This window comes from Schistocerca cancellata, chromosome 9, assembly GCF_023864275.1.
Source record: "Schistocerca cancellata isolate TAMUIC-IGC-003103 chromosome 9, iqSchCanc2.1, whole genome shotgun sequence".
Classification (NCBI taxonomy): Eukaryota; Metazoa; Arthropoda; class Insecta; order Orthoptera; family Acrididae; genus Schistocerca; species Schistocerca cancellata.
The window spans coordinates 444,685,935-444,974,292 of record NC_064634.1 but is presented as its reverse complement, the minus strand read 5'-3'; the positions used below and the strand labels follow the sequence as shown (position 1 = coordinate 444,974,292).

The window sequence follows — 288,358 nt, the reverse complement described above, 5'->3', positions numbered from 1 at the left end:
GTTCAAAAAGAAATGCAAAAACGATTAAAACAGCGGGTTATTTCTGACTTTAAGGAAAGTATTGACATTCAATTAGTGACAATCAAGAACACATAGAAAGTGAATTAAAGAAAATCAAAGACATGAAGAATAGCATAAGACCAACTCAGAATCAAATGTGTAATACCACAGAGAAAGTGAGTAGTGTTGTCAACAAGCTACACAAGGACTGTGAAGGTTTGCCATTGGCAGTAGAGGAGCTAACGTTAATAGTAGAAAGCTTCGGAACGTGCCAAAAGAGAAAGAGCAGAAGGAGGTAACTTGGATCAAAGTAGTACATTAGCGCAGAAGGTAATATCTGAATGCAAAGCATATGTAGGCGTGGTAGAAGAGGCCATGAAGAAAAGGGAAACCGAATCATCAAATGAAGTAGGTCAGTTTGCTAATGTTCAGCTACCTGTGTCCAAGACGGATACGTGTAATAGTTATCCGCATCTTGTCGCAAGTGAAGATTGTAAAATTCGTAATTTACCTACAGCAGTAAATACAAGAAACCCGCAAGTGAAGATTGTAAAATTCGTAATTTACCTACAGCAGTAAATACAAGAAATCCGCAATTGCTACACAGTGCTCCGCACACTTGTAACTACACACCAATGTGAGGTAATGCCGCATGTTTAACGTCCATCTTAGTTGATGAAGGGTTGCTTAGACATACGCAGTTTCCATCGTATTCAACAGAGGGAACTGGATGAACCCGGTAGTTTTTATCAGTGCGTTCTGCAACGTATTTCCGCACAACTGCACAGATGCTCGAAGAATAAAATTGGTTGTTGGTTACACCCAAGGCGAAGTTATTTTGTGCGCCACTGAAATGCTAGAACATTGTCACAGTTACGAGCAATTTGAACGTGGTTTCTTAGATAAGTACCGGTTGAAAGCCGTTCAAGAAAGATTAAAACGTGAAGTCTTTAATCCGGCTGCATTTAATAGCAAGCATGAAAGCTTATGGGGTTATTTCAAAAATTAATTAAAAAAGACCACATATTGGACCAATCCCATATCATAGGTGGATTTATTGAAGATATTAAAGAGCCAACATCCGAAACACATAAGGGAAAAATTAGTAACCACACCAGAATACGATACTGAGTACTTCTTTCCAGTTTTGGATTCCACTGGCCTTACTTATGAAGTGGCACCATGGTAACATAAAGCAGCAGATAAACAAACATCTCAATCCGTCTTTGGAAACCAACCTGTAAATAATGTTACTACACAGTAAGCATGGCAACCATATCCGACACAGTACATACAAAAAGGGAATAGATAAGGTAATGGAAATGGGACAAAACAAAATATTTAAGCAAGGTTATCAGAACAACAAGTACAATTACAACGGACAAGCGAATTACGGTCTGACAGCACAAGGCCATCCGTCGCCCAAGTGGTAACAGCCAGCCGGTGCAGTGGCAAGCCGTCGGCAACAACCAAGTGCCGCGCGCTGTGCCGTAGGCAACCTTCGGACAACATAATAGCGCGAACTATAATTTCGCAATTACCAACTCGAATTCGCGCGAAAATCCCCCCCTCCCCCCAGGCAATGACACGAATTGGTGTGACACAACACACACTGTACGGTTCACTGAAATTACTCCGGTCTCCGAGGTCAATGCTCCTGCACTAGGGGGAAAACTTCAACCGGTCGCAGGGAGGCCCCACACTGCTTACCAGGTAGGGAGTGGGGACAATACACTTATAAACACGTTTTGTGAGATACGACGAGCAAGGCGACATGAAAGATGATTTATACCGACATGAGGAGGAAGTTCAGGAGAACTTGTATGAAGAGCAGGAAAAGGCAGTTATAAAGACAACGATATCTGACATGGAAGTACGCTTGGTTCTAGACACAAGTGCAACGAGTAACTTAATGTCAACTGAATTTTTCCAAGTGTTAAGGAAAAGAGATAAAATTCCCACGTTCCCAGCGCAGAATTGTAGTAAATAGATGGCCACTGGAAACAAATCAAAAGTAGTGAAGTTACACTTATTCCACTGAAAATAGGAGAGTTTACTGTCAAATGTAATTTCCTCGTCATTGACAAATTAATAGTAAATTGTTTGATCAGGATGACAGGCTTAGTACTTACAAGACGCAAATTGACATAGGAAGTAGTAATTACTACGTCAGTGTAAACTGACAGGTATTTTCTCTCGATTTAATGAAAACATCAGACACTAAGGCCAAGCAGAAGGAGGAGTCTGATGTGACAGTTCAATTTGTATTTCATACAGTATTATTTATAAACACTCACTATAATGAACAAGTGCCAGAATCAGATGTATACTTGAAATGGTAGAGCAAAAGGTGAGTCCAGCACCTTAAATGAACAGGAACTTACAGGTCTGTTATTTAAGTACGCACATGTATTTGTAAAACAACCAAAAGTTATCGAGGACTATCAGTACAAAATGGATGTTTACCCACATGAAACTTTTTGTGTCTCATCATATTCCATTCCTTGGACGAAAAGAGAGGCAGTACGAGAAGAAATCAATCGAATGATAAAATGGGGAATCATTCAACTTTACTTTTCATCTTATTGTAGCCCCATACTGCAGGTAAGTAAACCAGACACTTCAGTAAGATTGGTTCTAGATGCTTGAGGTATTTATAAGATCCTAGTACAAGTTCGAATCGGGTCTGACAACCTGGACGAACAAGTGTTATATAATACCCGGTGTTTTACCATACTGGATCTCCGAGCGTCCTACATGCAAATCAAACTCCATCCAGAACGTAGAAAGTACACAGCTTTTGTATGTGGTGGTAGGAGCTTTGATTTCGGTGTCCTGCCATTTGGTCTGAATATAAGTGCAGCTGTATTCACCGCAGCGTTAGATAACGTATTAGAACCAGAGCTACTTAGCAAGGTTACAGTCTATATTGACGACTTGTTAATCGCCACCCCTACGTGGTCGGAACATATTCAGATGATTGAGAAAGATTTACAACGTTTTTCGGAATACAGGGTGACAGCCAATTTAAAAATGTCTTACTTTGCCAGGGAGAAGGTAAAATTTCTTGGTCACATTATCTCCGAACAAGGTATCCTCCCTGATCCTAAGAAACTCGATGCCATACGCAACTCTCCTGCACCTAGGAACAAGAAACAGCTTAAAGCTTGTTTAGGATTAGCGTCATTCTTCCGTAACTTCATACCCCAACAACTGCTGAACTGCCACGCGGTTTGAGGCTCCCTGAGACAGGGACTTGTGTGCTGTTCTTATCGTAAGTGAGTTTTAGAAGTGTGTAAGTCTAGGGACCGATGACCTCAGCAGTTTGGTCCCTTTGGAATTCACTCACATTTGAATTGATGAACAGTGACGCCCAACTTCATTATTTGCAAAAACAAACTATGGCTATGGCTTGAGAAGTACCAATAGGATTTCAAGAGGCATTAGTGAATGCAAAAATGCTTAGTGACCCCGATATGGAGAAGGGCTTCTTTCTGTGGACAGACGCCTCCTCACATGGTCTTGGTGGATTGTCTGCTCCGGATGAGAAAGGAAGGCGGTAAGTTATTGCCAAAGGTATTTAGTTTTGCTAGCCGCACATTAACTGAGGCAGAACCATCATACTCTGCATCAGAATTAGATATTTTGGCAGTAGTCTCGCCATTCAAAAAATTTGAGTACTTTTTATGGGGTAAGAGTACAAAAGAATATTGTGATCACCAATCCCTTTAATTCTTGTTGACATACAGATTATTGCACAGGAGTTTGTCAAGATGATGTCTATATCTGCAAGAATTCAGATTCGAAATTATTTATATCAAGGGAAGTCACAACATCACTGCCGATGCTCTATGAAGGTTACCTCAAGGACTGAATGAATTTAGTGACTTTTCGGAACGGGATTCTGAAATAAGAACTCTTTTTATGCAAAGTAAAATACCGCAATCTGACTACAATAAGTTTTGTAAACGCGTGAAAACCATACAACAACACAACCTAAGATGACGCAATGTCAAACAAAACCTAACACAGGAAGGCAACGATCAGGTAAAATTGTGGCACACGGAATATAAGGGTATTTTATTCCATCGCAAACATGTTGACTCAGAAGAATGGTGCGTTTGTCTCCCTGAGAAATACATTCAGGAATTCATAATGTACACCCATGAAGTGTTGGGACACTATGGGGCAAGTAAATGTACCGAGAAGACAGGTAAACATTGCTATTTTCCAAATTTGAGACGACAAGTACTTCAAGTACTACAAAACTGTACAATCTGTCAGAAGGCAAAACATTCTAACTCTTCCAAACATATCGAGTTTCACCCCATTTTATTTAAGAAACCTCTAGATTTAGTGTCTCTCGATTTAGCTAGTCCTTATCCAAGAGGCAAGGGTGGAGTATGACACGCAGTAGCACTATATCATGTTTTTACAAAACATATTAAGGTGTACACTGTACGTAGTGCAACAGCGACATCCATCAGGAAAAGGATCGAAGAAGATTACTTGAGGAGGATAGGAAAGCCACGAGTGATACTTACTGATAATGTCTCGTATTTTATAGGACAGAAATGGAAGTAATTTATGTCATCACAGGGTGTAAAACACATCTTAGTGTCAAGACTTCTCTCCGAGTATGTAAGGAATTTAATCAGTTCATAAGAACGTATACGCCGCACACACACACAAAATGGGTAGAATACGTCACAGCTTCCATGCAGGTCATAACAATCTTACAAATTCTTCCACTGGTTTCGCACCAAATGAATTAACGTTTTACACTAGATAAAAGAACGAATAGAATCACCCCTATCGAAAATACCAGCGGTGGAAAAGACACTGGCGGAGAAAATTAAACAAACAGTAATCACACTGGAAAACAGGGTTGAATATAAGAAGAAAAGCTATGATCGGAAAATGAAGCGTTTTACACAGTTAACTCAAGGCAAACCAGTTCTGTTACGAACACGTTCTAAGTCAACAAAAATAGGAAACGTTAACGAAGAAGTGGAAATGATTTTATAATTTCCAAAATCCCATGTCCTAGAGCTTATCGATTGATTTACGAGAGGACTGGTCGAGATAAAGGTCTCTGTCCCCACAAGGACTTAAAGGCATTTGTGGAATAAACATTTTTGACACAAGTATTTTTACTGAAAACGGCTGTACAAAGTGTACGTAATAGTAATTTAATTCCCGTTTTATTTTAAATACTAGTGTTAAGGAAACATGTTTACATATAAGAAATTTTTGCTTTTATTTTGATATTTAACGTAGCAGGTAAGCGATATTGAGAGAGGGATGTTCAACGATACGGCGCTTCACCTGACGCGAAGAGCGACGAAGCTGAGCAGAACTTGCGACGCACGCTGTAGTGTGATCGCAGTGGCGAGCTGAGGCAGCAGACGACGTGGAAGCAACGAGTCACGCGCCTGCACGTGTAAACACGGCCGCAGGAGGTTTAAGTATTAGACAGCTGACGTGATAAACGGCCGCCAGGTAACGCAGTTAAACGCGACTCGCACACACACATATTTACAGGAACCATGTACATATAGGAAGAAAGAAGGAATAACCATATTATAACTATGAACTTAAGGTGGACTAACTCTAATATATGTATGCAATGTTGAACTAAGGAAATGAATAAGAGACTACGAGTACTATCTACATAAAATAATGATGTTAACCTACTATATGCAGATATGTACAGGCGTTTACAGAAAGTGTACTACAGCACGTGTAACATACATTTAAGGATATGAGCGATGACAACTAAAATGAAAGCAGGATACAGAGATGAGGAGCACAAGTATATCACGCTTTATAGAATTTTGTAGATACTTTTCTTCACAGGTAAATGTAAGTGGAGCGGGTGATGTACTGGGCAAAACAGGTGAATAAAACGTCTGCACACTGAAGTAAAAGAATTATTAAATCAATGGCCACTGAGCTGGTACACGTTTAGTTTCAAGTTTTTTCTTTTCGGCGATCAGTGCATCGACAATGCGTGAAAGAAGAAATGATAAGCTTCGAGAGTGGAATAATACCATACAAGTTTAACGGGTCGCACCTCAAGCGAATAAAATGTAGTTGTAATATATATATATATATATATATATATATATATATATATATATATATATATATGAATGAACGATTCATGGTATACGCAGTAGCATTCCGGTAAGTGACGTCGTAATGATATATGTTTGATGCTACCGAACGAGTAAGGGGCCGACCTACACACAGTAGCCGCTTCGGAAACTCCCAACATCCATTTTTCTCTTTACAATATGTATACAACAACATATATGACATTAAACACATGTCATGAGTACTTAAGGTACATCTCGTCTGAAGTAAACAATGTCTGTTTCACACAACGAATTTAACATGAACAATGCTGATTGAGAGTCTTCTTGTAAGACGATGCATGAGCTATACGCCCTTTCCTGAGTAATCCGATGGGCCTGTAGTCAAACAGATTCCGTCCATCATTTCTAGAGGCGATGCTAAGCGTAGTTAGAGAAGCAGCGCGTAGTGTATTTGAAGTAGATACTGATGCTTCCCCACCTGCACCATAAATAAACAAGTTTCTATGAATAATGTGAAAGGAATTATGTGTAATGTTTCTTACGTAAAGATTTGTGATACCAAACATACGGATGCATACATGTATATAAGAACGAGCGTTGTAACTAAGGTTACGTATATTCATTCTAAGATATGAATGTAAATAAGCCTATTATTTACAAAGTTCAAAAAGAAATCCGTTGGAATTCGATTACTCGATAAATAGTACAATTCTCAAGGCTATCAATTCAACTAAGTACCTGGGTGTTAAAATTACGAACAACTTCAGTTGGAAAGACCACATAGATAATATTGTGGGGAAGGCGAGCCAAAGGTTGCGTTTCATTGGCAGAACACTTAGAAGATGCAACAAGTCCACTAAAGAGACAGCTTTCACTACACTCGTTCGTCCTCTGTTAGAATATTGCTGCGCGGTGTGGGATCCTTACCAGGTGGGATTGACGGAGGACATCGAAACGGTGCAAAAAAGGGCAGCTCGTTTTGTATTATCACGTAATAGGGGAGAGAGTGTGGCAAATATGATACGCGAATTGAGATGGAAGTCATTAAAGCAAAGACGTTTTTCGTCGCGGCGAGATCTATTTACGAAATTTCAGTCACCAACTTTCTCTTCCGAATGCGAAAATATTTTGTTGAGCCCAACCGACATGGGTAGGGATGATCATCAAAATAAAATAAGAGAAATCAGAGCTCGAACAGAAAGGTTTAGGTGTTAGTTTTTCCCTCGCGCAGTTCGGGAGTGGAATGGTAGAGAGATAGTATGATTGTGGTTCCATGAACTCTCTGCCAAGCACTTAAATGTGAATTGCAGAGTAGTCATGTAGATGTAGATGTAGAAGTAAAGTTATATAACTGTTTGTGAAAGTAATCGAAAGAAAATTCAATATGAAGTAAGTGTGAGTGGAATGTCGGACATAATATGTAATATATGAATGTATTACAATTTTAACTGTGTAAATAACAGTTTGTTCAAATAAAACCAGCATAAGAAAGCAGGAAATTTATGTAAAATAAGTGGTTAATAGAGTTGGAAAGAAGTTCGCCAAGGAACCTGGGTAAAAATGATTTTTTTTTTTCAAAAGTGAAGTGTGTTGACGCTTAGTACGCGTGTGTAAACCTACAAACATTTTTACTAAACTACATTGCACTCTGAATAAATGGGGAAGTGTTTTTTTAAAGAACTTACCTTATCGGCAGATGGTGATTGACGGATTTCCTCTCCACTGAATACGCGCGCTACGGCGGGTAAACAATGGGTTCCGGGGCCGTGAAATTAGAGGTCTTTTGTGATAGCATCGACACTACCACAAGCACGCACATTGCTTCCAAAAAATTAAAAAAAATATCTGTGGAGGAATCCACGGTGCAACACGCGACTACTTCGCTGCTTCACTCCGCGTGCAATTGGCACGCACGAGTTGAAAATATTCAGAGAGGACGCAACCGGTAAAAGCCCCAGTTCAAGGCCGCCAGCTACCTGCCACGCGCGTAGGCGCCATAATGGGAGAGTCTTCACCAAGCCTTGTTGAATACGCAGAGTATTTGATATTTGTACGCCTTTTTTATAACTTGTTTTTCCTTTTAATTATTTGTATTAATATCTGTAGATATAGTAAGGTAAAGCTGACATCTCCTCTTAACATGTCATACCCCTCCCACCACTTTGGTAATAGATAGCGACCAATTAACCCTCCGTTACTCGCGTAAAAATTCGTGTCATCGTCACTCGCGCGGATGACTGGTGTCATCCACAAAGCAAGCAGTCCACTTGCACACTTTGAACGGTCTTTATGACTATTTTTTTATTAAATCTAAGTATAATAGATTTAATACTTGCACACAGTATAATATATTCTAACGTTCGAAACAGTTTGACCATTCGAAGAACAATATCTTCAGCCGGATTACTGACATTACATAGTCCCTCTTGTTGCTTACCGACGTAAGGCTCTAAATTCAAAGTGTAAGCTGTTTTTACATTAATGAAGGCAAACACTTTTAACCCATACTTTGCTGGTTTGCTAGGAATATATTGCCTAAACGGGCAGTTTCCTCTAAATGCCAAAAGCTATTTCTCAACAGTAAAATGTTCACTAGGTGAAAAATGTTTTTGGCAAATGTTCGTCTTATTGTATTTTATCATTATAAGCATTTGGTCATATTTTAATGTCAGTCTAGTAAGGTTGTTTCTATTACGTTATAAATTAAATTACAGGTCTGATGATGGTCATGTGATATGACCGAAACCGGTCACCTATGTTCTTGTAGAACACGTGGTGCGATCAAGACTGAATTTTAAAAAGAAAAATTAAAAAAAGTTTTTATTTGATCGCAGTTCCAAAAATGTTTATTAAAATTGTTCGTGAATAGTTCAAGTACCTCTGTAATAGCAGCCAACTTGTCAATTTCTCTGCGAACACCTCTATCACGGATATTACCAAATCTCAGATATCTCAACAGAAACGTGAATCGGTTTTCACTTATGCATAAATAACATGATTCAAGTCCGTTTCTCTTTGAGTTATCCCAGGATTTCGATAAACTCTTCATAGAACATCTCAAAGACCCACATAGATACAACAAACCAATGGAAGCTCTGATCTCTATCGCATCTGTTTCTTTAGCGTTCCTTTCCCTAAAGAAGTTACCACGAACTTAATTGATGTATTCATTACTGCATGATGCGATAATGCTTATTATGTTTTCATCCAAGAACAAATTCAGAATTTCTATTTCCGTCTTTTTTACATGAGCTTGATTTTTTGGTGCAGGCAAATACGTAATAAAATTACAGGATCTGCTTCTAATACGGATAGGATATTTATTTTTCCTCCGTTTAGTTATTCCATCTTTCCCTAAATAAATTGCATCCTCATGAGTTACTTCTTCCTGTGATTCATATTCATCATTTACTGACACTTCTTGTTCTGTTCCTGAATCATGACCGCTTTCATGAACACAATCCTCAGTCTCGGAGTCAGCGCCATCGCTGTGAACATCTTCGTCACTCAGCTCATTGAACCATTCCAGCCATACATTAAGATCTCTGCTAAACTCTGTCCGAAGTTTTTTGCCATTGACATTTCTTCCACAATTTAAAAACAAAGAGAATACTGGGTAACATGGAAGGTAACTGCAATCAGTTTCAATACGTCTAAATTTACGCACATGAAAGATGGATTGAATCTAGGAAAGCAATAAAGTAATACATACTTTGTTTCAGATTGTGGCAGCAGAGCTCTCGCGGATGACAAGCGTCCTCCAGATTATAATAATGTTTCATAAACAATGTATCTTTCGTAACTGAAAGATAACAATGATTGGAGGTAACAGCCGGAGAGTTGACAGAAAGGTACTGAAAATAGCGCGAACTCAATCCAGCTCTGTCAGACAAAATTGAGCGGGAAAGTCATGTGGATGACGAGTGTAATCCGCGCGAGCAACGGAGTGTTAATCATATGATATTGCCTAACACTGTACACCTTCACACAATGTCAGTGTACAATGTACATAAATTTCATGCCGATTCATACTCTTTGTATTAGCTGTTGCGCTGCCTCCCAGCATGGTCATTCCGAAATCGACCAACAGAACTAACACACATTTCTGAACTCGCTGACTATGCATTTTGCAACGCTCTATTGGCCCTGATTTCTAGAATCGTTGAAATATGATACGTTTGGAGGCTGTAAAACGTATTAACTTGCTGATAAGGTATTTTTCTTGTTAGAAGTTGTCAAAACTGTCGGCAACTGATGACTTAGCAGTAACATATGTATAAATACGAAACAACTACTAGCAGATATAACTCATTAGTATTGCTGGCAATTTTGCTGCAGCTGTTGCTCTCTTCTGGCAGTACATCATAACATTACAAAAAATGTAAGTCTAATATTCATAATAAAATGAAATTTCACTTATAATTTAGTTTTTATAATTCAAGCAAGAAAGGTTTTTTCTTCTTCCACGTAAGAAAGCTAGGTAGCATATGGGAGATTTCGGAAGGGCCAAATGCATTGGAAAAGAGTCAGCGGTATGTAATCTTGAGAGTAAGGAGCATCAACAGGAAATCTGAACCAGCGCTACTGGTTGATATGAAGGACTACAAAAGACCGAAGACTGCCTTGTGTGTTTGGACCGGCCTGAACAAAGGCAATATGAGCAACTACAAGAATAAGACAAACATAGGCAGAACTGCAAGTGAAACGTATTCCAAAGAAGCAACAGAAGTAATGAGTGGTTCCTCGCTAAGGAAGATGTGGAATATGGGGACACTACCCACCAACAGAACTTCATCATTTGCGTTATCAAAAAGACTCTACTGCCATATCCACCACATTTACCACAGAAAGCTGCAATACTGTTAGAAACAAAGGGGATCCATTGTGGACAATGTCTACCAACAGAAATTGATTAAGTTGTTAAACAACTGTTTCATTCTTTGGATTCTCGAAAGGGCTCTTTACAATGACGTCTACATTTAGCCTATTTGAAACCGGAATGTGGACATGGCTCTGAGCACTATGGGACTCAACTGCTGAGGTCATTATTCCCCTAGAACTTAGAACTAGTTAAACCTAACTAACCGAAGGACATCACAAACATCCATGCCCGAGGCAGGGTTCGAACCTGCGACCGTAGCGGTCTTGCGGTTCCAGACTGCAGCGCCTTTAACCGGCCGGCCAGGAATGTGGACATATCAGCAACATAAAGCGGGCTATGTGGACATGATATACCTCGTTAATATTTGTTGTTACCACCTATGTGTCACTAATTGCACTGTCAGGAATATATTCAAAAGTTATTCTGCTGTAGACTGAAATGCGAACAACGTCAGCAACAAAGTTTGGATTATTTAACGAAGATTTCAGTTCTGTCTCACTTTATTTCACCTTTAATTTTGCGCCCCTAACAAACTCGTTTGTATGGGACTGCAGCACAATTATCAGAAGACAGTAGATTACTGTTCTCTGCTCGAAACACACGCCAGCTGGATTTACTCGCCTGACACGAATCGAAACAAGCAGCGATGCTGCAGGTTAAAAGCACTGGTAAGACATAGCCGCGAGTTTCAACACTCACGGGCTATATCAGTGATATAAGCGAGACTGCAGCATAAACAAGTCCTCAGCATACTCTGGCATAGATTAGCTTTTTAGTGCATATCCTGTCAATTTGAGATGTGAACAACACACCGTTTCTGAAGAGACTGTCGTGAGCTAAACGCCTTCAACAGCGATGTATTGCAGAATTTAACGTTTATGTAAACAGTAAATAGTGTCCGTTGGTCGATTCACTTAAGAATCACTTGCAGAAAGAACTGACAGATTTGTATGACACATTCCGAAATACACTGTGCTTGTTGAACGTATCAGCAAAAGGAAAACATTCAGCAGTCACCAAATCTGTAATTTAAATGACCGTGATTATGCAGTCAATAGGGCGAAATTGCTAAGCACGAACGTGAGAATGTAGTCCGCATACCAAAATTATGTAAATTGAAATGATGAAATGTTGTCGTAGTTAGCATACAGTAGCTTACGCATCCACTAGCTCTCACGCACAGTCGGGCGCAGACGTACATGGAGCAAGAGGCCACGATAGCGAGGAAGTTACGACAGATTCTTCACAGGTGTCGCCTACACTCTGGCATCGGCTTTCAGCCGCGTGGCAGTTAGGTATGTCAAAATTTTTCCGCTCATCTGTAGTTCCGTTCAGCAAAAGTGGGATGACGTGCCCCCCATTTCTGCAAATGCTCCCATAACCAAAAGTGTAGGGAATTTACGTACGAGGAGCGCAGAAATAAACGTTTGGGGCGTCCACCGATAAATCCATTAGTCTTGAAACGTTGGCAACCATTATTTATGCACATTGACACGAAAATGCGCTGGCGCATAATCGTGCTTGAACGATACCTGTAATCTTTGCTGACATGCCACATCTTCCAGCAAGTAGGCAAAACGTTTCTGAGAGTTAGCAAATATGCAGCAACCAGTGGCAAAATCATGTTTTATTTGTTCACTTTTGGTGCTTGTAACCAATATGTAATACAGTATTGCTACTCAGGGCACATATTGGCTGCAAGCACCGATGATGGCTGTCAATCAGTTGAAATCTATTTGCAAAGGTGAATAAATAAAACATGATTTTGCCACTGATTGCTGCATATTTGGTAATTTTATGGTTTACGGTCGCTGCACAACTTGGAAACCACATGGAGCCCACGATTCATAAGATCCTGAGAGTGTCTTGACACTAATAGTCAACCATATTTTCGTTACGACGATTGTGAATGGTGTTCTTTGCCAAGTCATGTCTTTCTAACTATGTACAATGATTTTCAACACGTCACTTTCAATTCAGAAATACACCTCCCGGAAACGAAGAAGTTTGGCAGCACTGTCCGTGAGTCGTACTTGAACACCTAGTTTCACTTTTTGCTTATTGTCATTTTCATCTCAACATGGAGAGTCTGATCATTGCTGGAAGTAGCGGCGGACTGAGCCCGTCGGAGGCCCGCGGAAGCGAAACTAAACAAGACTCCTGGCCTGGTTAGAAACTGATGTATTTGGGGTGCATGTAACGTAAAAAGTGAATAATATAGCTGTAATGGCAGACAAAGACATAGGTGAGAAGCTTAGAACGCGAAACAATATTTAGCACAGATCAGCCACAGTGCAAAGAAATATTAACGAATAGAGTAAAAAAACTAGTATCTTATATGTCTGGAAACAAAACTTGTACAAGTATAATATCACTTAGTTTCCTAATCCTGGTACGAGACACGGGAGTTGTTATTGAGATCATTAGAGTATATTTCTTCATGCCTTTATTTTAATGAAATTCCCAATAACGTCATTGAAATCTGTTTCATTTGGAACATCATTAGAGTATATTTCTTCATGCCTTTATTTTAATGAAATTCCCAATAACGTCAATGAAATCTGTTTCATTTGCAACTTTTCTTTCAGTTGATAAAGTGGACAATTAAAGTATTCGTTTTTAAGTAATCGTAGAGGTAAGATACACTGAAACGCCAAAGCAACTGGTGTAGGCATGTGTATTCAAATGCAGAGATAGGTAAACAGGAAGAATACGGCGCTGCGGTCGGCAACACCTATATAAGACAAGGGTCCGGCACAGTTGTTAGATCGGTTACTGCAGCAACAATGGCAAGTTATCAGGATTTAAGTGAGTTTGTACGTGGTGTTATAGTCGGCGCACGAGCGATGGGACTCTGCATCTCAAAGGTAGCGACAAGGTGGAGAATTTCTCGTACGACCATTTCACGAGTGTACCGTGAATTTAAAGAATCCGGTGAAGCATCAAACCTCCGATATCGCTGCGGCCGGAAAAGGATCCTGCAAGAACCGAACCAACGACTACTGGAGAGAACCGTTCAGCGTGACAGAAGTGCAACTCCTCCGCAAATTGCTGCAGAGTTCAGTGCTGGGCCATCAACAAGTGTCAGCGTGCGTACCATTCAACGAAACATCATCGATATGGGCTTTCGGAGCCGAAGGTCCACTCGTGTACCCTTGATGACTGCTCGACACAAAGCTTTACGCCTCGTCTGGGCCAGTCATCACCGACATTAGACAGTTGATGACTGGAAACATGTTGCTGGTTGGACGAGTCTCGTTTCAAACTGTATCGAGCTGATGGACGTGTACCGGTATAGAGACAACCTCATGAATCCATGAACCCTGCATGTCAGTAGGAGACTATTCAAGTTGAAGACTTTCTCATGGCGTAGGGTATGTGCAGTTGGGGCGATATGTGACCCCTGATACGTCTAGATACGACTCTGACAGGTGACGCATATGTAAGCATCCTGTCTGATTACATACAACCATTCATGTCCATTGTGTATGCCTACGCACTTGCGCAATTCCAGCAGGACAATGCGATCCCCCACAAGTTCAGAATTGGTACAGAGTGGCTCCTGGGACACTCTTCTGAGTGTAAACACTTTGGCTGGCCCCAAACTCCCCAGGCAAGAACGTTAATGAGTATATCTGGGATGCCTTGTAACGTGCTGTGCAGATCTCCACCCCCTTATACTCACTCCTACGGGTTTACGGACAGCCCTCCAGGATTCATGGTGTCCATTCCCTCCAGTACTACCTCAGACATTAGTCCATGTCACGTCGTGTTGCGGCACTTCTGCGTGCTAGCGCGTGCCCTACGTGATATTAGACAGGTGTATCAGTTTCTTTGACTCCTAGTGTAATTTATTATTAGTTTCTGTTCAGAAAAGCTTGTCTCGCCTGATGATATTGAGACAAATATGGTTAAGGAATGCTGAATAACAAGTGATGTTCGGGGTAATAATTCGCTGAAGTTCCATTTAATTATAAACTGAAAGATTTGTTGACTTGAGCATCTAGTGATATCATCCACACTCGTATCGGTTGCACAAAGATGCCTGCGACACCTTTTCGCTTCTTGCAGCACCTGTCCCTTACCAAACTCGTATTTAATTTCTATCATGTTCTGCAATACTACAGCCAGAGTGTCATCGGAAACTTCAAGCATAAGTTTTTTCAACAATTTGGAAAACTGACTTGATTTTGTACATGACCATGTATCGTTGTGGCAATTCTTGTATAATTCGATCTGTATAATTCAAACATGGATCGACGTACTTCTTCTTGAACTGATACTCCAACGTCATGAGCTAGTTTGGTCTGCAGATTTTTATTTACGCTTCTCCTTCCTCTTTGATCAGTGTTAACGTCCACACCATTGCAATTTTTTGTGCCAAAAATAACAGCGTTCCTTATAGCTTTATTTCGTTCCGTCAGGAAATGCACATGCACGGTTTTTAATTTTGCGCCTCCTTTATATAAAGGCATTTATTGTTGGGCTAAAGTAACTTATTCCAGTGTCGCGTTCCAGAAGTTGATGCAGGTCACAGAGGTAAAATCAAATATACAGGGCGGGGCAAATACACTCCTGGAAATGGAAAAAAGAACACATTGACACCGGTGTGTCAGACCCACCATACTTGCTCCGGACACTGCGAGAGGGCTGTACAAGCAATGATCACACGCACGGCACAGCGGACACACCAGGAACCGCGGTGTTGGCCGTCGAATGGCGCTAGCTGCGCAGCATTTGTGCACCGCCGCCGTCAGTGTCAGCCAGTTTGCCGTGGCATACGGAGCTCCATCGCAGTCTTTAACACTGGTAGCATGCCGCGACAGCGTGGACGTGAACCGTATGTGCAGTTGACGGACTTTGAGCGAGGGCGTATAGTGGGCATGCGGGAGGCCGGCTGGACGTACCGCCGAATTGCTCAACACGTGGGGCGTGAGGTCTCCACAGTACATCGATGTTGTCGCCAGTGGTCGGCGGAAGGTGCACGTGCCCGTCGACCTGGGACCGGACCGCAGCGACGCACGGATGCACGCCAAGACCGTAGGATCCTACGCAGTGCCGTAGGGGACCGCACCGCCACTTCCCAGCAAATTAGGGACACTGTTGCTCCTGGGGTATCGGCGAGGACCATTCGCAACCGTCTCCATGAAACTGGACTACGGTCCCGCACACCGTTAGGCCGTCTTCCGCTCACGCCCCAACATCGTGCAGCCCGCCTCCAGTGGTGTCGCGACAGGCGTGAATGGAGGGACGAATGGAGACGTGTCGTCTTCAGCGATGAGAATCGCTTCTGCCTTGGTGCCAATGATGGTCGTATGCGTGTTTGGCGCCGTGCAGGTGAGCGCCACAATCAGGACTGCATACGACCGAGGCACACAGGGCCAACACCCGGCATCATGGTGTGGGGAGCGATCTCCTACACTGGCCGTACACCACTGGTGATCGTCGAGGGGACACTGAATAGTGCACGGTACATCCAAACCGTCATCGAACCCATCGTTCTACCATTCCTAGACCGGCAAGGGAACTTGCTGTTCCAACAGGACAATGCACGTCCGCATGTATCCCGTGCCACCCAACGTGCTCTAGAAGGTGTAAGTCAACTACCCTGGCCAGCAAGATCTCCGGATCTGTCCCCCATTGAGCATGTTTGGGACTGGATGAAGCGTCGTCTCACGCGGTCTGCACGTCCAGCACGAACGCTGGTCCAACTGAGGCGCCAGGTGGAAATGGCATGGCAAGCCGTTCCACAGGACTACATCCAGCATCTCTACGATCGTCTCCATGGGAGAATAGCAGCCTGCATTGCTGCGAAAGGTGGTTATACACTGTACTAGTTCCGACATTGTGCCTGTGTCTATGTGCCTGTGGTTCTGTCAGTGTGATCATGTGATGTATCTGACCCCAGGAATGTGTCAATAAAGTTTCCCCTTCCTGGGACAATGAATTCACGGTGTTCTTATTTCAATTTCCAGGAGTGTAGAAATGGCCCGGACGAGAGGATAAGGTCAGATGTGAATGTATGCTTCTTACCACATCCCATGGCCTGCACACCACATGTACGGCTGCCACGTGATCCACGCTGCCACAGAGCGTAGTGCGGGCTGTTGTCCATGTGAGTGAAGCAGTGCAAAGGCGACGATGACATTCACAATGGAGCAGCTGGTGTTCACTGTGGAAAGTTACATGACAACAAAGTCGAGGAAAAGTTGTGGTCAATTGTTTGCTGAGAAGCTTAATGGCGTCAGAGAGCCAGCAAAAAGCGCCATTCAACGCTTAATCCGAAAATGGCATCAGTCAGGATCTGTATTGAACAAGTCAAAAATCATTCCGAAACGTGCCCAGCACACCAGAATATATGCTGCAGTTCACCAGAATATGCTTCAGAGTCCTACCAAATCAATCCGATGCCTGTGACAAGAGACCAGCATATCACGCCGATCATGTAGACGAATGCTCCACCTGGACCAGCACATGCATCCCTATGGAGCGTCTGTTGTTCATTCATTAAATCAGCAGATGGTCCTCAGCGCCTCCAGTTTTGTGAGTTGGTGTTCACTGAGATAACAATGAATGGCTTGGATCTGTTCTTTACGTATGATGAAGCCTGGTTTCACCTGAGCGATTATGTAAACTCACATAATCAATCTGGGTAGCGGAGAACGTGAATAATTTCCACGAAACACCATTGCGTGATCAGAAGGTTTGGGTTTGGTGTGCATGTATGCCGATCTTTCATCAGACACTGACTTCGACGCGTTACATTGCCATCATTTTTAAACCGTTTGTGGCAGCATTAACGGAGAAGGAAAAAACCTACAGTCACTTCCAACAGGATTGACCAACTGGCCAAAGAGCCGGCCGAACCTTGGAGCACATTTACACAATCTTCCCGCCTGACAGGGTTGTTAGCAAAGGTCAGTCTGGTCGCGGCCCTAGCTGGCCATCCAGGTCACCTCATCTGTCGGTGTGCGATTACTTTGTGCGGGAAACCATCAAGTCTAAGGTGTATCACAACAACCCTCATAGTCTTCGAGAACTGCAGCAGACCATTTCGGATGAAATTGGAGCAGTCCGACTACGATCTGCCTTCAGCGACTTGCTGACCAGGGCTTAAAAGTGCTAAGAGATGGATGGCGGTCACTTTCAACATCTACTACAGCCAAGTTAGTTTTGTATTTCCTTTTCTCTGTTGTGTTTCTCTGTACCCTGGAGCTGTTATCCGGGCCACTTTTACTTGCCCCATCCTGTAGAAGCTTGCTGCAGATGTAGTATCAAGGCTCGTCTTAGACGGATCTTGCATATCTCCCAAAGTGTTCACACCCGTTTCCATGTTCTTTCTTATAATTTTAAGTGTAATGAGTACTCCAGCACATATCAGAAAATCACTTCAATCTGGGTTCTTTTTCTACAAGTAATTCCCATCTATATATAGAAGACGAGAAGAATCAATGTAACTTGTCTGGAGTTCCAAACCAGACAACGCTAGACGGAACTAAAGAGAATTCGTGAATACCATAAATATTTACGGAGTGACTAGCAAAGGGATTGAAAGTAGCGTTTGCACTAAATTCTCGAAATTTTCGTTGTAGTCCTCCATTCATGCCTCACAGTGACGTGGCATTGCCATAATCTTGAGGTCTGTACTACCCAATATTCAAGCCATCTTTTCTCAGCTCCAGTTGAATATATTTTCACATATCTTCTGCAGTCTTCCACGACATCCAACAAACCAAAGAAGGCTTCTAAAATTTCCGCAATGTTATCTGTATGGACGTATCTACTCATAATTATTCGGCTCATTTTGTCAGCTCTGGCAGAGCGGGAGTGTTGTCAAAAATTATTTCATAATATTTAGCCTTTGGTGATCTACAGTAAATTTAATTTACACGTTCTCCAAAACAAAAATAAATTCATTTTGTATCCCTGTTGTCAAATAAGAGAGTACTCCACCCATGGAATCTTCAAGCTCTAAACAATGCTCTTTTAATACTGGATCATCTTTCGCCATCAATTGCAGAAACTCTGAGAAACTTCCTCTGTTTTCCGATGAAACGTCTCCGCGTTGCCCACAGAAGCAGGGCTCTGCTGGCCTAAAATTAGTGTAACATCTAAAAGGCGTTGTAAAATGTTTTTTCTCCATTTCTCGATCTATCATTAACTTATACTCGTATTTGTAAACTATAGTTTTAGTGCAAATGTGTAAATGGTATAGATGTCAAAAAACTTTTTACGGACAATAACTACGTCTAGTAGAAAACTGGTTGTCGTCTACAGTTCTTAAGTTTGATGCAAAGTTTTAGAAGAAAACTGTAAAAATTCTGAACACATCCTTTGAGATCTGCTATGGCCTTTTAATAGGTAAGTAGAAGATACCTATGTTAGTATTTTGCATATGTGTGGAGCCTCCTACTCAAAAGTGCCTCTTAGTTAATGAATGTATTTTGACTTTGTATGGAATTTGATTAAAATGGTCTGGCTCTGAGGGTCTCTAAATCTCGAGGCACCCGAGACTCGGAACCTTCCTCTTTTCTCAGCAGCCCCCTTAGTCCGCCACAAGTTGATATTTTAATTTTGCAAAATAATTAACTAATCAATTATTACCACGACCTCCTGGTGACACCATGGGTTCTTCTCAGTCGGCACATGGTCCCTGTCCCTCACCAACCCTCGCCCATCCCTTCCCCTCTCCCCTTTCCCCTCCAGCCTCCTCCCCCCCACCCCCCAACGCTGGAAATGGTGTGAAACTCGGTCAGTCTGAGTTGAGGTGTCAGACTGGGAGGCTCAATGTAGTATTTACGTAACAATTTGACTCCGTTTATTTACTTAAATATTTAGGAATACACTCTCCAGAGGATATCCCGCACCTCCCAAAAAAATGGAGTGAAGAATCACTCGGTCTGTGTTGGACTGGGAGAATCTCACAACAGCAGGGTAATATGTCGTCAGTCAAATTTCACTAAACAATTTAAGGCCTTCTTGGAATTCTGTTTAAACAATGTGCTGGAGATAAGGCAGTGTTGGGATATTGTTTATTCAGCCAGATTGCAGATGGATTTTACAAAGTTTATTTATGCCTAAAGATCACATTACACCTTAAAATTGTCGATGTGACGCAACTTCTGCTAACAAAGAGAAAAAGAAAAGGAAAAAAGAAAAAATCGCAGTACCACTTGAAACAAGTAGCAAGCAGACTCAAACTGTACATAGAGCGCCCTTTCACCTACAAGTCGAAATAAATATGTCTACAAGTCGAAATAAGTACCTCTACTTCAGGTACAAGTCGAAATACATCTAAAGACACTCCTACACTCAAACATACATCGCATACATCAACTAAAGAGATTCTGACATATCGTAAATGAGCTCTGAACCACTTCTACACCCAATAAAAACATCGTTAAATGCGTGTAAGCGTTGCCTACAAAACACTGCACTAGGAGAGGTGTAATTTGCTTTGCTGATCACACGCTTTCAAACGTTTCAGATGTGCCACAGGAAATAATTTGTCTCAGTATACGCTGGAATTCGTAGCACTATCCACAGACGAGAAACCTGCGTGTGTAATTACCACTACAACGTATTCGGAAAGAAACACCCAATGTGTCAGTAATAACAATCACAGCACCCCGCTGCCGTTCGCGTGTGCTTTATGAATGGATCGGAGGCCACATGGCGATCCATTCTCTGCCCGCTGACTGCTATTGAATGAACCCCGGTTGGAAGTCGGATCGCCAGCCCTTGCGACGTCAAGGATCAAGCCACCGCATCCAGTACAAAGACCTGCTGTACACGGCTCCTGGCCCTGATAAAGAAGTGTACCGTCTCGGATCAAGCCATCATACAATGGGGCAAGGGATTTCACGAACTTTACATCAATTGCTCTCCTGAATTGGGTACTCATCCAAAATGAAGCCCTCTGACTGGCTCTGAAACTAGGTGAGTCGTTTAGAGGAAGAGGACTTACCTGAGTGGGGGCAGGATGTTCCTGATTACGTGGATCAAATGCTAATTCCATGGACCCAGAGTGGAAAAGGTAATTACTCACTTTGCTTATAACAATGTGATCGTCATACATAAAACCGGTATTCTTCTCTCTTGAACAGTAAATTAATTTTCATTATTATCTCTCTCTTCTACAGCGATGCAGCAGGTCGCTGTGGCGAGGGCAGCGGAGTGGTCCAAACCAACGGCCCCAAAGCGCGGCCCAATCAGGCATGCGCAGCAGTGCGATGCACCTATAGACGCGGCGCAGGAAGCTGCCGCAGCTTGGGCTGCTGCTTAACCTGCTCTCGGTGCTACTGCAGCACCACATCCACTCTTGCATCACTGGATAGGATATGAGAAGGCAAATGGGCTCCCAGGCCTGCAAGAACAGCTGCAGCAGCAGTATCAGGAACCATCCTCTCAGTACCCCATCTCAGTCACCTTCACCAGTGGGGTGGATGTAGCCATCATTTGGTTACAGTGTTAGCAATGGCAACGATCCTGCGGCTAGCGGTAGCTCCCTCTCCCGTCTCTTTAGTGAATGACATCAGACTAGTAACATCGTACCACGGTTAGAACACTCGGTGATTGTGGACGCATTTGTAGAGTGAATCATGCCCACTAGGATCGAAAACCCGACAGGAGAGTAGCAAGACCCTGTCGGATTTCTAAGCGTGTGCCTTCCTGTCGTGGAAACCGAGCTCCTCAAAATTATTAATGATCCGTGGTATCCTTCCATCAAATGCGGGACAGTTCTGTGTATCGAACCTTCGCTCCTCCCAAAACCTCCTCTGGCCTTGAAGAGGCAAGTCTTCATTATCTTTGAGGGGGGGGGGGGGGTTGGTTCAGATGGCTCTGAGCACTATGGGGCTTAACTTCTGAGGTCATCAGTCCCCTACAACTTAGAACTACGTAAACCTAACTAACCTAAGTACATCACACACATCCATACTCGAGGCAGCATTCGAACCTGCGACCGTAGCGGTAGCGTGGTTCCAGACTGTAGCGCCTAGAACCACTCGGCCACCACGGCCAGCCTTTGGGTGGGGGGGGGGGGGATGGATGGTGTGATAACATGGAGCAGATCAACCATCGAGTGGTCTCGTGAATCCACCTTGAGGGCTATGCTTCCGAGATAGAAGTTAGACCGTCAGCTAAAGCACTTAACCGAATACTACCCCTGGACATCCATGCACATCCCTGTGATCCAGTAAACAGAGGGTCCATAGCTTATAAGAAGGCAGATATTATTTTGATAATAAAACCCACATTCCAGACTTGCGAGAGAATTTATAAGGATCATCCGCAGCACACATCTCAGTGTGGCGTAGGTGTTGACTTTCGTAACTGTTATAACTTTGACGGTACAGAGTTCCCCATCAAGATGCACGACATACATAAATTTAAGGCTCAGAATACCATGTTTATGGGCAGGAGTACTGCAGCTCAGATGTGCAGAACAAGCATATAGTCGTCGGTCCCCTCCCATTTCTCAAAATTTGAGAGTGACCGTAACATGCACGTAGACATGTTCTTATTGTCAGATGAGGAAAATAAGGAGTAAGACAATTGTCATTATGTTTTGATGAAAGATATGTCTCACCATCTCAGCTCCAAGGAGAGTAAACATATAGGTAAAAAACATATTTGATTAAGGTGCCTCAGCGCCGTTTCCTCAGACACGTTATCAGCGAAACATCTAGTAGAATGCACTTACAAGGACCTCCTGGTACGTGATATCATGCCTTCTGAGAAAAAAATTTGTTAAATTTAAAAATGCTCATTATGAGGAGCGATGGCCGTTTGTGTTGTACACTGACTTTGAACGCCTCCTCACTCCTGTGACCCCCTGTGAAAGTGTCCCTACCGCCTCACACACCTTTACAGAAAAACACGTACCATATGCGGCAGCGTACGAAACTGTGTCGTCCTGTGATTCGAGTCCTAAACGTCATAAATGTCAGGGTCAATCCTGCGATCTACCTTCTCACTCAGCTTGAAAAACTTTCATGGGGGGATGATAATCTTTACAGTGACAACATTCCCATGACCAAATCGAAGGAGAGTGAAGATCTGTACAATAACGTGGTTGATTGTCGTATTTGTGGTCTCCCATCAATAGGAAGCGGAAATTCCTCGTAGGGCCCACCGTCATCTTACGGGGAAGATCCATGGTGCAGCTCATAGTACGTGCAATTTAAAGCACCAGTTATCAAGGCAGTTACTGAGAATGATGCTCACGTTCTTGTTGAGCACTTGGCTGATTTCGGCATGGAGAAAAATTAGCTCAGTGTCCTACCTGAGAGCGTCGAGAAATATATATTTCATTCTCCAAACGAATGACGCTAAGAATGAAGCTCAGCTTCCCTGACCCATTACGTTTTATGCAGGCACCACTCCAGAAACTCACTGAAACTCTAACTTGGGAGAATATGCATATCACTCGAGCTGCCTTCCCCGATGAGGAAAAGTTTCAACTTGTGACTAGGAAGGGATTTTTTCCATATGAGTATGTGGATAGTATGGCTAAACTCAACGAAACCAGGATACCCGACATAACTGTGTTCTCCAGCAACCTTACAGGCGATGCTATAAGGGATGCAGAGTATGAGCCTGCCGTGAACGTCTGGTGGGAATTTAACATCTCCACTTTAGGAGAGTGTGCGTGGCTTTACATGAACACAGACGTGCGTTAGCTTACGGACGTTTTCGAGATATTCCGGAGACTATGCATCACCATATATTCTCTGGATCCCGCCCTTTATTGCACAGTGCATGGGCTGTCTTGGGACGCTATGCTCAAGAAAAATGAAGTGCAGCATCGAACTGTTGACCGATCCTGAAATGCTTCTTTTGTTTGAGGGAGGGATCCGTGGGCCACTTTACCAATGTGCCCACAGACACGGCAAGGCAAATAAGTCACAGATTGACCGGTTCAACTCATTCTTTGAGTTACATCATCTACTTGGATGCCAATAACTTATACGGGCACGCCAGAAAACAGACACTGCAGATTGGAGAGATTCAAGAGTGCCCAAACACGAACGCACGGAAGTAGTTGGAAAAATCAAGGAGGGTATGGCGGCTGATTCTGATATAGGGTATGTTGTAGTGGCAGAACTCAGATATCCTATTAGTTTGCACTATGCGCACGCCGATTTGCCACTGTGTCCAGAGCAGCTACTTCTGCAATGAGGCTCCATCTCAAAACTGATTAGGACGTTGGGGGATAAGAGGAGATACATTATTCATTATCGTAATCTCCAGCAGTGTCTCAGCGTGGGTGTGGACCTGGTTAGGGTCAGTCGGGCTGTCTCCTTCAAGCAGCCCCCCCTTCCTCCCCCACTGAGTGAAGGAGTTGACAGAGTTGACAGAGCGCTTCCGCGACGTGTGACTTTGAGAAAGATTTTTACAAATTAATGAATAATTCAATTTTCGGCGATACAATGGAGAATTTGAGGGATCGGTGTGAAATTTTGATTACAAACTAATTAACTGGAGGTTATGGCGTAAGAAAACGCATCGCCACACCGACTTTTAAGTGCGCCTCCATATTCAATGAGAATTTTGTTGCTGTGGAGATGGCGTAGACTGCAATAGAGTTTACGAAACCTATTTATGAGGGGATGAGCAAATTAGACCTATCCAAACTCCACATGTACCGCTTTAATTGTGGGTTTTCAAAAACTCATTTCGCAGATCCTAAATGTATGAATACAGACAGCTTCATCTCCTGGGTGAAGAACTGCAGTCGATATGAAGTAATGAGGTTCCATGGTAACGAATTCCACCCAGCCTCATACACGCTCGATAATCCTTACGGTATTGTTCCACAGAATAAGGAGTTTATGGGGCTTATGAAGGACGAGGCGAATTAACTTCCGACTGTGGTGTTTGTAAGTCTGCAATCAAAAATGTATGCGTGTAGCACATTGGAAGATGCCACAGAGAGACGGACTAAGGATGTGCGTCGCATGGCATCGAGAGCCCTCTCTGTCACAGCCTCCGCGTATGGCACGGCAAATTAGAATTTGATAGAGAGGACACGAGGTGTAAAGTCGGCCTGTCGGCTCTTGACGACAAAAGGGTCATTTGTAGTGACGGAACTCAACCTCTCCCATACGCACGCTATTCGCTTGTAGCGAGAGAAGGTGTGGGGGCAGGGTGGGAGACTCGGAGTGAGAGGGTGACAATGAGTGACAGAGAGAGAGAGAGAGAGAGAGAGAGAGAATTACATGTATGTGTGTGTGTGTGTGTGTGAGGAATAAATATTTATTTATTGTTTATTTATGCACACAGTATGTGTGGGCTGTAAAAAAGAAAAAAAGGATAAAAAATGTAGAAAGCATAGAAAGAAATGTTACAGTACCTCTTTTCCTTGTCACCTAAATATTTATTTATTTATACACATCGTGTGTACTGTGCATATATGCAAATATATCTGCGCACAATATGCATCATGTAAATAGAGATAGATTTTAATTTTAGCCTACTGCTAGCCATTTAGTCCGATTAGTTTTTAAGTGTAGATGTACATGGATCCATCCATTTCACTGTAAATTACTTTGTCTGTTTAGGGTGGACATGTAAATCCATCCACTGTAAATTATTCCCTCTGTTTAGGTGGAATTTCTTTAGTATTAGTATAAGACAAAAGTACCTTTTTATTGGTTATAGTCCTTTTCATCTGTGATGTGAACCAAAATATTTCTAACAGTACCACTTTTAATCGGTGCTGTGATTCAAAATATTTCAAATAGCGCTAATCTGAATCTATGACCTGAACCGAAAATATATTTGGAAAGGAATTCGGACAGCTATGATGTAAACCAATAGAACTCTGTAAATTACTTCACATTAACACACACACACACACACACACACACACACACACACACATATATATATATATATATATATATATATATATATATATATATATATATATATATATATATAATAAATTTATTTCACAAATCGCTATCCTCACGGACGTATATAAAGGTTGTACGAAACGCATAAGGTATTATTTTGAAGCATGAGGGAGGTGACGTTTACCACTGAGAAAACCAAAATACATGAAATATTCGCATGGGACTTTGCCTATTATACTGCCCACACTGGGTTATGCGCACAGATAGCACGAGACCATGTGCGTTTCCAAAGATATGTAGAGAACATGTCAAAAATACACTCCTGGAAATGGAAAAAAGACCACATTGACACCGGTGTGTCAGACCCACCATACTTGCTCCGGACACTGCGAGAGGGCTGTACAAGCAATGATCACACGCACGGCACAGCGGACACACCAGGAACCGCGGTGTTGGCCGTCGAATGGCGCTAGCTGCGCAGCATTTGTGCACCGCCGCCGTCAGTGTCAGCCAGTTTGCCGTGGCATACGGAGCTCCATCGCAGTCTTTAACACTGGTAGCATGCCGCGACAGCGTGCACGTGAACCGTATGTGCAGTTGACGGACTTTGAGCGAGGGCGTATAGTGGGCATGCGGGAGGCCGGGTGGACGTACCGCCGAATTGCTCAACACGTGGGGCGTGAGGTCTCCACAGTACATCGATTTTGTCGCCAGTGGTCGGCGGAAGGTGCACGTGCCCGTCGACCTGGGACCGGACCGCAGCGACGCACGGATGCACGCCAAGACCGTAGGATCCTACGCAGTGCCGTAGGGGACCACACCGCCACTTCCCAGCAAATTAGGGACACTGTTGCTCCTGGGGTATCGGCGAGGACCATGAAGCTGGGCTATGGTCCCGCACACCGTTAGGCCGTCTTTCGCTTGCGCCCCAACATCGTGCGGCCCGCCTCCAGTGGTGTCGCGACAGGCGTGAATGGAGGGACGAATGGAGACGTGTCGTCTTCAGCGATGAGAGTCGCTTCTGCCTTGGTGCCAATGATGGTCGTATGCGTGTTTGGCGCCGTGCAGGTGAGCGCCACAATCAGGGCTGCATACGACCGAGGCACACAGGGCCAACACCCGGCATCATGGTGTGGGGAGCGATCTCCTACACTGGCCGTACACCAATGGTGATCGTCGAGGGGACACTGAATAGTGCACGGCACATCCAAACCGTCATCGAACCCATCGTTCTACCATTCCTAGACCGGCAAGGGAACTTGCTGTTCCAACAGGACAATGCACGTCCGCATGTATCCCGTGCCACCCAACGTGCTCTAGAAGGTGTAAGTCAACTACCCTGGCCAGCAAGATCTCCGGATCTGTCCCCCATTGAGCATGTTTGGGACTGGATGAAGCGTCGTCTCACGCGGTCTGCACGTCCAGCACGAACGGTGGTCCAACTGAGGCGCCAGGTGGGAATGGCATGGCAAGCCGTTTCACAGGACTACATCCAGCATCTCTACGATCGTCTCCATGGGAGAATAGCAGCCTGCATTGCTGCGAAAGGTGGATATACACTGTACTAGTGCCGACATTGTGCATGCTCTGTTGCCTGAGTCTATGTGCCTGTGGTTCTGTCAGTGTGATCATGTCATGTATCTGACCCCAGGAATGTGTCAATAAAGTTTCCCCTTCCTGGGACAATGAATTCACGGTGTTCTTATTTCAATTTCCAGGAGTGTAGTATCGCCAGTACTTGAGGAAAATCACAGCCATAGTATCTGGACTAAACTACATGGATTCGGATGAAATGAATAAAAAGAAAAGAAAAGAAACAGAGAACACACATATTTTAAGGTAAAAATTCATTTGTTTCTCATCCAACTTAAAAGTAATTTTACATTTTCATTATCAGACACAACACTGTTTTTACCCGTCTTCTTTGTCTTTTGCCGATGAAGAGCACGACACCCACAGATTTCCGGCTCTTGAATGGCAGCAGACTCGAAGACTCGAGGCATCCATGCGATCTTCCCCTTCCTCTTCACGAGGATGATGGTGTCCATGTGGTCGAATAATTGAAGCGACGTCACCGTGTCTTTATAGTGTATGCCAGGACAGTACCAGTAAATTCTATGGTAGAAATGTGTCAACCACTTTGCGCTCCACCGTGTTTTAGCACACTTCACGTCCTTGGAAGATCTAGGTGAAGCAATGTTTGCTGAGAATGCCTCTATCATACCTGCATCTTAAGTGTCTCCTAGAAGTGCAACATCTTTAAATGTGAAAGGTACGCTTATCATCATACCAACACTGAACATCTGCAATGACGTTCACACCTTGAGATACCATTGCTTAATGCCCTGAGAATGTCGCAGCACCTGTTCATTTATACAGCTAGTTGCACAGCAACGTGCTTCTGGAGAACTAGAGCATATGCTGCAGTGTGTTCTGGGAAATTTGCTTACCATCAAAATTCAACTTGTACATCTCTAGCTCCAGATTTAATTTTATTATCCTGTTTTCAGCAGTCTATTAGGATAACTAGCGCCAGCTCCTTGAATTTCTGTGAACTGAATAGACACCTTTCCTCTTCGCCACGCGGGGTAGCTGCGCGGTCTGGGGCGCCTCGCCACGGTCCGCGCGGCTCCCTCGTCGGAGGTTCGAGTCCTCCCTCGGTCATGGGTGTGTGTGTGTGTGTTGTACTTAGAGTGAGTTAGTTTAAGTTAGATTAAGTAGTGCGTAAGATTAGGGACCGATAACCTCAGCGGTTTGATTCCATAAGGCCTTACCACAAATTTCCAAATTCTTTCCTTCCTCTTCATAGTATGAAACACAGGACTTTGCATATATGTCATATGCTAGACTATACACATTTTCATCCCAATTCAGGTGTAAATTATTATAGAGGTATAATTCGGAGTTAAGGTAGATTCTGGCATTGTTTAATTTGCAGTTATAAAATTTGGTGAAATCATTTGCTATATTCCCTCTTTATTGGTCTGACACGTAATTATGATGAACCTTGGCGTCTCCAGTTGAGTGGTGGTTTTAATGGACCGCATTCGTCTGCTTGCAGTCGGTTGCCCTGGGTACTCGAAAACCTCACATGAACAGAAACATATTGATAGAAATACACCGGCATTCAGAACTTTTAAAAATTTCAAATGCTACTCATCTGATACCGTGATGTATGGCATTTTGCACTTTACTTTATTAATGGTGATCTCGTTCTTCTCTTGAGATCCTTGAATGTATGAGTTGTTAATCGTTGCTCTCCATACCAGAACATTCATAACAATTCACCACACGAACCATAATCAATTTTAAAAATATACGAGCAGTAAATCTCTTGTCCACCTCGATAGCTGAGTGGCCAGCGCGACGGAATGCCGTGCAAAGGGTCCTGGGTTCGAAACCCGACTGGGTCGAAGATTTCCTCCGCTCAGGGACTGGGTGTTGTGCTGTGCTCATCATCATCATCTCATCCAATGGGGTGGCGACAGGAAGGGCATCCGGCCACCCCTTAAATTAACCCTACCAAATCCGACCATGAACGTGCCGAAGCTGCGAAAATGCTGGACAAAGGCACAAGCAACAGAAGAAGATATGCAGTAAATCTCTTGCGCGCGTCAGTGAACAATCCAGCATTTTCTAAATCTTTCAGATCCGAGGGAGATGCAGTGAAATACATTTTAAAGAGTTTATGTTATGCCTACATTGCGTGTGTGGTCAATCTCGACCCCATTAAGTTCATATCATACCTCATGGAAAAGGAATGCTGAAGCATTACGTGTGAGGTTATATGCCACTATAGCAGTGTTATCCCTTATCCTAAATTATCCATGAAGATTTATGAAACTCTTACATGGGAGGCTTAAAGCGTCTTGGTGCTGGATGACAATCCTAGTTTCATCGGTCTTGCCAAATGCAGTTGATGTATAAGGTTTAAGCAAGAAGTATTCCTTGCGAATATTACTCTCATCTTGTTCCACAAGCCTAATTATACCGCACGATATCATTGTGTGGCTCCAAACCTACTGATTTAAGACACTCGTAGTTTGCACGTGTTGTCATGTTGCTGTTCTCTCGTGAAGTAGTATGCCGCACGTTGTGCGCTCACATCCCTCCCGTCTTCGTTGACAATACGGGGACGCTGCAGTCGCTAACTGGTTGAAGCCCGCCTCCGACGCTTCCTGTCCGGCAAGTTAGAGGCCATAGCTTCGGCCTCCAACAGGTGTCGGCTGATGCCGCTTCTGGGTCTCCGCACGTGCAGCGTCACTTCCGGTTCCGTTTTAGAAGTAGCCGTAGAATGATTTCCTCGCCACGAAAGTTTATTATCCTGGTCCACAATACGCAGCTCCAGATAATCTAATGCCTCAAGTACTACTGGGAGGTAAATAGTGTTGACTGGAATCTCAACGTTCTTATATTCTGTTGCTACTGAAGGGAAGACCCGAAAACTCGTATGAATCAGTCTGTTGTTGACATAATTGTTACGAGGTTACAATCTACACAGCTTGTACTGTCAGGAAGCATATCGAGTGAGTGGTCGCATCTGTAGGCTTCATAAGGATCCCTCATCAAAATCTGTCCTTCTGTGAAACCTATTGATCCTTTCTAGTTAAAATCAGTCGTTGCACTCGTTGTCTTTACTTCATACAGATACTTGCACATAGCACAACCCCTTTTCCAGGCAGCCTTAAACTTCGTTTAATTCGTCAGAATCATATGCACTTCTATTTCCACAATTTCTTTTCCACCATTAATTTCCAGATGAAGTTTATTGTTAGCCTCTGTGATACTGAGTATGCTCTTGTAAGTCTTCACGCCAGTCAGTGCGATACTCCATTCCTCGTTACTCAAATTAATCAGCGGGAAGTAATTCACCAGTAATACTGACGACCGATGTTTTAAAGTCAGAGCACACGACACTGCACCTGAACATCCACTGAAGGGTGGAAGCTTAATGCACCTCCTTAAATATATGCTTCTTCGTGAACAGTAGGAGGAACATAAAGCGTAGATGCCTGCCTAAGTAGGTATTGTCTTGGTAGCGATTAAAATTGAACAAGACACGTCTTCTGGCGGTGAAGTATCGTTGTAACTCTTCTGGTGCCTGCAAGTTGAAATAGTTGACTTTTTTTGTGTTTTTCTCAACATACGCCACTCAGTGGGTTCCTAGCCGCCCCGCCCCCACCCCCGCTGAGAGACCAGCGAGGGAAAGCATGAGGATGGCGATAATTGCACTTGATGTCTTGGGTATCAGGGGAATATCGGTGTTTCAGCCTATTTTTGGCTTCATACATTGCTGTCAGGAAACAGTTTTTGAAACACACCTTCTTCTTATTCAGCATAATCTTCTTCTTTAGTGCACGGTGGGCTGCATTCGTAACTCACTTGAAATTCACACCCAAATCAAACTTTACTTTACCAGACATGATTTTATCAACTACAAATGCTGCTAAGCGCTGTCCTGCACCACTATCCTTTCTCAAGCGTATTGCCTTGGTTTTAGCAGCTAAAATTCGATTTGCATGATGACGTCCTGGGAGATATATATGTTTTGCGTATGCAATGTCGTGTTGCGAACACGCCTCGTCAAGTAAGTGGATACCCTTATCGCAATGAGGCAAAGATTTTTGAAGCTTTGTACCACGTCCGCAGTAATTATTTCCCGGAGTATGCAGTTTGATAGGAAGTTTGTCGAGAATGCATCTTCTGTCAGGCATGTTATGGTACTGTGCTCGTTGCGCTCTTTGCACACCATTACATAGCAAATCGTAAAGCATCGATCCAGATATTTTGTGTTGCACAAAAACCAAGCCATTTGAGTAGTGCTTTATTCCCTCCACGTTTTACGATATGCTCTATGAGAAACACGTGTGGTTCTGAGCTCTTGTGCATTACCACAGCGTAAAAGCAACTAGAAATTTCAGTGCCACTGTTATCAATTAAGATGCAAGTTCTTGGTATCGTTCTCTGCACTTTGGAAACTGCGGATATCTCACTTGATTGGATTAGGAGTTATGACTTCTCAAATGCTGTCTTGTATTTTGAGATATGTACCAAATAATCCGCATTAAGTTTCTGTTTACGTGGCTCAAGCGTTTTAATGCGGTAGTACACCATATCCATAAGTCCATTATCACGAATATTGGTTGGTCTCTTTTTTATTGTGCTGTGTTTGGTTCTAATATACTGACTAATTATTTCTGGTAGGACATCTGTCCATTTTTATGAGTCACGAACGTTAAAATGCATTCAGGTATGACCTTTCATTGTTCTGTTCAGACGTCCCACAATATTCGCTTTCAGGGGGGTTAATGTTGAGTAATAATGTATTCCACACCGCTGCATCATGGTCTTGAAATACGTATTGCAAAACTCTGTATCAAGACCGGTTTGGAGGTTATCATGGCATCAATTATTCCCTGTCTGTAACAAAATGCAACTTTTCTCCCCATTTTTATTTTAACAGGTAATGCACAGGAAAATTTGGAATATTTATCAGTATCCATTAAAATATATTTGAATCCATTATTTTCATGTAAATATTCTCTCCTATCTATAAGATCAGCCTTCTATAAGTCATCCAAACCTTTAATCATAACATGTCTACAAAAGTATGTTTTGCGTTCTGGTTTGTGCAGTTCTTCAACTACTGTCTCTATACTAATTCGATTATACCTCTCTCTCTCCTCTGAATTGAGATAATTATTGAGATAAACTCTGTCGAACGAGTGGTACTCTCCACAGTAGCTGATTTCATGAGCAGTCCTAGTCGATCTGTTATGAGTCTTTCATCTTTCACACTGAATGTCAATACCATCACCACAGCTATACCGACCATCTAATAATAATGGGTTTATAGCGTCTCAGTATTTCCCACCGTGTTGGTTTCCTGCTTTCCTATGTACACTAATCAACTGTAGTATTTCGCCATACATCTCCAGATCTTTGGGAAAAAATTTTGATGTTTTTGAGGGTTTTAGGAAAACGAGGTTCAGTAGGCCTGATGTTCTTTGAAATTCCCTACCTCCTATCTGTACTGTTTTTGCGTTTAAACCTATAGGCTGTGTGCCCATCATGTATGGTTTTTTATCGCTGACACCGAATATTTTGTCTATTCTAGCGTCACTGTGACGGTTAATCGTCGTTGTTGTGTATTTTCACTGAGAGTTCATCGAGAGATTCAATACCTAGTTGAAACATTTATCACAGTATCTGCTCTCTACTCAAATGTCCTAACCTTAGCAAACGTAACCTCTCCTGAACAGCCTTCCATGCAGTGATGCTCTTGTGCTTAGTTGACATCTGGCAATATACTAAGTGGACTGCTCCGTAGGCTGCACCATATATACATTTCACCCAACTTTTACAGTTACATCATGTACTTTATTTACAGTTCCATTAATTTTTATAGTTAAGTCGTCTAGTTCCTTAACCCTAGCTCCTTGACTTTACGTTCGAGTGACTGGAATTTTCCATCAATGTGTAAACACATGCTCTGTTTATGTACAGCTGCCCTCTTGGGCTGTCTGCCTGACATACATGTAAACTTGTCCATGGTATGATGTACAATAACATACTCATCACTGTGTGCATAGCTACATGCAAAGAAACTTCTGGAGCTTTCATATCTATCTACCATCATTCAGTTTTCTTGATTTATCAATAACAAGAAAACCGTATTTTGTGTGATTCCAGCAGTCAGCACATATAATTACAAAATCATTGAATGATATGTCAGTTCCTGCTTGCTATAAATGTGTTTTAGGTTCAAATTGTCTTGTTTGAAAGCTATGATGCGATATGCATTATCCCACACCATATGTTTCACGATTCTGAATTATGTCTGACTTAAAAGACGTCAATACCCATATGGCGACCAAAACAGAAATATAATAGAATTTGACATTGACTTTCCACGGTGAGATTATCAAATACGAACATTATGTCTGGCTTTACGCTTTCTGGTGGGGGTTTGACCAGTCTGACTGTATGTCATAATATTACACCATCGACAACCTGCAATATCTTTTGCAGTAGTTGGAACGTCGGCTGAAACAGTGTTTTTGAAAATACACATACATGCTCAATGTGGACTCCATCCAGGTGTGTTGATATTGATTTGAGAACATTCGTCTTGCACCACTTGGATGGACCCACAATTATAGCTCTTATGTTATCAGGAAGGAGTATCCCATTCTTCTTCTTCTTCTGCTATTCTTCCACATCATCAGGGGACCAATCACTTACAGCAAAGTCCTGATGATTCATCCAGCCTTCCATGATACCACCTACATCAGATCATGGGTTGCAATGGTCTTTTACACAAAAATTAACATTGTAATAATAATAATAATAATAATAATTATTATTATTATTATTATTATTATTATTATTATTATATGTGTGGCCACTGTAGTGTAATCATCTTACTGAGCCACAATGACTACATTATAATGAGAGGGCTATGAAGTAAGAAATGATGCACAAGATTTGTGATTTTTTACCTATGTATATATACACAGTATATGCATATTTTATTAAAAAGTGTACATAGCATACAGTACATGTGAGAATTGAACAGGTTCTTTCTTCACCATCACCCCTGTACAGTATTTACCACATAACGGTTTCTTATATGCATGGAATTCAGCTGGAATTTCTCAGAAAGTTATTGGTTGTCCACTAGTTTTTTTTGCCATTGTATTTACACACAGGTGTAAATCATCAGCATGCACAGTATCCACTCAGAGAAAGTCTATAATGTCTTTTTACACACTTTGAACACAATGCAGCCACCTATTGAGTCTTTTTGACACTCAGGAAAATGTCATTACTAGACTGAGCATGTTTGCAACAGTGGAGTATCGCAGATAACTGGTTGTGTTCTCTGATTTTACATGGAGTGCTGACTCATCATAGACTGTTGTAATTGAGAGAGTTAGAGGACAACAGTTAATGTCTGGTGGAGTACGAGCTGTATAACATTCGGTGGACATCTGCCGATCTTCTTCAGCAGATTTCATTTCATCCCACTCATACTCAGTAAACTGTACTTTAACATTTTAGATACAGTTTCCATTTCGGACAACACATATCAGTCATTGTCTTCTACAACTGCTGGTATACCGATATTTAAACGTTTTGGACCTGCAGATGTTAAATTGTATGTTGAAGTGAAAAGCATTAGAGTGCTAGGTGCAACTGCTAGCTTCGCATCTACAATGCCTACACCTCTTTCTTTTTGCAGCAGTGTTGAAATCTTCTGAGATCACTCTCATGTTGGCAGCCACTACTGACCTGTACCATGTGGGGAGACCACTTGCACACATTTGTGAGTCAGGGACAGGCTGGGTGTATTCATCACTGAGTGGTACAGACAACAGCACATCATTATCCAGCTCCAGCATTCTGACCATGTGCACAACAGAATCGCATGGTGCCATTGCTGCTGTTTGTCCTGACGTGTTGGAGGTCACTGCAGGACCTGGCAAGCTGATGGTCATTGCTGCCGATGGTCTGGACATGTCGGAGGTCACTACTGGAAGAAGAAGAAGCAATAATCATCCACAAAAACGAAGAAACTTTAGCTGAACACAGGAAAAAAATGAAATTGCAGTGAAGCTATGTACGTATGACTTGTATGGTTCTTCCCATGCTGCTGCTATAGTGTGCCACATGATCTCGACTGCTGCTGGTGACGCTTCATGGTTCTACTTCTTCTTCTTCTTCTTCTTCTTCTTCTTCTCCCGGGGACTGACTGAGACTGGCGAGCTGCCACATCTGCCCTATGTGACATCGTGATCATGTGACTGGATATGATTTTGCTGCACTCCTCACTCCTATTGGACACTACCAATTCTCAGGCCTGGTGGAGGGGGGGAAAGACCTGTTTTAAGAGACCTCTGGCAGTAATTTTGTGAACTTCCTCACTCGGTCAGAGTTGGTGCAGACATTGGTCTTCTAGACATATTGACAGGACATTTCAGAAATGGAAGACAATTCCAAAACAAGCAGTAGCCTCTGTAGGTTGTGAAATGCTACTTCAACCCATCCTACAGCATCACAATTATTTGTTAAAATGTATTATTTTTCTTAAGCTCATCCATTACCTTTCCTTTCCAGTCTTTGTGCAGAGAGCTATGGACACAGCCCTCAGCTGCATGATTACAGGTAATATAACTGTCAAACTTTCCCTTGTCCTACACATTCATCACGTCAGTTGAACATATCATATAAAATAATCTTACGTCCATCCTATCCAACACTTCAACACAGACTGTAGCTCCCTCACAAGTCCAGGAGGAGAGGAGGAGTGGGGAGTGTGGATGACCAACAGCACCTTCTGGTGGTAGTGCTGTGAACTGTGTCTCTGAACCTCATGGTGAACACACAAAATGTGATATTCCCGCCAATAAATTTGGATTTCCCGCTATTTTCTTCTTGGAGGGGTGGAATGTCCTCTGGAGGTTGCATTCCTAATCGTTTAAATGCATAAATCAATAAACAGGGTGGAATTGATTTAAAGAATACTGTATTGATATTAACAGCTCAACACAGACTGAGCAAGTAGCCCTCCTTTTCCAGGGCTAGGGTGGCTGTGGAGGAGAAGTGGAGGGAGTGAGGGATGGGCGAGAGGTGGTGGGGGAAGTGTAATGTCACGTAGAAAATTCCGCATATTACTGTGTCCGCTTTTTAAAGTTAACAAAATTGTAAAGCAGTGTTTTATGATTCTTTCTGTCACATGCTGAAGAAATGTGACCACAAAGTTATTTACTAATAACCAAAAATTCACATTTTCTGTGTTCAGAAAAATAATTTTAGAGTACATTATATGCCAAAAACACAATATGACTTCTGCGTAAATGTAATTTGTATCCATCAAAGCACAGCAGTCTTATATGTAAAATTAATAGAGTTTCAGTTCTTAATCATTCAATTAATCTTACCAACATCTGAAACATTTATTTGGATTTATGCCTATTTCGTAATTATTAATGGTGCAAACTTCAATACCACATCATCCGATTTTTTGTAATAAGCATAATGTGGTTGTTAGGTACGTCATTTAAACTCAGCTAAATTCTTAACCTTTGCTGTTCATACTTCAGTTCATGCCTAAACTCCTCGGTCTAGATAGCGTCACACTCTCTCACAGTTAGAAACTTGATCTACTCTGAAGCGGTTTCCCATGGCACTTTAACAATATATTTTTACATACTTTTCCTGAATGAAATAACCTGCTAATTATTCTCGTAGACAGAGGTTAAAGGAATGTACTATATCCAATATGTGAACCTTTTTATTGGTTCCTCCCTTACTATACATATGCTTTACTAGAGATCGTTTTGTGCATCTAGATTACGTGCATTAAATGCGCGGGAGCCAATCCATGGATAAAACCCAGAAGAATTTGTCAGTAGGTTGAGGTTTATTGATAATGTAACATGAAACTGCAGAAAGCTCAGGAACGGTGCGACTGGTGCATACGGTACATGGGCCCCAATGTGGTATACGCCATCGCAACGCACTCCAGCGGCAGTTGAGGGATGTTTCTAGATCGTAAATCACACTGTTTACTCGACGGGCGCGCGTAAAATTCCCAAGTTAGCTCTATTAAAATGCACATTTCCTTCACCGTCCACGAAAAGGAAAGTACCATGTCCAATCAATAAGGACACAGGCTTATAGAAGTTCCATTACAGACAGTGCGGTACAAATTTGGAATACTTCTCCTAATAAGATAAACATTATTTCATCATTCCCACATTTTAGTAAAATCACAAGGTCAGTCTTACTTGATCACTGTTCCTACCCAGTAGCAGAATCTTTGCAACATGTGAATTACGAAGCGTAACAGAAAAAGGAGCAAAATATCTTTATGCAAGTAGCGCAAGTTGACCTGTAGATTAAGCCAATCGAACAAAGTCACCCCTCAGAAAAAGGTGTGCTTATATTTTCATAACATCAAATATTATAACATATACTTATAGTAAACTAATAATAAAGTATCAGAACTTAATAAAAACGCGAATGTGAGGGAAAAAAATAGGAAGTGTTAAGACGCGAACCACCGCCCCAACCAAAACACATTACTGAACAGAGATGCTACTTATTACGCTTTTTATTTTTTGTTTTTCATTTTGTTGGATATAGTTCGTAGCATTTGGTCTGGGCGGACGTCACAAGACATCCGTTTAAGTTGATTCCTTGACTCAGTTTTTTTTTATTACAGAGAGCACGCAGCCCTCTGACCGAACACGCTGTGCTATCGTGCCGGCGCTAAATCAACAACACGCTCCTTGTGCTTAGCCATATTGAGTTACCCCTTGCTGAAAACGTTAATCGTAGATAATTGTTACTAACTGAAATTTAACTATAGCAAATTGTACCAAGAACAATGCGTTTTGGGTGGATCTTCAGTGTGTCATTGCCTTCAAATAGCCTACTCTCATAATAACGCAAGTTACAATAATTCTTTTGCCACGAATGTGATGTTTCTCATTATTTTATTGGAACGAATAACACAGTTAACAACAGGTTTTCCAGTGATTCTCAGTTTGCTGGTGCTCATAAACGGCATATATACATAATAGGCTTGAAATGAATGCCAATATGGCGCCTCACAGTTCTGTACTGAAGGGAAGCGGCGTGCGTGTGACGTAGGTAGTGTTGTGCCTACTCATTAGTCAACGGTCAGACGCACGCTCAGAATATCTGACATGCCAGATATTGCTCTGCACGTTCGGAAAGACTCCCGAACGTGCTATTCCACGCTACGACGTCAGAAACTCGGCACGCTCAAAGTTCGGATGCACGGTCCATGCGCCGACGGCTTTACTGTTGGATCGCCACAACATCTAATGGGCAAATAGAAATAACTTCATCTCCCTCCCTCTATGAGATTATTTTACCTTTTTCACGATTTTATCCATAACAATTAAAAATAATAATGGAAGTGTGTTGACATCATTACTATTTACAATGACGAAGATGAAACTTTCGTAATAATTTGCTGGAAGAATTTCAATTGTTTGTTTTCTCTCTCTAAGGTTCCCTATACCATTCCTCTGAGGACACTGTCCTATGCCTTCACTAAATCAAAAAATGTTTTCACCATAGCTTTGCCGTACTTCCTATACCTTTCTTTCAACTGTCTTCTTCTAAAGACTGGGTCCACTATTGATTTGCCATGTCGACAGCCATGTTGCTCTTCACGTAATTTGACTTACACCTTTTCCCTCATTGACTTTTCCAGTGTTCTCTGCCTGTGCTTCTGCTTGTTGCTTGTGAGATATGTGTGATCCCTCGATTGTCGCCGGCCGGAGTGGCCGTGCGGTTCTGGGCGCTACAGTCTGGAACCGAGCTACCGCTACGGTCGCAGGTTCGAATCCTGCCTCGGGCATCGATGTGTGTGATGTCCTTAGCATAGTTAGGTTTACTTAGTTCTATGTTCTATGCGACTGATGACCTCAGAAGTTAAGTCGCATAGTGCTCAGAGCCATTTGAACCATTTGAACCTCGATTGTTACCACATTCTTTCCAGTCTCCCTTCTTGAACACTAGAAATATTGTTCCCTTTTCCCATTCTGTAGGCACATTTTTCTGAGCCCAATACAGTTTAGCAAGTTGTGTAACTACTGTCTGTTATCCACGTCTACACTCACACATCATTAGTTTTACTAAATTGAGTGATGGTAAGTAAGTAATCTACTGCACGTTCAATAACGTCTTCACGAGTCTGCCTGTTCGAGTAAGCACAGCTCGTGAGGTGCACACCGCGCTTCCCCACAGCCCTCACAATGCATGTCGTAGTGCTATTCACTGTGTATCTGTCGAATGGTGTATGCAGAAGAGCTTGGGCAGATGCCCCCGTCTATGCACAACGCTACTAAAGGAACTATATGTCGTACTACGTGCACATTATGCATCAATTTTTGTAATTTTTTTAACGTGGCTGATGTTCGCTGAAGTAATAAAGACGTTCCATTCCCTACTTCAGCCTCTTAGGGGTCTATTTTTAAGTTTTGTTTTCTAACGTAATGTTCTTCCTCAGAGTTCAGGCTATCTCCATGACAGATTTGATCAAACTCGGTTCAGCGGTTTAGTCACGAAACTTTAACAGGTAAAGTTACTTTCAAACTTATAATATTAGTATGTAAGTATGGATTCTAGCCCACTAGATCCAATTACCTTCACCATCTCAACAGCTACCTTTCCTGTTTTCATTCTTCTAACTGCTGGTTCCACTTCTAACAATGTAACATATTTCTCTTTTTCCAGGCCCAGTACTGCTATTTTGCACATTTAAGTTTATCAAAGTACTCTAACCACCTTTAGCTTATTACCTACGATTGCGTCATTAGCTCTCCACTCCCGCTTTTACCAGCTTTGCGTTCGTGCTTTCTTCCTCTTACTCCTTGTAATTAGATAAAGCATCCCTTTACCCACATTAACATGTTTTCCCATGTCTTTTCATGCTTTCTTCTAGTCTGTTACTGCTTCCATTTCCTACTCATTTCACAGTGGTGTTCCTTTATCCTTCACTCTTCCAGACATCCTACCACATGTGTTCTCTGCAGAGCATATAAATACCTCTATCAACTCACCTCGTTCCTCGCATCCACATTTAGTGTTGTGATTTTACGCTTACATAAGTGCTTATATTTTTCTTGTTCCTGTGAATGTATTCCTTCCACACTTTTATAATACTCTCCTTTCCTGCCTTTATTATTTCCATTTCATCTGTTTTCATCTTTACCTCCACTTTTCGTCTCAATCAAAAGCCACTCCGGGGAGCGCATTTACGAGTACGTCCGTCAGTTGTCTCCGATTTTGCTTTCCACAAGAAAGCATCCAATAAACGTCTTCGTTCTTAACTCTCCCTAACCGTATCTTGTTACACTTTAGCTATTTTTCTTATTGAATCATGAGTTGCCCACAATTAAGCCCTTCCTTACGCAAAAACCATTCAGTTTTTCTCCTTCCTCATTTTTTCCCATATTCATGTCGACCAAAGAGTCCTTCTTTCCATAGCCTTTCATTTCCCACATGCGTACTTACGTTATCCGTCGTTTACATATCTGTAATTTCATTCTCGAATTGGTACAATGTCTGAGTGTAGCTCCATATAAATTCCACAAACGGTTTTTGTCCAAACATACACACTCACACACACACACACACACACACACACACACACACACACACACACACACAGACAGACACAAACGAACAAAGAAAATTCACAGACACCCCTGAAAGATTCAGAAGAACTGCAAGGAACACCTTTAACTGTTACACTGTCAGCCATCTTTTTTTTTACACCTTCAACTGTTCCACTGCCCCCCATGTTTGTTTTTACAGCTGGTAAACAGTGAAACAGTGACACTGACACTGACAGTGATAGTGGCAAATCAATATCTAGTGTTTGAGAGTGATGAAGATGAGGAAAAAGAAAACGTAAGTGAAACATTATGTAAATACACACACCCACACATACACACACACACACACACACACACACACACACACACACACACATAGAATTAACTAATTTCAGGCATAGAAATAACAATTTTCGAATCGTAATTTTGGCTTAAACAATTTATCTACTGTAAGGTGTAAGTGGTTGCAGATGACAAACTGTGAAACAAAACAGTCACTGTAGAAACACAACACATCAGAAAAAAACACACCATGTGTAAAAAGGTATGAATTCATAATTTATGTGTTTTTTTCAAATATCTGTAATTACGATTTAAAAACTAATAGTTTCATGTATATAGCCAGTAAAGAACATTCCTTATCTTTAACAGATAAAAATAAAAGCCCACTGAAGATGCTTCAACTGCAGTGAAACATGTTTGGGTTAAAAAACAACTGTGTTTTGCTAAAGGCGGACCCTATCCAAAAATATACGTATTGTTAAAGTAAACACGGAAAAAGAGCTTCAACCCAAAAATGAACCAAACGAAGCGCGGAACATGAACAAATGGAGGATTAAATGGACCAGCATGATTTCTAGTTTTACAAAAAAGGTTTATTTCCATTAAAGTAACAGCGCTAGATTTATTTTTGCAAATATCAAATATTGAATTGCTTGAAAGTAATCAGGATAATTAAGAAAACTTTATGAGTGATTTAATGGCAAATTCTTGTCCATACTTTCATAGCCAAATGAGGAGTGTGAAATTGAAAATGGTGTATCAAAATGACTAGCATGCCGTGTTGTGTTCCAAAAAGAATTTTTGCCAAACGAAAAGTGGAAAATGGACATCACATTTGGCAACAAGTGATGAAGTTAAAAAAAAAGAAAAAAGGGAAAAAAAGAAAAGAAAAAAAGTTGAGAGACAATCCACTACACGCCGTGCTACGACTGAGTAGCACTACACTACTGCTGTGGCGGCTGCTTGTGAACATGCAAAATCTGAGAAGTGTCGAAAGCGTTGCCTGCCACAGACGCTTAGTAACTGCTCTGAAGTTGTCTCTGCACAGGTACTTTTCTCAAGTGCTCAAGAAAGGTAGGCAGGTGTCACTGAGAGTGTTTTACTCATGAGTATGTCAATGCTGTACTCTCCTCTGATCACCACACCTATGTTTGCAAATCAGGGGCCTGAGAAACGATAAACACTTCACTGCTTTGGTTCGCGTTTAAATTTCGTAGTATGATTTTCAACGGTCCTTGTGGTTCCACCCTGTGTTCCGCAGCAGGAACTACAGTAGCGTGGTGTTGCAGTCTCGTGGTGTTCTTGTAAAAGAGGCGCATCGCCCGAGGAGCAGCAGTCACAAAAGCGTCCAAGAACGTCATTGCGTGGGGCGCAGAAATGCAAACTGTAATTTTCAACCGCGGAATGTGTGTAAACGGACGACCCAAGGTAAGGGGGGACTTCACTGACGCTCTTCATGCCAGCTCTTGAGCAGCGCTGTGTTTATAATGTTTCCCCCCCCCCCCCCCCCATCCCACCCATATGAAAACCGCGTGATTTCAACGCTGGAGATAGCTATCCTGATTGCCGTCGCAGAAGCGTCACGAAATAGGGTGAGAGGTCTTTAAGTAGTGGTGTGACGCTCTGCCACAACCTCAGCGGCGTTGTGCAGAATTTTGGTGAAATTTGGTGCCAATGTGACATCATTGACCCATCTTCCGCATCATAACATGTTCTGAGCTTATATACATCACAACGTCAGCTTAATTGGAAAGTAACATTTCCCGCACAAATTTCCATGTCCTACCATGTTTCCAGTTCGTTCAGCTGGCCGCTATATGACACCGTTTCAGTAATTACATCAATTGGTCGGAAGTACGCATTGAGTATCCTGGGCAATATCACTGCTGACAAACTAGGATCTGAATGTTTTGAACAGGTTGTAATTATTATCAAAGGAACAGAATTATCTTTCTGTGTGGAGCGTCATTCGTTACGACAGAACCATAAACCAAGCTTCTTTCTGCTTTGGTGGTCTGACGAGATGATGCTTAAGGTCTGGGTTAAATTCGCACATCAAGGAACGATTTTTAGCGAAAACAAACAGACCCCGTTTACCTCTGGTAACGCCAATTGAACTAATCAAGGCGGCACATTGGTTCCAAATCCATATTAAGCGTGATGGCCCTTCGATACCTATTGGAGAAGAGTCGGTATAAACTGAGCAACGAAAGAGAAGTATCAAGCTGAAATTATACCGGCAGTAAGTTCCTTACAATAATGGTTGGCGCCGGTTTCCGTTCTCATTCAGATAAAGAATTTTTCATCATATCAGTTCACGTTGAAACATATCACACCTAGTTAGTGATGAAAAGGAATTCGATTGTCAATGTCTCTTCGTGTGTAGTCAATAACGATAATAATATCTCCAGTGTTTGACTCCCAGTCACTATAGAACTTTTCGTGAAGTTATTTCCAGTTCGGACATTTGCAAATCTTGTGAAATAAACCGATATTTAACACCTATTCTGGGAAACAAAGAAGCTAGGTGCCAGATTCAAACCGCAGTAATGCAAAACGTTTTCGTATCGCCGTTTTAATTTAAATCATTTCGTTAGTGGTGAAAAATTGCTGTATCTAACATTTGATTCTGCTTAGTTAACATTCCGATTAGGTTCTTGATTCGAATCCCCCTTCTTTTTGCACTTTGATGATATCAGTTTTCAGTAGTACTGACAGTCATACAGTTTTTTTTTCTGTAGTAGTCTCCTGTAGTAACCATTCTGTGTAGTCACAAAGAGAGCGAAAGACCTACAAGGCCGTTACTTTCTGTAGGTTGCATGTAAATCAAGAGGAACGCCGTTCAGGTCATTCGCTTACTTTTGAGAATAATAGTACAATGCCCTGAATGAGTATGAATCATTACTTATAGCTCGCTACAGTTATAGATTTTAATACAGTAATGTTCTTTCAGAGCTATGGCATTTCCATTTAAACAAGTCGCAATAGGGCAGTAGAGTAACAACGGCCAAATGAATGCTTCTTTACATTAGATATATTTTTTCTTTCCGGCTCTCCAGACAACCAAAAGACGGAAACAGACACACAAACAACAAAGACTACATAATATAAGCATCGTACATAGTTGAACATTTGCTGCTGCTCATTTCTTAGGCACGAATGAAGAGAACTACATCTCTTATTTTAGATCCTGTGACCATGCAACCATCTTCAATGCATCTGTTTGCAATAAGCACTTAAAAACACCGATAATAATAAATTATACTACGAAATAAGTTAGCAGTTACTTGATGGAGGTTCTAAGAAAAATAAAGAATTATATAGCGGTCCTCTGTTTACATTGTTACAGAGAACACTTGAATTATTATAGCTCATTATACTTAGAACATAAATATTATCTGATTCGGAATATCCAGTATAAATTATATTTCTGTTCCAAGAATTTAATTAAGGCGCCAAAAACCTCAACCAATATCAACAAGTATTAATTTTTGAGTTTCTCCTGATGTTGTTGTTGTTGTGGTCTTCAGTCCTGAGACTGGTTTGATGCAGCTCTCAATGCTGCCCTATCCTGTGCAAGCTTCTTCATCTCCCAGTACTTACTGCAACCCACATCCTTCTGAATCTGCCTAGTGTATTCATCTCTTGGTCTCCCTCTACGATTTTTACCCTCCACGCTGCCCTCCAATGCTAAATTTGTGATCCCTTGATGTGTCAGAGCATGTCCTACCAACCGGTCCCTTCTTCTTGCCAAGTTGTGCCACAAACTCCTCTTCTACCCAATTCTATTCAATACTTCATCATTAGTTACGTGATCTACCCACCTAATCTTCAGCATTCTTCTGTAGTACCACATTTCGAAAGCTTCTATTCTCTTCTTGTCCAAACTATTTATCGTCCATGTTTCACTTCCATACATGGCTACACTCCATACAAATACTTCCAGAAACGACTTCCTGGCAAATCTACACTTGATGTTAACAAATTTCTCTTCTTCAGGAAAGCATCCTTGCCATTGACAGTCTACATTTTATATCCTCTCTACTTCGACCATCATCAATCATTTTGCTCCCCAAACAGCAATACTCCTTTAATACTTTACGTCTCTCATTTCCTAATTTAATTCCCTCAGCATCACCATACTTAATTCGACGACATTCCATTATCCTCGTTTTGCATTTGTTGATGTTCATCTTATATCCTCCTTTCAAAATATTGTCCATTCCTTTCAACTGCTCTTCCAAGGCCTTTGCTGTCTCTGACAGAACTAATATGTCATCGGCGAACCTCAAAGTTTTTATTTCTTCTCCATGGATTTTGATACCTACTCCGAATTTTTCTTTTGTTTCCTTTATTGCTTGCTGAATATACAAATAGAATAACATCGGGGAGAGGCTACAACCCTGTCTCACTCCCTTCCCAACCACTGCTTCCCTTTCATGCCCCTCGACTCTTATAAGTGCCATCTGGTTTCTGTACAAATTGTAAATAGCCTTTCGCTCCCTGTATTTTACCCCTGCCACATTTAGAATTTGAAAGAGAGTATTCCAATCAACATTGTCAAAAGCTTTCTCTAAGTCTACAAATGCTAGAAACGTAGGTTTGCCTTTCCTTAATCTTTCTTCTAAGAAAAGTCGTAAGGTCAGTATTGCCTCACGTGTTCCAACATTTCTACGGAATCCAAACTGATCTTCCCCGAGGTCGGCTTCTACCAGTTTTTCCATTTGTCTGTAAAGAATTCGCGTTAGTATTTTGCAGCTGTGACTTATTAAACTGATAGTTCGGTAATTTTCACATCTGTCAACACCTGCTTTCTTTGGGATTGCAATTATTATATTCTTCTTGAAGTCTGAGGGTATTTCGCCTATCTCATACATCTTGCTCACCAGATGGTAGAGTTTTTTCACGACTGGCTCTCCCAAGGCCGTCAGTAGTTCTAATGGAATGCTGTCAACTCCCGGGGCCTTGTTTCGACTCAGGTCTTTCAGTGCTCTGTCAAACTCTTCACGCTGTATCGTATCTCCCATTTCATCTTCATCTACATCCTCTTCCATTTCCATAATATTGTCCTGAAGTACATCGCCCTTGTATAGACCTTCTTTATACTCCTTCCATCTTCCTGCTTTCCCTTCTTTGCTTAGAACTGGGTATCCATCTGAGCTCTTGATATTCGTACAAGTGGTTCTCTTTTCTCCAAAGGACTCTTTAATTTTCCTGTAGGCAGTATCTATCTTACCCCTAGTGAGATGAGCCTCTACATCCTTACATTTGTCCTCTAGCCATCCCTGCTTAGCCATTTTCCACTTCCTGTCGATCTCAATTTTGAGACGTCTGTATTCCTTTTTTCCTGCTTCATTTACTGCATTTTTATATTTTCTCCATTCATCAATTAAGTTCAATATTTTTTCTGTTACCCAAGGAGTTCTACTAGCCCTCGTCTTTTTACCTACTTGATCCCCTGCTGCCTTCACTACTTCATCCCTCAGAGCTACCCATTCTTCTTCTACTGTACTTCTTTCCCCTATTCCTGTCAATTGTTCCCATATGCTCTCCCTGAAACTGTGTACAACCTCTGGTGTAGTCAGTTTATCCAGGTCCTATCTCCTTAAATTCCCACCGTTTTGCAGTTTTTTCAGTTTTAATCAATAGTTCATAAGCAATAGATTGTGGTCAGAGTCCACATCTGCCCCTGGAAATGTCTTACAATTTAAAACCTGGTTCCTAAATCTCTGTCTTACCATTTTATAATCTATCTGAAACCTTTTAGTATCTCGAGGGTTCTTCCTTGTATACAACCTTCTTTCATGATTCTTGAACAAAGTGTTAGCTATGATTAAGTTATGCTCTGTGCAAAACTCTACCAGACAGCTTCCTCTTTCATTTCTTAGCCCCAATCCATATTCACCTACTATGTTTCCTTCTCTCCCTTTTCCTACTCTCGAATTCCAGTCACCCATGACTATTAAATTTTCGTCTCCCTTCACTACCTCAATAATTTCTTTTATCTCATCATACATTTCTTCAATTTCTTCATCATCTGCAGAGCTAGTTGGCATATAAACTTGTACTACTGTAGTAGGCGTGGGCTTCGTGTCTATCTTGGTCTCAATAATGCGTTCACTATGCTGTATGTAGTAGCTTACCCGCAAACCTATTTTTTATTCATTATTAAACCTACTCCTGCATTACCCCTATTTGATTTTGCGTTTATGACCCTGTATTCACCTGACCAAAAGTCTTGTTCCTCCTGCCACCGAATTTCGCTAATTCCCACTATATATAACTTTAACCTATCCATTTCCCTTTTTAAATTTTCTAATCTACCTGCCCGGTTAAGGGATCTGACGTTCCACGCTCCGATCCGTAGAACGCCAGTTTTCTTTTTCCTGATAACGACGTCCTCTTGAGTAGTCCCCGCCCGGAGATCCAGATGGGGGACTATTTTACCTCCGGAATATTTTACCCAAGAGGACGCCATCATCATTTATCCATACAGTAAAGCTGCATGCCCTCGGGAAAAATTACGGCCGTAGTTTCTCCTTGCTTTCAGCCGTTCGCAGTACCAGCACAGCAAGGCCGTTTTGGTTAATGTTGCAAGTCCAGGTCAGTGAATCATCCAGACTGTTGCCCCTGCAACTACTGAAAAGGCTGCTGACCCTCCTCAGGAACCACACGTTTGTCTGGCCTCTCAACAGATACCCCTCCGTTGTGGTTGCACCTACGGTACGGCCATCTGTATCGCTGAGGCACGCAAGCCTCCCCACCAACGGCAAGGTCCATAGTTCATGGGGAAGGTTTGTGCTGATAAGCGATAAATTACATCTGACATATTGTATCCCAATATAAATGCAAAAAATAGTAATTTTTACGAATCAATCTGAATTACTGTTTTTTAATTATTTACTATGTACATGTTTCAGTTCTTAGTGTGAATATATAGAAAGTGTATCAAATACTTTGTTCTAAGATATTTTTCCACTATATCAGATGTGATACATACTGATTTCAATAGACGTTTGCTGGACGTGCGAAGAAGTACCTTTGTCTTAGTTAGATTCTCACATGGCGCCTTTTGCTCCGTTTTTAAAAGGAGGCAATTAAGAGGAAGTGAATGTCATCGACCATATTTTCATTCCCATGCTCACAGATGGTGTCGTCTGTAGACACGCTTCAATGAAAGCAAATATATCTGTAGCCACAGTATAGCAGCATCTAAGTACATTTTAAATCAACGCAAGTACTTCGTATTTGAACTGATTTGCAAACGTGACAGTTGTTGATGTTTAATTTACGACTAAGACAAGTGTAAATATTTGGACAAAAATGCGACGTACAGCTGTTTATCTTATCTGAAGTGTGTGACGCATTAAGTAATCCATACTCGTTCTCAGAGGGAAGATAAATTTAACGACATGTAACAAACTTTGGTGACATATTGCTAAGGTCTGACTAACAAGATAATAATGTCCTTAACATGTCCAGTTTTACAAACATAATATATTACGAGTGTGACAAAATACGTAAGTGAAAGAAGTGTAACTACACACGGCAATTTTTTTAACGGGGAATGTGAAACTACAGTAATTAAAGTAAAGGAACTACGGGGTATGTTAGTAGGAGGGGTAACTCACAAAGTGATTTGGATGGCACTATTAGCAGTGTCTGAACTTGTATGTGGCGAGGAAGGGAACCGTGTCCAATCACTCGGTACTTATCATGGTCTAATGGGCAGATGGTTATTAAATATGACTACCCAGCCTTCCGAGGCCAGAGTCGGTTGACATAAAAGTTTTCTGACTATCATACCACGTCATAATGCCCAAACTATAGTGGAGGTAACCAATGCCACAGTATAACAAACCGAGAAGGAGGTCACTGTAACCGTGGCCGAAACTATAGTTTTGTACATTACGACGCGTATGATAGAAAATTTTTATGTCTGCTGATGATTATCAGCTTCCATTATTTAAAGGTATCTCGCCTTCCTTTTTGGTTGATACGTAAGACTTTATAGGCGGCCGTTGTGGCCGAGCAGTTCTAGGTGCTACAGTCTGGAGCCGCGTGCCTTCTACGGTCGCAGGTTCGAATCCTGCCTCGGGCATGGATGTGTGTGATGTCCTCTGGTTAGTTAAGTTCAAGTAGTTCTAAGCTCTAGGGGACTGATGACCTCAGACGTTAAGTGCCATAGTGCTCACAGCCATTTGAACCTATTAAGACTTTATATTGCACATTGTAACTATGTCATGTCGTTGGTAAAATAATAAATATTATACAAGCGTCATGCGCTTTTTGAGTCGTAATGTATAGAATATTCTCCCAAGAAAGAACGGAACACCGAATTAGAGACCTCGGGAGCTGATGTTGAGGGTGTAAATATACACTACTGGCCATTAAAATTTGCTACACCAAGAAGAAATGCAGATGATAAACGGGTATTCATTGAACAAATATATTATACTAGAACTGACACGTGATTACATTTTCTGGCAATTTAGGTGCATAGATCCTGAGAAATCAGTACCCAGAACAACCACCTCAGCCTTGATACGCCTGGGCATTGAGTCAAACAGAGCTTGGATGGCGTGTACAGGTACAGCTGCCCATGCAGCTTCAACACGATACCACAGTTCGTCAAGAGTAGTGACTGGCGTATTGTGACGAGCCAGTTGCTCGGCCACCATTGACCAGACGTTTTCAAATTGTGAGAGATCTGGAGAATGTGCTGGCCATGGCATCAGTCGAACATTTTCTGTATCCAGGAAGGCCCGTACAGGACCTGCAACATGCGGTCGTGCATTATCCTGCTGAAATGTAGAGTTTCGCTGAGATCGAAAGAAGGGTAGAGCGACAGGTCGTAACAGATCTGAAATGTAATGTCCACTGTTCAAAGTCCCATCAGTGCGAATAAGAGGTGACCGAGACGTATAACCAATGGCACCCCAAACCATCACGCCGGGTGATATGCCAGTACGGCGGACGAATACACGCTTCCAATGTGCGTTCACCGCGATGTCGCCAAACACGGATACGACCATCAGGATGCTGTAAACAGGACCTGGATTCCTCCGAAAAAATGACGTTTTGCCATTCGTGCACCCAGGTTCGTCGTTGAGTACACCATAGCAGGCGCTTCTCTCTATGATGCAGCGTCAAGGGTAATCGCAGTGATGGTCCCCGAGCTGATAGTCGATGCTGCTGCTAACGTCGTCGAACTGTTCGTGCAGATGGTTGTTGTCTGTTGTCTGTTGTCTGTTAACACAGGGATCGAGATGTGGCTACACGATCCCTTACAGTCATGCGGATGAGATGCCTGTCATCTCGACTGCTAGTGATATGAGGCCGTTTAGATCCAGCACGGCGTTCCGTATTACCCTCCTGAACGCACCGATTCCATATTCCGCTAACAGTCATTGGATGTCGGCCAACGCGAGGAGCAATGTCGCAATACGATAAACTGCAATCGCGATAGGTTACAATCCGACCTTTATCAAAGTCGGAAACGTGATGGTACGCATTTCTCCTCCTCACTCGAGGCATCACAACAACGTTTCACCAGGCAACGCCGGTCAACTGCTGTTTGTGTATGAGAAATCGTTTGGAAACTTTGCCACATGTCAGCACGTTGTAGGTGTAGCCACCGGCGCCAAGCTTGTGTGAATGCTCTGAAAAACTAATCATTTTCATATCACAGCATCTTCTTCCTGTAGGTTAAATTTCGCGTCTGTAGCACTTCATCTTATTGGTGTAGCATTTTTAATGACCAGTAGTATAGATGTGGATGACATTTTGTGTTATTTCGAACCTTCTGATGTTCGTTCATCGTGTTACGAGTGCAGAGCAGTGGAGAGGCAGGATGCCGTGCTGCGAGCTGCATCCCCGCGTGATGACGCCCGAGGACGAGCAGAGGGAGCTGGAGGAGTTGCCCGTGGACTGGTGGCCGCCTGGAGTGCTGGACCGGCGCAGCCGCGTCGCCGCCTTCTACGACGGCGCGGCGGTCTTCCTCACGGGCGCCACCGGCTTCGTCGGCAGCCTCGTACTCGAGAAGCTGCTGCGCTCCTGCCCCGGCGTCTCCACGGTCTACGTGCTCGTCAGGGACAAGAAAGGCGTGCCGCTGCGGGAGCGGCTGCGGTCGCACCTCGACAAAGTGGTAAGAGTGCGAGTGTTGGGCGGAAACACGAGTACTTCACTAGAACAATAAGTACATCGTCACACCCGTAACCATCAGATAGGGTGGTTCACAAACAACAACTCAAGTATACAGGTTATACCAAAACGTTATCGTGGATGTAGGGGCCAGGAGGTGCTGGTGAAATAACACACACTGCTAAAGATACCATTTTATTTTAAAAGACTTTCTCAATAATAATTTTTTAAGTCTGGCATTTCTTAAAAAAAATTTCAAAAACAATTTCCAATAGGTGGCAAATTTTCTTTATGAAAAGGAGATTGCAAGGTATGGCGTTAACAACTTCCCAATAATAAGATTTTATATATGAGACAACAATTTAAAAAAAAAAAACTCTTTTAAATAGCTGGCAAATTTTCTCTATGTACTGGTAGATAGGACAGCTTGGCTTTGGAAGTGGAACGGTAGCCCACAACATAGACAACAGTATTCACAATTACAAGCACCCAAGCTTTAATGATCTTCCAGCAATAAAGGCTCTTAACAAATCTCAATTAAGCAAGGACATATACTTGGTTACAAACATATGTTAACCTTCAACCAGTGAATAACACCAATAAAGAATAACCAATCAATAAAACGTAGATAAATGACTGCTTTACAAGAATGCTTAAATTAAATAAAATCATGAAAGCTAAGTTACAAATTTTATGTTAAGCTTCAACAGGTGAATAACCCCAATAAAGAATTCTCATCTAAATAAAACATAGATAGGAAAATGCCTTACCAAAATGCTTGAATTGTGTAAAATCATAAAAAGCTCAGTTACAACTTTTCTCACAAACTACTTGGGAATTTACTGCAAATAAACAAGTCTGATCTGTTTAACCAGAAGGTAACTGCCAAGTCCAAGCGGCCGAAGCCACTGAGAGCGGACGACCGCCCCAACGCTGGTCATCAACCGACATTGTCACGGCCCAGTGGTCACCATGCTAAAACAGACTAACGTTTCGGTAAGCGACCGACAACAACACGGGAGTAACAGTGACAAAGTCGGCGTACGCCTTACGAAACACGGCACACCCTGAAGCGGGCGTAGGCACAGCTGACTAGCGGCCATACAAACGCGAGCAAACAAATCTCACGCCGCCCGTACTAACGCGGGAAATGATAGCGAGTGACGCTACGCGCAAAGCAGCAACCGTGCCTACCCCTCAACCACAGAATGTGCCCTGTCTCCTTATCTATCGTAATACAATTTATAGCACACAAGAAACGATTTAATAATGGCATTAGATCAACGCAAGATCAGTTAACAGTTAGGTCCAGTAAAGATTTACCCACGGATTTACCTTCAAGCCAACTTCCGGACCACAGGCGGAAATTAGTAATCTTGGCATAAGTTTTCACCAGACCGATAAACAAGAAATTAAATTAAACAGTAGCCAAAATACAGTCACGATACGCAAGCCCTTCAAGACCTTGCTATCTTACAGTTATCATTAACGGCGAAACATACTCAAATGAATGACAAGAAGTTCACCATTGAAAGCAAAAAAAAAAAAAAAAAAAAACCACCACAAAGGTTAAATTAATTAATTTGCAGACGAGCCAGACACTGAAAGCTCAGTTTCACAAGATTAGGGCTAACCTCACTCGGCAGCAATACATTTGTGTGCATGATAACTAGGTTGCGCAAACAGGACTCCAAAACCCAAAACAGGTCACACGTTAGCTGTCTTGTTCTCGGACACTAGGCACCACCGGGCTAAGACAATCGCCGGGAACACGTTGCACATGCTCGTCAGAGCCAACTGCTGCCAGTGGCTTCAACTGCCGATAAGAAGACATACTGTCCCACGCGCTGATCTCCTCCACCACGGCTTCTAAGCCTCATAAGCCACGTACATGCGGGTAAGGCAGACTTAGCCCCTGACAGCCAAGAGGTCGGCCAAAGCACGTGGCGAGCGGTTGATGACCCCCAACAACAGGGCCCCGTTCGCGCCACCACCTCTCTCGGTCACAGCCCAGTACGTACTCCTCGATCGTCACCCGACCGTACACTTGCTCCACCTCCCGCCAGAGGGCGGTAGCGATCCAAACAGCGCGGCAAACCGAAAGCGTCACTGCAAACACTAGACGCGAAGCGAAAGCACTCCGCCTGTCGCGCTTTTCGAAGAGCCGGACACAACTACGGCTCAGCTGAACACCTGAATTTGCCCGAATTTGGCAGAAGAGTGGAACAATTACACATGTAACTAGCATTTTCTATTGAGCCGTAATGAGTTTCCAATTACTCCAGTTAATCATGAAAGTATTTGATACTGTGATTAGATTACTCCCAACACTATATTTACAGAAGCACGTTACTTCTCGTGCCCTGCTCGCCTAAGCCGCAACCTTTGACCCTGTCCCCCGATGCGTGAAGCGTAGTGGGCGTCAGAACATGCCGCAAACTCCAACACAGCAGCTCTGCCTCCAGTATCAAGATGTATCTAAGTGAAGCGTTTTCTACCGTGCCTCGACCAGAAGTTTCCTACACCACGTTCCACGTTGAAGTCTACACTACTGCTCCTTGAACCAAAGTGTGCTCCACCTTACATCACACAGAAGTGTACTCTGTATTGATCTGTAAGTTCGTTCTTCACTCTACAAATATGCACAATTCTTGAGCACCTTTAAGAATGAAACTTCTAAGTGCTGGTCAATGATATATTGTTTCCAAGTGAAAAATCTCCTTCCCTTATGAAAATTTTGCAATATTAACCAGTCGTAATATAATAGACCGCTTCGATGTTTTAGCTAATGGTCACCTTCATGCATGCACTTCTCGAAAAATCGTGTGTCCAGCTTCTCCCTGCTATGCCGTTTATTGAGGTTACCCAACAAGGAGGCTTCTTCCAACTTATCAGGGCCGATGTCGTCCACCTAACGTAAAGTGGTGACCTTTGCCTCTTCGAAGTGGAAAGGATTTCTGTTCACAAAGCAGGCCAGCTGCTTCCGATGGCACACCAATACGTTTATCTATCACTTTTTTCCCATCCCATAGTATTCTCGGGCCGGCATCAGTGACCGAGGGGTTCTAGGCGCTTCAGTCTGGAACTGCGCGACCACTACGACCGCAGGTTCGAATCCTGCTTCGGGCATGGATGTGTGTGATGTCCTTAGGTTATTTAGGTTTAAGTAGTTCTAAGTTCTAGGGGAATAATGACCTCAGATGTTAAGTCCCATTGTTCTCAGAGCCATCTGAACCGTAGTCTTCTCGGAACGCGACTTCTTAGCCCACTACGAACTTTCTTTGAAGTTTTCTTTGCCCAGATGTCCCTCCTACCAAACACTGCGATTCTCTGCGAGTGCAGGCGTTAGTCATGCCAGATTAAGTACTTCTGTGAATGCAGTCCTGCACCCACATTGTGGAAAGCATTATGTGAAACCGGCAGTAAGGCTCCAGCTATCACCATCCCTGACAATCGTGGCTTCGGCGTTCCATATCTGTCGCAAGTGGTCGTTGTAGCTTGCACTCTGCTCTAAAAGGTAAGGCCCACAACTCCGGGGGGAATCGTGCATAACATTGAGCCATTGGCCTGGGCTGTTCGGCTTGGCCCACCGAGCAGTCAACTGAGCGACAGCGAAAATTACACGCAAGACCCTAATAAGGAAAATAGGAAATTGATATAGTGGTAGACGGATTCTTCTGGCAGTCACTGATGTTACTAATTACGATCGTTAACTCACTACTAGGTGATGGAAACTAAGTTTGGATAGTAATGATTATAAATCAAATTATGACTGTTACTTAAGACATGCCAGTCCAGCAACTGACTGCTGCGTATCACCATCTGAACATAATTTGTAATAAGAGTGTTAAGTTATGATCTAAACCAAGTTTATATGCCCATAATTTCCTCTTCTAAAGCTGCAGACCTAATCAGAGACTACTAGGAAGCAATTGGTACTGATCTACATTGCATGCGTTTTAGCTCAAGTGTATATGCCTTTGCTTTGCTTATGTGCAGGCACAATGAATTCGCAGTGCAGGATAGCAGTAAATTCTCGCCCGTGATCATTGACCTCGGATCATCATCTTCATCACACCATCATGTGACAAGTCAAGCCCCTATTCTTACTTTCCCCTCCCTCAACCATAATCCCACTCCTCCATCAACTCCCCAGCCAATCACAGTACAGTACTAAAATGAGGCAGTCAGTTACTTGAATCAAGTTCGAAGATTAGCAGTATTTCCGAAAACAAAGAAGCTTCACTTGAATTGCCATTATCTTCAAAGACATTTGCATAAAATTTACATGTTCAAAGACGTTAAGCTGAGCACCTAGCATTACCCGGGTATGTATTTCTTCCAGTCTTCTCTTAGTCCATGTCCCTTCCCCGTCTCTCTGTCTCTCTCCTGTTTCCCTGCCCTCTCTGTCTATCTGCTCCACTCCATTTCTCAGTCAATCTCCTTAACCAACCATAATGAGTATTTCAATAGTATTTCGTAACACAGCATCCAAGCACTGAAAGATGACGTTGATGTAGCGGTTTTATAGAACAATTAAGTGAAGACTGTGAAAGAAGACTGTCTTATTTCTACGTGTATCGATCTATCAGTGTCGTCCCATTACTTAGTACACATTGTGATTCATAATTATTTGAAAGTGGAGATCTGTTCAAAAGGAGTTTCATTAAACAAAATTCTAGTCACTGAATTTGTTCTTGATGCTCTGTTGGAAACAAATAATTGTCTGAATACGACCGACTGTGATGTGACTGCCTCATTGTCATTGTACGACAATATTACTTGGAAATATGTGAATCTTTTAGTAAGCAACTACTGTAGGCACCATTTAAAAATGCCCCAGATGTTCCTAATAGTCCATACGCATGAAAATAGCGCACTTTTGTTTTACAAATTTTTTAATCATTTTGTATTTGCTATGCACGAAATTAATCGCAGTTATGCATTCTTAATGGGTTTTACCACATTTCCACATAAACAACTATGTGTGTTTTCTCAGTTAACTAACCTCATTCGAGTAGTGACTCAAAAAGCACCATTTTGGTGAACGGGTGTTGGCTGCTTTATATTGCCATCGCCGCTTGGCTGTGACGTCACGGTACGGTTGTTTGGCCTTGACTCTAGATGTTATTGGTCTAACGCAGTTTTCTAAACGTCTGTATGCCAACACCTCATCATAGCTCTATAGAAAGCTGTTGTTTTTGCCTACAGCCGTTTGCACTTCACAGCTGAAAGCTGTCAAATGAATTGCTAGGTGTCAGTGATATCCTTCAGTTGACTCGGGTCCACAGTTGCTTAATAATAAAGAATAAATTTATTAAAACTTCACACATAATGCGACCTTTATACACGCATATCAGTGTTCATGGCGTCATATGTTCTATCTTTGTGTCATAGAATCATATAATTTTATACATACATTCAGTAGCGTATGTGAATACAGTTCACTATATGAGCTGTGAATAAAGTTAGCAAGAAAGAAGTAATATGTTTGAACGTCATGCACAATGCGACAATTTTTCTCTCAAGTCAGTGTATATGACCTAATACCTCCTGAACCACGTGCAGTACCATGCTACAACTTTATAGATGCATTTATCGGCATATGTGATTACTTTATAATGAATTTACTGCGAACAGAATCAGTAGCACAGAAGGAATAAATTTAAGCGTCACGCATAATGTAGCAGTCTCTCACCCACTGGATTATTTATGACATCATATCTCCTGCCCTCTGATAGGTACACGGTTCTTACCCCAACAGCAATTGCTGCCTGGCAGTAACGAATATGCGGACCAAGTTTGATTAAAATCCATCCAGTAGTTGATATAATTCATACTGTTGTGTTTCATAAGTGTAGTATTAAAATGGAGCAATCATTCAGAATTCTGTGAACTTAGGAAAGCTTTAGTTGAGTTGGCGTCAAGTATGCAGTACTTCCAAAAATATTGCGTTAACGTCGTTTGAACCGGCGTGATGTTTAAAGATATCTGAAACAACTGACGTCAAGTTCAAAGACATTATTCTCCCAATAAAATGTTCACAAACACACACACACACACACACACACACACACACACACACACACGCACACTGGATAATGTTCCACTTCTGTAAAATTTTTCACTCTGCATAACAGTGCATTTCATCTCTCTCTCTCTCTCTCTCTCTCTCTCTCTCTCTCTCTCTCTCTCTCTCTCCCTCTTTACACCTCTATCTCGTCATTAAATTTCATCTGTAGTGTGCGGTTGTATAACATCAACACATTATTTCCACATCTGCCTCATAATTAGAATATTGCTTACTATACTGACATGTAATACATTACAAAGGGAATGAAGGCAAAAAGGTACTAAAGATATATATTTTATTACAAAATAAATTTCATACATTAGAACACGCTGAGCTTTGACTTGCTTCATACACAGTAGAAACATGAGCAGTTAACGATTATCTTCCCCACTTTCTAGAATATCGTCTATTGCAAACAGTAGGTTGTTGCAATTCGGGTAGATATTTGAGACAACTGTATTACACAGCCAATTTTTGACAGATGTATCTGCCTTAATAAAAACGAAGTAACTGAATTGTGTTTTGCAGGCAAACTGTATACAAAATTAAGAATAGATGTATCATAAGTCGAACGATGATGTTGACGATATTGGCATCTCTTTCTTTCATTTTGTAACTAAAGTGTCCCTTCCGCACGCTGTGTTGGCAGAAGAGCCAACACCGTGTTACTAGAGGAGGCAGAAATACACGCGCTTTAGCTCACGCAGGCTGGCGTGAGGAGGGAAGAACTATACTGACGTGAGGTCTGGAATATGACAAGGAAATTAGAATTCAGAAAGTAGACGTACCTGATTTGACACTTAACTTTAATCCATTAATGATGAACGTCGCTCTTGACGGTACATGATTCACAATATCAATGTCAATAGTAACTGAATATGGCGCCTTGCTAGGTCGTAGCAAATGACGTAGCTGAAGGCTATGCTAAACTGTCGTCTCTGGAAATGAGAGCGTCTGTAGTCAGTGAACCATCGCTAGCAAAGTCGGCTGTACAACTGGGGCGAGTGCTGGGAGTCTCTAGACTAGACCTGCCGTGTGGCGGCGCTCGGTCTGCAATCACTGATAGTGCCGACACGCGGGTCCGACGTATACTAACGGGCCGCAGCTGATTTAAAGGCTACCACATAGCAAGTGTGGTATCTGGCTGTGACACCATATTCCTCCCCCGCAAATCGGCGAACGGTTGTGGTATAAGGCCTCTGCCCGCCGTGGGGAGGACCTCATGTTGACGTATGCGACGACGTGGGGAGCCTAACAACAGGCGAGGCTGTGCCACCCGCACCCTGCCATTCGGACCGCGGGGAGCTAGGAAACGCCTGAAAACCTGCTCCAGGGTGCACGCCAACCTGCGATGTATGCGCCCTTAGAGAGACAGGATGGGTCGAAGGGTAGACCTCCATCGGGCCGGGGCACCCGACGGGCGAAGACGACATTTAGTCCGGAGCGGGCAAGAGTTCCATGTCGGAGGACAACTGGTCCCGGGAAGCGATCGGCGTCGCGTAACCCAGGGGGGCACGCGACGCGTCGCCGACGGGAGAACAGGCGGCGGCGGTGGCGCGTCGCCATGGGCGAAATGGAAGGCACCGTCGGTAACACCTGGGGCTGAAGCGAGCCAGTAGATGGGTCCCCGGGGCGATGACCGGAAGGCACCGTCGCTGAAAGCAGACGGCGAGCGCCAGATCTCGTGCGACGACAGAGTCGCAGGTGATTGAGATGCCGGCGCACCTCACCAGAGGCACCCAAAACCAGATACACAGCGCGTCCGAGGCAGCTAAAAATGCGCCCTGTGAGCCAACGCCGTGAACCTCGATAGTGGCAAAACCAGGTGTCTGCCGCTGCACGGGAACCTGATGTGGCGGATGTAGCACAGACATCAAGGTTCGATGATGTCGACCGTGGAGCAACTCAGCCGGCGATCGACCATCTCGGGGCTGAGAGCGATACGAGGACAAAAAGAGCAATGACGCGTCCTCCCGAGAATGCGACTCTTTCAACTTCAACATCTGTGACTTGAAAGTCCTGACCAATCGTTCAGCGGCACCGTTTGACTGTGGCGAAAACGGAGCCGGCGTCAGATGTTGAAAACCATTGGCCTTGCAGAGTGAATGAAATTCTGCGGTTATGAATTGTGAGCCATTGTCGGAAACAATTGTCTGTGGAAGACCTCCAATGCAAAAGATAGCGGATAACGCTTGGATGGTGGCAGATGAAGTCGTGGAAGACAGACAACAAAAGGAAAATTACTGAATGAATCGATCATTCCAGAGTGGACCAGCAAAAGCGATGTGTAAGCGTTGCCAAGGGGAAGTGGCTTTTGGCCATGCAAAGAACTTCCGCGGCGGTGCTGATTGTTGTTCGGCACACACCATGCAAGAAGAGCACATATTCGTAATCGCGGCATCGATCCCGAACCAAGTACAGTGCTGAAGAGCAAGTTGTTTCGTTCGCACTATTCCCCAATGGCCTTGGTGGAGAAGCTTTAAGACAGAGGACTGTAACGAACGTGGGACCACGACCCTGGACTGATCATTATCAAAACGCAAAAGCAAAACACCACGTCGAACAAAAAGTCTCTCCTTGTGAGCAAAAAATCGGTGAACCAACGGGTCCCCGATCCGTGACTTTGACAAGGGCCATTGAGTAGCAACAAAACGCAGAACGGTAGCAAGGACAGGGTCGGCACGACGAAAATCAATCGGAAACGATTCGACCACGTCATCGGTTTCCGAATCAATGAACATGCAAGCAAGTTCGGAGGAATCGAATTCCCTATCCTCAGCAACAGGCAAACGTGACAACACATCGGCGTTTCCGTGCTTAGCAGTGGACCGATACAAGATATCGTAGCGGTACTGCGAGAGGAAAATAGACGAGCGAATGAATTTCTGCGCTGTACGAGGAGGTACAGGCTTGTTCGGATGAAAAAGCGATGTCAAAGGTTTGTGGTCTGTGATTATGGTAAAGTGACGACCATACAAGAAGTCATGAAATTTTGTAACACCAAATACAAGAGCCAATGCTTCTTTCTCGATCTGTGAATAATTTCTTTGCGCAGACGAGAGCAAAAGACAATAGGGCGATCGGGCGAGCCATCTTTGTGCGCAAGCACAGCACCGATCCCGAAATCCGATGCATCCACCACCAACAAAAGGGGCTTCTGGGGATCGAGTGGCGTAAGGCAAATATTGGAAAGCAACGCCGATTTCAACCGGCGAAAGGCGCGTTCGTATTCCGTCGTCCGACGAACGGAACACCTTAACGGCGTAAGCGATGAAGCGGAACGGAAATGGAAGAGGCATGCGGCACATATTTATGATAATAGTTGATTTTTCCCAGCAAGTCTTGTATGGCACGGAGGTGCGTGGGACTGGGATGTATGCCTTAGGCATTGAGTACATGGGCCAAGTATGGCAAGTCACGAGCAAAAAACACATCTTTGTGCGTAAGCGAAGACAATTTTTCCGCAAGACCTGAAATAATGTTCTGAGATTGGCTAAATGTTCTTCTTCCGTGTTTCCGGAGATCACAATATCGTCCAGATAGTTTGCTGCAGTAGGGACCGACGCAAAAAAGAAAATGGTTCAAATGGCTCTGAGCACTATGGGACTTAACAGCTATGCTCATCAGTCCCCTAGAACTTAGAACTACATAAACCTAACTAACCTAAGGACAGCACACAACACCCAGCCATCACAAGGCAGAGAAAATCCCTGACCCCGCCGGGAATCGAACCCGGGAACCCGGGCGTGGGAAGCAAGAACGAACTGACGCACAAACAGTTTGTAGATATTGCTGGAACAATGCAGGGGCGGATGCACACCCGAATGGCAGTCGTTTGAATTTATACAAACTAAGATGCGTGTTAACCATGTGATAAACCTTTTGCATTTTCTTTATGTTTTCGTCTTCCTTAAAGGCAAAGAGACAAGATGAAGCGGTAGCCCATCATAGAGCCTATGCCTACCGTCATGTATTTTTTGACTTTCAGTTGTTAATAAACAGAGGATTTTTTCTGATACCGGTAGGAGCAAGGAGGGATTCGCGCTCAGCTAGTGAAAGAGTGAGAAGCACGTCAATTTTTTAGCGAGTAATTGTAGACCGCCATTTTGGGGTCGCTATGAATAAGTGAGGAGTGTGGATTTTATATGTGCACCGTTTAGAAAAATACAGTATTGTTTTATTAACAGAAAGGTCGTGTGAGTTGTTATTTCAAATAGTGCAATAATTACAACCACTGAAGCCCACCTGTGTACTTTGGAAAATTACGAAGATCCGATAAGCTTAATAGGAACACGGTCAAGACTTCAAAGGTGAACGCGGCGACCAAACATAGTATTATAAAGAATGGTAAGCACAAATCTACAGCGGAGAAAGAAACTACTCCGCCCTGCAAAATAATATGAACTAATACGGACTTATTTCCAGGCACAGCTCAGCTTATTGTGCTTGTCATTCACGCCGAAAAATTAATCTCATTAATTCAATACATTTTAAGAAGCCACGCATATTATTATCATCTATTCCATTATTTTATTATATTATAAAGTGGCGACAGGTGACAGGCACGATACGCAGTGGGCAAAACTGTGAGTACTAGTATTGTTAGGAAAATGAATATACATGTATGTTAACAATTTCTTTATGTTCCATGTACGCTGATGATGTGACGGAGACTGTGATGTGATACCGAAGAAATACTATCAAAAGGAAATAATAAATAAATTAGAAGGAAAAAGGCGACAATACCAAGAGCACACAACAAAGCACAATAGAGGAAGTACCATTTACAAGACAACAATCAGGTAGGACCGCGCAATGCATATAGAGAATGCGTTCCCAGTAGACCTATTAGAAAATCCATCCACCTATTTCCTAAATTCCAGAACCTAAAGCTTCAGATATTAACGCTATTGTTGTCAAGTGGAGATAATGACATTTCTTTATTAGTATAGAAAGTATATTGACTAAAGAATAGCTGAGACTATAATTACATACAACTGTATATGCATTTTTTTTTCGCGTGAGAAGTAGCGCGGAAGTAAAATCTTAAAAAAGAAAATTTTTATTTTGATAACTGCAGTGGTATAAGGATTTCTATAATGGAGGGTCAAAACAATAAGGAAATGTCATTCGAAAATCATAATGCGAATGTAGTGGATGTTCATTTGCAAAATGCAACAATGAGTGGTTTGGAACTGTTTAACGGTGATTATTTGGATGCTGGGCGCGACATGCCATTGTTGCATTCGACGCCCGTGAATACAGAACATTTAATTACAAGCAATACGTTAATTACAGTAGACGTAACTAATGGCACCTCGAGGCAAGAGAATATTTTAAATGAGAGCAGTGCGCGTAGTACGGACGCAGATGTTGACAGGCGTAGGCCGGAAGTGAATACGGAAGATATGCAAGCCTTATTTCGAGCCTTAACAGAATCCATACAAACAAGCATGAATGCAATGAAAGCAGACATAAATTCAAAAATGTCGGGCTTAGAGACTAAAATGTCAAGTTTACAAACGATACAAGCAGACATGACTAACATGAAAGCAGACATGACCACAGTGAAGTCCGAGATCGAGAAGGTTAATACAAACATGACACACATTTCAGACGACGTAAAAAATTTGCGCACAGAACTCAATAGTCTGGACACGAAGTTCACACAGCAGATTTCACAAATCTCCATGGAGGTGGATAGTAAAATTAATGAACAAGTACAAATTTCGGTTCACGATATGGGTGAGAAATTAAAAGGCATAGTGGGCGAAAAATTTGAAACACTAACACACACGTATCGACAGGAGCTATCCGGAATTAGAGAAACCCAAGAGAATTTACAGGCAATGCAAAAGAATACGCAGGTCAACTTAGACAATGTACAATCAGAAGTAGCGAAACTACATTCTTTCTGTAACGACCTGCCAGAAAATGTAGAAAAAATCACATTGGAGGTAGGATTACTTAAGTTAGAAAACAAGAGGATCAACTCAGACATTGTGCACCTTTATGAATCGGTAAAGAGCAAGGCAAAGGACGACAATACAACGTTCGCAGAAAAATGCGTACGTGAACAGCGTACCTATGTGGAAGCAGTAAAGGAAGTAATGGGGGACAAGGAAGAAGAAATCTTAAAACGCGTAGAACATGATATCAGGCAGTTAGAACAACGGTTAAGAGACGAAATAGTTAACAAACAAAGTACGGTAATATCATCGCCTGGGGCGGTAAGCGGAGCGATAAACAGCCATCCGCCAATGGGAGGAATCAGTGGCGCGGACAACAATGCCCAACCCACGCCGCGCGACCGCATGTCGACGCGCGACGCGAGCAGCGGGCAAAACTTTGCTGAAACAAATATACCATCACCGCAGGGAAATGCTGTTCCGCCGTGCTGGACAGCGTTGTTAATGGATGAGAGCTTAATAAAACATCGACAGTTTCCCGTATTCTCAAATGAGAAAAAGCGAACGCACCCAGTGGTGTTTGTCCGAGCCTTTAGAAACGTACTGCCCAGGACTTGGACAGAAGCTCAAAAAATTAAATATGTAGTAGGACACACCGAGGGTGATGCCCTTTTGTGGGCTACGGAGATGTCAGAACTTTGCGAGACATATGAGCAGTATGAGAATGCATTTTTAGATAAATACTGGTCAACAGCTATCCAGGAGAGGTTAAGACGAGAGGTATTTAACCCAGTACCATATCATTCAAAATTCGGGGGGCTAAGAAGATATTTTGAAAAATACCTAAACAAGACCCGTTACTGGAATAATCCGATATCTCATGTCGATGTACTGAAAATCTTAAAGAACAAGTTACCTGCAAATGTTAGGGAAAAATTAATAACTGTTCCCGAATATGATCTGGAGTATTTTCTTTCAGTGCTCGACTCAATAGATCTGATTCATGAGGATGGGCAAGCCACACCTAGTTATCGTAACGGTAATGAGCACAACCCAAACGGGAAGAACTACGGTAACGGCAACGGCTTTGGAAATTATAACGGTCGTGTGCGTATGAATGAATGGCATCCATATGTACCGCCGCGCAACAACGGAAATCCGTACAATCGGTCTACCCATCAGCCACAGAGTGACCGAGGGTACGAAACTAAATATCAGCCCCATAGGTACGGTAATGGCAGAGACAATAGAAATTCGAGGGAAAACTTCGACAATGGGCGACAAGGAAATGCAAATTACCAGGAACGGAATATGCAACACAGGGATCCGAGAGATAACAGGCAGCCCGTACAGTCAAATCGAAACAACCGGGACACGAACTGGCGAGCACGCGAACATACAGTAAACATAGTAGAAGTGACGGCAGAAAATGAAACAATACCTTTACCGGCCCCAGGAAATAATAATCGAGCGTGACTAGAGGAAGAAGGTAATGAACTGTCAGTGTGCCACAGTACTAATATGAGAGACTTAAACACTAAAGCGAACAGGAACGGAAAGGAGGAAGCAGACACTGAAACAAACCTACACATACAGCATATCCGGAATCTATTTTTAAGGTATGATAAGGGCGCAGAAATGAAAGAAGACTTGATTATCGAAGAGAAAGAAACAACACGCAAGGTAAGTGAAATTATTCAAGCAATAATAAAGGTAAAGGTGGGAAACATAGATGTACTAGTTGTTTTGGATACTGGCGCGTCGACAAGCCTGATGTCTACTAGCTTGTTCAAAGAGATAGCGAGGGAAGTAAATGTTCCCACACTACCTGTAGAGAACTGTAAGATCGTAACGGCGACGGGAAGTAAATCTAAAGTTATAAAATTACAGGCCAGCATACCCATTAGCATATGTGGCGTAATTTTGCAGTGTACTTTCTTGTTGGTAGACAAACTTATAGTGAACTGTATGCTTGGTATGGAGGTGTTCAGAAGATATGGGATAAAAATAGATATTGGCAGCGGGGAATGCCAGTTTCATGTAGGGGAGCGCACGCTGACTATGGACTTAATAAGAACTACAATGACAAATCAGGTTAGGCCGATACCAGACATTAATGTTAAATTTGTCTACCCTCAACCCATAGTGGTAAAGGAGATGGAACTTGATGACTCTGGTAGGGAGATCCTCGATGAGCAAATAGTAGACAGTAAAATAAATAAATCCACTTGTCTTAACAATGAACAGCGAAGTGAACTGACAAAATTACTCTTCAAATATCATAACATTTTTCGTAAACAACCTAGTGTTATTAAGGGATATGAATATAAAATGGAAGTATACCCGCATGAAACTTATTGTAGAACGTCTTATGGCACCCCTTGGGCAAAGAAAGAGGCAGTAAGAGAGGAAATAGAGCGCATGATTAGTTGGAGGGTTATTGAAACATCGCACTCACCTTACTGCAGTCCGATTCTCGCAGTTGGTAAAACTGACGGAACGGTGCGGTTGGTGTTAGACGCGAGGGAAATAAACAAAATCATCGTTCCTCTAAGAACAAGGCCAGAGAATCTAGAAGAGCAGTTATTAAAGTTCCATGGCGTTAAGTATTTAACATCCCTTGATTTGAAAGCTTCGTACTGGCAAATTTTATTACATGAAGAGAGTAGAAAGTATACAGCTTTCATAAATGCCGGGAGGAGCTACCAATTTAGGGTGCTGCCTTTCGGATTAAATGTGAGCGCTGGTGTCTTTATTGAAGCATTAGACAGGGTTCTTGGACCGGAACTGCTTAGCCAGGTTACACTCTACGTTGATGATTTATTAATTGCAACTCAAACATGGGATGAACATGTAAGTATTTTGGAAAGGATTTTGCAAAAATTTGATGAATACAATGTCACAGTTAACTTTAAAAAGTCTGAATTCGGAAAGGAAAAAGTAAAATTCTTAGGGCACATTATTTCACCAGTAGGAATTCTACCTGACCCCAGTAAACTAGATGCGATACGGAATTTCCCAACACCATATACTAAGAAACAATTAAAAGATTTTCTAGGTATGGCCTCGTTTTTCAGGAAGTTCCTGCCACAACAATTATTGAACAGTAGTTCACTATTAAACTTACTGCGTAAAAACCACAGTTGGTTGTGGACTAAAGAATGTGAAAATGATTTTCAGCAGATTAAGCAGGCGCTGATTAACGCGCCTATCCTGAAACACCCAAATATGGAATTGGATTTTTGTTTAAGCACCGATGCTAGTTATCAGGGGCTCGGTGCGTGCCTGTTTCAAATAATAACAAAGGATGGTAAGGAAGAAGTCAATGTAATCAGTTTTGCCAGTAGAACCCTCACAGAATGTGAAAGATCTTATTCCGTAACTGAGCTAGAAGCATTAGCAGTAGTTTGGGCGTTTCGTAAATTTCAATATTACCTTTGGGGAAAACATACCAAAGTTTACTGTGATCATCAAGCCTTGTCTTTTCTTCTGACGTGCAAGTTGTTACATAAGAGAATAGCGAGGTGGTGCCTGTATGTCCAAGAGTTTGATTTTGAGATAGTGTACATAAAAGGGGAACAGAATGTTTTGGCAGATGCACTATCACGGTTACCTCAAGGTCTTACCGATTTCCACGAGTTAGAGGAACAAACATCAGACTTCAAGGTCCTTTTAATAGAGGATGGAACTTTTAAACCATACTATATTAAAATGTGCAAAAACATGCAACGTTTACAGGAAGAAGACCCGAGATGGAGCAAGGTAAGGGAAAAATTGCAAGCTAGAACACACGAACGTTTAGAGCAGTATTACATTATACATAATGGCGTCCTCTTTCACAGAAGAGACCGACGAATGGATAAGTGGTGTGTGTGCATACCTCAGGAATACGTGGAAAACTTAATTCAACACACGCACCGCACATGGGGGCACTATGGAGTGCTGAAGTGTGCCGCCAAAATTTCTACGTATTGTTATTTCCCTAATATGAGGCGACGTATAGAGCAAGTAATCAGACGCTGTGCGGTGTGTCAAAAGGTCAAACATCAGAATAGGACCAGTCTTAACGCACTAAACCCAATAATACCAAAGCAACCAAGAGATCTTGTATCTATTGACGCCGCAGGTCCTTATCCCCAAGCCCGCGGCGGAGTTAAATACATCGTAGCCCTGTATGATGTTTTTAGTAAGTATCTCCAGCTGTACGCAGTCAAAACAGTTAGGTCAGGGCCAATTATAAGGCGAATTCTGGAAGACTACATACCACGCATCGGGAAACCACAGGCAGTCCTAACTGATAACGCCTCAAATTTTACATGTGACCAATGGAAATCATTTTTAAAATCACAAAACATACGTCATATTTTAGTATCCAAGTTCCACCCGGAAGCAAGTCCCGTCGAACGGTGCTTCCGTGAATTTAATAGGTTTATCCGCACATATATACCACAGAACCAAAGGAAATGGATAGAATACCTGGGTCCGTTTCAGCACATAGTAAATCACTTACCACACACATCCACAGGGCACACACCGGCCGAACTAATGTTTGAAAAGATGGAGCTAGATGAATGGGCAAAACCGATACCTAAATTAAGGCACAAAGACGTAATCTTAGAAGAGAAAGTACGGCGAGCGCTAATAACATTGGAAGAGCAAGCTCAGATAAGGAAAGGAATTTACGACAGGAAATTGAAAAACGTAACAGAATTCCAGATTGGACAGGAGGTACTACTAAGAACGCATCCGAAATCATCGAAATTAAAGGCATTGAATAGAAAATGGCAACTGTTATATGTTGGTCCGTATATCATTGTTGACAAGCCACATCCGGGGTGCTACTTGATAGGAAATATAAAAAATGGTAAAGTAAAAGGCATGTATCCACATAAAGATTTGCGGAAATTTATTAAATGAAAATTCAAATCTCATTCTGTCCTTATCTGTTGCATCAGTAAAACGCAAGAAGGTAGGAGGTTTGTCGCTCTTCGACGAATAAACCGACTGGCGCTCGGTTCCTCTCCAGCTAGGGGGTACAATATTTATATTTCCGGTGCCCTCTCCCTCTTCTACTATCCTGCTTAATCAATAAGGAATGTTCAATCTTCTTTTACTATCTAACATGCAGAGAGTGAGATTCAGCCTAGTGAAAATAAACTTTTCTTGTATTTTGATCTTGTACTTTCTTAAGATTTAATTCACAGCGCGCGAGCTTTAAGCGAGAGGCAAGAGCGATGGGGTATACTGAGCCGTGCTGCCGCGCTTAAAGCAGAGCGTACTTCAACAATTATATACGGAGCGGCTTAACAGCTGATCGTAGGGGCCAAGTAGGCAAAAAGCAAGGTTGAGTTCAGTGTCCCCTGTACGATGCGCAAAGACACACTGCGCACCGCGACGGAAACCATTCTAGAATTTAAGCGAATCGGCATCCACACCGCCTAACCAGCTGGACAAAATAGGAGCAATAGGAAATAGAGTACCTATCAGCTAGTTACTCTGACGTAGATGAGCAACACAAACTAAACGAGCAGAGACATTTATTCCTAAGTCGGTGACTATACTGTAAAGAGCATTAATGTTAAGGGTAAATCATTAGTTTAAGCATATGCAGCTTTAAGAAAATGAGCACATGGACGCAAGTAAGCTATAAGGAGAGTAGAATACGCTAAATTTGTGAACTCAACATATTCTATTGAATGTACATAGCTAGGAATAAGTATAAGTATTCGAAGTAAATGACCTATCCGACTATATACAACAGGACTAAGACAAGTTGAAAAAGGAAGTAACAACATGTACACTTGAAAGAACGCGATTAGCACATAACTTAAGAACTAAGCGACTTACATACAACACATACGCGAGCGAAGATGTGAAAGGTAGAATGAGACATAAACATAGAAAAATGCGTGTGACTGAGACGTGCGTGTGACTGAGGCATAAACTATAAAATAACATATCGTAGAACTACACTTCTTTACAGACAACATTAGAAGTAGTGAGCTTAATGTACAGGGAGAATACATATCCACAAATTTGTTATTACAGAGCTCACCTATGTTAGCTGCTATTAATTACACGATACCTTATAGTATAAGCAGCAAAATAAAGCTGTAAACATGAATTGAACAACACGCGGGAGATAAGCTAAGTAAATACAAACACCAACCAATACGCACACAACGTAATTGCATGAACTTAAAACAAAAGAACTGAGGGAAGTACTGTATGTTTATAAAAGCGATATGGAGAAATAAATGAAATTTCACTGCTGGATAATATTTTGAAGTAGAGAGAGTGAAAGGTTTTATTAGATTCGATTGAAGGTATTAATTAGTTAATCTACGTTTGTGGTGACTTACCGTGCATGGAGTGAATCTAGGAAGAGAATGAAAGTGTATTAGAGTAATACGAGTTTATTTATATTTGTGGAAAGAAATAAATAGTGCGGTGGTTCTAGTGTGAGAGCCCGGTAGGTAGTACAGGAGTATAAATGGCGATTTATGTGGAATATTTTTAATGAATAATTATATGGGTATACGGCGACGAATATGAAGATTAATGTTACAAGGGTACCTAGGAAAGGGCCACGAAGCTGACGTAAGAAAGAATACACTATATAGTTTTAAGTCTTAGAATGAATGGTTGTATGAGTGGGGAAAGCAAAGTATGATGATGCATGTACGGTAAGTAATTATGAAAACGAACATCACGAAGAAGCAGTGAGTAGTATAGGAGAAACAGTGAAGTCGATAGTAACAATGGTACATGGTAAACATTTAAAACACACCACAGCACAGTGATTTGCTACACAGACATCAGAATGTAAAACCACACAGTATGAAAAATATTTCCTTAGCGACTAACTGTTACAGCTCGAGAAACTATAAGGTTAATATAAATGAAAATATGATACACGATTCGTATGAGGAATGAACACAAAATGCAGTGAAACAATATTTTCTACACTGAGTTCTTGCACGCAGAAGCGAAAGCATCATTTTAGCACTTGCGCGTTCTTATCTATCGGTAATGAATTATGAGTGGAGTAACATATGAAAAAAATACGGTAAAATTATCGGTCACACGTCACAAAGGTAAACATGTACATGTCGTCGAATCAATAAGGCAGAAATATGGCTTGAAATATATATTTACGAATGTGGAATATTACGACGATTAACAAGCAGTGATGAAGTCAGTTTGTCAAGGGATAAAACATTCACCACACTCGCTCACAAACGAGCATTTGTAAATATTATACATAGTATGAAGATTTATCAAATGCCAAAGATAGAATAAGTACACTAACGACGCACTACAAATAGCAATCCTAGAAGTAGCTTGATCTCTGAAGCAGACCTTAGCAAATCCTGTTTTCCATGTAGTGAGTAGTGCTGGAACGTATTTTCTATGTGTATTTTTGATGCTAAAAAGACGCAGGAGGTTGGACCTGCAAGTCAAGAGAAAAACAAAAATTCAGAACAAATGAGAGATTCCTTCTAATTTACTTATTAGTGTGTAAGATGGATGATGCCTAACATGGAACCCATATAGGAAATGTGAAGGTGACTTGTACATTTATGTGTCAACTTTGCTATTGTCAATGTCTATGTCTATGAAAATATGTATGTAGTATTGGATGTAAAAACGCGCAGGAGGTCGGTCCTGCAAGACAATAACAAGAAAGAGCAAACATTCAGAACAAATGCAAGATTCCTTCTAATATACTTATTGCTGTGTCAGACGCTGCTTAACATAGAGTCCACATACGAAATGTGAATGTGAATTGGACATTTATTTGCCAACTATATTATTGTTAATGTCGATGTCCATATAAAATGTATGTATGTACTCTTTTCTTCTTTTCTATGTGTATTTGTGGACGTAAAAACGCGTAGGAGGTCGGTCCTGCAAGACAAGAATAGAAAATGCGAATGTTCAGGATAAATGAAAGATACTTCCTGATTTACGTATTAGTGTGTAAGAGGGTGCATGTCATGGAGTCCGTATATGAAATGTGGATGTGAATTGTAAATTTATGTGTCAACTCTATTATTGTCAATGTCTATGTCTATGTATGTACCATTATTAATTTTATGTGAGATTTTATACTTGAAGAAGAACAACTTATGTATGTATGTGAAGTGCAACGCAACGGACGAGTAAAATACTCGCACGTGTGAAGTGATACAAAAATATTAAGGCTTAATAATATTGAAAATAACGGCTCAGCCGTAATATGAGTAAACGCTACAGTCTAGCAAAGTGAATACAGAGAGTGTGATGCGTGTGCGACGGAGATATCAGAGGAAATCCGTATAACCACGAGTTGAGGTGTGAGAACCGCTGAACTATAATGCACGACGGAAGATAATGCCGTATCCTGCAGTGCGGCTCTTACCTTCAATGTCACTGGCCGAAAACCTCGCCCAGGCGCGAGATGAGGTATTGGTGTTCTTCGGGTTGAGTGTTGGAGCTGAATCCGTCGTATCCAGTCTCCATACTGGAGGGCAAATACAACACCGACTTCACGAGCCTGGAGCGACATTACAGTGTGGGCGCGGGCAGTGCTGCTGCCCACGTGGCGCTTGCGTCACTGAGTCGGGCGCGTTAAACAATGAGCTGCTGCTGGCCATAAGTGCAGCGAACAATGAGATAACGTGTGCCGAAAGGACAGCTTCTCAGAATGGCTAATGAACCAAACACCAAGGAGAAAAACAATTATTAAAATACAGTGAAAGGACAATTTAAGAAATGTAACATTTTCCTCCTGATAATACTACTTAATAAATGTAAGGAGAAATAAGAGACTACGACGTTAGCACGCCATGGACGTGCGATAGGTAATATGAATATATGTGAATGTAATTACGTGATATAAGTATATGTGAATGTATTTATATGTATGAACTTGTAATGGCCAAGAAAATGAGCTTTTTAGATATATTTGTAGTAACATAAGGGTATTAAAACTCCATTGACGTGCACCAAGTGACTGAACTATGAGCCCCAAGGTTAATAAGACTACTGTATACTGTCTCCCTAAATAAAGAGACTTATTTCCGACAGTATACAGTAGGGGGGCATTTGTGATAAACCTTTTGCATTTTCTTTATGTTTTCGTCTTCCTTAAAGGCAAAGAGACAAGATGAAGCGGTAGCCCATCATAGAGCCTATGCCTACCGTCATGTATTTTTTGACTTTCAGTTGTTAATAAACAGAGGATTTTTTCTGATACCGGTAGGAGCAAGGAGGGATTCGCGCTCAGCTAGTGAAAGAGTGAGAAGCACGTCAATTTTTTAGCGAGTAATTGTAGACCGCCATTTTGGGGTCGCTATGAATAAGTGAGGAGTGTGGATTTTATATGTGCACCGTTTAGAAAAATACAGTATTGTTTTATTAACAGAAAGGTCGTGTGAGTTGTTATTTCAAATAGTGCAATAATTACAACCACTGAAGCCCACCTGTGTACTTTGGAAAATTACGAAGATCCGATAAGCTTAATAGGAACACGGTCAAGACTTCAAAGGTGAACGCGGCGACCAAACATAGTATTATAAAGAATGGTAAGCACAAATCTACAGCGGAGAAAGAAACTACTCCGCCCTGCAAAATAATATGAACTAATACGGACTTATTTCCAGGCACAGCTCAGCTTATTGTGCTTGTCATTCACGCCGAAAAATTAATCTCATTAATTCAATACATTTTAAGAAGCCACGCATATTATTATCATCTATTTCATTATTTTATTATACTATAACCACTAAAACGCGCTGGGATTCTTTGTCCACCGGTATCTGCAAGTACGCATCTGCGAGGTCCAACTTCGGAAAATATATGCCTGGGCACAGTTCGTCAAAAAGATCGTCCGGGCGGGGTAAAGGAAACGTTGCAATCACTAGTTGTGGATTCACTGTTGCCTTAAGCTCCACACAAAGTCTCAATTTTCCCGAAGGTTGTGGCAAAATTACTAAGGGTGATGCCCAGAGAGAAGCCTGCACACGTTCGATTACACCTTATGATTCCAACTCGAGTAATGTTTTTCGACCTCATCACGCAATGCGTGGGGAACATTGGGCGCTCTGAAAAATTTCGGTTGCGCGTTTACTTTCAGTTCCAAATGTGCTTTATAGTTCTTTGCGCAACCGAGGCCTGGTGCAAAAATGTCGGCAAAGTCTTCACATAGACGAGATACACTGTCTGAAGGCACATTCTGGTTCACTGATAAGACCTGATTTTCTATAGACAAGTTAAACAACTGAAATAAATCGAAACTAAACAAGTTCACCGCAGAAGAAGAACGAAGGACGTAAAATGACACAAGTTTTGTTTGTCCTTTGTATGTTGCAAGAAGGCTGCACTGTCCTAACACAGGGACCTCTTGACATGAATAGTTAGTTAACTGAACATTTGCGACACGCAACAGAGGTGTGCCCAGCTGTTTATAAGTGTCTTGATTGATCAGTGAAACTGCAGCTCCTGTATCGAGCTGGAATGGTATCACTTTGTCGTTAATGTCCAAGTCTACAAAAAGTTTATTGTCTTGCTGACGACAAGAGTGACTGTCTCGTGCAACGTGAACTGACACTGGAACAAAATCACTTGCGACTTGATGGGTGTTCCAGCAATGTCGACGCACACTATTTGTGGGATGAACACATTCACTGTTAGAGAGAGTGGCACTGGGCGGAGTGGAATGAACGACATGAATGTCCATGGGCGAAGTTTTGCGAGCCTGAGTATCCTTGGTTCGATTCCGATTCCGGCGCGAAACAAAGGGCCTGGAATGGTTTGGAGTTTCCAATCTGAGCTTTTTCTGGCAAACACTCTGAACATGTCATTTTTTATTACAGAAAAAGCAAATAGCTTGTCGTGACGGGCAATTTTCACGCGAATGTTTAGTAGCGCACCGCGGGCATGATTTGAGCACTGCTTTTGCTTGCCGGTGCGGCACACGTGGCTGAGAGACTGGTGGCAGCGGCGCAGCCAGGCGCGAGGGCTGTTTACTGCTACATGCAGCTCGCTCAGTGGGCCAGTTAACCTGACACATGGCTGGCGAAGTTTCAAATGATTCCTGAGCAAAGTCAAGTGTGTCCAGCCGATCCAATACGTACATCACTTGTTGAATGGAGGGATTGACTAGTTTCAAAATCTGTTCCCTTAGACGAACATCAGAAACGTTCTGTGCAATACATCACGTACTACAGTATCTGAATATGGGTGTCCACATTGACACTCAAAAGTATAATCCCTAGTAAGGCCTTGCAAGGTTGTAACCCACTCCCAATTAGTCTGACCTGCCGTATGTTTTGTACGAAAGAAGGTATATCGTTTCACAACTACATTCACTGATTGTTTGAAACATGCATCTAATGCAGACAAAATTTCGTCGTAGGACACAGTTGCTACGTCTCGTCGGGGAAATAATTTGACTATCACACGGTAGGTTTGCACTCCGACGGACGGCAAAAGAAAAGGCTGCCGCTCATTACCTTGAATTCTGTAGGCGGCGAGATTAAATCCAAATTGGCGTGACCACTCCGTCCAGCATTCCAGTGCTGCTGCAAAAAGTCGAAAGGGCGGTGCAATTCCCCGAAGGGCGGTGCAATTGCGTTTTGTGGCTGCGGTAGCGGTGGAGCGGCAGCTACCGCATCGTTTTGCATTGCACGTTGACCCTGGATGAGCTGTCCAAGGGCATCCAGTAAGGCCTGCGTCTGCTGATTCTGTAAGCGATAAAATTCGGACAGTACATCTGGAGATTGTGGCGAAGCCATTACACAATTAAATCAGGGCAGGATCAACGATATATGTCAGTATAGGTAAGAACACCGTTTTCACTCGTCGCCAATGCTGTAGTTGGCAGAAGAGCCAACACCATGTTACTAGAGGAGGCCGAAATACACGCTTTAGCTCACGCAGGCTGGCGTGAGGAGGGAAGAACTATACTGACGTGAGGTCTGGAACATGACAAGGAAATTAGAATTCAGAAAGTGGACGTAGCTGGTTTGATACTTAATTTTAATCCATTAATGATGAGCGTCGCTCTTGACGGTACATGATTCACAATATCAATATCAATAGTAACTGAATATGGCGCTTTGCTAGGTCGTAGCAAATGACGTAGCTGAAGGCTATGCTAAACTGTCGTCTCTGGAAATGAGAGCGTCTGTAGTCAGTGAACCATCACTACCAAAGTCGGCTGTACAACTGGGGCGAGTGCCTGGGAGTCTCTAGACTAGACCTGCCGTGTGGCGGCGCTCGGTCTGCAATGACTGATAGTGGCGACACGCGGCTCCGATGTATACTAACGGAACGCGGCCGATTTTAAGGCTACCACCTGGCAAGTGTGGTGTCTGGCGGTGACACCACGCTGCACAATGGCATAAAAAATTTAAAATTGTCGTATGGCACTGCTGGCAGGAAGGCCCCATTCGGGGGAGTTCGGCCTCCGAGCGCAGTGTTATTTCAGTCGACGCATTACGCGACTCGAGTGCCGGTGATGAGGATGAAATGATGATGAGAACATCACAACAGCCAGTCCACGGGCGGAGAAAATCTCCAACCTGGCCAGGAATCGAATCCGGGTCCCTGCGTGGGAGGCAAACACGTTACCACTTTTTTAAATCTAATTTTGTTCGTTATTGTTCGTTCTGTTTGTTCGGTGCGAGCGTCCCATGACGCCTGTTCAAGTTCATCATTGATCCATTTACCCAGTTATTTTTTGTCACAGAGGGCAGTTAACCCTCTGACCGAACACGCTGAGCTTCCGTTACCACTGAGCTAAGCAGGCGGACACTGTTCCACCAAGTTCAGTCTGTCTAGCCGTCAGTTCGCGCCTGTTGACACGCATTTTCAGACGGAGAGCTGGAACTTCGAGGAAGCTCTTGTCCTGAATATTATTCTGACAGCTACCAATTAATTCAAGTAACTTTCACCAAGCACCAACAAGTGGAAAAACAACAAAGCAAGTGACAAAGATGGTATAATTGCGCAAATACCACTCAGCGCCGCATTCAGTGGCTCACCAGCTGAGACCACATTGTGATACTGGAGATTATCCGTTATACAACGTAAATGCAACTTCCTGCAGAAGGAATCGATTTTCTGTGGTGCAGAATCCTTTCCAACCGAAGAAGACGTTCCACATCGTTGTAACGAAATTAAAACATAGCTGTGAGCAGTCTCACGTTAGGAAAAACAAATAAAAAGGTCATAGGGATGAGGTCGGTCCCTTTTAGCATGAGTAAGATTATGATACTGTGTACTCCTTGAGGAAAAAAGAAGGAACATAGTCACGTCACACAAAATCAGGTACCCTTCCTAAGCTTGAGGGAAGTCTTTTTTTTTCCTTTACCCTAAGATGTCAGCTGTGCCTCTCAAGACTTGTAAGGTTAGTTACATATTCTACAAATCCAAGATGGTCGCCTTTCCTTGCACGTGAACACATCTCTTCCTATAAAGAAGTTGCGAGACTCCTCTCATATCATCAACATGTAATCACTCAAGTTTGTGTACGCTTTTTTAACCCAATTGGTTCAACGTATCATACCTACGAGGGCGTGGTGAAAAGTAATTCCTACGAATTTTGTATGTGAAAACTGTTAAAATTTTTTAAATAAAACAGAATTATACTACATCTTTGTTCTTCGTATCTTAATATTTGAAGGCCTTTGCACACTGAACGTTCCGAACTGTAGGGTGTAAAATGGCGATGCGTAACATCATTATGTCGGTGCGTGAGAATCAGCGTGCTGCAATCTAATTTTATTTCGTCCACATATGGAGCACCTCCTCCCTCAGTATGACAATACCAGACCACACACGAGCGCTGCGATATCTGCAGCAATCCGACGCCTTGAATTCGTTGCCATCGATCATCTTCCGTACAGTCGTGACTTGATCCCATCCTATTTTCATTTGTTTCCGAAACTTAAAGAACACCTTCGTGGAATTCTGTTTGATCATGATGAAGCTGCTCAGAGGTGAGGTTGTGCCTGCATCAACAGAGCCGAAATTTCTAAAGCGACGGTGTCAACAAACTGGTCTTTGGTTGGGAAAATTGTGGCCGTTACCAAGGAGATTTCCTAGAGAAATGAGCATGTAGTTATGAAGATTTAAGACGTAGAATGTTAATAACGTTTATTTAAAAAGCTTTAAAAGTTCTCACACAAAAAATTCGGAGCCATTATTTTTCACTACGCCCTCTTGCAATAGAGTCATGAATAAAGACGCAGTATGCTATCGTCTTTTTTGGAAATGGTGTTTTTGTTTGCATTTCAATTATGATGTCAATGGCAGACGATTTTATTGTTTCCTCATCTTGACGTGAGTAGTTGATGAGATGATGGAACACTTCCGGAATTCTGTACGACTCATGAGCGGATTTCTCCTTAGTCGTCTCTCTCGATAACACAGCGACTGAAAATTTCAGTATAATTCATATGCTTGCGCAGTACTCTTAGTGCTAAAATCGATTGATATTTAGATGATTCGGATATTCCTTCAACTCTTTTATGTGTATTACATCGAATATGTTGTAGTCACTGGAAATCAAAAATGGTTCAAATGGCTCTGAGCGCTATGGGACTTAAGTTCTGTCATCAGTCCACTAGAACACAGAACTACTTAAACCTAACTAACCTAAGGACACCACACATCTATGCCCGAGGCAGGATACGAACCTGCGACCGTAGCAGTCGGGCGGTTCCGGACCGAAGCGCCTAGAACCGCTCTGCCACCACGGCCGGCAAGACGACTGTGGCAAAGGTTCGATCGTTGCTTGACGTTCGTTTATGATGGGTGGTGAAAGATACAGTCGCAGTTGGATATCAGAACATACGATTATTTGAAGTAGAAAATTGGAAATTTGTGGTAAGTTCAATGGGACCAAACTGCTGAGACCATCGGTCCCTAAGCTTACAAACGACTTAATCTACCTTAAACTAACTACGCTACGGACAACACACACACCCATGCCCGAGGGAGGACTAAACGTCCGACAGGACGTATCCAGCATCGCGAACCTTGCAACCGGTACTTATTCTGACCAACACTAAACTGACACACAATATTTTTAGCGCAACGCAATGTGACTTTCAATAATTCCTACAAAAGAATAGCTCTGACTAACAATAACCTATACCTTTCATGAATCACTTACCTCACAAAAATCTTCGTTACTCAAACTACTGCAATACAGCGAGCGCCACTACTGCCAGCTAAATAAAAGATTCAAACTACTGAAGGCACTAACTACTGACAGGCATAGTTAGCAAATGAAAGATTTTGATAGAGAACAAACAATGTATTTACCTTAATAGTGTTCAAAAGTCGTAATATATATAGCAGTTCATGACATCCAGTCTTACAAATGTACTGTTTCTGTTGGACACACGTCCAGATCATCCGCTCTGAAAACTCCGCCATCTCTCTCCCCACATCCACCACTGCTGGCGGCTCACCTCCAACTGTGGAACGCTACGTGCTGTTAAAAGCCAACAGCCCAACACTACAATAGCGAATTACAACAATGCCACCCAGCCACAGGCTCCACACAGCACAGCCAGTGATTTTCATACAGAGCGCTACGTGGCGGTGGCGTTACCAATATATGAACCTAAACAGCCTACTTACAAAATAGTACTGCCGAATACTTGTATTTAAAATAAAATATGTTTGTAGAATGAAGAGTACATTTAAGTCTTGTTACTAGAATACGGATAATACTGAGAGCAAGAGCTGTCCCTCACTTTCTGCACTTAAATCGTTAACTTGTGTTGAATGGTTCAAAGGGCTCTGAGCACTATGGGACTTAACTTCTAAGGTCATCAGTCCCCTAGAACTTAGAACTACTTAAACCTAACTAACCTAAGGACATCACACACATCCATGCCCGAGGCAGGATTCGAACCTGCGACCGTAGCGGTCACGCGGTTCCAGACTGTAGCGCCTAGAACCACACGGCCACCCAAGCCAGCAACTTGTGTTGACAGATACGAACCATTGACTGAAGAGTTAAATGTGAAATTGATGTAATGGTATTGGCGTGACAGTCACTTGGATGATTTGCCATGTGACGCCAATGAGTGGACTGGAACTTGTTGTTGAACAGTGAAATAACGAAATGTCACCATCATTGTTACATTAGTGATATAATTTTCATACTGTGTGAATTTTTCTGTAAAACGCAACTCGGTACCTTTTCCAATTTATTAATGCACTACTGCCGTCAAAGCTTAACTATCTAATGCAATTGTCTCAACTATTTACTCAAACAGAAGTTACCTACTGTTTGGAATAGTTGACATCATAAAAAGTGTTGACGATGATTAAAATCGTATGCTCTCGCAGTATGTGACAGTAGGTCAAAGTTCATAGTGATTTAATGTCTATATAATTTTGTTGTTTCTTTAATTACCTCTCTAACATGAGGGCGTGGTGGAAAGTAATGCCTCTGAATTTTTCGAGTGAAAACCCTTAATGTCTTTTTTTTTAATGAAACAAACATTATTAGCATCCTACATTTATATTGTTGATGTCTATATACACTATTTATTTCTCAGCAGAGTCACTCTGGTGACGGACACATTTCTCGATAAAGGAGTACTTTGTCGATACCGTCAGTGTAGAATGAAGCACAACCTCACCTCTGATTCGCAATCAAAGTTAACTTCCCGAAGGCGTTCCTTAAGTTTTGGAAACAGATGAAAATCGGCTGGTACCAAGTCAGGACTGTATAGAGGATGAATGATGACAGGGAACCCAAATCGCCGGATTGTTACAGATACCACAGTGCTCCTGTGTGGTCTGGCGCTTTCATTCCGAAAAAGAGATTGTTCCATGTGTGGGAGAACCCTTCTCATTTGATACTCGATTATAACACACTGTTTGTCTCTACCGATGTAGTTACATTACACACCACAATGTTACATTCTAGAATTAATAGCCCTTTAGCGTCAGAGGGCTGCAAATATGTAGACGTGAAGAATAAAGATGTAAAATGTTCATAATATTTATTTTATTTAAAAAACTTTAAAGGTTTCACATAAAACTGCGGGGGCGTTACCTTTCAGCATGGCTTCAAAACAATAACGCTGTTGTCTTATTAAAGTAAGCATTATGATCGTTATAAGGCAGAGGTGTAAATAATTTTGGATGTTTTAATTATGAATCAGAGATGGAGACTGAAGGAGGGATAGAGTTAAGATATTTACTGCCGTATGTGGAAATTTATAAAAAATGTGTGTGAATTCTTAAGGGGCCAAAGTGCTAAGTTCAACCGGCCGTAGACTTACACACTACTTAAACTAACTTATACTAAGAACAACACACCCAGTCATGTCAGAGGGAGGACTCGAACCTCTAGCGGGAGGGCCCGCGCAATCCGCCCGAGACCGCGCGGCCACTCCGCGTGAGCCGGCCGGAGTGGCCGAGCTGTTCTTCGAGCTACAGTCTGGAGCTGCGCGACCTCTACGGTCGCAGGTTCGAATCCTGCCTCGGGCATGGATGTGTGTGATGTCCTTAGGTTAGTTAGGTTTACGCAGTTCTAAGTTCTAGGGGACTGATGACCTCAGAATTTAAGTCCCATAGTGCTCAGAGCCACTCCGCACGACCTGGAAATTTAGCGACAAGACAATACAGTATGTACTGAGGTGAAATGTTGTGCAGTGTGTGTGTGTGTGTGTGTGTGTGTGTGTGTGTGTGTGTGTGTGCAATCAGAGGCAAGTATCATTGAACATAACGTCAATTTACAAAGATATCTTTCAACATCATGCCAATTCAAGTTAAGCTTACGTAACATGGCTTCATTTTTACCCAATTCAGGTGATTGACTACATTATTTTAATACAATGTGGACGACATCCAGGCCGGCCGTGGTGACCAAGCGGTTAAAGGCGCTACAGTCTGGAACGCGCGGCCGCTACGGTCGCAGGTTCGAATCCTGCCTCGGGCATGGATGTGTGTGATGTCCTTAGGTTAGTTAGGTTTAAGTAGTTCTAAGTTCTAGGGGACTGATGACCTTGGAAGTTAAGTCCCATAGTGCTCAGAGCCATTTGAACCATTTGAACGACATCCAGGAGTAGGAATGTGTATTTGGATATGTGCGTGTGTGAGTGTTTGTGTGTGTGTGTGTGTGTGTGTGTGTGTGTGTGTGTGTGTGTAAGCGTGTGTGTGTATGTCTGTGCCTGAGCATAACGCTATTTTAGGTGAATCTCTTCCAACTTAACGCCAGTTCTTGTGAATCTTACGCATTTTTTGTTTCGGAACTAACTTATTTATGAGCTTTACACCAATTGAACATTGTTAAAGGAATGATGGAAATAAAAGAAAGGTTCAGAAGTGGAATTAAAATACAAGGTGAAAGGATATCAATGATACGATTCGCTGATGACATTGCTATCCTGAGTGAAGGTGAAGATGAATTAAATAATCTGCTGAACGGAATGAACAGTCTAATGAGTACACAGCGTGGTTTGAGAGTAAATCGGAGAAAGACGAAGGTAATGAGAAGTAGTAGAAATGAGAACAGCGAGAAACTAACCATCAGGATTGATGGTCACGCAGTCTATGAAGTTAAGGAATTCTGCTACCTAGGCAGTAAAATAACCAATGACGGACAGAGCAAGGAGGACATCAAAAGCAGACTCGCTATGGCAAAAAAGGCATTTCTGGCCAAGAGAAGTCTACTAATATCAAATACCGGCCTTAATTTGAGGAAGAAATTTCTGAGGATGTACGTCTGGAGTACAGCATTGTATGGTAGTGAAACATGGACTGTGGGAAAACCGGAACAGAAGAGAATCGAAGCATTTGAGATGTGGCGGTATAGACGAATGTTGAAAATTAGGTGAACTGATAAGGTAAGGAATAAGGAGGTTCTACGCAGAATCGGAGAGGAAAGGAATATGTGGAAAACACTGATAAGGAGAAGGGACAGGATGGTAGGACATCTGCTAAGACATGAGGGAATGACTTTCATGGTACCATAGGAAGCTGTAGAGGGCAAAAACTGTAGAGGAAGACAGAGATTGGAATACGTCAAGCAAATAATTGAGGACGTAGGTTGCAAGTGCTACTCTGAGATGAAAAGGTTAGCACAGGAAAGTAATTCGTGGCGGGCCGCATCAAACCAGTCGGTAGACTGATGACCAAAAAAAAAAAAACAAAGCAACTGATTCAATACTCCGGTGAAGTTGACGGGACTGAGGGTGTGAGAAGGGAAATGGGGCAAGGGTCGGGTAGGGTAGAGGAGGGGTACGGCTTGTCACGTGATGAAGCTGAAATGATTAATAAGGGGGCGTATCTTACCGCCATCTTGGACTGCGAACTATTTGGTCATGCACGTAGGCAATCCGCAGTAGCTGTTCCATTTTGTCAGTGATACCACAAATATCAATACCGCATTTAAGTAAAAAGTGGATCAGGATAGAAATTGACACACTACTGATGTAAATACTGGCAATGAAAGCCTGATTCTGAGACCATATTCCTAATTGTTAAGAGGACATCTTCCTCGTGCCAAACTATGTTGGTTTCCCAGGCATATCTGATGATGGATTGAACTTTCCAAAATCGTTCGTGTCTGTTGTGTGGATAGCCATGATCAATGAACTGCAGCACTGGGAAGTTATAATGTTTCACAGTAATAAAATATGTTCACATATTTCACTTCATCTTTATAAGAAATCTTAATCCTATTCTTTACAAAGCCAGCAGTTGTTGAACAATTCACCACGACTTTTGTTACTATTCTGTTGTCAACTACGCAAGTATCTCTGTCCTCTTTCTGACTACTCCTCCTTAATAAGACAAACTTCAACCTGACATCTTCTCCGTTTAAGTGCTGTAGTTGCCACACAATTTTCAAACTGGTAACATTGCATCCTTGCTTTACCAGTTGTGGAATGACAACGTTATTCGTCCACCTTTAGAATACTCCTTTGCGTGCTGGCCTTACCATGAATCCAAATGAGTTAACTCTGAAACTTTTTGCGAAGGAGATGATCATATTGAGAATATTTTTGGAAGAGTATGTGTCCTCTGTATACATTTTCCGAGGGGTAGTATGTCCATCTTGATAGCTGTATGGCATAATTCCTCCTCGATTAAGTCTGAGATCTGACGTTGAAACCAATATGTTTTGTCTTACGGTATATATGCACTGTGGTATGTCCAGCGACCTTCAGAACAAACGGTAAGATAGACCGTACGTCCTTCCAAAACTTACAATTCAGTGGATCGCATCAACGCTTATGTGGTGGGTAAATGTACCATCACTTGGGAAAATGACACCTGGGTGGCAGAGATCTGAACTCTTGGTGTGTTCCACAGATAACACGGACATTCAAATGAATGTCGAGCTATTAATAATAACGACATACAGCTGCTAATGTTAAATTTCGTAGTGCATGTCTTCACATCACGCAGAGAAAGACCCTTGTTCCAATATTTGTTTTTAATTAACTACCACTTTACCGCTTTACTAGCAGCAACGGTCTTTCTTTGATATTAAACGGAATGTGCCCTGCCACGGGAGAGTGCACGTCTAGGTTTCGTAGAGATAAGAAAGAAGAAATAAAGTCTCCACTGTGGTGGGAAAGGTCATTCAAACACTTTCCACACGTATACTAAACATAATTATCTGTCCTAAGATGAGAGAAAGCTACTCAAACACTACTTTCGTGGGAACCAGATCGTAAGAAAGATATGTTGTATTGGTCCTGGGTACTGTAGAACTTGACACTAATTTTTCTGGTTTCCTTACCTTGTGTCCTAGTAGTTATCCCCGCTGCTTCTAGATGTCAGGATGCTAGGTTCGATTGCAAGCCGGATCTGAGATTTTATTCTCTCAAGACCGGGTGTTTTTATTGTCCTCGTTGTTCCGCCTCTCCTTCCTCACAACGACATGCAGGTCGCCGAAGTGGCGTAAAGTAGAAAGTCTGGCACCGGATGGTCGGGCAGCTGATGCGCGACTCCTGCACAACAGTACAACACGATCGTTTCCTTTTCTACTCATTGCTATTAACTGAAGTATAAATGTAGCACACTACCTGTTGAAACGGCGACCGGAACGGTCGCGGGGTAGTAGTGACGCAAACGCGGCGGGACCCACGGAGCAGCCCGCGAGCAACGGCACAACGGGAGAGGACGGACATGACCAACGGAGGACCTTACGACACAACAAGAACAGACAACAGAGTAACGAACCAAACAAGACAACTAGTCTGGCGTGAGGTCAGTCGCTTGACGGCGCGTTTCGGTACGGGCCCGCCCGTTGCCGGCGCGCCGTAAGGCACGGAAGCTCGCACTGGAGCGTATCGCTTTACGTCGAGCGTGCCGCGGCAGTCCTCACTTGGGGAAGTGACGCGTCTCAAACAGCCTCTCCTTCCCAAGTGGCTCTTTCCGCCTTCCCGTGGTGCCAGACGTCAAGCTTGGCATTCTGCCTTGCGTCAAAAGGGAGAGCTGCGACCCAACCCGATGCGAAAGCGAAGGGTGCGTGGCACAGGGGGAGCTGTGTCGAGGGACCGAACACCAGTCCCTTTCTGTTCGCAGGGCACAGACCAGCAGGTGCTCTGCATGCCGGCGACCTCGTTTGTCGGCGTGGGATCACGGCGCGAGTCGGCAAGGGTGCTTCACCGCGCCCCTGGGTAACCGGGGCGTGTTCTGCCAAACCCAGGTGGTGGTGACATCGCCTGGGCTAGGTTAGATGGGCCCAGACCGCCGAACGACTGGGGGACCGACCCACCACCTGAGTAGGAGTGGGTCCTTGGCCTTCAGGTGGAAACTCGGGCAAGTAGGCGGCGAAGGGCGAGAGGTGCATCCGCCTCTCCGGAGTGCGGGGTGCAGTTGCCGAGGAGCGTCGTGTGAAATCGTCGACGACGACGCCATCGATGGGGACCAGTGCGCTGGCGACGGCGTGCTGAACCCGGCAGCTCTGGAGTGCCCTTGACCTAGGGGCGAGGTCGGTGGGCGAGCTGCAGAAGTCCCCCCCCATGCCAGAGGAGCCGGTCCGGGGCAAGAGACGGGCTCCCACCTCTTTTTATCACTCGTTAAATATGGAGACGCCCGAAACGAGGGATTCGAGTGCGCTATCGCGAGCTTCTGTGATGCCTGTACCTGCTCCCCAGGACGAGTCAGGGCAGGCAAACGAGGAAAATGTATTGCAAAGACACACGAGAATTACTTTGTTCCTTGAACAAAATATTAAAAATGGAAAAATTAGCCAGGCAGCTCTAACAACAATTAAAAATGAGCTTGCGGCGTGGACCATAGCAAACGCCAAGCTTGAGGGCCGTGTTGAAGAACTTGAGAAGGAGAATGAAAGATTGAGGAAACAACCGGCCAAGACCTGGGCAGGGGTGGTAGCACAAGCACCACCAAAACCAAATACAACCAGAGACACAATAGCAAAAATAACTAAGAGAACTGACACAACGGTGTTCCTAAGGACCTTACCCGGTCAGGACACTAGCGTAAAGAAAATACAGGAGCTACTCACCACCACAATAAACCCAGTAAAAGATAAGATTAAGATAAATAGGGTTAAACCAAGTAGGAACTCAGTAATAGTAGAAGTGGCCTCTGAAGAGGACAAACTAAAATTATTAAATAATACTAAGTTAAACTCGGTGGTAAAATGTGAGCCGCCAAGGAAGAGAAACCCGTTGGTCATTCTATATGATGTACCGACTATTATGACCAATGAGGAGATACACGAAACCATAAAGGCACAAAACTTTGAAGACATGACAGAGGATGAATTTAAAGAAAATTTCAAATTGAAATTTAAGACAGGACCTCGGGACCGTGACGTGGTTCACCACGTCGCAGAGGTGTCTGCTCAAATGAGGAAGAAAATAACTGCAATGGGCAAACTCTACATCGGCTTCCACGCCGTAAATACACGTGACTATCTTGTGGTACCGCGTTGCCACAATTGCGGAGATCTCGACCACGTGTTGAGGCACTGTACCAGGGGGTCGGCCTGCTCGAAATGTGGCGAGGATGGACATGTCCGTAAAGACTGTAGGGCTACAGCAGTCTGTATCCCATGTAAAAGAAGGGGCAAAAAACCTTGTGGCGCCACTGGGCGGAATTGCCCCACTTACAGACTTTTGGAGCAAAGGTTGATCTCAAGGATAGACTATGGCTGAACAAGCCAAAGCAAACAGGATGACCAAAAGAAAATCCCTGAGCAAAAGGAGGAGGGATGCCATGAGGGCAAGTGCCTTTAAGATGTTCTTGAGGTCGCTCACTGACGCCTCAGTCATTATGAAGGACGCGAGTACCCAAACGGAATCCACCACTACTGATAGAGGAACTCAAACTGAACCTCTTACAGTCAAGTCTCCCTCCTCCCAAAGCCGGAGGACAATGCCGACTAAAGATCAACGGCAAGGGCATCCTGTAACAGAGACGGTGGCAATCTCAACGAAAGAGTACAGTAGCATAAAACAACCACTACAGGAGAACAAAATAACTAGTTCAAGTGAACAAGCTATGAAAGATCCAATCGTGAGATTGCCACCCATCGACCCAGTCAGGGTCTATCCAAATCTTGAGTTCACCATGCAATTAGCGAGACTAGAGCAGCCGACTACCCTGACCACTGCCTTAAGACACGTGGTCCGGGTGGGACATGAGAATGGTAGGAGAGTCACCTTCTCGGCAATGGAGGCCGTAGACAGAATCCAGCTCAAGTCAGTGAATCTCCCCACCGACTTCGGAGCCCTGCGAGACTTACTCAAGAAACTGTTTGAAAGACGCGGGGAAAAATTTGACTTGGATGACATATACGAACAAGCAGTTGTAGCAAATGGACGTATTACATTTGACTGGAATAAGACCTGGCCAAATGACAGAATACACACATACTATCCATAAATTAAATGACAAAAATCACCATTGGACAACTAAACGCCCAGAACAGTAGACTGGTGATGCAGGAGCTACGTAAGGAAGTGGAGGAGAGGAGACTGGATCTGATCTGTCTGCAAGAGCCGTACTCCCTAAATGGGAAACTAGTGTTCACAGCTACGACATGGCAAGTTATAAGCAGTGGAGAAAACCCAAAATCGGCAATAATCATAACCAACAAAATTCTGAGAGCCATAGTTCTGACACAATTCACAACTAGCCACTGCAACGTCGTGGAGCTGCAATCTCCATCTGGCACTGTCATTCTCATAAATATGTATTTTCAGTATGGAGATGACATCGAAAGACATTTGTTACATCTCTCCACAGTCATCACGGCGTTGCGGGGGCGAAAAGTAATTGTAACTGCTGATATAAATGCTAAATCCCCCCTATGGTACAGCGGCACCAGGGACCCAAATGGGGAGAAGGCAGAAGAGGCCATTATGGCATTGCAGCTGGTGGTGGTAAATAAACCTGGAAATCCTCCGACCTATGTGGCGGGAGGTGGCCAAGGCACAAACATTGACGTGACCTTGGCTACACCCAACATGGTGCACCTAATTCAGCAGTGGGAAGTGATAGAGAACGCCACCACCAGTGACCATAATCTTATCACTTTCAGCGTAGGAAACAGGGAGAGCCGCTGGGCCATGGGGTGGGAGGTGCAATATAATTATAAAAGAGCCGACTGGGAAAAACTTGCCAGGGAGTGCGACATTCCTGCACTGCCAGAAGGTGACGGACTTTTGGACATTGACATTGACAAAAGAGCTGAAGAACTGACTACAGCAATAACTCGAGCGGTGAAGGCTGCCGTACCTACTAGGAGGAAGGCCATGGCGGCCTCTCCGTCACCATGGTCAGCTGAACTGGAGGAGATGCGTCGGTCTGTCAGAAGGCTCAGGAGGCACTACCAGCGCAGTGTCGTCTGGCTTGAAAGGCAAAGATGGCTGCAACTATACCGGGAAGCAAAAGAAAATTTTCACAAACACTTATGTGAAGTACGATCCCAAAGTTGGGAACACTTTGTACTCAACCAACTTGCTCTCGACCCCTGGGGAATTCCCTATAAGCTTGTCCGGGAAAAAATCCGCTCTCCGATGGAGCTCTCAACTGTCAGGCGGGGGACGGGATGACAGAGTCCTGGCAGGAAACTGCCGAGGTTCTTCTCCAGTCCCTGCTGCCTGATGATACAGCGGATGGAGAGACCAATGAGCAACGGCAGCTGCGAGAGAACTACATAAGCAATGTACACGTAAATGATACAGCAGTCTACCCATTCTCTGAAGAGGAGGTAGCTGCCCACATAAAAACCCTGAAGATAGGGAAAGCTCCCGGGCCGGATGGCATTGTGGCAGAGGTGGTGCAATTCCTGGCTCCCCAGATAGTCGCTCCTCTAACTCAACTATATAACGAATGTCTGAGGCAGCAAAAGTTCCCTCAAATTTGGAAGAGGGCAAATGTAGTTATTATCAAAAAAGGAGCCGAGAAAGACCCAGCAGAAACAAAATCTTACCGTCCAATCTGCCTGCTTGATCTGTTTGGGAAGGTTCTGGAGAGACTGCTGGCTGACAGACTGGCTGCGCACCGAGTGCTGTGCGGGATGAGCAGCAGGCAATTCGGCTTTAGGCCGGGGCGTTCGGCATCTGATGCAATCGCCCTGGCGGCTGAGGTCTGTGGCTCTACCCCGTACAAGTATGTAGTCGGCATCATGGTGGACATAAGTGGCGCCTTCGACAACCTGTGGTGGCCTTCGCTCTTCTCCTGCTTACGGGAGAAGGAGTGTCCAGGGCCGCTGTATGGGTGTCTGAGGAGCTATTGTGAGGATCGGGAGGTCTGGCTATCATCTCCTAGCACAAGAGTAAGAAAGACAATCACGAAGGGATGTCCCCAGGGCTCCGTTTTAGGTCCCCTGTTCTGGGACATCCACATGGAACCCCTACTAGATAATTTACAGCAAACTGATGAAGTGCTAGAGGTGATAGCCTACGCAGATGACCTCCTTCTACTGGTTGGCGGCCGAAGCCGAGAAGACATAGAACCTAAAATAGAACGAGCAATAGCAACACTACAACTTTGATGCCGGAAAACTAAAATGACAATTTCACCAACCAAATCAACTTACCTCCTTCTAAAGGGACAACTAGTCAGGAATCCAACAGTTAGGATAGAGGGCTCACCTGTTCTTAGGCGACATGAGACTCGATACCTGGGCATCATCATTGATGAGAGGTGGTCATTTGGCAGACACATTGAAACCGTAACACAAAGAGCTTTACAAGTACTAAACAACCTCATCTCCATTGGACATAAACGCTTCCACCTCCCACCACATCTCATCAAGTTATATCATAACAGCATACTCACCTCCATAGTGGGTTACGGTTCAGGAGTCTGGGCACACAGGCTCACGAGGGTGGTGCCCGCCATGACAGTGAGAAGAGTTCAAAGGAATATGATTATGAGATCAATGGGGGCTTACAGGACCACACCGGGAGGAGCCCTGTTAGTCATAATGGGACTCTGCCCACTGGATATCAAAATTCGGGAGCAGGCCGCCTGGTATCGGGCAAAAAAGGGGAACTTGGATAAAATAGAGGAAATTCTAGGGAGTAGGACTGAAAACAAAGTAGAAATCAGGTTAAGAGGGGAACAGCTTTGGCAACTTTCATGGGAAAACGAAGATACAGGGCGCAGGACTTTTGATTTACTACCAGATGTCAGAGAAAGAATAAAAATGACATATTTCGAACCAACCAGAGGGCTCATCCATTTTCTCACTGGGCATGGACCCTATTCGACATGGTTTTCAGAAATTACTGCAACCAGTCGCCTTTTATGTAGATGTATTTTATTTAACCATGACCGGTTTCGAGCTGCCTAGCAACTCATCATCAGATGGTATATACATTTAGTGCTTTTTTGTACCCATTGTGTGGGTGGTTGAGTATACTCAACCACCCACACAATGGGTACAAAAAAGCACTAAATGTATATACCATCTGATGATGAGTTGCTAGGCAGCTCGAAACCGGTCATGGTTAAATAAAATACATCTACATAAAAGGCGACTGGTTGCAGTAATTTCTGAAAACCTTTTCACACCACAGTCGCAGTGTTCCACATCCACAATGGATAAAAGTCCTATTCGACATATCTATGTCGATTTGGGAAAAAGGCGACACCTGCGTGTGACTGTGGTGCTCTGGAGGGTACTCCTGACCATGTGGTCTACGAGTGCCCACTCTTCAATGATGTGGCCTCAGACTTACGCGGACAACTACCTCATAACAACACATATAGACTGCTAAGACATCAAGACACCTTTCAGATCATAAACAAGCTGGCTAACGCGGTATCACAGAAAGTCTTAAGGGACTACCTGAATGAACCAAATTAGCTCATGATTAGAGACTTATTAGAACACTGATAAAGACAGCACCCTATTCCCAATCCGCCCGCGTACGGAAAGGTCGACTCTTCAGTCTAGAATCCGCCGAGCCCCGGGATCAGGGGGAATGGAGTGCAACCCCACCTATCTAGACAATGCACCCGATTGTGATATTAGATTAAGTTTAGTTTAGATGTAGACTTAGAAATAGATACTTCTCTTAGGAACCTGCAGCGACCAACTCCATGGCCTGCCCAGTGTCAGGTGCACGCTCATTGGGGTTAGCTCAATGAGCAAGGCCAAATAGTAGGTTTATATTAGAGCTGACACTTTTGTAACGCTGCAGGCTTAGTAAGTAGTATATAGTTAGTTACTTAGGTTACCACTTAGTCCTCAACCAACATACTAATTGCCCATTGTAGTTTCCATGTACTTGTTACTTATCACTAACTACTTACTAACTTATATTTAGAAAAGCTGCAAATGTAAAAATGTATGAGACCTTCGGCCCACTAATTAGATAAGGTAGTGGGCTACATTGTTATAATTAATATCATATGGAAATAAAGATTTAAAAAAAAAAAAGAAAAAAACATGACAACTACATCCACTGGAATAGAAACACGAAAGTCAATACGCTGTCTGAGGCGATATGTCCTGAGATGCACGCGAGGCTAGACTGGCAGGCTGTCTCTCTCCTCTCTCTCATCTTTTGCTTTCCCCTCTTTGGGGAAGTGTGAGGGGGAGTCTGTAGCCTTTAGGCTTTTACTCCTCTGTGAAAGTGTGTGTGTGATTTTTCTGTAGTTTTTGGTGTCTGTGATTTGTGATGATTGTTGTGAGTGTGTCTGGTACTTGCCTGAGGTGGGCGAGAAGTTTGTTGTTATATGGGGAGGAACAGGATGATGGATTTGGTGTAGGGATTTTCTCTTCGACTTAGTCGTCGAAGATCGTCATAGGGCGCTTGTGCTTATCGCGGGACATGTCATACCGACCTAGGGAGTGGATGAGTGCGTTTCTGGATCTGGAAGAACCCTCATAGAAGGCCCTTGCCAGATCCTGGAAACGCTCTCTCAGGAGTGGGATTTCGGCTGCGGCGTGCAGGTCGTCTGTAGGGAATCCAAGAGGTAAGCGCAGTGCCCTTCTGAGGGCGCGGTTCTGCAGCCTCTGGAGTTTGTCCAGGTGCTGCTTCGCCGCGTATCCCCAGACAGGGCACGCATACTCCATTACTGGCCGGATCAGGGCCTGATACACATTTAATGCTAGTGGGCAGGGAAGGGAGCTTGTTGAGTTCAGGATAGGATATAGGGTGGACATTCTGGCGCAGACCTTCCTATGGACTTCGTCTATGTGGGGTTTCCACGTAAGACGAGAGTCCAAGGTTACGCCAAGGTACTTGGCGGTTCTGCGCCAGGGGAGTTGGGTTCCATTTAGGTGGAGGTGTAGGGGGGGACGTTGAGGAGGATCGCGCCTTCCGAGCCTGCGGGTAATCAGCATTGCCTGCGTCTTCTCAGAGTTAATGGTGATGCGCCAGCGACGGGCCCAAGTTTCTGTGTTATCTAAAACCCTTTGTAACCTACGGATGACCAGGTCCTTGTTCGCGTTTCTCGTGTAGAAGGCTGTATCGTCAGCGTACTGTGCGGTGCGCACCAGGGGGGCCGTTGGTGTGTCCGCAGTGTACAAGCTGTACAATACGGGCCCCAGGACCGATCCCTGTGGCATCCCAGCACAAATACGCCTTCTGGTAGAGGTGGCAGTTTCTACTTTGACGGAGAAAGTCCTATTCGTGAGGTAGCTCTTGATCAGCTGAACTATGCTCCCGGGAAACCCTTGTGTGTACAACTTGTAGAGTAGCCCTCTATGCCATACTGAATCAAAGGCTTTGGCTACGTCCAGTAGCACTATTCCGCAGTAGCCTCTGTGGCTGAAGCCCTCTGTTGCTGCTTCAACCATTCTCATGACCTGTTGTGGGGCAGAGTGGTTCTGTCGGAAGCCAAATTGGAAATCCGGCAGAATTTGCTCTCTGGTAATATGTTCTTGTATGGGTCTTAGCAGGAGGCGCTCATAGATCTTGCTGAGAGTTGGCAAGAGGCTAATCGGCCTGTAGTGCTGCGGGAATAGAGGGTCTTTCCCTGGTTTGTGTATCGCGACCACCTCCGCATGTTTCCAGCAAGCTGGGAAAACACGGGATCGAGTAATCTCGTTGAGGACGTTCGCGAGGTGTGTGATCGCTGTGGGTGGGAGTTTTTTGACTAACTGATTTGTGACACTGTCGTGCCCTGGCGCCTTTTTTGTAGGGAGAGACCTGATTACTATTGCCACGTCCTCGGGGGCAAAAAGTATGGGTTCGTCCTCTGGGTCCTCCTCGGCATTGAGGAAGACAGCCAGTTGACGACGGACCACTCTTTCATGCTCGTCGTCCTGGGGTTCTGCCGCTTGGAACTGCTTCTCGAAGGAGTCGGCGAGGGCGTTGGCCTTTCCAGCATGGCTGTAGACCAGTCCCCGCTCGCCATGCAGTGGCGGCATCCTAGCGCGTCGTTTTGTAAACTGTTTTGTCGCTTGCCATAGTGTGTGGTCGTCTACTTTGAGAGCTGTGAGGCGGTTTTGCCATTGCTGGTTTCTGTGCTCATTGAGCGCTACCTTCAGTTCTCTCTGTAGACGATTGAGCAGCCTCCTGGTGGCCTGATTTCTGGTGATCTTCCACTCTTTTGCTACTCTGTTCTTATGTCGAATTTGAGCTAGCAAGTGTTCCGGGAGCTGTATTTGCGGTGGTGGGCCATCCCTTTGTGGAGGGGTGGCTTCTTCCGCTGCCTGTAAGATGCTGCCTGTTAGGTCTTGTAGCGCTTGTTCTACTGTTTCGGCAGTAGGTGGCGGAGCGCGAGCGATATCAGAGGCGACAGTTTCTTGGTATCGCTCCCAGTCTGTACGTTTGTACGACGTCTGGTACCGTGGGAGTGCTACCCATTCTCCCACATCGACCTCCAGAATCACTGGGTTGTGGTCGGAGGACATTCTGTTGATTGTCCTTGCGGTCACAAACCCTGCGATCCTCCTAGTGAGAGCTATGTCTAACACATCGGGCCTGCTTCCGTTTTTCGGAAAATGTGTGGGTTCGACTGGACCCCATGTTTCGAAGTGGTGGGTGCGCGCTAGTTGTTGCAGTTTGGCGCCTGCTCTGGAGGTTACTCTAGAATTCCAGTCAGGGTGTTTGGCATTGAAGTCTCCCCCTATTACGAGTTTGCCTTCAATTTGCCCTAGAGCAGCTATGTCTCCCTCATCTATCTGGTCATGTGGGGGTCGGTAGACTGCAACAATTGTTAGAGGTCCGGTGGCAGTGGTTACATCCACCGCCACTGCTTCAATTTTGTTGGTAGCTGGTAAGAATACCTGGTGGTGGGGGATCCCTCTTTTTATGTATATGGCCACCCCTCCGCCTTGGGTTGGCCTGTCTTTGCGATAGCTAACATAGTTGGGGACTGTCGCTTTTATTCCCGGTTTTAGGTGGGTTTCCCCCATCATGCATATGTCGATGGAGAACTCCTTCATGAGTTCTCTGAACTCGACCTCTTGATTAACAATGCCGTCTGCGTTAAAGTCGCACATTGTCAGGCCTTGGATGTTTGGTCGTCTATCCATGATGGGGTTTTGATACTACTGAGGAAGTCGCAGAGGGGAGCGACTGCTGGACTGTTGCCTGAAGGGCAGCGAGGATCTGTGTGTTCTGCTTTTGGGCTTCCCTGAATTCCTTCATCATTTCCATGACGAGGTTCATGGTCTGCACCATTACGCCTAACAACTGATCCATGGGGGGGAAGTGTGTCTGGGGTTTCCTAGGCCCCTCTCCGTCAAGGTGGACCTGGTCGTTGTTGCTGTGTATTTCCCGATGTTGTTCTTGTGTTGGTGTCTTATGTTGTGGTGGTTGGGCAATGCTTTCGTGGTTCCTCGGGGGAGAAACCACTTCCGCATATGTTGCCCTTGGTGTGTCTGGCCTTGGTTTTACCCAGGCCTTGTCTGTGTGTGTTATGTTTTGGTTTCTTGTGTGTCTGGATGGGTTCGTGGTGTTTTCTTTTCGTGTGTGGGGGGCGGCCTTTGCGCCCTTTGCCTGCTGTGTGTGTCTTTTATGGACCTCGCAACCTTGGTAACCCGCTGTGTGGTTTTTGCCACACAGCGCGCACCTTATTTGCGGGTCCGTGTGTTTTATGTTGCACGTTCGTGTATCATGGGCCTCGGCGCATTTTCTGCACCTCACTGCCATTGAGCAGTGTGCCGCAATGTGGTTGAGGCCCTGACATCTGAAGCACTGCACCGTCTTGTTTTTGCGGCGCAGTGGTTCAGTGGTCACAGGGACCGCCAGGATCGTCTTAATGTCCCTTTTGTTCTGTGGGACGTTTGGCAGTGTGACCTGATACAGGGGCCATTTGCTGCCTATGTTTCCCATCAGTTGGACCGCCTTGACGATGTACCCCTGGGCAGTCAGGTCTGTTTTGATCGCCTGGGGGGCCACTCGTCTCGGTAGGTCCCTGATGACAATGTTTCTATTGCGTGTTTTTGTTGTGGGGAAAGTGTAATGGGGTATGTTTTTGCTGTTGAGAAGTGTTTTTATTGTGGTGTAGTGCTCAAGTGTCAGTAGTGTTATTTTTATTTTGTCACCACCAGCAGGTTTTGCTTTGAAATTGCCTCCCCCGATTGCTGCTTTTAACATTTCGAAGAGTTCCTCGTAGTTCCGAGTGAACTCCGCGACGATCGGAGGGAGGTGGTGGGTGACCTGGTTTTGTGTTTGTGTTGTTGTATCATGTGGTGTCTCTGGCTCATCGGCCACCGCCTGGAACCTGTTCGGGGTGGGTTCCACTCTCCTGGCCGGTGGAAGCCTCGGCTGGCGAAACGTTTTCTTCGCCAGCACGAAACCATCCGAGTCCAGCCCGGTTACGCGGTTCCCTTCCAGTGCTGGTGTTTCCTGGTCCCCTCCCAGAGCGACGACAGGTGCTGTCGGGGGCGCTGGCTCCTCAGAGGGTGTGGAAGTGGTTGGGGTGGGGGTGGTGGATGACTTCTTCCCTTTGGAATGCTTCTCCTTCCTGTCCTTCCTTACACGCCGCTGGTTGGATGTGGTGGACTTGAGTGGGGGGGATTTAAGGTATTTGGAGCGGGTGGAAGACTGAGACGAGGGGGTGGGTTTGGGGAGGATTTTGATCGGCAGACGGGGCATCTGCTTGCCATTCTTCATGGACGTAATGAATTCGGGAAGTGTGTTGGTGGCGTTGGCAAGCAGGAGCGGAGGTAGGACGAGGTTAGGAGGGGCAGGATTGCAAGTACTGACTATATATTTAGTTGTCGGTGTGTTGTGTATAACTGCTGTGTTTCTCGCCATGTCCGGAGCGGGAAGTGGGGCTGCTGCCAGGGGGGTGCCAGTTACAGCCATCGTTGACACAGTTAGGTGGCCCGGCTGCATTGCTGGCCCTAAGGCATCACCTGCACAAGAAATTTCCGCAACGGCAAAAAGCACGACAATGCTGCTCTAAATACTTCCTGAGGTTGCTTTTACCCTCAGATGATGCTGAGCGCCAATCTATGTTTTAACAAAAACTCAGTTGGCCACTCCTGCGTCCTTAGTATGCGTAAGTTTCAAAGCTTTACGCACCCTCGAGACGTAACCCGCAAGCAGGTCCCTATGGCTCGGTGTAGTATCGTATGCGCTCCTGCAGCTCCGCACGCGATCACTGCACAGTACGACTGGCACCGAGCGAGGCAGGCTGAACAACAGGCAGACGCTTAAGTGCTCGATCGGGGGCGCCGCTATTGGCCGCTGGAACCACGTGTTCCGCTGTGGCGCCCTCACACTAAAAGTGGGTCAGGAGGCGCGCGCACCACCACAGCTTACGGCGCGATGGTGCAGAGACCTCTAGGGGTCTTCGACGTCCATGGCGTCTGGCGCGGATTCAAATTCCGCAATGCGCGGTACCAGACTACCGGATCAGATTATGAAAGAATAGAACGGAAGATAGATTTCGTGGCAGATTAAAAAAGTGCTCCTGACTGGGTCGAACTCGGAACTTTTCCTTCCGAAGAGGACGTTATCACCCTCTATAACTCTCAAGACTCACGCATACAGCTCTGTATCTGCTTGAATGGAAGCGACAGCGCAGTCTTCCACGTCTGCACTCCATTCTGCGAGGACGTTTCATAACAATGACCACACCACCGTAGCATGACAGATTCGTTGTTAATCCAGTGGAGGTGCTTGCCATCCAAAGAAAACACTCTGGAGCTCTGTGCCATGGACTTGGTGGCAGTAGCTGAGGTCCAAAGCCATTCCTTCTAATGTGAGGGATTAGAGTCGTGTACTTTGATAAGTACCTAACATAATGAATGTCGTTCATGCTACTGACATGGATTCTGTAAGCCGCAGTACGGTGGTCGTTTATGTGGTTACATTTCCTGTTGCCCACCAAATTGTTCATAAGTCCACGGCAAATTTACGCTTTTAACGAGGCAAGTCAATTCACAATGGCTAGAAAATTTTGTCACCGTATTTCTCTAGAACGCTGCAGGAATACGCCCATTACTTCTAATAAGAAGGCCATTTTCACAAAGCTACTGCTTAATTCCCTTAGAAACAAACGTGAGAGAGGGAAATCAGTTTCATATATCTTCTTCCAGCTGCAGATATGAAGTACGGTGCAGTTTATTTAATGGTTTTCGGAGTCGTGTCAATTGTTTTATAGGACATAAGGTCGCTCTTAAAGGAACGGTAAGAAATAACGTTTATGAAATACTTCTAAGCCACTGCATTAATTCAAAGGCTCAAGCCTTCTTTACATTCTCCGCTGTGGTAACGGAGGGTTTCCCTCAAAATGAATTGTATATAATTCCATGGACTATTGTTCTGCATTTCGATTGCTATCAGAACATTGAATTTTTTGTTTACTTACTTCCTTACTGGTCGTACCGGACTCGAGAGTCCATTACCGCAGCAACGTATTTTCGCCATCTGTCCCTGTCTTGGGCTATTTCCTTCCATTCACCTTCAATACCTAGGCTCCTCAAATCAGCCTTCACATTTCCCTCCCATCTACGCCTCGGTCTCCCCACAGGACGTTTTCCCTCCAAGTGCCCTACCAGCACTCTGCGCGCTGCCCTGCCCTCATCCATTCGAGCTACGTGACCCGCCCAACGCAGCCTACGTGATTTAATAATACTGATTATGTCAGGGCTTGAATAGAGTTCGTGAACCTCTTCGTTATGCAGTTTTCGCCACTCTCCGGTAATGTCATCCCTTTTTGCTTCGGAAATTTTCCTCAAAATTTTGTTTTCAAATACTCGAAACGGCTTTTCATTTTGCACAATGAGAGATCAAGTCTCACACCCATACAGCATAACTGGTAGAATAATAGTTTTGTATATTCTAATCTTGAAATCCTAGACAATATCCGTCATGAAAGTGACCTATTCAGTGAGAAGTAGCACGCATTTCACGCCCGTAATGTCTTCTTCAGTTCAGATTCAATCTCATTTCTCGAAGTGATGTCCACGCCTAGATACTTAAATGTGTTCACTTTTTCAAACTGCATGTCTCCAACTCTTAACATTTCCTGATCTATTGCTGTTGTCAGTCTAGTAGTAACCAGGTATTTAGTTTTGTCTTCACTTATCCTTAGACCTACACCTTCACTAACCTTGATTAACGCATTCACATTTTCTGTTACAGATTCTTTCCTATCGCCAATGACGTTTAGATCATCTGCATACCCTAATATCTTAATATTTCTATTTAACTCCACACCCTCTGAATTATCTGCTGCCATTCGTACAATATATTCTAGGACTAAATTAAAAAGTAGCGGAGACAGGGCATCTCCCTGTTTAAGTCCGTTCTTTATTACAAATTCTTCTGACTCCAGTTTCCCCACGTGTACTCTACCTTTTGTGTTTTTCAAACTCGCTTCTATAAGTTTAACATACTTCTTTGGTATTCCAAGTTCCAAAAGAATTCTGTACAATTTTGATTCCAATACTGAATCATATGCTTTTGAATTTTTTATTACAGAACGGAAACTCCAAGCAACGACTCGTGTTTCCGTTATTTTGTCGAACAGCTGTAATCATGAAGGAATAATGACGATCACATCGTCCTGCAGTTTCTAAACTTCTCAGAGGAGGTTTTAGGAACCTGCAAACAGTATTTGTGATACAACTCTTCAGGCTTTCCTGGCGAGATCTTGACATGTGGAATAATCGGGTCTACTGCCGGATGTTTGTGTCGCTCTGGCACAATATTTCGGCCACGTAACTCGTTGCCTTCTTCAGGGCGCTGGGCATAAATACTGGACAAGATCCTCAAATACGGCAGTCTCAGGTAGCGCCTGAAGAAGGCAACGAGTTACGTGGGCGAAATATTGTGCCAGAGCGACACAAACATCCGGCAGTAGACCCGATTATTCCACATGTCAGTATTTGTGATAACACCTTACACGGAGTATGTGGGAGGTCCTAGGTGAGGTGCCTGACCTGTGCTGTCCTCAGGCCTTCAGCAAGGCCCGCGAGGCGTGCCCGGACTACCTGCGCAAGGTGGTGGCCGTGGCGGGCGACTGCTCTCAGCCGGGACTGGGGATCAGCCCGGCTGACGCCGCCGAGCTCACCGGCAGGGTGTCCGTCGTGTTCCACGTGGCCGCCACGGTGCGCTTCGACGCAGACCTCCGGACTGCCACTGTCACCAACGTTGGCTCCACCTGCGAGGTCGTTGCACTCGCCAAGCGGATGCCCAACCTCAAGGTGAGTGGTGGTTGACATTATTTATATTCACAGTCTAGTAGATCTAGCGTATCAGTCTTCCTTATCGGGTACAGTTCATTCAAACGTCAACTAACAAAAAACATGCATGTTTTACAAGCTATTACGGGGTAATCGATTGGTGAACGTTTTATTGGAAGGAAGGAGAAATGCAGACTGGTTTAACGTACCGTCGACATCGAGGTCATTAGAGACGAAGCACAGGCTCAGATGGGGAAGAAAATCGGTCGCACGCTTTCAAAAGGAACAATCCCAGCATCTGCCAAGAGCGATTTAAGGAAATCATGTAAAATTTAAATCTCGATGGCTGGAGGCGGGTGTAAACCGTAGTCCTCCCGAATGCGAATCCAGTGTGCTAAGCACTGCGCCACGTCGCTTTCAGAATTTCAAATTATTACATACAAACAAATTTGCCTGTTTGATGCACACTGCTCATTATTCCACTGAGGCCAGACGTACACAGCATTAAAGAATTTCATGGATGGATTAGGAAAGAGCAATCGACTTATGTACGCTGCCTAACAAAACCTGAAGCACACAGAAGGGGGTAGGAGAGTAGAAGAAGCATCACGGATCGAGAGGATATATGATACTATTTCAGTGATTATAATATTGGAATCAAGCACACAAAGAACTTGGTAGAACGAGCTACCTTTCAGTATAACGCTACACCACCTCTGGTCTGGAGACAGGCAATGATTCGGTAGAGAAGAGCATCATAAAGCCGTCGCGTGCTCACCAGAGGCGAACTAGCCCACACGTGTTGTTACTCGCCCTTTATATCCTGCATGTTACGCCTGCGAGATAGTTACTGTCCGAGGTGGTCCCATACATGTTATATCGGCAACAGATATGAGAATCTTGATGGGCACGACATACAGGCAGTTCCTACAGACGTGTGCCATGTGTCGTGTACAAAAATGACACCACGCTACAGTCGCGTGAGCGCTAACACAAGAGCCTGCAGGATAACCATGACATTACATTGTAACGTCTTCATTCCCTCAGTCATGATCAGTCGCGACCTGAATTGATAACCGATGGCTCTCCACGCCGTAACGTGATGTGTGTCACCACTGTTTCCTGCAAGCGCAGGTCACGGACAGGCAAAGCAGAAACTCAGTGACAGTAGTAATTTAACTTAACGCAGTGAGGTGGAAGTACGTTAAAAACATGGTGTAAAATACATGATGATGGGAACACGAGCCACGCGTGGCTCATCATCATTGAAGCAAATTCTTTTTCAGATCATAACTTGTAGGACGACGACATACGGTCTAGGCGAAACGAAATTGATTGAAAAGTTGTTAACAAAATGTTAAGTAATTGTGTTATTATCGTAGTGAAATTTTTGAGCTTAGTTGCTGTACTTGCAGAAAATTGTAGTGAATTAAAGATGGGTCCGCCTTTTAGCAAGTACGCAAATACACAATTGTTATTTTACTTTAATACCCAGCCATGATTCACCACAGTTGCGCTATCATCAGTTGGCTTTTGGTTTTATTTCTTTGAAATACATACCAACAGATTACATTTAGGTTAGGAAATGTGTTACATCGGATGTTGTTGTTATTTGAAATTGTATATGTTATTTACTGAATGCATTCGTGGCCTAGGGGATGCATCTTTGATTAGTAATTAGAACGTCCTCAGTCCTGGGTTCGAATTCCCTCACCGCTTCAAATTTGATTAATAATCAGCATTGGCGGCCGAAGAGTTACTACACAGAAGTCACACTCATTCGGCCAAAGGCCTTGTCAAAGAGGGCAGAGGAGCGGACAGCGATTCAAGGTACTCTTTTGTCCTTGGGGTGGGAACTACCCCTAAAGGTAGAGGAATCAACAAAGATCAACTTCATGAGGATGCAGAAGGCAGTGGAAACATTGCATTAAAGACACATAACATGTATCCACAGGACATGTGGCCTGTAAATGTAAAAGTATCATGATGATCTCCACACTGACAAAACATTCCTGTTTAGTCCTCCATTCAGATATTCGGGATTACAAAGGGGGAAGTGACCATGAGAAAAAGACTGAATAACCAACGAATGGATAACGATCTACGAGTCGGGACGTGAAATGTCAGAACCTTGAACGTGGTAGGAAAGCTAGAAAATCTAAAAATAGAAATGCAAAGGCTCAATCTAGATATAGTGGGGATCAGTAAAGTAAAACGGAAACAAGGCAAGGATTTCTGCTCCGACGAGTATAGGGTAATATCAACAACAGCAAGGAATCTTATAACGGGATTAGGATTCGTTATGAATACAAAGGCAGGGCAGAGAATGTGTTACAGTGCATAGTTCAATTATAGGGTTGTTCTTATCAGAATCAACAGCAAACCAACACCGACAACAATCGTTCAGGTATACATGCCGACGTTTCAGGCTGAAGATGAAGAGACAGAGAAATTACATGAAAATACTGAAAGGGTAATGCGGTACATAGATGGAGATGAAGATCTAATAGCCATGGGGGATTGGAATGCAGTTGTAGGGGAAGGAGTAGAAGAAAAGGTTACAGGAGAATACGGGCTTGGGACAAGAAATGAGAGAGGGAAAGACTAATTGAGTACTGTAATAAATTTTAGCGAATACTCTGTTCAAGAATCACAAGAGGAGGCGGTGTACTTGGAAAAGACAGGGTCATACGGGAAGATTTCAGTTAGATTACATCATGGTCAGACGGAGACTCCCAAATCAGATACTAGATTGTAAGGCGTACCCAGGAGCTGATATAGATTCAGATGGCATTATAGTAGTGATGAATACTAGGCTGAAGTTCGAGAGCAGGAAGAATCGATATGCAAAGATGTGGAATACGGAAGTACTAATAGATGTAGAACACAAGTTCTCTAATGCTATAGATACAGGAGTAAGGAATAGTTCAGAAGGCGGTTAACTGAAGTGCAATGGACTTCTCTAAAAAGGACAATCACAGAAGTTGGAGCGAAAACCATAAGTACAAAGAAGCGAACTGCGAAGAAACCATGGATAATAGAAGATATTCTTCAGTTGACCGATGAAGGAAGAAAGTACAAAAACGTTCAAGAAAATTCAGCAATATAGAAATTCATGTCGCTGAAGAATGAAATAATTAGGGAGCGCAGGAGAACTAAGACGAAATGGCTGAATGAAAAATGTGAAGAAATGGGAAAAGAAATTACTGTCGGAATTGACTCAGGGTATAGGAAAGTCAAAACAACCTTCACTGACATTAAAAGCAATGGTGATAACATTATGAGTGCAATGGTAATTCCACTGTTAAATGCAGAGGAGAGAGTGAATAGATGGAATGAGTACATTGAAGGCATCTATGAGGGGAAGATTTGTCTGAGGTGATAGAAGAAGAAACAGTAGTCGATTTACGTAGAAGAGATAGTGGATCCAGTATTAGAATCAGAATTTAGGAGAGCTTTGAAGGACTTAAGGCCAAATCAGGCAGAAGGGATACATAATATTCCATTAGAATTTCTAATATCATTGGGGGAAGTGGCAACAAAACGACTATTCACGTTGGTGTGTAGAATGTATGAGTCTGGTAACATACCATCTGACTTTCGGACAAATCTAATCCACACAATTCCGAAGACTGCAAGAGCTGACAAGTGCGAGCACAATCAGCTTCAGCTCATACATCCAAGTTGCTGACAAGAATAATATACAGAAGAATGGAAGAGATGTGCTACGTGACGATCAGTTTGGCTTTAGAAAAGGTAAAGGCAATTTGACGTCGCGGTTGATAATGGGAGCAAGACTGAAGAAAAATCAAGACACGTTCATAAGATTTTTCCATCTGGAAAAATCGTTTAACAATGTAAAATGGTGCAAGATGTTCTAAATTCTGGGGAAAATGGGGGTAGGGTATAGGAGGAGACGGGTAATATACAATATGTGAAAGAGGCTAGAGGAAATAATAAATGCGGATAACCAAGAACAAAGCGATCGAATTAAAAGGGGTGTGACACAGGGATGTAGTCTTTCCCCCTACTGTTCAATCTGTACATCGAAGAAGCAATGATGGAAGTAAAAGATAGGTTCAGGAGTGGAATTAAAATACTAGATGAAAGGATACCAATGATACGATTCCCTGATGATATTGCTGTCCTGAGTGAAAGTGAAGAAGAATTACATGATACTCTGAATGGAATGAACAGTCTATTGAGTACAGAATATGGATTGAGAGTAAATCGGAGGAAGACGAAAGTAATGAGGATAGCAGATACGAATACAGTGAGACACTAAACATCAGGATTGATGGTCACGAAGTAGATGAAGTTAGAGAATTCTGGTACCTAGGCAGCAAAATAACCAATGACGGACGGAGCAAGGAGGACATCAAAAGCAGACTAGCACTGGCAAAAAGGACACTCCTGACCAAGAGAAGTCCACTAGTATCAAACATAGGCCTCAATCTGAGGAAGATATTTCTGAGAATGTTCGTCTGGACTGTAGCATTGTACGGTAGTGAAACATGGACTGTGGGAAAAACCGGAACAAAAGATATGCCTTTAGTAAATGAAAGAATATCGCGCCTCAGAATTGTTACGGCTTTCGTGGCCACTTCTTGATAAACTGCCTTTTTGCTCTCGGGTTCTTCGGCCAAGATGATTTTCTGTCGTTTCGCCAGCAAAGCTTCGCCCTCCATTGCTGATGGTGGACTGGAGTCGAGCTCGCGGCTGCAGCTTATACACTGAAGCGCCAAAGAAACTGCAAGCGTATTCAAATACAGAGATCTGTAAACCTCAGAATACGGCACTGTGGTGGGCAACGCATATATAAGACAAGTGTCTGGGGCAGTTGTTACACTGAAGAGCCAAATAAACTGGTACACCTGCCTAAATCGCGTAGTGCCCCCTCTAGCACGTAAAAGTGCGCAACACTACGTAGGATGGACTCGAATAATGTCTGAAGTGTTGTTGGAGGGACTTGACACCATAAATCCTGCAGGGCTGTCTATCAATCCGTAAGAGAACGAGGGACTGGAGATCTCTTCTGAACAGAAAGTTGCAAAACATGCCACATATGTTGAATAACGTTCGTGTCTGGGGAGTTTGGTGGCCAGCGGGAGTGTTTAAACTCAGAAGAGTGGTCTTGGAGCCACTCTGTACCAGTTCTGGATTTGTGGGGTGTCACATTGTCTTGCTGGAATTGCCCAATGCACAATGAATGGATGCAGGTGATCAGACAGGATGCTTACGTACATGTCACGTGTCAGAGTCGTATTTAGACGTATCAGGGGTCCCATATCAACCCAGCTGCACACGCCGCACACCATTGCAGAGCCTCCACCATCTTGAATAGTCCCCTGCTGACATGCAGGGTCAATGGCTTCACCAGGTTGTCTCCATACCCGTACACGTCCATCCGGAAGATAAAATTTGAAACGCGACTCGTCCGATCAGGCAACATATTTCAAGTAATCAACAGTCCCACGTCGGTGTTGGTGGGCCAAGGCGAGCCGTAAAGCTTTGTGCCGTGCACTCATGAAGGGTAGACGAGTGAGCCTTCGATTCCGAAAGCCCATATCGATTATGTTTCATTGCATGTTCGCACGCTGACCCAGCATTGAAATCTGCAGCAATTTGCGGAAGGGTTGTACTTCTTTCACCTTGAACCATTCTCTTCAGTCGTCGTTGTTCCCGTCTTGTAAGATCTTTTTCCGTCCGCAGCGATGTAGGAGATCTGATGTTGTACCAGGTGCCTGATATTCAAGATTTACTCGTGATACTGTTGTATGGTAAAATCCCCACTTCGGACATGCTGTGTCCCATCGCTCGTGCGCCGACTGTAACACCATGTTCAAACTCTCTTAAATCTTGATAACCTGCCATTGTATCAGGAGTAACCGATCTAAAAAGTGATCCATACACTTTTTGTCTTATATAGGTGTTGACACCGCGTGCTTGGGGGGTTCCTATACGATATTAGGTAGGTGTACCAGTTTCTTTGGGTCTTCAGTGTATGTAGCTGGCGCGACAACGTCCAAGGGCTTTTTTCGTTGTCCTTTCTGGTGTGGTTCGCCGCTTGTTACTCCCAACGGTGGTTCGCTGCAGCACGGGAATTCAGGACCATTCACCTTGAGGCCTTCTTATTTCTTGTTGAAGTTTTTGTGTTTCTATAGCTTCTCTGAACAAGCGGATGTGATAGCTTTTTTATGCAGCAAGAACTTCCGTGTCGATGAATTTTACTGCGTGGTAGGTCTCACTCATCGCGTGCTTTGCCTAGTGAAATAGCTCGTGGAATGGTAGCTTCTGCTAACAGCTGGAAGGCGTCGCAGTCCTCTTAGTTCAGTGGTGGGCAACATTTCGAATCACAGGCACTGGACTTAGCACCTCATAAACCTGAAGGTGTGGTACCTCGTACATCGACTATATGTACTGGAATGACTGTACGATCATGAAAGACCAGGATCACAGAATATAAGAGGCACTGCAGGTTGGGACGGGTGGAGAAATCGGCCATGGCTGAGCACGCGTTGTGTGAGACCGACCACGTGGTAAAGTTCGCCGACACCGAAGCTCTTGCTGCAGAAAAGATCTATCATACCTACTTCTTCAGAGAAGGTATAGAAATACACATCCATGAAGGTAGCTTCAACAAGAAAGCAGAAAGCCTCAGTGTGAACAGATCTTAGGTTCCCATGCTGCAGCGAACGACCGTTTCAGGTAGCAGTAGGCGAACCGCACCAGAAATGACCACGGAAAAACCCTAGACGTTGGCGCGGCAGGTACATTGCGTCCGCGAGATCAACTCCAGTCCACCACTAGCAATGGACGGTAAAGCTTTGACAATGCTCGCCATTCGTGCAGGTGAAACGTAAAAAAATCATCAAACAATCGTCGGCCGAAGAACCCGAGTCAGACAGAAGTCAACAGACAGTTTGTGAAAATCGAGGCTGACCAACTGTCTCAGGGGAATATATGTTAAGGTCATTTTTCTGAAGATTTAATTTAAACTACTCCAGTTCCTTCATCACAGAAATAGAAACCAAAGAAAGCAAAGAATACAGGACAATTTTAATTTCGTGTGCTTCATAACTAAAGTCGTATGTAGCCTCTTACATGAAAGGTTACAAAGAAACTTGAGGTAAAGATGGGAGTGGGTCTGTTTTGATTCACGTACTGGAAACGGAGAAGCTATTGGATGGTAGAGAATGAACTGACCAAGAATGAGTAAGGTTAACAGTAATATGTACACATGTTATGCTGACTGGAAAAAGACGTTTGACAGATGAAATGCATAGTCTCCCAACAAGTCATTGACGACTTCGCTGTCCCAGCCGCTGAATACTCTAAGAAGTAGGGAATAAATACATATGCTTGTCAAAAGTCAAAGAAAGGAAAGCATTGTTTAAATGATAACAATAGTATATGTCACATATAAAAGTTGCATCTTATTTAAAGTCAGTGAAAAATACGTACATGGGCAGACATTTACAGAATAACTCAACTTTTCAGCGCAGAAGACGGAAGACCCGATAGAAGTGACCTAGCGCTCATAAAACGAATAACGCGTGTCTCAGAATGAATAGATAGTTTCGATTTGGAATACAGTTCGCTGTTATCTTTCATAGGATATCTGCGTTTTACAATATCGGCTTAGACGAAATTCTTACATATGTAATTAAGGAAGGAGAGGTGCACATCCGCTCTAAAGCTAAGCTCTACCCATAATACGAATAACGAAAACATGTGTATTTTCTATATAAACATATTACGGAGACGTAGCCTGCTGTTAATACAGTCTCTTAGGATAGGATGCTGGTAAAGGAACAGTGGTAGCTCAAGACTGGCGACAGGCATTAGCTGAGACCGATATCTGTAGAGGTATTAGACAAGTGTGTTATTTCCCATCAGTACTTTTCAGTGTTTGTATGGAGAAATTAACGTACAAGGCATTGCAAGAAACAAGGGCGATACCATCAGCTGGAGAAAGGCTGAAAGTATTTTATGGAGAGGATCAAGCAGGTATGGTAGAATCAATCGATGGACTACAAATTGTAAGACAGGGTCGTTACACTGGGGAGTGAATATACAGCGAGACAAATGTTGGAATGGTCTCACAGATGAGAATCACCACACGTCAAGATTTAATGAAATTATCATTCGAAGGAAATGCTTTCGAAAAAGTAAAATTATTTTTTTTAGATGGAAAGTTTCGTTTCTAGCTGAGTAGAGAAGATGAAAATTATAAATGCACCCAGAGGATTGGAAAATGTGGAAGGTTTGCTGATAGATAAAACCATTCCGAAAGAACCAAAATGGAAATCCATTAAGTTTTCGGAGTGTAGTTTTACATGGTAGCGAAAAATGAAAAGCCAAAAATATAGATAAATAACAGTTTTGAAATTTGGATTTGGAGATTAATACCTACAGTGAAACGGACAGTCGGAATATCGAACGAGGAAGTATTTCTAAGAACAGAAGATTTTAAGGTTGATATTGGATGGGATGGTTATCGCAAAGAAATTAATTTCAAGGAAGACTCACTGAAGGAATGATTCCAATGAAGGGAGGGAGGAGAGGAACAAGATTTGGTATTTTAGATGAGATTAATAATGGGCGAAGTTAGCAGGATACTAAGAAAGAGGCACAGTACAGGGGAATAGAGACAGTGTCCTGTAGCAAGGCAAGAGCACCAAGCAAAGAGAATCATAGACACAGTGCAGCTCCAGGTTCCTACAGAGAGAGATGAGGGATGTTCTAAGGAATTTAGACTATTGTTTCAAAAAAAAATGCGATGAAGCTCTAAAATAACTATTTTGGAATTACAAAGAATGTATACTTTGACTTCAATTCGAAATACGTGAATCCCTTACATTTAAAATGGCAAAAAGTTCTTATTTAAAATATGTAGTGTAAAAAAAATCTTGTTTTCGATTAAAACATTAAAAACTGATTGAAAAACACATTATGCTATCATAAAATCCTTACGTGGTGTTCAACCTAGCCGGCCGGAGTGGCTGAGCGGTTCTAGGCGCTATAGTCTGGAACCGCGCGACCGCTACGTCGCAGGTTCGAATCCTGCCTTGGGCATGGATGTGTGTGATGTCCTTAGGTTAGTTAGGTTTAAGTAGTTCTAAGTTCCAGGGGACTAATGACCTCAGAAGTTAAGTCCCATAGTGCTCAGAGCCATTTGAACCATTTTGTTCAACCAATCAGTTCCAGAAATATGGGTCTGATGACACAATATCGATGCAGAATATCAAAATGTTATTGAAATATCATGGTGGCACACAGCCGCATCACTAAACGTTTTACTACACAACCTGTTTCAGTCAGTGACGGACCGATTCCTCGAGTGTGATATAAAGAAAAACTAAAATAAGGCACAGTGAGCCATTGCGGAATTCCAGGACTGTGTTTGCAACAGGCCACTGGGGAGGGAGGGTACTGTGGTACACCGTCCTTATTGTCCTCGACAAACTATAAGGAGTCAACCGAATCCTGGAGAGTGAATCTCAGCAGTTGAAAATGATCCATTGTCATTATGTTGGCAGTCTTATGTGATTTTGTCGCTAGAAGTGGAGCCTGCACCTGTTTCTATTTATATCTGACATGCAATGACATTTGATTTGAACTATCTGATCACTATAGCTCGTTAGAGTGCTGTAAATTTTGGGCAACTAAGGAGCACCAAAAGACGCATATTTTGGTGATAGTTCTAGATGATCCCGTGTAAAATTGAAACTGAATTCCGCGTACATTAAGCTCAACATTCACTAATACTGTTTTATCACATTGAGCAAAAATACGGGAAACATTATTTTCAAAATTACCCACCATATTTCCCGTGTCACCGGTGGAATTAGAGTGCTTGGTGGTGCGTCGTTGCTTCTGTAAACAAACGTCTGCCTAATGACACTTCCGCGACAGGATAAGCAATTTATCAGTTTGTAAAAACAGGACTGTCTGTCATTACTATGGAGCACTGACTACAAAAATATACTTTAGAGAACTGACGTCCAGTGGATTTTTATTTGCCCCCTTTATGTCTGATGGAACTATTCCAACATTTACGGCTACTTTTACCATTTCGTTTACCATTGTTATTGAAGGATGCATATGGACCAGTATGAGAGTCCACCTTAAAACATTTCTTCCTCTGTGTTCGAGAGCTTGCTGTGTTTGGTTATTCTATTTAAAGTCTTGAGTTACTCATAAACGCTCTTCAGACGAGGGATTACTCAAGTGAATAACACCATTACGTAGTCCTGCGTCTGAAACATGAACGATTAAGTCGGTCTCTGACCACTGTATCGGCTTAAGAAATGTTAAAGCCCTGATTTTCACATTTGAATGTACAATCCCGCATAAGACTTTGCAAAACTGTAACGCATTGCGTCAGTGATTGTACAGATAACTTAACATGTCCTACAAAATTTAAGGAATGACATCGGCCTGAGAATATTACTCTCAAAATATTCAGTTAATTTTCTCTGTATGTTGTAACACAAACTGGTTCCTGTGCTCAAAGCTACCACCAGTATTGGATAATACGAAAGCACATTTATTTACCTCACCTGCCATTCTGTGTGCTGTAAAGTGTTGTTACAGCCTGGCTACGTATTTGGACCATTGTTCCTTTGGGTGGAAGGCTGGTACCGTCGGCCTGACGTCCTCTTGCCAATGGTCGCGTTCCTCCAACCGTTTCCTGAGTAGCACTGCTGCGTAGCAAGAAGTTCAATATTTGTACAGTAACATTAATTTTCCGCGGAATCTGGAATGTTGTCAACAGAATCTTGATAAGGATCGATGTAAGACATGACCGAAAGATCGACAAGAAAGTAGCACAATTCCCTGAGTTTGGAATCGAGAAGTCACAAGGTCCGCTACAACCATGGACTGTCTTCAACTCTGTGAGTTAGCAAAATGTGGAAAACCGTGCCCTCTTGAAACACAAAATACCTCGTTGCTACGATTCACTCGATTTCATCTGAAGTAAATCCTCCTCAGTGGCCGCCAGTGCGTGCTATTACCAGTTACAGATACCTGGTCGAGAGTGAGTGTTGCGTAGGTCTGGTAGTCCACATGACTACAGACTGTGCCACTGATATACAGTGGGTTGATTTCCGATCGACTGCGCCACTGTATGTGAGTGATCACCTCCCTCACGATCGGGTTCTGAAACACCACTTCACGAATTATTTATTGCAACACTCATCGCGTCCGCGTCCAGAAATGGGTGGGTGAAGTTTCCAACACAGTCCACCTTGCCGCTGAAGACGATATCCACAATGACCAGTCCTCACTGCTACAGCGAGGCTCTGGCTAGCTACAGGAGCCAGCCCACTTCAAAGAACCTCACAAACTTTCAGGGGATAAAAGACTTATTTTTAGGATTAAAAAGACGACATAATAAGTACAGTCCATGAAGAATAAGACTACATGTGAGACCTATCTTACTGGGGGAACCTAGTTGCTGCTGTACAGCGAAACGGTAGCCTACAAGACAATGTACCTTACTGAGCCTAGGAATAAGGCGGAGCATTTCGCAAAGCTGCCGCTGCAGCCAGTCAGACTTCAGACTCCCCACGCCACACAGACGCTGCTGACAGTGGCAAATGGGACTTTTGTTTCATCAGTTTCTCAATTTTGGGACAGTATTCTGCGTACTCTACATCACGTGATTCATTACTTGATCAGTATAACATTCTATACAGCGTATGCGGCACCTCACTGGGTGTAGTAAAAAAAAATCCTTCTTACAATTTTTATTTTCTTGTGGCTGCCTCCCAATCTCTTGACCCATCGAAAGAAGGTATTTTAATCCCCTCTTGAAAACTGGGAAACGCAGTACATGTCCAATGTTTGTCTCACCAGCTGCTTAAGACGGATCTGCCATGTCTAGATATTAGTATCCACACAGCTTCTCTTTCGTTCACAGTGTGGGCAATAGAGATATCCCTCCGCCTTTGATGACTTGTTCTCACTGGAGACGGCGCTACAAAAGGCCTTCCAAGACGCCTGTACATAAGGTATTCCTTCTCAGCGTTCAAAAAACTGGATTACTACACTACGTGGGACTAATGTCTGTGAACGCCCTCTCCCTTTCCCTCCTGCTTCATGCCAACAACAACAGCATGTAAGTTGTAACTTGTTTGAAGAAGACTGGGCAAATGGATACGGAAGAAATTTTTAAGTTTTTCAGCTGAGAAATGCGTACGTGCCCGTTATAATGGTCCGTGTTCTGGCTTTGACTTTAGTGAATAGAGGATAAGTGCTATCAACCCACTGTTGAATAAGAAAGCCACGCAACTATAAAAAGGAGGAATGGCTTGCACGGGATGCAATCAGTGAATACAACTATCTGACAATAGCATATACCGCACTGGTCATTCGGATAGGATGAAAGCACCATCACCCATCTCCATATAGGACACTGCCCAGTAGATAATGTATTTTTCCTCCATCAGGAATATATCTGTCCCCTTTCTGACCCTCTCCGACTTTAAATGACTAGGGCATAAGTACCGTTGTGTACCGCATTTGAACAGAGAATTTCACATTTTGACGAGTAAGCAAAATTTAGGCAAGGACCTGTCTTCTGTTTCGGCTGACAGTGAGAAAAGAAAGCAAAGCTTTTGAGATTACGTCTCTCATGTATATTTCAGCGTGAGCTTTGAGGCTGGAGCTTCTGGTTTGTTGCAGAACGGCTGGCTCATAGTTTTTCAGTAATACAGTTAGCAGTTCTAGTTACATGTTTTATCGTTTTAATTGCCTTTTAAAAAGTGTGTGTGTGTGTGTGTGTGTGTGTGTGTAGTGAAACAACAATTATCATACTGTTATATGTGTTATATGTGACAAGAGAGTCAGAGCTAGCTTCAGTTTCGTGTGACAAATCCTTGTTATCTTAGGTTTCAATCACATTTTTAAGGAACATAACAATAAAATGATACCACATGTACAAAAAACTTTCGGGCCTATGCAGTATACTTATCAACTTTTAACTATGAGTATAATTAACAACGGAATGTAAATCATGATTCTGCAATTTAAATTAAAATGAACTGTCGAGATCGCAATAATATGTCTTTATATTTCCTGTTGCAGCTTATATACAAGCAACCTTCAGAATTTTTTGGCCCTCTATAGCTGGTGCTGATGGCTCCTCGGATTTCTGCCGTCCGGTGTGGCCGTGCGGTTCTAGGCGCGTCAGTTTGGAACCGCGTGACCGCTACGGTCGCAGGTTCGAATCCTGCCTCGAGCATGGATGTGTGTGATGTCCTTAGGTTAGTTAGGTTTAAGTAGTTCTAAGTTCTAGGGGACTGATGACCTCAGTAGTTAAGTCCCATAGTGCTCAGAGCCTATCCTCGGATTTCTCGTGGTACCGCCAAAAAATTCTGAAGATTGCTTTTATATAAGCCGAAAGCGGTCAATAAAGAAACATTATTGCGATCTCGATTGTTCGTTCCAACTTAACATACAACATGAGGTCACTCCTTTCCGTAGACTATGTTGTCAAAATTTATGTAACACCTCTATCGTTGGCAGTCTTGGCTGTATGAATTTTAGTAACACGGAAATAAAGAAATAATGTAATTATTCGCATATGAAGGTCGTAGATAGGGGAAATCAGAAAACATAATGAAATTAAAAACTTCAAATTTGTTCTGTTTGCGTTTTACAGAGGAATCAGAAAATTTCTCGTTGTCTGTCAAGCTGTAAAACTCCCTGTGGCAATGGATGCATTTGTCAGAAATTTTGCTGGATAAAATGCCGTCCAAACATCTCAGGTTTGCTAACCAACTTCTTTTTATTTCGACAGGAAAGAAATTTGCCGTTGGAATAAATACAGCATTTGTTCCCTGAATGCCGTTGCTATCAACAATAGTAGGAAGAGTGTTGCGTTCATACTGTACGTTCCGAAGCGAGAATTTCTTACTGTGTCGTTATTACAGGCCATAGGTGTTACAGTAAACGTGACGAGGCTGTTATTTCTTGATTGCAGGCTTTCGTCTACATGTCGACGGCGTATTCACATGCTCCCAGAGATGAAATCGACGAGAAGTTCTACGCTCCAGCACTGAAGGCTGAGGAGCTGCTCAAACCGATCAGCGTCATGAACGACGAACAGCTGGCGCAGGTACTCCCGCTGTGAGTGATCAGCTTTCTCTGATTCCTGTTGTAGGGAGCTGTTTGCAGCGTTTATTTGTCCACATACAGCTGAAATCTGTAGCAGTTCGAATCTGCAGAACAAGAAGAAGAAACCTTACTCTCCTGTTATTTATTTTTATTGCCATTTGGTGTATGTACCACTCTGTCAGCCGCACATTACAAAGGTAATATAAACTGGCGAACCTAATAATTGAGATCACCCGCCCAATAGTCTACTGATCCAGCTCTGGAACGCAATCTAACACCGATTCTGCGTGGCACGGATTCCATAAGTCTTTGATGCCGTCGCCTAGAGTAACTATTTATTACCTTTACAGACGAATGGAAAAACTGGTAGAAGCCGACCTCGGGGAAGATCAGTTTGGATTCCGTAGAAATATTGGAATACGTGAGGCAATACTGACCCTACTACTTATCTTAGAAGCTAGATTAAGAAAAGACAAACCTAGGTTTCTAACATTTGTAGACTTAGAGAAAGCTTTTGACAATGTTGACTGGAATACTCTGCTTCAAATTCTGAAGATGGCAGGGTTAAAATACAGGGAGCGAAAGGCTATTTACAATTTGTACAGAAACCAGATGGCAGTTATAAGAGTTGAGGGATATGAAAGGGAAGCAGTAGTTGGGAAGGGAGTGAGACAGGCTTGTAGCCTCTCCCCGGTGCAGTTCAATCTGTATATTGAGCAAGCAATAAAGGAAACAAAAGAAAAATTCGGAGTAGGTATTAAAATCGATGGAGAAGAAATAAAAACTTTAAGGTTCGCCAATGACATTGTAATTTAGTCAGAGACAGCAAATGACTTAGAAGAGTAGTTGAACGGAATGGACAGTGTCTTGAAAGGAGGATACAAGATGTACATCAACAAAAGCAAAACGAGGATAATGGAATTTAGTCGAGTTAACTCGGGTGATGCTGAGGGAATTAGATTAGGGAATGAGACACTTAAAGTAGTAAAGGAGTTTTGCTATTTGGGGAGTAAAATAACTGGTGATGGTCGAAGTAGAGAGGATATAAAATGTAGACTGGCAATGGCAAGGAAAGCATTTCTGAAGAAGAGAAATTTGCTAACATAGAGTATAGATTTAAGTGTAAGGAAGTCGTTTCTAAGAATATTTGTATGGAGTGTAGCCACGTATGGAAGTGAAACATGGACGATAAATAGTTCGGACAAGAAGAGAATAGAAGGTTTCGAAATGTGGTGCAACAGAAGAATGCTGAATATTGGTTGGGTAGATCACATAACTAATGAGGAGGTATTGAATAGAATTGGGGAGAAGAGGAGTTTGTAGCACAATTTGACTACAAAAAGGGATCTTATCAACGACCATTGTCACTTATATCTCTTCTCCAATCTGAAGCTCTTGGCTGAACGGACTGGCAGAAATTATGATTTCCAGTCAGAGGAAAATCCTTTCTCTCCCACTCCATCTTTCAGCCACTTTCTCGAAGTCCTCCCCAGTAGCAGGAATTCAACCCTGGAATAATCTCCTGCATTATGTTGGAGAGCTGAATAACAGACAAAAATTAATGACATATCTATTACAGCAACAACAGTGGTTACCATCGTGCCTGGACGCTCTCGTTGACCATCGTACATCCTGCTTTTCAACCAGACCTTCCTCAATTATCGGCATTCAGAGGTTGTGCAATCTCCTTAAATTTTCTTTCCCTTGAACTCGCTGTATCAGAACACACCTATTTCGTACACAAATAAACCCTTTAATATACATGCCACTAACTTTTATTCTTACTATTATTATTGTTATTATTACTATTATTATTATTATTATTATTACTGTTACCACTATTAGTGGTGGCAGCCGCAGTAGCACAAGTATTGCTAGTATCAACTTCATTAGGTCATAGTCAGTTGAATTTACTCACATTTTGACGAGAAAGGGGCATTAGGATTGACTTAGTGTTTTGTGTTTTCGAATCACTTCACACATTAACATGTACAACTGAAAACACTTGTAAGTACGATGCGGACTCAGAAACAGAAGAGGACAGTTGCAGGTGTGTTCAATTATTAACGACAATAATTGTATTTATTCCAAAATGCATTATACAGTACAATCAGAAACAGTTAACAAATCTTTAAAATATAATTTCTTCCTCTACTACTGCGGTGTATTACAAGGCCTTATTTACATTTGTACTCCTTGCTACAAGTAAGCAAGCTCACACATCTGAAGATGAAAATCAGTATAATGCACATTTACGAGTCCATATTGTTTACGTGCTTAGTTTTTACCAGAAGCATCTGATCGGTACGAGATACGCACGACCATGAGTTGTCATAATTAAAAGACAAACAAGTAAATTCCCTCTTTCACGACCCCTCCCAACAGCGACCTTTCTATTAATAACATCGTTTATAAACAGACTGGATAAGGCAGCACCATACTTGTTGTTTATTAAATACCGCCATGCAATCTACTTTCCCTCTGCATTCCAAACGCTATACAGATAATAGGAACCGACAATTTTTCAGGCACCAGTTAAAAAATAATTACATTATAAACGACGTGACTATCGATAGTTAAACCAGGCTACCGGTAGTGACGATAGTGCAGATACTATCGATTAATAGACAGTTCATTGCTGTTTCAGTAACACTACTTTGCTAGAAATGTCATCGGCAGACCTCAAAGTTTTTTTTCTTCTCCATGAATTTTAATTCTTACTCCAAATTTTTCTTTTGTTTCCTTTATTGGTTGCTCAATATACAGAATTAATAACATCGGGGATAGGCTACAACCCTGTCTCGTTACCTTCCCAACCACTGCTTCCCTTTCATACCCCTCGACTCTTATAACTCCCATCTGGTTTCTGTAAAAATTGTAAATAGCCTTTCGCTCCCTGTATTTTACTCCTGCCACATTCAGAATTTGAAAGAGAGTATTCCAATCAACATTGTCAAAGTGCTATAAACGTAGGTTTACCTTTCTTTAATCTATCTTCTAAGGTAAGTCGTAGATACAAAAATATAAAATATCGACTTCATTCGCAACAAGTCGTGGATGTTAATAAAAACAAAGTATTATATACAGCGTGGCCCAGTTAAACCCTTTATTACATATCTCTCTGGAACAAAAATAGATAGACTTTCACTGCTATGAACGTAAGGCAGGGGCTAATGAAAATAAACGCTATGAGACGTTCTAAACGTAAGCAAATATTAGTTTCAACACAAATTCATGTCTTTTTTTAATGGACAGCCCATATTATTTCTTTAACGATCATTAACCTGGAAAATCACAAAAAGACCAGCATTGGTTGCGTCGCAATATGTCAACTGTGTCACGAGAAATTGCCTGGTGTAGGTCACCTCCTGTACAGGTGGCTGGACTCAGTATACACTGAAGCATATGTTCAACAGTCTGTTATTGCCCTCAAGGCTGGACTGTGAAATAGTATGTGATAAAATGGATCATGGACCAAAGACATTTTGATTTAGAATAAGTCATTAACGATCTAAGAAAGGGGGAAGCGAAAGGTTATGACAAAATGCTAGCTGAAACTGTAAAGACGTTAGTTAATGAAGCAATATTGTGGCGAAAATTTGTTAAAGCTTCATGGCCATTTGTTGGCAAACTGCCTTTTTGCTCATGTGTCGAGTTCTTCGGCCGACGTTTGATGATTTTTCTGACGTTTCGCCAGCGCTAGCGGCTGGCATCGTTAAAGCTTCACTCTCCATGGCTGGTGGCGGACTGGAGTTGATCTGGCGGCCGCATATTATATGCACCTGCCGCGTCAACGTCCAAGGGCTTTTGCGTGGTCATTTCTGGTGTGGTTCGGCCCTTGTTACCCGCAACGGTGGTTCGCTGCAGCACGGGAATTCAGGACCATTCACCTTCAAGCTTTCTTATTTCTTGTTGAAATTTTTCTCATGTTTATGTGTTTTTATAGCTTCTCTGAATAAGCAGGCGTCACAGCTTTTTTATGCTGCAAGAACTTCCGTGCCAGCGAATTTTACTGCGTGATAAGTCTCACGCATCGCGTGCTCTGCCTCGTGAAATAGCTCGTGTAATGGCTGCTTCTGTTAACAGCTGGAAGGCGTCGCCGTGGGCAGTTCTCTTAGTTCAGTGGTGGGCAACTTCCTCATGGAACATTTCGAAGCACAGCCACTGGACTTAGCACCTTATCTCGTACATCGACGATACCTTTGTTGAGAGGAACCATGGTGAAGAACAGTTCTGTAACTACCGAAGATACTTACTTGAACGGTCACCATGCCAACAGAAAATTTAATGAAGGCCGAAAAGCACAACCAGCAACTTACTCTGAATATGATGTTCACGAGGGATGGTGGGACACAGAGAGAATCGAGAACTGACACAGATAGACCGATAGGTGCACAAAACACCGCCCGAGCCAGAGAAAAGACATGATTAATACGCTCGCAACGCGAGCAAGTAGAATATGTGAGCAGCAGTACCTCAGTCTCGAGATACTACACAATGGAAGCATTCTGAGGGCAATGGATACGCCACCACTTACATAAGAAGTGTCACAAAGTCAAACATCCCGCGAAGTGACACAATGGAAAAAGAAATATTGGTTACGGCCTTCCTGCTATACATTCCGTGAGTGACGGGCAGAATCGCTCGTATATTGCGTAAACACGGCTTAAAGACTATTTATAAAGACAAGAAAGATTAGAGAGTCTTAGATCGACAAAGTGGAGGATCACAGAACATAAACAGCATTGCAGGTTGATGCAGGTGGAGAAATCGGCCGTGGCTGAGCATGTGTTGTGTGAGACAGACCACATGGTAAAGTTCGCTGGCACAGAAGTTATTGCTATAGAGGAGAGCTGTCACATTCACTTGTTCAGAGAAGCTACAGAAATACACAAAAATGAAAACAGCTTCTCTAGGGTGAATACTAATTGTGCATAATAATTATGTGCTATTTATGGTTATTCAAGGCAGAGATCCAGCACAAAATTTTTTATAGGTTTTGTGAACATTTTAGAGACTTTTACACGTTAAGCCACAATATTCGGAAGCAGCAGCAGTCGAACAAGGAAAGCCAGCACGAGTGTCGTCATTGGTCACGTTTCCGCCCAACTTGAGAAGGACGATGACCAGCGGAGTTTGCGTAGGAGCAGTAGTCAGCACTTCGCCAGATGAACGACCAAGCAGATGGGCAATGCTCCCAAGGAGAACAACAACCAGCGCGGCTTGCATATCAGCGCTCAATGCTTCAGCAACTGTCAGCACACTGAACTCGCGTGCGTGACGGCCTAGCGATGCGGATGAGAACGACAGGCCAATGCCCGACCATGGCAGCTTTGAGGAAAAACTAGGAAAATCGGCACGTGTGTCGACATTGGTCAAGTTTTTTTCCAACGTGAGAAGCATAGATCAACGACCAAATAGTCGCCGAACTAGAAACATCGCGAGATTGGCAAAACACCGAATAAATGTCTCCAACAAACGGGAATGAGGGGGCCGTTTGAGGGGAGATAGAAGAGACGAAGAAACGTCGCCTGGAAACACCGACGGCTAGTCAGCGGACGTCATACTTTGCTGCAACGACTTAGACGTTACGCTGTTCGGCAGAAGATGTCAGAACCGCGCACATACGTCAATGCAGAGGATGGCATCCCAGAGGTTATCACAAAACAGTTTTTGTGGAACTTACCCAGGTGGCTGGTGAGATGGAAGTGATTGTGGCGTCACCAAATGAGTCGCCTGTGAGCCTAGAAGCTGATGGACTCCTCCAGAAGACGCCGAACCTGAGGGTCGCTGGTTCGATTCTGGGACGGACCACTCCGCGCCACGCATTAGCCGCACGTTAATAACGCAACGAGCGAATTCGCAAGGAGAAGACCGCGCCTCCGCCGCAATGTGTCACGGGCACTGAACGCAACACGAGCCGTCGCCGTATCAGCGGTCATTGGAATCTGCCACCTACGACTCTGCTCCGCACCCCTGCCACGAGGAATTAAGCGAGTTAAACACGTTGTATTACTCTGTTCATTAAAAGGAGCTTATGCCTGAATGAATGACTGTTAGTGGAACGAGAAATGTTTCTCACACACATCACCCACGACGCCAAGTCCAGAACTGAATGCATCGCCCACAAAGTGTCGCTTTACCTTCTGCCATCCCTGACAAAACACTGACCTTTGCTCGCCCCTGTCACTGACTCTCATTATCCAGTGTCGCTAAGCTCCAACCTCCTACACTTCAACAAGAAAGCTGAAACCTTCAGTGTGAACGGTTCCCAGGTTCCCGTGCTGCAATGAATGTTGTCGGTAGCATTGAGCGAACTGCACTGGAAATCCTTCAGTTAAAACATCAGGGCTGAGAGGCCGTGGTCGATGTATAAAATTTCCACCTGACGTTTCGTCTCCATCTGCGGGAGACATCTTCTGAGGTCGTCCGGCTACTGCCACTGAGGCTGCTGGTACTCTCGCATTTATAGAGCGCATAGAGGGCACCACCAATCATCACGTGATGCCGACGGTATGCCTATCTTTGGAAGGCGTCATCACTCTCGATTAAGAGTAATCGATTGTCATTCTGCTGGCGCAACGTCGACATCCATATTTTGTCCAACTTTAAAACTTCCTCTTTTCTATTGAAATTGTTGTGGTGCTTGTGAATTTCTATTGCTTCTCTATACATGCGCGTATGATAATGGGATGTTCGTGCTAGAACGCTTGTCTCATTAAATTTAATTACATGATTCCCATCTCAAAAAACATGCTCAGCTACGGCCGATTTTTCGATGTGTCCTAAGCGACAGTTTCTTTTATGTTCGGCTAAGCGGGTGTTTACACTTCTTTTCGTTGTTCCAATATGTACTTGTTCACAACAATTTCAATAGAAAAGAGGAAGTTTTAAAGTTGGACAAAATATGGATGTCGACGTTGCGCCAGCAGAATGACAATCGATTACTCTTAATCGAGAACGATGACGCCTTCCAAAGATAGGCATACCGTCGGCATCACGTGACGAATGGCGGTGCCCTCTATGCGCTCTATAAATGCGAGAGTACCAGCAGCCCCAGTGGCAGTAGCCGGACGACCTCAGAAGAGGTCTCCCGCAGATGGAGACGAAACGTCAGGTGGAAATTTTATACATCGACCACGGCCTCTCATCCGGCAGTTTTAACTGAAGACAACACTGGCCGTGAAAGCCTACATTGTATGATTAAACGCCTCTACGGGGAGGAAGTGTCAGTTTCGGTTCGGCGACTGGAGGGACTGCGCAAGAAGAAAGCACAACAACTGTGTACGCATACTTTCCTGCTACGCTGCCGGGACACCGCGACAGTGCCGAAGTTTCTGAAGGCGAAGAGAATGTTTCACTCGGCGCAAGCGCACCGTATTTACAACCGCATGGAACTAGCGATGCTACGGGAACGAATTCACCATACGCAGCGAGAACTAGCAGAAACCAGCAGTAAGCTGTTACATCTCCATTTATTGATGGTGTTAGGACAGCAACCAGCCACAAATTTATTTTGAGTTCCTTTATTCAAAGGAAAACTTTACCGGTTTCGAATCGTTGCGATTCATCATTAGACGGTTTACACGCTTTCTTTCTGACATTTGGTGTGTTTTTATAGATTAATTGTCCTAAAATATAGATAAAACATAATTACAAACACGCCACACACAGATGGTTGCGTTGCAGATTTTCGTTGCATGTGACTTACGTGAAACGTCGGTTTCGAGTGATTGTTTCCATAACGTTCATCCAATCGATGTAAATGCATTCCCACTGCATCCTCGTTGTTGCACACGTAATAGTTCTCACTGTACACTTTAGATTTGTCGTTGAGATCATTCCAACCACGCACCACATGTTTTGGTACATACAAAGAGTTTACAAACATACGGGTGTCACAGATGCTATGATATATCGTAACATTTGACGATGATGTCCTATGTTTGGAGAGGATCATATATTCTTTTACAAAACTGTAATGTCTTTTATATTGGTACAGACAGATTGAATTTTTTTATTGCTAATTTAATTATAAAGTTTTTTATATATATTTAGAACTGTATAGGTAAAATAGCATATTATTTTATTACATTTGGCAGCATGAGAATTATAGTGACATATAAATTTTCTACTTGATCTGCAGATAGGTGTATTAATGTTATTTGCTTTGGAGGCTGGAAAGTAATTTTTGGAAATTTTTCAGGAAAGGGGTGTTAGCCAACTCTGTTTGTTCGTTAAGGATATAGTCTGGGGTGCTGTTTTTGTGTGTGTGTATTTCTAATTCTTCTAATATATTCATAGTGGCTCCTTTTTCTGTTAGATGCAAAATCTTTAAGTTGTCCTCAATGTTTCCCACTGAATGGTTTTCTTCAGCAATATGGGCTGCAAATGCTGATTTGTTCAAGTTACCAAGTCTTAGAGCGTCAATATGTTCTTTGTATCTAATTTCAAAATTTCTGCCTGTCTGCGCTCTATGAATGCGAGAGTACCAGCAGCCTCAGTGGCAGTAGCCGGACGACCTCAGAAGATGTCTCCCGCAGATGGAGACGAAACGTCAGGTGGAAATTTTATACATCGACCACGGCCTCTCAGCCCGGAACTTTTAACTGAAGACAACACCGGCCGTGAAAGCCTACATTGTATGATTTCACTGGAAATGACCACGGAAAAGCCCTTGACGGTGGCGCGACAGGTATACATAATCTGCGGCCGCGAGATCGACTCCAGTCCACCACGAACAATGAAGGGTGAAGCTCTGACAATGCTAGCCATTCGTGCTGGCGAAACGTCAGGAAATCATCAAACAAACGTCGGCCGAAGAACACGAGACAGACAGAAGCCAACAGACAGTTTGTGAATATCGAGGCTGACCAAGTGTCTCAGTGGAATACATGGTAAGGTCATACTGTCTGAAGATTTAGTTTAAACTACTTCAGTTCCTTCATCAAAGAAACACAAACCAAAGAAAACAAAGAATAAAGGACAATAGTCGTGTGTAGCCTCTTACTTGAAGGTTACAAAGAAACTTGAGGTAAACACGGGGGTGGGTCTGTTTTCATTAAGGAAAGGAAAACAGACTTGAGAAGCTATTGGATGGTAGAGAATGAACGGACCAAGAATGAGGAAGGTTAACAGTAACATGTGGACATGTTATGCTTACTGGAAAAAGACGTTTGACAGATGAAATGTATATGTTCAGTCATTAAGTCTCCCAACAATTCATTGACGACTTCCCTGCCCCAACCGTTGAATATTCTAAAAAATAGGGAATAAATTCATACATTTGTCAAACGTCAAGGAAAGGAAAGTATTGTTTAACAATAGTATATGCCACATATAAAAGTTTCATCATATTTAAAGTCAGTGCAAAATACGTACATGGGCAGACATTTACAGATTAACTCACCTTATTGGCGCAGAAGACTGAAGACACAATAGAAGTCAGCTAGCTCTCATAAGATAATAGAAGCTATTTACATTTTCTTGTCTTATCAAACTAATAACGTATGTCTCAGAATGTACAGAAAGTTTTGATTTGAAATACAGGTCCCTTCTATCTTTCATAGGAAATCTGCGTTTTACAATGTCGGCTTAAACGAAATTCTTGCATACGTAACTAAAGATGGAACGGTGTACATACGCGGTAAAGCTAGGCTCTATCCTTAATACGAATATCAGAAAGAAGTATATTTTATAAAGAAATATCTTGCGGAGATGAATCAAGTAGCCTGCTGTAGTCCGCAAAATATGTTTGTAAAGATTCTAAGGACAGGATGCTGGTAAAGGTACAGTGTTAGCTTAAGACTGGGGAAGAGAGTTACCTGAGACTATTTGAAGACGTATTACACAAGTGTGTTATTTCTCATCAATACTTTTCAGTGTTTGTATAGAGAAATTAACGTACAAGGAATTAGAAGAAACAAGAGTCATACCATCAACTGGAGAAAGGCTGAAAATATTTGATGGAGAGGATCAAGCAGGGTAGGTAGAATCATTCGATGTACTACAAATTCTGAGACCAGGTCGCTACACTGGGGAGTGAATATGCAGAGACTACAAATGTGGGTATGGTCTCAGAGCTGAGAATCACCACATGTCAAGATTTCGTGAAATCTTCATTGGAAGAAAGGCGAAGAAAAATTTGGAATAGTAATCAAAGCTCTGGGAGAAGAAACAAAAACTTTGAGTTTTACCAATGACGTCGTAATTCTGCTAAGTTAAGGACTTGGAAGAGCAGTTGATTGGAATGGACAGTGTCTTGAAAGGAGGATATAAGGTGAGTAACATCAAAGCAAAACAAGAATAACGGATTGTAGTCGAATTAGGTCAGGTTATGCTAAGGAAACACTTCAGAAAATGTGACAATTAAAGTAGTAGATGAAGTTTGCTATTTTGGCAGTCAAATAACTGACGACAGCCGAAGTAGAGAAGATATAAAACGAAGAGTGGCAATGGCAAGAGAAGCATTTCCGAAGAAGAGAAATTTCTTAAATTCGATTATAGACTTAAGTTCAAAAACGGCTCTGAGCACTATGGGACTTAACTTCTGGGGTTCAAATGGTTCAAATGTCTGTGAACACTATGGGACTTAGCTGCTGTGGTCATCAGTCCCCTAGAAGTTAGAACTACTTAAACCTAACTTAGGTAAGGACATCACACACATCCATGCCCAAGGCAGGATTCGAAACTGAGACCGTAGCGGTCGCTCGGTTCCAGACTGGAGCGCCTAGAACCGCTCGGCCACCCCGGGCGGCCGTTTAATATTAGGCTTAAAAATAGATTCGCTGTATTAGAGAATGACAACAACAGAAAAATAGATGAAGATATCCACAGAAAATGGAAGAAGATGACAAGTGTTATGAGGGAAACAGCGCATGAACTACCAGGAGATAATAATAATAGCAATATAATGCGCAAATCATGGTTCAATGAAACATGTGGGAAAGCAGTACAGAACAGGAAGAGAGCCGGACAGGCAATGGTGAACAGTAACAACCATGAAAACCAAACAATATACAGGAAACCCACCAGAGAGAGTATAATAAGGCGAGAGGAAAGAGCATTCATATATAAACAGATAGAGAAGGGTGAGGAGGATTATAACCAGAACAATAGTAAACAGTTTTACAGGACAAGGAATAGCTATTGAAACGAGTATAATCAAGGACGAGAATGGAGGACGAGAATGGAAAACAGATCACTAAGAATGAAGGAAATTTAGAGAACTGGAGGAAATACTTCAGAGAACTGCTGAACAACCCGGTAGATACCCACAGCCATGAAAATAATGAAGAAAACAATCAGAACGTACAGCCATTAGTCGAAGTACCAACTCTGATGGAGGTGAAGGAGCAATAAAAAGTCTAAAATTGGGAAGGCCCGTGGCATAGACATGATATCAGCAGGGCTCATCAAAAAAGGGGGATAGAAGACACATGAATGGTTTAGCCAAACTGATAAAAGAGGTGTGGAGAAAAGAAGTAATGCCGGAGGAATGGAAAACTGCTGCTGTATGTCCCATATAATAGAAACAAGACACAGGACTACAGAGGGATATCTCTGCTATGCACATACTATAAAGTAATATCAAGAATGATACTGAACAGGCTCAACACATAAATTGAGGAAATATCAGACACAGCACAAGCAGGGTTCAGGAAAGGTAAATCAAAAATCGACCAAATATTCACACTAAGACAAATGTTAGATACGAACTGGGAGCACGATCATATATATATTTCAACAAAGCATATGACATCATAGCAAGAGAGGAAATGTGGAGGACAATGGCAGAATATGGGATACCTGAAAAGCTGATAAAGCTAACTAAAATGTGTGTGATGGAATAAAACTGTAGAGTGAAAGTACAGGGGTGGTTCTCAGAAGCATTTGAAATAAAAACAGGAGTGAGACAGGGAGATATACCACCAACTGTGTACAGTTGGGCCCTCAACAACACCCTGAGGAGAGTAACAAGCGAAAGTGCAGGATTCGCCATAGCAAAAAACATAAATGTCCTGGCTTTTGCGAAAGATATTGTGCTGATAGCGAAGAACATGGAAGACCTGGAGAAAATGGGGACTGTGCTAATGGAGGAAGCTAAGAATGTAGATCTAATTATAAATGAAAGTTAAACAAAGTTCATGGTAATAGGAAGAAGAGTTCATTTAGGACCAAACCATCTAAAAATTGGAAATCTAACAATACAGAAGACAGGTTCAATGAACCCTCTGCCAGGCACTTAAATGTGATTTGCAGAGTATCCATGTAGACACATTCCCATACCTCGGTGTCAAAATCAACCAACAAAACCTTACAGAACAAGAGATAGTAACCAGAATTCAAGCTGGGGAAGATGTCTAGGAGCTATGCACAATATCATAAGATCGAAGTTACTATGTAGGAAGGCAAAAATAGGAATATATCAAACCACCATCAAGCCAATAGTGTGCTATGCAAGTGAGACCCTGACAAAGAAAACACAGATAAAACTCATCACGTTTGAAAACAAAGTACTGAGAAGAATATATGGACCAGTGAAAGAAAATGAACAGTGGCGAATAAGGAAAATCAGAGAACTCAGACAACTATATACACCCTGACGTCGCAGCGAGTGTGAAGATTAAGAGACTAAGATGGTACGGAGATGTGAGGAGGAGAGAGAAGAACACGGTAATAAAGGCTATAATGGATGGGGAAGCTGAAGGAAAGAGACCACTGGGACGGCCGAGAATGAGGTGGAAGGATATGAGACATGGAGATGAAGATGCAGATGACAGGAAAGTTTGGCTGGCTGGACTGAATGAGGCCAAGGACCAGATGCGGTTTGTGCCGCCAGTATAAGGAAAGTAAGGAAGTACAAGAGCATAAGAAATTACGCCTTCACCTCACGTGCACGATGCTTGGATGGGCAACTGGAGTCGATAGATGTAGAGTTAATTGAATCCCGTTTCAGAAAATTTATGTTCATAATTTCAAGTAATACCTATGAGTTTGAATATTTCTATTTTTATTTCCATAGCGTTCGTGAGAATTCTTTTGGTTTGTTTATACCCGTATGTGTCAAAGATCAGAGGGATGCCTTCAACTAAATGCTTTGGTTCCCTTTCTAAACAGCCACGTAAATATATGTGTTTACGAGTGGTGGATATCAAGGGATCCTGACCACTCAGTTCATGGAAATGTTCCCAGAAAGTGCCCATATTTCAACATCTGCAGAAAACTTCTCAGATGTTGTTGTGGGCAGTCTGCTATTAGCTAGTGGAACAGCTGAAGCAACTATCGAACAGGCTGTTTATCATTAATGGTAGTATGAGCCATTGGGTTCTCCGTGACGCGAGTAAAATAACGTGCTTCTCTACGTCCGTATATTCATCATGTCTGGACGCGTCAGCAGCGTAATCAGTGTCATCGAGAAGTTTGTAAATTTTGTCATCAGTGTCCGTTAGTGTAGACAATTATTGTTGAAGCCGATCTTTATTTTGTGAACGGTTCCAGATACCGAAATGTTTTCGACAAATGATGGCATGGTAAATGGTTGAGGAGTCACACTTTGGTATATGTATTAACTCTTGTACCGCTCGAGATATTGAACGCAATACGATTTTTTAAATCGCATGTAATACTTTTGAAAGGTATCCGAAAGAGCTTGGAAAGACGAGTACAGCGATATAATGCTTGTTAATGCTGAAGCTGAAACTCTTCGTAAAAGAATCCGAGAAATGTGCTAATATTGAGAAGCAGTGTGGCCATAGTTAACTATTACGGTGTAAATGACGCCAGGCAGAGCTCTTATGCGAGGCTCCGTCGTTATGTGTCACAAGACACGCCTATGCTAATAAGATGAAACCTCATTTCCTATACGACATAGATGCAGGGTGAGCTATGATTTGTGTGTATGGAACTACGGCAAAGCAACAGATGGTGCTTAGGAAAACCATAAATGAACTTCTCGGGTTATCAGCCGAGTAGTGGCGTTGTCTTGTCGCAAAATTTCGATGAGTTTCGTACCTATCATCTTCTGGCAAAGTGTCGGGATGCTCTCTCACTCGCATACAATACTTTCCGCTCTTTGGGGAAGTGTGTGGGGGAGTTTGTAGCCTTCGGCTTTTACTCCACTGTGAACTTGTGTGTGTGTTTGTTTCTGTGGTTTTTGGCTGTCTGCGAGATGTGATGATTGTTCTATGTGTGTCTGGTACTTGCCTGGGGTCGGCGAGTTGATATTATGGGGGGAGGGAGGAGGATCAGGAATTGGATATAGCGATTTTGTCTTCGACTTGGTCGTCGAATATCGTTATTGGGCGTTTGTGCTTGTCGCGCGATATATCATACCGACCTACAGAGCGGATGAGGATGTTTCCTAATCTGGAAGAGCTTTCATAGAAGGCTGTTGTGTACATAGTTCCGCGTTGTCAGTACGTACACATCTTTCCCACTAGAGCGCGCCCCGTTAAGCACAACAGCGCAGGCGCAGCGCTCGTCCATCTCCCCACTACGAGATGGCGCTGCCTTAGAGACGGATCAAATTCTGATTCCGCTGATCTGGGTATTAATATGTAATGCAGCCAATGAGATTGCTGCTAACGTAGAACCTTTTCTCCTCGCGGATCACACTCGCGCAGTGATACCTGAACGCGCGAGGTATTATAACGAGTGTACAGACCTCCAATTAGTCAGTCTGCATTGGTCTGCATTTGTCTGCACCAGTCTGTACCAGTCTGCACTAGTCTGTACCAGTCTATAGTCAAGTTTCAGTCTGCACCTAATAAAATTATCATATTCCTGTACATAGCCATGAAGAGAAATGTATAGACACTTTGTCAAGTATCAGAGATATGTGGGAATAAGATTAATGTACCAAGACCAAAGGAACTTCAGATTGTCAGTTGTAAACAGCATCCAGAATCAAGTTACGTAATGTCTATGCTTTTTATTATTTTATTAAATGTGTGTGAAAATTAATCAAGTTTGAAGTTTGTCACCGTCAATCTGCTACTCTAAGCGTGCAAGTGGCATTTCTATCGTCTGACCTAACGGAAGAAGATAAACACGCCACGATAAGACCAAGAGACATATTGCTGACACTCGCCTACTTCGTTAGAGCGACAAGTCAAATAATCTGATGGTGTGTGTACCGAAGCTCTTACAGTACGCCCACCACAAAGGCCCTTGCCAGATCTTGGAAATGCTCTTTTAGGAGTGGGATTTCAGCTGTGGCGTGCAGATCATCAGTAAGGAATCCGAGGAGTTGACGCAGTTCCCTCCAGAGGGTGCGATTCTGCAGCCCCAGGAGTTTGTGCAGGTGCTACTTCGCCGCATATCCCCATACAGGGCGTGCATACTCCATTAATGGCCGTATCGTGGCCTGATATACGTTCAGCAGGGAAGGGAGCTAGTTGAGTTGAGGATATTCTGGCACAGACCTTCCTGTGGACCTCGTCTTCCGTGGATACCGCACATAGATGAGAGTCCTAGGTGGCGTCAAGGTACTTGGCGGTTCAGCGCCAGAGGAGTTAGGTTCCGTTTAGGTGAAGGTGGCGAAGGGGGGGGGGGGGGTGAGGAGGTTCGCGGCTTCCGAGCCTCCTAGTGATGAGTACAGCCTGTGTCTCGTCAGAGTTGATGGTAATGCGCCAGCGACAGGCCCAAGTTTCTGTGTCATCAAAACCCCTTTGTAGGCTACTGATGACCAGGTCCTCGTTCGCATTTCGTGTGTAGAAGGCCGTATCATCTGCGTGCTGTGCTATGTGTAGCAGGGGGGCCGTTGGTGTGTCCACAGTGTTCAGACTGTACAAAACGGCCCCCAGGACCGATCCCTGTGGTACCCCAGCACGAATACGCCTTTTGGTGGAGGTGGCTGTTTCTACTTTGACAGAGAAAGTCCTATCCATGACATAGCTTTTGATCTGCTTAACTATCCTCCTGGGGAACCCTTGTGTTCATAACTTGTAGAGTAGCCCTCTATGCCATACTGAGTCGAAGGCTTTGGCTACGTCTAGTAGCACTATCCCGCAGTAGCCTCTGTAGTTGAAGCCGTCTGTGGCTGCTTCAACCACTCTCATGATCTGTTGTGGGGCAGAGTGGTTCTGCCGGAATCCGAATTGGAAATCCGGCAGAAGTTGCTCTCTGGTAATATGTTCTCGTATGGGTTTCAGCAGGAGGCGCTCACAGATCTTGCTGAGAACTGGCAAGTGGCTAATCTGACTGTAGAGCTGCAGGAATAGGGGAGGGGGTCTTTCCCTGGTTCGTGTATAGCGAAAAATTCCATGTGTTTCCAGCAAGCTGTGATCTCGAGGGAAAGAGGAATCTCGTTGAAGACGTCCGCGAGGTGTGTGATAGCCGAGGGTGGGTGGTTTTTGACTAACTTATTGGTGACACTGTCGTGTTCTGGCGTTTTTTATGTGGGTAGGGATCTAATTACTTTTGCCATGTTTTCGAGGACGAAAAGTGTGAGATTGTCCTCTGGGTCCTCCTCAGCATTGAGGAAGACGGCCAGTTAACGACGGACTACCTCTTCATATTCTCCATCCTGGGGTTCTGCCGCTTGAAACTGCTTCCCGAAGGAGTTGGCGAGGGCGTTGGCGTTTTCAGCGTGGCTGTAGGCCAGACCTCGCTAGCCGTGCAGTGTTCCGGGAGCTGTTTTATTTTTGCGGGGGCGGCCCGTCCCTTTGTGCGTGTGTGTGTGGGGTGGGGGGTGGCATCTTCCGTTGCTTGCAAGATGGAACCTATTAGATCTTGTAGCGCTTGTTCTACTAGGTGGCGGAGTGCGAGCGATACCAGAGGCGACAGTTTCTCGGCATCGTTCTCAGTCTGTACGTTTGTAAGTACTGTGGAATGCTACCCATTCTCCCACATCGATCTCTAGAATGACTGGGTTATGATCGGAGGACATTCTCTTGCATGTCCTTGCGGCCACAAATCCCGCGATCCTCCTAGCGAGGGCTATGTCTAACACGTCGAGTCTACCTCCATATTTTTTGGAAAGTGTGTGGAGTCGACCGGATCCAATGTTTCGAAGTGGTGGTCGCGTGCTAGTCGTTGCAGTTTGGCGGCTGCTCTGGAGGTAACTCTAGAATTCCAATCCGGGTGTTTGGCATTGAAGTCGCCTACAGTTATGAGTTTGCTTTCAATTTATCCTAGAGCATCTATGTCTCCCAAGTCTATTATATCTTGTGGGGGTCGGTAAATTGCAACAATTGTCAGGGGTCTGGTGGCAGTGGTTACTTCCACCGCCACTGCTTCGATTTTATTGGTAGCTGGTAAGAATACCTGGTGAAGGGGGAGCCCTCTTTTTATGTTAATGGCCACTCCTCAGCCTTGGTTTGGCCTGTCCTTACAGTAGCTAACGTAGTTGGAGACTGTCGCTTTTATTCCCGGTTTTAGGTTGGTCTCCCCCATCATGTATATGTCGATGGAGAACTCCTTGGTAATCCTCTGTGTGGTTTTTGTATATTCCTTCACATAAATGCATATTTCGCTCTCAGTAATGCTTACCTCTACATAAATGATACGGCATGATATAGTGCAGACAGAAGATCAGCAATTAGTTTAATCCATTACATTTTCGGCATGCAGCCATGCGAATAAGGATCCTTCCATGATATTTCGGCCACGCATCGTCCGGCCATTCCCAGCGTGAGTTGCACGACTGACGATAAACTGCCAAGCGCGGCTTTATATGCTTTACGGCTGTGGTACGCTGGTCGGCAGCAAAGAGATACGCTTACAAACGCGCCACTTGTGGCGAAGGCGTACAGTCGTTCGATTCGGTTATAGATGTATGTTCGGTGACGATGACACCGTGAAGACTTCTCTGCAGTTTAATTATCCCAATATCCAATTGCTCAATATACAGATTGAATAACATCTATGTGAGGCTACAACCCTGTCTCACTCCCTTCCCAACCACTGCTTCCCTTTCGTGCCCCTCGACTTTTATAACTGCCATCTGGCTTCTGTACAAATTGTAAATAGCCTTTCGCTCCCTGTATTTTACCCCTGCCACATTTAGAATTTGAAAGAGAGTATTCCCGTCAACATTGTCAAAAATTTGCTCTAAGTCTACAAATGATAGAAACGTAGATTTGCCTTTTCTTAATCTTTCTACTACGATAGGTCGTAAGGTCAGGCTACGGAAACCAGTGATCTTTCCCGAGATCGGCTTCTACTAGATTTTCTATTCGTCTGTAAAGAATTCGCGTTAGTATTTTGCAGCTGTGACATATTAAACTGATAGTTCGGTAATTTCCACATGTGCCAACACCTGCTTTCATTGGGATTGGAATTATTATATTCTTCTTTAAGTCTGAGGGTATTTCGCCTGTCTCAACATCTTGCTCACAAGATGGTAGAGTTTTTTCAGGACTGGCTCTCCCAAGGCCGTTAGTAGTTCCAATGGAATGTTGTCTACTCCCGGGGCCTTGTTTCACCTCAGGCCTTTCAGTGCTCTGTCAAACTCTTCAAGCAGTATCATATCTCCCATTTCATCTTCATCTACATTCTCTTCCATTTCCATAATATTGTCCTCAAGTACATTGCCCTTGTATAGAACCTCTATATACTCCTTCCATCTTTCTGCTTTCTCTTCTTTCCTTAGAACTGGGTTTCCATCTGAGCTCTTGATATTCATACAAGTGGTTCTCTTTCCTCCAAAGGTCTCTTTAATTTTCCTGTAGGCAGCATCTATCTTGCTCCTAGTGAGATAAGCCTCTACATCCTTACATTTGTCCTCTAGCCATCCCTGCATAGCCATTTTGCACTTCCTGTCGATCTCATTTTTGAGACGTTTGTATTCCTTTTTGCCTGCTTCATTTACTGCATTTTTATATTTTCTCCTTTCATCAATTAAATTCAATATTTTTTCTGTCACCCAAGGATTTCTACTAGCCCTCGTCTTTTTACCTACTTGATCCTCTGCTGCCTTCACTACTTCATCCCTCAAAGCTACCCATTCTTCTTCTACTGTATTTCTTTCCCCCGTTCCTGTCAATTGTTCCCTTATGCTCTCCCTGAAGCTCTCTACAACCTCTGGTTCCCTTCAGTTTTTCCAGGTCCCATCTCCTTAAATTCCCCCCTTTCTGCAGTTTCTTCAGTTTTAATCTACAGTTCATAACCAATAGATTGTGGTCAGAGTCTACATCTGCCCCTGGAAAAGTCTTACAATTTAAATCTGGTTCCTAAATCTCTGTTTTACCATTATATAATCTATCTGATATCTTCTAGTATCTCAAGGATTCTTCCATGTATACAACGTTCTTTTATGATTCTTGAACCAAGTGTTAGCTATGATTAAGTTATGCTGTGTGCAAAATTCTACCAGACGACTTCCTCTTTCATTTCTTACCCCCAATCCATATTCACCTACAATGTTTCCTTCTCTCTTTTTTCCTACACTCGAATTCCAGTCACTCATGACTATTAAATTTTCACTATCTGAATAATTTCTTTTATCTCATCATACATTTCATCAACTTCTTCATCATCTGCAGAGCTAGTTGGAATATAAACTTGTACTACTGTAGTAGGCATGGGCTTCGTGTCTATCTTAGCCACAATAATGCGTTCACTATGCTGTTTGTAGTAGCTTACCCGCACTCCTATTTTTTTTTATTCATTATTAAACCTCTTCCTACGTTACCCCTATTTGATTTTGTATTTATAACCCTGTATTCACCTGACCAAAAGTCTTGTTCCTCCTGCCACCGAACTTCACTAATTCCCACTATATATAACTTTAACCTATCCATTTCCCTCTTTAAATTTTCTAACCTACCTGCCTGATTAAGCGATCTGACATTCCACGCTCCGATCCGTAGAACTCCAGTTTTCTTTCTCCTGATAACGACGTCCTCTTGAGAAGTCCCCGCCCGGATCCGAATGGGGGACTATTTTACCTCCGGAATATTTTACCCAAGAGGACGCCATCATCATTTAACCATACAGTAAAGCTGCAAGCCCTCGGGAAAAATTACGGCTGTAGTTTCCCCTTTGCAGTACCAGCACAGCAAGGCCGTTTTGGTTAGTGTTGCAAGGCCAGATCAGTGAATCATCCAGACTGTTGCCCCTGCAACTACTGAAAAGGCTGCTGCCCCTCTTCAGGAACCACCCGTTTGTCTGTCCTCTCAACAGACACCCTTCCGTTGTGGTTGCAACTACGGTATGGCCATCTGTATCGCTGAGGAACGCAGCCACCCCACCAAGGGCAAGGTCCATGGTTAATTGGGGGGGGGAGGGTGTTTCCTCCGTATTATACTCATTTAAATCCGACTGAGAATATATTGGCATAGGTGACAAGTACTGAGGCAAAAAACAACAAGAAATTTGCACTCAGTGAGGTTGAAATGCTGGCAAAAGAAGTCATTGCAAATGTTACATCACAGGACTGCCGTCAAGTTATGAGCCATACCAAGAATATGTTTAAGGAGACGTGGATTGAAGGAGGACTGTGTCGAGTTTTGAGTAATACGTCACTTCTCTTGTTACTGTGTTAACGATTGCTTCTTTTGCCCTAAACACAGCAGAGTTTACAGAGACATCTCAGAAACTTTCTACTGCAGTTGAAATAGTGACAGAATCCTAAAACAGCGTATTATTGAACTAGCAACTGAGGGCGAGACATATCATTAGTTTGAAGAAGCGCACTCTCAGTATAAAAATATATGTTCAGCTTATGCATTTACATTGTTGCAAAACCCACAGGAATTTTCGTTTCACAGGCTACTGATGGTTCTTGAAAATTGCGTTACTTCATTTAAAAACCTCTGTAGTTGCTCCAATACCGCGATAGATCCGGGAGTTTTGCATATTAATCATACCGAAAAATACTCTGCTCTTTGCATGCTATCATTTGCCAAAATCTTTTTTCAATATCTCAGACCGTTTATGATATACGAGGGATTTATGAACATTAGATTCTGGTTTTTTCACTGGCGTCAGTGTTCGTTCAAAAATGGCTCTGAGCACTATGGGACTTAACTTCTGAGGTCATCAGTCCCCTAGAACTTAGAACTACTTAAACCTAACTAACCTATGGACATCACACACATCCATGCCCGAGACAGGATTCGAACCTGCGACCGTAGCGGTCGCGCGGTTCCAGACTGAAGAGCCTAAAACCGCTCGGCCACCTTGGCCGGCTCTGTGATCGTCACGGAGACCTTTACACATTCCATTTTCTGGAGATAGTGATATCCTTCGAGGTTTAATGAAGAGTTTAGTATATTATCTAAATTTTATATGCAGCAGCATATGACCTAACACACCAAACCGAATTCGTGGCGCGCCCTGTTTTTCACTACAAACTTCACGAATTTCTCGCAGTAGTTTAGCTAATACCGAATTATCATAATAACTATGATCTTTAACGAAATATTAGGGAATGAAGCTGTAAGGTGTGTGATACTCAGAGTTTATTACCGTATAGTTTCTCTAAAATTGTTTGAGATAGATTGCAGATCGGTCAGCTTGGACGGCTGACAGGTTAAGCGCGTAGCAGGCCTGGCGCTATCGCCGAATTCTGAAACGTTCAGCACACGCTGGCAACTACGGTTTCCTCCATTCGTTCGCTACTGAACTGTCAAAAGTCGCAATTAATTTTAAACGCACTATAATTCAATGTTCCTGGATTCACAGTGTTAAGAGTGTGTCGAGAGTACCACATTTCAGGTATTACTTTCCACCATAGGCAACGCAGTAGCCGACGGCCTTCGCTTAACGACCGAGAAGAGCGGTATTTTTGTACAGTTGTTAGTGCTAATAGACACGGAGCAGTATGTGAAAGAACTGCAGAAGTCAAAGTGGGACGTAAGGCGAACGTAACAGTTTGAGCGCTGAAATTGAGCGCTACGGGGTGTGGCACCAGGCGACAGATCCTTTGGTAGTAGTGTTGAGGTCGCCTGCAGTGCCTCTCCTGGGTTCGTGACCAGGTCCGTTTGATCATAAACGACTGGAAAACCATAGCCCGGTCAGAAGAGTCCGGATTTCAGTTGGTAAGAGCTGATGGGAGTGTTCGCGTGCAGAGCAGACCGAACGAAGCCATTAACCCAAGTTGTCAACGAGGCAGTGTTCAACCAGATACTGGCTCCTTAAAGGAGTGGGCTGTGTTTAGATGGAATTGGCTCGATCGTATGTCCAGCTGAACCGGTCATTGCCTGGAAATGGCCAAGTTCGCCTACTGGGAGAACATCTGCAGCGAAATAAGGATAGAGGTATTATGGATAACAATGTACCATGTCACCGGGCCACAACTGTTCGAGATTGGTTTGAAGAACATTCTGGAGGATACGAGCGTATGATTTGGCCAACCAGATCGCCCGACATGAATCCCATCTAATATTTATGGGACATAATTGAGAGGTCAATTCGTGGACAAAACCCTGCGCCCGCAACACTTTCGCAATTACGGGCGGCGATAGAGACAACATGACTCAATCTTTTTTGCAGGGAACTTCCAAGGATTGTTCTTGCTACGTCGAATTGCTGCACTACACAGGACAAACGGAAGTCAGTCACGATATTGCGAGGAGGTACCCCATCACTTTTGTCGCCTCACTGTACATCTCAGCAGTGTGTATAAATTTTTCTGTCTCGTAACTAGACGGAATGTTCCTTCTTTGAAGTTCCACTGAAGCTACTGAAAAAACAAGTTCTTAGCTGAAAGGTCTGTGCTATATTGTCACTTAACAAACACGAGATACTACCAGTTTCGCACCAATAAACGGTTCCTGACCAAAAAAGAAATACACTACTGGCCATTAAAATTGCTACACCACGAAGATGACATACTACAGACGAGAAATTTAACCGACAGGAAGAAGATGCTGTGATATGCAAATGATTAGCTTCCCAGAGTATTCACACAAGGTTAGCGCCGGTGGCGACACCTACAAAGTGCTGATATGAGGAAAGTTTCCAACCGATTTCTCATACACAAACAGCAGTTGACCGGCGTTGCCTGGTGAAACGTTGTTGTGATGCCTCGTGTAAGGAGGAGAAATGCGTACCATCACGTTTCCGAGTTTGATAAAGGTCGGATTGTAGCCTATCGCGATTGCGGTTTATCGTATCGCGACATTTCTGCTCGCGTTGGCAGACATCCAATGACTGTTAGCAGAATACGGAACGCCGTGCTGGATCCCAACGGCCGCGTATCACTAGCAGTCGGGATGACAGACGTCTTGTCCGCATGGTTGTAACGGATCGTGCAGCCACGTCTCGATCCCTGAGTCAACAGATGGGGACGTTTGCAAGACAACAAGCATATGCACGAACAGTTCGACGACGTTTGCAACAGCATGTACTATCAGTTTGGAAACCGTGGCTGCGGTTACCCTTGACGCTGCATCACAGACAGGAGCGCCCGCGATGGTGTACTGAACGACGAACCTGGGTGCACGAATGGCAAAACGTCGTATTTTCGGATGAACCCAGGTTCTGTTTACAGCATCATGATGGTCGCATCCGTGTTTGGCGACATCGCGGTGAACGCACATTGGAAGCGCGTATTCGTCATCGCCATAGTGGCGTATCACCCGGCGTGATGGTATGGGGTGCCATTGGTTACACGTCTCGGTTACCTCTTGTTCGCATTCACGGCACTTTGAACACTGGACGTTACATTTCAGATGTGTTACTACCCGTGGCTCTACCCTTCATTCGATCCCTCCGAAACCCTTCATTTCAGCAGCATAATGCACGACCGCATGTTGTAGGTCCTGTACGAGCCTTTCTGGATACAGAAAATGTTCGACTGCTGCCATAGGTAGCAAATTCTCTAGATCTCTCACCAATTGAAAACGTCTGGTCAATGGTGGCCGAGCATCTGGCTCGTCACAATACGACAGTCACTATTCTTGATCAAGTATGGTATCGTGTTAAAGCTGCATGGGCAGCTGTAACTGTACACCCTGTACACGCCATTCAACCTCTGTTCGACTCAATGCCCAGGTGTATCAAGGCAGTTATTACGGCCAGTGGTGGTTGTTCTGGGTACTGATTTCTCAGGATGTATGCACCCAAATTGCGTGAATATATAATCACATGTCAGTTCTAGTATAATATATTTGTCCCATGAATACCCGTTTATTATCTGCATTTCTTCTTGGTGTAGCAATTTTAATGGCCAGTAGTGTAACTTATAAAACGAATATCATTCCGTTAATTTTAATTCACACCGAACATTGTCTCACTAGCAGCAAATGTAAGCATAGAACTCGCGAACTCTGATCAAATTTACGTCAATCAGTAAATTGTTTGAAAGTTAATACGATGTTTGCAAGTATATAATGTTCGATCTGAGTTTACCATTGTTCAGTGATATCAGTAATCGCTGAGAATGATCTGGTGTTCGAATGTGTTTTTCATTATTCTTGTCCTGTTAAAATGTCTCTTTCGGCAGATCTATCTAAAATTGAGCGGGATTTCAGTAGCAACTTACTTACTGTCTCTGTGTTTCAGGCTTATGGGTGACTGGCCCAACACATATACCTTCACAAAGGCAATCGCCGAAGATCTAATACGCTCTGAAGCCGTTGGGCTACCAGCCTCGATCATCAGGCCCTCCATAGGTAAGTTCAGCTGTTATATCTCGATGAGATGTACGTTCACCTAAACCGTTATAGCAGAGCTAGAACCACGGTTCACTAGTTTCTCTCAGCACGCACGTATGGGAACCATATTTCTTAGGAAGCAGAAAAATAAATAAAGCAATAGTGTAACGTACACATAATGAAGTGTGTTCACAAACATGATGTTTGTGGAGCTCATAGAACAAAGATATGGCAGACGTGAATTTAAAAAGTAACAAATTACACCATCACTAGTCACAATTTGAGGTAAAAGCTTAATATGAAGCACATTGAGAATGAATGTTTGTCTTCATTCTTTCGTCCAAGTTGTTGACAAACGAAAATTATGCTCTTCTGCATCTACATCTACATAAGATACGCCGAAGCCACCGTATGGGGCGTGCCAGCGGCTACCCTGTACCACTACTAGATATTTCATTTCCTGTTGCACTTGCAAATAGAGAGAGGGAAAAATGAGTATACGCCTCCGTATGAGCCCTAATTTCTCGTATCTTATCTTCGTACTGATACAGGGTACTCGCCGCCACGCACCATACTGTGGGTTGCGGAGTATCTCTGTAGATGTAGATGTCTATCTGACGGTTTACATGTTTTCTCCGTTTTGCTTTGTGCTGGACTGCGTTTTCGGTAATTGTTGGCGTGCCTCATTCTACCCTTATTACTTCGATTTTAATTTTGTCATCACTAGTGAAGCTTTTCATAGATCTTAAAAAATCATTACCGATGCTTTTAGTTGTCGTACATCTTTATTTCACTGTATTCACATTTCTCCCTCATATACTAAAGTGGCAACTGCCATGACGTTACAAAATTTCAGTTGTATCTCTTTCCCTGTTTTACTCTTAAGTGTTCTTATTGCACCAGAAACAAGCTGGTAAGTATTAGTTTCTGTTTTCTATGTATCGACTTGTCGTTAGTATGGTACGTCACTTCCTAACTATCTGTAACGGACTACATTTTCTATCCGTTTACTTTTGAGGACTATTTCTGTTCGTATTATGTGAATACCTAAAAAGGTTATGATTTCAATTTTATTTATAAATATAGTCAGATTGTAGCTTGCGGATGTCGTATTTAGTTTCTGCAAGGCCATTTGAAGTTTATCGTCGTCGTCTTGTATGATACTTTAACTATCCGTGAATAACATCGCATTAAGATGTTTAATCCTGGGGGTTTTGCTATGGGCTTGTACCCTTACACGGAAAAAGACTGACACTGGAAAGTGTCTCATCGAGCCTCGGAACAATTCTACTAAAATATAAAACGACCCGGCATGAATAAGGACATGAAAAAAGGATTAATGGACGTATCTGTTGTAAGGTAGTGATAATAATAATAATAATAAAAACAACTTCGCGTCGCACAATGGCCAAGTGGACATTTTTCTATTGGACGCCACATCAGCAACTTGCGCTTCCTTAAACTATCCCTGTTATCCAAACGGGGAAAGGGGCCTAAGTTTAACAGTGACCTTCTCACAGGTATAAAATAGAACAATAACAATCACTACTGCATACATTTATGACTGGGAAGGAAGGTGCAACTTTCTGTACATTCCGGATGTGCATGATGTAATTATGATTCCACACAATTTCATCACTGTATTACTTGTCTGGGAAATCATAAACAGCATTACCAAAAGCTACTGACACAGAGAACTGACCAGCGCAGCAGCTGCAGAAGACATGCGAACTGTGGTACCTGCAGTCTGCATAGTTTCGCATACTGCAGACAACGCCCTGTTCATGCAGCCATTGTCACTGAGAGAGACACAGCACTGGTCGAGATTCGGGAGTAAAACAGTCCAAATAGCCGTCTGGCCATCCTGTGTTAGAATTTGCGTGATTTGTCAAAATCGCTTAAGTTAAATGCTGGAACGGTTCCTTTGAAAAGGGCACGGGCGATTACCTACCCCATCCTTATCCAATCCGAGTTCGTTCTTCGCCTCCACTGACCCCGTTTTCTACAGAAGTTTCATCTGCCTTTGTTTTGTAGCGATCTTTCTCTGTCTCTTGCTATCTTTACCATTTGGTTGTAGTTCCTGCAGTTCATTCCACTGCTTCTATGTATTATGTTAATGAATGTTCTTTTCCGTTTAATTAGTTTCAGTGTTAGTAGTTCATTGCCACCTGCCTTGACACAATGGTAACACCGGTTCCCGTCAGACCACCGAAGTTAAGCGCTGTCGGGCTTCGCTAATACTTGGCTGGGTCATCGTCTGGGTCTGCAGGGTGCTGTTGGCAAGAAGGGCGCGCTCAGCCCTCGCGAGGCCAACTGAGGCGCTACTTGATTGAGAAGTAGTCAACCGCTGACGAAAATTCATAGCGGCCGGAAGAGCGGCGTGCTGACCACATGACACTCCGTCTCCACATCCGGTGACGCCGAAAGGCTGAGGGATGACACGGCGGCAAGTCGGTACCGCTGAACCTTCACGGCCTGTTCGGATGTTTTTTTTTTCCCCTTAGTAGTTCGTTGCACATCTTTTTCCGTCTAGAGTGTTTCTGTGGCTCTTCTCGACATACATATTTCTTTTCCTTCAGAACTATGGTTCAATATAGTCCCAATAAATTATTGTTTCTGTATTAACATCATCGTTCGTAAATAAATAATTCTTGTTTCTACAGGTTTGTTTGATATTAAACTGGTCATTTGCTACCCATTATATTTCTGTTGTCATCTCTTTGTAAGGTCACAGGCATTGCTGTCGCCACTGCCTCTTGGAGGTAGTGCCACTGAGTCCGGGAATCCCCGTCATGCTAGAAGCAGCGAGACTTTTTTCGCCTACCGTTCTGAGGGTGCGGGATGGCCGTCTGGCGGTAGTGACAGGACGGAACGGTGGAGCGAGTGCCTAAGTTCTTGGATTGTAGTGGCAATGGCTACCTCTGCGAAAGAAATAGAAAGCCTATGTGAACGTGCTTGTTAGTATGAAAGAGCTAAGGCAGACAGCAAATATAATTGATATTATTTGATTGAATTATGAAAGGATGGTGCTTCAATATTCTGTCCTTATCTTCGCTACCCATTCACGTTAATGATAATTGTTCGTAACGAACTAAAGGTTCTTGTTCAGGAGGTGGAATGGAGTGAAAGTACATTTGCCACTAGATACATGGTCACGGCTAATTAGTTAGGCACAGATTCCTTGGGCGGAAGATCCCCGTTTTAGCTGTCGAACTGAACTTTTGCCCGATTTCCTAACATAAAACAGACACGTAATTCTTCATGCTTTCCCGGCGGTCTGTTGACATCTTGGATATTCGGGAATCCAGCCGGATGTTCGCGTCGTTCTCGCACGATATTTCAACAGCGTGCCTCGCTGTCTTCTTCAGGTGCTACCTGAGACTGGTCCTTGGGTCGATCGAGTCCAGTATTTATACCTGGGAGGAGCTGGGCGTTCCCTAATCGGTCCGCGCCGGGTCGAGTGTTCCATCTGTGGTCCGCGCCCGCCAGACTCGGCTTCAACGGACCTCTCCAGTCGCAGATGTTCCGATTGCCGTCGGCGCCCGTTCTGGCCGTCCTCAACGGATGTGGTTATCATCTGAGGTGTGTCAGACCCATTCTGAGATGTTGGGTACTCTATCTCCTGACTGTTACTATGATTTCCACTTCTGTTTCGTGCTGGGCGCTCCCTAATCGGTCCACGCCGTCTGAGGTCCGCGCCCGCCAGACGCGGCTACATTGTCCCTGTCTGGTCGCTGGTGTTCCCTCCGCCGTCCGCGCCCGGCCTGGCCGTCTTCTGAAGTCGAGTTCATGATCTGGGGTGTGACAGATCTGGTCTCTAATGTACGACACCTTGTCTCACGGCTGTTCTCTCGGTCTCCACTTTTATTTCTTGTAGAATCCCGGAGTGTCCTGCATTGAGTTTTCACAAGCTCAAGCGCTGGATTCCAGGCAGTGCTGATTTGGTATCCCGAGCCACGGTTGATTAGATTGTCTGTGACCTTAATCTCAATGGCTTCTTTAATAACACTGTCCCAAAATCTTGAGGTCTGTGTCACAATCTTGGTGTCATTGTAATCCATTGAATGACCAAGTTCCAGACAATGCTCTCCTATGGCTGATTTAGTTGCCTGCCTGAGTCTGGTATCCCTCTGGTGTTCTTTACACCTGATGTTCACAGTTCTGGTGGTCTGGCCAATGTATGACATACCACACTGGCATGGTATGTTGTAAATACCTGGCTTGCGTAGCCCCAGGTCATCTTTTACATTCCCCAGCATAGCCCCAATTTTGGTGGGTGGGCAAAATATGCTCTTGATGTCATATTTCTGGAGAATCCTGCTGATCTTGGCAGAGATAGGTCCGGCATATGGCAGGTATGCCATCTTCTTTGCCTCTTCTGGTTCTTCTTCTTGATCCTTTGGCCGGTTAGCATACAGCTTTTCCAAGAAAATTATTAAAATAACCGGTGAGGGAGGGTTAGCTAATAATTGTAATGCACGACAGAACTTGGGACTGTAGCAAAAATCCGGAGAACCGAACTGTAAATAATGCGACCAAGAAGAAATAGAGTGAACAGCAAACAGACGCAGTGTAATTTGGATACCGTAACCAGATGCCACGCCAGTCTTCGCAGTGGCTTATAAGGCGTTTGTTCAACCAGTTTTTGAGTATTGTTCACCTACCTGGGATCCCTACCATGTTGGACTGATAGAATAGATATGGAAGATACAACGAAGAGAAGCGCGTTTTTCCACAGGATCGCTTAACCGGCGCGAGAGCGTTACGGAGATGCCCAACAAAATTCATTGACAGGCGTTACAAGAGAGGCGTTGTGGATCACGGAGAGATTTAGTATTAAAATTGCGACAGCGCACTTTTCGGGAAGAGTTGGACAACATATTACTTCTCTCGACATATTTCTCAGAGAATGACCACGGGGAGAAAATTTGAGAATTTAAACAAAGAGGGTTATCGACAAATTTTCTTCCCATGCACAAATCGCGAGTGAAACAGAGTTGGAGGGCTCAGTCAGTGGTACAAAAAGTACTCTCCTCCATACACCAGTAGGTGGCTTGCGGAGTATGAATAGATGTACATGAGGAAGACACAGTATGCAGCAGCTGGCAGACGGAGAAAATTCTAAAACGTAAGTGTCGCAAGAGCTTAGGCCATTAACAACGATGAGAATTTAGAAAGAAAACTAACAACAGTGTGGACTGAATTTAGAAAGAAAACTAACAACAGTGTGGACTGAGATTTGCTATACGGTGAAAATTGGAAAAAAAGTGTGTAAAAAGGACGTGTGACGTGTATAGTAAAAGTTTCAATTTTGTAGAGAGGTGGTTAAGAATTTGTTGTGACTATAAGAGAAAGAAATTTAGCAAAATGGAACCGTTGGATCCCAGAAATAAAATCGAACGGGCGTAGATAGACAAGGAAAGTGGGTTTTGTGAAAATGGAGAATTTTGACGTAAGTTGATAGTAGAAAATCTGATAAAAGAGGAAGATATTTCGACAGAAATAATCAATTATCCTATAGGGAGTTGAAGAGAAATACGTCTACCAGAGCCCTCGTTTTTCTGCCATGTACGAGGGTTGGAATTTTAATAATGTCAACTATTTATTTACAGCTCGCACAAAATACATACGTGTCTCACAGTTTTACTGACCTTCAAAGTAGTCACCAGCATTGTGTATAACCAGTTGCCAGCGATCTGGAAGTCGTAGGATACTCTTAGCACTGCCAGTCGTGTTGACAGTTCGAGCGACACGGTTTATTATCCGATGAATTTGTAGCAGTTCTGAAGCGAATGCTGTGAAGTGTTTCCTTCAGTTTAGAAATCGAGTTGAACTCACGAGCGCTTAAGTCAGGGGAGTGCAGTAGGTAGTATAGCACTTAGCAGCCCCATCAGTGAAACGAGTGAGTAACAGCTTGCACTGTACGTGCTTGAACATTGTCCTGCAAAATGATGGCCAGGTCCCGCAGAAAGTGTCATCACGTCTGTCTCTATGATGTTCATTTTTGTAACACAACCTACGACCATCTTAGAGACAGAAATGATGACACTTTCTGCAGGGCCTGGCCATCATTTTGCAGGGCAATGCTCTAGCACGACAGTCCAAGCTGTTACTCACTCGTTTCACTGATGGGGCTGCTAAGTGCTATACCACCTACTGCACTCCCCTGACGTAAGTCCTCGTGAGTTCAACTCGATTTCTTAACTGAAGGAAACACTTCACGGCATTCGCCTCAAAACTGCTACAAATTCGTTGGGCAATAGACCGCGCCGTTCGAACTGTCAACACAAATGGCACTGCTAAGAGTATCCTACGACTTCCACAACGCTGGCGACGGGTTTACACAATGCTGGTGACTACTTTGAAGGTCAGGAAAACTTTGAAACACGTATCTATTTTGTACTAGCTGTTAATAAATAGTTGCCACTATTAAAGTTCCAACCTTTGCACATGGCAGAAAAACGAGGGCTCTTTTAGACGCAGAACGTTGGCTTTGTGCGATAGCAAATAATGATTATAACGAGTTATTACTATCTGGAGTAGAAATGAAATGTGTGCCCTTAACTGGTTTTAAAATTAAAGGAGCTATTGGGAAGGCTGGAAAAACTATTTGCTGCTAATCAATGTTAAAATCGAAAATGGGAGAAGAAACTTATTGTGTTAATTCTGTCACGGTGCTTGGATTAGAAGAGGGATTTGTTATTGGTTTGATTGGCTCTCAGAGAAAAGGGCGGAAATTGACTACTGGAAAAGTGAACTGAGAATAGCAGAAAACGACGAAATAAAAAATAAAACGCAGTTTAAAGAAGGAACAGCAATACATACAAAGTCTTCAGGAATTTACCATGTGGTTGTGAGGGAGGACTATGTAAAAGACAGAAAAATGGCAAGGAAAACGACAGAACACTGGCAAGGGAAATCGAAGAAGATGAAGATCACGTAGAATGCAAAGAGCAGGATGGACTCACCACAGAAGGAGTACGAGCGAAGATGAAAGGCATCGCAAGCATGGAACCCAAAGGAACGGAGAAGTTAATTAATTTGTTTTTGGAATATAGAAAAGTATTTAGTAAGAGACATAGCATCACAAAAGGACCGCCATACAGAATTAAAAGGAAGCCACATAAGCCGTCTTTTTTACTACCAGATAAAACACTACTTGCTCAAAACTGGCTGTGGAAAAGGCAGTGCGAAACGTGTTGTCGTCATCAGGTGTGATCGAACGGATCAGCAGTCGGTAGAACATACTCTTAGATGTTCTTGCTAAGAAAAAGGATGAAATTCGTCTGCTTTCGGGTGCTCGGCAAGCGAATACAGTATTCGATCGGGAAAGAGATATACCAGTAAATATCGAACAATTTCTTCAGAAATTCAAAGGGATGCAATTTTTCATAAGTTTAGATTGGTAACCGGCTACCACCAGTTACCCTTCTATATGATAGCTATTGTTACCAGTATCGGATGATACCTCTTGAGTTAAACGGTAGTCATCCGGAAATTAGACGGAGTGTTAGGAGAAAAGTTATTGAAGAAAATTGCAGTTTACTTTGACGATTTGCCACTATTTAGCAAAAACTGGGAAGGACATCTGTAGGCTTTAAAATAAGTATTTTCGAGGTGTGAGTCGTCTGGGGCCCGTTTGAATGTTGAAAAATCGGAATTTTCATGAAAGGAAATTAACTTTTTGGGTCATATAATTGATGCTGACGGTATAATGCCGAATCTAGACAAACTAAGGGGTATAAAGGAATTTCTATTGCCAGGAAACAAAAAACAGCATAAAACTTTTTTCGGGTAATGCGGATTCTGCCGTCGATTCATAAGTGAACAAGTGCTGAACAGCATAACGTATGATCCTGATCAGATAAATGTACAGAAGACTTTCAGAAAATTAAGGAGACACTATGAAATGCTACAATACACTAACCAACAGTGGAAATGTAACTATATCGACCTAAGGCTACAATATATATATATATATATATATATATATATATATATTTATATTTATTTATTTATTTATTTTTTTTTAATATGGGACACCTACAAAGATACTCCAGTATCACCCTCACGAACGAAGACGACCTGCTCATCCACTAAAACTACTTATGGATCCTGTTTAACTGGAATCGAAACGGGCCAACAATGACTTTTCATGACTGAAATATTATGATGATGATGATGATGATGTAAAGTCTTTTACCGTCGATATTCATGTAAGACAACTGCATATAATAAAATGCATTATTACTCGTATAAAACTAGTATGCAGTAGTTAAAAGGAAGAACACTATCATATTTAAAACAATTTAACATTTCTCAAAAGTATTTCATGCACAGAACAAACCTTATGCGGTCATTCGTGTTTGCGTATCTACATATTTTGCACTAGAGTGACTATTTTTACCAACCTTTCTGAGACTTAACAATCTGTCATACATTTTGGTCCTTGAGGAAGTAGCTTCCAAAATATTGGTGTTTTCATATTACCAGTGCTTACTCATTTTTGAAAAAATACTTTCTATTTTTGTATTTGAGCCTGGAAGGTAAAGGATAAATTCTATAAACGTGGGAATGTTGTTATTACAATGTTTTTCTTGCTCTATTATAACTTTTTCTTCCTGAATTCTTTGAAAATTTGCATCCACCTATCCTGTATTGCTATATTGTTAGCATTCCATGCACATAATTTTTCTACTAAAAGTATCTTAGCCATACAAAAGTCATCAAACAAGAGTGACACAGGCAGGATTAAATAACCTATGTCTTGTATTATTGAAACACTGGCCTCCACATATCACAAATTTGGTTTTGATCTCAAAGTAGATCAACCGAAATCGGTGTCATGCGGAAAATTCTAACTCCATGAAAGTACTGTAGATAGTCATATGGTAAACTGTAGAACATGTTTACAAATGAATAAAATCTATCCTGAGCTGGTCGGTCAGACTCATACAGTTTCAGTAACAAGACTTTTAACTTGGGGCTCAAAACATTAGCTACTATTTTTCCTATTTTTTACCTACGTTTTTAGTAGTTCACAACAACGCAATGCTTCTGAAAAACTAACATTCAGCCTTTCAATTTCTAGAATACTTGTTTGAAAGATATATAGCTGACTGTGCGCAAACCGGAACCATAATTCTGATTCCTCGTTATTCAAAAATGAATGCAAAGCAGCAGGGCACCTTGATTCTGACAGAAAAAGTGATTTTAAAGCAGGATACAATTTTACAATCCTTTCAAATGCAGGCAATAATGTTGACCACCTTGTGCTGATGTAACCCAGTACTTGGTGATATTCAATATTCACAAGTTTGCAGAGTTCCTTTAGATGTTCCATCCGTACACTGTAAATATGGAAACACTTATAAATTTTACCCACGATGTTTCCAGCATCGACTGGTTACTTGCTTACCGCTGTTTCCACACTGTGCTGAATAATCAATCCCTACAAGAGACTTTGTCAGACTTACTTCTAAATTGCTGAAAACGTTTTCCTTACCTTCTCTCCTGACCCCGTAAAACACATTATTCATATTATCATCTGAGAGGAACACAAATTTTGATTCCAAATTATGGGATTGTAGAACATGCAGTACACGCTGTGATAAGAAAGCTGATGTTCTATTTTCGAAAGAACAGAAATTCTACTATTTTACACATAACCCACCTTCAGGTTTGAAATATCACACAATGAGAGGAAGTAATTTAGTAGGTTTACGATTGCTAGTATCGACAGAAACGCTTATAGAATTCACTTCATTAAGGTCTTCAGTAAGAAACTATTAACACCATGGAGCCAACACATTATTAACAATACATTCTGTTCTTGTCCTTGCACAACTAAACTTGATACCATACAAGTTCTTAATTATTTTCGATGTTGAGCCCGTGGAGTTATAACTGTGACTGTGACACACTGCGGTAGGCAAATGTTCCTTCTGGCACAGCCAATTTTAATTCTTCATTGCCTGAGATAGAAGGAAATCGTAAAATTTACTAACACAGTAAGAAAAATTTGCAGTAGTTAATAACAAAAGTATAAGATTTCAATAATCCATTATTCTGTCAACATACCTAATGTTGTACTGGATTAGAAGGCGCTCTCATCTTCGATGATGTTGCTGCAGCTGTTGAACCCAGTTTACGTTTCTTAGTTTTATCGTGCTGTAAAATGTCTCAACTTCCACCATGTGCCATGGAAAATATGTTGTGGCAAGTTGTGTAACAAACCTCACAATTTATTTTGGTACTTTCCCAGAAAGGATACTTTTCCTTTAGTTTAGTAGAAAACAAGCCCTTGCGTTTAGGCTTAATTTGAAGAAATGTTCTATCGCAGTAGGGAAAAGAAAGATTCTCTGAATACTGAGTGTAAATACAGTACTGAAATGATTATTCAAAAAACTGAGCAAGAGCACATGCGCTTCTTAAAGCATTCGTGACTCAACAGTCACCACTGAGCTGAGGTCGACACAGAATGCACAGAAAATGAATAACAATTGTCGATTTCCCAATAAAAGAACAAAACGTGTCACTAAATTTAAATCTTCCACAAACAATGGTTTTTACTTTTCAGCTAAGTTATGCATTGTTGCTGATTGAAAGTAAATTCTAACATGGTTTAATGCAATCCAGATATAGGAGGCGTGGAAGGGGTGAAAGCAGGGGAAGTGACTGTTGACCGTTGCAATCTTGTGTGGAAGAAACAGTTATTTCAACAGAAACCTAACAAAGATAATAAATCTATAACATAGTAAAAAGGTAATTTTACGATGTATTTTCAAAATTACAAATCCCAATATTTTCAGACAATTATACATAACCTAAATACAAATCAGCAGTATTAATTTATGTCTCAAAATGTATTTGCGAAATATCAGTGTACGGGAAATTTGTATGTCCCCACGGGGGACGCCGGACACCTGGGCCAGGAAGGGGGACTGTTCCGTTTTTTACGGGCTTACATCGCCCACGCTGATAACTAAAACAACAATGAACAACTTTCGTTTCAAGTTAAAGGGTTCTGCATTTAATTATAATTATATTCTATTAGCAGTCAGTGTCAATCCCCTCCCGTGTAGCCTTCGAAATCCCACTGATAGTAGACGGAGTAATGAGGTTTCGGGCAACAACAGCAGCTGTTTGTGCTATGTCGCTATTTTTCGCCGGGGCCGTAGAAACAAGAGGAAGATGAAGGGAGAAGCAGAACATGTTTCATTTAAGCGTAGTTTCAGTCAGTTACAAGTTGTGTTCTTCTCTTGTGTTGGACTGATGTGTTACTGAAGTCTAGTTACTGCATGTAGCCATTGTAATTCCTGTTATTCATAGTGCCTCGCAAATGCATAAACAGTGCTGACAATTTTTTCTACCAATAACGTCAATGTTAGCAAGGCGTACAGATTATACTTTGGCTATGAAATTCGGGACTAAGACAAGCCCTGGGTTCCTCATGTGTGTTGCATATCTTCGTGATTGAATAGTAAAAGATCTTCGATGGACTTTGCTACACCCATAATGTGGCGAAAATCATCGAGCCATGTGAATGAATGTTACTTTTGTATGACAACTCCATTAACAGATAGTGTTTCCAAAAAGAAAAAGTCCTCCTTCGCGTATGATAACATACTCTCGGCCATGCGATCAGTGCTTCACGGAGAGAGACTGACCGTCCCCTCTGTGATAGTGACGAGAGCGGTAGCGAAACCACATTTTTTTTTTTTTAGCTGTAACTGTTGTCCTCAAGACTACAGCCGGCCAGTGTGGCCGAGCGGTTCTAGGCGCTTCAGTCTGGAACCGCGCGACCGCTACGGTCGCTCAGAGCCATTTGAACCATTTGAACCTCAAGACTACAAGAGTGAAATTATGTTGATAAAACGGTAAATGTGGCTGCATTCCGTAACAACCACACGCCATTCCTTCCATTTCTTTTGTCCGCCGCTCGTGGTCTCGCGGTAGCGTTCTCGCTTCCCGAGCACGGGGTCCCGGGTTCGATTCCCGGCGGGGTCAGGGATTTTCACCTGCCTCGAAATGACTGGGTGTTTGTGTTGTCCTCATCATTTCATCATCATCCAGGAAAGTGACGAAATTGGACTGAGCAAAGATTGGGTAATTGTACGGGCGCTGATAACCACGCAGTTGAGCGCCCCACAAACCAAACATCATCATCATCATCATCATCCATTTCTTTCGCAAGTGAAAAAACTTGGTATTTTGTAGTGATGTGCGAGGCCTAATGGCAGTTATTCGCAGGGTACTGACTGCAAAAGTGACCAATGAAGGTTGTTCATTGATTCCTCCAAAGGAAGTCTAAAGTGTGTGCTACTGCGTAATGGTAACTTGTTACTATCGATTCCGATTGGGTATGCGCCTTACATGAAAGAGACAAAAGATAACACGAAACTTTGTTATTGCGATTAAACTATGACAAGTTTAAATGGCAGATTTTCAGGGACCTGAAATCATAGGCGTATTACTTGGACTACAGTACGGGTAGATCCAATTCTGTTGCTTCCTGTGCCTTTGGGATAGCCTTGCCAAAATGTTTCACAACAAAAAGACAGACTCCAAAGAATTTGTTAGTTCCATGATAAACCGAGACCTATGAGGAAAACATGAAGGACTTGTGAAATCTGCCAAAAGATTAAAATATCAACAGTGCAGTCCAATGGGTACATACGCCAGTTATAACCGAAAGAAATTAAAGAAACAGTCGCTGTGGATGTAATCGGGCCTCTTCCAAAATCTGTGGTGGCTGTAAATTATATGTGAGTGATCACTGAACTATTTTCCTGTTACATTAGGTTGTATCATGTTAGAAAAGCAAGAGCACATAAAATGGTAGCAAAAATCATGAAGGAATACTTTAAACATGTGTGTATACTAAGAAAAGTGATAACGGAAGTCAGTTCATAAGTAAAGTGTGGACGCAAATGTTAAAATAACGTAGAACCCATATTTATATCCAGATACAGACCAGTCCCAAATCTGGAAGATTGGGTTACTAAGGAAATTAACTTTTTATGTACAGTATACAGTCGTAATAAACATAGTAATGCGGCGCATTGAACGGGTAACGATGAAGATGTAATAAATTATGTGCCTCATTACTCTATGGGATGTGCTCCAGTCGAGTTCAAATTAAGTATAATTCAAGAAAACCTAAGAAACATGCCCGAGGAAAATGTAACATGGAAAGAGAAACCAGAGAGGCAAAACCAACGCATCTGAAGAAAGCAGAAGAATAAAAGAAGCAATTTGACGAGGTGGTTGACGCTATCGTGAATCGTGAGTGAGACTTAGTGCTGATATGAACCCATGTCAAGTCAAAGAAGGAGGAAGGAGAAATACAGATGTGCCACCATGTGTACAAAGGACTATAGAAACTTATAAGGTTGGTACACCCAAATGCATTAGAAGTGGAAGAGCACTAACGTGGTAAATACCACGGTAGCGAGCATGTGGAAAATAAGGAAAGATATAATATACTAGGTGATCAAAAAATCAGTATAAATTTGAAAACTTAATAAACCACGGAATAATATAGATAGAGAGGTAAAAATTGACACACGTGCTTGGAATGACATGGGGTTTTATTAGAGCCACCCCATAGTGCTAGACGGGTGAAAGATCTCTTGCACGCGTCGTTTGGTGATGATCGTGTGCTCAGCCGCCACTTTCGTCATGCTTGACCTCCCAGGTCCCCAGACCTCAGTCCGTGCGATTATTGGCTTTGGGGTTACCTGAAGTCGTAAGCGTATCGTGTTCGACCGACGTCTCTAGGGATGCTGAAAGACAACATCCGACGCCAATGCTTCACCATAACTCCGGACATGATTTACAGTGCTGTTCACAACATTATTCCTCGACTACAGCTATTGTTGAGGAATTATGCTGGACATATTGAGCATTTCCTGTAAACAACATTATCTTTGCTTTGTCTTACTTTGCTATGCTAATTATTGCTACTCTGATCAGATAAAGCGCCATCTGTCGGACATTTTTTGGACTTCTGTAGTTTTTTGGTTCTGATAAAACCCCATGTCATTTCAAGTATGTGTGTCAATTTGTACCTCTCTATCTACATTATTCCGTGATTTGTTCAGTTTTCAAATTTATACTGACTTTTTGATCACCCGGTAAATCCACTTCAAATGTTTGTGGATTAAAATAAATAGGAAAGATAACTGGGAGAATGTAACTGAACAAAGATCAGTGACAAGAGTGTGTTAGTATACAAGATATTATTATTTGGTCTTGTTGGTCGATGGTGCCTAGAAATATAAAACAGTTTGAAATATTTCGTAAATTCAACGTGTGTATAGGATATGGACGCTGTTAGCCAGTGCATTGCGTAAGATGAACTGCGTACTGGTATAATGAACTTGCTACCTTTGTTGACACGGGTTAAGACGTGATGCAGGGGCTACCCATCTGCCATCTGAAGCTGCTGTTGGTGTTTATCATACGTTGCATGGTAAATCGCCACCATGTGTGGGCAACACCGCAGCGTAAGGCAGTACGCTGTTGAGCCGAAGCAGCTTTGGAACTACGCTTGCAGCCGAGATCGGTGCGAGTAAGAACCGTTCGGCTACATTCGGAAACAATCGAGTGCATCAGTACAGCGAGTCGTCGCCAGGAGCAGCAGCGTCGCTCAGTAAGGCTGTAAGGCGAGGTTGCTGTGGTAAAACGCCAGCAGCCGCGGCTTGGAGCTACTTGCCCGCTTTCGGGAAAACCTGAACAGAGCACTACAGCGACTCATCGCGAACAGCAGTAGCGTCGCTGTGCTCAAGTGTGGAGGTGAGGCAAGGCAGAGGCAGAGCCACCTAGTAACAGAGATTGGCAGCAGATCACGACATACGCGGCTGGCTGTGTATGGGCTCAACATCCGCGGTGGACAGCTGGGAGACAGCCGATATACAGCATAGTCGCTCAGTCAGTAGCACGGCATTGCTTTGAAGACAGGCATGTGCGAGGCAATTGTGCGACGCAGTGAAATGATTGATGCTTGTGCTGGATCCTTTCCCTATTGTTTTAATAGTGTTGAACCCCGTGCAGATGTGGTTAATTACTGACCAGACCATACGGCAACTGCTTAGATGCTTGACATTTTTCACCATCCTGAAAAAAATTACAAAATGGGAAATCTTATAAATTAAAAAAATTTTCATGATAATATTTATGTAAATTCCTTCTTTAAATACTTTTTAAGTGCTTTCTCTCTTTGTATCTTGGAGAACCAACGATCAGCTAACTAATGTTTCCTTACTTATCTTGAGTAATCTTGATGTGCCCTATTACATATGGTGTACAGCTAAATGTAAGAAACATGATTTAGATAGAATGTTGTGGAGGGACTCGTTCATTACTATGATATCTACATTGTCTTCTTTTCGTTATTATATTGCGTGCTAAACGTACGTGAAGTGAAATGATTGGGAGCAGTGTTGTTTCTCTTGCAGCAGATATGCATACAGGAAGTAGACTATGTTTTTTATATGCGAAGTATTGCTGTGTGTGAGTTCTTAAGGGACCAAACTGCAGAGGTCATCGGTCCCTAGACTTACACACTACTTAAACTAACTTAAACTAACCTATGCTAAGAACAACACACACACCCACGCCCGAGGGAGAACTAGAACCTCCAGCGGGAGCGACCGCGCAGTCAATGACGTGACGCTTGCAACCGCGCGGCAACTCCACACGGTGCAAAGTATTTAATGTTTACAATTTTATCTTATGTTTTATGTGTACTCGATTCCCTATATTGAAAGCTTTTTTTAACATTGTCAAAAGCCAGGAAATGTTAAATGTTATTTGTCAGTTGTGCTACTAATAGTTCCTGCTGATATTATTTGGTTCTTGCGGAATTTTAATTTCTCGGCAAGTATATTTGTTTTATTTTCAGAATTTTGATACAGACGATGCCGTTTCAGTATCAACTTAAGCCTCAGGCGATACTGCCTCTTGGAGGTAGCACCGCAGATCCGACGAATCCCCATCATTCTAAAAGCAGAGACAGTTTTGGCGCTGTCCATTACACAGGGTGTGGAAAGGTAGTCTGGCGGTAATGATAAGACGGAATGGAGGAGCGAATGCCTAATTACGCGGATTATGGAGGCTAAGGGTACTTCTGCGAAATAAATAGAAACTCTGTATGAAATTGGTTATTAGTGTGAAAGAGCTAGGGCAGATATACCAGAACATTGTGACCGCCGACCTACTATCGGTATAAACATGTTCAGGCGGTGGCAGCGTCATCTGTCGAAGAAAGAATGCTAGCCAAACACATGCACAGTGCATGCAGAGTCAGTGAGCGTGCAGTCCATGTGCGGAATGGGGAAGGTGCACGATCCATCTGTTTGACTGGGGGCAGATTATGTTGGCCCACAGGCTCGTCACGAAGTGTTTAGAAACAGCACGACTTGTCGGGGTTCGAAGAGTGTTGTGGTGAGTGTCCTCAAGACGTGGCGAAACCGAGCTGAGACCTTGTCCAGGCGTCGTGGGTTTGGGCGGCCACCCCTCACTGCATATTTCAGATGTTGTAGGCTGGGGATACTGCGAGACTGTTAAAACACAACAGGCGGCGACTTGTGGCACAACTAACATTAGACATAAATGCTGGGCGGAGTACAAGTGTGTCTGGATACACGGTGCTCCGACCACTCCTAACGATGGGCCTCTGCAGCCGATGACCCAAGCATGTGCCAGTGTTAACACCATAACGTCGGCAACTACGATTCAAATAGGTACGCAATCATCGACACTGGACGTTGGTCCAGTGGCAGAGCATCATATGGTTTCTTCATGATGACGGTGGGAATGTGCGAATCCGTTGTGTTCCAGGACAAGAGCTCTTTGATACCTGCACTGCTGGACGGAGGCAAGCTGGCGGCGGCTCCATTACGCTCCGTGGAACACTAACATGGGAATCCATGGGTCCACTGGAGGTCGTGTAAGGCATCTACATCTACATCTACATCTACATGACTACTCTGCAATTCACATTTAAGTGTTTGGCAATCATACTATCTCTCTACCATTCCACTCCCGAACAGCGCGCGGGAAAAACGAACACCTAAACCTTTCTGTTCCAGCTTTGATTTCTCTTATTTTATTTTGATGATCATTCCTACCTATGTAGCTTGGGCTCAACAAAATATTTTGGCATTCGGAATAGAAAGTTGGTGACTGAAATTTCGTAAATAGATCTCGCCGCGATGAAAAACGTCTTTGCTTTAATGACTTCCACCCCAACTCGCGTCTCATATCTGCCACACTCTCTCCCCTATTACGTGATGATACAAAAAGAGCTGCCCTTTTTTGCTACCTTTCGATGTCCTCCGTCAAACCCAGCTGTTAAGGATCGCACACCGCACAGAGGACGAACGAGTGCAGTGTAAGCTGTCTCTTTAGGGGACTTGTTGCATCTTCTAAGTGTCCTGCCAATGAAACGCAACCTTTGGCTCACCTTCCCCACAATATTATCTACGTGGTCTTTCCAACTGAAGTTGTTCGTGATTTTAACACCCAGGTACTTAGTTGAATTGACAGCCTTGAGAATTGTACTATTTATAGAGTAATCGAATTCCAACGGATTTATTTTGGAACTCATGTGGATCACCTCACACTTTTCGTTATTTAGCGTCAACTGCCACCTGCCACACCATACAGTAATCTTTTCTAAATCGCTTTGCAACTGATACTGGTCTTCGGATGACCTTACTAGGCGGTAAATTACAGAATCATCTGCGAACAACCTAAGAGAACTGCTCAGATTGTCACCCAGGTCATTTATATAGATCAGGAACAGCAGAGGTCCCAGGACGCTCCCCTGGGGAACACCTGATATCACTTCAGTTTCACTCGATGATTTGCCGTCTATTATTACGAACTGCGACCTTCCTGACAGGAAATCACGAATCCAGTCGCACAACTGAGACGATACCCCATAGGCCCGCAGCTTGATTAGAAGTCGCTTGTGAGGAACGGTGACAAAAGCTTTCCGGAAATCCAGAAATCCAGGTGTATGCATCACGAGGGCCAAGAAGTGCCGTATAATGGTTGCAGACGATGTACATCCCTTCATGAAGCTCATGTTTCCCTAGGGCAACGGCATTTTTCAGCAACATATAGCGCCATGTCACTAGGCCAGTAGTGTAATCGAGTGGTTCGTGGTACATAGTGGCGAGTTACAACTGATGTCCTGGCCCCCCAACTTGCCAGATTTGAACTCAATCAGGCGCATTTGGGAGGTGGTTGAATGTGCAGTGAGAGCTCATCGTCCCCCTTCTCGGAATTTCCTGGAATTTGGTGACAGGTGTATGCAGATGTGATGCCAACTATCTTCAACCTACCAAGGCCTTTCAATGTACGAATCATCGCCAATGTTATCTGTGCCAACGGTGGACATAGTTGGTGTTAGGTAGGTGGTCATTATGTTCCGACTGATCGCTTTAAGTATGATATTATTTCCTTGAATAATGAGACGACATTGTTTCGATATTCAGTCTTCTCCTTACCTACTTGTTCATATTAATGACAATTATTTGGAAGGAACTAAAAATTTTTATTCAGCGGGTGCAAAGGACTGAAAGGATATGTACGAATAGGTACACACTCAGGCTAATTATTGGGCTGATAAATAAACTCGTAGCGTTTTTTCATGAGTGTAATGAACATAACAGGTGCACATAACAGGGTCATTAGTCACCAATGATATATGCTCCTTCACTATTTAAAACATTCTGCCAACGCTGGGATAACTTTCCGGGTCCGCTACTGTAAAACTAACGTGGTTTTGAGGTGAACAACTCGTCCAGCCGTGCGCGGAGCGCATTTTCGTCATGAAACGAAATTTCTTGAAGCTTGCTCTGTAGAATTGGGGAAAGCAGAAGATCTGACGGCTCAAAATGAGGTGGGTGCGGAATGAATTTCCAACCCAACTTCTGTATAATGATTTTTGTCAGTCTAGCAGACTGCGGGTAGGCTCTATCGTGGAGTAACACCATTTCACACAGTCTTCCTGGTCGTTGTCCTTGGACTGCGTCTGCAAGACACAAATGTCAACAGTGATGGATACACCTTGGGAAAGCAATTCATAGTACACCATACCGTTGTTATTCCACCAAATGCATAAACTTATCTTGCACGGATGTGTACAGGTCTTTGTGCTCGGAGTTGCTGCTTTGTTTCCGTTCAACCATTCCTTTCTTTTCTTATGGTAGCATGAAGATACCATTTCTCGTCACCTGATTATGCCGTACCCATACACCCGAGTTTTGAACTTTCGCCGTTGCATGCAAATGTCGCACGATGATGGAATGATAACAGCCCATCACGTCTGCCAGTTCTCGAGTACACTGATGTGGATCATTGTGGGTTAATGAGTTTAAAAGATTTTCGTCAAACACCGAAAGTGTCCCTGAATGTGGAGAGCGGCTAATGCCAAGATAGTCCTCCTTGAAACGAGAAAATCCTTTCCTTACTGTGCTTTGCCTAGTGGAATTGTCCCATACACGCAGCAAATGGTTCTGGCTGCCTCCGCTGCTGTCACCCGTCAACTGAACTCAATTAGTAGAATATCACGGAAATGTTCCCACTTCTCAACTTGATACACTTTTTTTTTCAGCGTCCAGAGCTCCACTCATTATCTCCAACCGACAGGACGACAATATGTGAACTTAAACAGCAATAGTGAAATATAAATAAAAATGACAGTCGATAAATAACCCCATCGCACGCAAAATAGAAACTCTGCGAACTTATTCGTCAGCCTAATACTTAGACACATGTTTCTTGGGCATAACATCCCGCTATACCTTAATATAAAACAGATAGTTTTTCCTTGAAGGAAATAACGGAAATTGTTGAAATGCCCGAGGGGTGAGGGGGAGGGAGGGTAGGAAATCTTAGATCTTTCTGTGTTTCGTAAGTATAAAATACTTTCCTAACGAAAGTCATAATATGGCACACAAGAATTCTCTTAATATACGGAACTAGTATCTGCTACAGAAGTAAAAGTTGTGGTCTGTCAGAAACATTACACATAAAAAAATAGCGACTTACGACAACACTGATTATTAATGTGGTGTCAAACCCCCTGTGTACCATCTGACGTCCTCCATCTCATTGTCAACAAAAATTAGCTCGCTCGCCACTTACGTGGGAACATCCCCAAGTGTCAATAAACGATCTTGATTAAACTTGGCGGTTGTGCAGAGGGGGCAATGTAGTGTAACACTTTTTTTTTGTTTTGCCTAATTTTACTTTTAAGGTGTAATACGCACCCCGAAAGGTAATTTCTCGTTTCGGATTTAGAGGGACTGACTTCAAAACGAGCAATATATATATAAAAAATGATTTTATATAAAATATACATAACAATGTTTTTTTATATATCGTCCTTTCGAAGATATTACTTCTAAATCTTAAACGCGAAATTACCTATTATGGTGCGTTTTACCCCTTAAAAGTAAAATTGAACGCAAACAAAAAATACATATTGCTCTATTTTTGTCCCCATACACGCCTGCCAAGTTTCATGAAGATTGTTTGTTTACACTTGACAATGTTGCCTTATTAGTGGCAGACATCGGTCAGACGGTTTGAAGTTGATATGTTGTTGCGTTCCTGCAGTGTTGAGCACCTACCAGGAACCACTGGCTCTGTGGGTGGGCAACATGTATGGCCCTACTGCCGCAGGGGCCGGATCGTCTGTGGGACTTCTGCACGCCATGCATATGGATCGCAGTGCGTTGGTGGATGGCGTGCCGGCAGACATGGTGGCCAACGCCACCCTCGCCTGTGCGTGGGACACCTGGTGAGTCCTCTGTCTGTTGCAGGATCAGATCCAGCTTTCAGATCTCTGGCCTTACAGGTCCTTCCGTGCGTTTACCCCCTCCGTCCACCAAACATAACCTGCGCTACCCCCTTTCTTATATGCCACAGATGTTTAGTACATGAATAATAATGAAAATAAAATATTATGATATAATAATAAATTGTTTGATTATAATAAAACATATAAAATAATGTAACACAAAAATAATTAATTGTTTCCATCATTGATTAGTACATCATATTATAAAACTAAGAAATTTCAATTAGAGGAATAGAGAAATTGAAATCATGCATCAGAAGTGTTGTGGCGTAGCAAAACTGCCACGCCACTCTGAGGTAGCCGAAAGGCACGCGTACACACACGCCGGCTGGCGTGAGTTCTGGAACAGGATACTTAATTAATGCTATAAGAAAAGTATGCAGCTCCTTGAATACTTAACTTTAATTCATCCTTGTGGTACATCGCTCTTGACGATACAAGTGAGACTATCTCCAGATACGGTTAATTACAATCACTGTAAGGCTAATGGCGCCTTGCTAGGTCGTAGTCATGGACTTAGCTGAAGGCTATTCTAACTGTCTCTCGGCAAATGAGAGGAAGGCTTCGTACGTCTAGTCGCTAGCAATGTCGTCCGTACAACTGGGGCGAGTGCTAGTCCGTCTTTCTAGACCTGCCATGTGGTGGCGCTAGGTCTGCAAGTACTGACAGTGGCGACACGCGGGTCCAACATGTACTAATGGACCGTGGCCGATTTAAGCTACCACCTAGCAAGTGTGGTGTCTGGCGGTGACACCACATTCCTCCCCCGCAAATCGGCGAACGGTTGTGTTATAAGGCTTCCGCCCGCCGTGGGGAGGGCCCCATGTCGACGTATGCGATGAGGTGGGGAGCCTAACTACAGGCGAGGCTGTGCCACCCGCACCCGGCCATTCGGTCCGAGGGGAGCTAGGAAACGCCTGGAAACCTACTCCAGGGTGCACGTCAACATGCGGCGTATGCGCCTGGAAAGAGACAGGAGGGGCCGAAGGGTCGACCTCAATTGCGCCGGGGTATCCGACGCGCGATGACGCCATGTGGTCCGGAGCGGGCAAAAGTTCCATGGCGGAGGACAACTGGTCACGGGAAGCGATCGGCGGCGCGTGACCCAAGGAGGCGGTTGGCGGCTGCAGCGAAGCGTCCACTGCGGGCGGCGGCGGCGGCGGCGCCGGCGGCTGCGGCGGCGGCGCGACGCCATGGGGCAGAATGGAAGGCATCGTCGGTAACACCTGGGGATGAGGCGAGCCAGTAGATGGGTCCCCAGGGCGCTGACCGGACGGCTCCGTCGCTGAAAGCAGACGGGGAGCGGCAGAACCCAGGCGACGACAGAGGCGCAGCTGATTGAGATGCCGACGCACCTCACCAGAGGCCCCCATAACCAAATACATCGCGCGGCCGAGGCAGCGAAGAATGCGCCCTGTGAGCCAACGCCGTGAACCGCGTTAGTTGCGATAGAATACCACGTCGCCTGGAGCAAAAGCAGGAGTCTGCCGCTGCACAGGAACCTGATGCGGCGGATGCAGCAAAGACATCAAGGTTCGATGAGGACGACCGTGAAGCAACTCAGCCGGCGAGCGACCATCGCGGGGCTGAGAGCGATACGAAGGCAAAAAGAGCAACAACGCGTCCTCCCGAGAATGCGACTTTTTCAACTTCAACATCTGTGACTTGAAAGTCCGGACCAAACGTTCAGCGGCACCGTTTGACTGAGGCGAAAACGGCGCGGATGTCAGATGTTGAATACCATTGGCCGTGCAAAATGACTGAAATTCTGCGGACATGAATTGTGGGCCATTGTCGGAAACAATAGTCTGTGGAAGACCTTCAATGCAAAAGATAGCAGACAACGCTTGGATGGTGGCAGAAGACGTCGTGGAAGACATCCGGACAACAAAAGGAAAATTACTGAAGGAATCGACAACAACCAACCATCGAGCGTGTAAGCGTTGCCAAGGGGAAGTGGCTTTCGGCCATGCAAAGAATTTCCGCGGCGGTGCGGATTGTTGTTCGGCACACGCCATGCAAGAAGAGCACATATTCGTAATCGCAGCATCGATTCCGAACCAAGTACAGTGCTGACGAGCAAGTTGTTTCGTACGCACTATACCCCAATGTCCTTGGTGGAGAAGCTTTAAGACAGAGGACTGTAACGAACGTGGGACCACGACCCTAGACTGATCATTATCAGAACGCAACAACAAAACACCACATCGCACAAAAAGTCTCTCCTTGTGAGCAAAAAATCTGCGAACCCACGGATCCTCGATCCGTGACTTTGACAAGGGCCATTGCGTAGCAACAAAACGCAAAACGGTAGCAAGGACAGGGTCAGCAGCTGTGGCTGTAGCTACACGACGAAAATCAATCGGAAACGATTCGACCACGACATCAGTTTCCGCATCAATGAACAGGCAAACAAGTTCGGAAGAATCGAATGCTTTATCCTCAGCAACAGGCAAACGGGACAACGCATCGGCGTTTCCGTGCTGAGCAGTGGACCGATACAAGATATCGTAGCGGTACTGCGAGAGGAATATAGACCAGCGAAGGAATTTCTGCGCTGTACGTGGAGGTACAGGCTTGTGCGGATGAAAAAGCGATGTCAAAGGTTTATGGTCCGTGATGATGGTAAAGTGACGACCATACAAAAAATCATGAAACTTTGTAACACCAAACACGAGAGCCAAAGCTTCTTTCTCTATCTGGGAAGAATTTCTCTGCGCTGACGAGAGCAATTTGGACGCAAAGGCAATAGGGCGATCATGCGAACCATCTTTGTGCGCAAGCACAGCACCGATCCCGAAATCCGATGCATCTACCATCAACAAAAGGGGTTTCTGGGGATCGAATGGCGTAAGGCAAGTATTTGAAAGCAACGCCGATTTCAATTGGCGAAAGGCGCGTTCGCATTCCGTCGACCAGACGAACGGAACACCCTTACGGCGTAAGCGCTGAAGCAGAGCTGAAATGGAAGAGGCATGCGGAATAAAGTTATGGTAGTAATTAGTTTTCCCAACACACTCTGTAGCTGCTTCAAAGTCTGCGGCGAAGGCAAGTCCTGTATGGCACGGAGGTGCTCCGGACTCGGATGTATGCCTTGGGCATTAAGGACATGGCCCAGATATGGCAAGTCACGAGCAAAAAACACACATTTGTCCTTCCTCAAGCGAAGACCATTCTGTCGCAAGACCTGAAATAATGTTCGGAGATTTTGTAAATGTTCCGCTTCTGTCTTTCCGGAGATCACTATATCGTCCAGATAGTTTGCTGCAGTAGGGACCGACGCACAAATAGTTTGTAAATATTGCTGAAACAATGCAGGGGCGGAGGCACACCCGAATAGCAGTCTTTTGAATCTGTACAATCCAAGATGCGTGTTAACCACCAATACGCGCTGGGATTCTTCGTCCACCGGTATTTGCAAGTACGCATCTGCTAGGTCCAACTTTGAAAAATATTTTCCCGGACACAGTTTGTCAAAAAGATCTTCCGGGCGGGGCAAAGGAAAAGTAGCAGTCACTAGTTGTGGATTCACTGTTGCCTTGAAGTCAACGCAAAGTCTCAATTTGCCGGAAGGTTTTTGTAAAATTACTAAGGGTGAGGCCCAGAGAGAAGCCTGCACACGTTCAATTACACCTTGGGATTCTAAATCGTTTAATGTTCTTGCGACCTCATCACGCAATGCGTGGGGAACATTGCGCGCTCTGAAAAATTTCGGTTGCGCGTTGACTTTTAGTTATAAATGTGCTGCATAGTTCTTAGCGCAACCAAGGCCCGGTGCAAAAATGTCTGCAAATTCCTCACATAGACGGGAAACACCGGCAGAAGGCACAGTCTGGTTCACTGATAGGACCTGATTTACAATAGACAAGTTAAACAATTGAAATAAATCTAAACCAAACAAGTTCACTGCAGCAGAAGAACGAAGAACGTAAAATGACACAAGTTTTGTTTGTCCCTTGTATGTTGCAAGAAGGCTGCACTGTCCTAACAGAGGGATATTCTGTCCTGAATAACTAGTGAGCTGAACATTGGCGGCACGCAACGGTGGTGCGCCCAGTTGTTTGTACGTGGCGTGATTGAGCAACGAAACGGCAGCTCCGGTATCGAGCTGGAACGGTATCACTTGCCCTTCAAAGTCCAAATCTACAAAAAGTTTATTGTCCTGCTGACGACAAGAGCGACTGTTTTGTGCAACTTGAACAGACACTGGTACAGAATCACTTGCGACGTGACGGGATTTCCGTCGACTTCGACGCACACTTTTTGTGGGACGAACACAGTCACAGTTAGAGAGAGTAGCACAGGGCGGAGTGGCATGAACTACATGAATGTCCATGGGCGAAGGTTCCCGAGCCTGAGTGTCCTTGATTCGATTCCGGCATGAAGCAAAGGGCCTGGAATGGTTATGAGTGTCCGATCTAAGCTTTTTCTGGCGAACACTTTGAACATGTCCTTTTTTATTACAGGAAAAGCAAATAGCTTGGCATGACGGGCAATTCTCACGCGAATGTCTAGTTGCACTACGCGGGCATGATTTCAGCACTGCAGTTGCTTTCTGGCGCGGCACACGAGGCTGTGCGGACGTGCGCGAAGGCTGTTTACAGTTCTGTGCAGCGCGCCCGGCGGGCCGGTTAATGCGACACACAGCTGGCGAAGTTGCAAATGATTCCTGAGCAAAGTCAAGTGTGTCTTGCCTATCCAATATGTCCATCACTTGTTGAAGGGAGGGACTGACTAGTTTCAAAATCTGTTCCCTTATGCGAACATCAGAAACGTTCTGTGCAATTGCATCACGCACCATAGTATCTGAATAATGGAGTCCACATTCACATTCAAAAGCACAATCCCTTGTTAGGCCTTGCAATGTTGCAACCCACTCCCTATTAGTCTGACCAGCCGTAAGTTTTGTACGAAAGAACGTATACCTTTTTGCAAATACATTGACTGTTTCTTTGAAATAGGCATCTAAAGCAGACAAAATTTCTTCGTACGACAGAGTTGCTACGTCGCGTCGGGGAAACAATTTCACTATCACACGGTACGTCTGCACACCGACGGATGCTAACAAAAAAGGCTGCCGCTCGTTACCTTGAATTCTGTAGGCGGCGAGATGGAATCCAAATTGGCGTGATCACTCCGTCCAGCTTTCCTCGTCCGCGTGAAATGGACGAAACTGGGGTGCAACTGCGTGTTGTGGCTGCGGTAGCGAGGAAGCGGCGGCTGCCGCATCGTTTTGCATTGCTCGTTGACCCTGAACGAGCTGTCCAAGGGCATCCAATAACGCCTGCGTCTGCTGATTCTGCAAGCGATAAAATTCGGACAATACATCTAGAGAATGTGGCGAAGCCATGACACAAGCAAATCAGAGCAAGTATAAAGAACACGATCCTTTGTAGACTCGTTGCCAACTTATGTTGTGTCTACACAAGACAGTCTGGACACAAGGTGAGGTTACCGAAAGGGCACGCATCAACTCACGCCGACTGGCGTGAAGTCTGGAACAGGATACATAATGAATGCTATAAAGAAAAGTACGTAGCTGATGTGATACTTAACTTTTAATCCATCATTTGTATACAGTAGTCTTGATGATACAAGTGAGACTCTCTCCAGATTTGGTTAATGGCGCCTTGCTAGGTCGTAGCCATGGACTTAGCTGAAGGCTATTCTATCTCTCGGAAAGTGAGAGAAAGGCTTCGTCAGTGTAGTCGCTAGCAAAGTCGTCGTACAACTGGGCTGAGTCCTAGTACGTCTCTCTAGACCTGCCGTGTGGTGGCGCTCGGTCTGCGATTACTGACAGTGGCGACACGCGGATACGACATGTACTAATGGACCGCGGCCGATACTACCACCTAGCAAGTGTGGTGTCTGGCGGTGACACCACAAAAATTGCTTAAGTTCTAAGTGGTCTATTTCGCTGATGACCCTGCCTTCGGATTTGGACTTGACTATGGTTTCGACGTGACCATAATACAAAACATTAGTGTTCAAATTGCAGTCTTAAAGTAATTTGCAGTGAAGCAATATGTTAATAGAACATTGCTCTGGCATTGTTCCGGATTACTAATGTGTGGGGTTTTACTAGTCATTGAAGGTGTTGTCATAACCAGTTTGCAAATATCGGGACTTACGGACATGCGGAGCAAAAATGTCCTTAAGACAAGGATGTAATAACTGGAACATAAGAAGCACGTAAATTAATATTTTCTTATAATTTATTATGAACAAAGTTTTACACTGATACAGCTACACTTACATGCAAAAGATTTCCAATCAATAGAACACTGGGGATTTTTTTTAGTAGGCAACCACGTTTCACTGTTAGAGAAAAGCGGCGAACCGTACATGGACTAAGTCTTTTTCTGTTGGCCTATTAGTTCAATACTTTGATTCTTTGTTTTGAAACTGAGGGAGAAAAAAGTTTTTCCATCCTTATTTACAGAACATAATAGGAACAAAAAACCGAAAATCAGTTATTTCTTAAACCAGTTATTTTGAGCGGTTTTCACAGTCCAGTTAAACTGACATTGAAAAAAAAAAACGATATAACCGAAAACGAGTCGTTTCAGCTGTAATCGCCATCGTTACTGTCAGCTTTCTGCCTTTCTTGAATCAAACCCAGATATGGACGCAGTTATCTAAGCGGTATAGAGAGTCCACGGCAAAGAGCTGCAGCAATGAGCCTCGACAATGCATCACAGTGCGTGCTAAGCTTCACAAGGGAAATACTGTTAACACAAAATAGACAACTTCATTTCGCCAGCTCCTCATCTCCTTCCTTCCGAACTTCACAGATGTTCTCCTGCGTAACTTTCAGGGCTAGCGCTCTTGGTAGAAAGTATACTGCGGAGACATTTGTATGTCAAAGCCTCGAGGATGTTTACAGAATGAATTTTCACTTTGCAGCGAAGTGTGCGCCAATATCTAACTTCATGGCAGGTTAAAACTGTGTGCCTGAACGAGGCTCGAACCTGGGAACTTCGCCCTTCACGCACAAGCGCTCTACCAACTGAGCTACCCAAGTCTCTGCTGGTAGAGTACTTGCCCGTGGAAGGTAAGGGCCTCAGGTTCCAGTCTCGCTCCAGCACACTGTTTTAACCTGCCAGGAAGTTTCGTATCAGCGCACACTCCGACTCAGGGTGAAAATTCATTCTATAAAAGAGCTAAACTTGTATTGTCACTATTTGCGTGGTTTATTATTATTATTTTATTTGCGTCACCTCTGCCAGCCTCTGATACAAATTGAATCATTCACACACACATACACCCATGATTCACATACAGTTTTTGCATTCGTTGTAAACATATTTCTTACATCACGTTGTGCTACCATTATTGCCACGAGATATCACTCCAACCGCCAGTTCAATATGGAACACGTAACATTCTGCATCTACATCTACATCCATACTCCGCAAGCCACCCGACGGTGTGTGGCGGAGGGTACCTTGAGTACCTCTACCGGTTCTCCCTTCTATTCCAGTCTCGTATTGTTCGTGGAAAGAAGGATTGTCGGTATGCTTCTGTGTGGGCTCTAATCTCTCTGATTTTATCCTCATGGTCTCTTCGCGAGATATACGCAGGAGGGAGCAATATACTGCTTGACTCTTCGGTGAAGGTATGTTCTCGAAACTTTAACAAAAGCCCGTACAGAGCTACTGAGCGTCTCTCCTGCAGTCTTCCACTGGAGTTTATCTATCATCTCCGTAACGCTTTCGCGATTACTAAATGATCCTGTAACGAAGCGCGCTGCTCTCCGTTGGATCTTCTCTATTTCTTCCATCAACTCTATCTGCTGAGCAGTATTCAAGCAGTGGGCGAACAAGCGTACTGTAACCTACTTCCTTTGTTTTCGGATTTCATTTCCTTAGGATTCTTCCAATGAATCTCAGTCTGGCATCAGCTTTACCGTCGATCAGCTTTATATGATCATTCCATTTTAAATCACTCCTAATGCGTACTCCCAGATAATTTATGGAATTAACTGCTTCCAGTTGCTGACCTGCTATTTTGTAGCTAAATGATAAGGGATCTATCTTTCTATGGATTCGCAGCACATTACACTTGTCTACATAGAGATTCAATTGCCATTCCCTGCACCATGCGTCAATTCGCTGCAGATCCTCCTGCGTTTCAGTACAATTTTCCATTGTTACAACCTCTCGATATACTACAAAATCATCCGCAAAAAGCCTCAGTGAACTTGCAATATTATCCACAATGTCATTTATGTATATTGTGAACAGCAACGGTCCTACGACACTCCCCTGCGGCACACCTGAAATCGATCTTCCTTCGGAAGACCTCTCTCCATTGAGAATGACATGCTGCGTTCTGTTATCTAGGAACTCTTCAATCCAATCACACAATTGGTCTGATAGTCCATATGATCTTACTCTGTTCATTAAACGACTGTGGGGAACTGTATCGAACGCCTTGCGGAAGTCAAGAAACGCGGCATCTACCTGTGAACCCCTCCGAGTCTCGTGAACGAATAGCGCGAGCTGGGTTTCACACGACTGTCTTTTTCGAAACCCATGCTGATCCCTACAGAGTAGATTTCAAGTCTCCAGAAAAGTCATTATACTCGAACATAATACGTGTTCCAAAATTCTACAACTGATCGACGTTAGAGATATAGGTCTATAGTTCTGCACATCTGTTCGACGTCCCTTCTTGAAGACGGGGATGACCTGTGCCCTTTTCCAATCCTTTCGAACACTACGCTCTTCTAGAGACCTACGGTACACCGCTGCAAGAAGGGGGGGGGGGGGCAAGTTCCTTCGCGCACTCTGTGTAAAATCGAACTGGTATCCGATGAGGTCCAGCGGCCTTCCTCTTTTGAGCCTCCTGTCAACTTTCCTGTCGTGTGCCACTTACATCGCGTAAGTTACATGGAAGTGACATTATTCAGTTAATTAACGTTAATCTCTGAAATTTGTTCATAACTCCATGCAGTAGCCCGCTAGGAAAGTACACTACGCCACACAAGCTGTATGACTGTACATACTTAATGCTACAGGAGCGTAGTCAGCTGGGTCACTCGTATGCGAAGGCAAATCGGGAAGTCTTGGCCCCTGTTTTCTATTAGCCAAAGTAAGGTACATACAGGTAATGACAAATATACATCCAAATCTACATACCTTACACTGTTTTTCACGTCGTCCCCACACCGATTCACACATTTTTCCCATTGCAGCACTAAATTTGATGTGCCCCTGAAACAAAATTCGATTATGGAACCACCTTCGGACTGCTGTCTTGGTTCATTGTTACTTGTGAATCATTGTCCTGCCAGGAACTTCTTCAGTGGTGCTAAAACGTGAAAATCAGTAGGGGCGGTGTCTGGACTGTATGGTGGGTGGTCCGGAATGGATGAAGCTTTTTGGCAGTTCTGAATGCCACATGTAGTCTCGCATTGTCGTGGAGTAGGATCACGTTGTCCACATCGAGAATCCCTCGGACCTCGCCTGACGGCAGCTCTCGGGTGTGCCAGTGTGGAACAATAATTGTCGACATTGACGGTTGCACCTTGTTGCGTGAAATCCAGCAGGAGCAGTCCACGGCTATCTCAAAAGGCCGTTAACATCACTTTCCCAACAGATGGCGCTGAACGGAATTTTTTTGTCACAGGCGAACCGGGATGTTTCCACAACATGCTCTGCTGCTTGAATTCCGGTGTGAAATGCAGTATCCACGTTTTATCGCCAGTAATATGGGGCTCCAGGGAACTTTGACCCTCCTTGGAGTACCATTGCAGGTGATTCAGTGAAGACGTCATTCGCCTGCCTTCCATCATGTCGTCCAACTGCTTAGGCTCCCACTGACATGAAACCTTAAGGGACCATAAGGGCCTTTGAACGATGTCGTAAGCACTCCCATACAATATTCTAAGCTCACGGGAAATGGGTGTGATGTGCACGCACCGATCTGCTTTTAACATTGCATCCGCGCGGGATTATGGTCATCAGTCAGCAACGAACGCGGCCTCCACGATCGCTCATTGTGATGCAATGGCCTTTGTCGAACTCACAACACCACCACGACCTCACAGTTCTCAAAGCGAGTCAGTTTTCCCCCATGTTGGCTGCATTTCCCTGTAGATCTCGATGGGTGTTCGTCCCTTACTCCATGGAAAACGAGTCAAGCTTCGTTGCTCTAACGCCACGGACGTGTGAACCACAACCGCCACCTTTAAGAACTGATAGCAGTGCCGTGCGGTGGAGCTACCGAAAGTTAAGGCCGGAACGAACCAAGATGGGTCTAACGCTGGGAATGGATATGTTGACTTCGCATTTACAACCGTAATTTGGCTACAAAAAGTAGGGGCTAGGACTTGCTGATTTGCTCTCACACATGTAGTGTTCCCTGCCGCGTTTTTCAATCTGTACCTGAGGGATAATTTCGAGAACCACTGTAGGGATTTTGATACGGTTCTCACTGATAGACAGACTGATTTATTTACGAGGAAGGCTTGTGTCTAAAATGTATTACCGCTACGCCAGACAAATCGTCCAGCTGTAGGTACAAGGGGAACCTGCCGTAGGTGGCTCTCTTACACAGTGGCAACCTGGTGGGTTGAAAGAGGAGCGAAAATAGAGGCACACGTACTTCGACTTACAGTCAATAGTTTTCGAGAAAATGACACTCCAGCTTTCGACGTGACTTCATCGGCTCACTCTCGCATCGTATATCCAAGTGAGTAGGTAGCGCACTATCTACGTGGAGAGTTTCAAACTTCCACGCCCCGCGTTCAATGGAGTTATGTGTTTTGTTTTTATTTTGTTGTCATGAAAACATGTCACATCAATATTTTTCGTGAGATCGTAAAATAAAGTCTAATTACTGACAAAACAAAAAGGCATTTTAAATCTTATTACAATAGACTGCATCACCACAACACTAATATAATCATACATGACTAACAATAATTTAAAATTAAAGACACAAAAATTCTAGTATTTTGATTTTTTCTTTGTACTTCACATTTACGATTCAGGAGAACCAATAAATTCGTAGGAACATTCCAGGCGAACAAAAATCGGAGCACCACAAGCAACGTGCCAAGGCGCATGTACCATAGTCACATTATTTTTTGTGAATCTCATTAGGAAAACGACCTCGGGATCTGGCCATAAATTCGTGGTAAACTAGGCATAACGTAGCACTTTCTCTAAAGCTGGTGTCTGATGTTGATTATGGATCAAAGTGTGTATTTTAAATGCTTCGCATCCACTTGTGATTTCCCTTTACTGTGCGATGAGAGCAGAGAACTTTCATAATCGGAGAATGTAGTCCTTCAACCGTTAATAAAAGTATACCTCGCAGGGTTTACGTAACTGCATACACTTTGACGGAATTACTTTGAATGAACATGTCGGTATTCCGAGCACATCGACAAACAGTCCACCGAATAAGGAGGGATCGTTTTAACCACCCCAAGAGTCAATAACCTAGTGAAGCTGCTACATTTTTACATAAAGTCGAAAAACTTTTTGTAGGAACTGTTGATAAGTTTCTTTTGTGAGCTTTCCAGATTTCGTTGCTTTTGCGTACACATTCCGGGGTTCCATTAATTTCTGATGTGATTCCATTAGCTGTTTTACTTCTTGATGGACTTTAGGGACCAATTTGTCACTTAGTTCTTGGAGACAACTGAAAATTGTTGGTACCACTTTCATGGAATGTTTTAATCCGTGTCAACTGTGATGATGAAATGTACTTTTAGTAGGATTTCAAATCTTTATTTCCTTTGCCATTTCTTCCACTATATTTGACGAAAACCATATTGACGTCACATACTCCCACAAAACAAAAGAAAAAGAAATCAGAAGACTGGATCTGAACACAGGACGCAAAATCTCGACTCATTGCCCCTACTCAATGCGCTACCAACGCCGTTGTAGTTGTGTCACGCGACTATCCTGACGGAGTGCATTGAAACTTTGACCGTCACTTTCTTGGAAGCTATAGCATGCTTTATTTTTATCTTTCTATCACGCTGTCAAGTTTCTACTGTATCAGAGACCGACCAACGTCGGCTTTCCCTTGTTAGTGCTACTCGTGCGTAATCGGGGCCAGGTCGCTGGTATTATACAGCACTAACTCAGCGCCCGCTGCTTCCTTTCGGCGACAGTATGGCTGGCAGAGGTTCTTTTGTTTTTGTTTTTATTTAATCGAGTTTTTATGTTGTTCCCAAATTGCAATACATTCTAAGCTTTTCACGCTAATGAACGCCATCTAAAAAGGCTCTTTCCCAAATGTACTTCTGCCCAAAAAGCGATTCTTGTAGCTGGAGTCCAAATTTTTCCTCAATCGTGCCTTTTGCGTTTTTGTGGAGATATTTCCATACAACTTTCATCCCATAACAAATATTTCTTTATTTCTAATCGAGAAGCAAAATACTAAATGCCATACATTTAGCGTTAAAATTTTCTTATGGGAGAAATATTTTCTTAAAAATTTTCATCCTTATTTCACTCCCTTAGGGGTTGAATTTCCAAAAACAGTAACTTCACCCTCTTAGGTATTCAGTTTCCAAAACAATGAAATACGTATTCTCTTATTTGTAACCGAGAACTCAAACATTAATGTTCGTAGACTGTTGTGTACATAGTTCCGCGTAGTCAGCGCGTACACAAGTTTCCCAATAGAGCGCGCCCCGCTAAGCACAACAGCACAGGCGCAGCGCTCGTCCATCTCCGCACTACGAGATGGCGCTGTCTTAGAGATGGACCAAATTCTGTTTCCGCCGATCCGCTTATTAATATGTAACGCAGCCAATGAGATTGCTGCTAACGTAGGACCTTTTCTCCTCGCGGATCATACTCACGCAGTGATACCTGAACGCTCAAGGTGTAGAGGCCTCCGATCAGTCAGTCTGTACCAGTCTGCATTAGTCTGCATTTGTCTGTACCACTCTATAGTCAAGTTTCAGTCTGCACCTCATAAGATTATCATATTCCTGTACATACCCATGAAGATAAATGTATAGAAATTTTGTCATGTATTAGAGATGTGTGAGAATAAGATTAACGTACCAAGACCAAAGGAACTTCAGATTGTCAATTGAAAACAGCATCCAGAATCAAGTTATGTAATATCTATGATTTTTATTATTTTAATAAATGTGTGCGAAAATTAATCAAGTTCTGTTTAAAGTTGGTCACTGTCAATCTGCTGCTCTAAGCATGAAAGTGGCATTTCTATCGTCTGACCTAACGGCAGAAGATAAACACGCCACGATAAGACCACGAGACATACTGCTGACGCTCTCCTTCTTCGTTAGAGCGACAAGTCAAATAATCTGATGGTGTGCGTACCGAAGGTCTTACAGTACGCACACCACATAGACATAGCTTTAAAAATACTTCAATAATTCTTTAATAATTACATATTTGCAAAAAAATTCGCCTTCTAATTCACCAAAATAAGATTAAATTCCCAAAAATACTGAAAAACTTATTTCTTTATTTCTTAGCGAGAAACCGAATACCAAGTTTCGTAGCTATAGCCTCAAAACTGCCTTAACAGCGACATTTTCCAAGGACACCATTCATCTACTGTTTCCCCTCCTTGTGGTCCCTCATAACGTTGGATATGAACCTGCCGATCCTCTCAGTTCCATAGCCTCATGGCGGTCGAGGGATTCGGAATAGCTCAACCAGCAATTACCTGGAACGATAAGACGCAATCTCGATGAACCATATCGTGATGCTACCAACATTCAGCAGCTGGAGAGACATTTCTACTTCTTACACGAGGCATAACTCAGTCATCTCATAAACAAACAACTTGTGAAAACTGTTTGCGAATGAGAAAGCCCCTGAGTGCTCGTCAGTTATATTCAATATTTAGCAGATGTTGTGCCCACCTATGTACGGGCGTGTATTCTGATATGCCAACCGTCTCCAAGTAAAAGCATGCAGTGCACTTTAGCCAGTTTGCCTTTTGTTGCTTGCCACCTTCATCGTCGAGATCCGGCAGTTTTTAATACCTGTCGGTGTACATTTGTTTCTTCCGTATTAAATTACAACCTACGTGGTTGACTGTCATTCATCATAGAATATTAACGTACGAAACTACTAACGTCCTCCCCAAGAGGACGTAGTCGGTTTGCCTTGTCAGTTACGACTGAGGCTTCATACCACGCCTTCCTCAGCAGTTGTGATCGCAGAAATAATAACTGACTGGTGGCAGATAGTACACAATATAATTAAAAATATACTGACACCTGGTTGACAATGACTTACAAGTCCGTGGCGCCCTCCATCGATATTACTGAAATTCAGTATGGTGTTGGCTCACCCTTAGCCTTGATGACAGCTTCCACTCTCGCAGACATACGTTCAATCTGGTGCTGGATGGTTTCCTGGGGAATGGCAGCCCATTCTTCACGGAGTGCTGCACTGAGAGTAGGTATCGATGACGGTCGTTGAGGCCTGGCACAAAGTCGGCGTTCCAAAACATCCCAAAAGTGTTTTTTAGGATTCAGGCCAGGACTCTGTGCAGACCAGTCCGTTACAGGGATGTTATTGTTGTGTAACTACTCGGCCACAGTCCGTGCATTATGAACAGGTGCTCGATCGTGCTGAAAGATGCAGTAACCATCCCCGAATTGCTCTAGAACAGTGGGAAGCAAGAAGGTGCTTAAAACATCAATGTAGGCCAGTGCTGTAATAGTGCCACGCAAAACAACGAGGAGTGCAAGCCCCCTTCATGTAAAACACGTTCGCACCATAACACCACCGCCTCCGAATTTTACTGTTGGCACTAAAGACGCTAGCAGATGACGTTCACTGGGCATTCGCCATATCCATACCCTGCCATCGGATCGCATATTGTGTACTGTGATTCGTCACTGCACACAACGTTCGTCCACTGTTCAATCGTCCAATGTTTACGCCCCTTACATCAAGCGAGGCGTCGTTTGGCATTTATCGGCGTGATGTGTGGCTTATGAGCAGCCGCTCAACCATGAATACCAAGTTTTCTCACCTCCCGCCTGACTGTCGTAATACCTGCAGTAGGTCCTGATGCAGTTTGGAACTCCTGTGTGATGATGTGGTTAGTAGTCTGCCTATTACACATTACGACCGCTTCAACTGTCGGCGGTCTCTGTCGGTTAACAGACGAGGTCGGTCTGTGCGCTTTTGTGCTGTACATGCTGATATGTCTGCGTAAGCAGAAGAATCTAACGATCGAAGCCGAAAACAATTTATTGGACTGTTCGATTAACCAAAACAAATTCTCCAAGTATAACACCTACACAAAAAAGTGATCCGTCTTCGAATCACAACTACATACAAGAATAATATAGAAAACAACAGAAATAATTCCCTGTTAGTCTCCGTCAGAGAGTTCTCCGATATACCAAGCCTAATCCAGACATTTAACGAAAAGATCCAAGCCGGGCTGCCGGGGCGGCAGCCATCCACGTCCGCTGGCGGTCGATGAAATGCCGATGTGCGGCCGAGTGCCGGCCTTTATAGCGCTTCAGCGGATGAGTACCTCGGAACTATTTTCCATCACGTGGTTTGACGTGTGAAAATAGTTCTGGGATCTGCAGCGACCTCTTCCTTACGTTTATGTGGGCCGGTAGTGGCCCCTGGTGGCCACTGGTGTCTTTGCTGTGCTGTTGTTGTTGTTGTTGTGGCCGTTCATCAATGTTGCCTGTCGGTTGTGTAGTGCTTCGGTGTGCCTGCGAAGCGGGCAAACCGCGGCTGCAGGCTGTCAGTTTGGTTGCTGATACTCTAGGCGCCGTGATGTCTGCTTGAGAAAGCCACAGCACATGCCCCTTCAAATTTCCACTTCACTATCACATTGGAAACAGCGGACCTAGGGATGTTCAGGAGTGTGGAAATCTCGCTTACAGGCATATGACACAAGTGACACCCAATCACCTAACGACGTTCAAAGTCCGGGAGTTCTGCAGAGCGCCCCATTCTGCTCTCTCACGATGTCTAATGACTAATGAGGTCACTGATATTGAGTACCTAGCACTGATTGGCAGCACAATGCACCTAATATGAAAAACTTGTTTTGGAGGGTCTCCAGATACCTTTGATCACATAGTGTATGTTGGCAATGTGAGAAATGACACAGGTGGTTTGGGCTATCTCTGAATTCTACCTTAGAAATGAACAAGAAAGATCAAGTTTAAATTAATCAAGTGGTCTGAAATTGGCATGGTATAGGAAGGAAGTAATATAATTTAAGGTGGCTATCATTTTCAAAGCCACTGCAAGAACTCTCGAGTCAATAGAGAAGGGTAAAAGCAAACACTTTTTTTTTTATAAATAATGTCTTGGTTTGTGTACTTCAATATTTCGTGTTTATTATTATTTACTTATTGCCTATTTTAGACACTTATCTTAGCTGTAAAATACCACATACATTGTATGTGAAGATTCTCATATAACACGTAGTATGTTAGTATGTTCTATAAAAGTATTCATTACCAACCTGTCTCACAAAACAGCTAAAAGTGACAGTTACGCACTCCAGGGGCAACCAAAAAATTGATTACCAATATTTCGTATAATTATTGACCTGTTTTAAAGATTTAAAATGCTGTCATTTCATACTTTTATTCTTATATTAAAGGTTTAGCACAAGCAGTCAAGTATTAATTAAGTTTAAATTAATCAGATGCTGGGTTGATTTGTTGTGGGGGAGGAGACCTGATAGCGAGGTCATCGTTCTCATCGGATTAGGGAAGGAAGTCGGCCGTTCCCCTTCAGGGAAACCATCCCGGCATTTGCCTGGAGTGATTTAGGGAAATCACAGAAAACCTAAATCAGTATGGCTGGACAAGGGATTGAATCGTCGTCCTCCCGAATGCGAGTCTTGTGTGCTAACCACTGCGCTACTTCACTCGGTAATCAGATGCTGGAGAGATTGGTGTGGGATGTGGGAGAGGGATGAAGGGGCGTTACTTGGTTACTTCTATGAAAAAAGGAAAAGTATCTAGAAACTAAGAGTGTCAAGGGGAATAAGCTAAATTACTCGTTATCGGGGTAGATTACTATGCTTAGTGTGGATTGATCCTCTGACGCGCAGTCATTCACATCCAGAACTACGTGCTAGTACGCTGCAGTACTGTCCCCCATTGCAACGCCACATATTCTTAAATGTAGAATTCGGCATCACACTGAACGTTAACTGCTGTAGAGAAAAATTTAATATCTCTTGAAGTAGACGTAATTTAAAGTGTTTTTTATAGTTTCTCGGCAGGTTCAAAACAATTTTTACCTTTTGTGTATTTATCTAAACCTTTTATATCACATAAACATATTAACGATTTTATAGATTTGGCTGAGAATAATGATACTTGCCTCTCATTTTTCTCTCTTAACCTTTCAAATGTGCCACGGTAGTGAATGTTATTGGCACTGATGAAATCTTCTCGAGTTTCTGTCCGTGTGGCTTCGTCATAAGTCCCCAACGTTCCGATGAAATACACTCCCTTCATCTTCTGGCGAAATGTCCAGATTGCGTGGGTGTCCCATATATAGGGTATAAAGGGTATTCGTGCAGATACCTTTACACGTGATACCTTAATATCCACGTTCGTCAGCGTGTCGTCTGCGTCGAACAGTCCTCTCACAAACACATCACAAACATTGCGACCTGATGTTTTCTGTATGGTCGTAACTGCACCATTGAGTGCACCATGCTTTTCGGTGTACATTGACTATTCTGCGACCAAGCGTCCGCACTTCAAAACCTGACCTGCTACGCAGGGGAAAAAGCATTATTGGCTCGCTCTTGCTACACATACTTCGAGATACTAACCATCCTACGAACGTATCACTTGTAATAGGAATAATTTTTAGCCTCCAAATGAGGTGATTACTGATCTAACGTCGCTGAATACACCGTCCTCAGTCAGCAAGAGAAATATCTGCACGACTATTTATTTGAAAGCAGCTTTAGAACAAGCTAATCCTGTTAATGTGCTGTGAGAACTTCTCATAATCCTTCAGGATATATTTTATTAACCAATATCTGTGAGAAATTATAGTATTTTATTAAACATGTTGCCACTAACTAGAGTGGCCTATCATTACTCCAAATTGGAGAAGAACTGATAACCTGTCATCCTTGCACTGCCATGTTCCAAATATTTTCCAAGTATCAACTCATTTTGTCCTTCACTGTGGATTCCGTAACATAACATATTAGACAGCGTTAGATATACATTTTTTCCATAGACGTATATTAAAGATGTCCTAAAGGATATATAAAATCTCAGGAAAACAAGAGTACACAATACATATTTACAAGGAAAAAATGTAATCTCCCTTCCACATTACTCAATCGATATGGTGGACAAAGTCGAAAATTCTTAAACGTATTTTCGTTTATAAGGTAATGCCTAACTTGTGACAAAGCATGTAAATATATAATAAATAGGGGTGCAAATAATAGTTCATAGACTGTGGTCTTCACATGTCATCAGAGAGAAGAGTCATATTTCAACATATATTTACGATGGTCGCATTATTGTCCTGGGGATAGTTGAAACTGATAATACATCCACATCAGTCCACTTTACTAAGAAAATCTCCAATGGAGTAGGAGAGGTTTGAAAACTATAAACCTTTTTGGCTGCATCATTACGAAATGTAGGTAAATGAAGTTTGCTAGCTTTTTTATTCTTGTATCACCTATGAGTGACAATGTCAACATTACAAATGGGGGTTTAATACGGCTTTCAGCAGTTAATGCGGAATGCTCCACCCAGATGAATCAATTTTGCTGAGAATTTAACACTGTCCAACTACTATATCCGCCTATCATCATGTTTTAGGCATATACTGGGATCAAGCACAGCGTTTTATATTTCATATAAAACTAAAATCGATCGATTCATATTGCCCAACTTTGTAATTACTGCAGACAAAATAATTTAACTGGATGTAGTAATTAAATGAAGTTGATCTATTTACATTTATTAATAGATATGAGAGTAAATTTCTTTAGAATTTGGAAATTATGGTGAAATGTTTCAAAAGAATGAAACTAAATCACTGGAACAACTTTTCCTAGCAATGGATATGGGGATATAAGAAACAAATAAACAATTAGAAATTATGTGGTTGATAAAGCATTTTCAAACAGAATACAAAATACACATTTCGAGAACAATCTAAACTTGCTTGATCCAAACTTCTTCTTGAATGCATCAAAACCGAAACTCATATAAATTGTAAAATATTATCTAAAAAACATCATGGATAGTAACTAAATTTTAAATTTCTGTGAGTACAGAATGCAGACAAGTGGAAATATTAGGCAATTTTGGTTTCAAACACAAAACTATTGAATCAGAAGAGAGAGAAGGAGAGAGAGAATTAATTAAGAAATTTAAGAATGGTAAACAATAAATTTAATCAAAAATGTATAATTTTTGAATATGAGTATCAGGTTGATCAATAAATAGGTTTATCAGCTTGATATTATGAATTCATAGACATGTTATATTAAGAGATTCACCTTATATTGACTTCCCAGAAACAATGAACAAATAGGAAGCTTGTGTTAATGTAAACAGTAATAATGAAAAGTGTTTTCTGTGGTCAATAAAATCTGCATCGTCTCCTGTAAATAAAAATATGAATAGAGTCCCAAATTATAAAAATGTTGGTGTAAGTCTTGACCCTAAACTTGAATATTTCGATTTTCATACAGTGCTTGATAACATACCCAAAACTGAGACTAGAATGAATGTATCTATTAATGTTTATTCATCTGATGAAAAATGTCAAGGGTAACCATTAAAAATAACAAATATAAAACAGAAAATCATGTAAATTTTCTTTATTAATGAAAATTCCCACTACTGATACATAAAAAATTTATATAGGCTTTTTCCAAGTCAAATAACAAAACATAAAGAAGTAAATTTTATTTGGGCTATTTATTTAATCCACTTCAATAGTAAGGGAAAAAATTGTTTTGTTTACAGCATAGAATTACCAGAAAAAGTCTATATTTAAGTTTTTAAAATTATCAGCATGCACAGAAAGATCCACATCTTATTTATGCTGATTTTGGAAGATTACTCTTATAGACTGCCAAACAAATCCAGAAAACTGATATAGAATGAAATATCGGAACCATGAACCCACTTGTTTCTCTCACTGTGTAAAGTACATTAGTGGACGCTACAATGATCCTGTTGCATGTCGATGACTATTTTGTTATGAACAATTTACTGTGTGTATGAAAAGATATGTCAAAGAATTGAAGAATTTATTCTGAAATTGAAGAAATGAGACCATTACCGACTGAACAACGGTCAGAACATACATGATCAAATACATGTACATTATGTAGATGTCATTATACAAAAAATAATGAAAAGTTTGTAATCATGATTATTTGACTGGAAAATATATAAACCCTTTATCTAATAACTTAAATCTGAAACGAAAAAGTCCGAGTTTTGTAGCAATTTATTTACATCACCTCCTAGGATGTGATTCTCATTTGTTTGTAAAAGAACTTGCTTGTAGATTAAATACCCCAATGTAACATATACTGCTGTTACAATGCTTACAATACGAGTGTTTTCAGAATACTGCCCAGAAAGTCGACAGTACTCGTATAACAGCACAGGTTGTGACGAAGGACAAGGACGTCATCAACGTCCGCAGATCCAACGGAGTGACGCCGTACAGCTGATTAGCGGGACTCTGGCTGCGTGCCAGACATGACATAAATTGAGACATGACATGACATAAATTGACACGCAGGAGATCCTTACTGCCCCACTGGAGGAATGGTGAGATTCCAGGACCCCGATGTCTCTATAAGACAAAATAGATAGGATCCTCTGGTACTTGAAGGTGTTTCGAAACAAGTCTGCAGCGACCGCCGTTACCGTGGTGACGCAGCTCGTCATCACATAGGAAACAAGCCACACAAAGCTAATGGAATCCTTTCTTCTCACGTTCAAAATTTGCACCCAGTACCACACAAGTGTTGTTGATGCCAGGGTCATGAAGAGAACAACCGCTGCGTATCTGCGTGCCAGCACGTGTCCTCCGTAGATCACAGCTCTCAGCGTCCACTGTGAACGGCGTCAGCCCGAAAAACTTGCAGATGGCGTGGTATGGTGTTTCAGAACTTAAGAGGTCTCTCCTATTCGCCATTGCAACATGGGCTACCTATGATAAAAGAAAACAGCTCTTCAGTTACAGAAAAGAGCAAGGTTGCATTACGTAGCGATTTAATATAAATTATCGACATACAACTTATTAACAGGGGACACTCAGTCATGAGGCAGCACTTACACTAAACGTGTGTTTTTCTTAATACGTGTGACCACAAAAAACTATGAGGAAAATGGAGTGACCATAGCCATCATTAGTAACCCTGCCATAATCATAATCATACAACACTGAAAGTCAGTATAAAAATATAACCACTTAAATCTAAATAAATACTCGACCATCCAGATGTGTTGTTGAATCTCTACACAAAGCAAATAGTTGGTTCTAAGGTAACTACCATTAGTTACATATTACTGCGTGTGGGTGTAAGTAGACTTGAATTGTTTGACCGTATAATTAGTTATGCTCGGTTAATGCACTTAATAGCAATGAAATTAACGACAAGTATTCTTTGGTAAAAGTCATCTACTAAGCACGTTGCAATATTCACTATACTGAGCAACGCTAAGGAAGTCTGGGTGGGTGAAAGAGAAACTGTGAAACATCTAAAAGTGATCGATAAAGTAAATTAAAATAAATAACAAAGCAAACAAGGAGTGGCGGGAAGTCATACACAGCCATAGTCGGGGACGTCACAGGCGGCGCACTAAGTCTGTTGGAGAACGAAATGGCGATTGACAGTTGCAGGAGTGGTGTCGACAGTCGCCCAGATAAGCCAAGCAAACCTAAATCATCAGTAAAAACGGTAATTCTAGCCCCATTTCTCACATACTCATTTTCAGATACTGAAGCATTCCATCTTGCATGTTACAATCAAGTTTATCACTTTGTTAGGACAATTACGACTTTCGAGTATATACTTCTTTGTGATTGTGGCCGTGATTTTCGTAAACTAAAACGACTATCATATGGACATCGAACCAACAAAAACAGGCAATTAGGTAATTTGGGTAAGTTTTAGTCTCATTATCTCTACACGTAACGTAATGAAAGTCATAGAATCCTCGGAAGATCTATGTGTGTTGATACTAATGGTCTGTTGAATAACTCAGCTCATTTTGCTATTTGTGATAAACCAGCTCCGTCACACTGTTTTCACATTCTTCGCTACGCATTTCCAGCGTAACTGGACCATCCTCAGATCTGTTTCCATAAAACGTAGAGGCATTTAATACTACAGTTTATTTAGTTAAATTAAAACTGACTTCAAAATTATGGAGCTTACATTAAGACCACGAGGAGTGGGGAGTTGTTGGGGGATGTGGAAAGCATAGGCTCCCGAGGGCCAAAGAGGCAACCTTGTCGTTATTATTGTTGATATTCCAGTGTCGAATCCAGCGCACTCAGTACTATTGTTTGTACATGTGAACAAACCAGACAACCTCGGACAGATGTAATTATCTTTCCTTCAGCTACTATGTGGCAATAAAGAAATGGGCCTAATAGCATTTCGGGATGTCATATATCTCACTTATTATTCTAGCGATCTTGTATTTCACTTGACATCCAATACAGTGTATTGCCGTAGTACTGAGCAGCGTGCAGCTAAAATTGATGAATTTCATATGACAACAATTTTAACGTCGTGTTTAGTTTTAAATATCAGAAAAGTAACACAGAAACATCTACGATCTACTCACAAAGACTGACATGAGGTGGCTAGCACATCATGCACATTACGGTTCCAGGTTTATCATACGATTCACTGGTTTTAATTGTCTCTACACTAAAAGAATAATTTTTTTACAAGTTTAATAATTATTTATTCGTTCAAATATTGTATGTCACTAGTAATATATTGTTTTACAACTGTAAAGGAAAAATATTAATGATGACCACAAATTCATTCACGAATAAGGAAAAATAAAAAAAAAGGAATCCGCCTTTGCCCCTTATAACACTCCATTTGCTGTCTTGTAGTGCGCTCCAGCTTGCCACATTTGCACTACAGAGGACTAAACATATTTCAGAGTACATTAACTTGAAGTGTATAGGGTTCTGTCTTCGTTAATGTAACTACTGTTTCTGCAAGTAATGTAATTTATCTTATATATACTGTTTTCTTAGCCATGAACATATGATTGTCTTGTTGGATGCCAGCGGTAATCAGCTATAGATTCCGATACTGTGTTACTGTCACTGACTACAGAACTGTCTACTGTATACCGAAAGATAAGGGTTGAGCTGTTTGTATCAGAATTACATAATTTCATTTTTAAATTGTTTTATCTGTATTAATGGAATTATTATGTTTTTATTCCTCATAATTACTGTCTATTATCTAAAAAGGTCAAATAGGCCTTAAGAACCACGTTTCCCTGGATGGTTATAAGTTATGTATTAACTATTTGTTTCTGATACTTAATTTTAAAAAAGAGAGATTAAAAAGGAAATAAAACTACAACTACTTCTATTACTGCAAAACTACATTAAAACCCTGAACCAAATACCCAACTAGTAATTAACACTAGAATTTGTCCTCTGTTTGTTCATTTATTTTGGTGCATTTTACTTGTACATGATTGTGTCCGCTACTGGATGCGCCCTAGTAGCACCCCAGCCAGCAGCCATCGTCCACTCGATTCCTTCGGCCTCGCGCAGCACGGCAGCAGTGTTTCCACTGTAGCGAGTAATCCCACCTATCACTGTCACTTCTTAAAGTCCACACTACCATAATCACATCCACCAACGCAATATAGATTCTTGGGGCAGTATTTCACTCGTTGGTCGCCAACCTCAGTCATCTTCTCTCCATCTGAGGATTATATTGTCTAGCCCGGATGGAAGCATGATGAGTTATCGTTGAATGCCTCGTAAAGTCTTCTTTGGTCTTACTGGATACTGCACTTGCAGTATCGTCCAAGATGCGCCAGGTCGACTCGCTCCTTATTGCCGCTTTGGGATCCAACACCCTTCGTACTTGACGCCCATTACCCGCTGCATCTTCAGAGAGCGCGCAGCCCCACACCGTGTGTTCTGGTGTGCCCAGACTGCCGCAGGCGCAGCTGTCATTCATCTGTATTCTGATTTTGTACAGATATGTGGCATAAGAGCCATGGCCACTCAGGTAAAGTATCAATCCACTCGACGGGAAAAGAAATCTCATTTTTAATCTCTCCCTGACATTAAAGAGAAATTCGTATGTTCTCCTGCCAGTGCCTGAGGTGTCCCATTCATTTTGCCACAGTTGTAATATGCGATCTTTTATTGCCTTTTTCGTACTGGTCTCAGTTCCAAGCATCCTTCGCACTTCAATTTGATTGCCTTTCTTTAATCAGGAAAAGACTCCCCTTTTCCTAATTTCCTAGAATTCCTAGCAAAGCATCATTCGGGGTAGTGCTGTAAGTCCCGTTAATCTTAGTAGCTCACCTCGTTGAAATCTTCGCACTATTGAGGCTGACTTCACTAGCTGCAGTCTCTGAGCCCAGAGGCTCTCACCATATCCTACGACTGATGTTAATATAGATTGGTGGTATATTCTAATTGTCTTTAAGGGAAGTCAAAACTGCCTGTTTGCAATGGTTACAAATTTATTCATTTCTTTGGTACTTTTTCTGCCTGCTCCCTCTACCTGATGGGCGAAGTTACGACATTCAACCAAAAATACCCCTAGATACCTCGTTACTGCACTTCTTCTAATCGTTATGTCATTTAATTTCATTTTAGGGTTTCTTATTAGATTCCCTTTCAGCAGAAGGCACGTTGTCTTGTGACGTGCACTTCAACACCAGCTCTCAATTTCGTGGAGGGCCGCATTACATTTGTCTTCTACAATTCCTGTGGAGTCACCACTTACGAAGAGCAGCACATTATCTGTAAATGCCACCAGACTGCTTATGTACCTCTGTCATGTAACTTATGTTGGACAGGCCCCTGTGCCACATCACAGAACTCTGGATCACGTGTTTATCCCTGTGGACAGCCTTTTGTTATTGTCTTCGTTGTTTTCTTTCCTGCGCATGTTAAAGAAGAATGTTGCCCGTGGCAGTAATCTCTCAGGTTATTATACAGCGCTTCTGGACACTCCAGATCCCAAGGGCGACCAAAGAAAGATGGCCACCATAGGTTATCGAAAGCGCCAGCAATATTAATCACCACCGCTACAGCGTGCGTAGAATGAGTATCTGTCACTAACGAAATCGCCTTCTTTGTAGCGTCTTCAGCTGATTTGCCTCTTCTAAACGCACCCTGGTGAGGGCTCATCCCGTGTAGCAGTCCGTGATGTTGTAGTCTTTTGCAAAATAGTTTTTCAGATATCTTGCCGAGAACATTCAAAAGACAAATAGGTCTGTAGGATTCGGCTATAATTGGATATTTATCTTGCCTTTTACTGTTTATTACCACTTCAGCGTTCTTTCACGGTGCAGGAGACATTCCTTGCATGAGACACTCATTGTACAGATCACACAAGTAACTATCTAATTGCTCACATGAAGCTTGTATTACTTCGGCAGGGAGTCCCTCTGGTCCTGGAGATATTTTCTTTTTCAGTCTTATTAGTACTTCTTCTTTTGTGAAATAGTACACAAGTTGATTGTTCCTATATTCTTTCCGTAACATTTCCCGTGACCTACACTGATCATGTGTCACGCCTTCTTCTCCATCGCCAAGAAGTAGTGTTTCCATTAGCAGAGCAGCTGACTGTTCCCAACTTTCGTCATCAGTCACAGGGCTATGCCACAATACTGACTTCGCAATTGCATCAGTGGAGTACACAATAGGCTTAGTTCATCCTAGGTGATCAATGACCTTTAGTTTTAATAGATACTCCTCGATCTCATGACTAAACTGAAAATACATGGAAACGAGGATGCAACTCCTCCTCTCGGTTAACATTTCCATACATATTACGTGTTCTGAACAGTACTGTAATATTTTTGTCACTGTTACGGCCTTGTTTAGTACTGTTGTTGTCGCCAAAGGACGCTTCCCTTGTCTGACTATCTGCGCATTTACTGGCACTCTGGAGATGTTTCCTGCCTTCGTATACGGTTCTTGGAGGCACAATACGTCTAACTCAAACTCCTCTGCCACTCTTTTGCCATCAGAAAATACGTTGACACATTTCATGTCCTATCTTTATCTCTGTTAGGCATGATGGGTATATATTCGACAGTCTTGGACTTGTCACCTGTAACCGTACTCTATACCATGTCCATTATAATTATCCGGGCTGTTATGCCGTGGTCGGTTGATGAATTCTGTGTCGATTCCCAACGTTTCGTCTCCGACTGCGGGAGACATCTTCAAGGGGGTCCGTAGCTCAATGGAAGATCCAACACACCCACTGGCTCGCTACTGACTGCCGCTAACTTCCGTGTCCGCGCGCTCCCACGCCGCGGCGTGACGTCAAGTGTTTTGAAAACGTCAGTGCAATTGGCCGCTGTCCGTCGCCGTCGATCGCCGTTGCCATCACCCAGTAGTGGCCGGGTGGTACACATCTTCTTAACACCGGCATCCATATGCCGTTTAATTTCACACCCTCCTCCTTACGGTTGAAATTATTAGGGTGTTTAGCGATTCTGATTGCCTCCCTGTAGAGCCTTTCGTAATATCCGCTTGCGGCCGCTAGTACTTGCGTCTCCTCGAAACGAATATTGTGGTTCCCTGGCTGGAAAGCATCCTCCGCAACAGCTGATTGTTCCCTTTCTCCTCTTCTGCAATTTCCCTTATGCTCTTCCAAAAGTTTAGAAACAGTTCTTTTAGTGGTACCCACATAAACATCACCACGCCCATCCGTTATCACAAAGTGCTTGTACAAATTATCTAAGGAGAATGATGCATTTCTTCTGGCAGAAACCTGCTTCAATAACTTCTCCAGTTTCTCCACTTCGGTTGGCAGATCGTTAATTCTAAGGTTGATTCTATCTACGAAATCAGGTATAGGAGTAATAATGTACTCCCCTTCTCGATGCTTATAACACTTCCTGCGCTGGCGAATCTCCTTTCACTTCTGTAAGTAGCGCAGTGGATTCTTCAGGATGTGTGCTGCCGTGTTCTGCGTACAACTGCCCAGTTTGTGTCACCAAATCCTCTTCGCTTATATCGTATGCCACTCCCAAATATGTCTGTGATCTTGCTTGACTGTTATACCACACAGTTATGTTAATGGAATACCTAAACACAGGGTTTGTATTTCTACATTGAACATTTACTAAAACGTTGGTGGAATTTTCGATTAATTTCTTTACTTTTTATGCCACTCTTTCTGCTCCAAATAATGTCATGATATTTCCTCATGTAGGTACTTAAAACTGTCTATTTCTTATAAAATATTTAGCAAACTACGTTTATCGGTGGTGGTGGGGATTGATGGGTATTGTGTTATGTCACTGGCTGAGCTTTTGTTGTTTTAGGTGTGAGCCAAATTTAGATAGTGTGATGCCAGTGAGAGGCAGGCAGATCTTTTATGAAAATTGCTTTGAAATTTCTTCCTGCTTGCTATGAATATTTTCTCGAGGCTGTAGCATTTTGACTTTTAAACACCGGAACGGAGAAATTTGTGGGATTATTCTACAGGCTGACATATTCGAGATTGTACTGTGTTATGTGATCTGACACTTATTTACAAGGTGATTATTTGAAGTGCACCTTTGATTTTACCCGAAATTTTTCCCCAGTATGCTGTGACATTTGCAAAGCTGTGTTCGTTTACATGTGTTTTTATTAGCTTAACACTGTCTTTTATTTTAGTTTCAATGAAGTGTAGATGTTTAATAGAAATTTGGTTGAATAAAATAGATGCTTATCTGTTATCTTTAATTATTTTTGCTTTTCCAATTGAATCAAGGAAGTTTATTTTACTATTTGTTCATGTTCGATGATAAATGTGATATTTTTCTATAATTTATTCCATTATCAATGGAAATATATGTCTTTATTTTCGATATACAACAAGTAAAGGTAATGTATCATTTGCATATCTGTAGAAATAACGAATTTATTTGCCCGTTCGTGATGGCTCTAAAAAAATTAGTTCTCAGTATGGTGTAGTAAATTATTAGCTAGTGTCCAAGCAAGATAATTACCCACTTCTAAAATGAATTCTTGCATGTATAGAAGTCAACTCCATGAGCGGTGTGGTGTGTTCAGTGGAGGACGGTGTATGATGGAGACTTGTGGCGAGGTCGCAGGGGAACACAGCAACGAAAACAGCCACATTACTATACTCAGACATTTGGACTCTGTAGAAGCGTGGTATACAGGATTGATGGCGGCAGAGCCCTGTACGCCGTTACATAGGTCGCGGTGAAGTCACACTACATCGGCTGGGCTGATGGACAGATGGAATTCTTGCAGCTCCTCAGTAGACAGCTGTATCTTGGTGGGCGACTGTGGCTCATGCGGTGGCTCCCGCTCCGACGGTGTCGGAAGTGGCTCGGGACACGACCCGCTGCCCCCTGGACAGGACCGAATCTCGCTGGTGGACCGTGCTAGGGCCCTGTCGCACCGTGGCACCCAGTTACGGCGGTGGAGGCCAGATCTTGTGACTGCTGCTGGTGGCTTCGTGTTCTGCCCTCATCTAGTGTAGCTCGCATGCCGTCTTAGTACTGCTGGGTTCAAAATGACAGCTACTTTTACAGGATAGCAGCGCACCTGTTGCACCAATGTGCCATTTCCATTCGTATTCTGAATAATACCACACGTGAACACCAGCAAGCAGCTGCTGTGAAGTTTCTGCCTCTATATCCTATAGATCTGCACACAAAATAACTGTGGTGATACGCTGGCCCTCGTACGATCAGATCTGGCTCCTGGGTCCCCGCATAGAACCGATCTACGACTGAGATGCCCACATCGCGTGAATGACATATCACACTTTACAAAACAGGAGTTTCTGGTGGCTTCCACAATATGGTTCAGAGACTGAATTTAACCAACTACACTAACTCATTATTCTTACTCTTATGTTAATGCTCCACTTAACAGGGAACGCTGATCACCTTCTGCCTCTCCTTTATAATCCTGTTATCCATGAGCCCTTGACAATTCTCTCACGTTATCCTCACAGCATGTTTTTGCCATTGTATCCTTTAAGCTCTAGGGAACTTATTTCTAATGTGGCTAGGCTCCTACGCTCACCCTCATGCTCGAGGGATTCCATCTATGTAATTTGTACCACTGTTAAATCACTTTCATGTCTGGGTTTCCACATAGATAGATGAAGGCTACAAACAGTAGCATCACAATCACTACAGTACCATGTGTCGTAAAATCCAAGGTCACAGTCATACGTCATTGCTCTTCCCCATACTGCTCCAGTTGCTACATCAACTACTCTTCTGAAACCCATCCTCTTGCACAGCTGTGAGTCGGTTCAGGGAATGGATAAATTATAGTTTCAGTGTGTTACTGAGGAATGTTAAACTCCACATCGCAAGCACCTCCAGTGTCTCGTCTGGCAGGTACAACTTGCTGTGTTACGCTGTGCTTGTTAGATGGAATGTTTGCATTGTTGTATCACATGCTTGCCCCACTAATCAAGAACCCGCTACTATTCAGTTCCTTGTCCCTGTGAGCCTACCTTGCTTGTAGCAGTTTGCCTTCACTATCATAATGCTGTATACGAAATAAATCCAATGTAATCCTGTTAGCTGGAAGTAAGATTTAGGTTCCGTAATGTCCCTTGTGCGATCCTGGCCGTCTCCTTTACCCAGGAATAATTGCACCACACACGTGTCTCCTCCATTGTGGACCAGTGTTCACTCTGTCTGCTTGCCGGGGGGTCTCATCCGAGATTTGGAGGAGGCCCTGCCGGCGGCGATAGAGAGCACTGGGTGCACCCGACTGCAAATTGTTGCTCATGTCGGCACCAATGACTCCTGCCGTCTGGGTTCAGAGGTCATCCTGAGTTCGTACAGGCGGTTGGGGAATTGGTGAAGGCGGAAAGCCTCGCTCGGGGGTAGGAATCAGAGCTAACTATTTGTAATATCGTTCCCAGAACTCAGCGCGGTCCCCTGGTTTGGAGCCGAGTGGAAGGCTTAAACCAGAGGCTCAGACGATTCTGCGAAGATCTGGGGTGCAAATTTCTCGACTTCCGTTATCGGGTGGAGAAATGTAGGGTCCCCCTGAATAGGTCAGGCGTGCACTACACGCCGGAAGCGGCTACAAGGGTAGCGAAGTACGTGTGGAGTGCACATGGGGGTTCTTTAGGTTAGAGAATTCCCTCCCTAGGCCCGACAAGACGCCTCCTGAGTCGCGGCAAGATAGGAGTAGGCAAAATGCAACACGGAATAACAATATTAATGTGCTAATAGTAAACTGCAAGGGCGTCTATAGAAAGTCCCAGAACTGCTCCCATTAATAAACGGTCACAACGCCCATATAGCACTAGGGACAGAAAGTTGGCTGAAATCAGACGTAAACAGTAATGAAATCCTAAACTCAGATTGGAATGTATACCTCAGAGACAGGTTGGACAGTGAAGGGGGAGGCGTGTTTATAGCTATAAAAAGTGCAATAGTATCGAAGGAAATTGACGGAGATCCGAAATGTGGAATAATTTGGGTGAAGGTCACGGTTAAAGCAGGCTCAGACATGGTAATTGGATGTCTCTATAGGACCTCTGACTCAGCAGCTGTTGTGGCTGAGCACCTGAAGGATAATTTGGAAAATATTTCGAGTAAATTTCCCCACCATGTTGTAGTTCTGGTTGGAGATTTTAATTTGCCGGATATAGACAGGGAGCCTCAAACGTTCATAACGGGTGGCAGGGACAAAGAATCCAGTGAAATTATTTTAAGTGCTTTATCTGAAAACTACCTTGAGCAGTTAAACAGAGAACCGACTCGTGGCGATAACATATTAGACCTTCTGGTGACAAATAGTCCCGAACTATTTGAAACAGTTAACACGGAACATGGAATCAGCGATCATAAAGCGGTTACGGCATCCATGATTTCAGCCGTAAATAGAAATATTAAAAAAGGTAGGAAGATTTTTCTGTTTAGCAAAAGTGACAAAAAGCAGATTACAGAGTACCTGACGGCTCAACACAAAAGTTTTGTCTCAAGTACAGATAGTGTTGAGGATCATTGGACAAAGTTCAAAACCATCGTACAATATGCGTTAGATGAGCATGTGCCAAGCAAGATCGTAAGAGATGGGAAAGAGACACCGTGGTACAACAACCGAGTTAGAAAACTGCTGCGGAAGCAAAGGGAACTTCACAGCAAACATAAACATAGCTTAAGCCTTGCAGACAAACAAAAATTACGCGAAGCGAAATGTAGTGTGAGGAGGGCTATGCGAGAGGCGTTCAATGAATTCGAAAGTAAAGTTCTAAGTACTGAATTGGCAGAAAATCCTAAGAAATTTTGGTCTTATGTCAGAGCGGTAGGTGGATCAAAACAAAATGTTCATACACTCTGTGAACAAAATGGTACTGAAACAGAGGATGATATACTAAAGGCCGAAATACTAAATGTCTTGTGATTCTTGAGTTTCTCCCGACGTATTTGATAAATATCCACAGGTGTGCTGCCGGTCTATAGTGTCCAACGGGCACAATATTTCGGCATTCATACATGTCGCCATCATCAGATGAACTGACGGACTGAGCTCCTGTGAACGTGCCGGCACGGAGATCCGTACGCTATGGCTGCTCAGAGGGTACTAGTTTCGGTCGCGGCGGCGGCCGATTTAAATACTCTCCGCCCGCGGCGCGCTCCCTCTGCCGTCCGCGCCCCACGCCACGGTCGCCCGGTGGAACAGATTGCGACGGCGTCTGAGATGATGTCAGTGTGATGGCTCTGTCCGCCGTGGTCGTCACAACTATACGTTTGCTCGATTTAGCCTTGATTACTCTCACAGCCAATACATCTACCAGAGCTAGCACCATTCCTGTGTCTCGATTTAGGGTGTCCCCTGATGTCTTTCTACATTCTATCACTTCATTCATTAGCCGCTGTAACATACGCACATTGTTCAAGAACTCAAGCCCCTGGCGTGTTATCCGAACAGTATGCCACTCCACCAATGGCATGCCATCTTCTGCCGATTTCTTCACTGCCTCTACACTCCTGTTCAAGACGTTAGTGGCATATTCTGTACTGAACACACTCTTCAAAATTCGCCACCAAGCAAATATCCAACCTCTATTTAGTCGACTTAAGAGAATGTGGTACAACTTTGACTGCTTGCTCCATGTGTTCCCGTAATCGCTCATAATATTTCTGTAACTTTTCGCATTCCCCACTTTGCCGAGCATACCCCTGGTCTTGGCTCTTCGTTGAAGACAGGAAAACTTCCTCCGCCTCCTCACTTCATTCCTCAGTTCCCAAGCCTCGAAAACTAATCATAGCGTGCATTGACGGCTGATGACCACCACACGCTCTCCCCTGGCAAGAAGATCTCCTCCTTCCAGGTGCTCATTTTGTGGGGCCTCCATTTCACTCCAGGCGAAGACCCGCAGCACAGACACAACCAGCAGCTCCTCCTCCCTCACCCTTGGTGTGCTGCAACGTGAAGACAGGGACTACTGCCACCCCCTCTCCCACTTCAGGAGGACCGCTGTCGCTGGTCAGCATTCTCATGCAAAGTGAATTAAAAGAAACCCTTACTCTAGACATTATTATGTACGGAAATTCCTCATTACCCACAATTCCTGGCAACCCATCACTCCGTTCATAAGTCCCTAAGGAATTTCCAACAAACGTAAAAAAAGTACCCGAACTCAATGCAGATGGTATCTTTAGCACAGATCCAACCACATTCTCATGCTCAGAACTGTCCCTGCCTCTTCACAGACTTACAACTAGTAGTCCTGGGTGTAAATCCGGAGCGCCGGCAGAATGGCCACAGGTATCCAATGTGCGCTAGTGTAGACCACGTCCGCAACTGTAGCCTAACGTTGGCTGGTGACGCAGTCTTAATCACCTGGTGAAGTCCCTGATATCTCGTGACGGACGTTTTGTATTTCCTTCAGCATGTACGGGTTGGATAACATTACCGACTGCCCCACCTTAAAATGTTGTAAGTTCCTTCCGCATTTCGCATCTGCTTCCTGCCTCTCTAATGCATTCATGGTCGCTTTCTGCGTCCGTCTCCACTCTTCTTTTACAGTTTAAGCGAAATTACGGACATAATCCATGTGCTTCATACTTTCTTCCTTTAAATATAGAATGGAAATGGCATTTTGCTCCCTTATATTATCTCACGCAGTACCAGTGTGAACCTTCGAACTGTATGATGCAATGACAAATGAGAGATATTGAGAGATACATGTCCCATTCATTATGATGACAGTCCACATACGTAGTAACTTAACATCTTTCCGATTTTATTGTTCATACGTTCTGTTCATTATTTGTCTCGGGGTGAAGGTGACGGGGTCACAGTTTGTTCACAACAACATACGTCAAAATTTTTTCATCAAGTCAAACACGAAACTCATCCCAGACCGTGTAATCATTGACCAGTATGCTTCACTTAAGTATCCATCTGTTGCCCACTTTTGGTGTGAATTTTTTGGCTTTGTTTTAAGAAATACAGGAACCAGTGCCAATCATTGGTCTTTCACCCACTTTCAGTTCGCGTAATACGTATTACAATATTTAGCTAAACATCGTTAAAACATCGAAACGATTTGGATACTGCAGCTGGCCCGTGTAAATTAGCAGTTTTGCTTAGCGAGTCGTATATTTGCGACACGTGCTTGGGTAGATGGACTTACTTTTATATTCTGCTTGTTGTTGTTCCGATTTTCGCCCTTTTAATAGTAGCGCAAACAGTTTTCTCTTTTATCTTGCACATAAGCAGCACAGTTGCCATCATGTTGCCGACTGACATCTTTGTTTACATAGGAAAATTATATTTATGGTCAGAGTTCTATTTAACTTACCACTCCGGAAAGTACTACTTCTAGTTAAAGCTTCTGTATGACACGAGAAGAGATTGAAGTGAAAAAACTGCTTGTGCCACGATTACAAATGCAAAAATCGGAACAACAAATGTGGAGTAGAAAGTACGTATATCTGCCCAGTCATGTATCGTAAATATACAGCTCGCAAAAGATTGCACCTATACAGAATTGTCAACATATATAGGTCACCTGCAACACTCATATTGCTGTCGATGTTTAAAGACTTAGTAACGAGGAGTGAAGTATTTATTAAGTCAACTAAAGATGAGTAAAACCCCAAAACAGTTATTTGCGTAAATAAAAACATATAAAAAGTATTTACATTTAACGACGAACTTTTATTTAGGTAGTACACCTATACCTACTACAATTAAGTTAAATGTGAGGAATAAATTTCAACATAAAAATGCGTCTGGTTGCTGTATTTCTTAAAATAACATAAACCGCAGCCACTTAAGCCAACAACCAGTAATATGAAAAGTTATTGCTGGTTTGACGTATGTTGGCGCCTCTAAAATAAATTTTGGCTGTCATAGTCTTTACCTCAGCAACTGGTGTTTGTAAAGGTTTTTGATGCCAAACTATGTTGTTGTTGGTGCTTGAAATAAGTTTTAATGTTAATGGTTATTGTCTCCTTAAATTTTTTAATCCTCCAACATTGAGCATACTTGATGGCACTTTCAAAAAGTACCTGATGTTAAACTGCTTTGATTCCAAAGTCTTTACACGTCGAAAGAACTTTATCAGCTGTCATCGGGTTACCAGATGTGCCTTATGTAAATTTGTTTGTGCTGGAATAAAACTTTAAAAATTTTTCTGTTTGGTCTGGGGCGACCTGTTTAGCACTCCAGGATTCCCAGATCCCCACCATTTTCAATGGTTGCAGCTTGTGTGGTTATACAATGGGCGTGTAGTTGCACACACTTGTAGTGAGAAAGTGCTTACTCTCTGTAACTATTGTTTTGGTTGTTTTTGCAACGTATAGGCTCATCAGAGGAAGAAGAATTCTACGATTATTGTGCTTACAAAAGACGTGTTCGGATACCAGTGAGTTAAAGGTCTGTAATGAATCTGAGGCGAGCAGGGTCACAGAGTCATGTCAATAGTTGCAAGTGGCACTAAGTCGCCCTGAAAACATCCCCACATGGGCAGTTGTTGAGATAAGTGCTGCATGGTCGACTTGCCACACATTGCTCTCAGATGTGCAACATGGTTTTACAGTATTAGTTGACACCTTTCTCTCCTACTTGCAAATTTTTCGCTTACAAGCACTCATGGATCATGTCACTAACTAGGTTTGTGATGTTTATCGGGTTAATACATGTCCCAAGCTTTTCTCAGACATTGTGGCATTGCAAGAGGAAGTTCAGTTATTGCGAGAATGACTTCCGTTTCTTAACTGATAGGCAGAAAATGGATCATTTAAGACCGATTGTGAGTAAAATGTAAATACGATTGATAGACTAGGTTTCTGAAGCTAGGTGGCACCACGGTTCTCGCGCTGCAGTCGCTTTTGGAGGGAAATTAAAAAAGAAATATTTATTCCATGATGGCAGACAGTGGAAAATACAAAAAATTGCACAAAATTCAAAGTAAGCTCCACTGTTCTGCGTACAAAAGAAGCGAAATTCGAAAGCCAAAGATGGCGTTGGTGAGAAATTGAAAAATAGTTCGTAGAAAATTTAAAATATCCAACTATCTCAATTATGTATTATGCCCAAATCCCTCCTACCTCTATTTCCCAACCTATCGCAGCAAAGTATTTAAATAAGGCATAATGTTAATGGAGACTTTAAAAACTCTCACCTCTCCTGTCCCCCACCCCTCCTCCACGCCTGTCAGCCTCCCCTTCTTATTTCCAACCAATTGCCGAGCAGTGATCCTAATATCCAGCGCAGTGTTAAAAGTCCAGGATGACGAAAACAGATTAGTTGTGTAGCTTATAACCTCTCCTTCCCAGCAACTTCACAAGCAGTCAGATTTTGAATCAATCTTAGTGCAGCATTAAGAGTCAAAAGTGATGGAAACACACCAATTGTGTGATTTATATCCCACGACCCTCCTCTCTGTCTCCAACGAATCAAAGTGGAGTACACAAATGCTACCGAATTACATTATTTCTGACATACAGATGCAGTCAAGCCCCTTCCTTTTCTTATCTCCATCCAATCAAAACGAAGAAAACACACCAATTGTGTGCTTTATACACCCCTCTGTCTCATCTTTCCAACCAATTTCAGTGTAGTATTCAAATGGTGTGCCACGTAAGTAGTAAAATTTATGCAACCTCCGCTTGAGAGCCACAGATATTCATTATTACCTTGAAAGTCAAAGATGTGTTATTTCTAGCATAAAATGCTGTCATGATACATAATTAACGTACAAAGCAATTGTGCTATTTGTGATCGTAAAGCTTTTTCAGCCGCTCATAGAACAATATTAACAATTCGTGATGATGCAAATAAACAAGTTTTGAGCTCTAACCCCCCACCCCTTCAGTTAAACCTAAACGGTAAATACTAGAAACATAATTGTGAATGGTAAATGCTAAGTGATAAATACTGAATGGTAAAGCCAAACGATAAACATTGAACGCATAACGCCAGATGCTAAAAAGTTAACAGTAAACAGTAACTGTTAAACGCTTAATGGAAAATATTAATTGCTAAATCATAAACACTAAATGCTAATTATTTAACTATCAATGCCAAACGCCTAAATTTAAATGCTAAACACCAAACAGTGATTGGCCACACACCTAATGGTAGATGTTAAACACCAAATAGTGAACGGTAAATGGTAGACGCTAAACACGGAACGTCGAGTGCCTAACGGTAAATGCTAACAATAAATCCTAAAGCCTAATAGAAAACGCCTAACAGCAGCTTCTAAACGATAAACAGTAGATGCCTAATGGTAAACGGTAAATGCTAAACGTTAACGGTAAATGCTAAATACTGAATGATGAGCGCTTAGTGCCTAAGAGTGCTAAGTGAAAAACAGTAAATGATTAATGGGAAACGCTAAAAGCTATGGAAAAATCCAAGAATAGTTTCAGATGTCTGCGACCAGTTATGCATAAAGGTGTTGTATAGTTAAATTATTTCTATGAGAAGTCAAAGAAGATTGTTTATGCAAATATACTTCAGGCATAATAACAAAAAATCCTTCCAAGGACAAAGTTGTGTATCATTTATATATACAGATATCTCTGTATTTTGTACACGACTAAATACCTTACACATTTGCATTGTCCCTCTGGCAAAGTTATCATTTACCATCTCACGCAAACGTATCAAAATTTCTCTGTTGTTTTAATATATTACAGAGAAATAAAGAATCACAGTCTAGTATTTAAATTATTTTGAAAAATGGTGTCAGATTGCGTTATTTCCGAAGTACGTTTTCTTCTCGCCTCCTCCCTCACTCCGAGGATGATGTGTAAAGATGGTGTCAAGTATGTAATAAAAATTATGTTACTTCCACTTGAAAGTCAAAGATATTCATTGTGTCCTTGAGAGTCAAAGACATTTATTAATTCCGCCATAAAAATTGTGTCTTATTGCATTTTTTACATATACAGATATTTCTGTTACATAATACCAAAGCGACGTCGATGTCAAAGTTATGCATTATTTACCTACTGGAACATAACTCTGGCGTAATATTGAAGTGCCTCGAAGATCAAAGATAGCGATCTCTAGAAGTAAGTTCTCTTTTCCCCCTTTTCCCTCCATCTCACTCACAAATATCTCACTATTTTATACAGCAAACACAGCTATACTCCATCAACACACATGTAATCATTAATCAGTTTTGGTCAGTTATCCCAGAAGCTGCAACAAATTTTCCACGAAATTATCCTCTGTATGGTCTTGTCATTTAATTTCCTCATGAAATCTGATCTCTTACGTGGTTTTTGCACATGCGTCTCGCCATTATGTATCACCTTACTATTTCTGTTTTTGCAAAAATTATAGTTACTAGAGCTCTTAGGCTATTTTTCTGGTCAGTAAGCCACAGCACACATGTTACTTAGCATCAATTCAGCTCATCACCTGTCACTGCCAGATAGAGACAGCACCCCAACCCAGACTGAGATACCTCTGAACATCTTACCTATCCTGGTAAGACAAAGTCCAGCTCAGAGACAGACACATTCGCTCACGTTGTTTGGAAACAAACTCTAGGGCGAATAGAGGTGCCATGAAATTCAATAACCGGGTGTGTGTACAATATTAGTTGGGACAAATACGAGAGACGCAGACCTGGGACACGGAAGGATTGCAGTGTTGCAGAAGGCAGAGCACAAACCACAATACTTTTCCACACCGGGCCGAGCTGTAGTCAAGAACTGCAGACACCACCTAACGGTTTGTTCTGCGAGTCTTGTTCTACGGAGCCGTAACATTTACCCTCTGAGTTCAGCTGGTCCACGGCGTTCTGGCACTGATGGAAATTTCGATGGCAACGGGAAATGACAATAACTGAGACACAATGGCTGGTAGAGGTCCACTACCAACTCCGGATAATGAGGACAAACGAACGCATCGCTGGTTGCATTGGCGTCATGTCCAGCTTAAATACGACTGTTTCCAAACTCATAGTCTCAGAGTGTTTGGTCCTCCTGTCTGCCTCCCAGATTCCGTCTGTACGACAGTCTCGCCACTTACAGTATACAGTGAGGTGACAAAAGTCATGGGGAACCTCCCAGTATCGTGCAGGACGTCCATTTCCCCAGGGTAGTGCCGCAGGTCAATGTAGCATTGACTCTTATGGTTGTTGGAAGTCCTCTGCAAAAATACTGAGCCAAGCTGCATCTGTAGACCTCCGCAATTGCCATAGTGTTGCCGATGTAGGATTTTGTGCTCGAACTGACCTCTTGATTATGTCGCATAAATGGGATCCACATCAGGCAACGTGTGTGGCCCAACCATTCGCTCGAATGTCCAAATTGAAACAAGTCGCGGACAGTTGTTGAACAGTGAATGGCGCATTGTCTTTCATAAACATTCCGTAGTTGTTTCTGAACATGAAGGCCATGGATGTCTGCAAATTATCTCCAATTAACCAAACATAACCGTTTCCAGGCAATGATCGGTTCAGCTGAACCACAGAACCCTGTTCATTTCACGTAAACACAGACCGCTCCATTGTGTGGCTACCATCAGCTTCTACACTGTCTTGTCAACAATTTGTATCCATTGCTTTGTGGGGTTTGCGCCACACTTGATCCCCATCAGCAGCTCTTACCATCTGAAATCGGGACTCATATGACCAGGTCATAGTTTTCAATCGCCTAGCGTCCAACCTATATGTTTGCGAGCCCAGGAGAGCCGCTGCAGGTGATGCCGTGAAGTTGGCAGAGGCACTCGCGCCGTACATCTGCTGCCGTAATCCATTAATGCCAAAATTCGTCGTACTGCCCTAACTAGTACCTTCGTCGTACGTCCCACATTAATTTCTGTCGCTATTTCACGCAATTTTGCTTGTATATTAGCACCGACGACTCTATGCAAACGCCGCTGTGTCAGCCGCTAAGTGAAAGCCGTCGGACACTGCGTTGTCCGTGGTGAGAGGTGATGCCTGAAATTTGGTATTTTCGACGCACTCTTGATATGTTGATCTCCGGATATTGAATCTCCTAACAATTTCCCATTCGCCTCACTCCAGAAACCGCACCGTGTGCAGTCTGTTAATTCCAGTCTTGCTGCCATTATAACGTAAGAAGCCTTTCCAAGTTAATCATCTGTGTGAGAATGACAGCTCCACTAATGCACTGCCCGTTTATGCCCTGTGTAGGAGACACTACCACCGTCTGTAAATGTGCGTGTCGCTACCACAGGCTTTTTCTTACTTCAGTGTAATTCAGACATGCGGTTCGGAAGCAAACGGTTAGAAAGCGTTCGCTCAAATGGTGATAAATGCAATAATTTTTTTAAACCGCTCACTGAGCAATAAAATAATTTCTTTGTAAGGAGGTAGCGAACTCAAATCAAAATCTAAAACTGTAGATTCTTGACACAAGCATTTTTTCTCAACTACATACGAATCTGACTTTTCCTCGGAATAAAAACAACACAGGTACCGTTCCATTAATACAATAAAATGACGAGAAGAAGTAATTCAATTCTGTGGACGCATCTGCAAGTTTTTTTATGTTATACAATTGACTTTTACCTACGTTATCAGTACTCAGCAACATTAATATATTAACAAATTTCTCGCGAAGGTCTTTTGTAATATGTACTCTGCACTCTGTATGTTCTCTTTTATCTAGTACAGTTGTCCAATCATAATCTGAATACTGGATGTAGTAGACAAATTATAAACTCGTCTTCAGTCCATTGTCAAACATGTCTCAGCTCCGTAGGGAACAGCATGTTGGCAAAGTTTAATTTATCTGCTTATGGAATACATTTATACACACGATGTCTATCCTACTTCACAGGATATAATCCTGTTACAATTGGAAACTTAAGTCAGAAATTACCATTTGGTGGATGCCTGATTATTTGCTATTACCTTAGGCAGTTTCGTGTGTACTCCCGTGTAAATCCCTTATTTCCATTAGTGTTAACGTGCAATAGAATTACTTATTTCAGTGTTACTCCTCCTTTTGCTGGCAGCCAATGGGTGTCACTCATTGTAATTTTCAAGAAACATTCAGGCAGACTACGCTTGCCTGCTGCTTTTAAGTCCACAGTGAATACTCAGAGTGTGATTATTACTTTTCCATTGCCACGCCCGAAAGAACTCATGGACATGCTGCGGGGCTGACACTGTTTTCCAGAGATTAACTTGCGCTACCCCTATTTGCAAATCCGAAATGATGAACAGTAGCGACAACAAGCATGTGTTGTCAACACTCGTCTCTGCTTGTTTAGGTTCCTGGGCTTTCCGTTTGGCAGCTCTTTGGCGCCTGCTATCTGCTGTTTGCAGCAGCTGACGACAACACTCCCATCTTGCTGCAACTACCTCGACGATATTGTCGTGTCTGGTCGCACGCATGATCAACAATTTCCTGGGTTTTCGTTCCTTCCAATCGCATTAGCAGTCTGTGCTGGGAAAATTAACGTATTACATGCATTTCATTCCGAATGCCGCCCTGTTACACCGGGTGCAACGAAAGAAGATTCTTTTGTTTGGTTTCAAAACTGTCAGTTCACCTTCAAAATCGGAAAGATGCTTTGCTTCATGATCGTTGTCTTCCACATTTTAACCCAACAACGCCAGTTGTTTTATCTGTTGATCCCTGTTCTCACGGAAATGGTGCCATTTTGTCCCACAGAAGCGGTTGTAACAACCGTCCGATTGCCTTTGCGTTCAAACTGTTGGCAGACCGTCAACGAAACTATTCTCAAATTGAAAAGAAAACCTTTGCCAAATTGTATGATGGAACAAAATTTCACCAGTGCTTGTTTGGTCGCAAATTCTTCTTTGTGATGGACTTTGAACCTGAGCAAACCTTTTTAGTGCATCTGGGGCTATTTTCGCAGCGCACTGCACAAAAGCTGGAGTGGTGGGCTCTTTTTTGGTCCAAATATCAACACGAAATTTTGTAACGGTTCGCGGCTATGTAAGCCAAGTTCGACGTAGTCTCATGTCTTCCCGTCGGTCCTGCTTCTCATTTTGATATTTCGGCTGCTTCTTGGATGTTCAGGACTCAAAAACGGTGCCGGACATTCAACTTGATTATCGCCAGATTCCTCGTTCCTCGACCTCAGACCCTGCTTCACGCGTTTTGTTGCACGTCATTCGAAACAGTCGCCCAGATTAGGCACTCTAAATTCAAAACTCGTTGGTCCCTCACTACTTAGCTAGCGACAACGATCTCACGATCCACCATGGCGTGATTTTGTTGCTCACGGGCTCGAATTGGTCTTGTACGGTGTTTCCTTCTCTTTTTCAGCAGCCAGCGCTCCGTCATATCCATCAAGGGCACTGTTGTGTTGTTCAGACGAAACAGTCAGCACTTCGTCACTGGACATGTCATGGTATCGATCAACAAGTTGCACAGCTGCCACATTTGTGCCGAAAACCAGGCGGCACTACTTCAAAAGTTCTTTGCCTTCGTTTCCACGTCTGCCGTAGGTCCGTGAGTCTCCTCTGGTGGCTCCCAGCGACGCGGCTTCCGCTCCTGACGTCGCATCAGCTCCGCTGGACACGACGGCGGCACTAGACCGAGATGCGGCAGTCCTCCCTCTGGTCGGATTCCTGGCGGATGTGAGCGGCCAGGCTCGGGGCAGACGCCGGAGCGTGGTCGGGGGCCGACTGCGAGCCCCGCAGCTACAGTCCCACCCCCTCACTACCTGTCGCATCTTGACCTTCTCGTCGTCCTTAAGGTGCTCGTCCTTACTCTATGTCCATACGGTGGTTTGGGACTGAGAGGTGTGATGCCATAGGAAGACACCACTCGTGTGCTGTCTGCCAAAGGCCCACCTGCGCAAACGTCAGTAGCCGCGGCGGCGTGACAGTGCACGCAAATCAGGCGCCCGTCTCTCCTCCCTGGAAGGGCACACCACACCGACGCCTCCTACGGCGCTGGCATAGAGGACGCCGACGACAGCACTCAGGGGTCAGTTTGTCGGCGCAGGTCGCCTCTTCACTTTGACAGCTCAGCCCCACGGGTCTGGGAGGACCAGTACAGCTAGAAAGGTAGTTTACCGCTGAGCTGCCAAAAGGTTTTATTCAGAGAATGGAAATGTTTGTTATGTTCTACGTGACTGCTTCTCAGAAGATAAGTAAATGTGTTTCATTATTCAATAACCGCACTGTCTATTCTGTAATGTGCCCAGCTATTGTGGTCTCTCTCTTGTTTCCTAGTCTACCAATTACAATTGTAACCCCCCACCATACAACATACACATTATCTAAATTCATGGTAAATGAACTCAATTTGTCTTTTTGGGAGCGGTTACAATTCACCTAATTATGTCTTACGAAACACTTTTTACCACATTTTACTGTTGTGACTTGGCAAGACAGCCAAGCCACTACGATTGGTTGCCGAAAGGCACGCGTTAAGCTCACGCAGGCTGGCGTGAGGTCTGGATCATTTAAGGAAGTTAGGCTTTAGCAAAAAAGGTCGTAGCTGTTGGAATACTTAACTTTAATCCATAATTGGTGAACATCGGTCTGACGGTACATGCATCACAAGATAAATAGCAAATGATAATGGCGCCTTGCTAGGTCGTAGCAAATGACGTAGCTGAAGGCTATGCTAACTATCGTCTCGGCAAATGAGAGCGTAATTGGTCAGTGAACCATCGCTAGCAAAGTCGGCTGTACAACTGGGGCGAGTGCTAGGACGTCTCTCTAGACCTGCCGTGTGGCGGCGCTCGGTCTGCAATCACTGATAGTGGCGACACGCGGGTCCGACGTATACTAACGGACCGTGGCGGATTTAAAGGCTACCACCTAGCAAGTGTGGTGTCTGGCGGTGACACCACAGTTACCTTAATCCAATTGTGGTTTTGTGTATTTTCTTCAATTCTTACAGGCAATTATGATTTTCTTAGCTCAATAGATTGAAAGATAGCCAGTAGGCTTACTTTAATTTTATTTGTTCACTTACCAGTAAAGCACTGAACCAGCCGCAATGCCATCCCACCGTGAGTACTATTCTTACACATGGGTTGAGTAAGTTTACATTCGTAATCAGCTAGAAATCGTCCATACTACTGTCAAACGATTAGTAGCTGCTGCGAATCGGTATTTTGGAAGTGATTACGTAGGCTTTCCCGGCGTAATAAGTCATGAAAGTCTCTTCGGGTTTGCTGCCGGATCCTAAAATCAACTTGACTCGATATTTCGACGATCCAACTGGACGCCATCTTCAGGAAAATGCTGCTTCTGCTGATGATTTCCGCTGAGAACTGACGCCAGGTTGCAAGTCGACGTCCTATATAAGCGTGTGTGTGTGTTGGGGCTTATGGGCGCTCAACGTCGAAGTCATCAGCGCCCTGACACACATTAAAAGGAACGAATATGGACAGACCTAACAAAACCGAAGCACACACGCAAAGAAAGCAGGAAAAGAAGGTAAATTCTACATAAGAAAGTAAAACGTAAGGAAAGGAAAAACGTAGCAGCAAGAATGCCACAGGAAATTGTCATTGGCTTGCCACTTACATAAAATATGGGCGAGCTTGTCACACAGTGAGCAAATTAAGATCCTCTCCCTAAAATCTTTGTAAAAACATTAGACATGGCACAGAACTGTAAAAATTTAACCACATTCGTCTGAGTGTTGCCTAAAAGAGATGGCAGGTCCGCTGGCAAGTCAGCCGCGGCCCGCTGGTCAGAAAATAAAACGCAATCCAATAAAACGTGGTACACAGTCACCTGGACGTCGCAAGCACCACACATTGGAGGGTACTCTCGCCGGAGCAGGAAGCCTTGCGTCATAGGGCTGTTGCCTATCCGAAGCCGAGTGAGGAGAACCTCGTCCCGCCGACGGGGCTGAAAGGAAGTACACCACACACGCGTTGTGGGCTTGACTATACGGAGCTTATTGTCAGTCCTATATAGGCCACCATTCAATACACGACGGATGCGCCGCCCATCACGGTTTCTGCCTTCCAAAACAGGGAGGTGGCGCCGCCCTTAGTGAAACACTGCTGGCAACGATGTATCGCAATCAAGGCCGCACCGAAGAACGTTCAGTTTTGATGCGAGATAATACAGGATTCCACGTTCTGCTGAGAGGAAACCCATTGTCTCTGTTGATTAAATTATCAGCCAACCTAATTTCAATCGCCTCTTTATAGACACTTCCAAAAACCGGAAATGTTGGCAACCACAACAGTTTCCTCAAATTTCATTTTGTGTCCCTCATTTAGGTAGTGTTCTGCTACCGCCGATTTTTCAGGCTGTTGTAGCCTCGTATGACGGCGATGTTCCGCACACGTGTCATGCACTGTGCGAATAGAACGGCCAACGTAAGCTTTCCCACATTGACACGGAATTTTGTACACCTCGGGTTTCCTAAGCCCCAAATCATCCTTCACAGAGCCGAGCTGAGCCCTAATCTTAGAAGGTGGACGGAACACACTCTTAATGTTAAAATTCCTTAAAATTAGTCCAATCTTAAGCGATAAGCCTCCAGCATAAGGAAGAAAGGCCACAGATCTATGTTCCTCTTCGTACACCTCCGGAGATGGTCCAAACTCCAAAGCCCGACGAATCTGCTTCTCGGTGCATCCATTTTCCTTAAAAACAGTCATCAAATGTTCAAGTTCTTGGGTTAAGGAGTCATGTGTCAGTATGTAATGTACCAAATATACTTGAAGTATTTTGTTCTTCTGTGAGTCGCGTGTCCTCTGCAGGAAGTACGAGATCTGTCGTTACTCGTCCACCTGATTCCGAGTGCCCTGTCAGTGGTAGATCTTAGCGTAGACAGGGGCCAGGGGGGATTTAGGGTGTTATACCGATCCCCATAAGCAACAACTTCGAGGTGTTGTCTTCCACTGAATCAGAGACACTGGGACTCACCTCACCTGTTGGGAAACCTGCTTTGTCATTTGTCAGGAGCTCACAAATGCAAAAACGTAGACGTTCTATCAATCGTCGGTAGCTCAAACGTACAGCGAATAGTGTTACCTCTTAGGGAAATACCACCTCTTGTGAGAAAGAAACACCAGAAACTCTCGCTTTGTGTTCCTGGAGGTCTCATCCAACATGTTTAAGAGGCTATTCCAGAGCCATTCAGGCAGCACAGTGCAGCCATCTGCAAACTGTGGTGCACGTTGGAACAAACTATGCCTGCCGTGTGCGCTCTGAGGTCATACTTGTATCGTTACGGCGACGGGGAGAGAAGGTTGACGAGACCAGCCTTGGTCACAGAATTTGAACTGAGCTCACAATTATCCCAGAATGTTGTGGCCCTTAATTCTGAGTCTAGTGAATAAACTGAAAAAGAGACATCGAAGTTTCTGTGGCAGGTCAGTCTGCAACTTGCTGGATTTTTGCCACAGGGTTGTGACCTGCAGAGTCCCTCTAAATGGACCAGGGTTGCGTTACAGGTCAGTGGCTCCTATCGAGGTACCTACTATGTGTGGCGTGCACACAATGCTTTTTTTGTTTAAATTAGCGCCTCTACATCCAATCAAGATGACATCAGCTGTAAGAGACCCAGAAGTAGGCGTGAGTATTAAAATTCAAGTAGTTAACTGCCAAAGTATTCGCAACAAAGTGTAAGAGTTCGATTTGCACCTTAAAAGCAATGAAGCTTACAAAATCCGAGGTACAGAAAGATGGTTTACTCCTGACATCGATAGCGATAACGTTTTGCGGAAAATTTAACTTTGTATAAAAAAGGCATGGTAATGGGAAATGAGGTTGGTGTATTTCTCGTAGTAAACAGGAAAATGAAATCCACTGAGATAGAATTTGAAGCTGAATGAGAGGCAAAATGGTAACTGGAACATTCGATCGACCAGCAGACTCACCTCCAAATGTAAGCAAAAAGTTTAGAGAAAACCTCATTTGCTAGCACGTAAGTTCCCCAATCATACTGGAATCATTGATGGAGATTTTGGTCATACAGCAACCATATGGTAAAATTACAGTTTTGTTATTAACGATCATGACAAATCATCCTTGGAAATGTGACTTCTGAAATTTTCCCGGCGTATTTCTTCTTCTAATAATTTCCGGGTATGCAGCCGGATCCCGTCGACATTCTGCCACGATATTTCGGCCCAGAGACGTCCGGCCATCATCAGGTGAGTACACAACTACTGAAGAGCCCAGGTGCAGTCGCGGTATTTATGCCGAAAACTTCTTAGAACATAAAGATTGGAAACCCGCTCTTGGTGGAAATGTATTAGGGGCAATGGTAAAAAGTAGACCTCACCTCTTTGAGAATGTCCGCATCGATCCTGTTAACAATGGCCATGAGATGGTTCTTGCAACAATTAAAACCAAAATACAAAGAACAACAAAAACAAGTGAAACAGCGTATATTTTCAGTAAACTGGATAAAAATCGAAACTTCCAGCACAGGACAGGGGCATCTAGAGGGACAATGAAACTATGTGCGAAGGGACCTCATAAGGCCCAACGGTACCGACTGACCGCCGTGTCATGCTCTGCCTCTGGGCGTCACTGTTGGCAGGTATGGAGGGGTATGTGGTCAGCACACTGGTGTCCTGGCCGTTGTCAGTTTTGGCTGCCACAGCCTCTGCTTCTCAGTCAAGTAACTCCTCAGTTATCCTCACGAGGGCTGAGTGCACAGCGTTGGCGCTCGGCAGACCCGGACAGTGAAGCATCCAAGTGCTGTTACTTAATTTCCGTGATCTGACGGGAATCAATGTTAACACGGCTGCAAGGCCGTTGGCAGAGGAAATATGACTTAAGTTCAAAAGAATATTTGACCATGTACTGGTATGTATATTCCATAATGCAGCTTCTAAAGAAAGTGACCACTGCAAAATAGTTGTATAAAAAAGATAGGGTTATAGACATAGAGATCCCAAATGAAACACGTTTGGTCGCTAGCATACCAATGCATGAAGCCTTCAATGACTATCATAGCAGACTAATGTAAGATGACCTTTCACAAAACGCAAAGAAATTCTGGTCATATGTGAGCCGTGGTAAAAACTGCTGTTTTGAAAAGCGCGCCGCAGCGCGTAGTGTGAAGCAGTCACCTTCCGTTTGTGGCGGTGTCGCCGCTGTGGCAGTCGCAGCTTTGGTGTCTCCCTCTAGTGTGAAAGGGGAAAGGTTGCTTGTTCACGCGCATTTAAGAGGCGCTATGAAGCTTGAACGTGGTAGGGAAACTAGAAAATCTGAAAAGGGAAATGCAAAGGCTCAATCTAGATATAGTAGGGGTCAGTGAAGTGAAGTGGAAGGAAGACAAGGATTTCTGGTCAGATGAGTATCGGGTAATATCAACAGCAGCAGAAAATTGTATAACAGGTGTAGGATTCGTTATGAATAGGAAGGTAGGGCAGAGGGTGTGTTACTGTGAACAGTTCAGTGACCGGGTTGTTCTAATCAGAATCGACAGCAGACCAACACCGACAACGATAGTTCAGGTATACATGCCGACGTCGCAGGCTGAAGATGAACAGATAGAGAAAGTGTATGAGGATATTGAAAGGGTAATGCAGTATGTAAAAGGGGACGAAAATCTAATAGTCATGGGCGACTGGAATGCAGTTGTAGGGGAAGAAGTAGAAGAAAAGGTTACAGGAGAATATGGGCTTGGGACAAGGAATGAAAGAGGAGAAAGACTAATTGAGTTCCGTAACAAGTTTCAGCTAGTAATAGCGAATACCCTGTTCAAGAATCACAAGAGGAGGAGGTATACTTGGAAAAGGCCGGGAGATACGGGAAGATTTCAATTAGATTACATCATGGTCAGACAGAGATTCCGAAATCAGATACTGGATTGTAAGGCGTACCCAGGAGCAGATATAGACTCAGATCACAATATAGTAGTGATGAAGAGTAGGCTGAAGTTCAAGACATTAGTCAGGAAGAATCAATACGCAAAGAAATGGGATACGGAAGTACTAAGGAATGACGAGATACGTTTGAAGTTCTCTAACGCTATAGATACAGCAATAAGTAATAGCGCAGTAGGCAGTACAGTTGAAGAGGAATGGACATCTCTAAAAAGGGCCATCACAGAAGTTGGGAAGGAAAACATAGGTACAAGGAAGGTAGGTGCGAAGAAACCATGGGTAACAGAAGAAATACTTCAGTTGATGGATGAAAGGAGGAAGTACAAACATGTTCCGGGAAAATCAGGAATACAGAAATAAAAGTCGCTGAGGAATGAAATAAATAGGAAGTGCAGGGAAGCTAAGACGAAATGGCTGCAGGAAAAATGTGAAGACATCGAAAAAGATATGATTGTCGGAAGGACAGACTCAGCATACAGGAAAGTCAAAACAACCTTCGGTGACATTAAAAGCAACGGTGGTAACATTAAGAGTGCAACGGGAATTTCACTGTTAAATGCAGAGGAGAGAGCAGATAGGTGGAAAGAATACATTGAAAGCCTCTATGAGGGTGAAGATTTGTCTGATGTGATAGAAGAAGAAACAGGAGTCGATTTAGAAGAGATAGGGGATCCAGTATTAGAATCGGAATTTAAAAGAGCTTTGGAGGGCTTACGGTGAAATAAGGCAGAAGGGATAGATAACATTCCATCAGAATTTCTAAACTCATTGGGGGAAGTGGCAACAAAACGACTATTCACGTTGGTGTGTAGAATATATGAGTCTGGCGATATACCATCTGACTTTCGGAAAAGCATCATCCACACAATTCCGAAGACGGCAAGAGCTGACAAGTGCGAGAATTATCGCACAATCAGCTTAACGGCTCATGCATCGAAGCTGCTTACAAGAATAATATACAGAAGAATGGAAAAGAAAATAGAGAATGCGCTAGGTGACGATCAGTTTGGCTTTAGGAAAAGTAAAGGGACGAGAGAGGCAATTCTGACGTTACGGCTAATAATGGAAGCAAGGCTAAATAAAAATCAAGACACTTTCATAGGATTTGTCGACCTGGAAAAAGCGTTCGACAATATAAAATGGTGCAAGCTGTTCGAGATTCTGAAAAAAGTAGGGGTAAGCTATAGGGAGAGACGGGTCATATACAATATGTACAACAACCTAGAGGGAATAATAAGAGTGGACGATTAAGAACGAAGTGCTCGTATTAAGAAGGGTGTAAGACAAGGCTGTAGCCTTTCGCCCCTACTCTTCAATCTGTACATCGAGGAAGCAATGATGGAAATAAAAGAAAGGTTCAGGAGTGGAATTAAAATACAAGGTGAAAGGATATCAATGATACGATTCGCTGATGACATTGCTATCCTGAGTGAAAGTGAAGAAGAATTAAATGATCTGCTGAACGGAATGAACAGTCTAATGAGTACACAGTATGGTTTGAGAGTAAATCGGAGAAAGACGAAGGTAATGAGAAGTAGTAGAAATGAGAACAGCGAGAAACTTAACATCAGGATTGATGGTCACGAAGTCAATGAAGTTAAGGAATTCTGCTACCTAGGCAGTAAAATAACCAATGACGGACGGAGCAAGGAGGACATCAAAAGCAGTCGCTATGGCAAAAAAGGCATTTCTGGCCAAGAGAAGTCTACTAATATCAAATATCGGCCTTAATTTGAGGAAGAAATTTCTGAGGATGTACGTCTGGAGTACAGCATTGTATGGTAGTGAAACATGGACTGTGGGAAAACCGGAACAGAAGAGAATCGAAGCATTTGAGATGTGGTGCTATAGACGAATGTTGAAAATTAGGTGGACTGATAAGGTAAGGAATGAGGAGGTTCCACGCAGAATCGGAGAGGAAAGCAATATGTGGAAAACACTGATAAGGAGAAGGGACAGGATGATAGGACATCTGCTTTGACATGAGGGAACGACTTCCATGGTACTAGAGGGAGCTGTAGAGGGCAAAAACTGTAGAGGAAGACAGAGATTGGAATACGCCAAGCAAATAATTGAGGACGTAGGTTGCAAGTGCTACTCTGAGATGAAGAGGTTAGCACAGGAAAGGAATTCGTGGCGGGCCGCATCAAACCAGTCAGTAGACTGATGACCAAAAAAAAAAAAAAAATGAGCTCGGCAGTCGGCCAGTCTAAGAGGTCAGTCTGAGTCAGCTGGTCAGCCAGTCGGAGCGAGTCTGGTCAGTTGGTCAGCCGGTTCTGTGTGGGGCAGTCAGTGTCTGTCTGTCGTCCGGAGTGCGAGTATGTGTTAGGCCGCCAGTCTGCTCGAGTTTGTTCAGGCAATGGACACTGGCGGTTGGATCGATCGGTTTATTGGTCGCGCACTGGGACACAAGATGACTTGTCCGCCTGGAGCGTCGGCGCATGTGAGGTCGCCACGTGAGTCCAGTGGGCCGCGCCGTATAGCGAGGGGTAGTTGCTTCGCGGCCGACACGAGAGCAACAGAAGTCAACCCACGACGTCGGTCTGGCCGGGGCGAGCTGCGACGCCGTGAGACGGGAGATCGGCGCGCCTTCCAGTGTCCGTTGAAGGGGCTGACAGCGGACGGTTCGGGAGAGTGTTCTGGGCGTGCTGCGCCAGGTCTTCGCCAGATTTCGCAGTCTATTAAAACTAAAGTGATTCGTTATATCTTCTTTCATTTACTTGTTAAATTCTACTAGTGTTTTTGGTCAGTCTCTCGTCCCCAGCTTGCTCGTCTGTCTCTCGTCCGCATTTGTTAGGCAGTTAGTGTCTGTCTGTCTGTCTGTCGTACGTTAATAGCTGCCCCTGTCGTGTTTGTCGGATTCGATGTTAACGAATTTGTTGCTTAAAGGCCGAATTCTTGAAATATGTTTTTATCTTGCCTATCATCTTGCGATGTGGTATATGTGTAATGTAGAGCATGTTGTGCATTTTATGTAAGTCTGAATTTCATGGGTTTCATTTAAATAGTCATTTTTATGAAGTTGCCCCCCTTCCACCGTAAGAGTCCTTTTAAAAACAAATTGCACTTTCGGTGGCAAATAATTAATATCTTAGTATAAGTGTTTGTACCATTTCCATCCCTCTTACGGGATGCATAGATAATGTAATTGTGTGAGTTGTTTAAATTTTTAGTTTAAGGTAATCTGGTGTGTTGCAGATTTGCACCAGTGTAATTTTTCAGAGGTCGTTGTGAGCGGTCGTGACTACGGCCGTGTTGAAAGGGACGGGAAGCTTCTCAGCCTGAAGGCTCCTACTGCAAAAAAATTTTTTTTTTGTTATTCTGCCTTTGAATAATTGTAACTTGGTATTTAAAGGGCGCTTTCTGATTGTAATTTTAAATCTATTTTTGAAAAGGCTTTTAGGAACAAAATTCGCATTTGTTAAATTGTGACTTGATATTTCGAGTGTGCTTTTCTGCTTATAATTTTAAATCTGTTTTGAAAAAGCTTTTTGGAATAAAATCACATTTGTTAAAGGTAATTTTCCATCAGTTACTTAATGGCAACTACATCCACGCTCACCTAGTGTGATTTAATGTGTCAATGTTCTTGGTGAATCGCTAGTAAATAAAGTAAATTCTTTAAGAAAAGATTTTGAAAGTAAAAGTACGGTTCAATTTGCAAAGGGAGTTAGCAGCACCAACGTTTGTGTACAGTCTCTCGTGAGTGAAATAGGGACTGAAATTTAGGGTACCGAAGCAAACGCTGAAATGTTTATTATTTCAAATCTTCCTCTTCAAAGGGAATCCCAAAAGAACTGCCCCAACTTAATCTTCGTACGACTTACAACATACGTGTTCCAAAATATAATGAGATATATCGAACAAAATGACAAAATTACCAACTACATGCTAGACAACATGGGTTCCGAAAATATCGGCCAGGCGAGACCCAACTCACACATCAATCACGTGATGTACTCAAAGCTTTGACCAAAGGAGTCTCATGGATGCAGCATTTCCTGATATCCGAAAAGTATTTGACTCAGTACGACATCTGTGCCTTATATCAAAAGTACGATCACATGGAGTACAAGAGACATTTGTGACAGGATTGAGAATTGTTTGGTAGGAACGAAGCAGCATGTCATCTTGGGTGGTGAGTCATCGTCATATGTTGAAGTAACTTCGGTTGTGTCCCAGAGAAGTGTGTTTGGGACCTTGCTATTCATGTTGTTTATTAACGTCTTTTAAGAAAATATTAATAATGGCCTTTGGCTTTTTGAAAATGCTTTAGTTATGTATGATGAAATACTGTCTCAGAAAACGTGGATAAATATTCACTCAGCTCTTGATAAGGTTACAAAGTCATGCATAAATCGACAACTTGCTTTAATGTTCGGAAACGTAAAATTGTGCACCTCACAAAACGAGGAAAACGGCGATCTTCAGTGCGTCCGCCCTGTTATAGGTTGACACCAACCGAAATGAAAATATTGCGGGCGCTGGTGGAGTAGATGCTCTGTGGTGTGGTGATTCGGCCTTCTAGCTCTCCTTATGCCTCTCTTGTAATTGTTCAGAAGGGTCAGGGATGAGGGTATCGACCGCTGGTTGATCACATTAATTAAATTAGAAGTTTGTCATTGAATCTGTGCTGCCAACCGGTTTGTCTCGCCTGGTTTTCTGGTGCTCGTCCTTTTCTTTTTTTTTTCTATTCTCGATCTTAATCAGGCTTACCACCAAATCCCATTGACTGAAGATTTACACAGGTGACAGCGTTTGGTACGGATTGGAATATATTTCAATTTAACCGTGTACCATTTAGCTTATGCATGGGGCAGCTGTTCTGTCCAGACTTACGGATATAATTTTGGGAGACTTAAAACTTAAATCAGGGTCCTATTACTTAGATGACGTGATGGTTTATGGTGATACTTGACAACAACATTATCAATACCTTTAGGAGACTTTGGGCCGTTTTCTTGTCTCTGGTCATGCTGTTCAAAAATGGTTCAAATGGCTCTGAGCACTATGGGACGCAACTGCTGAGGTCATTGGTCACCTAGAACTTAGAACTAGTTAAACCTAACGAACCTAAGGACATCACAAACATCCATGCCCGAGGCAGGATTCGAACCTGCGACCGTAGCGGTCTTGCGGTTCCGGACTGCAGCGCCTTTAACCGCACGGCCACTTCGGCCGGCGGTCATGCTGTAAAGGATTCCAGATTTAATATTGGTCATTTCGTTTTTGCTGGCGGAATCGGAGTAGATCTGGAGAGGACCACATACATACAGAAATTTCGACCTCCTAAGACCAAGGAGGGTGTGATCCGGTTCATTATGATGGCGAACTACTATCGAAAGTTAGTGGCCCCCCCTTGAACCAGTTACATAAGAAGAATCAGACATGTGATTGCTTGATTGCAGGGAGTCACAGCAGTCCCCTTTTGAGTCCATTGAAATCGTCTTGACTAACCCGCCCCCCCCCCCTCCCCCTGCGGGTTCGGGTGTAACAATAGGCCTGCGGTATTCCTGCCTGTCATAAGAGGCGACTAAAAGGAGTCTCAACTGTTTCGACCTTTGATGTGATGGTCCCCATTAGGGTTTGACATCCATTCTTCCAAATTCAACAGAAGTACGAGCCTTTTGGGGAAGGGTACCTTACGTGGAGCACCATCAGTCCTCTGTGCCCTAAGACCTTGGTACTCTTCATCGTCTTGGCGTCATAACTGCACCCACCATCCATCATTTTGGGTATACACACCTGATGGGTTGCGTAAGTTACACACTTAGTGCGTCACCATCTGCACCCACGATAACTATGGACTTCCCATGGCACCCAAAATACAGCACGGTAGTCAGCCCATTGTGGTGGGGTCGTGATGTACCCTCTAGGTTGTAGCCCCCTGACAACACAGGGATCGTACTGCCGATGCCTGAGCTGACACCTCCCCACGTAAGCCAAGTAGAAGATGCCAATCTGTCTGGGGCATTGTGACTCCCAGTAACGGCCATCCTGCCAGGTGGCCTTTGCTGAGGCTGGGTGGCGCCCGTGGGGAGAGGCCGTGGTCGGAGTGGGTGGCATCGGGGCGGATGACCCGCAATGAAGCGGATGAAGTCTCAATCCGGTGGTCGAACGACCGCCAACGTCTCTAAGCGCGGTAAGGTAGAATTTAACGCTTTGGCATATGCCCCCAAATCGTTCTCTTCCCTAGTCACGCCATGGGAGGGATGTAGGGCTGCAGAGAAACAGGAGCCGTATTCATCACGATACCTTGTGTGCAGCAGAACAGATGGGGATTCGTTTTTAGGGACTAAGCCTCTCTTCCTTGTGAACAATCTTGAAGATAAGTTTGGGGAAGTGGCGTCTCTTTCCAAAATGAGGAGCGGTGTCACCCTGATACAAGCAGCTTCATCTGCACAGTCATGCAGTCATGGGCATTAGTCGGCTGTGAGAAGCTCGGTGACATTCCTGTTAACGTCACTCCCCATAAGTCCATAAATATGGTCCAGGGGATTATCTTTCATAAAGACCTTCTGCCACAGTATGATGATGAGCTACGGGAGAACCTGGCACAACTTTGTCCATCGTGTCTTTAGGGGGTCCAAGGATAATAGGATCGCAACCAGTGTTTTCATTCTGGCCTTTGAGGGCGACTGCTTGCCCAAGAACGTTAAGGTCATGATCTACCAGCGCGATGTCAAACCCTATGTCCCGCCCCTTATGTGATGCTTCCAGTGCTGGAAGTTCGGACAGATGTCCTCCAGATGCACTGACAGCCCCACGTGTCGAGATTATGGACGACCTTCACATCCCAATGCTCCATGTGCTCCGCCCATACACTAGTTTAGTAAGGCAGATTTTATCGACAAATTTTTTCCAATATGATATGAGAGTGAACTGAGCTTTTTTTTATCATGTTAAGGTAATGCTGCCTTTAACTTTATTTTACTTCTATTTAGGTGTAGTTTTTTATTATACGCTTTTTCGTGTCAAGTGGGATAGCAGCCATCGTTTTCTGCTATACTTTGAAAGGTGGCTACACTGAGCCACAGCGCCAGAAATCGCGCCAGAGAGTATTGTTCCGCCGCCTCCACTGGCAGTGCTTATTGAGACGTAGCGGCAGGCAGTTCTTGCCGAGAAGTTGTGGTGGACACTGCTTGTAGCTGAAGTTAGAGTGAGATGTGGTAGTGGAGAGTGTTGTTCCATGTTTTATGCAGTGGTTTGATGGGAGAGATAGCAGATGTTGTTCTAATGGAGATATTGTAATGGTCAGAGTGCATTTCGTCAATATATATGGAGGTATTTTCTTTTATTCTTTTATTATTTGTGTGTCCTGAATAATGTGCCATTACAGGGTCAGTCAACAAAGCATCTGGCTTGTGTTCTTGTATTAGAGTGTAATTCTGCTTTCCTTACGCAATTATAGTATTTCTAATTTTCTTTTATCACGTCAGTATAATTGGTATTTATAAATTCTTGTTTTGTTGAAGAAGAACCGTGCCAGATGTGCGTTGAGTCATACTACCACATACAGAACAATTACACTTGTACTTTGGTTTCGTAGGTTTTATAGTTGCTGGGGACTTAATTAATTATTTGTATTAACTGAAATTTTCATTTCGTTCTTTGTTGTTCCATGCAGTCAGATTGCGTACAAAAACTAGTCAGGCCGAGCCGTTTACGAGACTTGCGTAATCGGACTTACAGCTACTAAAATTATTTGCATTTTCATTTATTATTTCATTAAGCCCCCATGCACGTGGCGACCGCTGCTTCGGATCGCCCCTTGGAATCTTCTGATTGTAAAAATAGTAGACCGTAGTATTGTTGTAGTAATTTGAGTTAGTAATTGTAGTCTATATTGCATGTGTAGATTTGGTAATTGGTATTCTTCTAATGGTATTTTTCAAAATTTATTTATTTTTTGTTGTCTTGTCTACGGGTTTGATAATTTAGTGCAATTATTTCAATGGTTCGTTAATCGTGTTTGAATGAAGCATATCGTGTGAATGGTATTGTTGGTGATAACGTGTTAAATTCTCCGTAATTTTCGTATTGTAACGAGTTTTGTATGTTTTGCAAATGATTACGCGATCGATGAAAAAGGCGAAAATGATAGATAGTCAGAATGACGAAATTGTTGACCTGGCGAACTCGCCAACACAGGACAACAGTATCATGAATAATGGAGTTGAAAACAATTTAATAAGTCGGGAAGACAGTCCGGAACCAGTTCAAGATTTTTCTCAATCAGAAAATTCACAGAATACGAGAGTAACGATAGAAGATTCTGGAATAGTATCGAACACAGATAGCTTTACAGCCATGACGAAGGAAGCTGGTTTTGTGGGAAATGTTAGGGGCGAAAGGAATCTCGAACAAGTTAGTATGGAGCAGTTGATGAGTGCAATATTAAATTTTCGAAATTTAAAACTGAGATGGGAACAATGGGATCACAGTTACGCTCTGAATTAAAAACTGATATGGGAACAATGGAAACACGGTTTAGATCTGAATTAAATACACAGATGGGAACAATGGAAACACGGTTAGACTCACTGGGATCACAGATGGGAACTTTGGCAACACGATTAGAAACTGATATGGAAACAATGGAAACACGGTTAGACTCACGAATAGGGACATGTTTCAAAAATATGAAAGATGAATTAAAGAAAGAAATCAGAGAATAAGTACAACCGATTTTGAATTCTCACAATAATAGATTAAGTGCAGTAGAGATTAGACAAAGGGAACAGGATAGAGAACAGGAAGAAAGAGATCGCGTGATAGTACAGAAATTTTCAGAGTTAAATTTACAACGTGCAAAAGATAAGGAAGAAATATTTGAGAGAATCGAGGAATCCGTACCAAATGACAGATTAAATAACCTAACACAACAGTATGAACAGTTAACTACTAAATGCGTTAATACTGAAACGCGAGTCGCGACACTTACGGAAGACGTAAATAAACAGAAGGAACAAATTGGTGACTTATCGGAAAGAGTGGAGGAGATTTCAGATAAATTGACAAATCTTAGTTTAAATGGGGACAGAGATTCAGATGACACAGCTCCATTGCCATTTTCAGAAACCGAAGAGTACCAGAGCATAAATAAACATGTTGAAAATCAGGGAAAATTTAATGAACGCGTGAAAAGGGAATTTGAGGCATTAAAAAAGCAAGTCAAACAAATTGAAGGCGAAATCGTAGGAAAAGACGGCAAAAGAAATTTAGAATCACAGATACCAGAGGGGTTTGAAGAAAATAATTTGTTTCATTTACGGGATGCAACAAGAGAGCGCCAGGCGCGCGAACTTGACAATAATCGACATTGGGACTGGGACAGACGCGGTAGGTCTTTGTCGCCACGAGGCGAAAACTTTGACTATAAACACTTTTTGACTGTTCGGAAATTTAAGATCTTCCGCAATTCTAAGAATGACATACATTTGAGAAACTGACAGTTGTATGTAAACACACGGAGAGTACAAGGATACCGCGCTGTGTTTTGGCGGCGGCATATACTCAAAGCAACAGTCAAGTCTGCGCGCCGCACAAGGCAGTCGTTGACCGCAAACAATCACCTCCTACGTCACGCGCCTACAGCTGATCGAGCGCTCAGTGCGAATGCACTGACAGCCGTAAATAAATACACAGTCTAATTTCTCCGACTAAATTCAGTATAAAGCTATAGTGACTTGATGAATTCTGTTATTAACATTCAGTATTTTTCAGGATACGGTTCTATAAAATATTTAAGAACTTCAGGTAAATTCTGTGCGTGTCCGACGTTAAGACGACTTGTTATCGAGAAAATTTCAGGAAAAATGTCATTTCGAAGAAGAAAGTAATAAACTAAAAAGGTAATTATTAATTGAGTTTATTTTTCAGGTAACTTATTTCCACTTAGGTACGTACTTTAGACGTAATTTGCTGCTCGCGATTACGTGATTCATACTTTGTGCTAATTACATGTTCAATGAAATTATTTGTGAAGCGACGTGCTTGCGTACGTTAACTGATTTTGACAATGATTATTAATGAACTGGATTGTTACTTGTGTATATTATGCATCGCTTGGCTGCACTGCTTTTTCACTGATGTTATATTTTTTTTATTATGTGCCTGCTGTGCTTATTTATTTAAATTATAATTGTCACCTGATTAATTGTGCTGATGTGGTTAGGTATGTAAGTTATACTTTGTGATTTATTTGCTTGCGCCTTCATGTTTACTTATTAAGATACGATGCTAATGACCTGTTTAGTACGTAAGATATATGTTTACTGCTATGCGTATGGATTGCACATTTACACATTTCTGCTTGTTGTCATAACTATACTTTAATTTGGTATATAGCAATGCTGATGTACAGTGTACAAACATAGAGTTTAGGTTACACTATGGTACTAGTTACAGATTGTTCGCTTGGCAGAGCCTCATTGTAAGAATTGTGCTGCATCCACTTGTTGACATTCTGTTCACTACTGGTATATTTACTCGCTATTGCTTCCCTTGCTTACGCTCAGTGCCTTATATTTTTAAGATAAGAAAATGAACTGCTATAATTCGACGAACGACATTAGTACAAGAAACTTCATAGAAGTCACATGAGCTGGAGGTTTTATGAAAGCTGTATAAATGTATGCCAATAGGAAGGAAGCTAACGACATGACATACCAGCACAGTTATTACACTGCATTTTTCGTGAGCAATTGAAATAGGAAGTGACACTTGACACAAGAAATACTCCACATGTTTGCTTCTGTTTGCCATAATTCTTGAAGTGGTGTACACACTGTGAAATATTAGGATCATTCACACTCCGTAATCGTACTTAATTACTGAGAGTTATTCGAACTAAGTCTGTTAGAGGTCATGTATGCATTCTTTGTTTATAATTCATAATGAGTAGAAGATTTTGGTCAGATGGATTACACAGAGGTTGTGTGTTGACAGTGTGTCTTCGGATTGTATGGGATGAGGAGGTTTGCATTAGGATTTTATCTGTACTCGATCGAGGAGACTGACTAGAGGAAAGAATTGTTATGGAAGTGAAATGATACTGGCAATAAGGTTTATATGTATCGACGTATTGAAGAGGTATTATGGAGGTATTGAGATTATATGAAGTTGATTGGAGTTATGGTGTATAAGAGGTAAAATAAGTGAGGTGCATATTTTTTTTGTTGTTGTTGGTCTATATGGAACAAGGAGGATGAAGATAGCAGACTAGAACACTAAAATGGAAGGAATATTGTCTACACACACTTTGTTAAATCACTAAGCAGTATGTACTTTTTTTTGGAGAGAGGAAGTTGCATATCTTGGCACACTGACAGTTGTTCAGCAACCGTACATTTTGATCTGGCTTGGCAAACATTGGTCTTGACATGATGACTATGACGTTGACTTAACTATTATTGACTGTTATACATTGCTGTCACTACTACTTGATACACATGATGAACATGAAATTTTGACAGAAGTGGATTCACACAGTTAACACTATTCAATTACACAGTAGTACTTAATGTGGATGAAAGATGAGTGAGTGTGTTTTGTGTGTTTTCCTTTCCTAATCCTACCCACCTATCTCCTAAATATTATTTTATTTGTTTGTAGTGGCTTGCACTGACACCCATAAATATTATAGGTTTACTGATGTTTGTGTATTTGTAATAGTAATATGACAATTATCTGATATCATTTGTGTGTTTGTTATGATTTGTATGTTTAGTGTAAGAGCATTGTAAAAGCATTTGTATGTGCATTCAAACTATTGTTCATGCTTGAACTGTCTGATTAGTGATGGTGAAATTATGGACTGTTACTTGTACTTTTTCTACATGATTGTTGCCACTAGGACATGTTTATTTTATGCTGATGAACTGTGTGATCAGTGATAGTGAATATTATGGACTTCTTCTACTGAAATGATGTCACCTGTTGGAGTCTGCACCTGTTCCACAATGCTGGGTGCCACTGATGGACTGCTTCTACTGAAATGATGTCACCTGTTGGTGTCTGCACCTACTCAACAATGCTGGGTGCCATTGATGAACTGCTTCTACTGAGAAATGTGACTTGTTGCTGTGTGTACCTCTTCAACATTGCTGGGTACCACAAATGGAACTGCTTCTACCGAAATGATGTTACTTCTTGCTGTCTGTACCTCTTCAACATTGCTGGGTACCACAGATGGAACTGCTTCTACTGAAATGATGTTACTTCTTGCTGTCTGCACCTACTCAACATTGCTGGGTGCCACTGATGGACTGATTCTACTGAGATGATGTCACCTGTTGCTGTTTGCACCTACTCAACATTGCTGGGTGCCATTGATGAACTGCTTCTACTGAGAAATGTGACTTGTTGCTGTGTGTACCTCTTCAACATTGCTGGGTACCACAAATGGAACTGCTTCTACTGAAATGATGTTACTTCTTGCTGTCTGCACCTACTCAACATTGCTGGGTGCCACTGATGAACTGCTTCTACTGAAATGATATCACCTGTTGGAGTCTGCACCTACTCAACATTGCTGGGTGCCACTGATGGACTGCTTCTACTGAAATGATGTCACCTGTTGGAGTCTGCACCTGTTCCACAATGCTGGGTGCCACTTATGGACTGCTTCTACTGAAATGATGTCACCTGATGGTGTCTGCACCTACTCAACATTGCTGGGTGCTACTGCTGGAACTGTCAACCACTTGTTATGAAAACATTTCATGTGAATATTTGTATAAACTGATTTTTTGTGTATTACTGTTTGTGAAAATTTGTAAGACTCTTACCTGCTCATATTCGTCATTGCTGACGCTATCGATTGAATTGTTTAACCACATGATATTTCTGTAAACTATTATGTAAAGTCACATGTATGAAAGAATTTGTATTGCTTAGTGTATTTTATATATTAGGCTATTGAAAGGTCAGTGCAAAGCCAAAATTTTATCTAGTTATATGATATTTACGTATTAATATTATCTTTTATTTTTGTCTGTATTTTCTTTGACGAATTTGGTGGTATTTTCACCACCAATGCTGGCAAAAATACCATCAAATTCTAGCCCGTGGAGGAGGGGCATATGAAAGGAGGCTACACTGAGCCACAGCGCCAGAAATCGCGCCAGAGAGTATTGTTCCGCCGCCTCCACTGGCAGTGCTTATTGAGACGTAGCGGCAGGCAGTTCTTGCCGAGAAGTTGTGGTGGACACTGCTTGTAGCTGAAGTTAGAGTGAGATGTGGTAGTGGAGAGTGTTGTTCCATGTTTTATGCAGTGGTTTGATGGGAGAGATAGCAGATGTTGTTCTAATGGAGATATTGTAATGGTCAGAGTGCATTTCGTCAATATATATGGAGGTATTTTCTTTTATTCTTTTATTATTTGTGTGTCCTGAATAATGTGCCATTACAGGGTCAGTCAACAAAGCATCTGGCTTGTGTTCTTGTATTAGAGTGTAATTCTGCTTTCCTTATGCAATTATAGTATTTCTAATTTTCTTTTATCACGTCAGTATAATTGGTATTTATAAATTCTTGTTTTGTTGAAGAAGAACCGTGCCAGATGTGCGTTGAGTCATACTACCACATACAGAACAATTACACTTGTACTTTGGTTTCGTAGGTTTTATAGTTGCTGGGGACTTAATTAATTATTTGTATTAACTGAAATTTTCATTTCGTTCTTTGTTGTTCCATGCAGTCAGATTGCGTACAAAAACTAGTCAGGGCGAGCCGTTTACGAGACTTGCGTAATCGGACTTACAGCTACTAAAATTATTTGCATTTTCATTTATTATTTCATTAAGCCCCCATGCAACTTTTCTATTTAAGTTAGAGCTAAAAAGTTAATTTTATTGTGGTGTTCATGCGCGATTGTAAATATATTTTTGTGTGAATTCAAATAATGGAATAACAATATGGTAAGAACGGATGGCTACTGACAACATGAGCAGACATTGAGCTGTGTACATGCACAATGAAAAATCAACCTAAATACTGAGCTTTAGGACAAAGTACTCCTCCAGGAACAGTAACCATACACGTGTTCAGACAATCAAAACTCACACAGGCATGACCAATACCTATGGGCACTGGGGCCTGACTCATGCCAGGTCGTGCTCCAGCACCCAGAGACAGGGGCCACGTCTGTGTGGGTTGTGCTTGTGTGAATGAATGTGTGATTCTTATTTCTGAAGAAGAATTTTGCTCTATAGCTCAGTGTTGTAACAGTCATTTTGGTCGAAACCTCTCTATCACTCAACGCCTCCGGATGTGGTGAGTAGTAATCTATCCTTCCCTTATTACTTATAGCTTTGTAGTTAACATGCAGGGTGCCGTAGGGTAACAGCCTGCAGCGCCAGTCAAGACGAAGTAAATATTCCAGAATTCGAATCGACTACAGCTGCCACCATGAGTAACGTAGAAGTAAATATCCTCGGAGTAGTGAAGCAACTGTAGTCACTTAATAAAAGCAAGTCTTCTGGTCCAGACTGTATACCAATTAGGTTCCTTTCGGAGTATGCTGATGCATTAGATCCATACTTAACAATCATATACAACCGTTCCCAAAGACTGGAAAGTTGCTCAGGACACACTAATATTCAAGAAAGGTAGTAGGAGTAATCCACTAAATTACAGGTCCATATCGTTAAAGTCGATAAGCAGCAGGAGTTTGGAACATATATTCTGTTCGAACATTATGAAATACCTCGAAGAAAACGGTCTATTGACACACAGTCAACATGGGTTTAGAAAACATTGTTCCTATGAAACACAAGTAGTTTTTTATTCACATGAAGTGTTGAGTGCTATTGACAAGGGATTCCAGATCGATTCCGTATTTCTGGATTTCCGGAAGGCTTTTGACATTGTACCACACAAGTGGCTCGTAGTGAAATTGCGTGCCTGTGGAATATCGTCTCATTAATGTGACGGGATTTGTGATTTTCTGTCAGAAAGGTCACAGTTCATAGTAACTGACGAAAAGTCATCGGGTAAGACAGAAGTGATTTATGGCGTTCCACAAGGTAGTTGGATTGTTTTGGGTAAGGAGACCAGACAGCGAGGTCATCGGTCTCATCGGATCAGGGAAGGACAGAGAAGGAAGTCGGCCGTGCCCTTTCAAGGGAACCATCCCGTCATTTGCCTGGAGTGATTTAGGGAAATCACGAAAAACCTAAATCAGGATGGCCGGACGCGAGATTGAACCGTCGTCCTCCCGAATGCCACAAGGTAGTGTTATAGGCCATTTGCTATTCCTTATGTATATAAATGATATGGGAGACAATCTGAGCAGCCGTCATTGGTTGTTTGCAGATGACGCTGTCGTTTATCGACTAATAAAGCCATCAGAAGATCGAAACAAACTGCAAAACGATTTAGAAAAGATATTTGAATGGTGCGAAAAGTGGCAGTTGACCCTAAATAACGAAAAGTGTGAGGTAATCCACATGAGTGGGAACTCCTTAAACTTCGGTTACACGATAAATGAGTCTAATCTAAAAGAAGTAAATTGAACTAAATACCAAGGTATTACAATTACGAACAACTTAAACTGGAAGGAACACATTGCAAATGTTGTGGGGAAGACTTACCAAAGACTACATTTTATTGGAAGGACACTTAGAAAATGAAACAGACCTACTAAGGAGACTGCCGACACTACGCTTTTCCGTCCTCTTTCAGACTACTGCTGCGCGGTGTGGTATCCTTACCATATAGAATTAACGGAGTACATCGAAAAAGTACAAAGAAAGGCAGCACGTTTTGTATTATCACGAAATATGGGAGAGAATTGTGAAGGTGGTTCGATGAACCCTCTGCCAGGCACTTAAATGTGATTAGTAGAGTATCCATGTAGATGTACATGTAGATGTAGTAGGTCCGCGAGATCGTTCCCAGGCCCGCCCTTGCAGAAGGCGGCTCGGAGTCCTTCCGACGACGCCAGCCAGGGAGCGGAGGCCGGCTGCCCCCCTCCACCCCGCCACAGTGAGGCGCAAGTGTTGGACCCGCCTCGCCACGGCTGTGTCGCGTCTGTACGGCGGAGCTTGGCGGTTGATACAGCGGGCTGGTAGGCCGCCAGTATGCACTACTAGAGGGTCGCCGTGGTTGGCCTGCTATTTAAACAATCGTTATTCTCTCTAGGTCTAGAGGCGGACAGAACGACGACACATGTGATTGCCTTGAGCCTCAGGGCTCCCTTACATATACTCATTTTCCTATACCTGTGACGTAGTCCCCCTGTAAGGGTGAGTGGTATGTCCCTTAAGAACTACAAAATCTTGTTTTTCTTGCTCACTTTAGACCAGACGTGCAGGTAGTTAGGAGCCGTTGTATTCGTCCTCGTCTCCACAAATGTTTATAGTGTTTGTGAGTGGTTTCATAAACCTGCCACGTGAAACCTTTGCGCAATAACAACATTGCCAGTGCCTGCTACATGATGTGTTCATCGCTCTGCTAACTTCTACCTTCTGCAAATAGCTGTTCTAAATTTTCAAGAATTCCATGAATCCATGACTACATTATTCGTGGCGCAGCATTCCTCATCACTTCCGAGAAGAACTGTCCAAATCTTCAATAACTCGCTCCCACTGAACTACCTCAAACCCCCCAACGCACAGTGTAATGTCCCCACACTCAGCTGCTTCCCACACTTGCATTCCACACTTAACCAAATGCCACATAGCACTATTATGCCCTTACATACTAAATGAGTGCTTAAAAGTTATTACTTCCAAGGTCAACGCTGGTCAACAAATCCACTGGTAATTGGTGTATTGGCACGTTTAAACGTGTGCCTGCTTGCATATTACCCAGAAATGCAGAAACACGCCACTAATGGCAGCCGAAACGCTTACTACTAACACGCCGTGCTGTTGCTGTTTAGGGAAATGGTGTATACGCTTCCAGATTTGTTCCCTCGAAAGTCTCTCTTACTGGGACTTTATTAATTTTCCCCACGAGTGCATACGATATGCATTGAGCCTGTTATTTAAACAGGTTAAATTTTGAATTCGGAGCTATTTCCGTTCAGTTGCAATAGAATCTGAATCACATTCCCAGCATCCAGCTCACGATAAATTTCGACATTTCTCTGCCTCTCGTGCTCCAATTCATCTCTTAACGCTGCTTTCGTGTTAGTGATAACACGAGTTTCCGCGATTTTCTGTACTGTAGTTGTACACTAATTCAAGTGTTTAAAAAACACACACATTCACTTTTTAACCATCGCAGACACAAGAATCTAACCACACATTAATCCTTCCAGTGAATCATCGACCATTTTGACTCAAAACAGTTACTATCCAGATGACAAATTCGCCTACACTTAGAACAATTAGACGCTGCAGCTGTGGTATATGGTAGTTCGTGCCCCGCCAAATTAAAAAATTGACGCCTCAATGTCACTAAATTATCATGCCCATCACTATCCATTAACAAATACATCTAAACAGGGTTCTGTGGTTTCACAAAAGGGGCCCCAAATATGGCGTGGGCGAGCTCACGCAATAACCTCTGACACCAAAAGCAAACATCAAAACTAACATAAATGTAACTTGGTAGGGATGCAAGTTTAATCAGTTGTTTACTTTTGGTGTGACAGGGCTCCTTTCATTATTAATTTTTGGTTGGGTCCAGAGTTTAGGAGAAGATGGGTTCATCATGTTCCATTAATATTCTTTGTTAAACAGAAGTTCCGTTTTACCTAGGAATAGGACATTGAATTGATATTTTCGGTGTCTTTTTTGTGAATGACGTTTTTTGCCGAATAACCTTAGCTTTCTTTTGATACACTCTGTTTTGAACACGTTTCTGCCATATACCAATTGTTAGCTTTACTAATTTGGCCTTTATACTTCCTATTTTTTGTCAAATAGTAAAAATATTTCCTACGTTGACGAAAAATAGCTGATCTAATTAAACTTACAGCTCAAAAAACCCAGTCTGAGAAAAACCATCATAAAAAAACATAATGTGATCACAAATTTGCCATTCCCTAGGTCAGTCCTGTAAATTTACACGACCATGTCTTTATAAGTTGACGTATGGCAGCTAGAAGCAAATATACACTAGAATATACACAAGGAATTTTCAAAACGATACTTTATCATATCTGAATCTGAAGTTTCTTGGCAGATTAAAACTGTGTGCTGGACTAAGACTCGAACTTGGTACCTTTGCCTTTCGCGGCCAAGTTTTCTACCATCTCAGGTAGTTCTACAAGGTTCGCAGAAGAGTTTCTGTGAAGTTTGGAAGGTAGGAGGCGAGGTACTGTCAGAATTGAAGCTCTGAGGGCTGGTCGTAAAGTCTTGCGTGGGTAGCTCAGATGGTAGAGCACTTGCCCGCGAGAGGCAAAGCTCTTGAGTTCGAGTCTCGGTCCGGCACACAGGTTTAATCTGCCATGAAGTTCCATATCAGTGCACACTCCGCTGCAGAGTGAAAAATCTCATTCTGGAAACATCTGAATATCACTGTCATGAAATTATCTTCATTGGCTCAAAGTTAAAACAAGTTCAATAACAGTATACAGTGCTTGTCAGTTACACCTACCAACGAAAGAGGATTTGTGTTAAATATTTTACAAGAAATAGAAAGTTTCATATGTATGACGAAACATCCAGACAGTATCATTAACGAATAGGTCTAGCCAAAAAAAAAATGCATTGTAAATTTCAACAGTGTTATTCTAAACGTTTCATGTTGAAACACATTCCCTTCTTTAGATAAATTATTAACATTAACAACCTTATTTAGGAGTGAAATTATATAGTCTGTGACATAACAAAGTTAATCATTATCTATTTATGTAAAGCACACTGTCACTGAAAACTACGCAATCTCCAACTCTATGTGCTGATTAACACTGGCACATAACCAGTTCTGATTATAAACATTACTGGCTAATTCTCTGACATGTGCTAAGAAGTCAGTATATGTAAGATGTGTGAAAATACAGTTTTCACGTTAAGTAATAAGAAACACTACCACTCGACGTATATCTGTCTGGAAAGATATTTTGTCATCTTTAATGCCAGTAGCGCTAATGATGGACATTTGTACTTGTTCTTTTCGCAGCAATGTGTAAATAAAGAAATTCTTGATTGTTCAGTTTGTAACACCAAATCCAACAGCCTGATGCCACGTACCTTTCGTAATGCAGCACAAAACCTCGTTTTCCCGGTTCAGTTTTAATAACCACCATCTCCCAATGTAGTCTCAGAGACCTACCTATATTTTAAACTCTAATGCAACACACTCGTTCCATCACAAGTGGAAGCTCAAAATTATTCTCTTCCTGCAGAACTTAAATATTACATACCTCCTGGTTCTTAAATACTAAAAATTAGTTCCTTCCCACAACAGCACGGAAAAACTGTTTTCTTCTAACTTTATTGCCAGTGCTGTCCTGATCATGATTCCTTACTTATAGCCACGAGCAGTCCCCACTATCAGCAGCTTGATTCAAAACATAAATGACTGGAATAACTAGATGGAAAACTGCAGGTGCACAAATTTTGAATGCAATACAAAATTATTCTCGCTTCTGAGTAATACACATACCCCAAAGACGTTTAAGCAGTATAAAATATCAAAAGATCCTGAGTGAGAATTGATGGAAAACCTTACAGGTTGGTAGATTTATCGCTTTCGAGCTCAAACAATTTCTACATCTAAGGAACTTTGTGGCTATGAAAAGAATTTAACAGTGTTAGATGGGAATCGGTTAAAAGTCCATGAATTCTTCTGCAAGCGCAGAATATAGTAACCGGGAAACTGACAAAGCAAGTGCCTTAAATAGAGCTCCATCGACATTAGCTAATTTTTTGACCCGAAAGTAATCTTTTATTATCAAGTGAAGAACAAGTCACATAAAGTCCGTCCCTATCTTAATACATTCTGAAGATAAAATACGGTTTCTGTCGGCATAATCCCCTGCTTTGTACTATAAAAGTCAGTTGAATTCGTACTGGTATTCCCACCTCGATGTTTCTCCCATTAAGCGTTTGGCTCTTACGACGTCTAACACTGTCAGTAGAGAACAATATATCTATGGAAGTCACGTAATAAAATTTTCGCTAAAAAAGTTCGACATAAAACCACGCTGACTAAATCTAGCACCACATAAACATACATCACAGTACCAACTATATTGGCATACCAACATCAGGAAACTGGTACAGGGAAAATGTCATGTCAATACAACACATGTGGACTAGACAAAAGTTTGAAAAAGAGTATATAAAACGTGTAAAGTAATTGTGGTCCTTACTACCAAGCTCTTTTTAAATCCTACCACTTTTGTTAGAGGTTAAAAAGTTCCGCAATATCTAAACTTCTTGACATTATTTTAAGTCCAGTTGGTTCTAAGTCTGTCCAGTATACGAAAATTATTACAAGTTCAAAAACTCGCTGATTCATGGAAATGTATGTTTCTGTGTTGCATCTGCCCGACTCGAAAGTATTCTTAAAACTTCAAAATACTTACATACTCAGAAAAACTTTGAAAATGTCAAACTTAGAAGAATTATTGCAAGTTCTAAATGCACATGATTTGTTCCTTACAAATTCGCTACATTTTCTGCCATCAATGCTCTGGTAATTTCACAAGTCCACAAACTTTTATTTGGAAGATTACAAACACTTCAGATCTCGACTTACTCACCGCTCACATATACATACGTCTGTATTGCTCCAGATTTCCTGAACGACTGTTGTTGACCGAGATAGCCAAAGACTGTTGAAGCCTTTAGACCGTTGTTCCAAAAGATCTCATACAATGTTTTCCTTACAGTTTACCAAACATATAATATTGTTCATATATATACAGGGTGGTCCATTGATCGTGACCGGGCTAAATATCTCACGAAATAAGCGTCAAACGAAAAAACTACAAAGAACGAAACTTGTTTAGCTTGAAGGGAGAAACCAGATGGCGCTATGGTTGGCTCGCTAGATGGCGCTGTCATAGTTCAAACGGATATCCACTGCGTTTTTTAAAATAGGAACCCACATTTTTTTAATTTTTTATTACATATTCGTGTAGTACGTAAAGAAATATGAATGTTTTAGTTGGACCACTTTTTTCGCTTTGTTATAGATGGCGCTGTAATAGTAACAAACACATGCTCACAATTTTAGACGAACAGTTGGTAACAGGTAGGTTTTCTAAATTAAAATACAGAACATAGGTATGTTTCAAAATTTTCTTTCGGTTGTTCCAATGTGATACATGTACCTTTGTGAACTTATCATTTCTGAGAACGCATGCTGTTACAGTGTGATTACCTGTAAATACCACATTAATGCAATACACGCTCAAAATGATGTCCGTCAACCTCAATGCATTTGGCAATACGTGTAACGACATTCCTCTCAACAGTGAGTAGTTCGCCTTCCGTAATGTTCGTACATGCACTGACAATGCGCTGATGCATGTTGTCAGGCGTTGTCGGTGGATCACGATAGCAAATATCCCTCAACTTTCCCCACAGAAAGAAATCCGGGGACGTCAGATCCGGTGAACGTGCGGGCCACGGTATGGTGCTTCGACGACCAATCCACCTGTCATGATATATGCTATTCAATACCGCTTCAACCTCACGCGAGTTAGGTGCCGGACATCCATCATGTTGGAAGTACATCGCCATTCTATCGTGCAATGAAACATCTTGTGCTAACATCGGTAGAACATTACGTAGGAAATCAACATACATTGCACCATTTAGATTGCCATCGATAAAATGGGGGCCAATTATCTTTCCTCCCATAATGCTGCACCATACATTAACCCGCCAAGGTCTCTGATGTTTTACTTGTCGCAGCCCTCATGGGTTTTCCGTTGCCCAATAGTGCATATTATGCCGGTTTGCTTTACCGCTGTTGGTGAATGACGCTTCGTCGCTAAATAGAACGCGTGCAAAAAATCGGTCATTGTGCCATAACTTCTCTTGTGCCCAGTGGCAGAAATGTACACGACGTTCAAAGTCGTCGCCATGCAATTCCTGGTGCATAGAAATATGGTACTGGTGCAATCGATGTTCATGTAGCATTCTCAACACCGACGTTTTTGAGATTCCCGATTCTCGCGTAGTTTGTCTGCTATTGATGTGCGAATTAGTTGCAACAGCAGCTAAAACACCAACTTGGGCATCATCATTTGTTGCAGGTCGTGGTTGATTTTGTGTCAGCAGAAGAGCCAACACCGTGTTACGAGTGGAGGCCGAAATGCACGCGTTTTAGCTCACGCAGGCTGGCGTGAGGAGGGAAGAACTATACTGACGTGAGGTCTGGAACATGACAAGGAATGAGAATTCAGTAAACGGACGTAATTAGTTTGATACTTAACTTTAATCCATTAATGATGAACGTCGCTTTTTACGGTACTTGATTGAAATATTATCTGTTTAGAATACATTCTTGAAGTCATTAGTAGTAACTGAATATGGCGCCTTGCTAGAACGTAGCAGATGGCGTAGCTGAAGGCTATGCTAAACTGTCGTCTCTGCAAATGAGAGCGTATGTAGACAGTGAACCGTCGCTAGCAAAGTCGGCTTGTACAACTGGGGCGAGTGTTAGGGAGTCTCTCTAGACTATACCTGCCGTGTCGCGGCGCTAGGTCTACAATCACCGATAGTGGCGACACGCGGGTCCGACGTATACTAACGGACCGCGGCCGATTTAAAGTTGACGTTTCACATGTGGCTGAACGCTTCCTGTTTCCTTAAATAACGTAACTATCCGGTGAACGGATACCGTCCACTCTGGTGGAATGTTACGTGATACCACGTCCTTACATGTTTGTGGCTATTACAACGCAATCTATCACAAAGAGAAAAAAGTAGTCCAACTAAAGCATTCATATTTCTTTACAGACTACACGAATATGTAATCAAAAATTGGGGTTCGTATTTTAAAAAAACGCAGTTGATATCCGTTTGACCTATGGCAGTGCCATCTAGCGGTCCAACTATAGCGCCATCTGGTTTCCCCTTTCAAGCTAGAGGAGTTTCGTTGTTTGCAGTTTTTTAGTTTGATGCTTAATTCGTGAGATATTTGGCCCGGTCACTATCAATGGACCACCCTGTATCTATGACGTACCAGACATGGCTTAACTTTTGTCACCTTTAAGATAATGTACTAAGTTTTTGGTTGAGTCTTCTAGATTTCTCATAAATTACAGTATTGTCAATGTAATCGTTAGTGTTAGATGTTTAACTGTGTGAAAATTATAAATATATAGGATTTAATATATTTGCACATAAATACAGTAGCCTAATTTATTACGATCCGACTACTTTCCTCACTTTATTACTTGTTTTTTGTACAACTGACTGTTTTATATTATGTCATATAGTTTAAATTATCTTGTATGTGCAAGAATTCTGTTTATACTTTCTGTTTGAGCTCTCCAGGCTCTATCCATTGGGACATAGTTCATACATTTCGCCTAAGACATTGATATGATATGAGTATTAATTTTTAAATTTCATATTATTTGCAAGCCCTAGATAATTTATAAATCAGAAACTACTTGCCTGCTTGAAGGCATGTTTACAAGCAGACATCGGTCTTTTCCTTTCTGTAAATGTGTTTAGTTATGTTCCAGCTTTCTTGGATTGGATTTTACGAGATATTGGTCTGTTTGGTAAGTGTAATAGTCTCTCGTATCCATCGCGGTGGCTAATGTCACGTTCCTATCCAGTGACCAAGTGCACCTGGGTTTTGCCAGTCTACCACTTTACCTGCTCCCTGAAACAGCAAGGGCCTCTCACTGTCGAGGATACCTCGCATGACATTGGATATGAACCTGTTGATCCTATCAGTTCCATAGTCTCATGACTGTCGAGGGACTCCGATTGACGCAAACAGCAGTATTGTAGAACAATAAGATGCAATCTTGATAAACCAGGATTCTGATGCTGTCGACATCCGGCAGGTAATATTATATCTTACACGAGGCATATCTCAGCCATCTTAGAAACAAATAACGTGGAAATGCGGTTAGTGAATAAGAGACACCATGCTTGTTCTTCAGTTGCATTCAATCTGTAAATGGCATTATTCCTATCCACGTTGTGCGTTTGCGCTGATATGCAAACCATCTGCATCTAAAATCATGTAGCGCACTTCAGTTAATTTGCCGTTTATTGCATGATGCCTTCAAGGTTAAAGTCCTATAGCTTTAATGACCATTCGTATAGATTTGTTTCTTCCGTACTAAATTACAAACTACATGGATGGGGATTACTGAAGCCACTGTTTCGTAGTATAGTAATCGTAGCAATTATTTTAATTTAATTTGAATTGTTTAGTTGAGTTATTAAGTCAGTTTTTTGAAATTTACAAGTTTATTAACATAATAAAATAACGTACATATTTTCAAGGAAGGTAAAGTCTTCAGAATAGCAAGTAGGTTTTTCAGTGTTTTGTTTTTAACGGTAGAAGTGTATGTTTCAGACTACAGCGATATCATCTGTTCTGTTAGCTCTCCCTCAGTCACAATCTCGGTTACATTTATGATTGGTGTTGAAAAGTGTCATTTGTGAATGTTTCGTTTCGTAGACGTTACGAAGAAAACAGAATCAAAAGTAACCTCTGATTCAGCTTCGTTATTTAAGGATTTTAGTATGTGCAACTATTGTAGTGTTACGATCTTACATTTGAGGCTGATTAGTTTAAAAATACTAGACTGCACTTACTATAATTTTGAACTCAAGCTAAATTCAACAGAAGTTAAACAATTTTCATGAAAAACTTAACTTCCGATCGCAGCAAAGAGCGATCGGTGTTTATTTGAGGAATTTGACCGACTACATTGTAACAACCTCTGTGTCTTTCAGCTTCTAATCTGACGTGAAAACTTGATTACGACGAATATAAAACGTCAAGACATTTGTTTTCAATTCTGAGTGCTTGCAATTAATTATAATTAAAAACAAATAGTACTTGTTCGCCGAATTAGACACAGCTTGCTTAATAACGTGTTCTGAATAAACCATTTACGACGATATCAAGCTACGTTACGTCTGCTGTTACTGTTTCAAGAGATTTTAATGAAGTTTGTGACTCGTCCTGCCAGCTTTAAATAAAAATAAACTGAACAGGCCCTGTATATCAATGGCATCGTCACCCGACATCTTAATAAACTATATTTTAACATTCACGCAAAAATACGAAAAGGAGGAGGACCTACGTTACTCGTCATTCAGTGTTATTATCTACGAAAGCACTAACCAGCTTCCCAAGAGCACGTAGTCCATTTGCCTCACCAGTTACGGCTGAGAGTTTTCACTGAGCCTTCCTCGGCATTTGTGGTCGCACTGAGAGTTTTCACTGAGACTTCCTCTTCATTTATGGTCGCTGGTATAACATCTGGGAGGTGACTGATAAGTGTGTTGCGACTGAGAGGAACGACGCAGAAGGTTTGAGTTGTCTCTCTATAGTACGTTCATAATGCAAGAGAAACACATTGATTAAAACATGAAAAATGAAGTGGTCTGAAACTGACAGTGTAGGAAGAAAGTAATATTTTAAGGAAGTAATATTTCTCAAGGTGGCTGTCATTTTAATAGCCACCGCAGGAACCGTCAATTCAATACAGAAGAATGAAAGCCACACGTATTTTTTTCTGCTCCATAAATTTTTGTTTGCCCATTACAACATTTCGTATTTTCTCAACGACTTTGGGGTCAATGTTACATTTTATCGTGTTTCGTACAATCGGAATTAATTATCCGATGGTTGTGTTACACTACGTGGGCTCATATTCATCTTACGAGAGAAACACACAGGGGCAGAGAAGTAACAGGGAGGGAGTTAGCACTTTGAATGGAAGCAGTGAGAACCTGTTTCTGGGTCACACAGCAGGAGCGACAAATGTTGCGGCAGTTTTTTTATTATTATTTACCTGTTGACAATTTTTAATCAGTTATTTTAGCTCTAAGATACCACATACGTAGCATATGAAAATTTTCGTACAACCCATAACATATTAAGATACGTAGTGAAACAAGATCCCACTCTTTATCACAAAACGGCAAAAGCTCACCTGGGCGCCGCTGCAATATGTCTAGGCATGGGCCTCCAAGGGCAACAAGAAATTTTTTACGTTTATATACTATAATTATTGACATATTTAAAACGCTGCCATATTATAGTCATTAAGAAGTATACGACTGTTCTTAAGTCCGATGTTTAGCACAATATGTCAATATTAATTCGTTTATAAAGTGATGTTGAAGATGTTTTTCAATGGGAAATTGATTCAGTAACTAATCAGGTTATTTTTGAGGAGGGGGGAAGGGGGAGGGACAGTGGGAAGTTAATTATGTAAAAATAAAGTATTTAGGATCTGAGAGAAACAAAGAGGATAAGATAAATTACTTGTTACGGAAACAAATTAGCATACTAACAATGGATTGTTCCTGTGACAATCAATCATTCAGCTGTAGGACCCAGATAGCACCCAACGTGCTAGTATACTAAAGTACTCTCACCTTTTGTTACACAACAGATTCCCAAATGTAGAGTTTAACAACACTTAACGTCACTGCTGTATTGAGTAATTTAATATCTCGTTGAAGCAGACATATTTTAAAGTGAAATTTTCTATTGTTTCTGTGCAGGTTCATAGCAATTACTACTTGGTTTCGTATGTACTGTAAGTAGGCTGTTTAGATTTTTATATGGGTAATGCCACGTAGCGCTCTATATGAAAATCACTGGCTGTGCTGTGTGCAGTATGTGGCTAGTTTGCATTGTTGTCTGCCATTGTTGTCATGAACTGCTATAGCTGGATGTTAACAGCGCGTAGCGTTGCGCAGTTGGAGGTGAGCCGCCAGCAGTGGTGGATGTGGGGAGAGAGATGGCGGAGTTTTGAAAAATGTCATGAACTGCTGTATATATTATGAATCTTGAGGTAAATACATTGTTTGTTCTCTATTAGAATCTTTCATTTGCTAAGACTATCAGTAGTTAGTGCCTTCCGTAGTTTGTATCTTCTATTTAGCTGGCAGTAGTGGCACTCGCTGTATTGCAGTAGTTTGAGCAACGAAGATTTTTGTGAGGTAAGTGATTTGTGAAAGGTATAGTTTAATGTTTGTCAGGGCCATTCTTTTGCAGGGATTTTTGATAGTCAGATTGCGTTGCGCTAAAATTATTGTGTGCCAGGTTAAGCACAGTCTTGTACAATTGTTCTAAGTTGACGTTTCAGTCATATGTAAAAATGTTCAAAGGGGACGTTTCATATGTCGACCCTTAGCCTAGGATACCTCACTGGAATCTTCTGATTTTTTTCTTGTAGTTTGTGTATTTAGTGTAGCTTTTATTTATTGCTAGTGCGTAATTGTAGAGAGAATCTCCTTTGTAGTTGCAGTCTTTCATTGTTGTACAGTAAAACAGTTGTGGCATGCATGTAGCTTTGCGCCAAGTATTTCGCTGCTGCAATTAACTAGATATTATTTTCAGTGCTATGTTAATGTGTTCTCTTATTTTTGCTCTTCAAATTGTGTTTTTGTGTGTTATCGTGTGAAATATTGTCTCAATAATGGCGTGTGAAAAACGTAACACTCGGCTCCAAAGTAAACTAAGAAACGACAGTGAAGACGAAAGCAATGTGTTAGCGCCACTGTGTAATGAGTTAACTAATGTTCAAAGTAGTAATTTGGTAACTGTGCATAGGGAAATGGAGCGGGCGTCAAACAATGGCGTAGACAGTCAAACAGGTAGTGAACAGGGAAGCATTATCGATCGATCGGTCGGCAACAGCTCGCCTCAGGAATCCGAAATGATAGGACACAATTTTGCAAATACTGTAGATTCAGGTTTTGCGTCCTCACCGTTTTCTCAAATGAGTCAAGACACATTTTCCGCTTGTCAAAATGTGAATGTTGCCGGTGCAAATTCACTGCCGAAAAGCACTGAGGAACATGTTTCAGACACCAGTGCAATGTTATTACAGTTAATGCAACAAATGGGACAAAGGCTACAAAAGTTAGACACAACGCTTGAACAAAATCAGAAACAAATGGGACAGAATCTTCAAAAGTTAGACACAATGGAACAGAATCTTCTAAAGTTAGACACAATGGAACAAAATCTTCGGAAGTTAGACACCACACTTGAACAAACACGTGAAGATTTAACTACTGAGTTACATAACATTGAATCGAAATGTCAAAAGGTCTGTAATGACGTAAAAACACAAATTTGTGAGCATTTCCAACCTATTTTTTCGCGTCATGAAAATGCATTACAGAATCATGAAGCAGCCATAAAAGAACTGCAAACTATTGTTCATGAAAATCACGACACCTTGCAAGCTAAAATTGACTCAGTTGCATCTACCGATTCGGTAACGCAACTTGCAAAAACTCAGGAAAACTTAAAGGACACAGTAGAAAGACACATGGAGGAAATTAGTTCATTATCAGAGAAAGTAGCCGAACTTTCGGATCAGGTCACTAATTTATCTACAAAGGTAGATGATGATCTGAATGACACAAGACCCGTAGCCTTCACTGACACAGAAGAGTATGAACAAATAAGAAAATTCAAACAAAATCAGAATCAAATTAATACGCAATACAAAAGAGAAATGCGGGAAGTACAAGATCAGCTGACACAGGTAATACAAGAATTACGTATTTCAGAGGACACTCGCGCCCCAATAAGGGAAGAGGGACATAGAAATACGGAACAGCCACAAAATAATAACACAGGGCATTTCGGTAATTATGAAAGAAATTGGCAAGGTACACCGAATTTTGAGATGGAACCGCCGACACGACGTAACAATGACCGATATGCTACTCGCCGACACGATGATTTTGATTATAAGCTGTTCATTACTACACGTAAATTCAAAACATTTAAGAATTCTGGCAACGACATTCATCCACAAGCATGGCTCCATCAATTCTCTCATTGTTTTCCTCCCAACTGGTCATTGGAGCACAGATTAGAATTTATGTGTGGCTACTTGGAGAATGAACCAGCTGTAAGAATGCGATCGGTCATTCACGATTGCCACAGTGAAGGAGAATTTTACCATGCCTTCCTCTCAGCATATTGGTCTCAAGCCACACAAGACCGCGTAAAACATAGCATCATGATGATGAAACACTTTGAACAATCTGAATTTTCCAGTCTTGTCAAATATTTTGAAGACATGTTGCACAAGAATCAATACCTGTCAAACCCATACAGCCCCTCAGAACTCATCCGCATTTGCTTAATCAAACTGCCCGAACATTTGAGACATATTATTTTGGCAGGACGTTGCAAAGACGACATTGAAGCTTTTCAGGGACTGTTACAAGAACTGGAAATTGACACAGACAGTCGCGGGATGCGAAAACAGGAAAACAATCATTACAGGTCACATCCGTCACAATTCCGTGACGACAGAAACAATAAATGGCCACGACAAACCTATTCTTACAACGTAAATCGTGACCAAAACAGACACCACCCATATGACAACCACTGGCAGAGTAATAGTTACAGGGAAAGATCACCTTTCCGCGGTAATGACTATCACAGAGACAATCAGAGAAACAGACAATATGGGAACCAAAATAACTATTATCAAGGGAGACAGAATAACTTTAGACGCAACGGTCCAGCGCGTAGATACGATTCAAGGAGAAATTCTCCACCATGTGACCGACAAGAAAGAAACTATGGAAACTACCGACATGACGACAGACGATATGATCGTAACGACAGACCGGAATTGCATCAGAACTGGCGAGATTTAAACAGAGCAGAGCACTCTCGTCACGATGAATTTGTAGAAGTTAGGTCTCCAAATCCCAATAACGACGCGCGCCAACAAAGAGACAATAGGCGATGACTCACACCACTGGCAGCCACAAGACGTACTTATGAAACTGATGACGCAGCTGCCGTAGCTAGTAATTACGTAAAAATGGAAGACATTAGGGACATCTTACTCCAGGAACACGACGTAACACGTAACACCATTGCATATCCTGTGATTCACATTACTGTAAATGACGTAAAATTTACGGCAGTACTTGACTCTGGCAGTCCCATTTCAGTAATTAGCGAAACAGCTTTTAGCAAATGCAACAAAGCGAACGATTGCCCCACACTTCCGTTACGTAAGATTAAATTACAAGGTGCAATCTTTGGAAAAAGTGTAGATGTACGCCAACAAACCAATTTATAATTCTTTTGTCAAAGCCACAGCTTCTCTATGAACTTCCTTATTGTTCCATTATTGTCGACGGAAATTATACTGGGAGTAGACTTTTTGAATGAATATAAAGCAATCTTAAGCTTTCACGATGCTGAAATAAGTTTAGAGAAAGAAGGTAAGTCAATAGCTTTGAAATTTGAAGACTGGCTCTCAAACCATGATGAGGAAATTAATCGGCTTTACCTTCTGTTAGATAACAGTTCGGAATTTTCTACGGAACTAGACACTAACAATCACTCTGCAAGTACTGACAGGGATGACATCGACGGCATATTTGAAATTAATGAGTTAATTCAGAATAAAATTCAGACAATTGAGAAGTGTAATGACACTGATAGGCAGGACCTTTTTGAGATTTTACAAGCACATTCCACAGTTTTTACTCACAAAACAGGAACAATCAAGGGATTTCAATACCAATTTCGTGTTCGTGAGCATACTAAATTTTGTGTTAGACCATACGTAATTCCGGCGCATTATAGGGACCGTGTTAGAACAGAAATACAATCTATGCTTGACGAGGGCATTATTGAGCCTGCAGTAAGCTCATACAACAATCCGTTACATGTTGTTGAGAAGAAAAATGGATCGATCAGACTTGTCTTAGATTCGAGACAAATCAATACTATCATTATTCCTGAAACAGATAGGCCGCAGACGATGGAAGAACTTCTTCAAAATTTTAATGGTGTAAAAGTGTTGTCTTCCATTGATCTCAGATCCAGCTTTTATCAGATCGAACTTCATCCAGAATGCAGAAAATACACAGCTTTCCTTTGTTTCGGCGTTTGTTATCAGTTTCGGAAACTTCCTTTTGGTTTGAACATTTCTTCAGCAGCATTCATTCGTGGGTTAAATTCCATATTACCTGAGTTCTTAAAACGTCACATCACTTTATATGTGGACGATATTCTAATAGCAGAAGCTTCATGGGAACAACATAACCGCATCCTCAACAGTTTGTTACGTATTTTTGCAGAATCTGGAATTACAGTTAACTTGGAAAAGTCTGAATTCGGTAGGTCAAAGGTGAAGTTTTTGGGACATATTATTTCTTCTGAAGGCATTCAGCCGGATCCTGAAAAGTTAGAAGCAATTAGAGCCATTCCAGTTCCATCCACAAAAAAACAAGTCCGCAGTTTTCTAGGTCTCGTAAATTTTTACCGTCGTTTTCTGAATATGCAAATTCTAGTTACACCTAAACTTTGTTCTCTCACTGGAAAAAATACTATTTGGAACTGGGACGAACAAGCACAGTTGGAATTCAATTCTTTGAAAGAAGCGTTACTTCACGCGCCAATACTAGCTCATCCAGATCTGTCACAAGATTTCTGCCTTAGCACTGATTCTTCCAAAGTTGGTCTTGGTGCCCATTTATTTCAAGAAGCCATAGAAGATGACATTACTGTTCAGAAAACCATTGCTTTTGCTAGCCGAGTGCTAACAAAATCTGAAAAAAATTATTCCGTTACTGAATTAGAAGCTTTAGCTATCGTTTGGGCATTTAACAAATTCCGTTTCTTTCTTTCTGGTAAGCACGTAAAAGTATACAGTGATCACCGTGCATTACAATTTCTTATGTCTTCAAAATTAAATCATGATAGGTTAAAACGTTGGGCATTGTTTCTGCAAGAATTCCGCTTCACAATAGTCTACATTCCCGGCAAGGAGAACATTGTTGCGGACGCGCTGTCACGCGCACCGGCTGGGCTTGAGAAAAGTAACACAGAAGGCAACCTCGAGAAAAATTTCAGTATTCTTTACATTCAGAAAGTCGCCTTTGAAAACTTCATCACCACATCTTTAAAGGACATTGCTCATGAACAAGATAAAGATCCGATTTGGAAAGATATCAAAAGTAGATGGCATGAAAAGACACAGACTCAGATTCGGCATTATTACCTGGTTAGAAACAACATACTCTTCAAACGCTGCACTGTTGATGACAAGCTATGGGTACTTTGCATTCCAGACGATTTTGTTAATAAGCTCATTTGGTACATTCATTTCAGCTATGCACATTTTGGCCCACGAAAATGTTATCATATTCTTCGAACGACTTGTTATTTTAACAATATGGAAAAGCGAATTCGAAGAGTCTTGTCTGTTTGTAAACTTTGTCAAAAGGCGAAACCATCTACTATCTCACATCGTGCTCCGTTATTTCCTATTATTCCTTCTAAATTAAAAGAATTTGCTGCTGTTGATCTCTTGGGACCCCTTGTCAGAACATCGAATGGATTTTCGTACGTTCTAGTCGCTGTTGAACTTACTTCAAAATTTGTTTCTTTCACTCCGTTACGTAAAGCCACTGGACGGTCTGTATCCAACGCCTTTGTTAAAAATTTTTTACGTGAAGTTGGACACGTTAGTAAAGTCATTTCAGATAACGGACCGCAATTCAGATCTGCTGTTTGGTCACGCATGCTTCGGAATCATAAAATCAAACCTGTTTTTATTTCATTGTATTCACCACATTGTAACCCGTCTGAACGGATTATGAAAGAAATCAATAAGCTTTGCAGACTTTATTGTCACAGAAAGCATCAGCATTGGGACAGATATTTACACTTATTTCAAAATGTGCTGAATGAAATGCCTCATGATTCCACTGCTTTACCACCTACTCTTGTACTGAAGAATGAAGAACCTCCGAACAGAATCAGAGAGCTTGTACCTTTCCCGAATACACGTAAACTTCGACACAAAGACATAATTGATTTGGCTCTCAAAAATATAAAATCTGCAGCAGACAGAAGGAGAAAACTACACGGTAAAGCAAATGCAAAGAAATTATATATTGGTCAGAAAGTTCTCATTAAAGCTCATTCATTGTCACATAAGAAGAAACACTTGAGTCACAAATTCTTTCTAGTTTACAATGGACCTTACAGAATCCGACGTATACCACATGATAATTGCGTTGAAGTTGAAACTCTGCGTACTAGGAAGAGTAAAGGTTTACACCACATTTCTCATGTAAAACCATTTATTGACAGATAATCTGCTTTTTAACTTAGTCTTTGCAATTTTCACTTCACGCTACTTGTATAATTTGTCACACTGAGAAACTGTTAACATGCAACTATGTTTTAAAGCTAACTAACCATCCAGTCAAGAACCAAGAGAAATTATTTAAACAGAAATTACGAATGCATTGTTATTGCGAACAGACGACACAGTGTAATTGTGTGTGTACATTCTTGCTTGTTAGTTGCACGATTAGAACATTTACCAGCACTGCTAATGAAATTTTCATGCAACATTTTGGTTTGCTTGAGAGTGGATTCAGGATTTGAAGTACTTTCTGTGAGATTCAAGATGACTTAGTATTTGGTTTCTTTGACAGCTACACGATTATATCACGATGTTACTAATGAGTGACAATTTACAATGTTGCTTTTGCGGTGTATCTGTTTTATATCTGCACAGTTTTTTCTGAATTCTTCTATAAAGTGAGACATGTTTTAGTGGTGACTTTTGTGCTATTGCTACAAGGAGACAGCCTTTTCCGTAGGACAACAATACGTTACAGCACAGTACTTTCCTCATCACGGCAATAAGTGTAATAACTAAGTTATCTATACGCAAAGCATTTCACTTTGTTTATCATGAGGTAAGTACATTGACTTCTGCAGAACTTAGCTTTCGGAGGACAATGACTACGACACTTCCCAGAGATTATCTTACAGCAAGACGTACATTTAGCGCTACAGGACACGTATTTAAGTGATTAATTTTGTACTTAAAACATTTATTTTTAAAGATTTTTGAATTACAAAGAAAGTTTTCCATGATACATTTCATTCCATTGCTGTAATCTGTAACACCTGAGGGTATAATTACAATAAACCTCAGGGGGGTACACGCCTACTTTGTGTACCATGTGTTTGGCAAGCACAAGGAGCCCTAGCTAATATGGTATTTGCTTATACAATTTAACACATCGGTACCATATTTCTCTAACACATAAATTACACAGCTATCTGATCATTTAACAGAGAAACAAACATCTTTTTACTACGTCAGTGACACATGTTTACGCAATTACAGAGTTGGATTACTTCACACTTAAGAAATTGTACTTTGTCTGTACTTTGTGAACTGTTCATATTTTTTCGGAACCATTGTGATATTATGAGAGCTTTGAATGATGTATTTGGTATGAGATCATGATTTTTAAAGTACGTTTGAGGTAGATGACACTACTGAAATGAGCAGAGAATTTTCTTTAGGTTTTGAAACAATTGCAGAAAGCTACGACGTTTTTGAGATTTGACTGAGGTGTTATGATGTTATTATTACGACGACGATGTGTATTATGCTGTTGAGGTATGTTTATGTCAATAAGATGATGCTACCATATATGAGGAAGGTGATTACCTGTTTATATGTATATGAATAATGAATAGAAGATAGGGACTCTTGACTTGTGAAAAAGGTTGTTGGAAACCAAGAATCGTACTTTAAGAGTTATGAAATGTGTGTGTAAATGCGTGAATGAGACTGTCACTGCAGCGGAAACTGCTGTCGTAAATATTTCCGTAAGAAAGTGACCACCTGCACGTGCGTCGTCGGCACACAGCTGTGTCAGACACCTGGAGAACAAGCCATTAGAGTGAGGGCCTTTCCGGAAGCACAGGTAGAAAAACAAAAAAGGGGTTAACCATGCTATTGACAATCCTTTGTAGAGGGCATCGCTAATGCGACACGCTCGTTACTTGAAAACATATGATTTTTGTAATGCGTTGTGGGCACACAGCTGTGTCAAACACCTGGAGAATAAGCCATTAGGATGTGCCTTTCATCGCTAATACGACACCCTCGTTACTTAAAAATTTATGATATTTACTGAAATGCCTAACAAAATTACAAGAAATATTTTTACATCTGCACACCTGATTATGACAAGTGTCTTTCTACGAGAGTTGAGAGCCATTAACTTATGAAATGAAATGTCACATGACTACTGAATGATATTTTTATGCTTTGGTTTGTATAATTGCTTATTTCATTTGATATCCGGTTTCCAGCTGTGTTGCAGCATTGCTTTTATAAAATGAGATGCATTTGCTAATGTGAACTCTTTCTGTCAACAGATCTATTAAATGATAATTTTGTAATCCACATTCTTTAAAAAAGGAGCACTTGGAAAGGAAAGAACAATAAGAAGTAACTAGTAACAGTAACACTTAATTTTCTTTTCAGGTACATGGTAATATTTTTTTTACAATCTGTTGTTATGGTGCACCACTTTAATTACATAGACATTAAGATGTGAATATGCATTTCCCTTGTCTGCATTGTTGTTTCCTGTAATATTTTTTCTGCTTGAGCTATGTCATGTTTAGGTATAAGTTGCTGCTGTTTGTCAGGCATAGTGTTACTGAATTTGACTTTGTGTTACTCTTCTAAGCTAGTTTTTCTTGTTTCCTGCATTGCCTTATATTAGTTGTAATATTGCACTTGCTTTGCTAATTTATGCTGCTTGCTTTGCCATTTCTATATTTTGTCATTGATGTCTGTGTTAATTATTTTTTTTGCTGCATTGCCTCGTCCCTTGGTATATATATCTGAGCTCAGTAGATTTAAGTTAGCTTAAGAGGGGGTAGACTATAAGAAACTGACTATGGAGAATAGGTAAAGAATGCATTGCGAAGAAAGATTTGGGCCCCAATGAGTATTGTACAATCAGAAATAATTATTTTGAAAGAAATATGAATAGAATACAGGAAGGAGGTATAGGTAGGATTATCTTGGAAATAAATAATGAGGTAAGAAATATGTGAACACATAAATACAGAAAGCATGCTTGGATAGGATTTTTTTGGTGGAAGCAAAGGTTGAAATAAGACGAACGATCTATGGAATGAAGGGAGATCTCCAAGCAAAATACTGCAGTAAACCAAACCCTGTCCTTTCCTCTTTGCTGCCTTTTCCAAATATGTAATTGTGTGGTGTCCTTTCCTTTTGGTGTTATCCCACTATGTGTTTGTGTACCCTTGTGTATTTGTGTTTTTTTCCTGTCTTTATGTGTTTAGCTGATGCGAGCTATGTTGTAGAATTTTTCTAATATTCTGTTATTTTCTTTGTAAAGATGCTTAGACATTATTTATTCTGTGTTGTTTTCATGCTCATGTGTGAAGTTGACGTTTCAAAAGTTATTCTGATCTTTTATGTATGTACTCATGTCATCATTCTTGTAACACTGATGTATATGTTTATTGCTATTGTTTTGTAAAGCCTGTACTACAAATGTTATCTGTATTGTTATGTTTTTAATGATGTATTTTGTATCTTTGTAATTGTATTCTTACGTCATAAAATTGTAATTGACACCAGTTCATCATATTATTAACTTGTAAGCATTCATTTCACTGCACACTTTTCTGTTGGTCATACTATATGGACACTATGTGAGCAGTTGGGACTGTTAGTGTTTGCACGTGTGTTACTAATTCAGCAAGGGACTGGATAACAGCATTGCTGGTTCTAAGGACAATTCCAAAAACTTTGTGAGTGCACAAGTGGTGGTTATGGACTTGCTCTATTATCCGCAAGACTCTTCAATGGTGATTGTGCACCTGCACAGTCGCAACAGATGGCTGCTGGCCATCTCTACAAGGACTACAGTGGGTCTGCACCTCTGGTGGCCCACCAATACCACAATCTCTACCAGGACTACAGTGGGTCTACTCTGTGATGACCTACCTACCAATATTCTTCGAAACGTCGACTGACTCTGCTGTGGGTTTGCTCTGTTGTGGCCCATTACCTGTCAGCATGTCAAGAGTCAGCACTGTCTTACCGTTGGAAGGACAATACTACTTCTTCAAGACTGCATGGAAATCCACTACTTCCGTGTGCATTGTATTTTACTGCTCAGACTTTGAGCAAACAAACTGCAGGTTTACTCCTATGATGAATGATCAGGACTGTCTTTATTGACTGTGAAAAAAATTTTAGCTGTTGACCAACATTGTATCAATAAGTGTGTGCATTTGATATCTTTGTTATTGTAATTATGAAAAATTTTATCAAATCTTTATTGGCCACTGCCCAAAAATATTTTGTAAAATTTTTTGTGGGGAGCATGGGGGCTATGTAAGTAGGCTGTTTAGATTTTTATATGGGTAATGCCACGTAGCGCTCTATATGAAAATCACTGGCTGTGCTGTGTGCAGTATGTGGCTAGTTTGCATTGTTGTCTGCCATTGTTGTCATGAACTGCTATAGCTGGATGTTAACAGCGCGTAGCGTTGCGCAGTTGGAGGTGAGCCGCCAGCAGTGGTGGATGTGGGGAGAGAGATGGCGGAGTTTTGAAAAATGTCATGAACTGCTGTATATATTATGAATCTTGAGGTAAATACATTGTTTGTTCTCTATTAGAATCTTTCATTTGCTAAGACTATCAGTAGTTAGTGCCTTCCGTAGTTTGTATCTTCTATTTAGCTGGCAGTAGTGGCACTCGCTGTATTGCAGTAGTTCGAGCAACGAAGATTTTTGTGAGGTAAGTGATTTGTGAAAGGTATAGTTTAATGTTTGTCAGGGCCATTCTTTTGCAGGGATTTTTGATAGTCAGATTGCGTTGCGCTAAAATTATTGTGTGCCAGGTTAAGCACAGTCTTGTACAATTGTTCTAAGTTGACGTTTCAGTCATATGTAAAAATGTTCAAAGGGGACGTTTCAGTACCAAAGCTCTTTGCCTTACAAAATGACATTACCGATATCAAAGATCTGTCTGAGAATAATAATACTTACTTGTAATTTTTCTCTCTTGACCTTCGAAACCTGCCGTGCTCGTGCGTAAACGTTACTGGCAATGTCGATATCTTCTTGGGGTTCAATCCGTGAAGCTTCGTCGAAATTCCGCGACATTTTGATGAATGTCACTCCCATCACCTTGTCGCGAAATGTCGAGATTGCGTGGGTGTCCAGTATACATGATGTAACGGATATAAACGCTGTGGTACCTCGACAAGTACGCCCATGAAGGTGTTGGTTGTTTACTCTCCATCGTACAGTATTCTCACAAAGACGTCTCAAACTTTACGAACTGATGTTTCCTTAACTGTCTTAACAACACCACTAAGTTGACTACACGCTTCAGAGTAGACCAACAGTTTTACGTCCCTGCTGCCCAGGGGAAATAAGCATTAATGGCTTCCTCTTGCCACACATACTTGGAGAGGCTAACCAAACTAAAAGCTTAAAATGCTATAATTATAAGTCTGCTGATGACGATTATACTGACGTAATGTCGTTCATACCACCGCCCTCAACCAACAACAGGATTACCTGCACATATAGCCGTTACATCCTGTATACACCCGAGTGGTGGCCGAATCTCTCCAGGTGTGCCGTGTGGTGGGGGGCACGGACCACCACTGGACCCTCGGTGCTTTCAGTCTTGATCCCGAAATCGCGAAGCGTCAACTGCTGGTTGTGGACTCGGCGTAACGCTGCCGACACAGGGTCCCTTGCCAAACTTGGCGGATGGTCCTTGCCTATCGACGAGACTGTGATGGAGCTTAATCTCCCTAAATTAGTTGATAATGCTCTCCCGAAATTCACTAGCTCGGACAACATGTTTGCTTTCTCAAATTGTAACGAAAGCTCTCGTTGAGGCTGAGTTTAGCCAGTGCTTATTTGTCTTTATACTCCAGACGTACGCGTCTAATGTGTTCCACCCACCGTTACGAGATGCTGTGTGCTGTGCTGCGTTTCCCCGATCTGTTGGCAGCGACACTTTTGGGGAATGTCATATAAATCCGGCATTCGCAAGTGAATTATGTCCTCTACCGACCTAAACATACTTTTCGTTTTTCATATTGATCGAAAAACGGCCATTTTTTCCCCAGAGTTTATCCCAGTTTTTGGTTATAGAGTCCCAACACAGGGAATAAAGGCACGTTTCTGTTCCTCTTTCCCTTCCTCTTATTTGTAGATTGCTGTATCATTCAATGCACGTCAGTCTGCCCTTCACTGTACTATTTTCTTGGCAGCATACAGTCTAAGCCTTTGCAGAGCATCTGTGCTCCAGTGATGTCGGCTCGTTGCATAAAAGTACAGATCTGAGTGGGTCTTTTTTCCGTAAGCTGCATGCTCTAGGAGACCCTCTGTATTTCCTCTTATCAGCATGTCCAAAACGGGAAGGCATCTCTTATCTTCTAGCTCCATTGTCAACTCTGTGTTTCCGTGGACGCTGTTCAGGCGATCCAGTAACTCAGCCAAGGCCTCTCTGCCACGTTCCCACAGGACGGATGGACATCCACGTAGCTTATTGGCTCTTTATTTGGAACAGTTTGCGATGAAAGTTATATCTACCGTCGAGCTAAAGTGTATGAAATCACCAAGGGGAAATGGTTCATTTATTAGCCCGTTCACTACCACTGGGATATATGTGTCGCTTAATGGGTTGTCAGACAACCAGTGGACATTTGCTGTGGGTATTACTATGTGTAGTTTAGGCCGAGGGAGAATATTAGAGAACACCCCTGGCCGCGCGGTTTGAGGCGTCCTGTCACGGGCTGCGCGGCCACTCCCGGCGGAGGTTCGAGTCCTCCCTCGGGCATGCGTGTGTTTGTTGTTCTTAGCGTAAGTTAGTTTAAGTAGTGTGTAAGTATAGGGACCGATGACCTATGCAATTTGGTCCCTTAGGAATTCACACACATTTGAACATTTTGATTGTCCCTGAAGGTTGTCCTGTCTTAATTATTAGCTAGGAATGGGACTATGTGGCAGGTGTTATCTTTTTACTTTTTGTGACGCGATTGCTTTCCACCACTGAGTGTTTTAAGAGTGTCTATCATGGAGCTCTTATAACCATTTTAAATATCTATTTGTTTTATTACTTCAGTTTCTTGTTTACATTTCTAGGTAACATTTCATATCAGATTGCCAATGTATTAAAACTAAAAGACACAAACATATACTTTACCACAGACAACAAGATTGGACGGAAGTTAACTAACAACAGCAACGAACAAAACCCACTTCATCACACAAATGTGTACAAAATTAAATGTTGGACTGTGGCTACTTCTTCATAGGCCAGACAGGTAGATCATTTGAGATTAGATTCAAAGAACATACACCAAAGGACAAAAAATAACTCACATGAGCAATAGCCAGTCATTTGTATGAAACAAAGCACTTCAACGCAAGCACCAGCATCCTTCACATCCAACCTAAAGGCAGAAAACTAGACATCCTTGAAAGGTTTCAAATGTACAAGCACCAAACAAAACAACCTGAATCCATCTAAAATGAAAAAACGGCAATATTTACAACAGTATCATCTCTGTTTTCAGCAACTGCCTACGTTAATAAATTTGCAGTGAGCACATACACACAATCACACCTTAATATTTACCATAATTGTTTAGTAATGTTAACGTGTCATCACCCAGATGTACAATGGGTTTGTCCTCATTTACAAGTATACCATCATACTAACAGCTTGTACCCCCTGTCAGATTGAAACTATATGTACATCAACTAATAGCACAAATTGTACATCCGTTTCCATATTTAAAATCATTAACCAACATATCACCACAACCTACCCCCTACATGTCAGTTATAACGCTGCTGCCAGCCTTTCACAATAGTTTAAAATATTCTCCTTCGACAGTGTGATACCTCACTCCCGAACTATACCATACTGTCTGCGGCCTTCATTTGCAGAGAGAGTGAACTACAATCTGAAGGCAGCCTTAATTATTTCCCATTCTCATTCAAGCCACAAGTGGGGTTCTTTAGCACCATGGCTTAATTTGGAATTCCACCATCCATGTAGCATGTTAAAACCTCCTTCACTTCCTTGATGTTTGGCCATAGTCTCAATTCATCCTTGGCCAACCTGTGGTCACTTAAGGACTTGCTTCCTGACAAAGTGCCATCTGGTCTGATTCAGGAGAACTGGTGACAACAGTGGTAAAATGTTAGAATTACACCCCAGAGGCATACATGCTGTTACAATCTTCGCAAAACAAGTTAAAGATGCGTGACGGTGATGCTGGTTTTGTCTAAAATCTTGCTCTCTGGGATCAAAGTAAGACTCGAATGCCAAAAGTGGCACCTCGCTTTGTAAAACCTTATGAGGTAAACCAAGTTTCTTTACCCAGTCACGCTATTGTTATTTAACTTTGGTACTGGGAAGTTTGCTAGAGCACATGTCAACAAGGTAAGGGAGGGAGCTAAATTTTCTCTTCTTTGTTTGACATAAATTCACTGACGTGCTGTGTTAGGTTTTTGGTGGGGAAGGATTACCTGTAGCACTCTATTCCATACATCGCTAGCGGGCTGGGTCGCGATCCTTACATTCACAATTGGCTGGTTGGTGATATGAGGAAAGTCAGAGAGATGGTGTAAGTGTACGTTGGCAGCGAGTGAGGCCATGGGATACAGAGGGGGCGCCACACTGTGCCAAGAGCAGAGGCAGTCGGGAACTTGGGGTGGATGCAGCGAGTGGCATGTGTGGAGCTGAGGAGGGGGCCGATGCCTTGGTCAGTGGGGTTACTACCGTCGTGCTCGCGTGTGTGGTGTCTGAATGCAGATATCACTGCTGGGAGGGGCGACAACCTTCAGGTGCTAATTCCTATCCAGGACTTCTCGGCAACCCATGTATCCAGTTTCATTTTCTGAATCTGGTGAGTTGTTTCGTCTCATAAGTCCATGTTTACATCCCAAGGATATAGCTTACGGACAAGAATTCTACAACCCCCCAATACAACGAAGTAGTATAATATGTGATAGTCACAACGTTACATAGTTGTGTCCACGAAACAGATCGCAGTGCTCTTGTAAGCGTAATATTCTGCCTTGGGTCTGGTGCCCATTATAGATGTTCCGAGGTTCTTGATGTTCCCAGTTTCTTGTAATTTGAATTCAAAGCCATTGCTAATGCATTGCTAAAGATTACAGACAGTGTTTTTGCGGAGCTACGTAAGAACGTCACTCTCACTTCCCTTTCGTGGAATTGGTTTGTTGTCCATTTGTAATTGTTCATCCTTGTGTGTGTAACAACTTGTGCATTTAGAATTTTAATCTGTTGCATATTGGTCCATCAGGGGGCCAGTGTCATCTCCCTGGTTAACAGGCGAGACCTTAGGGCGGGTTCCCGCTGTCCTGGTCGAGCACGGGTCTGGCGCCGCTCTCTTAGCGACCGACCGATCGATGTGTCGGTCTGCTGACAATTCGAGGTCGGAGCTGTAAAACAGTAATAACTATATTGTGTGTATCTTACTTTGTTAAACACCTCTGGCTTTATTGTGATGGCTGTTAACGATTAAGTTGGGAGCTTATTTCGCACCGACCTGTTGGTATTTAATTAATCATCTTATGAACGCCGTGGCGTATTATGATCTTAAACACTTTGTAAGCGGAATTTCTATAAGGTAAACCTTTCGCTGCTGCGGGCGTATATGTACGGCCGCCATGTAGAAAGACCGGACGTCTACAGGCGTGAATGCACGCCCAGTGGGTGGGAAGTACAGTATTCGTGTATGTCCTGCAGGCGGAAGTTCCAGATGGCTAATGGCATTCATATACGCCCGAGCTCTGGGGTAGGTAAACGTACACAATTGAACGACTACTCGCTGTTGTCCGCATTCCTGACAACAGTATCATAATCTGGTCTTCTCTGTTATCTAGAAAAGCACTTTATTTTTCCCCTGGGCCTTTTCTGCTTACAAGTCTACCAATCGGCCAGTCCTCTTTTCGCTTCTGGTGGGACAACAACGTTCGCATGTGTACCCTTTGCCGTGTCGGGACACAATTTATCGAACAATTAAATCAAGGATATTCTTATGAATAGCTGCAACGAAGATTGTAGAGATGCTTCAGAGCTTCCTTCCGACAGAGAGTTGGGTGCGTCTGGAGGTATTGCTGAATTCTCGACAATACGAATAGAACATTCTTTCTCTAAAGACGGAAAAGATGATGACATGAGTGGAATTATGACTGGACGGAGAATCATCCAGTGACGAAACGACACCGTTTTGTGAACACATTTAGCAGGTTAAAAGCAAGAGTCAGCAAGTCATTTAGGTTTTTTTTTTACTTCATGTCATCTGTACATTGATGAATAATTATTGTAAATTTATTACTGAAAAAATGACGACAGTACCCAGGAGATAAGCGCGCTGGAAGCATAAAGGACCAGCAAAATTTTATTGCTTGTTAGCATGTTCTCTGCATATGCCTAGAAGTAAAAAGTTTCAAGTGAATGAATATTGGTCGACAGATTCTTTGATTCAAAGATCAATCAATATTTTCTGACATAATGGCCAGGGACCGGTACAAGTTGATCCTGCGTTTATTGCACTTCAATGACAATTCCACTGCATCTCAAGATATTCTTGTAAAAATACGTGTCGTCGTAGATTACACAAAAAATAAATTCAGTGAGGCAGTAGTACTCTTTGAAAATCTAGTGATCGACGAAAGTCTGCTACTTTTCAAAGGAAGGCTCCGATTTAAGCAGCTCATACCAAATAAACGAAGCCGTTTTCGCATTAAAATTTTCGTACTCCGTGACGTACAAACTAATTATATTTTGGATGATATTGTCTACACTGGTGCCGCCACGAAAATAGAATCTGGAAATGCTGATTGGAGAAAATCAGGTGATGGTTTCGTGCGTTTCTTATTGCCATACCTTAACAAAGGTCATACCATTTATTTAGACAATTGATATTCGAGCTGCGAATTATTCCTGTGGCTCCATAATAAATGTACAAATGCCGTCGGGACACTACGGAAAAACAGGAAACATCTATCACCGTTGCCACATAAGCTGAAAAGTGGGGAAGCACAGTTCAAGTCCTGTGGAACATTAATGGAACTAGAATGGATGGATAAGAAAAAAGCCTGGATGCTTTCCACAGTAAATGGATCAGAATGTGTGGAGACAGACAAAAAGGAACATCCGACATGCCAAAACAAACTGAAACCTACCTGTGTTGTCAGCCGTAATAAGTCAATGGGTGCAGTTGATAAGACAGACATGCTATTATCATCTGTATAGTACATCCGAAAGACAATTAAGTGGTACAAGAAAGTATTCTTTCACTTGACTGACTTGTGTGTAATGCAAAACATCTTTTGGAAGTACAGAAGCTACAGAAGATACCACTGGCGAAATACCACTTGGAGCTAACCCGTCAGTTGCTTGAAAAATTTCATAGTGAACCGTGTAAAAGTGTGATCCCACGGACAGCCAAAGAAGAAATCCCTTTCTGACTGCAGGATAAAGGCGGACATTGTCCTGGGTTCTTCGTAGCAACGGAGAAAAAGGAGATTCCTCAGAGACGCTGTGTAGTATGTACTCCTCATTCACAACGAAAAATGACATGCATAAGTTGCAGAAAGCGTGATGTGGCTCCCTGCATGGTACTGTGTTTCGAAAAATATCACTCACTAAAGGAATATTAGGATGTTTTGGTAACTGTGTACGTTTCTAGTAAAGGAAAGTAAAAAGTGAAAATAATAAAGTAAATAAAAGTAAAAAATATGATTTTTAACCCAGGCAGCGGTAGTCCAAAGCCTGCGTCAAAACTGAGGATGGGAATCCACTAAAGTAAACCGAACTCAACGTGATGAGCTGGAAAAGAAAACAGCGAGCAAGAAGAAGGTAGACGTTTACTATCCGATTTAATACTGTGGAGAATCGACTTTAGACTTTAATTACAAACGTAGCCACGGGCATATCGCAAAATGAGCTGTCCAGATAAATTCTTTGTTTAACTCTGAGTCCGGATACATGACACAATTTTGATTTTAAATTTCGGTTATAATTTTTTAAGATAGTAGCAAGAAGTGTCCGAGATTTGGGCGTTTCTGCTACCCATTACTCACTATGTATCTTGAAACAGATTCGTTCGGTGTTAATGAAATTTTAATATGTTGTAGACCCATACATCGACGGTCTAAGTCACAAGTTACAGGAATTACTACTCAAAGAGTGCCCATCATTTTCTAAACCAACTGTTTTTCAGCCCGTAATAAACATATAACTGGAAGCGGTGGTTAGTTCCGAAGCTCTATTTCGCGGTTGTCAGAAACTATACCCACTTTGACCATAGAGGGTACACTGTTTTCAGGAAGAACACTGCTGAGCAGTGGCTGTGAGCGCGCCGGAAGGTGCGGGAAGCCCGCAGCGGCCACAGGCAGGCCTGGCTGGGTCGGCCGCCGCTCTGCACTGCGCTCCCTGCTCGGCCCCAGCAGCCGCGGAGAGGTTAAAGGCGTAGTAGGCGCAGTGGCGCGTCTTCCTCAAAATCACATTTCTTAATTGGAAGGTAATTAACAGAGTTTGATAAATGCCAGTCGCACATTTTTCTAAAATTGCAAGCATTAATTAAACTGTTTAGATAACCTGAATTGTTGTTGACAGGTAGTTCAGTCAGCGCTAGGCGCGTATTTTCTTAAATGTCAAAGTTATTGAAATTCCGGCTAAGACATGCTTTACCGTGTGTTGTGAGGTACTTTTCTTAATTACAGACTGTTTGGTGTGTTATTACATTTCATTTGTGTATTTTATGCAATAAAAAGTTTTCTTAATTGTGTCCATGCACTCACTGGTTAAGTTTGTTCAGTTAAATTGTCATCATGCCAACTGTGAATGACATTGCTGTTGCTGAGATAGCTCTCCCACTTCACAGCCTTGTATGCTAGTCTGCCGCTACGACAGTCACTTCATTCAACTGTTGTAGGGTATTGCGGCTTCACTACTCCACTATTTGTATTGATTTATTTTTTTCTCGTAAGATGAATTCGAAATAATATTCGGAAGATTGCAGCCTCTAGCGGTAATATCCATATACTCGCGAAACAACTGTGACGCAGGTGGGTAATAATATTTTGAAATACAGGGATTCTGTGTCTACAACAACAATAATTTGTGTGAAAAAAATCTCACAGCGCTTGTTCCGTTTATTCGGTGCAATACGTACTTTACGATATGACGTTGTCCTGACAGTCCATTTTTAATCGCTTGATGTCTGAACTTCATTTTACTTGGCCTGCGTTAATGAAACGTAATTTATACGTACTGAAAAATACTGTAGTGAAAACTATTACATTCATGCATATTAATTCTATTCACGCTCAACCCACAATATTAATGATTTTTTTTCTACTTTGCTCATTAAATGCTGGCACAGTAATAGATACACATGTGTATGAACTGTTAGTGGATGCTGTTGAGTAAACACTGAGTGGAATGTTACATTTACATTTCACAAAGTGCATTTATGTTGATTGTTGCTAAGCTACCATCTTTCTCTTCTTTTGGGGTACCATACGTGTTATGAGTAGATAAATAGCCAACTATCAGGGCTGACATATTAATATGTTGGGTTGATTTCATGAAAATAGGTTTGTGCATAATACTGAAGTTATTAGTCTGTACTTGGATATTTTTAAGTTTTCTCCTTGTGTTTAATTTGGAGGGGCAAATGTTCGTGTGCTTTCCAGCAAAAGGAACTTGTAATTCTATTGAGTGGTGTAACGTATAGAGAAACAAAAACAATATATTATGTAGTAATTAGAGAATTAGATGTATCATATTGTGTCATTGCATAAAATTATGTATTTTTTTTATTATTTATTTTTGAAAACGTCTGCGTCGGCGAGTAATAAAACCGACACAGAAGATAAATGTTAAACAGAGATAAAAGAAATGAACTAGTATATAATACGTGATGTAGATTAATGTCTTTGTCTTCTTAATTTGGAAGTTGCGCGAGTAAGATCTCCTGTTGTTGTCGTAGAGAACGCGAATGTAGCACTCTTTTGTCGAGACTAAGGAATTGACGCCATTACGTCTGAATTCACAAAGGTCTGTAATCACTGAGATATTTAAAGGTTTTAATAGAGTGGTTTAAATGAAAACTTGTATCATTTATTGTTAAGCTTGCTTGCATATTATCCCATCCTGTTGAGACATTTTTCAGTTATATAAATATTATCTGTGGTGCTGAGCTGCGTGGAGAACGAAAAGCCGCTGCCGCGGCGTATTTAAACGACTTACGATATAGTCGAGCATACCGCAAGGAAGCGGTAAAATAATAGTAAAATAATATTATTTCTTTTAGCTCCCAGACTAGCAGTGAAGATCAGCGGATTTTATGATGTGTTGCAGATTGACGCGGGCGGCTGATAGGATATAATTTACAGTGCAAATAATTTAATGTACCTTCAGAATCTGATAGGAATCTTGCTGTGCTCCGTTCTGATCTGGCAAACTTTATAGTGACAACGTATTTTTTAATGAGAGTCTCAGGTTCTTGGGCTAGTCGTGGTGTGAAATAGCATTTTAACGAGAAATAAAATCCACTGCGAACTTGTGTTTCTGAACGATCATACGGACTGTAACATTAGTGTTCATAACAAAGTAATTTCAACTTTTACTCATTATGAAGTAGGGAAGATATATTGATTTCTAGCATGAGTTGCAGTTACGAAAAATCGTTCCTTAAATTGTAGGCCAGATCCAGAACAATCAAACTTCCATATATACATTTTATTCCGCTAAAAGGTAATGATGATAATGAAAAGCAAAGCACAGCATTGATAAAAGTATTTCACGTAACTCTTTCCGTAAATGTGTTGTTACAAAGAGAATAAAGAAACCAAAGAGCAACAATTTAACAATACGCGAGAGAGAACATTTTACGTGAAACTGTCGCCCAAAAACGCGGGGCTCGAATTTGCAGTGGCCACAAATATAAAATTTTATGTATTTTTCTTTCAGTGTTGATTGTTATGTATGTATAGATATATATGTATTTAGTGATGAATGTATGTATGTATATCATGATCAATGCTATGTATTAATGAATGTGTAAACACTCTTTCATGACAAAACGTACTACTGCAAACGAGTCTGAGAAGACGATCCTGATAGTACTGAGAAGCTGTAACGACTACGTAATCCGGGGGCAGCCGAACCCCGAGATAAGATAAACTAAAGGTAAGACTACAGTGTAGTTGTCCTGTTTGTAGAAGTCAAGCTCCAGTGAAGTGATCTCATTTCGCTAGTGGTATGCATATTGTATGTAGTTTGATGTTAATGTTTGTGACAGGACAAAGTTGATGGTAGATAGTAATTTTTAGTGTGCAGTTAGTGTAGATAAATTAACGTATTTTGTGTGCAAGGGGCAAAACTGTCAGACTTTGTGTTTTAGTAAGCAATTTAGGAATATGGTTAAGTTGCGTAGTCAACGTCCGAGCAATATGGATACTGAGGAACAACAATTAGTTAGTGCAGGAAATGTGGAACCGGGTACCTCAAGTAGTACTAGTACTCTCTTTGAGGATATAACATGTGAGAATGTGGGGGCAGGGGCACAGGAAGTGGTGCCACCGCCCACTAGTCCTCAAGGGGATGTAGAGAAAGAAGTTGTACCACCACCAGAAAAGCAGGAACCAGAGAGTGGTAATCTACCTGGTGGGTATTCGCTTCAGGCTATATTAGAGCGCGTGCTGAATTACCAGGCAGAATTTGCCCAGCAAGCTGAGCGAGATCGCCAGTTAACAGAAAGTTTCCTTGCCCAGCAAGCTGAGCGAGATCGCCGGCAAGCTGAGCGGGACCAGCAACTTGTGCAATCGTTAGAAAACATGAAAAAAGAGATTGCAGATATGAAACAGAATTATGAGTCGATACCTAAGGCCGTGCAGGAGCTGACTGAACAGGTCAACAACCTGCAAGTAGCAAACACTAACAGGGTAGACGAAATAGGTGTATTAGCCAATCGAGTAGAAAAGCTAGAAATAGATTCCACGCAGCTTGTAGAGCAGAAGTGGAACGAACAAGCAACTAAAATTGAAACAGAATTCAACTCATGGCTAGAAGTGAAGGAGTGTGAGATTGACAAGAACATTAATTCCAAAGTACAAGCAGCCATAGCAAATAGAGATCCCGAAACGTTCAGTACCGCAGTAAATAGTCAGGTACAGAACGACGTGCAAACCATCAAACAAATACTCAGTGAGGATATTCCGCAGTGGCAAGTGAATATGAACAAACGGATATCCGACCTGGAGAAGGGTTTAGCACAAAGCAGAAAGCATTTGGAACAGGAACCTCTGTCGCCAACAGCCCACAGTTTTGGCAACGCACAAATTTATACGCGATACAACAATGGGGAATCTGTAGTCGATAATGCGAAGAGCTGTAGCTTCGGTTCGGAGCACACAGCATATGTCCCAGGGGCACAACCATGTAGTCCAAAAATATTAGTGGAAGAAAGTTTAATCAAAAATAGACAATTTCAAACGTTTACTACTGAACGGAAATCTGTACACCCAGTAGTATTCATAAAAAGCTTTAAAAATATCTTGCCTAGTGTGTGGAACGAAACACAGAAAATTCAATACGTAATGTCGTACATTCAAGGTGACGCAGCGTTGTGGGCTACAGAAGTAGCAGACAGCTGCATGACATATGAACAGTTCGAAAGGGCATTTCTATCGAAATATTGGTCGCCTTGTATACAAGAGCGGCTAAGAAAAGAAGTATATAATCCCGAACCGTACTCACCTCGTCTGGGGAATTTGAGACGGTATTTTGAAAAATACATAAACAAAACACGCTACTGGGACGAACCTATATCACCAAGAGACATAATAAGACTACTAAAATCACATTTACCCATTCATATCAAAGAGAAATTAATACACGTACCAGAAAGCGATATGGAAAACTTCCTGTATGTTCTAGATTCTATAGACTTGATACAGGAAGACGCAAAATCAGCGTGCGATCACTCGCGGAATAATGGGTCAGGATGTAAACATGACAGAAATAGTAGTGCACAAAACCACAACCATGGAAATAGTGGGGGTGGTAACAAGCGGCAAGAACATTCGCAAAATGGTAGTAATGGTAGAGGCCAGAACGGGTATGGACAAACAACTTATAACAAAAAGCGTCGATTTGACGATCGATACGAATCCGGAATGTCAGGGACCAACCGCTGGAAAAATGCGCGAGGTCAGTGGCAGAGCAATTATAGTGATAGTAATCGAAATTGGCAGCAAAATCAGCGAAGAAGCCCAGAGCGACAGGGTAATGACCGGTATGACAACAATAGACCACCACCGCAAAACGCGCCTATTGCGCAGCCGTGGCGGCCGACAAATCAGAGTGTACATATAGTGGAGGTCGCGGACAATAGCCGTCCAAGTACTTCACAAGTAACTAATCCAACAAACTAGAATCGGCCTCGATATGCTCTCCATCGATGGCCGAGGGATGGAGTGAGAGCAACACGAGTGATAATAATATACCTGGGATACGTATGCTGCGATACAACGATGGTGTCAGTATGGATAAAGATCTACTGAACGAACCGCACGAATGCAAGAAAGATAATAACGAAAATGTGCAAGCTATTATCGAAGCGAAAATCAATGATGTTGCAGTGAATATAATCATCGACACAGGTGCCTCAGTAAGTGTAATGAGTATGGAGTTATTTAAGGCACTGGGAAAAGGACATAGCATTCCGACTTTCCCGGTTAATAATTGTAAGGTGTCTGGAGCCATTAGTGCACAGAGCCAATCAGTAAAGTACCAGGTGCAGGTGGAGATTTGTAAGGAGGGCGAAGCCATAGTGAGCTCGTTCCTCGTTGTTAAAGGATTGAAGGTGGCCTGCATTCTGGGAGTAGATTTTCTACGCGAGAGGGACGCATTGATCGACCTCTCCTTGGGGAAATTAAGCATAGTTAATAGGGGTAGAAGGATTGAGTTATCTATGATGAAATCGAAGGAGGTACTTGTGCCGTGTTGTAATCGAATCAATATCAAGGGTAGGAACCCTTGGGTACTACACCTTGATGATTTTTCGCATGCAGCAGACCTCTATTATCCGAATTTAGAGGATCGAAATTTTGAAATAAATGTTCAGGCATTTAAAACCAAAGTGCAGGAATCTGAAGGGTTAAGCGATACACAAAAGCAACAGTTGACGCAGCTGCTATCGGAATACACTATGGTATTTACCGACCGACCAGGAATAGTCAAAGGGTACCACTATCACATAGAGGTGATGCCCCATAAAACATACTGTCGCGCAACTTACTCCATCCCTTGGTCGAGGAGGGAATTGGTAGCTAAAGAGATTCGGAAGATGTTAGAGTGGGATATCATTGAGCCCTCCTTCTCTCCATACAGTAGTCCTCTTGTAGCAGTGGCGAAAGCCAATGTAAAACAGAATAGTAAGTGGCAATTGATATATTCAGGGCCCTTTGAAGTAATAAGCGTGCCACACGAATGTAGCTATTTGTTAGCACATCCCCATACGGGGAAGATCAAAGGATTGTATCCACGTAAAGATGTGAAGTTATTTATTCAGTGACATATCACATATAAAGAGTAATAGTTGTAAGAAGATTTTAATTGTGTTTTAGAATATAAGTATGTTAGTATTAAGAAAGAAATTTGTGTGTAATGAAACTTGGAGGAAATGGATTCAGAAAGTAGGCAATAGCTTACACAGGAAAGATTTTGCTTACAGACAATTAGAGCCATTTAAAATATTATATGCTCATTAAGCAACGAACAATCTTCTTGTTGATAAAGTGAGGATTAATTTCTTGAATCATTATACAAAGGATTAATTTCTTGAACCATTTTCTATGTGTAGTGTGTAAGTGCAATTAATGATGCAATCTAATATAGTAAGGTAACTGTTGTAATTGTATTAGAATAAGGAACCCTGAGAGAGAGAGTCTTGACTAGCCAAACTTGGACTCTGTAATATGCAACAATTATGTGATGTTTGCTGCCAGTAGTGATTTGAGAACGACACTGGAGCATAAGCTAATCAAAAAACAAGCCGGTTCCGTGGAAATTCCGCTTTGTATATAACAATGCTTCAATTGAAGCCTGTGTACTTGGTACACGCCCTTGAATATTCATTACGCGATACGCGAATTAAGTCAACCAATGTGGAACCTACACTGTAGTCATATAGGAAAAATCATTAAAAATAATGCTAGTGCTAAATGAAGTATTTATTGAGCAATATGCCCAAGTCAAGCTGTCATGCACATGGTAAAATCTGTTTGATAGATGGGTGATAACCAGGCAAGCTACACTGATAAGAAAATTAAAAAATTTTACAAAAAGGCTATATACGCCTAGTAACAATATGAAAAGTGTGTTGTGATAAGGTAAAAACAAATAGACGCCATGTAGATGAGAGTGAGTATATGAAGAACAGTTAAAAGGTACTAAAAAATAAACTGTGCATAAACAATGGAGGAAAGGACGGAATATTGTGTGTAGCAGGGACAGAAAATGACTGTTGTATCTGCACCAATATATACGTCGATAAGTCTAGTGTTGAGTGACAGACTGTCCTAGTGCAGTGCTCAACGAACAATAGACAGTATATAAAAACAGTAGTTATTGATCCGTTCGGAGTCGATTTAAACGAACATCGCTCGATGGGGACATTTAGTATGTGTGTTACGAAACATTTTCACGTGTTGAAAGACGCTCTGGCAGTGTACCAACCGTGGAGTGAGTGAAAATGTGTAGTACAATGTGCGTGTGACGAACCTTGAATACCAGTGTCACAATGCCACAAGAAACCTGTTATCACGCCAAACCATCCTGTGCATACCAGTGAAGCGACGGCTTACTGAACAATAAACGCTTTTAACCAGTTGCATCTTCTTCCACAGCTAGTAATCTGTGTTCTTAAAGACAGTACACCGTTGTGGAATGTTTGTTTCATGCGCTACGACGGGGAGCCATGCGGAGAAGCCGAGATGAGTGCCGTGTCGCCAGCCATCCGGTCACGGTAAACCACTGCCACTCGCCGACATCGGCGAATGGTTCAGCGCGGTTCGTGACTGCTTGGGCGCCACGTCAGCACAACGTCGCTCTTACTGAGAGCCGGTCGTCGAACCCAGCGGCCGTCGGCACGCGGCGTTCCAGACGACGCTACTCAACAATTGCTTCGCGCCGCCAGCTCCGTACAACATTGTTGTCATTCAAATGAACTATCAAATATGTGTTTAATGCACTATCATGAATAGGGTTTAGTGGACACTAAATGACGTGACAAACAGTTTTTTTTTTTTAGTTATTCAATACGGACTCAAAGTATTCATTGGTTCAGTGATATATAGATATAATGTTTTCGTCATGTTAATGAAGTATACTCGCACGAATGCTAGAAATTTTAAACCAATTGTCGCGAGCAAATGCAAGGACGATTCAGGATACTGCTGTAAAAATGTGTAATAAGTGACTTTCATTACAATCCAAAACACAAATATTATATGGGTAACAAAGAGACTAAAAGTTTAACATGATCTCACAAATAGCCTTTGTTATATGTGAACATTGAATAGAGTCTGAACTTTTTGTGATCAAACTGGGTATTAAAACAAACCAGGCGAGATGACCATGGCTCCGGCGCAGTTTTCCCAGGTTTTCTGATCGCACGTAGCCCGAATGGGGGAGCCAAATAAATGTAATGACCCTGGGACTAGGTTGACGGTCACCTCGCAAAGTGTAAAAACAGTATAAAAAGTGTAATTAAACCTACAGTGTAAAAGAACTAAGAAGTGTATGGTGAATGTTCCAACCAAGGTAACAGACAATAACCAAACAGACGTTAGTGGCAGCATATTGCCGAACATTTCCAACGTTAGTCAATTGCTGCCAGGGGGCATTGTAACGTATAGAGAAACAAAAACAATATATTATGTAGTAATTAGAGAATTAGATGTATCATATTGTGTCATTGCATAAAATTATGTATTTTTTTTGTTATTTATTTTTGAAAACGTCTGCGTCGGCGAGTAATAAAACCGACACAGAAGATAAATGTTAAACAGAGATAAAAGAAATGAACTAGTATATAATACGTGATGTAGATTAATGTCTTTGTCTTCTTAATTTGGAAGTTGCGCGAGTAAGATCTCCTGTTGTTGTCGTAGAGAACGCGAATGTAGCACTCTTTTGTCGAGACTAAGGAATTGACGCCATTACGTCTGAATTCACAAAGGTCTGTAATCACTGAGATATTTAAAGGTTTTAATAGAGTGGTTTAAATGAAAACTTGTATCATTTATTGTTAAGCTTGCTTGCATATTATCCCATCCTGTTGAGACATTTTTCAGTTATATAAATATTATCTGTGGTGCTGAGCTGCGTGGAGAACGAAAAGCCGCTGCCGCGGCGTATTTAAACGACTTACGATATAGTCGAGCATACCGCAAGGAAGCGGTAAAATAATAGTAAAATAATATTATTTCTTTTAGCTCCCAGACTAGCAGTGAAGATCAGCGGATTTTATGATGTGTTGCAGATTGACGCGGGCGGCTGATAGGATATAATTTACAGTGCAAATAATTTAATGTACCTTCAGAATCTGATAGGAATCTTGCTGTGCTCCGTTCTGATCTGGCAAACTTTATAGTGACAACGTATTTTTTAATGAGAGTCTCAGGTTCTTGGGCTAGTCGTGGTGTGAAATAGCATTTTAACGAGAAATAAAATCCACTGCGAACTTGTGTTTTTGAACGATCATACGGACTGTAACATTAGTGTTCATAACAAAGTAATTTCAACTTTTACTCATTATGAAGTAGGGAAGATATATTGATTTCTAGCATGAGTTGCAGTTACGAAAAATCGTTCCTTAAATTGTAGGCCAGATCCAGAACAATCAAACTTCCATATATACATTTTATTCCGCTAAAAGGTAATGATGATAATGAAAAGCAAAGCACAGCATTGATAAAAGTATTTCACGTAACTCTTTCCGTAAATGTGTTGTTACAAAGAGAATAAAGAAACCAAAGAGCAACAATTTAACAATACGCGAGAGAGAACATTTTACGTGAAAGTGGTCACATGTCAGTTGCTAGTCAATTAATTTATGTAGAGATTCTTCGTGAGGTCGGTGCATTTAAGACGCTTCTGATTGTTTAGTAGGAGAGTGATATTTTGGAATAGTGAATGGCTCAAGGGATTTGTCAGGGTCAGCAAACTTAGTAATACCGGTAGGTGATGTTCCTGTTAGTGATGTTCCGATAGGTAGAACTTCGTAAGTGATTTACTGAATAGGATAATATTTTCTGATCTTGTGGAATCAATACTATATTAGTTTTACATTAATAAAAGATTTAAGATACATATTTTTGGAACAGCCCATTTGATGTGAGATCTATATTGAAATTCTAAGTGAAAAACTTTTTTCTGCTAATTGTATCAAATATTGCTGTAGATTAAATGTACCTAATTGTATGGAATCGTACCCTAACAGTTTCGAAACTTGTTGACTGGAGCTGTGTCTGTGCCATTGAGCATTCACACTTATCTGCAGTTTATCTGTTGATAGTTGGTGAGTTCAGTATCTGTAACGAAAGTTATTACTGGGTTTCTGTGGTCTGTTACAACAGGCAGTTTAATGGAGTACTCAGAGTAACTTTGATTGTCAATGTCATCGTTGTACTTTGCAGTGGTGAAAATTTGCAGCTTCTTCAACCATCCCCCACCAACTTCACGCTGACGTTAACTGTGATTTGACTAGAGCAGAATTTACAGTCATTTTCGGATTCCATAAGAAAACGAACTGCATTCACATACATGAGTCTGATGACTGTAGTAGATTTATGAGATCAGGGAAGTGTATATTCGACTTTGTAAATGTTCTCGCATGAGCAAGTTAATGCCAGAAATTTGAAGTGTCTCAGACTACAAGTTTTGATTGTCTGCTGCATGAATTCAGTACCAATGCCAAGCTTATTTATTACTTTACCCTTTACTGTGCACCCGTGGTGAAACTGATATTTTTTGATGTGGGATGGTGGGTTGGATTCAGCTCAGTGCGGTATATATTACTTCAGTCGCTAAGCTATCCCTCTGCAGAAGTTTCTTTGAGAGAATTCAGATGCCGAAGGGGATGAAATTCTAATGTTACATCATAACGCATAGGACGACAAAGGAATGATAGAACTTAACAGATTAATAGCAGATGAAGAGCAAAATCTTAGACAATTGTAACTGTCAAAACTAGTTGAAAATAAGTGAAAGTCCAGGCGGATAGCTTTTGTTGAAGTTAACAATCTTAGTTACATGATAGACTAAAAACTGCTCCAATTCAGCCTGTTAAGTGAGGTTAACGAGCAAGTAGCTATTCATGCAGCAGTTTTGGAAAATCTTGAACATGCAGTAGAAGAATTCAGGTCAACACAGAAAATTTTGTTTCAAGAAACAGAGTGTTGAACTTGCTACTGCTGTCACCCCAAATGGCTGCTAGTGGTAAGCAGAGCTGTGATAGACAATTGAAGGTTAGTGCTTATGGACAGAGCTAACAGTGTGTCAGGAGGAGCTGGTGAGTGCACCTGCTGACCATACGGTACGTGTCAAATCTGGATTGGGAGATGAATCCGAGCTAGGATTATTAACAGTAAATGTAAAACATGAGTTAGGCGTTAACGTGGTAGAGGAGGAACAGGTTGAACTATAGAACTTGTCATCGGCCTTGATGAAACTGAATTATTACTAACTAGGGAGGTAGCAAATCAAAGTTGAGTGAGGAGAAGCAACTTCAAACCTACAATGGTTTTGTGAATGTTGTCCCATCAAGAAGTAAACCTTGAAAACACGACATTTTTCATGAATACTAACATACATCTACACCACTGGACATTAAAATTGCTACACCAAGAAGAAATGCAGATGATAAACGAGTATTCATTGGACAAATATATTATACTAGAACTGACATGTGATTGCATTTTCACGCAATTTGGGTGCATAGATCCTGAGAAATCAGTACCCAGAACAACCACCTTTGGCCGTAATAACGGCCTTGATACGCCTGGGCATTGAGTCAAACAGAGCTTGGATGGCGTGTACAGGTACAGGTGCCGATGCAGCTTCAACACGACACCACAGTTCATCAAGAGTAGTGACTGGCGTATTGTGACGAGCCAGTTGCTCGGCTACCATTGACCAGACATTTTAAATTGGTGAGAGATCTGGAGAATGTGCTGGCCAGGGCAGCAGTCGAACGTTTTCTGTATCCAGAAAGGCCCGTACAGGACCTGCAACATGCGGTCGTGCATTTTCCTGCTGAAATGTAGGGTTTCGAGGGGATCGAATGAAGGGTAGAGCCACGGGTCGTAACACATCTGAAATGCAACTTCCACTGTTCAAAATGCCGTCAATGTGAACAAGAGGTGACCGAGATGTGTAACCAATGGCACCCCATACCATCACGCCGGGTGATACGCCAGTATGGCATTGACGAATACACTCTTCCAATGTGCGTTCACCGCGATGTCGCCAACACGGATGCGACCGTCATGATGCTGTAGACAGAACCTGGATTCATGCGAAAAAACTGACGTTTTGCTATTCGTGCTCCCAGGTTCATCGTTGAGTTCACCATCGCAGGCGCTCCTGTCTGTGATGCAACGTCAAGGGTAACAGCAGCCATGGTCTCCGAGCTGATAGTCCATGCTGCTGCAAACGTCGTCGAACTGTTCGTGTAGATGGTAGTTGTCTTGCAAACGTCACCATCTGTTGACTCAGGGATCGAGACGTGGCTGCAGGATCCGTTACAGCCATGCGGATAAGATGCCTGTCATCTCGACTGCTAGTGATACGAGGCCGTTGGGATCCAGCACGGCGTTCCGTATTACCCTCCTGAACCCACCGATTCCATATTCTGCTAACAGTCATTGGATCTCGACCAACGCGAGCAGCAATGTCGCGACACGATAAACCGCAATCGCGATAGGCTACAATCCGACCTTTATCAAAGTCGGAAACGTGATGGTACGCATTTCTTCTCTTTACACGAGGCATCACAACACCATTTCACCAGGAAAAGCCGGTCAACTACTGTTTGTGTAAGAGAAATCGGTTGGAAACTTTCCTCATGTCAGCACGTTGTAGGTGTCGCCACCGGCGCCAACCTTGTGTGAATGCTCTGAAAAGCTAATCATTTGCAGATCATAGCATCTTCTTCCTGTCGGTTAAATTTCGCGTCTGTAGCACGTCATCTTCGTGGTGTAGCAATTTTAATGGGTAGTAGTGTATTTTTGCTACTAGATGACTGTCTCTAATGACCTCAATGTTAATTGGAAGTTAAACACTAGTCTTAGAATCTGGGTCAAGTGCAGACCTCAGTGTGTGGAGGTAGTGTATTTTCTGATGAGGTATCTAGCATAACATATCTAGTGTCTGCGTTTCTTTTTGTAACTGGGTTGTTTCCATGTGCTCTCTTTTGAGTATATTTTCACATTTGAATGACCTTTTATTTGCAAGAGTGAGGAATTAGTCACGTTTCTAGCTAGTTTCTTCTGTACGAGTGGCAATATATCCAATGATCTTGCCTCATCAGATCTCACACGATCAAGAAAGTTCAGCAGTGTCAGGCCTTGGAAGGAGATTTGTATGCCGAAGTGCCAAAGATGGCGGACTCTGTGAAACCATAATGGCAGACATTTCACAGTTCATGTAGAAATTAATAGTAGGCTGAGGAATCATGATACCTCAAAAAGAAATATGTACGTTACCATTATTTGCACGACAATTCTGATGGTGTAATAAGATTTTTAATATCTTTATTAGTTTGAAGTTTAGTATCTGTTTGGAAATTATACAAGTAACACCCATCAAAGAATTTGCAAAATCTAAACGGTTCATCCGATTTTGTCGATCAATGTGTCTTTAGGAAGCTGTTAGTGTAAACCTAAATTGGTATGAATTACAGGCGTGTATCTTGAATAGTACATGAGTTATTGGATGTCAAAGTGGCCAATTACTACTGATCACATCACGCCATAAGTACTCCACAGTTACATGAAAAAACGGTAGCAGCATCCTTATAAATATATATTTATTAGTCTGTGTCTTTGTTTACATCTGATTTATACTATTCATGAAGAAATTGGTCAAATATGTACTGTGTTTCAGAAGGCACAGAGACAGTAGGCTACTGGCCTACTTTTGATTCTATTCTTTCGATGGCCGTTCATGTATTTTATGTATTTAATAATGTCTGTTAGAGCGTGTTTATGGTCCAGCCATAGGAATTTTATTTAATTTGAAGTTATTTAAATATAAATCCAGTATTTCATACCTGTTTCAATATTTTTGTGAATGTGCATTGGCTTGGAGACATGGCGGGAGCGCTCCAACCAGTCACAGCGCTCGTTACAATGGTAGGCGACTACTGAAGACAATGCAGAGACTGTAGGGCAGTGGGGGAGCAGCACAGGACACGAGGGGGCTCTGGACGGGAAGGCGCGACGAAGGGTCGCGTGAAATACTTGAAAAGTGTTGAGAAGTTTGCGCGTGGTCACGGAAGGCAGAAATGTTCCGTAGTGCCGACTTGTGCACTTGTGAGATTTCCATGGCTTCTGCAGTGGAGACGTAGTATGCGCTTGGAAGTGAATATCTCGTGAGCTACGTTGTTGTTCATAACTAATTATATTAAGTAGAAATCTATTGTTTCCTTGTTACTCAACTTATATTTTATTTAATTGCTGGACCATCGACATCAATAAGTGTTTTGCTGAAATAAATGGCATTCTTAAAAGTACTTCTTCTATGGTATTCAACATTTAAAGTCGTTAAAATAGATCCTGCAATTTTTATTTAATAGCAATCTTTCATTTATAAATTTCTATGTTACATTCACAACACGCAGTTGCCGAGTGACAGGAATCTTCGTCCCTTCGATTCATATGTGTATTCGTATTGTATACTGTAGACTCAGCAGTATGTGGTATGTAATGTGGAAACTACATACCCCACCCCTTAGACAACGAAACTAGCCAAAACCAACTCCGAGGCTGAGGGTACGTAGTTGAGTGCCACGATTTTTTTTTTGTTTTTTTAGTATAATGACGAGTGAGATAGTTTGAGGTGCTCTTACATCATGTAAAATATATAATTTCTTAAAAATTTAAATGAAAAGTATTAATGGTCCACAACAGTATTTATTAGTTCGTTATGAACTGGCTGTCGGGTTTTAAGGTCATCGTCAGGTAATTTAATGCTAAATCGATACTCCACACACCTTCAGCAAGCATTCATAGCTGTAAAAAGTATGCTGTATAGATATGTGACATTTTATAACTGTATCGATACAAAACACAAGCATGATGTAATACCTAAGGACTCTGGTAAAATAAATCTGATACTACAGCATATTCGAACATAGAACTATTTGAGTATACAAACAGAAATGTTCTACAAGTTAGTAATTTCATGGGCTAGTATGTAATATGGACAACTGGTGAATGTAATGAACAGACCAAATAAAGAGAGGGGAAGAAAGACGTCTATGGGATGTGGGCGTGGAACGCTTATAACAAGCTTATTAGCCAATGATGAGGGGTATAATAACTGGATGCTACTTTAATATGGGTGAGTAATGGGACTGATTCTAGTTATTAAGGACCAACTCCGGGTTCTTTGACCGTGGTTTATCATTGGGCAGAATTCAAAGTAATATTAGTTTTCTCCCCTTAGTTACTTTGTGGAGATCGCCCCACTTTACATCATATGAACGACATTTACTCAGAGCATGTTCAGCAAAGGTGGAATCTGTCTTTCTCTGTCTCTAGCTACCTTCATGCTCAGTTAGATTAGTACTTATAACTCTACTTGATTGACCTACATATAATTTGCCACACAGATTACAGGAAATTCTATAAATTCCACTCTGTTCTATAAGTTGATGGTCTTCTCCCAAGTCTATTGTGAACTTCATTTTACTGTGGTGTGAAATCAGCTGTTGAAAAACTTTACTCAATTGCATGGGCGTACCTGTCCACTATCTGGGAGAAGACTCTAGCAACTTTTTGGGCCTAGCCATTGACATCAGGAACCAACAGTATGGATTTAAGACGTACAGGAAAGTAACCTCTGCATCCACAGTAGTACCAGAAAGTTCCCAGCTTCCCTTAAGACATAAACATGCAACCTTCCACTCCATGGTGGACCAAATGCTATCTGCAATTAAAACCAATCCAGACTTTGAATACGAATAGAAAATAAATAAACAAACAGCATAAAGTAATGGTTATAGGCCTACACCTCATTGACAATACACTCAGCAAGAAGAAGAGACAGAGGGTAACAGCTCTCCTTTATCCATTTCAGATAGTACAAAACCACACTGATAACAAATGGGACCTCTATGCTATATATGAACTTCATAGGCTCTTGCCAGAATCCAAAATCCAGGAAATATATTCCAGCTCCTTACACTAGGAATACTGTTGCCCACCTTGTGTTCAACAGCAAAAATCAGATTCCACCTTTAGAACAGGATGGGATCTGTAGAATTTTCTGCAGTCTATGATGCAAATTATGCGTAGGTCGATCAGATAGGGCTACAACCACTAGACTGAGCATGAAGAGAGTTGGAGACTGAGAGAGACCTTCCACCTTCACTGAACATGTTTTGAATGAATTTCATTCATATGATGGGAAATGTGTTCTTCATAAAGGAACTAAATGGAGGAACCTAACATTACTTGACATTTTGTCCATTAATGAACCCAGTCACAGAATTCTGATTTGGTCCTCAGTGACCAAACACAGGTCTGTTACTCATCATTATTAAAGTTGCAGCCAGTTATTATTGCTCTCACCATTGGCTAATAAGCTTTCCATAGACTTTTTTTCTTCCTCTCCCTTTTTTTAGTCTGTTCATCACATTCACCGGTTTGTAAATAAGACACAGCACTCTGTGCCATTACTCATTTGTAGAACATTTCTTTTTATACACTCAAATAGTTTTAGTGTTTGAATATACTTTAGTATAAGATTTATTTATTCAGAGTTTCTTTAGGTGTTACATCATGATTGTTCCGTGTTGATATAGTCATAAAACGTCACATATCTTTGTGCAGCGTTCTTTATAAACCTATAAATTCTCGCTGAAGTTGTGTGGACTAACTGTTTCTTGTTCTTGTGGAACATTAATACTTTGTATTGAAGTTATTAATATGTCTATGTTCCTCAAAGAACTGACAGAATATTCCATAAATATTAACGTTTGTTTTACATTTGGTTTATTCCTTAATAAGGTAATTGGCTACATCCATTGTGCAGCTTATTCTTTGAGTATCAGATCTGATTTGATGAATGTCGTGTTTCATCACATGTTTTTCATGAATATTTTGATATAGTGTATTGGATTTATGTGAATAATGTATGATGTAATGAGAAGATACAGGCAAGAACTTGTTTGTTGTGGATCTCAAACTGTGACACGTGATTAAGAGTGGATACTTTCTATGAAGGAAGGTTCAGTATATGCTGTGAATGTTATGTAGAAGCATTTATGCCAGTTAGGCTTAACCTTTACTTCATGTTATATTTGATGTATCCCTGAATACGTGAGCTTCTTTGATAGAAATCAGGCTTGATGGAAGATAAGTGTAGGCACCATCTGATATGTTATGCGTATTCGTATTTTTCAAAAGTTTTAGTTACAACTGTATGATTCCACAGTTTTCTGGATGAAGAGATGGTTCTGTCACAGTATGATGAAAAGTGAGATTTTATTTGCAGTGGTGGTCTCTCGATCTGTGTGAGATGGGTATACAACGTGAAAGATGCCTCGTTAGGTCGATATTTGAGCCATAGTGAGTATTCTGTGAGGAGGGAAGGAATCTGGTGTGTCACAGCTTACCATCTTAACGCTGGCTGTGTATGTGATGAGTGCAGCAAGCTCAATGTCACTCCTGCCGGGGCCGTGCATATTTCGTCTCTCATTTTCTATGCTATTTCCGACTCCTGCTCTACACAGTGTCTGTGTGAGTGTAGATCTGTTACAATCTCTGGACTTTCTGTGAGAGTTGTTTAAAAAGGTTGGCCATCTAAGAGAAAATTTGTATGTCCACATGATACAAAAGTGAAATGGTCCTTTCGGGTAGCGTAAGAAATAGTGTATTGTGTGGAGGGAAATAATTGTGATTAAGGTCTCGGTATGGATCTCATTTCACTAATACTCGATCAAGATTTACGATGATTATTCCAGACTGCGATGGCCCCATTTCTCTATGCAACAAAGCAAGTATCACTCTACCTTATGTCAGAGATTCACACTTGCATAATTTTGATAGACATGGATTTTTCATCCTGCAATAACTCATATTTGATGTCCGATTAAAGACAATGAAGTAACGCCGTTTACATTCGCCTACTTCAGGTAGTGTTTGAGGCCTTCTTCTGTTTCCGCACGCTGTTCTTGCTTCCTGTAGCTCTGAGTCGCATTTGAACCTCTTTGTCAGCCTTCCGTCTTCTACTGAGGAACACAGATTCCCTAGAGTCTCTTGCGACACTCTGTCCCCGATAGAAAACATTCCAGTTGTTTCTGAAATTTTATCTTTCAGTTAAAGCAATAACTCAATATGTGCCTTAAGAATTTTAAATACGTGCAGTTTATATCTAAGTAAACCATTTCAGTCTTTCTACTAATAATTACCAATTGCGTGAAAGTTTAACGTAGTGACGAAAGCGCAGCACTTTTAATTTTTCTGCTATGTTTTCCACATATGGTAGGTTATATATTGGTTTCAGTGAAGCTAGCCACATTGTAACTGGATATAATGCACAACAAACCTGAATACGTCTATATCTGTAGCCTTTGGCCGTGTTGTGTACTGCTAAGCAAGAAAAAATTTTTAAGGAGAAAGGGCTCACCATTTACATCACTACAGACTTTTAATGCCTGCTTGTGGTGCATGTGAAAATTAATGTAATAGGAGTGTATTCTACAAGCTCATTATCATAGCAACACCGCTATAGAATTATAGTTCAGAAGAGTCCATGTTCACCAATGTTGCTGTAATAACATTTAGCACACTCGACTTTTTTCTTCACTACACTTCCCAGAAAGTTAATAAAATCACGGTGCAAGTTGTAATGGAAGACAAGGACGCGACCAACATCCGCGTATCCAAGGGAACGAAGCCGTAAAGTTGATGAATGGGACTCTGGCTGAGGGTCAGGCGGTAGAAGTGGCGCAGCTCTACCGTTTCTGCGCTGCGGAGGGTCGAACCCAGGAGTAGCCGGCAGAGGGCAGGAGCTGTCTGCGCCGCCTCCCTGGACAGCGCGTGCGAGGTTGCTATCACCATTAACATCTGTAACGACTGCCACGACAAAACCAAAATCTGTATCACCACTGGTTGTTTCTGCTGCTGTGTTAAGACTTTGGCAACTGCATTCCAAGAAGTACCGCACAGCACTGTCATCAGGAATAAAGCTAGGAGTATCTGGTGCGCTGAAAGAACCTCCTGGGACAGGTGGCACAGCGCGGATTAGACTCTCCTCAGCTTGCGGTAGCGATCTGCAAGTGGTCGCGGCTGGCATCTCACTTGCACTGTAGCTCTCAGACACTGGTTGAGCTGGCGCAAGTCACTCTACACGAGAAGAACGAACTCCACGTACCTGGAAACAGCTGTAGGTATAATACCACTGGAGAACAATGATAACATATATGCCCAGTTCATGCCGTGCCACAGGTATTCCAACGTCACAGCAGCTACATGTAGCACGAGACACCCTGCGTACACCAATTCGAAAGAGATTCTTACCGCCCTGCTGGAGAAATTGCGCGACTCCAGGACGCCACTGTCCCCATAAGTCAACAGAGTGACGATCCTCTGGTACTTGTGGGGGTTCCGAAACAGGTCTGCGGCGACCGCCATCACCATGGAGGCGCAGTGTGTCGTCATGTAGGTTACCAACCACAGAAAAGTGATGGAATCCTTTTTTTTTCGCGTTCACAGCTTGCAACCAGTTTACCGTCAGCGCTGTTATTGCCAGGCTCATGACGAGAACAGCAGCTGCGTACAGTGTACCAGCACGTGTCCTCCGTATTTCACACCTCTCAGTGTCCACTGTGAACGGCGTCAGCCCGAAAAACCTGCAGATGGCGTGGTATGGTGCTGCAGATCTTAAGAGGTCTCTTCTATTGGCCAGTTCAACGTCAGCTACCATTCCAGGATACCTTCGTTACCTGTGATAAAAGAAAAAAAGTTCCCCATTTATAGCTGCTTGCATTACTCACAGAATTAATCTAAAAATCTCGACATAAATTTGATTAATAGAGTAAACTCAGTTTTGAGATAGCACTTCCAACATAAATGTGTTTTCCTTAACGAATGTTTTCACAAACCATGATGAAATTGAGCGACGACAACCATGATTAATAAGCGCTGTCATAATTATTCTTTTCCTGAATGTGAAATCAGTACAAAGATATAGCCTACGTAAAAACACCAAAAGTAGACCATCCAGTATAGTTGCCGCATCTCTGCAAATTGCAAATAGTGAAAACTACGATAACTCGAATCACTCACAAGTTGTTGAGTATGATGCGTAAGTAAATCTTGGTTGTTTGCTCATATGTTCATTTAACAAAATTGAGAAGACAGACTTTGCTGTAATACGTTTATTAAATACTACAAGTATTTTTACTGATTCGTAAAAATCACCTATGAAGCACATTGCAAAGTTTATTGTTTTCAGTAACTTTAAGGAGTCTTGGTTATATGACAGACAGAACGTGAAAGATTTAAACATTCTGGTTGAAGTAACTAAATTAATGAAAGTAAATAAGACAGTAATGAAAGAAAGTTACGAGGAAATATTTGATCACAATCGGGAAAATTATAGATGGCGCACTAAATCACTTAGAGATGGAAGCAGTGGTTACCACTTGAAGGACCAGTGTCAACAGTCATAAAGATAACCCAAGCAAACCGAAATCATCTGGAAGAATGGAAATTCATAGAATATTTCTCCCATATACGAGTTTAACAACTCAGATTTCATCTGAAAATTTTTGCCAATGTGGTATGACAGTGAACTGAGCTTTTTTGTTATCATGTTTCCCTGTTAGCATAATGTCGCCTTTTATTTTATTTCTATTTGCGTATATCTTTATACTAAAAAAATTATCGACTAAAGTGGAATCGTAACCATTGTTTTCTACTATATTTCCTACTTAAATTAGATCTAAACAGTTTATTTTACTATGGTGCTCATGCTCAATCATAAATTTGTTTTCATGTGAAATCAAATAATGAAATAATAATAATACACGATGAATAGTTTACTACTCACCACATATAGGAGGCATATAGATGCAGACAGACACAATGGAAAAACGGCCTAAATACTAAGCTTTAAGACAAAGTCTTTCTTGAAAAATGGAAAACACATACATGATCACACAAGCACAACTCACACAGACATGGTCACTGCCTGAGAGTATCAAAGTGCGACTCATGCGAAGTCAGGCTCCATCGTCCAGAGACAGTGGCCATGTCTGTGTGAGTTGTGCTTGTCTGAATGTGTGTGTGTGTTTTCTACTCCAGAGGAAGCTAAAGCTCAATATTGTAGCAGTCATTCTGACAGAGCCACTTTGTGAGTCAACGCTTCCTCATGTTGTGAGTAGCGGTGTATCGTTTCCATACTGTTCATATTTTTGTTTAATTATTCCATTAAGTGAAATATATCTATTTATTTTTCTGATCGGTCTTGCAATATTAATGTTTCATCTACCTATCTCTAGAAATAAAGAATTTTTTAATCCATTTGGGGTGCGTATGATGAAATTAGTGCTCAGTATGGTGTAATAAAATATTAAGTACTGTACCAGCAAGGTAATTTCCCATTACTCATTCTAGTACATGAGTGGTTTATTGAACTGGGAATAGTTGCGGAAGAGTTACGCTTCTAGTAAAGTAATAAAATTGGTCCACAATTATTGCATTTGTATTATGATGTGCGGGTATATCATGTTTGACAATTTTAGTGGACTCACCCACAGGTCTGTTGTTGCACGCGCTGATTTCATCCAACAAAATATGTTTTAAATGGTCTAGGATGTCAACATCTGAGTAAGTATATAAATTACTCTTTTAGTCAGAATGCGAGGCTATTTATACAGTTTGTTACTGGAATGATAAGGTTTGTCTCTTTATGGATATTTGGTAGTGACTGCAATGGTCTTACCTTGGGGCGAAACGTTTTTTTCCTTCCGTCAAGTGAATGTTCCGTATTATTTAGGTATTCTTCATTGGGATCAACATCAGCTGGTTGGCGATTTCTTCTATACATATGCTGTTATTTTTGTTGGAAACTTAAAGATTCTTTTTTTAGAGACTGTCTTGACTACTACCGAATCTCCTTCGAGATTTCCTACCAGATTGCTAGTGTTTATTATTTCATAAATGGCGTCAATGTTTTCTTATTGAGGAAATCATCGGGTATTATAAAATGTTCATGTCGTAAGTTCAAGCTGGGGATAAGCATCAGAACACACACGAGAACACAACGTTGTCACTGCCTACAATAATGCTATAAACTCAACCATTCAGGAGGGTATAAGTTAAAATGCGGTAGCCTTGATATAGCATACATAGCACTGACAGGATGAAAATCGAAGAATCTTGAGTGTGAAACTCATGCTGTTCGACAGATTTATCACTTCTTGATTCCATCAATTTCATAATCAAAGGCATTTTGTGACTAGGAAAATGTTTGTGATCAGAGTCGTATATTAGATAGAATTTCATGTATATTCCCTTGGGGACACAGAATGTATTCATTAACTTAATAGGGAGTTCATCGGAGATAAGCACTTTTTTTGACCCGAAAATAATGTTTCATAGTCAAGTGAAGAACCTTTCCATTAGGTCCATCCCTATGTGTACCCATATAAATACTGAAAATAGTGTCCACTTGCAGTCAGCATGATTTATTACTCCATGCTATGAAAGTCAGTTATATTCGTTGTAATATTATCACCTCACTGTTTCTGTTACTAAGTATTTGGGTCTTGCAGTGTTTACCAGTCTCATTGTACATCAGTACATCTATCTCGCTGTGCTTGCTGACAGTAAGTTGCTCCTATTCAGATCATGACAATAATGACGACAAAAATTGGTCTGAAAGTGAGTCCTGGAACATACTTTTCAAGAAATAGCTGGATAAAAATCATCAGTACTAACATAAAGTCAATACAACAGTACTTAAATGCAGTATGTAGTATAAGATACATTGGTGTAATAACAAGTGATGAAACTGGCGCTTGGAGAATGTTACGTCAACACATAAGCTTCAGGGTAGAGAAAAACAAAGGTAGAAGATAGAACGTCATGCCAAGAATGGCTGTTATGTTAGTAGCTGATGGGAGTTTTAATAACTATTTGTCAATAAATGTATAAGAAAAACAAACAACCCTGACAACATGAAGTGCTGGTAAGAACCTATGGTCGAATCTCGTTAGGTATTTAGAACTAATTGTGTCATGGCTGTATTCCATGTACAAAAGAGCGTCACTGGCCGTTGAAAATACAATGACAGGAAGAATACGAAGTAGCTGCGTTGTAGTTACTGTGCATGTGCAGTGTAACAGGAGAACATGTGATTCTAGAGCTATGTGATTTGCAGACTTGCTAGACGTGACATGTAGAAGGTACAGCTGCAACCTCTAACAGCAACTGATCTTCAATGACAGATACAGGTATGTCAGTAGTGTAGCAGTGGGCATATACGAAACAGAAAATCACTGGCATCAGCAGTGTCAGGTTTCAGCAGATAACATTGTGCTTACTGTGTATATTGAAGGTCATCCCTGCAGAAGGGCGAGGGGACAGGAGTGGTGCAGAGCGGATGAGAGTGGAGGTCTGGCAATTGTGTCGTCATGATCTTGGTCAATAACCTCATGACTCCACTGTTCTTGGACAATAGGGCTCATTTTGTTGTGGGTCCTATATGTACTAATAAATAGACAAAAGACTGAGAAGCGACTCTTCTCAATGTTTTTAGCCTCTGGGTCTCATGTGCTCGACTGACAACACACTTGTGTTGAGAAAGTTAAGCACAGAAGACTTTAACAATTTTATTTGCAGTTTAAATCTATCAGAGAAGTGTACACACAGACCTCTGCGGGGACCATAGCATACTAGCTGACAGCAACTTTTTTAAGTTTTCATTTGTGGTTTGACCTTCTGTTCATTGAAACTCCAGATCTTTATTCAACAAGTGGTCGTGGCATAATAGGAAAACTCAATTTGAATCTCCTACAGCAGTTTGCTAATCTTGAAAGCCACTGTATCTTTCTCGTCATTGGAAGTGTTGAAAAACTTCACACTGCCTCCACTAACTTCAATTCTGTTTTCCATACTCGCTAATTACATGCTCCAAATAATTTACTGGCTTCAATGCAAAATGTCCCATTTCTACGCTTAATGTGAGGCATGATGAATGAGACCTTTTAAAAACTTCCTTCTACCATTGAATTTTCTGATTTATATCCATTGCGAATTCAGTAATGTCATCGACATTCACTATACACTTCTATCGCCTCAATCTCCTCAAAACTCCATCCAACAGTCGTTGAAACGTGATTGATCATTTTTAGAACAACATGGCATTCACTGATACTGGAAATAACCCAAACGAATTATAACCGCAGTTTTTGCTCGGTTCTCCTGTACTACACCTGATTGATAATATTCATGTGGAGAAATGTTTACAATGTGCAAAGTTCTCTAACGTTTCCATAATTTTCGGTACTGTAATCGTACATGCAGTGAGGTACCTGTAATCATACGAGAAGCGATATTTCCTTTCCTATCTGAAGACATCTGAGGCACTGTTACGAATGGTGTACGCTATGGACTTGTACTTTCCTTAGTGATTGCTGGTGAACAACCCTTCCATTACTAGCTATAAGTGGGGTAACCTATATAGCTTATGATGCACAGGTAATTGGTTTCAGACTGGAATCCTGTGATTCGCCAAAGTTGCTGGTAGTGGACCGAAAGGATTAAAAAGCTGCTCGAATTCCACATATTACTTTTCTACTTTTTCCTATTATTCAAAATTTGCCACTTGTGTGCATAATGCATTTATATCAGTGGCTTGCCCTTGCATGGAGTTTGAACTTATCCTGTCTACATCTTCATTGTCTAGAACATCCAAACTGGCAATCAATAATCTTTACAGAGACTCAAGGCCTCAGTATCAAAATTATCTACATTGATCAGCATTACTTGTTCACGATTTGTTTCACATACACACTTCTGCATATAAAACAACGTTATGTACCCAGCTCATCATTCTTCTTCAGTGCTTCTAATACACCCAGTAACTTTGCAGGTAATTCTGTTCCTACATTTACCCACAGTATCTTCCTTGTATCGTGTGGTACTTTATCATATAAACTGAGCCTTAATGACTTTACAATTCCACATATCTTACACTATAGTTGCAAACACACCCTTCACATATTACCCAAACGTACGCAACGATGGAAATTCACAGAATTAGAGGATACAGTCCTCCTATTGAAACCTTAATCGCTATACTAATTTCTTCCAATTCACTGGTTTGACGAACAGAATCAGCCAGGTTCTTCAGAAATTCTTCACTGACCTTCCATGGCACATTAGAGAGTCTCTATTGCACTGTGTTCTGCTTCCTGTAGAACGGTTTCATTTGCTCAACATATCGCTGCACTGGTAGGTATTAACGTTGCTCCTTGATATTATATGTACAATATTTTCGACAGACTCATTCTGCTTTCATGCTACGATATTGAAATGTTTTCGATAGAATCTAACAGTATCATCATTCTGAATACGTTGTACCAGGCCCTTCTTGAGTTCTTCAAACCCAGTTTCTTAAGCCATCATGTTAAGGTAATGTGATGCTCTGTAATAATTGCTCATCTGCCTAGAATCCCGTCTTTGGCGTTGTTGATATATTATCCTCTCCTGCCTCTCCAGAAGATGATTAACCAACTCAGCGATAGCCGAATCTACATGGCAGCAGTAAAAAAGACTAGATTATATCCCCTTTTACAGCCCTAAACTCTCTATGCATATCTGTATTATCTCCTCTCAGATGAGCTACCTATTGCTACAAGAAATGATCTGCTTTCTGAGTGGTAACAATCTGTGTTCCTCACTCATACACTGAGTAGTTTTTATACAATAAAGAAAACGAAAGGGGAAAAGGTAAATATGTCGGATGGTAACACTGAAACACTACTTCTAATATTTGTGTCTGATCATAAGCCTCTTGGACTCAAATGGCTGCCTAGCATTGTGACCATACGTAGAAAACGTACAGCACATCGCCGGGGCTAGTTATGTACAGGAGGCTCTGTGGACTTACAGTTTAGATTGTGCACACCATACTGATCACATCCCTCCGTAGTGCTCCTCAGCAAGTGACTCTGGCATTCTACGAGAAGCTACACACAAATTCCAATGCCAAGCGAGGCGTTTCACTGTCCCCATGAGAATGGGAATGAACAACCTCAGGACAGACTCTACTGTAATGGTGACGATGTACGTGTTCCTTCCGACTGTATTCGCCAAAAAATACTTGTATCGTCAGCTGTGACGGCGGCTCCAGCACCCCTCATGTCAACTGCAGTGGGGCATTGGGATGGTGATTAAATCAAGTACCCCACTACAAGCTGTAGTGATTATGAGCGTTGTTTACACGAGTGGAGGATCTGAAGCTAGTAATATGTCCACTGATAGTAACTGTTCTCCTATGTTAAAGCCTGCGAAGAGTTTTAGTAATAACTGTATCTCGCTGAAAGTGTCAGAGAAACTCACAAGCTTCAATAATGTAGTGAGGTAGTGAATAAAGTAAGATCAAGTTTTATTAGATATTATGAACTTATTGTATCATGACCATACACCAAGTGCGAAAAGTATACTGCTGGACATTAAAAATAGAGTAACACAAAGCATAAGAAAGTATTTAACTCTGTTTATAGTGCGACAGTACGTTTACAGTACGTCAGAGGAAAACCTGATGAAATATTTTCATTGTTTGAGGACAGACAGAGTGCAGCATAGCTTCTGTACGGCGTTTGTACTCAGGTACGCCGCTGCCGATTATGATAATGGTGAGTGCTGTTTGGCCACGGTGCAGAAATGGAGTCACGTGCATACCGGTCAGTAAGTGTGAAAGTTATTTGCTGTGAATAGAGAGTTCCCACCTAAAAAAATTACACCATAATCAACAGCAACAGCACAGCACGAAGAAATCGCGGAAGCAGAAATATGCTAAGTAAAACTAAACTACTGGGACAAATATTGGAAAGATTTCCTAATACTAAAAGATCTTCATACTTGAAAACAAAATGCTAATCCGTTCATCATAATGATAATGCTCTATTTTAAACTTTTATTTCAAAAGAACATAAAACTCACAGGAAACCGTACGCTTTACATACTTCGCAAAAATTATACGATTCAAGCCTCTTACGATTACGCAAATTGGAAGGAAAAAAACGAAGTTACCTAAACTTATTTCATGTCTGACACACGACTACTCTCCGCTCTACAACTGAGCCAAAGACTCATAAATTCAGAGATACCGCAGTCACTGTCGTACGTCGGCTATTCCACACATGTCCCACATGACTGCTTCACTCTCACAACATGAAATTTTCACTCATTCTGAAACCACCCGAAAATAAATGTCCAGCACACCTATAAAAGTCCATCTCGAAGGAAATGTGAAAAAGAACATTAATTTATTTATTCAATTAGTTATAGCATTTGTGTTTTTGCCATCAGCAGCGTGTGTCAGACGTCGGCCTCGGAGTGTTAGTGACGTGGTGAACTCAGTAAGCAGCCTGCACAGACTGCGCAGTTTACACCAGCGGCAGGCTGAGGGGAGGTGTCGCGGCGTCAGCACTTGGGCAGGCGGAGAACAGCCAAGTCAGGCCCCTGGGCCGCGATCACGCTACTCTGGAGGCGAGGAGAAGCAGGCACGATGCTGTGAGTGTGCTGAGGTGTCCCGGTCTGGACAGCAGCGACAATGGCCTGCAGAACTGGAGTGTGTCGCCACAAGACAGCACAAGACAGCGTGCAATAGGGATGCAACATCTCTCCGGAGTGAGCCAGTGAGTGCTCCCCAGGCTGCAGGCAACAGTTCGACACTCTGCAGCATCAAGCCTAGGTCCTGCTAGTAGCAGCTGGTTGGAGGCCACGTCTAGTAGCGGCAGCTAGATGAACCATACCATGAAGGTGAGTGGCATGGAGCATTTCTCGAACTATGCTGGCAGTGGCTGATACTGCCTCTGGCCAAAATGTGGCAGCATTAGCGGGGTTTTACCCACGAAAAGTTTGCTGAACTAGTATATCTTGTCAGACAGGACAGACAATAGCCAAGTTTTGGGCCAGGACATGTGCTAACCCTGGTAAGCGTTATTACAGCCTGGCTCGTTAACTTCTGTTGTGTCAGCAGTGTTTGGCCGTGGTGGAAGCAATGAGTCCTAGATGTGTGGTAACTTTGTATACAGCAACGCCTGGATGGTGATTTTTGCTTGGTTACCCCAGGCCATCCAAAGCTTCCAGCCACAGAAAGTCTAAGCGCCCTTCTCTCTCCTGCTATCCTGAACTTTCTGGCGTCAAGGAATGATGGCGACAGACATTATCTTACCCTTAAAAAGTACAAATAAACCGTGGCACAGAAAATTGTGATATTTAGAACACTGAGGTACCACCTCTGGCGGTAACAATGGCTCTAAACACGCGGGGTATGGAGTCGAAATAGAGTTTGATTACAGGTATGGTAACGACATATCATTGTGCTTCTACACTGTGCTGCACTTCATTACCATACTGGTTGGTTACTGATGACGGAATGCCAGTGTCTAGGGAACTTATTACTAGATAATTTCACTGGATGACACATCTGCAGATTATGTTAAGCTGGATAAGGGTTGAATATCAACAGTATCAAGGCAGGTCATGACGCGACTGCCGGCCTGTGGCTTCGTAGTGTCTTGTTTTTGCATGATGTCATGGGGCCACCGGCCCGTACAAAAATATAATAATTCTTCTTCATCTTATAGACTATGCAAACCAGAAACTGTAGTGTAGGGTACCCAGCAACATCCCATAACAATACGCCGTGTGCTGCGTCTAGTGACAGTATCGTCTTCATTTCAGAGCTTTCCACACACGGATACGTCTCTCGTGACACTATATGTGGAACTGAAAGTCGCCTGAAAAGATGTTGTGGTCCCACTCTTGTCTCCATTATTGCCATACGTCTGCTGGTGAGCCTCCTTCCGCTCCTCCAAGAATGGTCGCCGTGTCGATATTCCGTGGTGGTTCACACGTCGTCGCACTGTGCTTGCTGCAAGAAAGCATTTCCTGCCTTAAAGCATTGATTTCCTGACTCAAGGTAACTCATGTTACTGTACGATGTTGTAGGGACGTGACAGTTCTCTCGCACCATTGAGATCCGTGGTGTTGAGTATAGGGCTGTATAGCCCTTCTGAAGCTATCAGTTTCACATTTACACGGCAGTCTTTGGATGCCAATCGATGCGTCCAGCAACATTGCAGAATGATAAACTACATACCCGATAGGTCACGATGTTACTGCAGTCGAACTCCAAAATTTGTTGGTCCTTCTAAAATAACTTACGACAACCAACATTCAAAGGCAATTTATGAATGAGAAACGCGCTATGTAAGCTTTCCTTCCATACAGAATGTAGATCGCGTTAGTTTTACCTATACCAGGTGGTTCTGCTGAAGGGATAACTACTTGCGTAGCCAGGTCTGTGGTACAAGTACACTTCATGCCAAATGGTCGTTTATTCCGCAATGCTACCCCCATGAACCGTGGACCTTGTGGTTGGTGGGGAGGTTTGCGTGCCTCAGTGATACAGATGGCCGTACCGTAGGGGCAACCACAATGGAGGGGTATCTGTTGAGAGGCCAGACAAACGTGTGGTTCCTGAAGAGGGGCAGCAGCCTTTTCAGTAGTAGCAGGGGCAACAGTCTGGATAATTGACTGATCTGGCCTTGTAACACTAACCAAAACGGCCTTGCTGTGCTGGTACTGCGAACGGTTGAAATCAAGGGGAAACTACAGTCGTCATTTTTTCCGAGGGCATGCAGCTTTACGGTATGGTGAAATGTTGATGGCGTCCTCTTGGCTAAAATAGTCCCCCATTCGGATCTCCGGGCGGGGACTACTCAAGAGGACGTCGTTATCAGGAGAAAAAAAACTGGCGTTCTACGGATCGGAGCGTGGAATGTCAGATCCCTTAATCGGGCAGGTAGGTTAGAAAATTTAAAAAGGGAAATGGATAGGTTAAAGTTAGATATAATGGGAATTAGTGAAGTTCGGTGGCAGGAGGAACAAGACTTTTGGTCGGGCGAATACAGGGTTATAAATACAAAATCAAATAGGGGTAATGCAGGAGTAGGTTTAATAATGAATAAAAAAATAGGAGTGCGCGTAAGCTACTACAAACAGCATAGTGAACGCATTATTGTGGCCAAGATAGACACGAAGCCCATGCCTACTACAGTAGTACAAGTTTATATGCACACTGGGTCTGCAGATGATGAAGAAATTGATTAAATGTATGATGAGATAAAAGAAATTATTCAGGTAGTGAAATGAGACGAAAATTTAATAGTCATGGGTGGCTGGAATTCGGTAGTAGGAAAAGTGAGAGAAGGAAACATAGTGGGTGAATATTGATTGGGGGAGAGAAATGAAAGAGGAAGCCGTCTGGTAGAATTTTGCACAGAGCATAACTTAATCATAGCTAACACTTCGTTCAACAATCATAAAAGAAGGTTGTATACATGGAAGAATCCTGGATACACTAGAAGGTATCAGATAGATTATATAATGGTAAGACAGAGATTTAGGAGCCAGGTTTTAAATTGTAAGACATTTCAAGCGGCAGATGTAGACTCTGACCACAATCTATTGGTTATGAACTGAGAATTAAAATTGAATAAACTGCAAAAAGGTGGGAATTTAAGGAGATGGGACTTGGATAAACTGACTAAACCAGAGGTTGTACAGAGTCTCAGGAAGAGGACAAGGGAACAATTGACAGGAATGGGGGAAATAAATACAGTAGAAGAAGAATGGTAGCTCTGAGGGATGAAGTAGAGAAGTAGGTAAAAAGACAAGGACTAGTAGAAATCCTTGGGTAACAGAAGAAATATTGAATTTCATTCATGAAAGGAGAAAATATAAAAACGCAGTGAATGAAGCAGGCAGAAAGGAATACAAACGTCTCAAAAATGATATCGACAGGAAGTGCAAAATGGCTAAGCAGGGATAGCTAGAGGACAAATGTAAGGATGTAGAAGCTTATCTTACTAGGGGTAAGATAGATACTGCCTACAGGAAAATTAAAGATACCTGTGGAGAAAAGATAGCCACTTGTATGAATATCAAGAGCTCAGATGGAAACCCAGTTCTAAGCAAAGAAGGGAAAGCAGAAAGGTGGAAGGAGTATATAGAGGGTCTATACAAGAGTGATGTACTTGAGGACAATATTATGGCAATGGAGGAGGATGTAGATGAAGATGAAATGGGAGACACGATACTGCGTGAAGAGTTTGACAGAGCACTGAAAGACCTGAGGCGAAACAGGGCCCCGGGAGTAGACAACATTCCATTGGAACTACTGACGGCCTTGGGAGAGCCAGTCCTGACAAATCTCTACCATCTGGTGAGCAAGATGTATGAGACAGGTGAAATACCGTCAGACTTCAAAAAGAATATAATAATTCCAATCCCAAGGAAAGCAGGTGTTGACAGATGTGAAAATTACCGAACTATCAGTTTAATAAGTAACTGCTGCAAAATACTAACGCGAGTTCTTTACAGACGAATGGAAAAACTGGTAGAAGCCAACCTTGGGGAAGATCAGTTTGGATTCCGCAGAAATGTTGGAACACGTGAGGCAATACTGACCCTACGACTTATCTTAGAAAATAGATTAAGAAAAGGCAAACCTGCGTTTCTAGCATTTGTAGTCTTAGAGAAAGCTTTCGACAATGTTGACTGGAATACTCTCTTTCAAATTCTAAAGGTGGCAGCGGTCAAATACAGGGAGTGAAAAGCTATTTACAATTTGTACAGAAATCAGATGGCAGTTATAAGAGTCGAGGGGCACGAAAGGGGAATCAGTGGTTGGGAATGGAGTGAGACAGGGTTGTAGCCTCTTCCCAATGTTATTCAATCCCTATATTGAGCAACCAGTAAAGGAAACAAAAGAAAAATTCGGAGTAGGTATTAAAATTCATTGAGAAGAAATAAAAATCTTGAGGTTCACCGATGATATTGTAATTCTGTCAGAGACAGCACAGGACTTGGAAGAGCAGTTGAACGGAATGGACAGTGTCTTAAAAGAAGGATATAAGATGAACATCAATAAAAGCAAAACAAGGATGATGGAATGTAGTCGAATTAAGTCGGGTGATGCTGAGGGAATTAGATTAGGAAATGAGACACTTATAGTAGTAAAGGAGTTTTGCTATTTTGGGAGCAAAATAACTGATGATTGTCGAAGTAGAGAGGAAATAAAATGTAGACTGGCAATGGCAAGGAAAGCGTTTCTGAAGAAGAGAAATTTGTTAACATCTAGTATAGATTTCAGTGTCAGGAAGTCGTTTCCGAAAGTATTTGTATGGAGTGTAGCCATATATGGAAGTGAAACATGGACGATAAATAGTTTGGACAAGAAGAGAATAGAAGCTTTTGAAATGTGGTGCTACAGAAAAACGCTGAAGATTAGATGGGTAGATCATGTAAGTAATGAGGAGGTATTGAACAGAATTGCGGAGAAGAGGAGTTTGCGGCACAACTTGACAAGAAGAAGGGATCGGTTGGTAGGACATGTTCTGAGGCATGAAGGGATCACAAATTTAGTATTGGAGGGCAGCGTGGAGGGTAAAAATCGTAGATGGAGACCAAGAGATGAATACACTAAGCAGATTCAGAAGGATGTAGGTTGCAGTAAGTACTGGGAGATGAAGAAGCTTGCACAGGATAGAGTAGCATGGAGAGCTGCATCAAACCAGTCTCAGGACTGAAGACAACAACAACAACATTGCATGCCATCTTCATGTTCGTGTTGTTTCAATTTTAATGTGCAGCAGCGTACAAACATTTCTTATATATTAAAATTCAATGCGGACGGGTGCCATTATTTTCATACATTCGTCTGTCTAATAGATGCTAACCTGTTTAACCAAAGAAAAAAAAGTATTTGGATGACTAGATCTAAGTCTCAGCAGCTGCACATACTTAAACAACTAGGAAGAGGAAATAAATTCATGGAGAAGGGATTGGCCTGAGACAGACGTGGAGGTGGTGGGTGGTAATTTGCGTACAAGCGACACCCATTTTAATATCCTGTTTGAGGTAACGGAATCGATACGGACTTTCTTTCCAATCCAGAATAAAACACATTAATGGTTAATGTGATGAAAGGTAATTGAGAAGTATGCCAAAAAATTACATTTAATTGCACAGATTTTGTTAACTTGACAATTTATTTGTTTCTGCAATTTGTGCAGATCATTTAAGTAAGCGTATTATTCAAGCCTACCTGAGATCCTCGATATTAACGATCAATTATTTAATAAACTGCGAGTGGTTGTGTTCAGAAAAAAGTCACTACAGAAAGAAAGCTGCACAAGGAAACAGAAACTGCTTACGGCATTGCGGATATATGCAAGGGCACAACAGCACCCCTCGTTGTGTACAGGCTATTTGTCGTTAACTAACTGGCGGAGGAGTGGCACTCTGAATGCGAGTAGTTAGAATTTGTTATTGCGTAGTAAGACTAGAACACATTCAGAAATATTCATACGAAACTACACGCTGAATAATTATTTAGACACTCTTGATAGGAGTTGCTAAGTGAGAAGCCATTATCTAGAATAATGATATAATGTAGTAACTCTGTTAATACTGTTGGTTCTTGCAGACGCTTGCATATTAACCTACTAAATGAATTATTAGTTAGACAATACTGACAGCAGTTTCTGTGTGATAGGCATCTACGAGAACTGATTGAACTTAGTAACTGAATTAATACTGATGCTTGTTGCCAAGCGAATGCCATATCTTAAGCTTACCGAGTTAATCATTGAATTTCTGCTCTGATAAACAGACTGGAGGTTAAACAGGCCAATCGAAAACTTAATCTCTGGAAAATTACTAAATTATACAGGTAATTCCTTGTGGGAATAACCCGGGGAAAGTACATATTTGTACTGAATGAATGAAAATAGTGTTGTCCCATTGAGGGCAAAGGTCTTAATTATATTACTATCATGGTGTCACATGTGTCGCAGGTGATTCCGCCCATAGGAGGGCCACAGGACGTCGAATATCGAAATTCTAGCGTCTTTCTCACAAACCCCACTGGGGGCACAGTGTAAGACGTTCATCAGTCCGACTGACGTGGAGCTGAGTGACGACGCGGTTTTTCAGTTCTGGAGAAGGGACTTAACTTTGCTGCCACTGCTATGTTCATACCAGTCGCCGCTATCATCAGCGCAATTGAACTGGTTGCGGCGCGACTACTGCCTGAAGCAGCTGAATAAGTACGTCGTGAAACTTGGCGAGCTCTGGCGAGAATAAGCCTACGCACTGGAACGTTAACAGCACAGAAAGGGTAGCTACTCGAGACCTGAGAGATTGCCATGAGATTGTTGTCTTACACGCTGACAAAGGCAACGCTACTGCTGTTCTTTCCCACAAGGACAATACTGAGAAGATGACGACTTCTGCCGGAAGATCAACAGTGACTCGACAAAGGAGGTGGAGAACAGGAATAGAGCTCTTCTCAAGGACGTGGATTTACCAGAGGTGGTCGCCAAGAAACTGTTACCTCTAGGAATTGTACCGCAAAGTCTTTATGGACTCCGTAAAGCCCACAAAGATTGGATGTCATTGCGTTCCATTGTCATTAATATTAGGGGCCCTATATATTTTCTGGCGAAATACCTGACGGAAAATCTCAGACCTTATGTGGATAAATGCCCTCATCACATTCACAATTCTGTGGATTTTGTAAACCGCCTCCACAACTTCAGCGTGAAAGACTCAGACATCCTCGTGAAATTTAACTTTGTTTCCTTATATAATAGGATGCCTCTACGAGAGGTTTCAAAGCTTATTGATCAGAAATTTGAGGAGAAGACCGCCGACCTTCTCAGACGTATTCTTATTTCCACATATTTTGTGTGCAATGAAGAATACTTTGAACAAACGGAAGGAATCGTAGTGAGCAGCCCGCTACAGCATGTGGTCACGAATTTGTATATAGAGTACTACGAGTATATTTGACTGCAGAGAGCTGCGACCTTCACAAACGAATGCTGTACTAAAAGCACTAGTACACAGGGTGCGCACAATCTTAGACGCAGGGAATCTACCACAGATAGTGGAACACCACAAAACTCTATTCCGAAAAAACCGTCACTCAGAATGGCAGATTAGGCCTGCTCTCCGCCCAACCACAACAATACAACTTGTGGAGACGGAAGAAGTTACGGTGAAAGAGGCAGTTACAACTTTTATACTGCATATGGGTGCATCATGGGAAAAAGTCAAACGCATATTGAATCACACAGTAAAAACTGTCTTTCGCCCTCCCAGTAAAACACAAACCATCCGCGTGTAAAGCGTGTAGTGCACTTCAGCTAATTTGCGTTTACTGCGTGTCGCGTTCAAGATCAAAGTCTTGCAGCTTTAATGAACATTGGTGTAGATTTGTTTCTTCGGTACTAAATTACAAAGCACGTGGATGACAG

At 42.3% G+C, this 288,358-nt stretch overlaps 1 protein-coding gene across 1 annotated transcript; it reads left to right on the top strand.

The window, feature by feature from the left end:
* The first annotated feature begins 51,141 nt into the window (after positions 1 to 51,141).
* LOC126101474 (fatty acyl-CoA reductase 2-like) lies at positions 51,142 to 280,667 on the top strand. Its single transcript, XM_049912124.1, has 6 exons — positions 51,142 to 51,434; positions 99,243 to 99,491; positions 113,464 to 113,609; positions 138,051 to 138,160; positions 158,780 to 158,963; positions 280,427 to 280,667. Exons 1-6 carry the CDS (start codon positions 51,171 to 51,173, stop codon positions 280,665 to 280,667), a joined length of 1,194 nt encoding a protein of 397 aa, XP_049768081.1. The 5' UTR covers positions 51,142 to 51,170.
* Positions 280,668 to 288,358: the final 7,691 nt, after the last annotated feature.

What these genes read in the sequence shown, in the direction of transcription:
- LOC126101474 (XM_049912124.1), top strand. Translation starts at nt 51,171, where the DNA reads ATGACGCCCGAGGACGAGCAGAGGGAGCTGGAGGAGTTGCCCGTGGAC. An exon ending in GGTCGCACCTCGACAAAGTG is followed by an intron (nt 51,435 to 99,242) that starts GTAAGAGTGCGA and finishes TGCTGTCCTCAG; the next exon opens with GCCTTCAGCAAGGCCCGCGA. An exon ending in CTGGCGCAGGTACTCCCGCT is followed by an intron (nt 113,610 to 138,050) that starts GTGAGTGATCAG and finishes TCTGTGTTTCAG; the next exon opens with GCTTATGGGTGACTGGCCCA.